Source organism: Vitis vinifera, chromosome 17, assembly GCF_030704535.1.
Source record: "Vitis vinifera cultivar Pinot Noir 40024 chromosome 17, ASM3070453v1".
In the NCBI taxonomy this organism is placed as follows: Eukaryota; Viridiplantae; Streptophyta; class Magnoliopsida; order Vitales; family Vitaceae; genus Vitis; species Vitis vinifera.
In genome coordinates, this window is record NC_081821.1 from 9,765,271 (window position 1) to 10,015,000 (window position 249,730).

Genomic DNA, 249,730 nt, shown 5'->3' on the forward strand with positions numbered 1-249,730 from the left:
AAACGTGTCGGAGATCGAAATATATCCTATGCAACAGATTTATGCAATTTAAAATAAAATAATAATAATATATTTATAGAATTTGGCTTGAGGTGGATTCAGGTCACAGTTGTCCGCATAGTCCCATGCGCACGCGTGACAGGCCAGCGAATAGCAGGGGCCCAAGGGAAGCAAACAAAGGGAACGTATATTCTGTGCAGCGGCTCAAGTGGAATGACCAAATCCAAGGGGTCGGTGGACAGTATCTCCAAGGCTTACCATATTCTAACTCCATGTTCACCAATATGATTGTTTTTGTTGTTATTTTCTAATAAAATCAATGCTTTGGGGTCCCACCCATTCAAAGTATAAGCGACCATGCGTCCCACTATTGTTCCCGTGCGCCACCACCCCTCCATGTTTATTTTGTCGTCTGCTTGTTGAATTCGCCATGAACAAGATCTTCTCGTGAAACTGGCTTTGCAAATTGAAAGGGATTTAAGGTAGGGTTTGTCTAGTGGGCTTGCTTTGATTTGTGATGGGGGAGAGTTTTGTGCACGTCATTCTGCTTCTCCATGTGGATTAGATTCTAAAATCTTGTCTTGTTTAATGTTTTGTCAGTGTTTAATTGGAAGATGTCATCGTCACTCGGATTAATGAAGCAGACAAATCATAGGCATTAGGAATTTAGTGTGACATTATTATGACCTTAATAGCAAAAATATGATATTATTAAAGATAGAAAAAAAATACAACAAGGGAAAGATATTGAAAGATTTTTCTTCTTTATTTTATAATCAAGTAAAATTAAGAACAAAAGAGCACTAAGAAAATTGTGATTCACATTTTTAGGTTTGAGATTTGCCGCCAAGTAAGAATGCCAAACTGTAATTTTGTCTCCTGAGTGGAAATTAAATGTATCTGGTTTCTATATTCATATTGTTTTAGACTATAGAGTGCACGTGTGAATAGATGTTAGTTGATTAGCGGTGGGGTGGATAATGTGTCGGCAATCACAAACGGCGCTCGCATTGGTCTTTTGTCCGAGAGAGTGGATGTGGACCAAACAAGGTTTGGAATATATATATTAGTGGTTTGCTGCAGCCCATAGCTGTTATCTTGCGTGTTCAATTATCAACCAACTGTCTGCTTCATGATAAGAAAGGACCATTATCATAATTGATTGGATAAAGATTTGAAATTTTCTTAAAGCAGTGCATGCAATTTGATCTAATAATCCAATAAATCATCAACCAGTCTCCTTGCCTGCATTGGATTTGACACTTTCAGTATGGGAGAGTAAGCCCCCGTTAAAAACATCGGGTTGACTACCTGGGCTTGGGCTGAGATCTTCCATAACAATAATGATAATAATTACAACAAAAACAAAACGGTGACGATAATAATGATAATAATAATAACAATAATAATAAATTAGTTAATTGCATCTTACACTACCAAAATAAATGCCCAATACCAAATTAAGTACCCCTAAACATGTGACTTGAGTCACTCAAAGTACAACCAGTTGTAATTGCACAAAGTTTACAAAAAAAAAAATTACAACACCATGTGAAGGTTGCATCATGAGCATTAACGCTCGTCTAATCTATATAAACACAAAAACCCAAAGTAAAGGATAAGACGGATAAAATAGAATAAGAAAAAAGAAAGTTTTTTTTTTTTTTTTTTAGCATCCATCAAATCTCTTAACATCTTTGATTATTTTTTTTTTTATTTAAATAAAATTTATTTTTTAAATTTTATATTTCTTTTTCACTCATGTGCAAACCCTAACTCTATTTCCTCACTTTCCTTTCTTTTTATTTTCTTACACTTTATCTTCTTCATTATTTTTTTTTTCCTTTGAAAAAAAATATATTTATATCATTATTCCTATCATTCATAAGGGGAAGCATGCCTTGTCATGGTTGGCAGCAGCGTTTAGTCACACCATTGCCAATAAACGATGATTGATGGTCACATCATGGCATTCCACTGGTCATAGTGCCCATTAATACCATGCCATGATTGTAGGGACCCCTCCCCCTGATGACACGTGACACATATTTCCTGGTGACACGTGACACGTATTTTTATCCAGATCAGTTTCATCCGGATTTCCCCAAGAGTACACGTGACGCGCTTCTCCTATCCGGACTCCCTCAAGGAGAGGCACACAACACTCACAAATATAACATTCGGACGACCGACATATACTATCCAGATATGTTCGTCCGGATCATTGACTGAAGTAAGCAAGTCTTGCACGTCATCACAACAGCCTGCCATGACCCACGTTCCGCCACTTGCAGAGTAAGATGACAGGAGTGAAGTGACGACAAGTCACTTCCCACAATCTCTGTCAGCCGCCCTATGAGTGATGATGACCCTGCCACCACCTAGAGGCATCATGACAAGCCAAAATATCTCCCTACCATTAAAGAGGGAAACAAAGCTCCTGATACGATATATATAGGAACCTTCAAACAAAGAGGAAGGTAAGTTTGTTATATCTGGTAAAAAGCTAACTGATTTATCTCTCTTTCCATGGCTGACAAAACCATCGGAGGGTGTGTCCGGATACCCTGTCCGGACGCCTTTTGCAGGAACGACTGAATCAGGAATCTATATTGGTTGAGATCGTGCGTCCATCCATCTGGCAACTACGTGGATCACCAGGGACGTTAGGCCTCAACAATGATAGCCTATCTCTCCCTTATATGATTTGTTTTGCGGTTGAAGAAGAAGACGAGATGAAGAAAAAAAAATAGAAAGGGGAAGAAGGAGGAGGGGAGTTAGGGTAAGACGGGTGAAAAGAGAAAAAAGAAGGGTACAATATTGCCCTTTCACATTATTTATTTTTAAATTGGTGAATGTGAACAGATGAATAGTATATGATGTATTTAAAACTTCCCTAATAATAATATGGGAGTAGATCAACTCAATGAAAAAATTCTCAAGATTGTTAGAATAATTATTTCACACCAGTCACTTTAATAATTTAAATAAAAATAAAATTAAGTTAAAAATATCCATAAACAAAAATAGAAACAAAAAACCATTTTTTTCTTTTTTTTTTTTAAGTTATTCCCCTTAATAAAATTCATAGCTTGTTTATCTTATGTTTCTATTTCAATATTTTTTTCATTTAACATAAACACACTATTTTTATGTTAAAATATTTTAACAATTAAAAATATAAATAAGGATCATTTTTTTTTTAAAGTTATATTCCCTTAGGTTATGTTTGATTTTCAGAAAATATCGAGAAAATGGAAAAATATTAAGGAAAATAATTCTTTTTATTTATATATTTGGTTATCTTGTGGAAACTATTAAATATAATTAAAAATAGTTAGAGACTTATACATTTTTAAATTATTTAATATTTATTTTGATGGGTTAAAATAAATGAAATGGATTTGAAGTAACAAATGAAATTAATTTATTGAGTTAATTTTTTTTATTTTATTTTTTTTACTTTCCTCTCTATTTTCTTTTTTTTCACATTTTCTCTCAAATTTTCCGAGATCCAAACATAGCCTTAATAAATTTATAATTTATTTATGTTATGTTTTTATTTTAATATATTTTTCATTTAAGATAAACATGTCAATTTTTATTCTTGTCATTTTTAAGATTTAATTCATTTTGTATCATTCGCTTAGCCTTTTTTTTTTTTTTCCTCTTTCTTATACATAAAAAATGATTTTGTAATTTTTATTTTATTTTATTTTAGTGATAGGGTTTTCATAATTTTAATATTTCTTGAATACTTTACTTTATGAAACTGTAACATTGATTTCTATTAATATAGAACATGTGAACTTTCATATTGGACACCAATCATGTTAATAAAGATGTACACTTGAATATAAGAAATTTAGAAGCTGTACATTGAATGTAGAAAATAGAGAATGATATATGACATGTAATAAAGCTACTAATCTAATATGGGATTATGTTGAGTATTCAAAGTTAAGATGTGTACAACTTGAAGTGTTATACTAGTCAATTAACAGGAACCCAAAGAAAAATAATTAGAAAAGTATAATTAATGATTGTATCAAAAAGGAAAAATAATGAAGAAAATAAAAAATATATTTTTTTTTTCAAAAGAGGATATTGGACTAACTTTTGTTATTGAATCTTTGATATCTTTCACTTAACATAATACTTTATTAGTTAAAAAATAAATAAATTGAATTAAAAAAAAAAAAAAGAAATAAGAATATAAAAAAAAATATAGATAATCACATAATGATGGTGGTGAATGGCAACCAATTTTTTTAATAATTTAATTTTTTTAGTTTTAGTTTTTCTATTTTATTTTATTTTTATATTTTATTAGTAATAGAACTATGAATTTTAAGCCTAAATCAGAATTCTTTACCATTTTTTATTTTTATCATTTTTTTTTCATGTTTTATTATAAAGAGGGTGATAATTTTGAATAGTAATCAACATCTATCATCATTTTGATTGATTTTTTTTTTTACTTTTTTAATTTCCTTTTTTCTTATAATTATATATTTTATTATCACAAATCTTAATTTTCAATTTTTGAATTTATTTGTTCAAACAACAAAAAAAAAAAAAAAAAAAATCAATTTCAAAATCAAATTTTGAAAGTAAAACTTGTTATCTTGCAAAAATTTGAGTAGAATCCAAAATTTTAACATCTTTTTGTAAAATATCTTTTACATATTTGCAATTAATTTTTTTTTAAATATTATTTATCAAATAACTTTGAAATTTTTAAACACACAAAACTATTGGTAAAACTTTTTTATTGTTGAATAATTTATCTATGCACCCAACTAGATCCCTGAATGACATCTAAATGTAGACACTTGAATATTATATATTAATTTTAACATGCCTCCATAACTTATGTTAGATGCATTTAATTCTATAATGAATAATGCATAAGGATGTGAGATGTTGATGCATGATAAATGTTTGACCCTTTGTTTAATTTCTTAGGCCAGCTTTGTATGTGACTTAGTCTATGAAAATGCATTTTTCCTAAGTCTTTTGTATAAAGGTATATAAATGATTCTTAAATCTTTGAAGCAATCTAAAACATGATTTAAATAGCCTAAAAATCTTTATAATTGTTTTTTATTTTGATTTCATAAAAAAATTTGTCAACAAATTCTATTGATCTTTGAATAGATTTTGTCATTCCTTGATAAATTTCATTACCTAAAAATCTAATTTTTGTTTGAAACAATTCATTTTTTGAGTCGAGCATGTCATCCCATCTTCTTTGATAAAATTGAAAAACTTTTTTAAATGTATGAAATGTTTTTCTAATGACTCATAAAATATTAAAACACCACCAATGTAAATAATAATGAATTTGAAATAAGAATTGAAGGGTTAGAAAAACTGTCTAAATTATCATTTATCTGTTTAAAATGAAAAGATAAAGCATTTAAAGCTTCCAACTTTTGAATATCACTTTTTGCATTCCAGAGCTTGTCTAAAATGCATTTTTGTGATTTGTAGAATGCAAACCTTCTATATCTTTATGAATTCGAAATGACAAATTGCTTTTAGGAAATACTGGAAGAGTATATTTCCCAAACTTAATCCGTTCCATCTGTAGAGAAAATTCAGAATTTAGTACCTCTTTTGAAACATAAATAAGAAATCTAATGAGTTTATCTTCAATATACCAATTTTGAAATTATATTGAATTGATAAGGGGCAAATGATTATGAATAAGAATATTTAAAGGAGGTTTTGGATTTTTTGAAATCAAATTTATTGACTTATATGAGCATGCACAAATACCATCACAATCTTTTTTAGGAAAATTCTACAATACCTCATTCGGTACCATGCCTCCATTTTTTTTCAGCCATTAGATGAAAATGATTAAATCTCAACCATCCAAATGAAAAGGAAAAAAAAAATTTTCAAACCGGGTACCTCCCCCTCCCGTTCTCTCCCCCATCTCTCCTCTTTTTCCCGTTTTCCCCCCCTAATTTGCTCTCTTCCCCTCCATAGCTGGCTGTGTGGCTCTTCCCCACCCTCATCCTGTGCTCTCATCTTCACTCATCCTCCATAGCCGACTTCATTCTATTCTCTCACCCATTTCCCGTTTTCCCCCTCCCCTAATTTGCTCTCATCTTTGTTTTCTCTCCCTTTTCCCGTTTTTCTCTCCACTGATTCTCCATAGTTGGGTGAAGACCACGGTCGGCTTCAACCAGGCCAACCTCTTTGAGGCCGACGTTGCAGACCTTATCAAAGACGTCTCCACAGCTAGGTGGAGACCATCTTCGCCGTTAACCGGGATCAAAGACGTCTTCACAGGTGGGTGGAGACCACCATCGCCGTGAACCTGGCCAACCTCCTCCAAGCCGACGTCTTTGACCTCAAGGACCGCGAGCTTAGGATTGTGGGCGAGGTCGGTGCCAAGATCCGAGTCTTAGACTTCATTTCTCCCGATGTCCAAGTCAACTATTTTTTCTGCTAGATTCTTCTTCTCGAAGATTTTATGTAAATTTTTTGAATTTTTGCTTTCTCTCCCCCCTACCCCTGCATTTTGTCACACGGAGAACTTCGGTTCTTTCACACGGAGAATTTTAGTGGAATCTTCATAACCCTTGTATTTTCTTCATATTTCATATTTTGTTTAAGAGGTGTAAGGGAGTGTTCTTAGGTTCTAAATTTAATGGTTTAAAAACCCGAATTGAAGACGTAGCTGGAAGAAGAAGAAGAAGAAGATGTGTAGTACTAAGGAAAAGAAAGCTAAGAAGGACACAATTGTTTGTTACTCAAAAGGCACTTGTATCCTAATTATTTGGCGAGTTCTATATAAAGGGAAAAAAATGTGAGTAGTAATTATGTGTTTTACAATATTGTATCCATTATATTTCATGTTTTTTGTTAGATTTATGGATTGATTACATTATAGAAAAAGAGTGTGGTTAGATGCATTATTGAACATTGAAAAAAATTTATATGTTAATTTTGTCATCATTTTAAATGTAAAGAGATTTAGGGAGGATGTTGTAGTTGTAATGGTATTTGTATTTTAATTGGCATTTGATTGATTGTAGTAAGATATAAATATAAAATTTATTGAAATGTGAAAAAAAAACTTATGTTGAGATAATGTGGTGGTGAAAGTATGTTTGATTTATTATATCCGAAATCATATTATAAAAATTGACTTAAATGATTTGATTTAATTTTTAGGAGCGAACGTGATGGTCTTGAAGTTGTTAGAAATCCAAAAGAGGCCTATTGGCGCTTGGATACATTACTAGTAAGGAAAAATAAAAATATGTAAAATAATATGTTTTTTAATGTAATTTTTATGGTTGTTATAGTTAAATTTGTTTGAAATTGTTTTGTAGTAATGATCAATTAGCCATGATGAAAGAGAAGGATAAAGGAGTGAAGATAAATGATGATGTAAGGAGTAATATTGCTATGTCTAATATAATTACATTTTAAAATTAGAATTTAAATTATGTGACCAATTAATGTAGTTGAGGAAAAAATTGGGTAAGAAGTGGAATGCACTTTCAAAAGTAGAAAAAGAAAATTTCATGGCAAAGTCCAAAGAAAGTTCAAAACAATATTCACTTCAAAGGGTGTGGTTCCAAAGGTAATTTTTTTTTGTAATGAATATTTAATTTCTTTACTTATGTATTTGTTGGAAATTATATTAATGTAAACATGTTTGATGTTTGTGTATCTTTTCAGTTATATCTTCAGACTCGATGCTCCCCCGAGCGAGTGATTAGAGTGATTGAAAAATTAGAACCAAAGCAAAAGGCAGCCATAAAAGAAATAGGATTTGGTAGCCTCTTGCAACTTCGATGTAGGAAAATTGATCATGGGTTATGTCTTTAGTTGATAAATAGTTTTAATCAGAAAACTTATATGTTAAAGTTGTATAATACTTGTATCAAATTATCCCCCATTGATGTTGAATTTATTATGGGATTGAGGGCAAGAGGGTTCAAGATTGGCATGAACAAAGATGTTAGCCATAAGAATGATTTATGTAAAAAATATTGTGATAAAAAAGGGTGATTGCCATTAGTGATGTTAGAAAATCAAATTAGGGAGGATAAAGATGGTGGAAACGATTTTAAAGTTCGTTTTGTATTATTTGTGTTGGGTGCATTATTGTGCCCAACAATGAAGCTTTTTGTGAATCGTTCTTTCTTACATCTTGTGGAAAACATCGATTCAATAAAGAAGATGAATTGGGCAGAATTTGTGTTGTCCTATTTTATGCACGGGATTGAAGAGTTTAAGAAGAAACAACAAAGTGGGGTTTGCGGTTGCTTATTGTTTTTAATGGTAATGTCCTTGTAATTAATTTACATCATAGTGAAATACGATTTTGTTTTAATATAATTTATGAACTAACTATATATCTATGTCAAATATACTCGTAGTTATTCTACCACGAGCATATATCGTTTGAAGAGAAATTTCTACCGCTATATACTCGACCTTCTCCTCGGATTACTGCTTGGGGAGATGATGAAGTATTGGACAGGAAACGAAGATTGAAAAAACTTGGTGGATATGCAAATGAGAATGTAAGTTATAGTTTTGAAAGTCGTTTACTATTGATTTAAGTTTTTAGTGATTTAAAATCTGATATGTATTATATTTTGATGAATATATTGTAGCTCAAAATATGGGTGATAGAAAATGAGATAAGGGATTGTGTTGATGGAAATGCAACGACAATGGCGAGTGAGAATGAGGACAATGAGAAATTTGTAATCAATCTAAACAAAGATGTTATTAAACGAGTAAGTTTTACAATATTCATCGTGACTATCTATATTAGCATTGAACCTTTGTATTATGATGTTATTAATCACGTTCGTATATATCACTAGGTTGATGGTGGGAACTTAATGGAGATGGATAAAACCTTTCAACAATTAAAGACACATCTAATTGATATGGCTTATGGTGCAAGTAGTAGTAGTTGTGATCAAATTTTGGCTAAATTTGAGGAGAATTATACTATAGTGAAAGGTCTTTTCCTTAAGTCAAGCGGAAAACCTTTGAGAATGCACGAGGAAGGAATGAAGAATGACATTCTCTCATGCGAGAGAAGTTTGGAAGATACGAACAATATGAATGTGAATGAACATTATCTTCACACTTCGTCAAATGAGAAGTTATGCACCGAGGACTTGAATGAAAAAAATGAAGATGTATGTGCTACATCAATTGAAGTGCATATCATTCCAGACGAAAATCAAAATATTTTACCACTTCCAATCAAAAGGAGTAGAAGAGATTATGGAAAGGTATGTATCATATAAAAGAAAAAATTATTTTCTTTACAACTACTTAACCATTACATAGTAAATAGATATATATTAATGGCATTTTCCATATTAGGAACCATTACGAGCACTATGTGGTTATCCTAATCATGTCATGAAAACACATACATCAAGGGAGAGGAAACCAAGTAAATTCAAGGTCTCTCCGTTTGTACACAATTTAAGGAAGATGGTAAAACGTGAAGCATCAGAGGTATAATACAAATAGTTTAATATCATTGTTCTTATTTTTGATATTTAACATATATAATTAATAATTATGTCTTGTTTTCGATTTAGTCAATCCCCATGTCCATTCGTGAAGACGTGGTGGATACTCAATCATTCAATGTACTTCAATCTCTTGTCGCTGATTATGTTTTCAATAAAGCATTGTCAAAAAGGTTTGTCGTGTCTAGAACATTCATAGATGTGTTGTTACAATTTTAGCCTTCATATGCTTCCAATTTAGTCAAGTTTGTTTTAACATATTATTATTTTAGTGAGCTTCTTGTTGACTTTGGTCATGAACATGGAGTTCGTGGAGATTTTGAGTGCTTACGTCCTAGACTAAATTTGATGGATGTTGTAAGTACCTACTTCATTTATATCAAATGCATGTTATATTAGTTAAATAAATTTATTGAAGTTATTGTTCAACAACAGGTAATAAATCTAGAAGCCTCAAAGCTAAATTATTTTGAAAGACAATTCATAGGCATACGAAGTATAAGATGCTATCTTCCCACGACATTTTCAGTAAGCTCATATTTCTCTTGTTGTTTACTTTCATATTAAGTACAATATACTAATGTTCGTATTATGTTTTCTTATTAGCAAATGATTTGATGCGGGAGTCTTCATCTTTTTTTCGATAGAAAAACATCAATCGTGAGTAGGTACATTAGCGAATTGGATGATTGCGAGAAGGTTAGTAATTATTTGTAATGTTTAATTGCATATATGAAATTTAGAGTAGATATCGTTTTCACCTATAATATACTATATTTTTTGTGGCCCAACTCATATATATTGTTTTCCTACCTTTACAACTATTTATTCCAATGCATGACGATTGTCCTGGTCATTGGTATCTGTGCGTCATTAACTTCAAAAACTTTGATATCCAAATTTTGGATTCATTACGATCGAAGAGTCGGGATGAGTTCCGGTTTAAGAGTGTCAAAATAGTGATATGCTTTCTACTTTTTGTTTTCCTTTTTATTTGGTTTTTTTTTCTCTTCTATATTTATTAACCACTTTCAAAATAAATTAGATTGAATTTTGTCAAACGTTCTTCAAACTGTATGACATAGGGAAAGATGTCTTCCAATTCTCCATTGATTGGGCTCCTTTGATTCCGACCCAAGATAATGGGTTAGTATGAATACATAACTCACATTAATATTCTTTTTCTGAGGTATAATTAGACAACCATTCAATAAGTTGTTTTGCTTTTCTTTTCTCTTTCTTAGGTGGGACTGTGGAGTGCATGTCATTAGACATATGTAGAGATTCAAAAATGGCGATTCGATGATGAGCTCCGAATTTTGTAATTCTGTTAAAATACGTCGAGAAATAGCATGTGATTTAGTTTTACATGAGGGAAATAGAGAAAAACAAACCATTGTGGTTATTGTTTGTACAAAGATGTCGACACGAGCAATGAAAAAATTATTATTATGATATTTGTTATTTTTCTAATATTTATCATTTCCATCTCCACATATCGTCATGTTTATTGGGAAGTTGTGAGATTCGATGACCATACATTATTAATTATTAAGTCCATTTTATTTGAATATCCAAATACTCTTCTTTCAATATGGTAGGCAAAATGAAATTGTAATATATTGGTATCATTCATGTTCGACATGTGTGATTTTGTACGATCTTTAACCTAATCAGATTTGTAAATATTCATTTATCTATGCTAAAAATATATAGTTAGTACATTAGTAGACCGGTTGACGAATGACGTTCAGCCGGTAAGAACCAGTCCAACGATTTAGCTAAGTCCACTTTTCATAGGCATACGCATTATGCCAACCGGTTGAGAACATTCCTCATATGGATAATGACCCTATGGCTACAGTGTGAACTCGTTGGGGATTTGTCCCAACCAGCTCAAACAATTTTGGATGCAGAATCACCCGGTGTCGGCCTTCAATTGAGTGATTGAAAAATTTTCTAAAGCGAGTGAGCAATTTTTTGAGTTGTGGAAAGCGGTTGATCAATGAAGAAATTGTTTCAATCGGTTGACGAATAATTTGACCAGTGGGAATCGGTTGACAAATATAGCAAACTGGTTGAGGAATTTTCTCAACTGGTTGATGGTTTTTTAACCAGTGGCAACCGGTTGAGGAATTTGTTCAACCGGCTGAGGAATATTCTCAACCGCTTAAGGTTTTTTTTAACCAGTGGCAACCGGTTGAAGAATGGTATCAACCGATCGAGGAATTGTATCAACCGGTTGAGGAATTTTCTCAACCGGTTTACGTTTTTTGTAACTAGTGGCAACCGGCTGAAGAATTTTCTCAACCGATTGAGGGTATTTTTAACTAGTGGCTACCGGTTGAGGAATTTTCTCAATCGGTTGACGTTTTTTTGTAACCAGTGGCAACTGGCTGAGGAATTTTATCAACCGGTTGAGGGTATTTTTAACCAGTGGCTACCGGTTGAGGAATTTTCTCAACCAGTTGACGTTTTTTGTAACCAGTGGCAACCGGCTGAGGAATTTTCTCAACCGATTGAGGGTATTTTTAACCAGTGGCTACCGGTTGAGGAATTGTAACAACCGGTTGAGGAATTTTCTCAACCGGTTGATGGTTTTTTTAACTAGTGGCAACCGGTTGAGGAATGGTATCAACTGGTTGAGGAATTTCCTTTACCGGTGGAGGGTATTTTTAACCAGTGGCAACCAGTTGAGGAATTTTCTCAACCGGTTGAGGTTTTTTTTAACTAGTGGCAACCGGTTGAGAAATTTTCTCAATCGGTTGAGGCCAAATCTCAATCGGTTGCCTCCTGTAATGCTATTGTGCAATTTAAGAGTACGACTACTATCCACAAAAAGGGTATGAGTTGTACCAATAACTTTTCACTACGTAAACATTCGACAAGGTACCATTAAGTTCAATTAAAAGGTTTGAAATTGATGGAAACTGACATTACAAATTACCTAACTACGATTTTCCCATTTTGAGTAAAATCACTAAATTTACCTATTTCATATGAATTACATCATATTGATTACTTTCCTATAGTTAACTCATAACCACCTAATTGTCAAACTTTAACCACAATTGAATTTAATTAAATCCACATAATTAACCATTTTTTTCGACATGATATAAATGAATCGGTTTCTCCATTTACCAATCATTTTATCACTTGTTATCAATTAAATTATAAATGTAGAGGATATTGCATTCTATCAATCAACTTGACTCTTGATCAAAATTCAAACTTTTCATTAAATAGTTAAGTTAAAAGTACACATTAGTGGAAGTGATAATATCAACTAATATAAATACTGATTTAATACCTACCATCCCTTACTCCGTTAAGGAATAAAAAAAAGGTTGCATATCCTTTTCATTTGGATATTTGTTTGGATCCCCACCTTGACATGGTGTTGTCATATTTTGTTCATGTTGCTGAAATCCTGCTATCTGCACATGCACATTCCATTGTTTTTTTCAGCTGTCCAATTCCATTCCAATTAATTAAACCTAATCATTAAATAATGCATAGCTCAAATTCATGTCAAAAGTGTTTCTTTATTCCCGATCTTACATTATTAGGTTCACCACAATCTATGTACATGTCAGATCGGTCATTCGACAAATGCTCCCCTTACATTCCCTGCATTTTTCAATAATTAAGTGTTGTCAATTATTATTGAATTAGATGTTATCAATGTTTGGAAATTATATAACAAGCCTATTGTACATACATGTACGATTGCAAAAATGTCAACTGATGAATTTGTTGAAGGCATCATTTCCATTTGAATGTCACATTGGGAAGACAAATTAGTTTCCTACTACATACTCATAATGCCATCAAAACAATTATGTTAGTTATTTATGTAAGTACAACTACAAAAATTAATCTTAGGGGCAATTTTTTATTGAATATGACATACCATATAACTTTGCTGAGCATTTTGAGGGATTGTAGCTTCTGGACACTTTTGAATTGTGTGACCCACTCTTTTACAACGACTGCATCGTCTTCCCTTTTGAACATTCATTGCCACTTTGTCTGGATTCCCTTTAGTCTTCACAATATTTGGATCACGAACTTGGTTAGTACATGTCGCTCCATCTGCTGCTATTTTCTTCCCTTTCAAATTATAGTTATAGAGTTCCTCCATTCTCGCCGTCAAATTTTCTATTTCATTTTTCACCTCTATAAATGAAGATGACGTATTTGACGCAAAGTAGGAGAGCTTGTTGCACATCGAACTCAATGAACCATATCGTACAAACCGATCCATGTCGTTATCCGTCTCATTCACTGGTACTGATCTTGTATACACCTTTGCTAACTTTGTCCACCTCTTCATAATACATGACTGAGGAATCTCTTCCAAATGCTCCACCTTCATAACAATCACCATGTGGCAACATGGGATGCCAATTGACTCAAACATCATGCATGAGCATTTTAATGTTACAATATCCGGGCAAAATTGTACTTCCCAATTTAAGTTCGGGTGTCTAAACTTAGATAATGTGTATGCCCGCATTGAATGATCACTTACAAGACCTACCACAAAAAATAACTCTACATTTTTCATCTCCTCACGAAATTTAAGGAAAGATTCTTTCGTGTATACCGTCGCAACATGATTTTCAAGTATGGATAGTTTGGTTGAAAGCACAGGTGAAGAATTGTTCGACTCGAACTCTGCCTTTGCCTCGTTTTGCTGTATTCTCAGTATGGCTCTATCAAATTGTTGTACAAACTCATATAGTCGCAAGCGAATTTTTAAGAATCTATTTAGATATGCACTCATACTCTCACACCTTTGTGTGGTTCTCATCCCTCCAAAGAAATTTCCACGTAAATACGCCTCTGCCCATCTTTTACGTTTCCCATATATCTCGATCACCCAACAATTCTCATTAAGTCCCAAATTTGCAACCATTTCATGTCAAACCTTTTCAAATTCTTCTTCATTCCCACGCATGAACATGCACCTTGCAAAGATGCTTGAGAAGTCCTTAATATGCACATTCGTGAATGCATTTCGTTGCAAATGCCATGAACACAATCGATGACACGTATCGGGTAATACTTTTTTAATTGCCTTACGCATAGCTTTATCCCCATCGGTTACAACAGATATGGGTTTCTTATTCATCATTGCATCAAGAAATGTCTCTAACACCCATTCATATGTCCCAACACTTTCATCTATCAATAACGCACAACCAAATACAACAGTTTAGTGGTGATGATTAACACCGACCAACACTACTAGAGGCTTTTTATAGGCATTTGTCCTAGAGGTTATGTCAAATGCTAGGACATCTCCAAAACACGCATAATCCATTCAAGCAGTTGAATCAGCCCAAAACAAATTTGCTAGTCGACTTTCTTCATCAATGTTGAATTTATAAAAAAATGAAGAATCCATTTCTGTCTTTCCACACAAATAAGCCAATGCCGCTTCCGCATCACCATCTTTAATTTCACTTCTATGCATTGCATCAACGTGATTGTATATATCTTTTTGTGTGAAACCGACGTGCTCATGTCCCCCTGATTGTTTGACCATATAGTCTATAATTTGTGTGGTTTTAACACCTACTTGATGCAAAACATCAACTTGTGCCTTATCTGGATTACTTACTATTCGATGAGAGCGAAGGAATTGTCTGCTAATAGGATCGACCAAATTATGATTATGTTTTCCTATAAATTCCTTTACAATCCACTTTCCATATTTTCTATTCAAGCCTATACGAAATGCAGCTTCACATGCAACTCTAGTCAACGATCGTGGCTCACGCTGTCGGTTGTCATTCTCAAAAAACTTTGTCGTTTGATGTCTTTTTTTGGAACACACCCACTTTCGAGATATTATATCTCCATTCTTGTCTCGCTTCAAATCATTTTTTCGAATACTAAATCTGGTTAGTTTTGCTAACATGTTGTAAAATGTTTCAGCCTCATCTATGCAAGCGAATTGCATTTTGCATACTTCTTCAACTAAAATACCCTTCAACACTTTCTCTTCCCAACAGTTTCCACCCAGCTTGTAAGTTCCACCTGTATATGCATCGTCATTGACAACGTCCTCCGCTTTCACTTCAAACTTCTGCTTGATTGTTTTCTCCATCACCGATTGCATCACCTACATTTCATAAATTATGTCAAAAAGTGTCTCCATAATACCTTAACAAATTATCCTATCACTGTCATATTGATTGATATATTATTTACGATAAAGTCCACATAGGATATTTAAAAATATGGGTCTAACGCATTTACCTTTTCAATGTTTTCATTTGACAATATGCCACATATAAGCCCAAGCCCAAGAATCAACATTAATCAAAAGCTATAACATATCCATTATTTTATTTAATCTCACCTGAAAATTTAGTTACCAAAGCATATTTCTTATGTGTTTGTTTTACCCAATCTCTTCAAAAAATTAAGGCTTCCGAGAAAATAGGGTAAATATAATAAATAGGTTATGCAAATGAAAATTTATAAATTAATGGATTCTAAATATTTTATTTTTATATACTACTTCAAATTCATTATTAGTTAAATATGATTCTTTGTTACACATTCAATTTCTCTCTATATGTATAAAATGAAGTTGATATTATTAACAATATGTACAATGCATACCATAATTACTATAATAAAGTCATATAGTATATTTTAATAATGTAGAAAAATATTCTAATATTTTTCACAATACTTTATTTTCTTAAATATATCCTCTAAATAAAAAACAAACATATTAATTATTGTGGGGATCAAACAATTTGGAACATTCAAGGAGGAAGTGGTCCAACCATTGGAACATACAAGAAACCAAACAAGTGGTCCTAATGCTCCATAAACCAACAAATCTCATATTCCTCATTGTTATATTATATTTATAAAAACAAGTTTCACATTTCCTTAATTCTCTTTTGTAGTACATTTAAATTTTTGTTTTGCTTAAGTACAATTCTTCAACATAATTGAAATGATCAAATAATGAGGTCTACGGGATTTGACGTTATGTTTTCCCTTCTTTGTCGTACTTTTAAAATACATTAGGCTAGGTTTGTCCCAACAAGTATCTAGAAAATAAAAAAAAATTGTTGTTTTTAAATATATTAGGTTATGTATGGTTCCTAAAAAGTACTAAGAAAAGACAAATTATTTTGGAATATTTAGTTGTTTTATGAAAAATATTAAAGCAAACAATATATGGCTTAAAATTAAATACAAACTTATGTATTTTAAAATTATTTAATCTATATATAAATGCATTAAAAAAAGTCAAATGAGTATGAACTAGTAAATTAGATTGAAGATAAACCAAAATCAGATACGTCATCCATTCTCAAGTTTGTTAATGGAAGTTGGCATAAGCAATTCGACCGGTTTCAATTGGGTCGACCTATTGGTGTTTATTTTAAAAAATTTCCCACTTTCCAGTGTCTACCGGCTGAGGAAACCTTCAAACCGGTTGAGAAATAATTCAACCGGTTGAGAAATTCTTCCACCGGTATACACTGCACACGTGTGTATTTCCCCATGAATTCACCATTTAAAAAGTCATTTCATGCAAAATAGTAACAAAGTAAGTTAGACAATCACAATCCACACTTTTTAAAATCATTACATATTATTACATTACCTGTTCTTAGGGTTTGGAAATAATTTCCCCATCACTTCGAAAGTAGAGGCAATTCAGTTTTATACAAAATTTTATGGCTTTTGTATAGCAAATCTTTATGAAGTTCATGATCATACCTTCAAAATGGAAAGTGTAAGTGAGCTGCAACTTCACCTGAAGAATTGTCTTCCGGATGTGTTTTTTGTAAGCTATGCTCTACTTTTTAGAAGACCACATTCACTCTCTAGACTCCTTAGAGTATGTTGCCTCCCAAATATATACTAACATTTCTATGTGGTTGTTGCATGAAGTTATTGCATATTTTAATATGTTGCCACATGTAGCAAAACCAACCACCATAATGGTACATTTGGTGGTTGAAGGTTGCCTTTTTTGCATCATTTTTTAGGTGACATTAAATACAACATTTATAGGCAAGAGGGAAAGTCAGCCTAATGTGGATTATTACACCCATTTCAATTGATATATGTTTAACTTAACAAAATATAAAGTGGAGATTTGGCTTTGATTGATAATATTTACATATCTTAATGTTCTTTCCTAAATTTATTGTCTTTATGTTTTCATACCATTTCATACTTAGTATAGAGTTTCATCAATTCACGTGTTGTATATGTAATTAAGGCATCATACTATATCCTATATATGAGAAAGGTTAGTTAATTAAACTTAATTACTTAATTGAGGTATGTTACGATATCATACTTATGACAAATTTTAATAAATTCAGTTACATTAATTTAATTAACTTACCATGTTATATCGTACTTATTCGAAATGTTTGTCATACAACGATAAATTAATTTAAATGCCCATATCGTAGTATATGGTTGTTATGCTAAATTTGACTATATTAACTAGACTATATTTGAATAAAATCCTCATACTATATCCTAGTTATGAGATACGTTACTTAATTACACTTAGTTACTTATATGAGTTATGTTACGATATCATACTTATGACAAATTTTTAATAAATTCAGTTCCATTAATTTATTTAACTTATCATGCTATATCGTAGTTATTGAAAATGTTTGTCTTAGAACCATAAATAATTGAAAAATTGCTATCGTAGTATATGGTTGTTATTCTACATTTTAATGTATTAACCTAACTATATTTTAATAAAATCATCATACTATATCCTAGTTATGAGAAAGGTTAGTTAATTATTCTATATTACTACAAGTAAGTTCTCATATTATATTCTCCTTAATATAAAATTGTTATAAAAAAACCTCTTGTACTTTAATTAAGGTATATCCAAACATTTTTCTATACAATCAATTATATATTAAATTAATTCGATTTGGAAACTTTAAAATCAATATGGTTCAAATTAAATTTTAATATATCTAAAATGAGAACTTATTTCAAATGTAGGAATTGATAAGCTACAGGTTCATTTCCTATTAAACAATAAACTACAAGTTCATTACATTAAATAGAAAGGTCGACCGTCCCTCAACCATTCCCATTCGTCCTCGTTCTTCTTCATCTTCACGAAATACCCATGTGCCAACCGATCTTCCATTCCTGAACCCCTCCGTGTTCTACTTCCTTCTGGTCTATCTTTACGAAATACCTTTACCCCAAACCAAGCGGCCATGGCTCCAAAACGAGCTCCGACCGAACCCACCTCCACTGGCAACAAAGGGAAAACAAGGGAGGAAGCACAAATGGCTGGGACCAAAGGCAAGAGATCCAACCCACAACGGAGCAACGGCAGCAAACAGAAGCAAACCGAGGAAGCACTACACCCCAGTAACAAAGGGAAACGACCGGTCGTTGAAGAAAGTTTTGAGATTCGAAAAAAAGCCACCTTTGATCGATCTTCGTTCACAACCCCACAGCTAGCCCAGCGATTTCATCTTCACTTTGCGAATCGGACCGTAATCCCGGGTAAGAACATTGATTTTGCAAAGCTCAGTTATTTCCATTTCGATGTGCTTTTCGCGAGAATGGGTTGGCTTCCTATTGTCTCCATCAAAGAGTTCCTTTATCCCAAGGTTGTCAAATGTTTCTACTCCAATATGACATTCGAAGATGAAGGACCCATTACTACCACGATTAACGGTGTACAAATCGTTTTTTATGTTGCTGAACTTTGTCAGATTTTAGAGATTCCAAATAAAGGGGTTTGTTTGTATGAAGCTAAGAAGTGGCCAAGGGTGGAAGGTTTCAAACCTGCAGAAGTTATACAGAGGCTATGTGGTTACCCGAGATCTAGTAGACCAACTTCCCATTTGTTGACTGTGTTGAGTCGTATCCTACAGCACATGATATTGTACATTTTCATCCCTAAAGGAGGGCACCGAGATGATGTATCTTTCTTGGAGGCTTTTTTGGTTGACAGCATTCTCATAGAAAGAAAAGTTAATATTGGTTACATAATTTTCCAACATATGAAAGCATGTTCAATCAGCGAAGATTCAGTTCTCCTTTATGGCATGTTTATCACAAAGATTGTCAAATACTTCAATGTCAATTTGCGCAATGAGACAGACGGGAAAAAACTCAAATCATTTGATACATATGATCGGGCTTCACTTTGGCGCATGCATTTTATTTGGAAGAAAGATGGTTCATGGGCAAGGAAGTCTTTCGTTCCCTCCTCAGAGGTTGATGTCTCTTCAGACAATGGGTCCTCCAAGGATGAAGAATATGAAGATCAGGATGTAGAGGGAAAAACTTCTGAAAAAGCAAATGTCACACGAATACCGTCAACAGGTGGTGTAAGAGCTAGGGCGGATGCAAATCATCCTTCACTAATTGGACCGAACGACTCTAAGGCATCAGATAACCTCAATGCCCAGATTAGCTCCCTTGGTACCCGCTTGGAGGAGATTGTATTAGGCAATGACCGACGTTTGACATCTCTAGAGAATCGCATTGATGGTCTACACGAGGAAGTCAAAGAGGGTATGCAAGTTATACGAGGCCAGCATGATGAGATGATGGTATTCTTGCGATCCCACTTCCCGCTTCATGGACCAGACCATATATGACCCCTTTTACATTTTGTACTAGTTTTACGGTTATTAAACTTTCATTCTGTTTTTGGACATTTGGCTAATATAAATGACCTTTTGTAATTATGACTTCTCGTATTACTTATGGATGTAGTGATCAGCCATTCACATAAATGACGTAAATGTATTCGCTCAATGCTGATGATGGTATATGGATGATGTATTTTCTTCTACATGTATATATTATATCTAGCTTATTTTGTTTATACCTCTTGATATATAGGTTATTTTCATCTCTTTAAACCTTCTTCTGTAGATTTAAAATTGTTGGTGGATATCACATAATTTAGGTTCCCATTTGGGTGCCATGAATATTTTCGTGTTTTAAATATTGATTCTGTAATCCCTGGTTTCGGATGCCAAAAGGAAGGTTATGACTATTTCCATCAAAAACATAGAAGAATCATGCATTAGGAAGGTTATATTGAGTATTGGTTCCTCGTAAAACGTATGTATTCTCCTCCCTTGGTCTAAGCTACTATAATGTCTACGAATATGGTCAGCTTACTATTTTTTTTTTTCATAAAACTTGGGCAGTTTCAACCGGTTGAGGCAATGCATCAACCGGTAGCAATTTGTTTTGCTACCGGTAGCAACTGCCCATTTTGCTTTTGTAAAAAAATTTGGCAGTTTCAACCGATCGAGAAACTGCATCAACCGGTAGCAAGTTGTTTTGCTACCGGTAGCCACTAGCCATTTTGGGTGGTGCATCAAGAAATGACTAGTGTCTACCGGTCGAGTGCACAGGTCAACCGGTTGCATATAACCGGTCGACCGGTTCCTCATTAATATAATAGGTTGAGATATGCTTGCCTGCTTGCATAAATTATCGTACTAAGTTTTGGCCCTCTTTTTCCTTATTAAAACCATTCTTGATTTACTATTTTAAATAGATTTTTGGCACAATTAGATCATCTTAAATTAATTTGTGTAACTTGTGAATTTAGGTAATGGAAGTTCCTTAAAAGAGACTTCAGATTCACCTCCTCTTGTTGGTGCTGCCTCTCTTGGGCTCATGGGCCTCATAGGTGTAACTGCGGACAAATTTGTGGAGTTTTTCATATGAAGAGCTGGCCACAGCTACAGATATCTTCAGCTTGCCTAATGCTGTCCTTTATAGGCTATTGAATACATAAGAATTTGTATGATACTTTCTTCTGTTCACTTTTTCCATTTCTTTTATTTGTATGATACGCGTTGAACCACCAACAAAGATAACTTCATCCAAATCTTTGAAAGAGAGTTTTGCATCCCTCAATGCAGTTTCAACAGGTGTACGCACCCTACAGGAAATAAATTGCAAATATAAGCTGCTAAACTTAAACAGCAAGTGTCTTGAAATTTATGACACAGAGAACTGCCCCAAAAAAAGCACGGAGGAGTAAGTCGGTAAGCAGTAATCATGGAGCAGAAACAAAGAACAACCAGAGGCCGATAAAATGTTAAAGCATTCCCCCATATGCAAATGTACACTAACCAAGAAAACTAATTAATAGGTAATTGAAATACAAGCACATACCGGTCTAGCAAGTCTGAACATAATTCTTCAAACTTGGCTCTTGTAAGGGTGGTTTCAATGTGTCATAAAGCCCTTCCGAAGTGGCAGTAATGAATGGTAAACTGGAAAACAGAGGTTCGATTAGAGAGAGATATCTAAATATCATTTAAAAGATGACTTAAAGGATACTACCATACCTAATATTAGTCTGAGTTAAAGATGAAAGCTCAATCTTTGCTTTCTCAGCAGTCTCTGTGAGCCGCTAAAGAGCTTACTTGTCTCTCAGAAGATCTATACCTTCATCTCTCAGAAGTCATCACCTCCCAAATGTGTATCACTTGAAGTAGAAAGCATCTCAAACACTCCATCTCCAACCTCAAGCACTGCACAAAAAAATTAACATAAGATGAGTGAAAACAACAAAGTGTGAACAAACATTTGATTTCATTGTAAATAGTGCTTTAAATGCTCTAAATTAAACATATTGCATTGTTTCAGTTTATTTTTATTTTTAATTAATTTTCATAGAATTGATTGATTTTGATTGTGCTTCATCATTTGTGAGTTCCAAGATCTGCATCTAAGCACCATGTTCACAGAAGCAAATCAAACAAAGAAAGCACTATGCATAAACAGATCAAATAGAGAAAGCACTATGCAAGAACATGTGCAATTGCAAAGAAGGGCTCATAGGACATTTGCCCTAATTAAAAAAAAAAAAATTAATGCCTGCACTAAGCACAGGATCCACCTCAATTCCCTCCAAAATTTTACCAGGAAAGCAAAATTTTTGTGATGTCTATACTTTCAAGATTCCTCAATCTCCAATATGTGGAAATAATCTAGAAGCACCAGCACAATAAACAGTGTAATATACTTTTCAAGAGTGCATACCAGCAAAATGTTAAGATCATGTTCTCCATCATCCCTTTTCTCCTTCCCCTCTCTGAAACTGACTTAAACACAGGAATAGTCTTGGTCCCTTGTGTGGGTGGACAACTTACATAATTTATGTATAGAAAGAGCGAAGAAAAGATATGGATTTTTCTCCTTTTTCTACAGTGAGAAGATATTAGTAACATAAACTAAGGTGATTCATTAAAGTCCCCAAGCAAACCAACCATACCTAGAAACTATCTTACATGGTAGGATGGATAGTTTTGGTCCTTTCAGTGGAGAATGCTAATCTACTCCAACAGGTGAAGAGTTTACATATTTTATGACAGTGAGATGGAGAGATGTTTTTATTTTTTCCTTTTTTTCTCTATCCTTTTCCATGGAAGTTGTGCCCAAGGCATTGAGGGAATCATCAAATAAATAACAAGAAGTTGCTCTACACCTAGACTCACAATTGAAGTATATCCCTGATCAAGAAATTGAGCATATTGATATTTGTCAAATCACAACCAGGAATTGAGTCTCATCCTGATGATGTGATTAGTCCTCACTTTTCGTGTTGTGCATTACTAATGTATAAATGGCTCATTGAATTACTATAAATTCATTAACTTCTGAAGCCCAATTTGGGATATGCTGGTAGCCAAGTAAATGCATGTAGGTTCTATGAACTCAAATCGATCTTAAGATTGAACAACGTTTAATGTAAATTCAGGCCTTAATTCCATGATCACTGTTACTTTAATCTATCAGCACCACCGCCTTGACTACACCATCACAAATACCACTACAGGTGAAAAGTTTCAAAAAATTTACTAGAACTGAACTCTTTCCTGATTGGTCACAGTGAAACCGAAGACTCCTCAGAATACCAGATTTCCTAACAGGCATTTGTAGCAACTATGGTCATCAACTTCATTCTTTATTTATATTTTTCTTAAAAAAAATTAGAAAACAATGTGCATGCTTTACGTATCTCTTATTGCCCCCCTTTTATTTATGTGCCAGAGAACCATCGCAATTTGATTGATGTGTAAAATTTCTTTGGTATTTTTCAATTTGGCCATGCCAAACAAATGATTGTGAATCAGTGGGGTCAACACTTACTACATGGCAAGGACAAAATTGCCTTCCCTTGGAACCCAACAAGTCAGACAAGAAACAATGTCGTTTTATGTCCCGGTGTGCCCAATTGAAAGGAAACGAAAACAAAGCAAAACAAGAGATGCTTATTGTAATTCAGAAAATGACAGTCATGTACAGTTAAAAGTAGTGTCCTAAGTTGAAGGGAACATGGGGAATGTTATTAAATTCTGAAATCTTAGGGATTCCACGAAGATGGCAAGGCATATCTGTGATTGCTCTATGCTTTGCTTGTAGCAAGAGAACTTTCAACCCATTTCTTTTTGCCTCCTTTGCTCAATGTGTGTGTATTTCAGAGGTACTCTAGTTATGATTTGCCCTATTTTAACTATCTCTCTTTGATGCTTCTAAAGGAGTGTTCATATATGTATTTGAGAGGTTCTGCATTTGTGAGTTGTCATCTCTAACTTTCTCATTTATGCTTCTAAATGAATATGGTAACCTTAGCAACACATGAACATTGAATTAGAAGAGGTACTTCATTTTATTATTTTCCCAAATTTCTAATTGAACAATATCTTTGGCATTTTATTTTCTCAAGCATCACTCTTTATGGAAGCTGGTCTCAATCAAAGTTACAATGTTTTCCAAAATATTTGTGGGCAAGTTGTGTGACATTAAGTTTAATTAGTCTTGATAATCGTCTAAGGATTTTACCCTTTTTATAGGCCTCCAAAAGGGAAAGTAGACTTGTGACTAGTTCCTTAGGGATTAGGTAGTTTAGTCATATTAGGTGAACAATACTACCTTTTTATTTGGGAAGGCCTCAAGGTTGGATGGTTGGAGGGTAGTACTTTGGGATAGTCTGTTTGTGTCCACTTCATTGCCCTTTAACCTTCACTTCTTATTAGATAAAGAGTTTGAAGAGTGGATGTTATTTTTAAGGAGAAGGGTAACTAGAAATGATGATTATTTGAGTGCTTGTTTCTTGTCTTGGTCCTCTATTTGAAGGACCAAACTTCAAAGGTTAAGTTGTTTGTTTTTTATGAATTATCTATAGTGAAGTAGTTTTCTATAGATGTTGAGCTTGTCGAAACTAGTTTAGTATGAAGAGTCATATTAGGGTGCGAGGCATAAGCAAAAGTTAACATGGAGACCTTGGTTGTTAAGGGCTTGGTTCGTGATTATGCAACTCTTTTGAGATCTATACATGATAAGGTTGGGTTTTTTAAGGATCACATTATTATTGTTTGGTGTTTGATGTGAGCTTGTCTGTGGGTAAGCCTATGTCTTGATCTATGTTGGGAATAGTAACAAAGAGAAGTCATTTGTCTTGATCTCATCACCATATCACATGCCTAAATGAAAACAAAATGAAGTATATGAACCGGTCGACCGGTTATCTTCTACCGGTTGCATACTTATCTCAACCGGTAGCCACTGCCCCTTTTGGTTGCTGCATTGTCAAAGGGGCAGTGGCTACCGATTGAGATAAGTAGGCAACCGGTAGAAGATAACCGGTCGACCGGTTCATATTTCCTTGTATAAGTTGTAATTTGTTTGGATTCCTCCATAGATTCATGTATTGATAGGCCATTTGGTATTTTGCTACATGTAATTGCTCTTTCTTTGAAGGGACATCATTGTGGTAAACGAACATCCATATAAACCAACCTTTAGTTGCGTGCAAGCGGTTATATATTTTATGAGAAGGTGCGTTAATAATAAAGATCGAATTGAAGGCCTTAAGGTGGAATTTGTGTCCTCCTAACACGGAAGTTCAAAAACAGTAGCACACAAGGTAGGGATAATCCAATGGGAATAATGTTAAAGACGATGGTCAATGCAATGACACTCGACTAACATGGTGGTCAACTCTATCAGGTAGTATATGCATAGGGAATAAAATTTGTTTGGTGTAAGTGATATGAATTTTATAATTGAAAATGTATGTATAGGGATGAGTATAGCTGAATGTTTACTCATCCATATTTAAAATACATTTACACAAACTAAATATTATAAGCATTAGAAATCTCTTAATACAACTTCGTACCCTTGTAATTATCCACTTCTTTGGACTTTTTAAAATTTTTTGAGACATCATATGGCTTGGATGTTGTTTAAATTAGTTTGTTACACTTGGGAGGTGATCAAATGATATCCGGAAAAATCCAAATCCAAAAATACTAAAAAATTCAGAAGGGTACGAAGAATGTGAGGAATTCTCACATTCTTCATATCCTCCTAATTCTCCACTTCTTTGGAGTTTTTAAAATTTTGTGGGACTTCATATGGCTTGGATATTGTTTAAATTGGTTCATTACACTTAAGAGGTGGTAAAATGATTTCCGAAAAAATCCAAATCCAAAAATACTCAAAAATTCACAAGGGTACGAAGAATGTGAGGAATCCTCACATTCTTTGTACCCTCCCAATTCTCCACTTCTTTGGACTTTTTAAAATTTTTTGGGACATCCTATGGCTTGGGTATTGTTTAAATAAGTTCGTTACACTTAGGAAGTGGTGAAATGATTTCCGGAAAAATTCAAATCCAAAAATACTAAAAAATTCACAAGAGTACGAAGAATGTGAGGAATCCTCACATTCTTCGTACCCTCCTAATGTGAGGATTCCTCACATTCTTCGTACCCTCCTAATTCTCCACTTCTTTGGATTTTTTAAAAAGTTTTGGGACATCATATGGTTTGGATGTTGTTTAAATAGGTTCGTTACACTTCGAAGGTGGTCAAATGATTTCCAGAAAAATCCAAATCCAAAAATACTAAAAAATTCACAAGTGTACGAAGAATATGAAGAATCCTCACATTTTTCGTACCCTCCCAATTCTCCACTTCTTTGGACTTTTTAAAATTTTTTGGGACATCATATGACTTGGATGTTGTTTAAATAGGTTTGTTACACTTGGGAGGTGGTCAAATGATATCCGGAAAAATCCAAATCCAAAAATACTCAAAAAATCACAAGTGTACGAAGAATGTGAGGAATCCTTACATTCTTCGTACCCTCCCAATTCTCCACTTCTTTAGACTTTTTAAAATTTTTTGAGACATCATATGGCTTGGGTGTTGTTTAAATAGGTTCGTTACACTTAGGAGGTGGTGAAATGATTTCCAGAAAAATCCAAATCCAAAAATACTCAAAAATTCACAAGGGTACGAAGAATGTGAGGAATCCTCACATTCTTCATACCCTCCTAATTATCCACTTCTTTGGACTTTTTAAAATTTTTTGGGACATGATATGGCTTGGATATTGTTTAAATTGGTTCATTACACTTAGAAGGTGGTGAAATGATTTCCAGAAAAATCCAAATCCAAAAATACTAAAAACTTCACAAGGGTACGAAGAATGTGAGGAATCCTCACATTCTTCGTACCCTCCTAATTATCCACTTCTTTGGACTTTTTAAAATTTTTTGGGACATCATATGGCTTGGATGTTGTTTAAATTAGTTTGTTACACTTGGAAGGTGATCAAATGATATCCGGAAAAATCCAAATTCAAAAATACTAAAAATTTCAGAAGGGTACGAAGAATGTGAGAATTCCCAATTCTCCACTTCTTTGGAGTTTTTAAAATTTTGTGGGACTTCATATGGCTTGGATATTGTTTAAATTGGTTCATTACACTTAGAAGGTGGTGAAATGATTTCCGGAAAAATCCAAATCCAAAAATACTAAAAAATTCACAAGGGTACGAAGGATGTGAGGAATCCTCACATTCTTCGTACCCTCCCAATTCTCTAATTCTTTGGACTTTTTAAAAAATTTTGGGACATCATATGACTTGGGTATTGTTTAAATAGGTTCGTTACACTAAGGAAGTGGTGAAATGATTTCTGGAAAAATCCAAATCCAAAAATACTAAAAAATTCACAAGAGTACGAAGAATGTGAGGATTCCTCACATTCTTCGTACTCTCCCAATTCTCCACTTCTTTGGACTTTTTAAAATTTTTTGAGACATCATATGGCTTGGGAGTTGGTTAAATAGGTTCGTTACACTTAGGAAGTGGTGAAATAATTTCCGGAAAAATTCAAATCCAAAAATACTAAAAAATTCACAAGGGTACGAAGAATGTAAGGAATCCTCACATTCTTCGTACCCTCCCAATTCTCCTTTTCTTTGAACTTTTTAAAAATTTTTGGGACATCATATGGCTTGGGTATTGTTTAAATAGGTTCGTTACACTTAGGAAGTGGTGAAATGATTTCCATAAAAATCCAAATCCAAAAATACTAAAAAATTCACAAGAGTACGAAGAATGTAAGGAATCCTCACATTCTTCGTACCCTCCCAATTCTCCACTTCTTTGGAGTTTTTAAAATTTTTTGGGACATCATGTGATTTGGATGTTGTTTAAATATGTTCATTACACTTAGAAGGTGGTCAAATGATATCCGGAAAAATCCAAATCCAAAAATACTAAAAATTTCAAAAGGGTACGAAGAATGTGATGAATTCTCACATTCTTCGTACCCTCCCAATTCTCCACTTGTTTGAAGTTTTTAAAATTTTTTGGGACTTCATATGGTTTGGATATTGTTCAAATAGGTTCATTACACTCAGGAGGTGGTGAAATGATTTTCGAAAAAATCCAAATCCAAAAATACTCAAAAATTCACAAGGGTACGAAGAATGTGAGGAATCCTCACATTCTTCGTACCCTCCCAATTCTCCACTTCTTTGGACTTTTTAAAATTTTTTGGAACATCACATGGCTTGGATGTTGTTTAAATTAGTTTGTTACACTTGGGAGGTGATCAAATGATATCCGGAAAAATCCAAATCCAAAAATACTAAAAAATTCACAAGGGTACGAAGAATGTGAGGAATTCTCACATGCTTCGTATCCTCCGAATTCTCCACTTGTTTGAAGTTTTTAAACTTTTTTGGGACTTAATATGACTTGGATATTGTTTAAATAAGTTCATTACACTTAGGAGGTGGTCAAATGATTTCCAGAAAAATCCAAATCCAAAAATACTCAAAAATTCAGTACATTTTGAGGGTGTGAAATGGATCGAAAAATTCAAAATGAAAAAATCTGTGAGAGGTTTGGATTTCCATATTGTTAGTAATTATACCTTTTTCGTATTTTCAACATTTCAACCAATTTTTTTGAAAAGCTAAGAAATAATTTAATCATATATTCTCAATTAATAATTAGTACACAACTAATTTAATTTTAATTTAATATATATTTTATAAAATTTAGTTCTAGTTTTCCCATTTTTTTTACTTCATAAACCAATTATATTGCTTTTCACACTTCAAATATTTGTCAAATTTTGTCAACAAATTATTTGATGTTAAAATAAATTAAATTTACTTTTCCTTAATTTATAAATTATATCACCATATTCTTTATAATTTTTTTTATTTATTTTAAATTTAATTTTTATGTGGGGTTTAATCACTTTATAGTACAAAAATAAATAAACTGTAATTTATTTTTTCAAAATTTTCTTTATTTTTCTGTTTCATAAAAAAAATTTCCTAAACAAAATAATTACATTAAACAAATTTATAATTGGTGAATGTAATAAATGTAACAATGTGTGTTGCATGGGATTATTTCCCATGGCTACCGGTTGGGTGACTTGAAGAAGTGGTTTTTTTTTTTTTTTTTTTTTTAATTTAGCATGCCATGTGTCTCTACCCTATTAGCCCAAAAAAGTGGGTATGGTACCGAAAAGTGCTTTTCGGTACCGTAGCATAACCCTCTTTTTTATCATCTGATTTTTCTTGACTTGACTCTTCACTTGATATTTCTTGTGTTATCAATATTTGATTATCTTCTTCTTTTTCATAATTTTCACTTGATTCTTCATTTTCTTTATCAATCATTAATCCTATCATTAAATTTGTTAGTTTATCACTTATTTCTAATGAATTGGTCTTATTTTCCAATTGACATTCTTTTGAATAATGACCTACTTTTCCACATTTATAACATGTGGGTGTTTTATTTTTTTTAAATTGATTTATTTGAAGATTTTGATTTATTAGGAGTAAATTTTGCAAACTTCTTTTGGAATTTTGACTCTGTTGAAGGTTTTTTCCCTTTTATAATATTTTGTTTAATTTTTCTTTTTGAAGGGGCAACTATTGTATCATAACCATAATATGAACAAAATTTTCCTAATTCTTTTTTATTATCTTGTTTTTCTTTTTTCATTTGACTCTTTAATTTGAGATATGTACAAAGAGCTAAACCTTCATTATCGATAAAAGTAATTAATTCTCCATATGTTAATGACTCATAAGGAATTCTACCATTATGAATATTTCTTATTCTTTGTCTAACTTTTTTTGCAAATAAAGTGGGTAAACCTAATATAGATTTTTCTTTCCAATAATGACTTCCACGATCATGTCTTGACATAACTTTGACTAAAAACATGTCTTTATACCACTTAAAATCTTGAAGTTTTGGACATCCAAGATTGTTAAGGATTTCAGAAGTTCTTTCTTAAAAATAGACTGGATCTTGATTATTGTCTTTTTTTGCATTTAATATATATTCTCTATCATTTTGACTCAAATAATGATCTCACCAACCTTTAAGCAAACCAGTGAATCCTATGACCAAGGCACCGACAGCATGAAAGTCAGAATTACTAGTCTTGATTCTATAAGCATTAGCAACCATCATCATTTCATGAAGCAAATTAATTATTTGATGTTCACTCATTCCATCTATATTCCATTCATAAAAACTACTACCATCGTAGTTAGTAGCTAATTGATAATTTCTTTCTTCTAATTGGACATTAGGAAAAGAGGATTTTGAATAATAATTTTTTTTACTTACAAAATTATTAGAAATTGCATTGACTGTTGCAGGGGTTTTTACTATTGAATCAAGAGACACTTTGAATTGTTCTTCTATTTTACTGATTTCTGATTTTCCTTTTGTTATAGTTTGAATTTGATTCTTATTTTGATTAATACCATTAATACTGAGTTTATCTAATCTAAGTTGTATTTCTTTTAACATTGTTTCTGTTGGTGTTGCTAATTGAATATTTGATTTTGCAGCATTTATAGGAATAATGAAAGGTTGATCTAGAGACTTAGAAGATGATGATGAGGATGATAAAGTTGAAGAAATTTTTGAAGAAAAATTTGATTTTGATGTTTCTCCTATCCTCCCTCCCGGGGCAGAAGAAAACAAAAATTGAGAAATTTTTGTTGTTTGTTGATTTAAATATTGAAGATAATGATTTGTATAATTTAATTGTTGTTGAACTTGTCTAATATCTTTGTAAATTATGGGACTTTGTTCATCTTTAGTTCTTGGAATTTTAAAGGGTGATGCAGAAATTGAATTATTATCAAAATTAAATTGATGATTAGTTAAGGGTGGTTGTGAACCTAATTCTGAGGTTAATGTTAAAATTCTTTTTTGAATATTTTCTGAGTGTTTTATTGCTAATTGATGTCCTTCTTCATTCCTTAAAGTTATAATTTGTTTTCTTTATTTTTTAAGTTTGAAAAACCAATAAAAAAAAAGGAATAGTGATTTTATTTTGATTTATATATTTTTCATATTGTTTTATTAATGCATTTCTAGCTTGAGGAGGAAGTGTTTAAAAATAAGCTCTTTTAGTATTATTATAAAGGGCAAAATAATATGATTTTATCTATTCTACATTAAGAGTAAAAGGAGTCTTTTTATAATTTTTCTTATGAATAATGTTAACTTGATTAGGAAACATATCAGTATGAGTAGGAGACACAGGAGGAGATTCATGTTGTTGATATATAGGAATAGGAATTTTTGGAGTAAAATCAACACTATTTAGGCTAGCATTTGAAGTGGAAGGTCTTGCAGACATAAAATCTTGATTAAATGAATATCTAGAAGTTGGACTAAATTCTATTTGAATAGTATCATTTGTATGTTGTATAATTTTTTAAGGAGTTGTTAAAGGTTTAATAGGTTTTGGATGGGTTAAATCTTTTAATTCTCATTGACTTCCTTGAGTAATTTCATTCCATTTTAATCTTTTAGGAACAAAAGCTTGAGTATTATTAGGATTATATTGTAATAATAATGTTTCATCTATGACATATTGACATATGGCTCTAGGATTTAATTGAGTAGTCATGACTTTATAATATATCCTATAAATTATTGTTATAGTTTGAGCTTCTTCTACAAAATTCATATTTTTGGTTTTAATATTTAAAGTTAAACTTGAAAGAATACTAGGATCATTTATGTTCATGGAAAAGTTTGGAAAACAATTAAAATAAACAGGACCATTGGCAAGGTTTGAATCGATCATGCTAAGGATAGAATCAGTAAATTTTATGGACCTAGCGTCTCTTAGACAAGCAAACACAGGAATATCTAAACCTAAATGAAATAAAGGTTTTATGGCAACTTGAACTAATCCTATATGAATATAATTAAATTTCTTCCTATGATGATTAATAGTGTTTTGAGTCAATAATTGAAGACTTTCTAAATTTTGATTAAGAGATATAGTTTTTTCTTCAGTTTTTATTGAATAATTTTGATTAAATTCGAAAATTTCCTTGTTGATATATTGTATTAATTTTCATGTGAGGAATTGACCAATTATGTAGTTGACTTTCTATTTGAGTTATATTTATTTCTTGACTATTAACTATATTTTGAGTAAGTGATGTGTGTGCAGAATTACTTGATGAAGATGCAGAACTATCATTAGATCTAAGAGATCTGGAAGAACTAGCTCTACTTAATCTCCTTATAATATTACTCATTGTCACATAAAATAATCACAATTTTATTCTTAATTAATTCAGATAATTTCCTAAACAGGGACAACCACAAGCGGATCAACACGGGACTTACGCTCCTGCTCTTCAAACACCGCTATCTTAGGCTGACCAAGTCGTTCACATGAAATTCAATCCGAACTAAGTCAGGATTAAATCAGTGATTAATTACTGTTCCAACTCGTAACACCACTCGGTTCTCAAGCAGAACATGGTTTTGATACCATTTGCACCTAGGACATATAACAGTTCATGCATGCAATAATTAATTCTGTCTAATGAACTCCAAGCATAAAAACTGAAATAATTATTGTCTAATTCTGTCAACTTATTGCAAAAATTTAATCATAAAAACACATTCTATTCATAATGACCAAAAGAAATAGTAAAAGTAATTTTGTATTTATATTGTTCTCTAATTTGCATTTGTCATAATCCTAATTTTATATCAAAATTTGAGTCAATTTTTGTATTATGAAGTCTTTTGAGTAACTCTGGTTTATTTGGTATCAGAAATCTAATCAATTGTAATCCTTTGTTTAAGTGTTTGTGATTAATAACTAATCTAGGTGGATCTCTTTCTAGTCCAACAAAATTTTGAACATAAAAAGTGGTACAACTCTAAAGAGATTTTAAAAGATGAATCAATTTCTTCTTAATAATGAATCAATTTCTTGTTTATAATATTCTAAAAAATTTCATTAATTAATTTGTATTGACCTAACTTTAATATGTATTTTTGACTTATTAAAGTTTTGAATATATGGTAGACTAACTTCATATTTCTTTCTTTTCCAAAATGCATTTAGAAAATCAAAACAAATTTCCTTTCAAAAAATTTCTTAAATTTCTTTTATTTTCTTTTGAACCTTTTCTTCTAAAAGTTGTTCCTCTATTTTCTTATATTGAATTTCTTTTGACAAAAATTTTATGTGAGCTTGTTTCTTTTGGATTAAATTCATCTTTTTAGATATTGAATCACTTTGTACCTAATGTATTTCTCTTTTTAGATAATGGGTATAAAAAGGGAAAAAAGGTTGAGACCATATTTCCTAGTGTTATTGTCTTGATACCTTCTTGACTTACTTGAAAATGATAAAGTATTATAATAAAATGAATTCCTAAAATTAAGAGTTTAGTTATGTTTTGGCCTATGATAAATTGAGTTCTAAAAAAATATTTATTTTAACATATATGGGCATTTTGAAGTTTGTATTCAATTACAAGTTTACTACTGTGTACAGAGTAAAGTTTTTCACCTATTTTTTCATAATATTAAGTTGGTACTAGACCTTCTTGTATGCAATTCGTATCTACTCTTGAATTTTCTACAACTATCATTTTTAATTCAAAATCTTCAATTATTGATTTTACTTTTGTATTCAATCTTTTAAAATTTATTTAATTATTGAATTAATGAATTTTTCTAAAGGTATTTGAGTATTTGATATTATTATTCTTGGATCTTGACTAGTGGAAGTTTCTTCTTTTGATTCAATTAGATTTTTAATTTGTTCATTTTCTTATTTTATTTGAGTTATATCCCTTTTTATTTCTTGTATTTTAATTTGTAAGTCTTGAATAGTTATTGGTTTTTGAATCTTTTTGAATCCATTAAATATTTCGTCCATAGTGTATTGGCTAGGTATACTTTCTTGAAGTTTATTTGTATTTTTTAATAAGAATTAAATCTTTTAAGTTTTATAATATTATATTTTTGCTTCATAATCATCTATTTTATCTATGACATAAAAGAATATTTATTTATTTACTTTTGAAGAGATCATGTTTATTATTTTGATTAGATTCTCTAATTATTGTTTTTTTTTTCTAAAATTTGTATTTGAATATCTTTTGTTTCTATAGCTTCTCTTTGTTATTGTTTGGTTTTTTATTTTTATTTATTTTCCTAGTGGTTTTGTTTCTTACATGTTTTAGTTTACTTTTTTCATTTGTTTTAACTATTTATTTTTGTTTCAATAATTTGTTGTTTTGCTTGTTTAGTTTCAATTTTTGTTTCTTCTGTCTCTCCTACCTCTCTCGGGGTGAAATGAAACAAATTTTGAAAAAAAAATTATTTCTTTTTTTATTAGAATTTGATTATTCTTGATTAATATTTGAATTTTGTTGATTGAGAAGTCTATTATTTGGATTACTTAGTGAATTTTGTATTTTTAATTCTGTTGTTAGTCTTATAATTCTTTTAAGAGGTTTCCTAAATTTGAAAAACCAATGGAAAAACGAAATTGCAATTTGGATTTGTTGCATATAGTTTTCGTATTATTTTCTTAAAGCATTTCTAATTTAAAGTTTGATGACTTTGAAGTAATTTTATTTTGCATCATTATAAGGAGAAAAATAATCAAGTTCAATAAAAGCATTGTCAAAAGTGAAAGGAGTTTTCCTATAATTATATTTTTGATATTATATATATGAAATTCATGATAATTTGAATGAGTAAAATATTTTGAATAGGATTCTATTTCAAAAATAGGAATGTTTTGACTAAAAAATTTAAATTTTTTGACAAATTATACAATTGAGTTTCTATTTGAATTAATTCTAAGTATAATTTTAATTTTGTAATGGAATCTTGAGTAAACAATGAATCAAGATCTATGATATTTTGGCTAGTAGTAAATGCGTATCTAACGTAGAACGATCTAATGTAGAACTATCTATCCTAAGATTCCATTACTAAATATGAATTTCCTTGTCCACAATAAAAAAGGCAATGATATTTCTTTCATTTCGCTTTGGTATACCTACCTAATCCTAGTGAATTTTTGGAGTCAAAATCATGGCATAAACACAATTAAAAATAAAAAATTCAACCATATCAAATCTAATAAAAAGATTGAGAAATAGAACCATTTGATTTGATTTGTTCTCAATAACCATGAGATAATCATTTTAGGATGATTCTTTTATAGATGAATGCTCCTATTATACTCGTAGTCTTTGAAGGATGAGAACCAACTATATAACATCAACATCGAGAATTCAAGTATCATATATGTCATTAATCCGATTATTTTTAAGAACTACTTGTAATAATGAACTTGCAAAATGGATCTATTTATCATACATAGATTGTCATAGAAAATAATCACAATTTTATCCATTATTAAGTTCAAATAATTTTCTAAACAAAGATTACCACAAATAGATCGATACATCACTTACGCCCCTTCTATCTTTCAAACACTGCTATCTAGGTTGACTAAATTATTCACATAAAATTCAAATTGAACTTAGGACTTCATTAATGATTACATACTATTCCAAATGATAATATCACTCAAATCTTAAGCATAATATGACTCTGATACCATTTCAAACTCAAGACTTCAAACAGTTCATAAATCAAAATAAATTTTGCAAGTAAATAATAATAATTGTTGGACTTACTCCTAGAAAAAATTAAGGGCTTGTTTCATCTCTTGATGAGAAAGGTTTGTTATAACTGTTAGACTCACTCCTAGAAAAAATTAAGGGCTTGTTTCATCTCATGATGAGAAAAGGTCTCTTGATGAAAAGTGGTTTGTTATATTGTTAGATTCACTCCTATAAAAAATTAAGGACTTGTTTGGCTATAAGTTTTTTAACACATTTTTTACAATAATATTTTAAAAATAGTTCTATATCATAAAATATGAAAATTTGTCGCATTGTTGGAACTTATGAAAGAGGGAGTCCTCTAATAAAATATTTATTTAGTTTTTTTCTTAGAATTCTATTTTTTATTAACATTCTTATTTATTCTCTCCTCTTTTCTTGTTTTCATTCTTTCATTTTAGGGTTATTTGATTAAAAGGGTCTCTCAAAACCCAATTTTTTAAATTTAACCTCCCATCCTTTTTTGGCATCATGTGGACAAAAATGTCCTCATTATTTTCTTGTGAAAATAACTCTTTCTTTTAAAACTTACATGTACATCCTTGAAATAGAAAATGACATTTATGTAAAAAAAAAAAAGGTTATTTTTCTAGAAAAAAACATGGAAATTGTTAAATTTCCGATTTAGGGATTATTTCATCCCTTTTAATCAAATATTTCTTTATTTTACGATATGATCTACTATTTTCTATAGCATGATTCTAAGATTAAGGGAGTTTGTTTTTCAATTGTCTTTCTTACTTTTATTCCCTATGGTAGAAGAAGGCTTTATATCTTGGTTACTTCCCGATTCAAGTAGAATAGAAAAAACTAGTTACCTACTTCAAATACTTTTCACAAGAAGGTATATCACAATATGAATTTTATTTTATGTAATTATTATAATTTGTAAATTATTTTATTTTTTTACAACATTTATCATTTTTGTGCTCCAAGCATCATATTCACTTTCTTGAAAACGTAATATGGTAGTTTGGGTTGGAATAAGACCAACATTTTTTGTCATGTGATCAACTTATCTTTGATACCATATGATAATTCAAAACAATGAGAAGTCTTCTCTACAATTACTAGTAAGATTTAAAAATGACTTAAGATAAAAAGGTAAGAAGTGTAATTGAGGTGAATTGTCATTTTATTAACTTGATTTGCGTTAAATGGGCAAACAAACTTTAGAAACTCTTAAATAAAAATAATCACGAACCACTCATGTAAACATGATGAGAGTAACATTCCTAAAATATAGAAACCAAATATTCAATTTTTGCTAATTTGTAGGACATATGTTACAACTTATTTGAGTCAATCTAAGAGTGTGTTTGGAAGAGATTCTAGAAAATGTTTCTAGTATTTCTAATACTTGAATGATAAAATTTTTCAAGTATTATAAATATTAAAAGCACTTCTTAAAATCACTATTAAACGGACTCTAAAACTCTAGTACATTATAAAAGTTTGTTTGGTATTAATTCTAAGAAATTTAACCTAAAAAGTGTTTTTGAACAAAAATTAGGTGTTTAACAAAATTTAGGAAATACTTTTAAAAACATGAAATATTACTTTATAGTGTTAAAAAAATCATTTATAGTGTTTTCTGAAGAGACATTTGATAAGAGTGTATTTGACAATAATTATGAGAAATGTTTTTATATTTTTTAATACTTGGAAAATAAAATAAATAAATATTAAAAAGACTATAAATATTTTTCAAAATCACTATCAAACACGTGCTAAAAGTGTGTTTGATAGTGATTTTAAAAAACACTTTTAATCTTTCTAACACTTGAAATCTTTTATCGTGTAAGTGTTAGAAATGTTTTTAAGAATCAATCCCAAATGTACTCTTAAGTGTGTTTGATAGTGATTTTAAAAATTGTTTTTAGTCTTTCTAATATTTAAAATTTTTTATCTTTCAAGTATTAAAGATGATAGAACACTTCCTAAAATCATATCCTAAAAACACTTTAAAAAAAAATAATACTTTCATTAAAAGTACTTCGAATAAAATATCGTCAAAGGGACTCGAACTATTCAATAAAATGGGAACCCATTTCAGCATTCATCTCAATTTGTTTTTCCAAATCAAACCACGGTTAAATCCTTACTATTTATGGTGGCAAATGTATGACCAAATGATTCTTAACTAAAATTTCTCTTCATTTTTATAAGGGATTTGTGCATAGATTATTATTTCCTCCATTTCATTTATAGCATGAGACTATCTAGTGCAGTTGCCACCTTTCAATCATGAGCAAGAATAAGGTAATACAAAATCCAATAACAAGGAAAATGACTCTCCCGATTCTAGATTACCTTGTAAAAAGAATATATAGGAAAGATGGCTAGAGTTGGTCGTTTGACTCCATAAGAGGCACATATTAAATATGTTCTCCATGGTTTAAGCTTGGAATATGAATTTTTGGTTATTTCAATTAGTTCTAGATGCGGTGATGTTTGTTTTTTTTTACTTAATTCTAAATAGAACCTTAATGTTTAATAGTGTTAAATATTAGGTTGTTTGTTTTTGTTGTATTTTATTTTTATTAAGTATTAAAAAGTAAAAAAAAATCAATATGTTATTTTTTTTATTTAGAAAAAACTACATATTTTGGTTTTTTCTATTTAGTAAAAAGTTTATAATAAGTCATGAAAAAAGTAAAAAAATAAACAATCTAAATTCTGAAAACAAATTGCTTTCAGCAAAAAACCAAAAAAACAAATAGCACCGTAGTGAAATTGATGTAAAAGAACCAAGAAGTCTCTTGTTGATTTAAGAAAATCATTTAGACATTAGAAATGGGAACCAAGAAGTATTGCAATAAAGATATGCAAACTTAGCAATATGGAACAACAAGAAAAGAAAAACATCATTTGAACACTCGAAAGAAAAAAAATCCTTTTGGTGATCCCATGAACAACCACGACCAAAAAAAAAAAAAAAAAAAAAGGAAAAACAAACAATTTTGGTGGTGGTAATTTTTTTTTTAGAATAGTAAATTTTCTAGTGGGGGTCTTAGTTGTAGCATGTTATTATAGATTTGATAGTCTAACTTCCAATCAACACCTTGTCAACTTTTATGTAATGATTGCTCCCTGTTGTACCATTAATGGTCCTAATTGGTATCCTAATTTATCACAAGGGGCATCAACAACTTATCAATACTTATGATGGAATATAAAAAAAATTGAAAAAATACTTGTAGGAAATGGCCAAGGAGTGGCCATTACTTACATCGATATGCTTTCATTCGTTCCAATAAAAATGCTTGTAGGAAATGGTTAAGGTTTGATCATTGCTTACATTGAACATGCTTTCATTCATTCTAATTCTAAGGCATTGTTTCATGCTTTATGTACTTAGCATCATTTTTTTTTATCAATGTTTTAAAATTTATCCCAATAACAATTCAATCATTGACTTTTACCTTTCATTTTGTGTTGTCGAATAGAATGAAACCACTTCTCAAAGGGAATTGAATCTATCTAATAATAACTATCAACTTTAACTTCAAAATTCAAAGCCAAATCAATCAGTTAGTTAACAACACAATGTTGTTAAAAGCAACTTACCAAATATGAGCTTAATTTTATTTATAAAATTTCGATTTGAATATTAAAAATGAAAGTATAATCAAACATACATTTTGTTAGGAGTGTGACTCAAATGAGTTAACTTGATTCAATCCTATGTTTGAGAGGATTTAGATAGGTAGTTTTAATACTCGAGTTAGGCTTAAATTGAGAAAACTTGAGCTATACTCAATTCGAATTGGGCTTAAAGTCAAAGGCTTGGGCAACCTGAACCTGATTTAATTTTTTGTAATTTTTATAGCTTATATTATCATATATGAGAATATATAATTTACGTAATTTCAAACACTTTTAAATGAAAAACATATGAAATTTCACTAAATGATACATTATTATTTTGTTTTATTTTTAAATAAATAATTTATTCTTTTTGTCATTGGTCGAAAATGATGTGTTCTTTACTGTTTGAATTTTGGTATAAATGTATAAAAGATAAAATTAAAAAGGTCATTACAAGTGGGTTTAATTGAATCCAACCCAATTGGAATTTGACCCATACAACATGTTTAACTCAAGTATGACTCAATTAGCTTGATCCTAATCTAAGCTTGGAAAAATAAAAATGAGTTGGGCTTAGGTTGAACATTTTAAATTAGAAATTGGGTTAGGCTTAACATCCTATCTAATCTATCCAAGTTGCTACCCTATCTTCAATGTTTAGTTATTAATTGATTTAAATTCTCTTTTAAATTGCATATTCATTGAAAAAAGAGATTAACTATATAAACTATGACGAATTTGGAATTATTTTGCCCATCGGCATTGTTGAAAATATTTTTTAAAAACATAAACATGAATAAAAGGCCATTAGATTCCATTCCTATGATAATATGGCTTTTCAAGGGATATGAGAAACGTATTGGACATCTCTCTATGGTTATGAAAACAAGAGGGGAGGCTCACATAATTTTTACCCTTTTCCTTGCCGCGTTTCTTCGCTCACTTCAGAGTCTACGCTAGACTACACTGTCCGTAAAACAAGGGTTGGCGTATTTATCTCATCAGAAAGATCCTTTTTGTCTCAAAGCCCTAAACCCATCCCACACCCACTATTTCCCGCCAATCCCTAGCTCTGCTCCATCCAAAGGGACCGCGTTTCACAGCCCTAGCCCTCATCGCTCTCCGAGAATCGAAATTCATCTGTCCTAAAAATGGCGACGATCACTTCCAGAGATGTTGAAGAGATCGTCTCAAAGCTCTCATCAGACAAAACCAAAGCTCGAGAAGTAACATCCATTCGTTTCTGATTTTTTCTTCTCATTTCCTAGAAAATGTAACAAAAATTATGAAAAAAGAAAAGAAAAGAGAAAAGAAAACTGAGTTGTTTGGATTTCAAGTAACGGGATGAGAACTTCGTTCAATGAATTTTATCTGACTTCGTTTCCCCGCCTTTTGGTTATCGGGGAGATTAGAGAGGGAATGAAAAGAAACGGATTCGGATCTTTATGTTTTACCGTGTTTTGGTTTCTTCATATTGAAAGTAGGCTCAGTCGGATAAATACATTTGATTCCTAGGAGTATCAAAATTTGGTTCGATCAAATCGAGCCTTCGTGTCTGTTAGAGCCAATCTCGAGAAGCAACTTCCATTACCGCTTTGATTTGCTTCTCCTACTGGTTTCGATACGGTATTTTATGTTCTCATGGATTCCATGAAACGATAAAAGAACTCGCTTCAACTAATTTGATTTCATTTCCTCTCTCATTAGTATTCGGAAAATGTAGGAAAAGAAGAAAACAGTGGAATTCAATTCTTCTTGTTAACTTTCCTTTGGATTTTCACTGTTCTAATTAGGCTTAGTTTAAAGGATGCTTTTGTTTTTTTCAACTGCGTAATTTGATTTCTTACGTTTTGTTGGAAACCAAATGGAACCTTCATGCTCGATTTTTTTTTTTGGTTCTCATTGCAATGTATGTATGTAGGAAGGAATTAAATTGTTGAATGCCTGGTTAGAAGGTGAAAAGTCAATCAGATTCTGTAAATTTCTTGGACATAACACTGCAATGCTTAAACCGAATGAAATACCTCACTGTAAGATTGATGTTGATCCTTAACACTATATTTTGCTAGGCATTATGCATAGAATTAGGGAAAGAAAAAATTTGAACCTTGAATTTATCTTTGCAGCTGAAACATGGCCTTTTCTTGTTACATTGCTCATCCGCTGTGTATCATTGGAGATATCTTCAAGTAAGAAGCGATTGCCAAAGTTAGTATTTGCCAAAACACTTCGAATTGTTGTGCAACGAGCAGAAGATGCTAAATTTTCTGGTCAGTGACTGAGACTATGGTTTCATTTGATTTACTTTATTATTATATTGCAGATGCATCAAATAAGGTGTATATAAGAGGTTTACAATTGAAATAGCTTAGAAAGCAAGAGATTCAGATCAACTAATGCTTACTTATTTTTCTCTGAAACTAATATTAAAAAACTTTTTTGTGATTGTTTAGCTGTAAGTGCCATTTTTCCGAAGAATGATTGTAAATGCAATTCTTCCAAACAACATGAAAACAACTGGTACTCATAGACGGTGACTTGTATATTAGTTTTTTTCTAAGCCATTTTTTTCCTACAAATATGATCTGGTTCATGGTGCAAATATAATTAGTATACCTTTAGGCCATCTTTGGTTGGTTAGATATAATATAAGATATGATAAGAGACGGGATAACATATCCTATCCAATGTTTGATTGACGATGGAATAAGAGAAGTTATCCTATCACTTATTATATCTTATGATTAACTAAACATGCGATAGTATAAGTGGTAGGATATATTATCCAATTTTTTGTATTCTCTGTACATGGGATATAATAATCCCAAGTTACGATATGGGATATCCTTTGGACCATAAATTTGTTCTTCTTATCAATTTTCTTAATTTTTTCAATTTTTTATAGTACTCATTTTGTAAAATAAAAAAAATGTTGATTATAAAATTAAAATTATTGTTTGAAAAATTTAGATTTTTTTTTAAAAATGTATAAAATGCGATGTGAAATAATATTAATATATGTATTATTTAATATACACAAAATGTTTTTAGATATTTAAGAACATAATATAATTTATTTATTTATAAATTCTAAAACATTTCATCATAAATGCTATTAATAAAGAAATAAAAATTTACTTACTAATTGATGAATTGTAGAACAATTCTAAATAATATTAAATATGAGAGGTATTACGTACTTTTTTAGTAGCAAATATTGGGATGCAGTACAATTTTGTTTTTAAACAAATATTGAAGATTGAAGTATAATGTGTTTTCTATTCCACATTTTTTTTTATTTCTTATACAAACCAAACATAAGTATGGTATAACATATCTCATTGGATATAATATCCAAGAATATCATATCCCACTGGAAATGAATTCCTAGGATGTACATATCTCATTAGAAATGGTATTTTAGGATATGCATATACTATTAAGACTATGTTGGATTGACTGGATATAATATATGATAAGATAAGAAATGAGATATCATAGCCTATTCCATATTTAGTTGGTGATGAGATATGATAAGTTATCCCATCACTTATCATATTTCATGTTCGACCAAACATGAGATAGGATAAGTGGTGGGATATATTATCCAATCTCTTTTTTATATCTCCTTTTTATAGTAAACAATAACTTCTTTTCACTAAGCCTAATGCAACTCTTTGGCTTAGATAAAACTTGAGGGAATGTTTTTCATTTTTTCTGGAAGCCTTAGATAATAACTACAATATAAAAAATTTATTCCATTTTATTGTCCCCTGTTCTATTGGCAACCAAATGGACAATTAGGCCAAGTGAATATTGTTATATTGAAATGATGTGTTTCTTTATCCGCAATGTTAATAGTGTGTAATAAATATTTTTCCAATGGGAACAGTTTCAAGAGAATTCTTGAGTTTACATTGTTTGCATCTTTATTTTACTCTGCTAGGCAAGATGTTGCCCCTGTTAACTGTGGTTAAGCCTCTGTTTAGTCATATCTCCGATGTGTTAAGGGATATCCCAAGCTTTCAGTCTGAATATGGCATCATGCTCAGACATATTTTGGCAGTCAGAGATTATCGCTTCCACATGAGGAATCGGGTCTATTGCAGTGAGTGTTGTCTTTAGATTGCACCTGATACTTTGTGTCCATTTGAATGTTAAATAATGCTGTTACTCACTTTGTCATCATTCTCATTCTCTTTTGGGCAAGATTTGGTGCTTCTATACATGGGTAAGGTGGAAACAAGCTTCAGTGAGAAGAGTAATAGTCAATACAATCCAAAAGAGGAAGTCTTCCGTTGCGTGTTGACACTCCATTCGCTTCTGGAAAATCCTCCTGGAGATTTTCCTGATAATCTTAGGGAAGACGCTGTCAAGGGGTTTATTGGAATTTTCTCTTTTCTCAGGTATAATGTATATGCACCCTGCTAGTCTTTTGATTTCTGTCTGGCTACATGACTCATCAGACAGGCTGTTCTTTTGTAGAAGTTTCTGATCATGACTTTACACATTCTGTTTTTCATTGTTTTAAAATTTTCAGGGATGAGGGAAAGATTGCACGCAAGCTAATTGAATGCATTAATATATTCTTGTTAAAGGATGGTCCAAATTTAGGTTGTCAGTGCTTGGAAATCCATAATGCCGTTCAACAATTTGTGTTACGTAGTTGGCTCACAAGCCATGATCGGGGTCTCAAGGTTTCTTAATAATGTGTTACAGAATACTTTGTGGGAATATTTGAACTGATTGTGTGTTTCCATAATTTTATACATGTATATATATATTTTTTTTTTTTTTTTTCCAGGATGCAGTTATATCTTATGCAAGATTACAGCTAAATCTAACTAGAGGTGCTGCTGATGGGAGTCCTTTAGTGGAACAACTTCTGGATGTGGTTGGAAGGGAACTAGATCAGACCAATATTTCCAGCACTAGTGTTCCTTGGTGAGGTTTTGTTTTGGTTTTTTTCCCCTTTTCTGTCTGGAAATACTTCCTGTGGCTGATGGTCATGTGAATGTGCTTTGCATTCAGGAGTGACACAACTAAGGATGATAGACTTGGAACTTTGACAAGCTCACAGTGTGGATTGGTGGAGCTTGCTGCACTTGTCTTCTACCGGGTAAATGGACTCAGTATTTGCAGTTTAGTCTTTCACATGATGCTATCTGCTGTTCCCTTTGTTTATTTATCTTTATGGAATTTAATTATTTATAATGTCATGAGAATTAAGTAGCATAGGGTCATCATTTTGACAATATGTACAATTACTTTCTCTAAGGGCATGTCCTTGGCCTCGACTGTGCTTACAGGTATGACCTCGACTTCCATGATCTGCACTTGTACTACTATAACCTCTAAAGAAAGTATTTGTATTAGACGAAGAGGCTAATGCAAAGTAGCCTTTACTAATTATGCTTGATTAAGACTAAGAGGTAGATCTAATGGATCTACGCAATTGGGAATAAACATTGCTAAGTGTTCACCCGTCAAACAAATACAGTATCCAATCTCAAAACAATTGATGCACCATGGAGTATAGCTTTAAAATCCTTCCTCTTGTTGGTATACTAATTATGTTGACAGAAAAAAAATAAATCAGCAGTTATAGGTCAAAAGAAAAAAATATGGCAGCTCTTTTGAGTCCAACAAAAATGCTTTAGGCAAACACTTTTGGGTTTGTCTGATAGCCCTCAATGATCTTGACTAAAGAGTTGGAGGCGAGAAAACAAAAAAGAAAAAGAAAAAAAGGAGAAAAAATGAGAAAAAAAAGGGCTGAAATTTGGTCAAACCTGCTTTGGTATCATGTTAATGTCATTAGAATTAAGAAGAGAATGAGTAATAATAATCTACTTAAAGGCCTGCTAATAGTTTTTTAGTAATCTCTTTTATTCCAAAATTAAATTATGATCTCCATGCATTTAACAATTGTGGAATTCCAAACCTTATAACAATTATGATGTGGAAGTTCTAAAAATAATTTTAAGGATATTGTAACTACTATTTTTTTTTTATTTTGTTGTGATATTGGAATTGATGAAATTTGTTGCAAATTGGATGCTTTGTTTGACATTCTTTTGATAAATATTGAAATTCTAACTACTATGTTTGGTTATCGATATTGCAGAATTTTTGATAAATATTAAGAGTTTGATTTCACTTCTGCTTCTTTTTTACTCAAGAAATTCTTTTGCATGTGCATTTAGGTTCTTCTCATATGAGATTTGGAGAGGCAAAATATTGAGAATAATTTAGTTTTTATTTTTATTTTCCCTGAAGATAAAATAAGGTTGTTGAGTAATATGATTTGAGTTTCTCAGGCATGTGCTAATCCGCTTAAGGCACCATCAACAGCAAAACGAGCTAAGAGGGAGCATGCTGCCGCCTATTTTAGAGAGGGTCTCATGAAAGGAAAATGGTTATGGTGGGTGGTAATACGAAAAGTTGGGTCATATTTAATGTTGTTGCGAGTTATGTTTTTTTCAAGAGTTTCCATATTAATATTAATATTATTATTACTTATTAGAAAAATACAAAACATTTTAATTAATTAAAAAATATCAAGAAGGATGAGATAATATTAATATTATTATCATTTATTAGAAAAATATCAAATCATTTTTATTAATTAAGAAATATCAAGAAGGATGAGACATATTGTCTTGCTGAAGCAGAAACGGTGGATCATCTTTTACTCCATTGTGTTATGACGAGGACATTGTGGAATCTTCTTTTTTCTCTCTTTGGTGTGGAGTGGGTTCTCTCTGGTACAGTTAAGGAAACTCTCCTGGGGTGGCATGGAGCGTTTGTGGGGAAAATCCGTAAAAAGGCGTGGCAAATGGCCCCCTTATGTATATTTTGGTCAGTTTGGAAGGAAAGAAATTCGTTGGCTTTTGGGAATGAGGTGTTGTCAATCTAAAGGTTGAAACATTCTTTTGTATGTAATCTGTGGTCATGGGCGAGGATGTTTATAGTTTTGAGCCCGCGGTCTCTGGTTAGCTTTATTGAGTGGCTAGGCTTTTGTTATAGGTAGGGGTTTTGGCTCGCTTCCTTGGTTTAGAGTTGAGGGGCTGCTTTTGTATACTCTTTGTATACCTAGAGGACACTAGTTTGGTGTTTCCTCTTTCATTTTAATATACTTCTCTTTACTTATCAAAAAAAAAAAATATTTGATAATATACAAGTTTAATCAAAACAAGAGAAAAAAATCCTAAAAGAGAAACAACATAAGCTGCACAACTAAGGAAGATTACAAAATTCTAGAAGTGAACCAAGACAAGCACTAATTACAATTCAAGGTTAGTTTGATATGATAGTTAAGAGGTGGTGAAATATGAATGAAAGGTTTTCTTAGCTAATCTTTTGACTTGCATATAAGTTTCCAATTTAATAATATAAGATTTAAGGGGGTGTTTGTGAGGGTTTCACTAGTAGAGGCCCACAAGGAGGAAATTGTATCTATGATCCTCCAAACATCAAACTGAGGCTAGTAATACTCCGTAGATTCTATCTCTTGGATGACTCTCAAAGCCTCTAAAAGAAATGGTCAACATCTTTGCTACCTTATAGGGTGGGGCCTAGTCAATCCTTCCAAGGATGAACGATCTATTTCATGGTCTCAAAGCAACTTAGTAATGAAGGAAAAAATGATCAGTTGATTTTTCACTCTCCTTGCACATGATACATGACTTTAGATTGAGACTTTGGAAGACCTCCTTTACTTTAGGAGGGGCTTTAGATTTCCAAATAAAATTCACTAGATCAAAATAGATACAAGTGTTAGAATGAGAAAGAGCTTGAAAAATGAATTAATTCTAAGACTAATGCTTTACATTAGGATAGGAAGGCAATATATACACTTGGACCATGGAAGACATAGGAAGAACTAATTCATCAATCTCATGATCCAAAAGGTTTCCACAAGAATTAAAATTTTACAACAAGGAAATGGAAGAGGTGACAAAAATAATATAGATAAGGGAACCTCTTGTTCTCTTCAACTTAAAGAGGTTTAGGTATTTAAGACAAAAAGGAAAATTATTAGATCAAGTGTCATCTTAAAGATGGATCTTTATACCATCACTCATAGAAAAGTGAGTGAAAAAAAAGAAAAATTAAAGAATATTTGAGCAATAGCTCTCTAGGGATGATAATATGATCATTTGACAACGATATCGACCTTCCATCCATTGGAATATAACCCATGGGTACTTAGAATGGCCTTGTGCCAAGGTGCATTGTTTTACCTAGGGAGCCTCTGCTATCACTTCCCTAAGAGGGCTCTATTCCTCTGAGATATCATTCTTACACCCATGTCCTTTTCCCTCTTAGGCTTTATACACCAAGTGCCAACCAACAAGGTGATATCTCTTTACTCTTTTAACTCTTGATCAAAGAAAATCTCCTTGCAAATACTCAATCTTAGAAGCCACTTTGATTGGAATTTTGAAAATTGAAAATTGTCATCTTGGAATTGTAAATAAGTTCACCTATGTCATCTATGAATTGTAAATAAGTTAACCTTGTTCTAGATCTACCCACAAGGAAGTCCTCTTGGATGCCACACTCCTTTGCTCTCGATATCTATGTACTCAAAACATTATCTACTATGGTGAAAATGAAGGGAGAGTGAAATGCCTTGTTCTAAAATATGAGATTTCTTAACCCATCTTTTAGCACATCCATTTGTTAACTTTGAAAAATTAGTTGTCGATAAGCTCCAATGAATCCATGTTCTCCATCTCTCCCTAAAACCTTTTCTTAAGCATGATTTACGAAACCCCACTTCATGTGGTCTCACGCTTTTTCAAAATCAATTTTAGGGATTTTTCTCTTGAGCATCTTTTCTCATCCACCACTTTGTTGGCTATTAAAACTGTATCCAGAATTTGTTTGACCTTAACAATTCTCCTTGGGAAAGATGAATGGTCTCATATAAACACTCTTTCTAATGTTGAGCCAGCACTTCTACTATGACCTTGGAAAGGTTAGTCCCCAAATTGTGGTTTGAAGTTAGAAATTCTAGTGGTTTGACACTTAGGTGGTGTTTGTCTTTTTGGCTTTTTGCTAAAAACAATTTGTTTTTAGAATTTAGGTTGTTTGTTTTACTACTTTTTCATGACTTATTATAAACTTTTTACTAAATAGAAAAAGCCAAAATATGTAACTTTTTCTAAATAGAAAAAATAACATATTGGTTTTTCTTTACTTTTTAATACTTAATAGAAATAAAATACTGCAAAAACAAACAACCTAATATTTAACACTATTAAGCATTAAGGTTCTATTTAAAATTAAGTAAAAAAACAAACACCACCTTAGGCTCTGGAGCAATGGAAGTGGCATTAGTGCTCTTGTTAATTATCCTATTGTTAAAGAATTTATAAAAACTATCAACAATTCCTCCTTAATAGTGTCTCAACAGTCCTAATATAGTGCTATAGTAAAACCATCTAAGCTAGGTGCCTTCTCCATGTCCATTTGAAAGATTGCTTCTCAATATTCCAATTTTGTAAAGGTTGCTACAAACTACTAGAGCTATCCTCAGAGATAAGGGCCCATTCTGAACCTTCAAACCTTCGTGCATCTTCATCTAATCTGCTGTAAAGTTTGCTATAGAAATCTTAAATCTTCTTTGGGATGTTATCTTGGTTATTGAGCAATACACTATTCTCGTTTATCTTGGTTATGCACAATGTTTATTTTCCTTTCAATGTTATAGCATCATTTTGTCAGGATAAATATTACATTGAATTAATAAGAGGGAGTTGTGCTACAGGAATGCTGCCTTTTGCTGTCTTACTCATAACTATCACACTCGTATTTGTAAGGATCTATTCGTGTATTGGTTTGAAGGCATATGCACTAGCTTTGAAAGGTAATTTTGCATGGGAATGTTTGTACATACGTAGTTGTGCCATTGTCCAGTTTTTCATTGCATTTCTGTTTCTTTTGATAGATTTCTTTCCCTTTAGGAATACTTTTATATTCTATATGGAACAGTCCTCCACATAGGGATGCAAATAAGATTAGACTATTCCTGTTTTTCCGATTTCTCTCTCCTCTTTCTTCATTTCCCCCTTCTCTTCATTCTTTTGTCCTAGCACACTAAACCTTAGATGACTTGTATGTAATAAGCCTCCTTATGTTTTTGACATGTCTTGCCTCCTTTTTTCTTGGGTAGATGTTGTCTCCTTATGTTACTAAGATACAGTCATGTAATTATACCTCTAAGGTTTTCTTGCATCAACATCCTTGAATATTAATAAAACAATATCCTTTTTATTCATACTGCACTTCAATCTCTTATAGAAACATGATATCTGCTGTGTTATAGTCCTATTTACTTTGGTATTGAGCCTACATGATGCATTAATCATATAGTTGGTTTGAATTGTGCATGCATCTACCATTTCTGATTACACCATTGAAATTGACTACTTGTACATGCATGTTTAGCAAGGATGAAAAAATTGAGAAATTTCACCCATTTTTGGGTGAAAAGTTGGGGATAATGGATAGTGGTGAAAGGGAGGCATAGTGGTAAGAGCTATCCATCAAAAAATCACAAGACTACTGAAAAAAACTCAGATATTTTGATCGATATATCAGCAGGGGAGAAGGAAATTTTATCAGAAGGTTTCGCTGATGTTTTAGCAATTTTTTGCTGATTTCCTTTTTTTTATGGGATAAAAATTGGTCAAAAATCACTCCTTTCACCAAAGAGCAATTTTTAAAAAATTGATACATCCAATGGCTCCAATGGTATGTCCGCCAATATGGGTATTTACTTTCTTGAATATTAGGAATGAACAGTTCCCTTTTGATGAAAAGAAAAAAATGTTAGAAAAATTTACCCTCTTTAAAACTGAGGAAAATAATCCACTAATTGATGACTTCTACAGAAGTCTAATAATTAAAATCTAAATAGCCAATAAAAATTAAGTACAAAAAAAATGTATTTACCTCAATCATAAGTAACAAATATCCTCATCCTTCCAATTTTCTTTTCTATTCTTTTAATGAGACCTAAATTTGTAATTAAATTATTAAAACTTTTATTAAAATTGTTTAAGATGTTGGTAAAACAAATATGAAATTATTGATTTTTTTAATAAAAATTGTGACTGTTTGTGGAAATCCGATATAATTTGAATGGTGATTTGTAGAATATTGAGGCCCCAGTAATTTGTGTGATTTTAATTTTTTCCATATTTGTATTTTTTCCATTTTTTTGCTCTCTGTGTATATGTTAAATAGGGGCCCGATTATGTAAACAACAACAATTTTTTGAATGAATATTAGAAATATTCTCAGTTTCTACATTGTTATTGGTAATTTTTTTTAAAAAATATTTGGTTCAATTTTTTAAAATTTCTAAAATTGATAAGTACTTATATTTATTATATTTGTGATTGATTTTTAATAACGATTTTAATTGACATTTTTAAAACTTCTATTTTTTATTTATTTATATTTTTTTAAAATGATTGAAATGAATAAAAGACATGACATTTATTTTCAAATAATCTTTGATAAAATTTTAAATTTCTTTAACTAAAACTTTTAGCATTTTGATTATTTGCAATTCATTTTTAACAAATGTTTTTTTTTCCAGATAAATATTTCATGCACAATGGTGTGCTTAATATGGTTTAACTTTCATAATTATATTTAAGCATGTTTATATCTTGTTACATTAATTATTGTTAAAGTTTTCCCATTTGAATTTAATTCCTGGCTGTGCCTCTACTTTGAACTAAATTGATCATCATTTTAGTATTAATGTAATGCAATGAATTTTTAAGCATTGAAATTCAGTGAAATAAAATTTTTATCTCCACATTGGTATTCTGTATCCACTTTCAAAGTCATATATGGATCAATGTGACTAATTTTGTTTTTTTGTGTTATTTTCTTACAAAAAACAAGTTTAACGAGTGCATTATTGATTGTTTTTTTTTTAGTATAGTTTCATCCAAAATTTTCATATTTTTTTAATTAATTTTTGATGATATTGATATTTCTGTTGATATTTGAGTAATACCAGCCCAGCTATATTTCCATTGTCAATATTTTCATCCTGAAAATTTGGGCACATTGTTGCTTGATGGAGAATTTACAGTGCCTTTTGTTCTCTAACATGCTGGGTTCATCAATTGCACAATTAATTCTCTATAGTTTTGGATGCATTTGTACATCATGACTCCTGTATGCCATACTTATAAGTAGACAAAAATTGTTGGGATGCTTAAATTTCATTCATTATGGAATTGATGATCGGGTGTATGGTACAGAATTTTGAATGAGGCCAATATGGAGCATGCTTATGATGGTTTGCTATGGACTCTCCGGTATGCTGCTCCTAATTTTCAATTATCTTTCAGTACTTTTTAATTAAGTTTGTCTTGAGTCTGCAGCATGGCTTGTCCTAAATATGTAAGAAATTATTTTCCTTTTTAATTTTCAATATTTACGATAGCATTTATGAGTTCCAGCCCATTGTAATTTTTTTGCATTAATATCTACTTGTTAATTCAACAAGCCGCATGTAAATAATTTATTTCTGCTTTAATGTTTCTTCTCTTTTAGGTCTTACGGAAATTTACCTGCATCTTAAGGAGCTAATTTAATTTTTTTACTTATCTATTTAAAAAAAAAATTTCAAGGAGTTTGCAGGAATTCTCTTCTGAGCTGCTGCTTCCAGTTTTAGGGGCAGAGATGTTAATGAGGCCATCTTTCACCTCAAATGAGGTATTTGGTTTATTTTCTTTCTTGATTTTATCTTTGTATTATTTTTATATTTTGGCACTCTGGTCATTGTGGTTAGTGCCTTTTTTGGTGTCAATGGAAAGCTATTCATAGTGTTGTCAGAATCTCATTTGTCATGTTTGTTTTCTTGTGGGAGATGGTTCTTGGATCCATCTTTGAGGGGATTTTTGGTGTAAGGATCTGTTTTTAATCCATCTTTTTATTAGAAACATGCAATTCATTCATCGAATTATACAAACATATAAAATTGAAAGAGAAGTTATTTTTCTCAGAAAACAAAATTGGACCAAAAGGAAGAGAGAACTATAGTGCAAGGAAGGTTTAGAAGCATTAAGTACCAAAAAACTCCAATATTGAAGAACTTCAGAGTATACACGGAATATTGCTTAAGGAGATTAAAAACCCTCTACAAAGTGTCTAATTGGGATGCTCCATAAATATTCTAAAGATCTGCTATCTGAATCAGGCTGAATGAAGAATCCAATTGAAAGAAGGGTCTGAGTTCCTCCTGAAAAGGCCAATCCTAGATCTTCTGCTCCTTTAGAGAAGGTTTTTGAAACACTACCATCATGCTTCTTAATTGCCCCAATCCTCAGTGGACTTAAGTATTCAAAGAACAATGGTCAAAGTTAAGCTTGAGCATCCCTACTAGAGGAGCTTTCCATTCAGCTTGCAGCTCCAGCACAATATTTATTTATTATTATTGTTTTTGGAAGATGCAAGGCTCCAATCTCCTAAGATTAAGTTCAATGGGGTTCCACAAAATGCATCTGTTACTGAAGCCTAGAAGGATAAAGAAAAAGTATAGCTTCCCGTGTAGCCTCCGTGTATATCATTTTGTCCTAAAAATTTCTGGCATTTTTTTTTTCAAGGTAGATCACTTAAATCAATGCAAGACAAACCACCTGCCATTGAACTTTGCCTTTTGGAAGGCAACCAAATCTTCAAAACCCAATTATTTTCATGTTCAATACACTCCTATCAGGAACCTAATCCAGCTTTCTAATATTAAATAATCTGTGCCAAACCCCTAAAGTCACTAGGCTTTGAAGAAAGAGATGATCCATCAACTTTCTAATGGTTTCGGCACACACAAGAAGCTAATCAGGGTAGAAGGCCTTTTCAGGTCTCTTAACTGCAAGACTGTCAACCTTTTTATTTACCTTTGACCAAGAAAAAGCCTTGACTTTTGGAGAGGTTTGGTGTTCAAGAGGAACTTGGCTGAGGGAAAAATGATGGGATGATCTAAACAAGAGATGGATAATAAATAGAATGAATTGAAGACATCCTAGAGGAGGTTACAGATCATATTCTTTCATTATAGTAAGAGGTTGGTACTTCTCCATTGTGAAAAAAGAAGGGATGTGTGGAAGCTGTTCTTTACTTTGTTTGCAGTGTCTTGGGTGATTCCTTCCTCGGTTAGGGAAACCCTCTTGGGTTGGAATGGGTCTTTTGTGGGTAAAAAGCATAGGACAGTTTGGAAAGTGGGCCCATTATGCTTGTTTTGGTCAGTTTGAAAGGCAAGGAATAAAATTGTCTTTGAAGATGGTGTGCTGTCCATCCAAAGGCTGAAAGCTTCTTTTATTTACTTACTTTGGTCGGAGACTAAATTGTTTATAAAAAAGGTCCTTGACGTTAATTGATTTCATTGATTGGGTGGATTTCCATTGAGGGAGGGGTTGTTTTTTGTATATCTTGTTGGACAATTTTTTTTTTTAGCCGCAAGGGGGTGAGTGTCTCTTTCCTGTACATCTTGGGCCGCTAATTTAGCGCCTCTTTGTAATACAATAGTTTTACTTATAAAAAAAAAAATTACATCAAAATTAAAGAAAATATGAGTACTAAGAGCTCATTGATCTCTGGGTTTGTTGAATTATTTTTTTTTTTGATAAATATCACGAATATATTAAAGGGCAAAGGCCACCAAGCATACAAGACGTATACAAATCTGCCTCAAAACGAGAGCACAAAAAACAAGCACCCTTACCCTCCCTTAAGTGGCCGCTAGCCACTCCAAAAAACCTAAGAGTGAAGAGGACTCCTTTCCAATATACACCCTAGCCCAACTCCACAAGGTACAAATAAAAGAATTTTTGAGTTTCTGTATATTTAACACCCCTCTCTTGAAAGCTAACCTATTCCTTTCCTTCCATACCGTCTAAAAAATACACAACGGGATAGAATTCCAAATTTTTTTCCTCTTTTTCCTCACAAAGGGGCCCCTCCAACTGAATAATGCCTCCTTCACCAACTCTGGGAACACCCACTGAACCCCCACAAGGGCGAAAATAATTTCCCATAAGGCCCTTACCACTATACAATGTAAAAGAATGTGATTTACACTCTCCTCTTCACAACCACACAAAAAACATCGGTTAGGAAACTGCCAGCCCTGTTTTTGAAGCCTATCCAGGGTGAGAATCTTCCCCCATGAGGCTTCCCAAGCAAAAAAAGTCGCTTTGGTTGGGACCTTGTCCACCCAAACGCCTCTATACGGAAAGTCGCAAGCATTGATAACAACCAGCCCGTTGTAGGCATCCTTCACCCCATACTTCCCATGGCCCCCCCCTTTCCAAAGCACCACGTCCTCCTCTGAAGATAGTTTGAAGTCCTTGAGCATAATAAGCAATTCTCTAATCAAGTCCAGCTCCCAATCATTAAAGTCTCTATGAAATCTAAGATTCCAACCTCCTGAACCACTGCTATGATCCCACATCTCATTAATCGTTGCATTCCTGTTGACCGCCATCTCATGAAGCTGGGGAAAAGAATGGGACAACCTCTCATTCCCACACCACTGGTCAGACCAGAATTTTACTCTAGTCCCTTTCCCTACCTTTCTGGGTTTGTTGAATTAGGGGGAAGTTAAAATTCAAAGTGACCAAAATGCAGGAATAGCCTATGGAAAAGTTCTATTCATCCTTTTGAGCCTCCACTATTACAGCTTTCAAGGGCATTCCTATGAACATTATTCAACTTGATTGGACTTCAATATATAGGTCGTTAAAATAGCAATGTCTAGTCATTTTGATGTCTACTGGATGTACTTCTTTTTCCCTGTTTTTGATCAGGTTTTGTAATTTAGGGAAGAATTTCTCATCCCTTCTGTTGTATTCTCATGTTTTTAATGAATATGCTTTTGTTTCTGATTAAAATAAGTGAAAAACAGGAATAGCCTAGAATGAAAGAAATAGAAGAATCCTTAGACCTTGAAATCAAGTAAAGATTATGGTATATACAAGGCCCGAAGAGGCTGATTACCCCACCACATATCTTCCCAAAAATTGTTTTTCCTTCTGTCATTGACTAAATAATGAATGTAAGGAAAAACAAATAGGGAAAACTCTAGCAGTAGCTTTCCATTGACAATGGTGGGAACGCTTGAATGAACTGCTGGCATTCAATCCAATAGATTGTGAGCTATAGATGTCGCCGACAACCCTATGCCACAAAGCATTAGCATCCTCAGGGAACTTGCTCAATCACTTCACCAAGAGAGCTCTATTCCTTAGAAGAATCTCCCCAATTCCCAACCTCTTTGCTCTTTAACCTACACTCTTGGTCCCAAACAATTTGATGAACTCTTCATCTTGGATGTTATTTTAACAAGAATCATAGACATTGAGAAAAAATAGATGGGTATATGGGCTAAACATGGTTGAACCAGGATGATTCTATCTTCTAAAGACATACAACCTTTTCTTTTTTAGTTCATCAAGTTTCGAAGATATTCGTTCTAGCATTGTATCGCAAAAGGAAGAGGCTTTAAGATTTCCCCTCAAGGGAAGATCTAAATAAGAGAGAGGCTACTTGGAGGTACTGCACTCTATGATTGGTGCAAATTCACCAATTTGGTCATCACTCATGTTGATGCTCGACAAGGCGCTCTTGTTAAGATTTATATTCAAACCCAGGACTTGATCGAAGGCTAAGAGAATGAGCTTAATGTTGCTGAAGTCATCTGTTGGAGAGTATGATGTACATTGTGAGCCTAAATCCTATAAGTTTAAGCTTTTAAGAAAATTGTTTTTTCAATATGGTATTAGAGCTTCGTTTGATGGGAGGTCAAGTATTCGAGCCTTACCATTGCATGTTTATTTTCAATTTATTAAGCCCACATGTGAGCCTAAAATTGGAGGCTACATGTGAGGGAGAGTGTTGGTGAGCATGATATACATTGTGAGCCCAAATCCTATTAATGGGACACCTTGATTTTACTTGCACCCACTAATATCACTTCCATAATACCACTCTCTTTAGCTCTAACCATGAATTTGCTTAAAATGTCAACACTAGTTTGAGGTTATAGTGTTAGGAAGATGGTGGATCACCTTACTTTTGATCTCTTGAAGCTCTTACCCATCCTTTCATACACTCTTTCACCAAATCAACAAAACTAATTGATGATAAACCCCTCGGATTCGGGATCTCCACTTTGGTTGAAAGTGTTTCATGAGAAAAACACAGATCTAATAAATCCCAATAGATATGGTCATATGCCTTCTCAAAATCAATATTAAAAATCATCCATCCCTTATGGATTTTTTATTTTTATTTTTATTTTTTACTAATTTGTTGGCTACAAGGACCACATAATTTGTCTATCCTCAATTGAAGGCACCCTGAGAAGGAGGAATAGTCTAATGTAGTACCACCTGAACATGTTTGGTTAAGACCTTGGCTTAAATTTTATAAGATTGGTCACTAGGTTAATGCGTTTAAAATTAGAAATGCCTTTTATTTGTTCTTTCTTGGGGACTAGAGCTATGGATGTGGTATTGGCGCTTTTATTTACAATTCTACTGTCATGGATTCCTAAGAGCATTTAACAAATCATCCTTAGTGTCCAGCAATCTTTATAAGAGGCTAAAGAAGAGTCATTTGCACTTGGGGCTTTATACTTACTCGACTTGACATAGCTTCTCAAATTTCTAACTTGGAAAAAGTTGCTCCAACCAATTAGTGCTCTCTAAAGAAATGGGGGACCAACCAAACTTCTAACCTTCATTGTTGTTTAACCGACTTACTATATAAGTGGTAAAAAATGATAGTGAGGTACATGGTTGCTCCTGGAGGTATCTGTCTATGAGAGTTTTGTTGCAGTCATAGAGTGAAGATTTAGGGGAAATGCGGCTACTTAGCCTTTTTGTGTGCTATCAAGCTAGAACAAAATGCTAGGATCTTTTGAGTATAGGAGGCCATCAATGGCAGACTTGCAAGAAAGCATCTATTTTCTCATAATTCTTTTGGGGTGAATCACCCAAAAGTTTTTTGGAGTTTGCGGAGAGAGGCTAGGACCAGAAATTTCAGTCTGAAGCTGTACTACAACTCCGTACGTGATGAGACTATCATGGTATTCCCAGTCAAAGGGATATGAGGGTCTCAAGCTCCTTTGAGACATGTTTTTTTTTTCTTTTTTTGCATGGAAAGCTGTTAGGGGAAAGATTTTAACTATAGATATTTTAAAGAAGAAGAGCTGGACAATGGTCAACAGATGCAGTCTTTGTAAAAGCAATAAAGAATCAATTGATCATACCTTGTTAATTGGGAGGTTGTGTGTACGGAGAAGGAGAAGGGGGGGCTTGGCTTAAGGAAGCTAATCCCGTTAAATAAAGCTCTGTTGGGAAAATGGATTTGGAGGTTTGCTTGTGAAAAGGAAAATTTGTGGAAACAAGTGCTTTTGGCGAAATATGGGCAAGAGGGATTTGGTTGGATGACCAAAAAGGCTAATGGGATGTTCGGAGTAGGTGTTTGGAAGGAAATTATGAAGGAAAAAGATTGGTGTTGGGAGAATATGGCTTTTATTATGGGGAATGGTACCAGAATCAGTTTTTGGAATGATCTTTGGTGCGGATGTACAGTACTGTCCCAAAGGTTTCCTCACCTCTATGGGATGGCTGCTCATAGGAATGGTACAGTAGAAGATATGTGGGACCAGAATGTGGGCCAAGGAGATTGGGATGTAAGATTTGTGAGGGGCTTTAATGATTGGGAGTTGGATTTGGTAGGTAATTTGCTTTATACATTGAGGGGGTTCAATCCTACTTTAGAAGAGGATGCTGTTTTCTGGAAAGGGGGGAGAAACAGAAAGTTTAAAGTTAAAGAAGCCTATAACTTGGTGGTAAATTCTGTGGCTAACAATTTTCCGAAGAACAACATTTGGGTGGATAAAGTTCAAACAAAAATTTTGTTTTTTGCTTGGGAAGCTACTTGGGGCAAGGTGCTTACGCTTGATAGGCTCCAGAAAAGAGGGTGGCATCTCCCTAATCGGTGTTTCTTGTGTGGATATGAAGAGGAAACTGTAAATCACATCCTCATACATTGTATAGTGGCAAGAGTCCTTTGGGATATGATATGTGCTTTGGTTGGTGTTAAGTGGGTCTTTCCAGAAACTGTAAAGGAGGTCCTATTAAGCTGGAGGGGCCCTTTTGTAGGGAAAAAAAGGAAAAGGATATGGAAGTCTATACCGTTGTACATCTTTTGGACCCTTTGGAAGGAAAGAAATAGACTTGCTTTTAGGGGGGGGGGGGGGGGGGGGGGGGGGGGTGTGTTAGATATCCAGAAATTAAAAAATTCTTTTGTCTGTATTTTATGGGGATGGACGAGAATGTATAGTGGAGAGAGGTCGTTGTCTCTTATAGGCTCCCTGGAGTGGTTAGCCTCCACATAAGGGCTGGTGGGTTACTTTTGTTTTTCTCTTTGGTTGTGAGGCTTTAGATAGATTGTATACTCCCTGTATACGTGTGGCTTTTTGGCCTCTTATCAATATATTTTGTGCTTACTTATCAAAAAAAAAAAGAAAAAATTGATCATATCTTGATTCATTGTGAAAAGACAAGAGTGAATTGGGTGTTTCTCTTAGCAGTCTTTGGTGTGAATTGGGTGTTTTAAGCTTTAGTGAGAAATCTCCTCTTTGAGTGGAAATTTAAGGGATTGGATGAAAAAGAACAGTTTGGTGTATGCCACCCTTTTATCTGTTTTGGTGTTTATGGATTGAGCTTAACCGAATGATTTTCACTGAAGAAGAGCTCTAAGAGCAACGGTTGAAGAAGGTCTTCATTAAATCCCTTTTAGAGTGGTTGCAAGTTTCATGCAAATGAAGAGCTTCTCTATGTTGGATTTCTTAGATTCCCTATTCTGTAGTTAGGTTAGCTTGTTATGTCTGTTGCTGATTTGGTTGTTGTGCTTTTTTCATAGGATGCTTGGTGTATACTACCTATGTATATAGGATGGACCCTCTCTTTTGGTGCTTTTTAATAGAGGTTCTTTTGTCTAATAAAAAAAAAAAAGAATGTTCTATGGAGTCTTCTTTATCATTGTCATGCTGGATTGGTGAAGGGTTTGCCTCTGACATGGAGACTAGTAGGGGTCAGGTGAGTGGACTCCTCTTTCAATAGGTACCCTCAAGATCACTTTCGATGGATATTCTGGATGATTGAAGTTGAGGATCAGCAGTGTTGTATGGGATCTCAGAGGCGGGATTATCTAAGTTTTTCTGATGGTGGCAAGTTTTAGATTAGCCATCTAGGTTGAGATATTGGCTTTAGTAGAAGCTGTCAAATTGGCCACAGAGCTTGGCACCTTTAGTACCATGGTGGGGGGAGATTCAATGACAGTTCTTTCTTAGTTATCACATGGGATAAGAGGGACATGGAACATGATTATCGGGCGTGGAAGAATTGCAGATTTTGCTAGAGCTATGGGTTGCTTGTTGTCATGGATGTGTAGATTGACAAATCAGAAAGGTAATAGGCTGGTCATAAGGAGGAGCGCTTTTCCTTGTATAGTCTGCTAGGAATCTCATGCTCCCTTGAGTTTTGTTGGTGGAGTTTGTGGGGTATTTGTTCTGTGTCCGATTTTTTGGTGCATTTATGCTTCTTTTCTGGAGCCTTTTTGTCCTTTGTTTTTATTTCTCTTTTACATAATAAAATTATCCATCTTGGTAAAGTTTATCAATCTTTTGCAAACTTTGATCTTTATTCTGCTGATGCTGTGAGGGAATTTTATATTTTGGGTTTGCTTCAGCCTGTATTGTCTTACTATTAGTATAGTTAGTTTTTCAAATATACCTAATGCATATTGTTCTGGTGCTATTGTTCTTTTCCTTTTGAAGCTTTTTTTTTCTTCTTAAGTGGGCAGTATTCATCTAGTGGTTGGATGAAATTTTGCAGTTTGATAATGGTTGGCATACAATATGGAGCTGTCTAATGCATGGGTTACCTATATTCAGCAATATCACTTCAGTTGTAAGTTTTAATCATGAGCTCATTTCTAGTATCATCAATGTAACTGAGTGATGGTTATATACTTTTTTTTTTCTAAACTAGTACTATTACTACTAAAATAGTTGTAATTGGTAATATCTCTCTTTCATCTGGTGCTAGTGTTTGGGCAAAATCTTGGAACTGGTATCAGAAGATACCAAGTAGTGCTGTGTGTGCAGCACAAAACATATCTACTTCGGTAAAAATTCACATTACCAGAAAATGATGTAAAGTGGTGCCTTTTTCATTATTGAGATGCCACTTTGCAGAAATGCACTTTAATAAAATTACAATTAAATGATACACTGCTTTCTATGGCAACATCAACATATTTCTTTCCTATATTTAGTTTTCTGTTGAAGCAAACATTGGAAAAAAATTTCTTCTAGATGTTTGGAATTTTGTTGTGTGAGTAGGAGTGCACTGAACTCTCAGCCTCTGGGGCTTTTGGAGGGATAATGATAATTTGGGATTCGCTGTCTCTCTATATTTGAGGTGGTGACAGGTTCTGTTTCATTTTAGTCAAGCTTTCATTTCATTAAGTACTGAAGGATTTTTTTATTCTTTTTTCCTGCGGCTTCTTATACTTAAGAAAGAGTTTTGGAAAGAGATATAAGATATCTTTGGGTTTGGGTTAACCTTCCCAAGGTGTATTGGGGAGATTTTAATGTCATAAGAAGAGCCTTAGAAAAGTTAGGAGGCTCTAGGTTAACCTCAAGCATGAGGGCTTTTGATGACCTTATTAGGGAGTTTGAGCTAGTTGAACTCCTTAGGAATGCTTCTTTTACTTGGTCAAATTTGCAGGAGTCTTTTGTTTGCTAGAGGTAAGACAGATTTTTGTTTTCCTTGGCTTGGGCAGAAAGTTTCCCTGATAGTAATATAGTATTCAAGAAAATTTACCCTATCCTATGCCTAATCATTAACTTTAGTATTAGATACCAATCCTTTTAAGTGGGGACTAGGAGGGTATATGGTAAAACTTCATATTTGTTACTTGCTTATTTAAGTTGATTTTAAGTCAAATTAGTCTTAAGTTGTGAATTTAAAACTTATTACTTGATTTTTACTTTAAGTATTAAGATTGTTTGGTAAACTTAACTTGATTTTTTTAAATTATCAAATTGACATATTTACCCTCATTAATTTTAATACCCTTATTAATTTTCACTAATGTTTACTTTCATCAAAGTATTTATATGTAAGAGCATAAGGTTAGGTGTTTTTGTTCTCGTGAAGTGAAGTGTAAGCCTCAAATCATTAAGACATAAGCCTTTTGAGACCTAATTTTTATAATTAATAAATATGTAAAAATATATATAAAAAATAAAAATAAAATATAAAAACTAAAAACTTCATACTAAAAAAAAATTAATTACATAAAGAATTTTAAATAAATTACATAATTATTTTAGAACATAAAAAAAATAAAATTTCAATTCTAAAATTTTCAAAATAAAATATTAGCATATCAATTATTAATAATTAAATATAAATATAAAGACCTAATTATTTATATAATTTTACAATTTTTTATTAGGGGTTTAATCTTAAATAAAATATTAGTATATCAATTATTTATATAAGCAGTAGTTGAAAACAACTAAACTGCTAGGGGGCTAATCTTTCAATAGGCCCACCTCCCTTGCAGCCATCTCATCAACCACTACCTCTTCCTTGACCTTCTTGCCTACTTGGACTTCATACAAACTTGTCTCAAACTCTGGAAACTCCACGGATCGACTATCTATAAAAACCATCTTCAACAGACCATTGACCTTGTATATCAAGCCCTATTTAATTTGTCAAAATATTATTCCTATACATAGGTTCATAACAAAATCCACAAAGTAAACTTTTTGAACTTTTAACTATGATTTTTAGTTCTAAATTTTAACTGGTATATATTTGTTATGTATGTTTTTTTGTGTTATCTCTAAAGTTTTTAACTTCTTATATTTGTTATCATTCCTTTTGTACTGAAAAAAGAATTAAAAAAAAAGAGAAGAAAAAGAAAAAGAAAAAGAAAAAGAAAGTATATTAAATAAAAATTTTTATTCACTAATCACCATTATTTCTTAACATTCATTGCAAGAATAAATTTACGTCTAAAATTTTAAGTGTGCCTTTGACATCATGTATGTAACTTGTACATGTAAGAATATTCTCTCCCTTTTATGATTGATTTTTAATCTTTAAGTACATTTTAAAGAAATAATATGATAATTATTTTAAGTCACTACTTTAATGTATATTGTGTTTATTTTCACTTAGGTGGATGCTGCTTTGGTGCTCCTTGGGAACATAGTTTCTAATGTGAGTTCTTAAATATTTATTAGCCATTAGTCCACATATTCCAATAATAGCATATTGTTTTTTTTGCTATCTCAGATTGAAGAAAGTTCTTACATGACTTTCTTGTCTTTTAGGACCTAATAAGTACGCCCATTGTACCTCAAGAAATATGGGATCTTCGGTTATTTAAACATATGCCATCGGTGTAAGTGCATCGTACTTTGAGTGTGCTCACTTATATCATTCTTGTAATTCTACATGTCAATCTTCATTTATATCTTATATTTTCAAGAGAAACTTGTTTGTCAAATTGGTGAATTAGGATGCTCATGAACTCTTTTATTAATCTTTTTCCTTTTATTTTTTATTTTATTTTATTTTGGACTTGACCTTCATATACAAAAATAATGAATAGAAAATACTGTTTAATGATGGTATGACTCATAATGACATGGAGCTATTGATTTCTTGCTTGGCTTAGATGATGAAAATAATTTCAACTTGTTTGAACACCGTTGCCCTTGGAAAGCCATTTCTCAAGTTTTCAACGACTTTTCCATTTTCATTGATATTTGGTGGGAGATGGAACAAAAATTCATTTTAAGGAAGATATTTGGTTGGGTGATCATCTTTTCATGTTTCAATTTTCAAATCTTTTCAAAGTTACAAGGACTAAAAAGAAGTTATTTCTCTTGTTTCCTTAGTTGTAGATCTTTCCTCTTTCAGACTACCTTGGAATTTCAATTTTCATAGAAACCTTTCTGATCTAGAGATTGAGGAACTAACTAGCCTTATTTTAGTGCTACTTTATGTATATGTCACATTCCTTTCTAGATAAAAGAGTTTCGTCATTGACTCCCTCAAGACATTTCTCTGTGAGCTCCTTCTATAAAGCTTTCTTAATCATTCTCATTCTTCTGCTATTACTTGTTTTGCTCTTGCTAAGTTAATTTGGAACTCAAAAGCTCCACCAAAGGTTAAGACTTTTGTGTGGCTCGTGGCAAATAAGAAGGTTAATACTAACAACTTGCTTTAATTGAGGAGGCCTAGCAAAGCTCTTAGTCTAGACCATTTTGTAATGTGTTTGAAGAATAGTGAATCAGTCTTCAATCTTTTTCTTAATTGTCTCACTGCATTGGTACTTTGGCACACATTGTTCAACATTGCTAATCTTGACTGGGTTCCTCTTAGAGGCATAACAGTGATATCGGGAATTTCCTTAAGGGCTTTGAAAGCCTTCAAAAGGGAAGATTCTTTGGCAAGTGGCTGCTTTACCTTTTTTTTGGTTTATTTGGTTGGAGAGGAATGTAAGGATTATTGAGGATAGATGGAGATTGGTGGATGCCATTTGAGACTCAATTTTATTTTTTTCTTTCCTATGGGTCCTCGTCACCAAACCTTTTGCGGATATCCCATTGTATCTTTAATGCTAGATTGGAAGAGTGCTTCCTACTCATTTAGTTTGAAGAAGACAATGATTGACTGGTTCCCCCCCTCTATTAGGTTCCGTGAAGTTAAACTTTGATGGATGTTCATTGGGTAACCTTGGACAGATAGGTATTGGAGGTGTTATTAGAGGTTATCTTGGTACTGTATTGAGACCTTTTTCTAAGCATGTAAAAATGAGGTTAGCTGCAAGGTAGAAATATTGGCATTGTTGGAGGGGGCTTGATGCAAGCAAAAACTTTATCTCTAATAAGATCAATGTCTATGAACCAACTTGAGGGGGAGTGCTGAGAATCTGAAGTCTAATAAGATCATATAGCCTGGAGGAGTTTCCTGTCAAGCCTAAAATTCTAGGATTTATTCGGCTGATTTGTTCCTATATTTAAATTATTCTATAGTTGTAAATTATCTATAGGAATTCTACAGATATTTTCCTATTTTTTCTTCCTAATTTTTAGCATTGATCCTAGCCTTACTCCTATATAAATTTAACAACAATCATGTACACAATTCAATGAGTTAGATTAATAGAAAAATTTTCATCTTTTCCCTTATAATATTTTAGATGACTGATAAGGAGAGGGGGGTTCATGGAAGTTTGACAACTAGATGCACAAAATCACAGATATTGCAAATGAGTTGGGTTGTTCTTTCTCTTGGATTCCTCATACCTAACCAAGTTGCAAATCAGTTAGCCAAATAAGGAGCAAATCATATGACCTCCTTTGTTGGAGGTTTCCTTCCCCATTGAGGTCCAATGTTTTTTCTCTTGTATATATGCGGGTTTTTATGAGGAGGGGCTAGTTTTTGTGGCTCTAATTCTTGGTTACTTTCTATCAACTTTTGTGCACATTTGAAGAATTGCTTATCCTTCCTATGTTTATCAATTGATTGATGAATGAAAATGTTTGTTTTTGATAAAAAAAAGGTTCCTTAACTTCTGAGTGGGAATGTTTATGGTGGAATTTGAAATTTAAAAACATAGTAGAAGATGCAGGGACTAAAATGAAGAAATGAGAGTTTTTGGTCGTAGAGACCTTGAAAAGAGTTGACAATGGAACGCCTAATAATGATTACCTGACCAAGTATCTTTCCAAAAGCAAATTTTCATACCATCTTTTATAAAAAAATTAGTAAAATCAGAGAAATCTGAGCATAGGTTAGATTTTGTGCTTTGCAAGGGCAATGATGAAGCCACCTAACATAATATTTGATCTTACCCATTGAAGTGTAATCTGTAGGTTTTAAGATGATCTTATGCCTACAATCACTTTACTAAGAGGACTTGATTTGATAGGGAAAATTTTGAATCCTAAAGAATTAGTTTGAGTCTAATTTTTTGTAATATTAGTTGCTTGGCACAAAACAGAGGACACTTTATGGACTATCTTTGTTTATTTATTGGCAATTTTAGAAAAGACAAATATATGCTTTCATTTGTTACTGCATAAATTCTCAAAAATGCCAACAATTTTGCCTATATAGCCAACCTCTTCTTAATAGAGTTTTTTAAAAGACCCTAACCACCTTGCACTATTACTTTTGGACACCTATTTGCCTTGGGTTTCCCAATGCCTATCTTATGAAATTAAACTCTAGTTATGAAAAAAAAAAAAAATGAAATTAAACTCAAGGTAACCTAGCCAGAGGGTAAGTTTCACTTGGCATATGTCTCCTTAATCCTTCTGCTCGCACACCAAATATGTCTTAAATCCAATACGATTACAATGATTGAGGCAAATGTGAACACTAAACTAACACATACAGAATAGGAAGAAAGTAGACTATATCCCACAAAGACTCCCTTTCCTTCTTATGTCTTTTACATCAATTTGTTTTATTTACTTTATTTTTCCTAGAAAACAGATTTTTTTCTTCCTAACTTTTATAATGTTTAGCCCCTACAATAATATTAATTTTATGTTTTCTAGGAAGTTAGTTTCAAGAGACATTGAACCTCTCTAATGAATAATGTTTAGGGCCACCTTGGTTAAATTTTCTTCATCAATAGTTCAATGTTAATGTATAATTGGAAAAAGGCAAAATCTTGAGTATCTTCTTTTTATTTTTTTATATTTTCATTTTTAATATATATATATATATATTTTATAACAAGGAATTCACCACAACAACATGGAATTTATCTTGATTGTTGATGAAGCTGATCTTAGGTGATAAGGCCTTGCCCCTCTAGCCGCACCACTTAAACGCGGGGGGCTTCAAACTTGGAGCCTTAGTTTCATTGCTAGAGAGCATTGCCACTGTGCTGCACCTCGAGGGCCTTGATGAAGTCTTGAAGCCTTTGGATCAAACTATTTATTTATTTATTTATGATAAGAAAATAAGAGATGTATAGATTTATATTAATGAAAACATCAGAAGGATGAGGAGTTCACCCCATGATTACAAAAAAAACCTATTCATAATATGATTGACTTCCTTTGCTATGTAAGGAGTCTATACAAAAGGTTTATACTACAAACGCAACTCCTCTCAAGGATGTCCAAGCCCTTTTGATTTACACACTGAAAGTTAGTTGAGTTGGATAACATTGAGAGGAATGCCTTTAAAAGCCTCGGTGCATGAGGCCTAGAAAGTGAAATAGAAGTGAAGTAAATACCGTAACCCCTTTGTTGTCCTCCCTTGTCCTCGAAAATTCTGACATTTCTCTCTTGCCACACAATCCAAACCAATGTGTGACAAGTTATTTGCTAAACCCCCTATATGAAATGATCATAATGTCGCATACACTTCTAGTTGGAACCCTATTAATCTTCAATTGTTTGAATATACAGTGCCAAAACTCTTAAGTTATCAGATAATGCAGAAAGGAATGATCAATAGGCTTTCCACTCCCCTTACATAAGACACACCAATCAGGCATAAGGGATTTGAAAGCTCTTCTCAATTGTAACATGTCGTTGGTATTTGAAAGCTATTTATTTTTTTAGTTGCTACTAATTTGCATACAGCTTTTGTTGTTGTTTTCTTTTGCCTTTTTAAGTTTTTGAATAGAAGGTCAAAGTCTAATCCATACTCAATACTTGTACATTTATTTTCTTTCCTTTGTTTTGGTGTTCTATCTAATTCCATGACTTATGATTCTAATCCAGGTCTGTTTTGTACTTCATTTCATGTTATTTTTCAAGGAAGGGCTCTCAAGTAAGTGGCTTAGGGTGGCATTTTTGTGTTTTGCTATCATCTAGAGGTTTCTTCTTCTTTAAGCCATTAGTCAATTATATTTGATGAAGTAGCTTAAATGAGACAAATAGTCACATCCATATACTAACCAATGCATCATTTGGTGTTTTTTGAAATAATTATGAAAATAAATTTGTATTAAATTGAGAATATTGATTTTGATTTTGATGGATTTTTTTTTTTTAATTAAGTAGAGAAGTATTGGTTTTCATGTTCATAGATTTTTTATCAAGCTATTCTCCCCTTCTTTGAGCATCCTCCCTTTCATAATCATTGTTTATGTAACAATGCTACTTTTTGCTTTTGTTTGAATGAAATGATGGATTATAATATATTTTATGGTCCCAAATGATAGGGAAAATGTGTTGTATATTGGTTTCTTAATTGGTAATGCCCATTCTTACTATTTGAGACCAATGAAATGAAAACTATGCTTTAAGGTACTTATACCAATCATTATCCCTGAATGCTCTAATTCAACTTGTATAGATAGGACTTGTTATAGACTGGTAACTTGTAAGATGAAGAATAATGCTTAAGAAATTCAAAAAAAAAAAAAGAAAAAGTGAAAGTGAAATAGGCTAGAGTTAACAGAGGACAAATGTTGAAATGAAGAAATGAGTGAACTTGATAATTTTTGAGTGGGAAGGGAATTCACCATTATTTTCTCGAGTTTCTCAGAGAAAGAAAGGTCTCAAGTGTTAATTCTGCAATCAGGTCTTGAGGGGCTTGGATTGCTTCTTCACTTAGATTCCTAGATCTGCCAATTAGGAAGCCGATTAGTTGTTTAAGTGTGAAGCTTGATTGCTAGAGGAGTTTGTTGGTGATCTCATGCCTGACTAAGGTTTATTTCTCTTTCCTTGTAGGGTCTTGTTTGGATCTTGGCTTAGTATTTATTATTGTTGAACTACCAATTTTCTTAAAAGATTAAGCTTGTAGGATTTAGGCCCACTATGTATATCATGCACTCTAATACCCTCATGTGCAGCTCCATACCCCCTCATGTGCAGCCCCATATCTACTCATGGAGAGATACTCAAGGCAAACAACCACAATCAACCTCATTTTAGCTTACTTAATAAATGGGAGATATAAATATACGGTGGTTTGAACACATGACCTCTTGCCAAACTAGGCTCTGATACCATGTTGAACTACTAATTTTCCTAGAAGCTTAGGCTTGTAGGATTTGGGTCCACAATGTATATCATGCACTCTAACAATCATATTTTTGAGGCTGTCACTTGTGTTTGTTCTTTTCTGCCTTGAAGGATACTTTCTCTATTGTATTGAATTATCTATTCATTAGTGATTCTTTTTCCTTGTAAGAAAAGGAAAGAAAGAAACGAGTGAAACTAACATAGAAAGGGAAATCTTTTGTTTCTTCTCTTTTTTTCCTTTTTCAAATATTTTTTTTTAGCTTTATTTTTTATATCTCTTTTGGATGCTTCCATCTTGCACATTTATACTTCTTTTTCGCCTTCACCTCCTTGGAATTTTGACTCTTGAAGAACCTCAATGACTAATGGACAGCTGGATTTTTTTTCCTATCTTGTGTCCTTTGAAGATTTATCTTTGATTGAAATGACTTCTGATGAGAGGTGCTGGTTCTTGGAAACAAAGGGTTTCTTTGCCCATAAGTCCTTGGTATAGCCTTTGTGTATAAGTGTTAATAAATCCATCTTCACCTGGAAAAACTGATCTGGAAATCCCAGCTTGCCCTGCACTAAGACTTTGCATCTCTTGCATTGGTTGTTGCTCATAAGAAGGCTAAGACTAATGACTTGCTCGAAATCAGGATACATTATGGAGTCATTAGCCTTGAGATGCTCAGTATGTTTCAGGAGTGAAAAAATTTGTTGATCATTTGTTTCTTCTGTGGCCAACTTCCTTCGAGCTGTGGTGGAGGATGTTTTCTTCAGCTAAGCTCCAATAGATGTTTTAGGGTCATATCCATTTCTTAAAGCTTTTCTTGGAAAAACAAATGTAGCTTTTTTGGAAATTTGCATTTTTTTTTCCTGTCACTGTTCAGCTCATATGGATCAAAAGAAGTGCCAGAATTTTTGAAGGCAAACATTGAAGGCAAATATGGGGTTTGGGAGATGCTTTCTAATTTTTCACTCATCTTTGAGTTTTATTGACATGGGATCTTGAGGGCATTTTCTTGAATGTATTTGCATGGATTTGATATCTGTTTTGTTTGCAAAATCAGAGGTGAATTCCTACATCAGTCAATGGGTTTGTCCTCCTTGGGAAAGTAGTTAGCTGAACTTTGACTGGTTGCCCATCAGGGATCTCAGGACAAATGGGAGGTTGCAGTATTATGAGACATCTGAGGGTATCATTAATTTGAGTCTATTCCAGACCAGCTGAGATTATGATGACGATGAAAGACAAAATTCTAGCCCTTCTTGAAGGCCTCAGAGAGGCATGTTCTTTAGGAACTTGACACTTGATCATGGAATGGGACTCAACAATGATTGTCTGTTGGTTTCTATAGGGGATAAAAGGTGCTTGGAGGCACACCCACTGGATGAGGATTTCCAGATTCTATTCTCATTGTAGTTTTCCTCTTGTGGGTTTTTAGGTAGGTTAACCGTGAGGCAGATTCTTTAGCAAAGAGACAAGCTAAATCCCTTTTCTCTTTTGTGGGGGATGCCTATTGATCCATGAGAGGAAGTGCATTTTCTATATGTTTGTAGTTTTGTTTCTTTTTCTTTTTTGGAAGGATCTTATCTTTCTATTTTTCTACCTTTTTCATTTTTTCTATTAATAGAATTTTTTTTGGGTACAAAAATGAGAGTTGTACTGCTTCCATTTGAAGTTACTATGTTCTTTTATGAACTGAGATCTTGTTGCAACATAACACTTAATAGATATTTCTAGTTCGTGTATAAATTATTTTATTTAATTTATACAAATATTTATGATATTATCTGCTGTCTTTATGCCTGTGCAGGGTGACCTTCGAGACATTTTACATCTTAGACAAAACCTCTTAAGAGCAGTTTTGGGTTTGCTTGAATGGAAGGTACCTGTGCCTGTGCTCTTATAAATTTTATTTTTCCCTATTTATTTAGATATAGTGGTTTGTTATTTCATATTTCATGAAAACAAACATTCCATGGTTCAGGCTACTTTTGTTAAAACACTTTGAAATTGTATTATTCCTTTCTTGATGCTATCATTTTTTTTTTCTAAAACAAAAGATGTATTAATTATGAATAAAAAGTTTATGAGAAGGATGAGGAATCCTTCCATAAATACAAAAACTGATCAAAATATAACTGAACTTCTCCACTATACAAGGAGCTTTGCAAAAATGGATTAGAATGCATAAGACAGTACATGGATATCATCTCTTCAAACCCAGACTAAGCTCTTCTATTTGTGGACCAAACCCTTTTAATCTACACATCAAATCCCAATTGAGCTGAATGACATTGAGAGGAATATCTTTGAAAGTATTGGTACAAGAGGCCCAATAAAAGGAATAGAAGTGAAGTAGATCCCTGTACATCTTTGACATCCTCACTTATCCTCAACCTCTTTGATGCTATCATATTAATACTAATTCCTGTCATAAAAAGAAAGAGAAATGTTATTGATGCTAAAGTGCCCTAATTAGTTCTCAGTTGTTTATTTATTTTTCAATATAAATTGAGAGATATTTAGTTCCTGTCATAAACTGGACTGCGGTTTGCGTTTCAAAAGTTTGAGAGTGTTGGGGTTTTTCTTTATATTTAGTTTTCTAAAGTTGGGTGTTGTCTCTTTTGTTCAGTTTTTGTTTTTGTGGGAAAGACCTCTCATCCTTCTCTTGTTTCTTCTCTTTCTCTTGTATCTCTTCCTTCTCTTGTATCTTTTCTTCTTTTAATATATTTTTCTTCGTTTCTAATAAAAAAAAAATAAAAAAATTCTCTGTTTCTCTCTCTTTGTGTTCAAAATGTGTTTACTAGGCAAACTTGAGGGTTAAATGCTTTATCCTTAATGATTGCATATTTTCTTTGCAACAATTTTTCTTTGATGGTAAATGTATATATTTCTTCCATTTGTGCTATATATGTTGGTGATGGTGTTATCTACAGCGTATTACAGACTATGCATCATCTATTTTTATTTTTGATAAGTAAACACATATATTAGCAAAAGGCAAAGCGCCGCATAGCATAAACTATGCATCATCTATAATCTGGGTAAAGTCTGTCTTAGTTGGTTGTGTGCCTTGAACACCATAGAGGAAATATGGTAGGACTTAGGACTGTGAAGGATGCACAATAATAGCTTTCAGGGTCTGAACGATGTAGATAGTGGTAGTAATGGATGATGTGATACTAAATACTTTATTGATGACATTTGTTTAGAAAACAAGAAAGGAACAATTTTTGTGTTTCCAATTTCTTATCGAAGGTCTGATTCTTAAATGTTCATGTACTTGTTTTATTGCCTTTACTGGAACTTGAACTTCCTATTAGAGCCTATGGAGCTATAATCTGAAATTGTAACACAAATGTGAAGTTGAAGAATGTTATATTTCGTTTTTTGTTTTCTTAATTCCAATATTTAGAAAGTCAGCCTATTTAGCTATAATATGAAGTTGTGACACAATTATGAAATTGAAGTATCTTTTGTTTTTGCCCTTTTTTATTTTGTCTTGTTGGTTCTGATACTTGGAATGTTTTTCATAGTGACATGCTATAGTCTTCTTCTTTTGAATATACTTACCCTATGTGTACTATAACCCTTCAAGCCTTCTTTGAGTCCTTACATGTCTACAAAGATAACATCTAGCTGGACCGTAAGCCTTTTGCGAAACTTGAACTCGAGCTATTTGAAGTAGGAATGTAAGCACATCACAAGGTTACTACATCCCATTGGGTTTTGGTTTTGGTTTGCTATCAGGTTCAAAGACACTCTGTACTGAGATACTCCCAGGGTCTTGTCTATGCATGCTCTTCATTCCCCATGAACCAGAGGTATAACATGTCGATGGATGCGTATATGATGGTGAGGTCAAACTAAATATCATTACTAATTAGGAAATAAAAGACAAATGGTAGTAGGAGAGGTTTTCATGGACAGCTGAGGAAGAATATGTTGACTTTTGATGGGCTGACTAGATCAGACTTCATTTAGTAGTGTGTCAAATGCAAATTTTGCATCTGTTTTAGAGTAAATGTAGTAGTAGATCTTTTAGCAGCCATTGGATGGGTTTAGAAAGGAACAACTGCTTGGTGGAGGCTTATTTTCTTTATGAATCAATTGCTGCTTTAGTCTCTAATTTACTAGAGTTTGCATGCATATGTACCCCTAAAGAACTATGGGAATTTCAACATCTCACTGTTATTCTTTGAGCCAAATGCATAGTTTTGTGCACTGTTAATTCCAATGTATGCTCATGAAGATTTTGGGAATTATCATATATATATATATATATTTCAGGGATTTGCATGGTCATACTCTCTGAATATGTGTTTTGGCAATTGAATGGTGTGTTCTGCTGTTCCTTTCAAGGAGGTGCTTTTTATTTTTATTTTTATTTTTTATTATTCATTTACTTTTTTGAGTGTCACCCCTGCAGCATGATGTGCTGTGCTTTTGGACTCATTGGTTAGATTTTTTAAACATTGTGATATTATACATTAGTAACTGCTACTTTCTCTTGTAGGAGTCTTTCATATTGAATGAGCGTATGGTTGTCTTGTTGCCGGCAACTGTTTATGCTCTTTGTACTGGTTGTGTTCCTTTCACAGATTGTTACAAAGGACTTCTCATTTCGCACTCTTTTTTAGGTGTTCCAGACAGAATAGAGGACTGGCTTAAGGTTTGTGTTTACTTGATCTTTCATGGTGAACATCTAAATCTTCACCTCATACTACATGACTTTCTCTGACAAACTGAAATTTTGTTGAGATAGACAGGAGAATATGAGCGTGAGAGCCTGCATGAAGTTTTTGAATGTTCTGTGGAAGTCCTTGCAGAAATTGATCTGAGCTCTAGTGTTAAGGTGCTAGATTTTTTTTTTTTTCTTTTCCAAAAAGTACTCTTCTATTTTGGTTTTTCTTGATTTCTAATTATTGGTTGATCTTTGATCATTTCTAGGTTTCCCAACCCCAGTGTCATCAGAATGTACGTCTTCCCCGACAGTTAAGAGATCCACTACTGAATGAAATGGAAACCTTCATTCTTGCAACTGTAGGGGAAAAGGATTCTGGGAAGATGCTTTTGTCTGATGTGTTTTTTATGTGTGCTCTGTTATCTAATTTCATATACAGTGCATTTTTAACAAGGTTTGTTTCTTTGTTGCGCTTGCATTTGATTACACTGAAAAGCTTGTTTTTAAAATATGATCTATCTTAGCTTTATTGCTGAGTAAAGTTTTCTCTTCCAATTTTATGCTACTTGTTAGCCTAATGTACATTGTGAACTTATATCCTAACAATTTAAGCTTTTAGGAAAGTTGGTAGCTTGTCATGATCTCAAAGTTATGGCTAACTGGAGGTTTTGAGTTTGAGTCTCTCTTACTGTTTATTCCCCATCTATTTAGTGCCCATATTCTAACATCTTAAGCTGCTAGAGAATTAGCTAAATGCCTCAAAATATTATTTGGCTGCACCAAAATGGTTGATGGTATTTACTAAGAATGCTTTTGTGTATATATATATAAATATATTTTGGTTTTTGAAAGATGACTCACCTTTCTTTGTATTCCATTCGTTCTATTTTCTTACTACTCTATGACACTTTTATCTTGTTATTGTGCATTGAACTTCTATTTTCTTTGGAGTATAAACTCATTGTGGATGTATTATGAGTGGTATGTGGTGCTTTTCCATGTCTTGTTTGTACTACCTGTTAGGGCTTTTGCACAAGTATGTGGGCATGATATACATAGTTGGCCCTTACCTAACAATTTAAGCTTTTGGATCAAATTGATAGTTTAACATAGTATTAGAGTCTTGGTTTATAGGGCCTCAAGTTTTTGAACCTTACCAATATTTATTTCACTTATTTATTGTGTCCATGTGCAAGTCCAAGTAAGGCTCTCAATGAGGCAGGTTGTTGGGATTTAGCTTAAATAAACTCAACATATATTGGTGGCTAATATTACTGTGGTGAATCGTATTTCACTAAATTTGAATAATACATTTACATGAAAAAAATGAAAAAAGACTACGCCCAATTTAGGAAACCACCCAATAGCATATACATAATTCTAGGGTCAACTATTTACACAATTTCGAAAGATAAAACATAATGAGGAAAAGACAGTAATTGAAAAGGATAAAGTCAAATCTGCCACAATCAGAAGAGGAAATCCCCATAAAGGAAGAGTTGACAAAATCTTTAACAGTCCCCCTCAAGTCGGTGCAAATATGTTCTCCATTCCCAGCTTGCTTAGAATAGATTGAAAAGATGTGTGAGGAAGACCTTTGGTTAGAATATCTGCAAATTGATTTCTTGATGTTACATCAAAAATGAAATTGTTTTCAATTTCTAAAATTTCTTTTATAAAATGGCGATCAATTTCTACTTACTTGGTGTGATCACGATGGATAGGATTATAAACAATACTCATGGCTGATTTATATAACTTCATAAGATCTTCCAAGTGTACAATTCAATGTTAAAATTTTACCTATCAAAAGGAAAAAAAAAGACCTTCCAAGTGTATCCCCAAATCTGAAAGATGAATTTTCAGCTATTCTAACTCACAAATCCCATGAGCCATGGGTCTGAATTCCGCCCTTGCACTGGATCTTGCCACCATCAATTGCTCTTTGCTTCATGTAACAAGATTTGCACCAAGAACTGTATAGTAGGCCCCAGTGGTTCTTTAGTGAGAAATAGCCTTAGCCAACTAGCATCTATATTGGCTTATACTTCCATTTTCCCTTTATTCTGAAAGAGAATACCTTTCCATGGTGAAGCCTTTAAATATTTAAGGATTCTACACACTGTTTCTAAGTGCCTTTTGCATGGTGCATGTATGAATCAACTCACTACACTGACAGCATAGGCAATATCTAGCTGTGAATGGGATAAATAAATCAGTCTTCTCACAAGCTGTTGATATCTTCCTTTGTCAACTATGGAATCATCACATGATTCTCCCAACTTGTGATTTGGCTTGATGGGATTATCCATAGATTTACACCCTAGCATTCCCATTTCTATTTCTCATATTTCTGGCATGCACTTTTGTCTTGTTTATATGCTCTGTGTTCTTTCAGGCTGAGAGAAGAGCTTTCCTTGTTCATCATCAAATTGGGCAAATGTGTGGTAAAATTTCTGGATCGTGCTGCTTCTATTGTCCAAGAAAGCCACAATCATATTGGGGAGCATGGCTGTTTGGCCCGTAACTCCATTTTTGATGGATGGGATCTGGTGATAGCTTCCTTTAGAAGCTTGGTTTGCTCTCCTCTTTTCATCAAATGGGGAGATCAAATTGCTCTTGATGATGCACTCTATAGTACAATAATTCAGACCATTGAGAGGCTTTTAAAGATTTTGGCTAATTTATATGGGAAGTGTTCTGATTGCATAAGGAATCTTCAGTCTGAGATAGTCCCTCCAGACTTATCTGCTTCTGACATTCCTGTCCAAAATCCATGCCCAGTCGATGGCAGTGAAGTTAGGATTATGGACATGGAATTGGACGTTAGTGAGGATTCTAAAAATGTGGATATCATAGCTGTCAGTGGGACAATTGCTTCTGGCATTTCTTTTTCCACAGGGAAGTGGAAGTTGGACATGATATCATTAATTTCAAGTTTTTTCCCAGTTTTACCAGCTGTAACATGGGAAATCTTATTTGACCTCATGAAAAAAGAAACTCATTCAAAGGTATATTATGAGATTGTTTACATCTGTTAGATATTCTGAAATTTATAGATTATCAATTGTATCTTTTTGTTCATTAAATATTCTTTTCTTGATTAGGTGTGTGAAAATATTTTATTTAGTCTTTGTCAGCATTCGCACTGGTCCTCTTCGACAAGACTTACAGACATGGTACTATCATAAACTGTACAGTAGTTGCATAAATTTCTTCAGAAAATTTCTGTGTTCTCATTATTGAGAATATTAAGCGACTACAAGCTGTTGTACTTTTTTCTTGGATATCTATATGCATGTTTGATTATTTTAACAGTTTTATGTTTGTTCCTGTTATTGCAGGTCATTTCAATGAATAACATGATTGACATGCGAGTGAACCTTAAGCTCCCATGTTATGCTATACTAGCTGCTATCCGTGCTTTTCTGGGGACTCTATTATCCATGGGCACAGCTGGAAAGGATAAATATGTTGGTATGTCAATGAGCAGAAGAGAATCTGAACAGGTATTTACAGGATTTGTTGTCTTATTATATATGGGAATAATACAAGCTATATGAAGATAACATCTGCAATAATGCAATTTGATTCTTTTTAGTTTAATAAGGGGACTTTTTTTCACCCCCTCTAAAAGGGCAGAGGACGTAGAAGATCAAAATTATATTCAATTGGGAGGCACAAGACTCCTTAAAAAGGAAACATGGGAAAAATAATAATATAATCTCAAAAAAGACAAAACCATAGAGTAGAAAACTAGCCTCAGCTAGGCGGCAGAGGAAATGCTCATTAGAGATGCCCAACAAATTGGGGTGGGGTAGATGACCCCATCTCATGACCTCAAAATAGAAAGGTCACTAAATTTGGCTCGGTCTTATTTTTTATTTTCTTATTTGATAAAAAAAGGAAAAAAAAAATTGTAACGCTAGGAAGGAAAAATTATTCTTCAAATTGTAAAAAAAAAAAAAAAAAAAAAAGGTACAAGTGAAAGGCCTTATAAAATAATGAGAAGCTGAGACCTAAGCAAATCCCAACAAGCCACTTGAAAATTGAATACATTAGGGAGTTTTGATATCCCCGCCAAAACCTTTAATGAAGAAACCTATGTGTAGCCAACTGATTTGCTGCCTGGTTAGCTGACCTTTACCTCTCAGAAAGTTCATAATTTTGTGAACTACATCCAATCTTCAAGGTCCCTTCTCCCTGAGAGAAACACTAGCAAGAACCATTGTTGAGTCCCCCTCCATTTGACAATTATTATGGCCTAAAGTTTTTGCCTCAATCAAACCTTCAAGCTAGCTAAGATATTTAAGTCCACTGCTGTAGCTGAGTCTTCTCTCTTGTTAACACTGGCATGCGTCCAACCTCGCAAAATCATACTCAAAGGAGTACCTTGGAACTTTTTAAGGTTGAGTCCTAGAAATAAGTGAGGAAATGATCTACGTCTGATACTGACACTAAAGACCTATTCCTATCCTCAATTATCCTTGTATTGCCTTTCACCTAAATCACCCATGTGGTAGCAAGCATGGGCCCTGACAAATCACTCTACTCTTCAGAATTTGTTTTCGAGGCCTGGGAGGGAAATGACCATCATATCTGCCATATTTCTAAGAAAAACCCAAGAAATACTTGCTGCTTTGAACAAATTGTGCCTTCATCTTAGAATTAACAAGGTAATGAAGGAATAAAAACATGTGCTTTTACAAAGTCTTATAATTTGTAGCATGTTATGGGTTTTAACCTTTTGATTAGCTATTTACCAAGTCAATGTTTTGACTTTAGATTGAAATTTAGACTTCCATGTAAGATTTAGCTTGGGCAAGAAAAAACTAGGGAAAGACCTAGGGCATATTTGGTTTTTTGTTCACCAAAAAAAAGAAAAAAAAAAGAAAAGAAAAACAGAAAACACTTGAAAAGGTTAGTTTGTTTGTTTGTTTGTTTGTTTTTTTTTTTTTTTTTTTTTCTGTTTTTAGAAAACGACTTTTAGAAAATAAAATTAAAAAAATAGATGTCCTTAAAAGAACAATAAACTGATGTTCTTTATTGTTTTCAAGAATTATGCTCTAAACTAAATGAAAACACAAAAACATGATAGACTGAATAAATTTATCATGTTTATTATAATAGGGGTTAATCCGAGATAAACAACTCTCTATGTATTATTGGTCTCTCATCATAATTGGAAGATAGAGTTTGAGGAAAAAAGTTTTATACCATCAACACTTGAAGAGGTGATTTTTCTTTTTCTTTTTTATTTTTAACTCAGATGAATAGTATACGAATCTATTCTAATTGCTCAAGTATTATGTGAAAGCATATCCTCATATAGACTAATCAAAGAATGATTATTTTGCTACAATTTTGAAATTTTTGTTCAGATTTTTCATTTTTCTTATTTTACAACTAATATATTTATTTCATTTAATTTATATTCGTATGTAATTATAAATGGAATGAAATTAAATGTAAAATAATTAAAGGTGAATTTAAATTTATTTTTACAAACAATTTCGTTATTATTTGATTTTTATTTAAATACTTAGTGATTTGTTTTAATTTTTTTTAGTGTAGTTTTAAGTTGATGCCTAGTCTTATATATGTGGTCTTCCAAATGAAAACCTTATTCAATGTGATCTTGCAAAGTATTGGTTAAACTTGTCTATTTATGCATTGGAGTTTTGGATGTTACTGTTGACTAAAAACAAATAACATAAGTATTTTACAATTGAACAATTTTCGAAAGTGACCAAACAATTTTTTATTTTATTTTATTGTATTGTTTAAGAACTGTTTCTAGTTTGTATAACCGAACAAATTTTCCAATTTTCTGTTTTTATATTTTCAAGAGCTTGTTTTTGAGACCTATTTTCCGAGAATAGAACCTAACATACGCTAAATTTCTATCTTTACCTACTCCGGAACCTTCAAAAGAACTAACTCATCATTTTGTAAGTATCCGAGTGAGAACATCCACTGACAGTTAAGGAGAAACATAATTGATTGAAGAGAAACAACCTCTAATCCACCTTGAACATCTTGCCTTTGAAGGAAATTCTAACCAACATGATTTAATGTTTCTTTTTCTTCTTGTATTTTCTACAATTGAAGCCTTACCTTGAATCATTTTCAACATAAAGTATGTTAAAGAAATTCCAATCAACATGTTAACCTTTCTACTTTTTCTTCTTGTCCTTTGATGAGTACATGATCATAAGCTTTCCACAACATTATGACCAAGTTTTCCAAGAGAGGGGATAAGGTAGCTAGATGGAAGGGGGATGTTATTTTCTTCCTTTTTGGCTTCTGTGAGTAGCATGTGTAAGGGGGTTCCTTTAAATGTGATCATGTGTGATTGGATCCTTTTCTTTTTCCTTGTCTAAACAGTTAAGGATGGCATTAAGTAGTTGTTTGTATTTGGTTTGCCTTTCTTTAGGAGATTGAAATCTAATTTTAGGAATCCAAACCAGTTGGATGTAGGAGTTTCAAGATTAAAATCTAATTTTGATGGATGCACTGAGGGAATTTGGACCAATCAGATGTTGGAGGGATCAAGAGGGCCCACAATTATATCATTGTTTCATGTTCTATTTGCTTGCATGGATTGGTTATGCTATTGAAGTTAAGGTTAGGGATGTTATGGAAAGTGTCATAGAAGAAGAGTGAAAGGGAATGAGTGCTTGCATTAGGGGTAGGGGAATCCAAAAGATTCTTCTATTGCCATTTCTTAGTTAAGGTTTTTTGTGTCTTCATATATATGATAGTTATTAACATAAGTCTAAGATATCTTCTTGAAGATGGGAACATAAGCTAGGTAAATTTGTAGAGAGAAGGCAACAAGAGATTGGCTTCATAGACAAGGAAAGAGCTCAAGGGTAGATCTTATTCCTAGTTGATTCTTTTCTTGATAGGAAATTATACCTGTATTGTAATAAATACAAGCAAGAGAATGTATAAAAGAAAGGATAAGAAATTCTTTGAAAATAAAAAAAGGAGATATGTTATTAAGTATTGAAGAAAGAAGATATTAATGAACATGATATGCATTGTAAACCCAATCCTAGAAGCTTAAAATTTTAGGCAAATTGGTAGTTCAACGGTATTAGAGTCTTGTTTGATAGGAGGTCTTGTGTTTGATCCTCATTGTATATTTATTTCCCTAATTTATAATGCAAGCCTAAAAGAGGCTAATTTTTTTTGTTTGCTTATGGGCCTATGTATCTCTCGATGTGTGGGGGGTGGGGCCACACATGAGGGAGGATGTTAAAGAGCATGATATATATTGTGAACCCAAATTCTACATGTTTAAATTTCTCTTAAAATTATCTAGTTACAAAAGGCAAAGGAGAAACAAAAATCCTTGCAATAGAAGGCCTTTGGCTTCACACATCTTTGGAAACAAGATATCAAAAGCTTAAGGAGGTGTGATTGAAGTCAATTTCTTAAAGATGTTCTTCAAAATAGGTTGACATTATTATTATTATTACTACTACTATTTTTTTTTTTTTATCAGAAACAAACGTTTTATTACAATAGTTTAAGTAAATGTAAAGAAGGATGAGAAATCCTTCCCCAAATGACAACCACTACATCCCCAAATGACAACCACTACATAACATGAGGGAATGGCAAAGTTTTTTGAAGTGGAGAGAAAGGCTTTCCAGGTAAAGTTTGAAGGCTCCAATGGGGGAACTTGGATCTCAATAACAGAGAGAAGTTGAGGTTTTGTTGTTTCGATAGGTTTTGGAGAGGAGGAGCTAGATTGGTTGTCGGAGCATTTGAAGAAAGCTGTGGAGTTGGAGGCTTCCAGGGTTTTATTCGGAAGATTAGGGGCAAGACTAGGACTCATTTGATGGAGATTTGTTTCAATAGTAGAGGGAGATTTATGAAAATTACAGAAATTGTTACAAAGAGGAAACCTCTAGTTCTAGTTGTTCCTGAGGGTGTTAAAGGCAATGGGTGGGAAGCCCTTCGGAAGACGATTTCTTCAGTGCAAGACTTGTTTGATCAAGCTGTAAGAGTCTCGAAGGAGATGATTAAAGATTCTTAGGTGAGTAAGGGCATTTATAGAGGAGGTAGATCCTATGCAGATGTGGTTGCAGAGGAAGGACCTAGAAACGAAACTTTGTTGCCAGTTGGAAAATGGGCCAGAGTTGTAATTTGTGAAAGTAAAGGAAAAGTATTAGATTGGTTTTATGTAGGAAAAACTATTGTGAGGATGATGGGTACGAAAGGAATGGTGTCTGTAACCCCTATTTTCGCTTACAAGGGGTGCTTTTTTGTGGATTCTACAAGGAAAGCTGATTGGTTTCAAGATCAGGGGAGTTTAACAGTGAGAGGAGGGTCTGTTGTTTTGAGGAGATCGTCGCCAAGAGAAAATACTGTTGTATTTGGAAAATTTAGAAGGGGTTGGTTAGAACTAAGAGGCCTTCCTTTTCATTTGTGGGACGAGGTTCAGTTGAGATACATTTTGCAGAAGTGGGGGAAGGTAACGAAGGTGGCATAGGAATCTCTGAAGCTTATAGACTAGTCGAAGGTAAAGTTGTGGGTGGAGATGCTTCCAAATGTTGTGCTACCTGCGCTGCTAGAGGTGGAAGATGGGGCCTGGTCATTTACGGTTGCAGTTTCAGTCATAGGAGAAGTGGAAGGAGACGACCTTCTCAGGCCTGAGTCAACTCGCAGCAAGGACGAGTTGATGTCAGCGGGAGGTTGCATCTCTCAGAGGCCAAATAACACTGCGGGGCTACGTGCTACTACTAGGGACAATGAGTGCTACAGCTGGAGGCCTCGTCATCATTCTCGTTCTCGATCTTCAATTTCAAATTTGGCTTGGGGAGGGAGTCTTTGGAGCCCAGCGGTGGGAAGCGTTATCAAGCCAACAAAGCCAGATGCCTATTTTAAAGCCCGATCTGTTAGGGCCCAGTTTGGGGTGAAGAGTTTTGGGCCTCCTGCTAGTCCAGTCTCGAAACAGAAGCAGGATCCTCTAATGGAGGCCCTGTAGCGCCTTTGTCCTCAAAGCACTAGTGCTCAGGATCCTTCGCAAAGAAGGTAACGTCGATTGTTCACTCTCAAGAGTCGTCAAAGTTAAAAGCCCCTCACTCTCTACAAGGCGCAAAGCGAGAAGCTGGCCTCCGAGCCTAAAGGTGTCGCCTTTTGCACCGAAATGTAACCTAGATGGGGGTGGCTCAGCGGAAGCAAATCTAGCCATTTTCCAGGGCAGTTCAGTCTCCAATAAGGACGTTCTTTCTCCTGTTTCAGAAACTTCCCAAGATTTCATCGGGGAGACAGAGGGAGACAAAGGGATGTCGCGTTGCAGTTTGGTAAGTAAGGTGTGTCCTCCTTTCTTAGCTTCCTCTGAGCAGGGCCATCCTTTGGCTGGGTCTTTTGCTCCAAAATCTCTTCCTGTTTCCTCTATTTCTGCTGTTCATCCTTTTCGGTGTTAGTTTTTTTTTTTCCCGATTCCGCTGGAGTCAACTTTGCTTCTCAGGGTGTTCCCTTTTCGAATTCTCCCGGTGTTGAGCTTAGTCATCGTGTTGGCGTGCCCTTTTTTGAAGGTGTGGCGTTTCCCGTAGAAGACTCTAACCGAAATTTTAAAGACTGTCATTTCCTTAGGGAATCACTTAGTAGCCCAAAGGAGCTTTGCATCTCAGGCAAGGATTCGTCCCCAGAGCCAGAACCTCCCACCCTCCCGTTGGAAGGTTTTCAGATTGAGGGCCTCATGCCTAGGAAGATGGTTAAGGTTCAGTCGGTTTTGGAGAGTTTGAGGATTAGAATTGTCAGAGATAGTGGAAAAGGTGCGGAAGTAGAGAGCAAGAGTACTCTTTCTGCGGATAAGGTCTATTTCAGAAGGAAGAGGAAAAATGATTGTGGAACCAAGGGAGAGGCTTAGGTTTGGTTGCAATTTGTGCTGGGTTTTTTGTTTACATGAAGATCTTAAGTTGGAATACAAGAGGATTAGGTTCCAAGAAGAAAAGGAGGACTGTCAGAAGGTTTTTAAGTTCTCAAAATCCAGATGTTGTGATGCTTCAGGAAACAAAGAGAGAAATTTGGGATAGGAGGTTTATGAGTAGTGTTTGGAAAGGTAGAAGCATGGAGTGGGCTGCGCTTCCTGCTTGTGGGGCTTCAAGGGGGATTGTGATTATGTGGGATTCAAATAAGTTCAAGTGCACAGAGAAGGTATTAGGATCTTTCTCTGTAACTGTGAAGTTGAACTCTAGTGAGGAAGGGCCTTTTTAGTTAACTTCAGTGTATGGCCCGAATAAGCCTTTGTGGAGGAAGGACTTTTGGTTGTAGCTTCAAGAACTGTACGCTCTGACTTTCCCAATGTGGTGTGTAGAAGAGGATTTTAATGTAATCAGGAGGATCTTTGAGAAACTGGGTGATTCTAGGTTAACATTCAACATGAGGTGTTTTGACAAGTTTATAAGAGAGAGTGGTTTGTTGGATCCCCCTCTAAGAAATGCGGCTTTTACTTGGTCAAACATGCAGGTTGTTCCTATTTGCAAGAGCTTGGATAGGTTTTTGTTTTCTTTTGAGTGGGATTCCTTTTCTCTCAAAGTCTTCAAGAAGCGCTTCCTAGATGGACCTCAGATAATAGCCCAATTTGTTTGGAAACTAATCCTTTAAAATGGGGTCCAATTCCTTTCAGGTTTGAGAATATGTGGTTGCTCCATCCTGAGTTTAAGGAGAAGTTTAGTGATTGGTGGCAAGAGTGTATGGTTGAAGGTTGGGAAGGTCACAAGTTCATGAGGAAATTAAAGTTTGTTAAATCAAAGTTGAAAGACTGGAATAAAGTGGCCTTTGGAGATTTAAGAGAGAGGAAAAAACTCATTCTTTCGGACTTATGTAGGATTGATCTAATTGAACAAGAAGAGAATTTGAATCTTGATTTGGTATCAGAAAGGACTTTAAGAAGAAGGGAGCTAGAGGATTTGTTATTAAAGGAAGAGGTTCATTGGAGACAAAAATCTAGGGTTAAGTGGATTAAAGAAGGGGATTGCAATTCTAAGTTCTTTCATAGAATGGCCAATGGAAGGCGAAGTAGGAAGTTTCATTAAGTCTCTGATCTCTGAGAGGGGGGTGACTTTAAGCAACATTGAGGTTATCTTTGAGGAGATTGTAAATTTCTTTGGGAAACTCTATTCCAAACCCGAAGGTGCTTCTTGGAGGGTTGAAGGAGTAGATTGGGTCCCTATTCCTAGAGAGAGTGCGGTTTGGCTGGACAGGTTTTTTTCTGAAGAGGAGGTATGAATGGCAGTTTTCTAATTGAATAAGGAAAAGACCCCTAGTCCTGATGATTTTACTATTGCAGTATATCAAGAGTGTTGGGATGTGATCAAAGAGGATCTTATGAGGGTGTTTCTTGAGTTCCACACCAATGGGATAATAAATCAAAGTACAAATGCAACCTTCATTGCTATGGTGCCTAAGAAAAGCTAAACTTTTAAAATCTTAGACTATAGACCTATTAGCTTGGTTATAAGTTTATATAAAATAATTGCTAAGGTCTTATCGGGGCGTTTATGCAAAGTCCTCCATGAAATAATCTCTGGCTCTCAAGGAGCCTTTGTTGAAGGGAGACACATTTTGGATGCTGTGTTGATAGCCATTGAAGTGGTGGATGAGAAAAGAAGGTCAGGAGAGGAAAGGGTTGTCTTCAAAATCGATTTTGAGAAGGCCTATGATCATATGGATTGGGGCTTTTTAGATCATGTGCTAGAAAGGAAGGGGTTTAGCCCGAAATGGAGATCTTGGATAAGGGGATGCTTGTCTTCATCAAGTTTTGCAATCCTAGTTAATGGGAATGCAAAGGGTTAGGTTAAGGCCTCTAGAGGTTTGAGACAAGGAGACCCCCTTTCTCATTTCCTTTTTACTTTAGTAACAGATGTTCTAAGTAGGTTGATGATCAAAGCAGAGGAAACTGGGCTAACTGAGGGTTTCTTTGTGGGGAGGGATAAGACTAGAGTGTCTTTGCTACAGTTTGCAGATGACACTATCTTTTTCTTTAAAGCCTCTCTGGAACATCTTCAAAACCTCAAGATTATCCTTTTGGTGTTTGGGAAAGTATCAGGTTTAAAAATCAACTTAGAAAAAAGCACCATTTCAAGTATTAATACTAGGCAGGAGTTGTTGTCTAGTTTGGCCTCGGTTTTTGATTGCAGAGTGTCAGAGTGACCTTTGTCTTATTTAGGCCTTCCATTGGGAGGGAACCTGAAGACAATAGGCTTTTGGGATCCAGTGGTTGAGAGAATTTCGAGGAGGTTGGATGGTTGAAAAAAAGCCTTTTTGTCTCTAGGAGGGAGGATTACTTTAATTCAGTCAAGTCTGTCTCACATCCCTAGCTACTTCCTCTCCCTCTTCAAAATCCCAGTATCAATAGCCTCAAAGATTGAGAAGCAACAAAGGGATTTTATTTGGTTTGGGGCGGGGGAAGGGAAGAAAGATTATCTTATCAGATGGGATGTTGTTACTAGACCAAAGGAGTTGGGAGGTTTGGGTTTTGGGAAGACTTCTTTGAGAAATATTGCTCTCTTAGGAAAATGGCTTTGGAGGTTCCCTAGAGAAAGGAGTGGTCTTTGGCATAAGGTTATTGCGAGTATTTATGGGACATATTTTAATGGATGGAATGCCAACATGGCGGTTAGATGGTCACACAGATGTCCTTGGAAGGCTATTGCTAAAGTTTTCCAGGATTTTTCCCCTTTTGTCCGCCTAGTGGTGGGGAATGGGGATGAGAATTCGTTTTTGGGAAGATCTTTGGTGGGGTAACCAAACTTTGTGCTCTCAATTTGCTGGTCATTATAGAGTTATTTCTGTGAAAAACCTCACTGTCTCAAATGTCCTTAGCAATTCCTTTCCACTATTTTGGAATTTTAATTTTCGCCGCAATCTTACTGATTCAGAAATTGATCTCCTTCAGAGATTAATGTCCTCCCTTAGTACAGTGCTTTTCTCTCCTTCTTTGGCAGATTCAAGAGCATGGTCTTTTTTTTTGGCCTTGTCAAAAGTCTCAAATCCTATCTTGTTCCTTCAGGCCAAGTTTTTGTGGAGTTCAAAAGCCCCCTCATAGGTTAAGGCCCTTGCTTGGTTAGTAGCACATGGGAAGGTAAACACCAATGACAAGTTGCAATTGAGAAGACCCTACAAATCCCTTTGTCCTCAATGGTGCATTCTTTGCAAAGGAAATGGAGAATCGATCGACCACCTTTTTCTTCATTGTCCTGTTACCATTGGACTTTGGCACAAGTTGTTCAATCTAGTAGGGTTGGCTTGGGTCTTTCCAAGGAGTATTGAGGATATGTTGTTTATTGCTTTTAAAGGCTTGGGAAACTCATTAAGAGGTAAGACACTTTGGCAAATTGCTTGCCTTACTTTGTTATGGATGGTGTGGCAAGAGAGAAACAATAGGATCTTTGAGGATAAGGGGAGAACGGAAGAGATGTTATGGGACTTGATTATGTTCTATTCCTCTCTTTGGGCCTCTTGTACTGCAGCTTTTAGAAGAGTTCCTCTAAGTGTTTTACAACTCAATTGGACTACGGTTTGCGATTCAAAAGTTTGAGTGTGTTGGAGTTTTTCTTTGTTTTTAGTTTTCTATAGTTGGGTGTTTTCTCTGTTGTTTAGTTTTTGTTTTTGTGGGAAGGACCTCTCATCCTTCTCTTGGTTTCTTCTCCTTCTCTTGTATCTCTTCTTTCTCTTGTATCTTTTCTTCTATTAATATTTTTTCTTCGTTTCTGATCGGAAAAAAAAAAAAAAAAAAGAAAAAGAATCTCGAGGAGGTGTGAAAATAAACAAGAAAAGAGGCTCCTCTCTTGTATTAGTGGATCTTCGCTTCAAAACAGCCCATTTCCTTACCAAGGTCCACAGTTCTGAGCATCCATTGCTTATATTTTCAAGATCTTTTATGACTGCTATTCACCTATGATAAAACTATCACTAAATCCCTTACCAACAGTAAATTGATGGCATCTGTCTGTCTAGCAACTATGAAACCTGCAAGAGAAGTGATTACACACACACACACACACACACACACACACACACACACACACACACCATATGCTATCTTTTTAATATGCTTTAGTAGATCTGCAAAAATGTATTGTTATTATTTGGTGATAATCATAATGACATTTTATTAAATATCAAAAGTGATATTCTATCCCAAGGATTCTTTCCATGGATTTTGTGATAAATATCACGTTATGTAGTTATTTATGAATTAACTACTTAATTTTGATTTTCAGTGCTTGATTTCCCTTGGAGATTTGGTGAACAGAGTTGCTGAATTCGATTTTCTTGATTGGTTTGGGCGCATTAAGCTGGTCGATTGCATCTATGATTTTATTTTGCTTAATCCTCAAATTGGTCAGGTGATTATTTTTCTAACCTCAGAAAGATATTTCCTTTTTTTTTTTTTGGATCTCAGAAAGATTTCTTCTCGTAGTCATTTGACACATGCACCTTTGGAAGTTGATTGATCCTTCACCTAATTCTATTCTTTATATATGCATTAGTACAAAAATATGTGTGTTAGTGTGTGTGTGTACGCTTTGTGTCTCAGTTGTCTGGGCCTGTATATCATTGTTAGTCATGGTCATATTCTATTTTGGCTCTAATTTGCAAATTTGGGATACAAAGAGATAATGTATTGTTTCCTTTCATGTTTGTTTATTTTTGTTTCAATATTGGAGGAATTGATATTGATTTGTTCCTTTCAATCTTTTTTTTTTGCTTGGTTTCTGTGATGCACTTCATCTAGACAATGATTGAAAGGCTTCTTACAATGCTCCGAGATCAGGATTATCGAGTTAGGTTCTTCCTGGCTAGACGGATTGGTGTTCTTTTCCAAACATGGGACGGACATGATGAGCTCTTCCAGGATATTTGGTGGGTTGTTAAGAATTCATATTCATAGTTTTTGTCATTAATATCCTTGGTAAATTTCCTACTTAATGGGGTTTGCTTCCCTTTTCTTTCCTTTCTCTAACGGTCTCTCCTGTGCCTTGTATTATGGCCTGATTTGGATGTTGATAACTCTTGTTAAATAGATTTGCTTTCTGAATGTGTTTACTTCATGCAGAACCCTAGGCCAGTTGCCTTACACCTTGCTAGGTGTTGCTTTTACTTGTAGGCATTCACAACTTGTGAACTTAAATTAATTATTAAAATGTGTGATATGGTATTTAACAAATTTGTGTAAATCACCAGAACCTCCTCTAAGGTTTCAAAAGAAAATAAAAAACCTTGATGTTTTTGACTTATCAACAACCTTACTTGTTAGTCTTGTCTCCCAAAAGTGTTAATAAAACATAGAATGATTAATTTATTTATTTGATGAGAAACAAATGATGTATTTAATATGGATAAAGAATTACAGAAGAAGGATGAAGAATCCTCCCTAAAATACAATGAACTGGTCAAAAAGTATGTTTGAGCCTAAAAAAAAAATGTAAGTTAGACCTATGCATCAGTAAAGGATCACATGTGATTATAAGAAAACCAATTCATTGCTCTAATATTTATAAGAAAACAAATACTCATAGGAGGAACCCAATCCAAGTTATAGCTAATTTGAACAGTCTATGCCATAACCCCAGAGCCAACAAACAATGTAAGAAAAGATGATCCAATGTTTCTCCACTGTTTCTCCACTCTCCATACACAAAAAGCAAACATTAGGACTAAGGGCTTTGTAGAATCTTCTTAATTGGTGTTTATCTTTTTGTGTACCATTAGCCAAATAATTTTCCTTTAAAATACTTTCAACATTATCCAGAAGTGCCCCTTTTTTAATTCTCCAAGGTGATGAATTTCCTATTATGGCTACCATTAGCCACCCTATGGAAAAACTTTATAATCCCCTTCATTTACCGATCTCACCTAAACTTTTTGCCTCCAATGCATCTCTTCCCTTAACAACAATTCCTTTAGCTCCCCCTTTCTCAAGGCTCTCAGCGCTGAAAGCTCAGGAGATAGATTCCCTTCCCGCTTAATAGCATCAATGCTAACAATCTTATTAAGGATGTTCTTTTTCCTCTCCTTTAACTCTTCGAAAAACACCTTTTTCCATTCTTTTAGTTCTTTATAAACCTATGACCTTCCCACCTTCCCACCCTTAGCTTTGAAAATCTCTACACCAAATACTAAATCTTTCCTTTAAATCTGGGTGGAGCAACCACATATTTTCAAATCTAAAAGGAATTGGATTGGTGTTTAAAACAATATGGCAACAATTAGGTGTCAACATAGGAAGAACTTCTTAGAGACTTTGAGGAAATCTTTGCTCATCCATCCAGTCTTAATTTTTTTTTTTTTTTATAGGTTCTATTCAGTCTCAATTTTACATATTTAACCAAAAGAAGCATTTCTTAGAGGGGGATTGGTTAACTCACTCTCTCTTATAAATCCATCAAAATCCCTCTTATTAGGTGTTAATCTGGACCACGTAGTTTTTCTATGCTAAACATAGAATGATTTATAAATAATATGTGTGTATTCATTAGGTGTATTTACAATCTATTTATGATGTTTTACAATGGGAAAAGGAAAAGGAAATTACTCTATTCTAGATTCGAAATTACTCCATAAATTGACCACTAATTATTGGAAATCAATCAATTACTTAATTAATCCCTAATTGTCAGAAATAAATAAGGAAGTAAATTAAGTTGATTGTATAGAAAAGGAACAAAATTCCCATAAAATCATAGCCTATTTAGGTTGTATAATCTAACAATTACTGCACCAATTCTCCAACACTCCCCTTCAAGCTGATGAGTATTTTTTTATTCCCAACTTGTTTGTGATAGGATTGGAATAGTTGAGCTCCAAGTCCATTGGTTGGTATGTTGGTCAATTGTTGTTTTTAAGATATATGAGAAGTGCATACTAGCCTACTATCTAGTTTCTCCTTGATGAAATGACAATCAACTTCAACTTGCTTAGTTCGGTTATGTTAAATTGGATTGTGAGCAGTACTGATAGTGGACTTGTTGTCATAGTAGGTCTCATAGGACCTCCTTAACTTATTCTAAGATCACTAAGAATAATTCTTATCCGGAGAGGCTCACATAGTTCATGCACCAAGGCATGAAATTCTGCTTCAACACTTGACTTAGCAACCACAAGCTTTTTGTTACTCCTCCAAGATACCAAATTCCCTCCTAAGAAAGTACAACAGTTGGATGTTGACCTTCTATCAGTGGCTGATCCTTCCCAATCAACATTTGCATAAACCTCAAATGTCATCTTCCTAGTTTTTTTGGAACAATATACAACTAGTAGGAGTTTAATTTGAGTATCTAAATATCCAAGTGGCTGCTTCCATGTGTATTGAAACAAGTTTTGTTCTACTTGAATTGTATTAGAATACAATATGTACATCGTATTTATATGTAATTAGGGATTAGATTCACCTACAATCTCTCCCAAAAATCAGGGATTGGATTCACCTACCACTTATCATTCTTAATCTCTTCCATAAATCGGGTTCTACTAAATAAACAAAAGAAAGAAATAAATACAAAATTATTTCATTGACTAGGATCACTATCAGATTCCTACGTTTTTGCTAGCACTCCCCCTCAAGCTAAAGAATAGATGTTATTCATTCCTAGCTTTTATGTGATTATTTGAAACTGGTGACTAGCAAATTCTTTAGTCAACACATCTACAAGCTGCCCTTCTGTTGAAACATAGAATGTGTAGATTAGACTACTATCGAGTTTTTCCTTGATTAAGCGTCAATCTACTTCTACATGTTTTGTTTGGTTATGCAGTACTGAATTGTCAACTATAGTGATTCTTGATTTGTTGTCACAACCTAACTTTATTGTTCTCTCCTACTTGATTCCTAGATCATCAAGGACAATCTTTATCCATAATAGCTCGCATATCTCCTGTGCCATAACTCTGAACATTGCTTTTGCACTTTATTGAGCCACCATAGATTACTTTTTAGTTCTCCATGTTATTGATTTGCCACCTAAGAGTGTATAGTAACCAGAGGTAGAGCATTGATCCATCACTAATCTCACCCCATCCGCATTGGTGTACTTAGCTAGGTTTAGCTTTTCATTTTTCTTAAAGAAAATTCCCTTTCTTAGAGTAGATTTGAAGTAAAGTAGAAACTTGCATAGCGCCTCTTGATGAACTTCCATGGGAGAATGCATGAATTGTTTTCCGACTTTGAAAGCATAGGCTATATCTTGCCTTGTGTTTAACAAGTAGATTAACTTCCAAACTAGCCATTAATACATTCCACATTCTACTACCGCATCTTCTCGAGCTTCCCTTAGCTTATGATTTTGTTCATTAGTAGGCTCACAACCAACCATATCTCTCTCCTTGAGAAGATCCAAAATGTATTTTTTCTGATAGATAAAAATACCCTTCTTTGATTGGGCCACTTCAATCCCTAAAAAGTACTTGAGTTTTTCTATGTTTTTTTTTATCTCGAACTCTTTTGCTAGTTTCTTCTTGAGTCTTTCTATTTCCTCATAGTCATCTCCATTCACAATTATACCATTAACATAAACAATGAGAATGGTATGTGAGCATTTGATGAAGAGCGTATTGTCACAAGATGCTTCAAATGACCCTCCCCATGGGCTTATATAGGAGGTAGGAAGCTTCTAGATACCCTTGGAGACATCTACGCTTAGCTACAAAGTGGAAGAGTATGGAAGCTTCTAGAGAGGGCTAGAGATGTCCACACATCTCTACACTTGGCTAGGAGAGCATTGGAATAGTGTGGGGTGTTCTAAAGTCTTCCAAAGTCATCTTGTACATAGCCTTGTACATAGACTCGTGTAAGAGCTTCTAGATTATTCTTGATTTGTATGGAACCCTCCAAGGTTCTAGAGACTTCCTAAGGTGCCTATAAATAGGTAAAGGCCTCATTTGGCGAAGGCACCACCCAAAACCACCCAAATCACTTCCTAACCAAGAAAGTGAGCTTCCTAAGCACTTGTAAAGTATCATTTGAGAGCAATAAAACTTCCATTCATTAAGCATTGCTTAGGGTTCTCTTAGTTTCCAAATCGTGTGCCTAACTTAGCTTGGCTAACCAAGTACGAGGGGAAGGCTGAATTAGTAACTTCAAGCGGGTGAGTTGCCTAAGTGTCATACGTGAGCTTAGGAAAGGCCTAAGTCTGTGACAATTGGTATCAAAGCACGGTTGTGATGCGACTATTGTGAAGGAAGCATGTCGGGGTCCAACGTTGAGGGCGCTAGTGAGCAAAGCTGTGGAAGGGAGACTGAGCCTACTGCATGGGGCAGGGGTAGGAAGGTTAAGTCTCGTGATGCTGTTGCAAACATGGAGGCAAGGCTAGCCAAGGTGGAGCTAGCCATGGCGGACACTCGGAAGGGGTTGGAATTGGTCGAGCAAGGCATGAAGAAGGGTATGGAGGATCTTAGGGAACAAATCTAAGACCATCATGAGGGGATGCTAGTCTCACAGGTTCAGCCAATGTCGCACGAGGAGTTTGTGTCCTTCCAAGAGAAGGTCATGGGCGTGCTTATTAGCATGGAGTCAAGGATGTAGGCCTTAGCCACTCGAATAGAGTCTTAAGACCAGGAGGTTAGGTAGGAGTTGGCCATTTACAAGGCCATTGTGTCGGCATGGGTCATGGCCACATAGGAGGCATCTAGGGTGGAGGAGCCAAAGCCACAGGGGTTTAGTGGCAAGCGTGATGCTAAGGAGTTGGACAACTTCTTATGGCATATGGAGCGATACTTCGAGGCTATCACACTGACTGTTGAGGCAGTTGAGGTAAGGATTGCAACCCTCTACCTTACTGACACTGCTACTCTATGGTGGCGTCAGAGGTTTGCTGATATGGAGAAGGGCCTTTGCACCACAGAGACATGGGAGGACTTTAAGAGAGAGATCAAAAGGTAGTTCTACCCCAAGGACGTGGCCTACCTAGCTAGGAAAAACATGAGGCGTCTCAAACACATAGGCTCGATTCATGACTATGTCAAGGAGTTCTCTTCGCCAATGCTTGAGATTCCTAATATGATTGAGGAAGAGTTTCTATTCAACTTCATGGATAACCTGCAAGGGTGGGCCGAGCAGGAATTAAGGCGTCGAGGTGTTCAAGACTTAGCCACTGCTATGATAGTAGTAGAGTCTTCAACGTATTACAAGAGGGGAGACTCCTCCAAGGTTGAGTCCTCGGAGGATAGCCACGCCACAAGTGGGGGAGACAAAGTTTCAAAGGACCATAATACTCTTTGAATAGGATCAGGTAAGACACCTAACGTCTGGGAAGGAAAGAGTAAGACAGAAAGGAAGGAGTTTATGTTTAAAATCAAATGCTTTTTGTGTGACGGTTCACATTAGGCATGAGATTGTCCAAAGAAGAAGGCGCTCAGTGCCATGATAGAGGAGAAGGAACAGGAAGACGAAACACGCATGGGCTCGATGCAGCTACTAGGTGCCCTCCAAGTCAACCCAAAGCCTAGTACACCTAAGACCTTTTTACTATCAAGGGTGTAAGTAAATGAGGTAAAAGAGGAGCGAGTTGAGGTAGCCCACACACACATGGACAAGGTCACCGATGGAAATGTGAACTCGATGGGCAAGAGGAAACAACACTCCAAGCATCGAAAGCGTAGGTGTTTGCATCCATCCGAGGCCTAACGGGAGAAGGAGTCAAAAAATATCTTGGCTAAACAGGTCACCAGGAGACAAGGGGTCCCTCATGTGATAAAATATCTAATTCGATGGAAAGGACTGCTTAAGAGGCAGGCAAACTGGGAACATGTGGATGCCTTGTGAAGATTTTGGAAACACATAGAGAGGTTTCAAGAAGAGGCAACGACTGGGATGTTGACGGCATGGGTGGGGGAGAGTGTCACAAGATGCTTCAAATGACCCTCCCCATGGGATTATATAAAAGATAGGAAGCTTCTAGAGACCCCTGGAGACATCTACACTTAGCTACGAAGTGGAAGAGTATGGAAGCTTCTAGAGAGAGCTAGAGATGTCCACACATCTCTACACTTGGCTAGGAGAGTATTGGAATAGTGTGGGGTGTTCTAGAGTCTTCCAAAGTCATCTTGTACATAGCCTTGTACATAGGCTAGTGTAAGAGCTTCTAGATTATTCTTTATTTGTAAAGAACCCTCCAAGGTTTGAAAGACTTCCTAAGGTGCCTATAAATAGGTAAAAGCCTTATCTGGCGAAGGCACCACCCAAAATCACCCAAATCACTTCCTAACCAAGCAAGTGAGCTTCCTAAGCACTTGTAAAGTATCATTTGAGAGCAATAAAGCTTCCATTCATTAAGCATTGCCTAGGGTTCTCTTAGCTTCCAAATTGTGTGCCTAACTTAGCTTGGCTAGCTAAGTACGAGGGGAAGGCTGACTTCAAGCGGGTGAGTTGCCTAAGTTCGTGACTATGATTTCCTTGACTTTGTCGAAACTCCATGTCAATTCATGGTTTTTGCAAATCTTCCAAATCATGCTTAGGGAGATTGTATAAGGCCATAAAGCCCTTTTCTTAGTCTGCACATATTGTTGCTTTTGAAGTCTCTATTGAAACTCGGTGGTGTTTCCATATACATTTCTTCCAAATCACCATACAAGAATGCATTCTTAACATCAAGTTGTTGTAAAGACTAACCAAAGTTAGTTGCCAAAGATAGTAATATATGAATGGTACTCATCTTTGCTACTGAGGCAAATGATCCTGGTAGTCCATCCCATAAGCTTGCGTATACCCATTAACCACTAGCCTAGCCTTATATCTCTTCAATGTGCCGTCAATTCTATATTTGATTGTGAACACCCGTTTACATCTAACTAGTTTTTTTTCCTTTTGGTAATTTAATATTTCCTAAGTTTGGTTTTTTCTTAAGAGCTAACATCATTTCTTTCATGAATTTCCTCCAATTTTTGCCTGTAACTACTTCTTGAACTATTTGAGGAATTTCACTAGGAGTTAATTGGATAAGGAAGGTTCTATGTGACAGGAATAAGTTTTCAAATGAAATGAAATTGGAAATTGGGTGTTAAGTGAATTTTCTGGTAGCTTTCCTAAAGGCAATTTGTAAATGGAGATTATGAAACACTTTTGGATCTTCGTTTTGAACAAATTGATCATGAGTTTCTAGTAAGAGCAACAAATTTGAAGCAGGAGAAATGACATTGGAAACAAAATTAGTTGAGTTTTTGTGTTCATAACCATGCTTGGATTCAAACTTTTGAGCTTGCATTTGATAAGATCGAAATTGTTTCCACTTACAGTAAACCTACAGTTGCATGATAGTCACATTAACTCCCCTTGATTTTGCTGTGATTTAGGGGATATACATGGACAAACAGCATACAACCAAAGACTTTGGGAGGATGTTTACGGGAGAGATTTAAATGTGGGAAAAAATGTGAGTGTCTCCAATGGAGTTTTATTTTCAAGCACTTTTGAGGGTAGTCAAGTAATCAAATGAGCTGCAATTAGGACAACTTCTCCCTAATATGATTTAGGTATATTTTCTAAAAAATTAAGGCTTGGGTGATTTCTATTAGATGCTTGTTTTTCCGTTCAGCCATACCATTTTGTTTTGGGGAATTAGTACATGAAGATTGATGTATAATCCCTTCTTTTTCAAGAAAAGGAGAAAACACTTGATTAAAGTATTTTTCCCCATTATTAGATCCAATGACTTTTATTGTAACTCTGAACTATTTGTTAACCATTTTGTGAAAGATAGGAAACAAAGAGCTAACATCTGATTTGTTTTTTATGAGGTATAACCAATTCACCTTAGTACAGTCATCAATAAAGGACACAAAACCACATTGCTCTAGAAAGACTTGAGATTCAAGAGGCCCAAACATTAGTATGAATTAACAAGAAAGGGAATATTGATTTTGTATTACTTAAAGGAAATGAAGCACAATGATGTTTAGCTAACTGTCAAATCTCACAATGATATCGATTAACATCCAACTTATTGAATAATAAAGAAAACATTTTTGTGAGCAAAAGAAAGGATGGATGCCCTAGACGAAGATGATGTAACCATATTTGGGCTTTATCTAATGAGAATTTTTCTGAAAAATGAGAGAGTGACATGATTACCATTGTAGAATTGGATCCAAGTAAGCACAAACCCTCGTGTTCCTTGGCATGCCCATTTGTTTTCATTAATCTTTTTTTCATGTTAATGCAAAGCTTCTGACATGATATGTATGATCCATGTGATTATCACATCTACAATTATCTAGTATTCTTTTCACTCTGCAAAATCATTTATTAGAGTTGCTTCGCTGAAAAATTAATATTCTCTTTAAATATGTAAAAAGCTTGTATGAAGGATAGTGGGCTTTGAGTTGATCAAACTATTGTCACTATAGAAGTGGAGTGATTTTTTCGAGTTTCTTAAAGTTATAAACTAAAACAACAAATCTTATTATTCAATGATGTGAAACTTCTAGTCAGTTGGATTTTGGATGAGATGGACATGTAATTAAATTATGAAATTTTACTAGAATATGAGATCATGTATATATGTTCATGGAATTTTATAAGGTTTGGGTTCCCCTTTCTAAAGTTGAATTGCCGAGCATAATGACAATGATCTTCTCTTGAATTATGTTGGAAACACAAAAATGCAACTTATTTCTCAAAGAAGCTTATATATATATATTATTGGAGTTGGGAGGATGAAATGGAGAAGGTAGAAATAGTTAACGGGCCTTTTGCACGCTATAGCCTTCTTCCTACTTGGTATTTTATCTTATATTGCTTTGTGATAAAGTTAATTTCTTTGTACATTGCTTTCCATCGTTGTGGATATGAGTCTTGCATTGTTATGAATTCAAATTTAGCTTTACCAGGAAGTGTTTTTTGAGTAGTAACCTTTTATTTTTCTTTCTATGTTCTTCCAGCTCAAACTTTGGCATTAAATTGGTTATGTCCTTGAAAGGAAAACTTGTTACAGCAAAGGAGGTCCTAGATGCTGGCCCTCAGCCTCATTCGACAATGGAGACTATTATTATTACTCTAATGCATCTTGCAATGTACAGTGAGAAAATGGAGTTGGAGGTACTTGTTTTATTTTTATTTTTCCTTTGTATTATTGGCAAGTTAATAAAAGATTTTGTTAGAAAATATGTTCTTCAGATATTAGAAACAACAAAAGCCTTACTAAACAAAAGAAAAATGAATGCTTGATGGGTTGAAACTGAACCACTGTAAAACAATATGAATTATCTAGGTGGATAAAAATGTCCCTTAAAACTCATAAGATATAAGCCCTACCTTTTACACCAAATTGTCTACTTCTAAGGTAGCAAATCTCTAAGTAAATGACACAATCAAAAAGGAAGAAAAAGGTTTATAATCTTGTGTAGTAGGTGAGCAAGTCCCACAGGTCCCATTTCCTAATTTAATATGGTAAAATGTAGTCATCCATGTGAAGAACCCGGAGCAACTCAAGGTTGGTAGCTTCCCTAAGCCCATAAAACAAACCCGACAATAGAAAAGCTAGGTGGCTCTAGATTGACACCTAGTATGGGGGATTTTGATGGATTTGTAGGAGAGAGTGATTTAATTGATCTACCTCTAGGGAATGCTTCTTTTACTTGGTCAAATATGCAAGATTCCCCTATATGCAAGAGCTTGGATAGTTTTTTATATTCAAATGAGTGGGAACAAAGATTTCCTTAAAGTCACCCAGAAATTCTTCCTAAATTAACCTTGAATCGTTGCTTGATTGGTTTAGACACCAATCAATTCCTTCTAGATTTGAGAATATGTGGATGCTTCACCTAGATTTCAAGGAAACATTTAATATTTGATGGAGGGATTTTTAGAGCGAAGGGTAGGAAGGGCATATGTTTGTGAAGAAGCTACAATTTGTTAAATTAAAACCGACAAAATGGAAAAAAGGTGTCTTTTGGAGAGCTAAAGGAGAGGAAGAAGAATATCTTTACTAATATTGCTAGGATTGATGCTATTGAAAAGGAAGAGAATCCATCTACTGAGCTTTCAATATTAAGGGCCTTGAGGAAGAGGGAGTTCGAGGAATTGTTGTTAAGGGAAGAGGTGTGCTGAAGGCAAAAAGCCAAGGTGAGATGTGTAAAAGAATAGGGTTGTAATTTAAAGTTTTTCCACCGGGTGGCTAATGGTAGGCGTAATAGGTAGTACATCAAGGTCTTGGAGAATGAAGATGAAACATTTCTAGATAACATTGAAAGTATTTCAGAGGAGATATTGCATTTTTTGAAAAGCTATATATGAGTTCCCATGGAGTCTCGGAGGTTAGAAGATTTGGAGTGGTCACCCATATGAAAAAGAGTAGTACCGAGTTGGACCACTCTTTTATAAAGAAGAAATTCTTAAAATATTTTTTACTTAGATAAGGACAAGGCTCTTGGGCTTGATGGTTTCATGTTTGAATAGTGCTGGGATGTAATTAAGGAGGATTTATTGAGAGTGTTCTCGAAATTCCATAATAGTGGGTTAATAATTCAAAGTACCAATGCCACCTTTATTGCTTTAGTGCCAAAAAAGAGTTAGACCAAAAAGATCTCTAACTCAGGACTTATTAGCTTGACTGCTTGTTTATATAAGATCATAGTTAAAGTCTTATCAGGGTGTATACAAGGTGTTCTTTATGAAACTATTCATATTTCACAAGGAGCTTTTGTTTAAGAGAGACAAATCCTAGATGCGGTGCTAATAGCTAATGAGATAGTGGATGAGAAAAGGTGTTGGAGTCAAGGGGTAGTTTTCAAAATTGATTTTGAAAAGACTTATGATAATGTGGATTGGGGTTTTCTGAACATGGTTCAAAGTATCAATAGAGTCTGATATGATTCGATCGAGTTGTATCCACCTTGGTTTTTTCTGCACTAAGTTCGATACCTGATACCATCTCAAATATAGACTTGGTCAGAAATCAGTTAAACTCAGTTGACTCAATTGAGATTTCAAGGTGACTTGACGAAATCGTCTGAGTTATCAAAAGAAATTTTTTCCTTTCAAATCCCTAAAAAACAAATAGGTCCAAACCTCATAAAACTCTAAAAAATTAGAGATCCTCTTCAAAAGGAAAAACTTGTCTCTGTGACCATTTTGAAGAGGAAGACAAACATTATTCTAACCTATGACTGAGTCTTGGATGTGTATAAGCAGAAAAGGTTGAAGGCATTTTATCACTAACCTCACAATGATCATGAATTTGGGGCATCTTCGTGCTAGCGGTACGGCTGTGGCAAGAAACATCAAATAAGTTTCCTCTATTGATGAGGAACGACAATCATTGCATGTTCGCCTTTTTTCTCTCTACTCTTGGTTAGTGTAATGACAACTTCCCTTCTCTCTCTCTCCGCTTTTGTTAGATTGAGATGCACCGTTCTTCTGTCTCTCTTCTAGTGGCATGGGTTAGTAAGAATGCACTGTGGTGTGAATTGAGGATTTGACGAAAGGGTGGTAATATTGTATTATCTTGTATGTTAATTTATTCTTAAAAATAAATTGCAATAACTTAATCATATTGTATTAACATACTAAAATCATTTAATTAATAATATTATACTTTATTCGATAGATATATTTTTATATTTATATTTAATTGTAAATTGTTGTAATCATTTAATCAAAATTAAAATTGGAATTGATGATTGAATTGTATGTCTTTTGTAAAAAATATCATTGTCTTTGAAATAAAGTAATTTTCGGTTCTTAAAGTTATGACTATTTAAGAATTTTACTTATGAAAAGAAAAATTATTTTATTAGTTTTTAAAATTTATTTAAATATATTTATTTTTGTAAAATTTTTTATAATTTTTTGAATTTTTAACTATCTTATTTTGTGTATTACCCAATACCAAACCAAGATGTAGACACTGATGTGCCTTGAGATTCTTCGAGTCAATTATTGATATTGTGACTTTGAACTATGTTTCTGGACCATGTACTTGAATGGAAAGGATTTAGTTCTAGGTGGAGAGCTTGGATGGGAGGTTGTTTGTTTACGACTAATTTTGCAATTTTAGTGAATGGAAATGCCAAAAATTAGGTTAAGGCAAGTAGTGGTCTAAGACAAGGAGATCCACTGTAACCTTTTCTCTTCACCATTGTAGTTGATGTCCTAAGTAAGATGTTAAGAGAGGAAGAGAGTAGGTTATTGGAAGGTTTTCTTATGTGTAGGAGTACAATTAGAGTGTCCCATTTGCAATTTGAAGATGACACCAAATTTTTTCTAGAGCGTATTTGGAAGATCTACAATATCTTAAGCTAATTTTGTAAGTTTTTTGGGCATTTATTTGGTCTTAAATTAATCTTGATAAAAATACACTCTCTGGTATTGACTTAGGTTAGGATTGAATCACTAGGTTAGGCTTGTAACTTGAATGCAAGGTCTCTTGTTGTCCTCTACCCTATTTGGGTCTTCTGCTAGGGGAACCCAAAGGCAAGTGCTTTTTGGGATCCAGTGATTGAGAAAATTTTATGAAGATTGGATTGGTGGAAAAAAAGCTTTTTTTGTCACTAGGTGGAAGGATAACTCTTATCCAGTTGTGTTTGTCTCATATCCCTAGCTATTTTCTCTCTCTTTTTAAGATACTTTTTTTTAGTGATGTTAAAGATTGAGAAAATGCAAAGTGATCTTCTTTGGTCAGGTGTTGGGGTGCGTAAAAGAGACCATCTTATTAGTTGGGACCAAAGTTTATAATGTCACGATTTATCAGTGAAATATTGCTGATATTTTGTGTATTGGCATGTGTTAATACAACATTTGCCATTGAAAGTTAGAATGAGAGGTATTTCACTTATTTTTTGGAAATATCGTTGAAATATTGTCATTATTGACTTTTTACTGATTTTTGAGGAAATTTCCCGATTTTTTCGATTAGTCAACACACTGGCTCTCAGTCAAAGTGCGTTGGCCCTCGGTCAAAGTGACCTTGACACAATCAAACCCCTTTAAAATTGTTTAACCTTGCAAGAGGTGGATTCAAACCTAGGTCAAAAGGCTTGGATTGAAGCTTGGGAGCCATTGGGGCAAATCTGCCCTTGATTAAATATGTGCACAAATGTTAATGTATTAAGGTCCATTATGAAACCAAAATATTAATAGAATATGTTAATAAATAAATAACTTCTAATTATTTTATTTTAATTTCATTTAATTGATTACCAAAAATATAAAAATCATCATTATAATGTTATTAATAAGTTTTTTATTTTTTATTTTTTATTTTATTTTTTTATATCATTTATATGATAATTAAATATAAAAATTATAAATATTAAAAAAAATCATACATATATCATAGTTTATTTTACATCATTGAATACATTTGAAATAAATAAATTATAGTTTTAATATTAAAATACTTTTAAGTTGGACATACTTATCAATGTCATAATATTGTTATCAAATAATATTTAATGTAACTTAATAATGAATGTGCAGTTATAAAATTCATATTTTTTTGTCGACGCATGTGATATTATTGTTGAATATGACACATTATATCATACATATATCGATTTTTTCAACAAAACAATTTCAAAATGTCTATTATTACTTCTTTTATCATTTCTTAGATTTTTCCTAACATTTCCATGAGTTTTGATTAATTTTCATTTCACCGATAGTTTGTGTCAAAATATCCATCGATATTTTCCTATATATCTAGATATATCCATAAAATCGAGTTACCAATATACCCGTAAAAACTGATATTTTCGTCCTGGGTTGAGACCTAGTGTGCAAGTCTAAGGTGGAAGGGAATTTGGTGTTTGGGAAGATTTCGTTAAGGAATTGTGCTCTTTTTAGGAAATGGCTCCGGAGGTTTCCTAGTGAAAGTTCTATCCTTTGACATCAGATTATTTTAAGCATCTATGAGACACTCTAATGAGTTCTTCCTATTATATTGTTTGCTGTCCATTCAATCATTAAGGCGATCATCCAACAAACATTGTAACTTATCCTTTGCTCTAAGTTAATACTTTCACAATAGATAATTGTGCTCATTCACTTTTATGGTAGTAATTTGGATGCTAATATTCTCTTGAGTCAATTGAGTCAATTGAGTTTGATTCCCACAAATGGAACTACCATAAGAAGCCATCTTCTAAAATTAAAAAAAATACTTATTTGAATAATGTTATGGAGCATGATATACATTATGGATTCAAATTCTATAAGCTTAAACTTTTAGGAAAATTGGTTGTCTATACAATGTATATCTTGCTCTTTAGCAAATAGCCAAAGGAGCAAAGGGCAATATCCCATTGAAATCAGGTTTCTAACTAAAAGCTAGGGTTTTGAATTGGCTTTGGTACCATGTTAAAGAACAAGAAGTAGGAGAAGAGAATCTGATTTATCTCCTCTTCTTCATCTTTTGTTTTTTGTTCCCTCCCCCCCCTCCCTTTTTTTAATTGATCTGAAATAGTAAATTGAAGTAGCAAACATCATATGCTACATCCCTATAATATTCCTAATACTAAAATTATAACAATAGCCATACAAATAATCTTTAATAGTAATACTTATATATTAACTATGAAGTCTATCCTTTTTAATTGAATATTCTATGAGGAATAGTTTATGTATATTTTTGTTGAATATAATGTATTTATAGTGTACAATTTTTCTTTCCTTTCTTAATATAGGTCACATATATGGTAGTTAGTTCAACCTAGCCTTATATATATATTTCTCTATTGTAAGAAGTTAATCATATGAATGAGAATTAAGGTTTTTTTTCTCTCTTTCAACATGGTATCAGAGCCAAGGGAGAAAACTTTATTCTTTCTGGTTTACCCATGTAATTAATTCTGGGAATCCGTCTAGTGACCGTGTTTCATTCTGGTCACCTTTTCCATCTCCCAAAGCTTTTCGGTCAGTCATATCGTGGTTAGAAAACCCTCATCACCGTCAAAATTTTTCCGGTGATATTTTCCGGAGACCTTTTTTTTTTTTTTTTTTCCGGCTATACTTTCCGACACTGACTACATCATCAGGAGCGCAAAGAGGAGATCTGCAACTTTTCTCAACGCACCGGAGCCAACGTGCCTCCCATGCGCCGTTTTTCTTCGGCGGCATGAATCCCACGCGCCGGGGCGTGAGGGCGCGTGGCCCACTTTCTAGTGCCGAGCTTCTACCAGTGGGCTCGTCCGGCGCCGTCTTGCACTTCTAAGCCTCCGTCAGTCCTCTCCGAACCCTGCTTCTCCATTTTTTTTGGCATTTCAACCTCCGCATGTCTTTTTTCAGCCTCCTCCGGCCTCCGACGACAGCTCCCTTCCTTGGCCGAGACCTGTGTGTGCCTTGGGAAAGCCTCTTTTTCATTTCCAGTCACTTTTCTCCTTTGTTTGGGTCCTGACATACCAGGTTCTTCTTCCACAGCTGTGATCCGACCTCCCTTTAAGGCTCTCTTCGATCCAAACGTGATTCAATCTCAGGTGAAGTGGATATGGCTACTAAAAATCCTATTTTTACATCCGTCATCTCTGGATCTCCTACTGTCACATCGGAAAAATTGATTGGTAGTGAGAATTATCTCTCCTGGTCAACATCCGTGGAACTCTGGTTTATGGGACAAGGTTATGAGGATCATCTTGTTACACCTGAGGATGCTATACCTGATGTTGACAAAGTGCAATAGAAGAAAATCGATGCACAATTATGTAGTGTATTATGGCAATCTGTTGATCCCAAAATTTTACATCATCTTCGTGTCTACAAAACCTGCTTTAAATTTTGGATTCAGGCTAAAGGATTATACACGAATGATATTCAACGATTTTACAAGTGGTTTTTGATATTGTTCATGTGAGACAGCAGGACATGGGTTTGTCTACTTATATTGGCTGGATTGCGTCTCTTAAGGAGGAGTTCTTAACTTTGATGCCCTTCACTAATGGTGCTGAAGCTCAACAAATACAGACTGACAAGTTCTTTATGGTGTTAACCCTCATTGGCCTCCGTCTAGATCTTGAGTTTGTTCGAGATCAGATTCTTGCTGGTCCATCAATACCATCATTGAATGATGTGTTTGCTTGTCTCTTATGCCTCTCCTCTATTCAGACCTTGTCGACTGATGGTCCTTCAGATTCATCTGTGTTAGCCTCTCAGACTAACTCTCGAGGAGGACGTAGTGGCAATTGGGGTCGACGACAACGTCCTCAGTGCACCTATTGTAATAAGCTTGGTCACACTTGAGATCGTTGCTATCAGTTACATAGACGACCTCTTCGCATTGCCCACATTGCTTAGTCATCTGATCCTCTGCTATCTCGATCTGACTCTGCTGTGAGCTCCACATCTCAGAGTATCACCCTTATTGGTAGTGATTATGATGCCTATCTCCGATATCAAACAGCCACATCAGCTTCTGTTGCCCAGACCGGTAATGTCTTTGTCTGCTTTACTCAGTCTCCTTCTCTTGGCCCATGGATTCTAGATTCTGGAGCATCTGATCATATCTCTGGTAATAAACACCTTTTCTCCTCTATTACTACTACCTCTGCCTTACTTACTGTTACTTTAACTAATGGTTCCCAAACTATGACTAAAGGTATTGGTTTGGCTCATCCTCTTCCTTCCCTACCTCTCCATTCTGTCCTTTATGCCCATGATTGTCCTTTTAATCTTATTTCTATCAATAAAATAACTCGCACTCTTAACTATTCTATCACTTTTTCTGATAAATCTGTGATCTTTCAGGACCGGAGTACGGGGAAGACGATTAGCATAGGGCGTGAGTCTCAAGGCCTCTATCACCTCACATCACCTTCATCTCCTGCAACTTGCATTTCCACCGATGCTCCTCTTCTCATTCACAGTCGTCTGGGTCATCCTAGTCTCTCCAAGTTCTAGAAGATGGTCCCTCGTTTTTCCACTTTGTCGTCACTTGCGTGTGAGTTGTGTCAACTTGGGAAACATACTCGTGTCTTGTTCCCAAAGCGTTTGAATAATCGACAAAGTCTCCTTTTGAACTTGTTCACACTGATGTTTGGGATTCGTGTCGGAGCGCATCTACTTTAGGATTTAAGTATTTTGTCACTTTCATTGATGACTATTCAAGATGTACTTGGTTATTTTGATGAAAAATCAAGCTGAGTTATTCTCTATTTTTCAGAAATTTTATGCTGAAATCCAAACACAATTCAATGTTTCTATTCGAGTGTTACGCAGTGACAATGCTCGGGAATATTTTTCTACACCCTTTACTTCTTTTATGTCCCAACATGGAATCCTCCATCAGTCATCTTGTGCTCATACTCCTCAACAAAATGGGGTTGCTGAATGTAAAAATCGACCTCTTGTTGAGACAACTTGTACCCTCCTTCTCCATAGTCATGTTCCTTTTCGTTTTTGGGAGGATGCTGTTCTTACAGCCTGTTACTTGATTAATCGTATGCCCTCATCTATATTACATGGCCAAATCCCTCATTCCCTTCTTTTTCCTACCCAACCTCTTTATTTCCTTCCTCCTCATGTCTTTGGCTGTACTTGTTTTGTTCATACTCTCACACTGGGACAAGACAAGCTTTCCACCAAGGCTACGAAATGCATCTTCTTAGGATACTCTCGACTTCAGAAGGGCTATCGTTGTTATTCCCCTGACACTCATCGTTATTTTCTCTCCGCTGATGTCACATTCTTTGAGGACTCTCCATTCTTCTCATCCTCTGAATCTCTTCCCATTTCTAAAGTATTGCCACTTCCCTATATATCCCCCCCTTCAGATGCGCTCTCTTGTCCTCTTTAGGTTTATCATCGTCAACATCGTGCTGTTGCTCCTCCTCTCTCTTCAACTGAGGTACCTGATGACTCACCTCTTGTCCAATCGATTTCTCCTACCTCGACCCTGTCATCTATTGACCATTTGCCTATTGCTCTTCGGAAAGGTAATCGATCTACTCGTAATCCTCATCCTATTCATAATTTTTGAGCTACCATCGATTATCTTCATCCTATTCTGCCTTTGTCTCTACTTTGTCCTCTGTTTCTCTTCCTAAGAGCAATAGTGAGACACTTTCTCATTCTGGGTGGCGACAGGCAATGGTTGATGAAATGGCTGCTCTGCACTCCAATGACACATGAGATCTTGTTTCTTTACCTCTTGGTAAATCTACAGTTGGATGTCGTTGGGTCTACACTGTTAAAGTTTGTCCTGATGGTCAGGTCGATCGCCTTAAGGCCCGCTTGGTTGCTAAAGGTTATACTCAGATTTATGGTTGTGACTATGGTGACACCTTCTCGTCTGTTGCCAAGATTGCTTTTGTTCGCTTATTTCTCTCCATGGCAGCTATGTGTCATTGACTTCTTTATCAGTTGGATATTAAGAATGCTTTGCTTCATGGTGAACTTCTCGAGGAAGTGTATATGGAGCAATCACCTGGTTTTGTTGCTCAAGGGGAGTCTAGTTTAGCATGCAAGTTACGCCGCTCTCTATATGGCTTGAAACAATCTCCTCGGGCATGGTCTGGGCGTTTTAGTTCAGTTGTTCAAGAGTTTGGAATGCTTCGGAGTGAAGTAGATCATTCAGTTTTCTATCATCATAACTCTTCGAGCCAGTGCATCTATTTGGTAGTTTATATGGATGACATTGTCATTATAGGCAATGATCAGGAGGGTATCCAAAGACTAAAACAACATCTTTTCAACCACTTTCAAACCAAAGACTTGGGCAAACTCAAGTACTTTCTAGGACTTGAAATAGCTCAATCCAATTCAGGTGTGGTTATGTCACAAAGGAAGTATGCCTTAGACATCTTGGAAGAAACAGGTATGTTAGAATGTAAACCTGTTGACACTCCTATGGATCCAAATGTCAAACTTGTACCAGGACATGGGGAGCCTCTAAGAGATCCTGGGAGATATCGACGACTTGTAGGCAAACTGAACTACCTCACCATCACTTGGCCAGACATCTCTTTTCCTGTGAGTGTGGTTAGTCAATTTCTACAGTCACCATGTGACAACCATTGGGATGCTGTGATCCACATTCTTTGATATATTAAAGGAACACCAGGCCAAGGTATGTTGTATGAAGACAGGGGCCATGCCCAAATTGTTGGTTACAGAGATGCAGACTGAGCTGGTTCACCCTCAGATAGGCGTTCCACCTCAGGGTATTGTGTTTTTATTGGAGGTAACTTAATATCCTGGAAGAGTAAGAAACAAGATGTAGTGGCCAAATCAAGCGTCGAAGCTGAGTATCGAGCTATGGATTTGGCAACATGTGAACTCATATGGTTGAGGCTACTCCTTCAGGAATTGAGATTTGGAAAAGATGAACAGATAAAGCTAGTTTGTGACAATTAGGCCGCATTACATATTGCATCCAATCCAGTCTTTCATGAAAGGACCAAACATATTGAAGTTGACTGTCACTTCATTAGAGAGAAGATCGCATCAGGGTGTGTTGCTACAAGTTTTGTTAATTCAAATGATCAACTAGCAGACATCTTCACTAAATCTCTCAAAGGTCCTAGGATTAAATACTTTTGTAACAAGCTTGGTGCATATGATATATATGCTCCAGCTTGAGGGGGAGTGTTGAATATAATGTATTTATAGTGTACAATCTTTCTTTCCTTTCTTAATATAGGTCACATATATGGTAGTTAGTTCAACCTAGCCTTGTATATATATTTCTCTATTGTAAGAAGTTAATCATATGAATGAGAACTAAGGTTTTCTCTCTCTCTCTTTCAACAATTTTGTAAGTATAATAGGAAGTAATTATATTTTTTTGTAGTATATGATTTGTTGAGTAGGGATGTTTGCTACATTCCCATGCCCCCCTGATCTCCTAAACTTTGCACTTTCTTGGTTGTTGCATGTTCCCCTATTTCATACTTTGAACCTCTTGCTTGTGCATGTGTCATGTTCTTCCTTCTCCAAACTTTGATGAATCTTATTGATACTTAATAGGGCTCTTAGGACATTTCAATTGTCTGAAAGTCTGACACTCAAGAAACAGGTTTATGCATGATACATTAAGTGAATTAACTGTTATTTTATACTGTTAGAACTCTGGTTCTTATTTATTTATTTATAATCTTGTCTTAGAATGTATTTAATTTTTCTGCTTTTTCAAGATATTTTGGTTTTTGGGTTGACCGGGGTCAGAACATTGATGAACTTGTTTAACCTTGTTTCAGTGCCTAGTTGATTCAGTTCTGATTTAGCTGCTAAACTCGTTTTTCCTTTATTTATTTATTTAATTTTACCTTTAACTTCGTGTGCATTCTCTAGAGAGTTTTATATTTGTATTCGTTTATTGACCTACTATGTCACATGCAGGCTGTTTTCATGATGTGCACTGTTTCTGCCCTTGATCCTTGTCAGAGGTAAGGTCTCAATCTTTTGACTTGTTTTATCAGTTTGTTTTTAATGAGTGTTGCTTGCTTTCAGGGAGTTGGTCCTTGCAGCACTTGATAATCTGTCAAGAAAACTCCAGTATACAACTAGGTCAAAGGTGATGCATCTATTCCCTATTCTCAATAATTTGATTTTGGTGAACAAAGTGGCTAAAGTGCTTCTAAAAGCAATTTAAATTTTGACATTGCTCATGCACCCTGGCTTATCAATGGAAGAATCAATACATTCATATGAAAGTTTTCTAAAATTAAATGATTTTGATACAGACAAGCTTTCATTTTTCAATTCGATTTAATATGAACTTTCTGGATTTTTGCAGTACTTGGAGGAGCTTATAGGATCTATTCTCTTTTGTTGGGTCACATGTGGCGTAAGCTTAGTTGCACTTGTTGAGGTAATACACTGTTGTTTTTTCTTTTTGGTGGGTAGGAAAGACAATGCAACTGTTTCTTATCCAGTATGGCTCTCCTGCTAAATATATGTTGTGGACATGGCCAAAAAGAATTCTGGCTTTCATTATTCTCCAATTTATTAGGAAGTTAATAACATGAGTTGCATATTGCTTTACTTTTTGGTGGATTGTGTTTTAAAATTGGGTGAATGGCTTGTTTTTGGATTGTAAAGTTTACGTTTTTACCTTACCAACAAGCAACTTCATGCAGTATGCATTTCAGACCAATTTCATGTTGTGGAAGGTTTTCTTGTGTGATAGAATATGCGTATAAGATTAGGATAGTTTTTGGCTTGTTACGTTTTCATTGTTTCTATTTTGATGCTCCTATCACTGTTAAATATTGTAATTTTTCTAGCCTCCATTTCAAAACTAAATGGGGTAGAAAGTTTTACATCTCTTTCTATATTCAGTTCTGTTCACTTCTTGTAGTGTGGTTGCTTTGTTATTTGCTGTAGTTTATTCATGTAATTGTTTGGATGATTTTTTCATTAGGGTTTATGGCAAAAATTCATTATTCGCATCTCTTTCATTATTCATTATTCTAACTTCTAATATATTTCACCTTCTAGGAGTTGATTTTGGCACACATATGCTCCTATATATTTTATTTCCAGTTTTAAGCTATTACCCCATCTTATGGCATCTAATTCTTGATTTTATTTATTGTAAGAGTCTTACATTCAGCAATTATTCTTTTCAGATAAGGGACCATTTTGTTCCAAGTGTTGAACCTACATATTTCATGCAGTATTGCTGCCATTGGCTTCTTCCAGCTCTACTTCTACATGGGGACACATCTAATCTCAAATGGGTTGCTTCGGTAGGAGACTTCAGCTTTCTATTTCCATTTCTTTTCTTTATTAGGCATGGGAAACCCCTAAATTTTGTGTTGGACTTAAATTTTTTTTCGAATTCACTTTTATTGTGGAATATGACATTTGTAATTGGTTGAAATTGTTTACCCCTATTCAACAAGGAAATAGGGTCCTGCATTGTGTTCACTCATGTAAGTTGTACCCGAAAGTTGTTTGCCATTGTTTCACATTTGCATTTTTCCTTTGTCATTCTTGATGTTGCTCTCATTTTATTTCAGGTTGCTGGTCTACCTCTGGCAGTTCTGGTTAAAAATCATTTTGTGCCCATCTTTTCAGTCTGTATGGCATTGCATTGCAGTAAGAAGTCTGGGTGGGAAAAAGGAGCAGTAGTGCTTCAGAGTTCAATTTTGCATGTTGCAGAAATATCAGAAGATGAAAGAGACAAACTCATTAAGAAATATATGGTTTGCTCCTTTTATTTTTCTTTTTGATTTTCTGCTCCTTATTTGATTGGATGGAAGATTGATTCTTTGTGGTGTAGGGTGAAGAACTGTCTTGCGGCTGCTGTATTTCCTTTTCTCTATTGTAAAAAACTAACAATAGGAGAAATACAATCTAAACACTGCAAGTTGTTCAATGAAAAATGTATTTCATTCATACGTTTTATCATAAGAGTACAATCTGGCCTTTTTAGACGAATCAGTCCCCCTAGTTTTGGTTTTCCTGAAACTAACTCCTAGAAATAAGGATACAAATATTTTACTAACAACCAGATAATAAAGTGATATTTACAGCTAAATATATTCATTTTCTAAATAGTCCTACAGTTCTTTATTAATATACCTCTTATTTTCCAATAAAAAAATAAATCTTTGTTTTTAAGTAATCATCTATAGGTTTTTGTATGATATTAAATTTTCCTTTCTTGGTTTTACTTTCGAGATGTTTTCTTACTATTATGTGATAGATTGATTATGAACTTTTAAATTTCTTTTAGAAATATGTTAGAAAAGTCACTCTTTTCTTTTAATTGTGATGAGTTGTTTAAATGATTAACTATAAACTCAAGTTTCTTCATGTAACATGTAGGAAAATTAACTTTTATTCTTAGTTAATACTTGAGCTGTCCATATGCTTTTTAGCAATCACACATATTACTCAAGGTTGGTTTAGGTGGCAAAGAGTTGGGGTGGGGACAGACTAAGTTCAGTTTTGATTCCATGTACTAAAAAGAGCCTACAGAGAAATGTCTCTGTTACAATAATCTTGTTGGTTAGGGTTTAAATCATAGTTTGTTGACTATTGGATCTAGTTTATTTTTTGTTTATATTTGAATGAAATTTTCACTTAATAATCCTTGAAATTTTAACTTCATGTCTGCCTTTTCGATGTATCAGGTATCCATTGTCAGCAACATTTTGTCACTTGCCTCTTGTGCATCAGAACCCGCTCTCCCTTTTTTTTCCAGGGATACAATTGTGCTTGCAATTCGAAATGTTGTTGATGGATTCTTGGAGATGTGCTTTACCTTCTCTTGCTTCTTGACTTAAAATCATTTTTCCATTGCTTCTGTCTAACTGCCTTTATACTGGGTTTTTTAGGGAGGATTGCCCTACAAGTGTTGGTGTTGTTGACAAGATTAACATTTTCCGATCAGATAGAGTGTTCATGGTGATGATATGATTTCTTATATTGAGTATTCCTTATACTAGAGCATTTGTTTTTTAATTTTGTATGCACTTTGTAGTTCCAATTCCATTATTTTGTAAGTAGCATTTGCTACGTATTTTCTGAATAAATGTTTTGGTTCACAAATGGAAATATTATTGAAGAGTTGGCCTTTCTGAAATAGACAGTATTGTGCTTATGCAGTTTATCGTTGAAATGCATTACAAAGTCACAGCAGCAGTTCATCATAGGCACAAATGTCATCGGTTGGCTGACATTGAGGTACTCATTGATGTTCTTGGGCATCGGGCTGCAGTTTCAAGCACTTCCAAGTGAGTCCATAATCAGTGATTTTACAAATTAGGTGATTAAAATAATTTTCACACAAACAGAATAACTGCATACTGTGATTCTAAACTGTTCTACATCTTTTGTTCTTTTTCACTATTGGTGGCATTACAACAATGAAGGTGACTTTGTGTGGTTCCTTTTTTATTTATTTTTTTAATTTTTTGTTAATATTAGAAACAAACATAATTATTCATTGAATGCATAGTTGTTAACTCGTAAAACACATCGTGTACTGCTTTTATATTTTTTTGTATCGTATTGTTTAGTGTATCTTAAATTTTTTTATATAGTGGAAAATAAATAGAGAAAACATGTATGTGTGTATAACTATTAAAAGTATGAAATATAGAGTAATACATAACCAATTTTATGGAAGGTAGTAGGATCTAAAGAGTTAAATTATTGATCGTTAAAGTTTTGGTAAAGTTTAAATTAACAAAATTTGACTTTAATATATAGATTTATCACATAATCCACAACACACACACACACACATATATATATATATATATGCCTTTATAAAAAACAACTAATACATTAAATAATTTTTTTTTCATTAATCACCATCATTTGCATTGTCAACAATCGAACGATTCAAATGAAAATTTGCCTATATTCATTGTAAAAATAAACTTTTTTTTTTTGGATAGGTAAATAAGGATGTTATTAAAAAGAAAAAAGGTATACATGACATATACAAAGAAAAATAAAAGACAAAAAACCATCCCTAATATACAATCTAACCCAGTCTTAAAATAGAAACAAGAAAGAATTTTTACTTGTTTGGTCCATACTTTCACAATGATAAAAAAATTCTCATATTCCTGTCCCTCCATAACATCGAAAACAAACACAATGGAGCAACCTTCCAAGCTTTTTTTCTCTTTTTACCAACTAAAGACTTGTGTTAGCTCAAAAAGATCTCTCTAATTGAAGAATGTATCACTCGTTGGACACCAAAAAGCACAAAAATCAATTGCCACAATAAGTGAGCTTTTGAACAATGGATTCTCATATGGTCGCTCATTTCTTCTTCTTTACAAAAGTAGCATCTATTAGGAATCCTCCATCCTTTCCTTTTGAGCTGATCTAGAGTCACAATCCTAGCCCAAGTTGCTTCCCAAACAAAAAAGCCAATTCTTGATGCCACCTAAGAATTTCATTTTGTGCCATAAGGGAATGACTTCGCTCTCCTATTTTCCAAAGAGGAGTAGAAAGACTTAACTTAAAAAGTACCATTCTTTGTAGGCAACCATACCATAACATCATCAGTCTCCAAAGAAATGGGGTGTGCAAACAACCCGCACAAAAAGGTTTGTACCTTCTCTTGTTCCCAATCATGCAACTGCCTTGTAAACTTGGGACTCCAGCTACCATCATCTCAAAGGTCAGTAACCTAAGCATCTTTTGAGGTAGTTGTAGAATAGAGCTCTAGAAACGAATTCCTTAAAGGTGTCTCCCCACATCACTTATCCTTCCAGAACTTCACCTTGTTCCTAGACCTAATCTTAAAACCTATTCTATTCTTGAAGTTCTCCCAATTGCCTCTGATTGCCTTCCACACCCTCACACCATACCCTCCTCTTCTTTTTTAGTTCATTCCCCCTAACTTGCCCATATTTACCCACAATTACTGGTTTTTAGAGAGGATTCCTTTCACTTACAAATCTCTAAGACCATTTACCCAAAAATGCCTCATTAAAGATGAATAAATTTTTGATACCTAAGCCCTCTTTCTATTTCTCGAGCAAACTATAACCTATTTCACCAAATGCGACATTTGTTCCAAAGCCGTCCCCCCAGCCCCAGCCCTTCCCCCCCCCCCCCCCTTACACACACACACAAAGTCTATTTGAATCTTTTCCTATCTAAAAACTACTCTCTTTGGGATAACAATAAGAGACATGACTGCAACAGTTGTAAAATTATTGTCAGAACATTCACTTGGGTCCAAGAACCTTATCAATGAGGGGAGGGAGGAGTTGGTTTGCAATGGAGGCAAAATCTTTTGAGATTGAGGTTGAGGAAGAGGGAGGAAAGTTGAGAGGCTGCATTTGGGAGAGATGCAGAGGGGTTACGTCCTGGATCAAGTGTGGAGAGGAGAGCTTGTGATGTTTGCTGGGTGGAGTCGAGGCATGTTGTAGGGATATTGGAAAAAGGAAGTGGACTCTTGACTGGGAGGAGAGGGGAAGGAAATATGGATTGGAACGTCGATTGAATGAGGCTGGAAGATTCATTTTCTGCTCCGTTTGTGACTTAGGGCTGAAAGAATTCAACATTATAGTTCCAGAAGGTAAGGGACTGTTTGGGGGGGGGGGGGGGGTGGTACACTCTGGCAGAGAAATTAAGGGGGCTTGGAGTGGAGCCGAATGGAGATGCTAAATCTTCATTCATCCTTGAAGCCCAGCCGAGGGAGAAAGGGGTGGTTTCAGGGTCGAATGATGGAGTTAAGAGATTGTTAAGGGAGAAATGGGTCATCCCTTGGAGGCTGTTAAGTCTAAACTTGTAAGGTCAGGAGACTCACTGTGGCTTGAAGCAGGGGTTAGTGAAATGCAGAGAAGGATGGATCAGTTGAATCGATGCTTGGTGGGATGGTGGGGTGATTCCAAGGTTCCTGATCCGAAGTTGGACTTTCTTAGAAGGTGGGTGAAATTCCAGTGGCCCCTAAGGAGGAGTTTAAAAATAGCTGTGTTAGGGAGTGGGCTGATGCTGTTTGAATTCGAGACGGTGCGGGAGGCTAAGTAGGTCCTTGCTAGAGGAAGAAGGAGGGTGCAGGAGAATTTCTTGTGTTTGGAGAAGTGGAATCCGAAGGTGAGTTGTTTTCGGAAGGATTGTCATGCAAGTGAAGTTTGGGTTAAGGTGCTGGGTCTGCCTCTTCATTTGTGGAGCCATGAGGTGTTAAAAAAGATTGGTGACGGTTGTGGAGTTTCTATTAAAGAGGATGAAGCACAACTAGGATGTTCGAGTTGCAATGGGTTAGAATTTTGGTGAAGTTGGATGGAAGAAGTTTACCTAGCTCAACTCAGATTGTAGGGGGGTCAGGGTGTTATTCTGTTTTATTGTGGTGGGAATTTCCACCGTGGTTTGTGCCGGTAGTGTTGTTGCGAAGAAGCTTTGTAGATGGTCTCACAGATGCCCACGTGCTACCTACAGCAAGAGTCCAAAGGACAGTTTTGCTCAGAAGGAGAAACAATGTTGGGTACAAGACGTGCCGTCTTCGGGCAAAACTCTGAAGGATGGTGCAACTTTCGTTGATGTTCGCTTTACAGGGGTGTAGGCTAAGGGTACTGTGGAGGCTAGGGAGGAACAATTTGACCATAGGGTGTGACGTGTCGTGCAGCTGCCTTTCGGATGTTTTGGGAAGCGGGGTGGTAGCTGTAGGTAGTGCGGCGGGTGGTGAGGAAAGTGGTTTGGGTGGCCTGGAGTGTTTGGGGCCTTAATCTTTGATTAAGCCAGGACCTTTGAAGAGAAGGGGCAGGGAGGCTGAGGTTGTAAGACCTTTTTGTTCGTGGTATGGGTCGAAAGAGGAAGGTGGGAGTTGCTTTTAGGCTAAGTGAGGTGGGCTTTGCGGGGGGGGGGGGGGGGGGGGGCGGCTTTTTTAGTGACCCAAACACCTTAGAAGAGGAGCTTCTCGCTAGGGCACAAGTGAGAATTGAGAGGGAGAAAGGGGAGTAACTAGGAGATTTGGAGTCTGCCATCGATGGGGATTTGAGAGGAAACTTGGCGCTGATGTCTCTGAATGAGGTGATTAGGGCGGCAGCTACAACTGAAGTTCTCTTGTCCGAAGCATCTAGGTATGGCAACATCTCTCTTCTCATGGGGGGTCGGGGGATCTCTTCCTCTTATTTTTTGGCCAAAGCTTAGCGATGGGTGGGGCTTACGGCTTGTGAAGGGGGAAAGACGCCGTTAGTGAATGGAGTTTGGTGCCGTTGAGGGTACAAATGCCTCTAAGGTTTTTGACGAACGAGTGTGACTCGTAGGACAAGATGATGGGGGGAGGGGAGTTGTTTTCTTTGGTGGAAGAAGGTGATAGGTGCACAAGTTCAGAGCTTGAGGGGTCGTTGCAGGAAAATAGGGGGATTGAAGGTGGCTGGGAGGACAACTGTCTAGTTAAGTTTAGTAGAATACTAGGGTTCCTGATTGAAGGTTTCGAGGGTGAAATTCTGAATCTACTTTAAAGGATAAAGAACAGAAGAGAAAAAGACAAGGAGAAAGTTTGCTCGGTGTCTATCTTGTTTGATTGAGAGCTAAAAAGGCTAGAATGCTTGATTAATTACAACAGAGGAAAAAAGAGAACGGGTTGGACAGAAGAGGAGGGGCCAAAGAGGTCTGTTTTACATGAAGTTGAAGATTTTGTACTAGAATGTTAGATGAGTGAATGACGTTAATAAAAGGAAAGAAATCAAGACTTTAATTAGGTCTCAAAAGGTGGATGTGGTGTTTTTGTAGGAGAGGAAAATGTAAGATATGTCTATTAGGGAGGTACGAAACCTCCCTCTCAAACTTAGAGCATTTTAAGTTGCGGAGCTCCCTTTCAAACTTGGAACCAACAAGAATACTTATTTTTAGTCGCTGCCTCGAAACCTCTCCTTTCATTCCTTTCTTTCTAAGCTCCAATCTTTGCAAAAGGTTTATAATTTCCTCTTCAAAACTTTCCATTGGATGCCCCACAAAATTACTAAAGGCGGCTAGCTTATTGAAACTAGCCTTCGACACAACAAAATCCCTGGCTAGAGCAGACCTTTTTTACTCCTTCCAGGCTCTAGTACCACTATTTGCTCGAAGATTCACTATCGAATAACGCTTCAAAGCCATTTTAAGAGGAGCTTCCCTTATAGCCGCTTCCACTAGTGAATGGATGTAGTATTTGACAACAAGAATGTAGTTTTTCGTATAAGATTATTTTACCTATTTTTCCATTTGATGATCAATTTTTAATCTTTTATTATATTTTAAACAATTAATATAATAATTTTTTTTAACAAAAAAATTATAGAAAATGATTGAAGATGTATGTATCGTTGTATCAAAATATCATATATCGTATCATGTATCATATATGTATCATAAGATACGCTTTAAAATATGATACAGATTGCGTGCATATTGATCTTCGTCAAAAATGTATCTGTCATTGTATCATATCATGTATGGTAAGTTTTTAACAACTATGATTGAATGATAAATACAAAAAAGGACAAACAATCCTTTGAAGATGAACAATTATTGATAATAAGTTAAAATACCCTACTCCACAAAAAAAACTAGAGCGTCTGAACAAAGAAAAAAAGAAGCAATGTACACATATTAGAAAAAGTTTATGCACTCAAGGGGGAAGAAAATCTCCAAAAAGGTGTTTTGTTCTTTGCTTGTTTAATTGGTTTGGAACTTGATTAGTTGAATGAGGAACCCAAGAGAAGAAGCATCCCACATCACTAGCAACATCTATGATTTTGCTTATCTAATAGTCAAACTTTATCAGGCACCTAAGATGTTACAATAGTAGACTCTCCCTTCGGGTGGATGTGTGTGTGTGTGCGTGCGATTTTTAACATCAAATCACACCTTTAAAAAAACAACACAGTTTTTCAATGTGTGTGCATGTGCGTGTGCGATTTTTAAGATTAAATCACACCTTTAAAAAAACAACATAGTTTTTCAATGTGTGTGTGTGTGTGTGTGTGCGCGTGCGTGCGTGTTTGTGTGTTGTGCGATTTTTAGGTCAAATCACACCTTTAAAAAAACAACACTGTTTTTCAATGTGTGTGTGTGTGTGTGTGTATTGAATGGTTGCAATTAGGAAACTACTCTAATTTTTCCAAAATCTCTATATCTGTACATTGATTCTTGAAAGTAAGAGAATCACGTGAATTCTCCAACACTCCCTCTCAAGCCGTTGAATATATTATCCATTCTCAACTTGCTTGTGATCTTTTGGAATGAAAAGCTGGGCCGATCCCTTGATTAAATATCAACCAACTGTCCATGTTAGGACATATAGTGTGCATATCGACCTGCTCTCAAGCTTCTCTTAGATGAAGTGCCTATCTACTTTAACATGTTTATTTCGGTCATGTTGAATTACATTATTGGCAATGATGATGGTGGACTTGTTGTCCTAGTTGAACTTCGTTGGTTTTTGCCACTTAATTTTAAAATCATTAAGAATGTTTTTTAACCACAAAAGTTTATGGATACCATGAGTTGTTTTTTACTTCTCCAAGTTACTAAATTTCTTCCATGTAATGTGTAGTACCTTGTGGTTGACCTTCTATCGACAACTGACCTAGTCCAGTTAGCATCCTTATGCTTGAAGGCTTAGCTCTACACCTTTCTTAAAAAAAAAAATTCCTTTCCCTAGGGTACTTTTGAGATATCATGGAACTCCATAGGCTGCTTGAAAATAAACATGCTTTGGGTTCTGCATGACCTGACTTATCACATTAAAGGTTTGATATGTCAGAAAATATCGGTAATGTTTCACCTAAATTCATGTGTTGAAGGGTGTCGACATGATAACTGGTGGGGATATTTCAATTTCTCAAGATTTCGGAATGTTTTAGCATTTTTCTTCGATTTTCATTGATTTATTGGCGATTTTATGATATTTCACCACTTTTTGCCGAAATTGCCGATTTTCTCAACTCCACACTAGTTTTGTGTCTCGGTTTTCCTTTAAAATTTTTGCTAGTTGGGCCAAGTCAGGACAACTCAAGCCAGCACAATGCAACTGTGATTAAACCTGTTAATGGCTTGATGTGTTGTTTATTAAATGCACCTTTTGCTTTATTTAAATATTCAATGTGGGATTGTTTGGTAAAGAGAAGAAAAAGCATCAATAGAGCACAACCCAACATACGAAGGGATCAAAACCTTGTCCTCTGGTGTGAGATGTGAACCTTTTAACCATTGGACAACATTTGCTACACGTTTTTTTGTTTTTTGTTGATAAGTACATTAGCTACACGTTAATAAATACACATGTAATAGTATATATATTAGTATATATCTTTTATGTGTATATTATAAATTAATTAAAATAAAATTATTGCAAATAATTAAATTTTCATTATCTTAATATATCTTTTGTATAATAATTAAATACAAGATAAATATAAATTTATACTAAAATTATCAATATTTTAAAATTTAAAAATGCTCATACATATATCATCATATCTTTTATATCCTTCAACATATTCAAACTAATCATATTATAATATTTAATACTAATGTGTTTTTAAATCCTATATATTATCGCAGATGTCACAAAAAATATTATAGATATATTATTTAAAAAAAAACAATTTGAATATGTATATTATTATTATTTTTTTATCATTTCTTACAATTTTCCTCAATGTTTTTATGAGTTTGATCAATTTTCATTCATTGATATTTTTTGTCAAAGTTTTCGTTGATATTTCTTGATGTATCCCAATATATCCGTAAAATTCAACTAATATATCCGTAAAAACCGATATTTTCATCCTTGTTCATTGGACAATTATTTTTTTATTGCGCTTTACTTGATATATGGTATGAAACATTTCCCAGCTATAGTTATATGATAAGAAATTCAATGTTTTGTGTTGTTGCAGTTATCTTTTCAACTTGGTTGGACAATTCTTTGGTTTTAATGCTTTGCAAGACCAATGCAGTCGCATCATTTCTATGTTGCTTGAAAGTTTTAAAAGTAACCCATCCAAAGAAATTATTGGTGTGCCTGGGGAACAACTTCAGGTTTATAACTTTTATTACATTGTAATATCTTTTAGTATTTGAAATTAAATGTTTGAAGATCCTCTAACAATCTGTTCCTAGTGATGTGGTGCAGTTTTTAGTATCAAAGTTGGTTGCCTGTTGCATTCCCTCTGAAACAAATGCAGAGCTTTCTGGAACTCGATCATCTCAAGTTTTATCTTTGCTCCACCAACTAACTATTGGTGCTGATCCGTCTCTTTATGACTACATCAGAGTATGTTTCTCAAGTTTCTTATAATTACAGTTTAGACTTTAGAGTTATTTGGATGCTTTGAATACTTAAATGTTATAATTTTATTTGTTTGCTTTTCTTTGTTTGGTTTCTTGTGGTTCTTGGACTAATGCCCTTTGATTGATGCAATTTTTCTGTTTTTCAGGAATTGGAACCATTTCCTGAAATAGATATCTTTGATGAGATAAGAGAATTCCATCAGGAATTATGCCGAGCCTACTCTCCAAAAGACCACTTTTTAAAGGTTGACTGCCTTCAACATTTGAATAATTTACATCACTGTCAGAATATGGCCTTTTCACCTAACCAATTTCTTTTCTTTATGGAGTGTTCACTTTCAGTTTGTGAAGAGATCTTCCTACCTTCCACCAAGATTACTTTTGTGGAGGTACTTCCCTTTGCTTTCTTGTTATTTCAGTTTATTGTTTCATCCATGTAATCAAGATCTTGGTCAAAATTAGAGTTGAATTACAAAACTTAAAATTTTATCGAAATCCTAGAAAAGTTGCAGAACTGAGTTTAAAAACTATTGAAACTTCAAACTAGCTCAAAAATAATAGTTTTTACAAAATTTCTTGATTTAGATTTGAGATATGAAGTAGCTTATATGTAGCTGCTGAGACTTTGATCTGTTCTTGCAGTCTTCAAGCACTTCACAAGAAATTACTTGTGGGAGAAATTTGTCGGGGAGAGAAGAACGTGAAAGATGTTATTGGAGATACGTGTTGGCGGGCTGACCAGGATATTGTACATGCAGTCTGGAACCTAGTCCACATGTGTGGTTCAGATGATGCAAATAGTGTTAGAGCATTGGTGTCTGATTTTATTTCTAGGGTATAATTATGCTTTGTTTTGGGCTCTTTATTGATACTGCTTGTCATAAAATGGCTATCAAATAGTAATAATATAATAATATAATAATAATAATGATGATGATGATGACGACGACAATGCTTCACCTGTTCAAAGTGACACTTTTCTTCTCTTAATCATGATTCCAGGTTGGTATTGGAGATCCACATTGTGTTGTTTTCCATCTGCCTGGAGACTATAGTCAAATACATGTTTGTCGACCAATTCATCATGACAGTGGTGCAGAAATCAGTTTTCCTCTGGACACTAGCATATCTGAAGAACTTCTGCTTGCCCTTATGAGACTTTTGAAGAAGTATCTAATGGATGATTCAGTTAAGATAATTGATTTGACATCTCAGACTCTTTGGGTTAGTATGAAATTGTATTTTACTTTGCCCAATTCTTCTTGTGATGTTGTTCAAACTGCATTGAGCTGGATTTTGAGATTGTGTTTATTTTCAGCTAATTCTGATTTGTTGCTTTTTCTGTCCCTTTCTTCTCAACTAGGTGCTTTCTTATATTTTTTTGTGTACATGGTTTGCGTCCCTTTTTTCTGTAGGTGCTTTATTAATACAACAATCCATTGCCTGTTTAAAAAAATCCAATCAATTTGATGGGGCCACAGATATGTATTTACTGTTCCTTTTAAAGTTAAAATTTCTCTTCATTTGATTACACATTTAAGCTTGCTTGTTGTCCACATGCTATCCTTCATTGTTCCTATTTCGGTCTGTAACAGACTAGAAAAACTCCTGAGTGATTTCATCTGAGCATATAGTGAGGAGGGAAAGAATTTCCATCTGGTTAAGTATTCTTTTATGGTTCTCCCAGGGGACTTTGGGCTAGGGGATTCTAAATCTGCTGGATATTAATGGTATATTGCTGGCTTAAATGGCTATACAGATTTGAGGAGGAGAAAGGGGGGCACAAGCCATGTGCATGGGATATATACAAAGATCACTTCAAGAAAAGAAAAAGGACTCCTTACATCTTAAGGACTGCTAAGACATTTATAAAAGTTGTAATTTTTTGAGATGAAAAGTAATTGTTCTTCTTGAATTTCATAAAGTACGAGTACATAAATATATAGCAAATACTAGTCACAAGCTCTGTAACCAATTCAGCTATAAAATAAGAAATCTAACTACTGCATAAAAATAGGAAACTGCCTAACTACAATCTGAATTACTAATTTCAGATTTTATTTAACAGAAAAATAAAACATCCTAACTACTTCCTAAAACTTTGACTCCTCCCCCCCCCCCCCCCCCCCCCCCCCCCCCCTCTCAAGTTGGTGTATATATATTAATCATGCCCAACTTGCTGACAAGAAGTTCGAAGTTAGGGTTGAACAATTCTTAGGTGAGGATATCAACTATTTGTTGCATTGGAACAAATGGCATACAAATAGTCCCATTGTTGACCTTCTCTTTTATGAAGTGTCTATCAATCTCAACATGCTTTGTTCAATCATGTTGCATTGGGTTCTGTGCGATGCTGATGGCGTTTTTATTGTTGCAGTCCAACTTCATTAGCATGTTTACCGACATCTTCAACTCTTCTAGTACCTCTTCAGCCATAACATCTCACAGACTCCATGAGCCATAGCTCGATATTCTGCTTCAGCACTGCTTCTTGCAACCATGTTCTACTTCTTACTTTGTTGTGTGACTAAGTTACCCCAAACATATGTGCAATACCCTGATGTAGATCTATTAGTAATCGAACTTGCCCAATCTACATTAGTGTAAGCCTTAATGTTTTGTTGTGTAGTCTTCTGGAAGTGTAGACCTTTGCCCAGTGTACTTTTTAAATACCTCAGGATTCGATATATTGCTTTAAGGTGTTTTTCATATGGCAAGTGCATGAATTGACTTACTATGCTCATGACCAATGCAATATCTAGTTGGGTATGTGATAAGTAAATCAACCTCCCTACCAACCTTTGATATTGAGATGTATCCACTAGATCACCTTCTTTGTCATCTTCAAGTTTTTGGTCGGGGTCGATTGGGATGCTTGCTGGCTTGCAACCACTCATTCCAATTTCTTTAAAGAGATCAATAACATACTTTCATTGTGAGACAACTATTCCTGTTTTTGATCGAGCAACCTCCATTTCGAGAAAGTATCTTAATCCTTGATCTCGAACTTTGATGAGAGAGATTTCTTCAACCAGTTCATCTCAGGCAAGTCATCCCTGGTGAGAATTATGTCATCTAAATATACAATTAGCACAACTATCTTCCCATCCTATGAGTGTTTTACAAACATAGTATGATCAATTTATCCCTGTGTGTTCCCTTGACTTTAAACAAACTGAGTGAACTTCTCAAACCAGGCCCTTGGTGACTGTTTTAGCTCATATAAAGATTTCTTCAATTTACACACCTTCGAACCAAACCTTCCATCAAAGCTCGGGGGTGCATCCATATATACCTCTTCCTCCAAGTCTCCATTAAGAAAAACATATTTCATAGCCAATAGTTGTAGAGGCCAGTCGAGATTTGCTGCAAGGAACAAGAGAACTCTCGTAGTATTTAGTTATGCCATTGGTGCAAAGGTCTCTAGGTAGTCAATGCCATAGGTCTGAGTGAATCCTTTGGTGACCAAACTAGCTTTATACCTTTTAAGCAATCCATCCAACTTGTATTTAATTGTAAACACCCATTTGCACCCCACAGTTGTCTTCCCCTTAGGCAAATCCACCATCTCCCATGTCTCGTTTTTCTCTAGAGCCTTCATCTCTTAAAAAGCAACCTCCTTCCACTCTGGAATCTTTAGAGCATCCTGCACACTTTTTGGAATCTCCATACAAGACACTTGTGAGGTAAAAACACAAAAATTGGGTGAGAGATTTTTGTATGACATGTGGTTGCACAATGGGTGTTTGGGACTAAGACTTGAAGTAGATTGAACCGGTTGTGCAAGCTCAGGGAATGTGTTACTTGGAGGATCAGTGGACTCATGACAGTGCAAGAGATTAGTCGACTCTTTCCTTTGAGTTGTATTCTTTCGTGAGTAGACAATGCCAAAGGGTATTAACCCTATGTTCTTGGTACCTGTTTCTTTTCCATTCATCATGTTGGAGTCGTGATCTTTATGAGACAACACTAAGAATGGACCTACATTTTCATGATTTAAATAACTCAATTCGCTCAAATATGGTACAATAAGGTTTAAGACTCTCAAATTGAACCAAGGGTGTGAGAGAATAAACAACTGGTGATTCCTCAAGTTGAAAATATTCTAATTAAACCGAATCTTCATTTTTCCTCCCCCCCCACAGATCAGTAATGAAAATCGGTGTTAATTTGCTAAATGTTGCATCCACGGTGACAACCATTTTTCTAAGAAACTGGGTTAAAACATTTGTATCCTTTCTGACTGGAAGCATAACCAACAAACACACATTTTCTAGCTCAAGCTTTAAGTTTTCCTCGGTTGTGATCATGAATGTGAACAAAAGTGGTACACCCAAATATTTTTAGAGGCAAAGTTGATGAAAGCCTATTCCTAAGATAAAACTTACGAAAAATATCTAAAGGAGTTTCAAAGTTTAAAACCTTGCTAAGCATCCAATTTATAAGGTATGTTGCAATATGGATGACATTGCCCCAAAGATATTTAGGAACTGTAGTTGTAAAAAGTAATGCTCGAGCTACTGTCATGTGATAAGTTGCTCCAGAATCGATGATCCAAGCATTTACTCATTTTAGGATGCAACTGAAAAAGACAGTAGTGAGATAATTACGTTTATGAGCCAAAGAACAAGATGGGTTTATAGACAATTTTGGGGACTGAAAAAGTTCGTATAAGTGCTCTAATTGCTCCTTTGTGAACAAGACTGTTTCTGAATTGATTTGGTGCTCCTGAGACTCCTCGGTTGTGGCTTGAAAAGCATGTCTATTTCCACTAGATTTCCTCTTCCAGTTTGGTGGTTTACTGTGAAGCTTTCAGCAAGTCTCCTTTGTATGCCATGGTTTTTTACAATGCTCACACCATGGTTTCTTCTACTTATCTCCCTCAGAGTCAAACCCTCTAGATACATGGGCCAAGCCCTTAGGTTCGTGGCTCGGACTAGGCTCTAGATTATGCGACATAATTCTTCTCTGGGACTCCTCATGGCTGACTTCGGAGAAAACTTCATGAATGGAGGGCAATGGTTTCCGGCCCAGAATCCGTCCTCTAACTTCATCCATATTTCGATTAAGACTAGCGAGGAACATGTAGACCCAATCATTCTCTTCCCCCTTCTTATGTCGGGCATAGTCATTGGAATTTTCCCAAACATCATCATAAAACTGGTCCAGTTCTTGCCATAAAGTCACCATCTAGTTGTAACAGGCGGTAACATCACATTTTCCATATTTGGATTGCCAAAGTTGTGTCTTCATATCAAATATTTGAGATGAATTCTCCAAATCAGAATAACAGTCTCGCACAGCCTCCCAAATGTCCTTGGTTGTTGGTAAAAAAGATGAGGCTTCCCAATCGCCAGCTCCATAGAATTGATGAGCCATGCAATGACAAGGGAATTTTCAGATTGCCATTTTTTCAGGGATGGATCATTTGCTGCAGGTTGTGTCATGTCGCCTGTCAGATGCCCTAATTTCCCTCTTCCATCAATCACCAATTTCACAGATTGTGCCCATTCGAGATAGTTCTCCCCATTGAGCCTATGAACTGTGAGTTGCAGGTTGGAATTCTGGGAGAAGAGTCACCATTCGACATGGATGCAGCAGATTGGATGCTCTCAGATGAATCTGCAGAAGCAGTAAGGTTGTTGCGCTGGTCATCGCTGTTTTCGTCATGAGAGAAAAAAAAAATGGATCAAGAGCACGAGGCTCTGATATCATGTAATTTTTGAGAAGAAAAGTAATTATTCTTCTTGAATTTCATAAAGTACGAGTACATAGATATATAGCAGAAACTAGTCACAAGCTCTGTAACCAATACAACTATAAAATGGGAAATCTAACTACTGCATAAAAATAGGAAACCGCCTAACTACAATCTGAATTACCAACTTCAGATTTTATTTAACAGAAAAATAAAACATCCTAACTACTTCTTAAAACTTCGACAAAAGTTATAAAGGATAGTCTTCCATTTCCTATTGATGAACTGGTCCACTCAAATAAAGGAAGCATGAAAACATTTTGTAGTTGCAATTGTAGATGTCTTTGTTTATATATGGCAAAGGGAGTGTATGAGAAAGACAAAATCAACCATTAAACGTCTGTGTGATGCATATGGTTTGTTCTAGTTTGTGGTAGTTGGTGCTATTGTATTTGTTCTAGTTTGAACTTGTATAAACTAGATGAAAGCTGATTTTAGATGTAGGATATCTTTCCTTGCTGAGAACCTGAACCTTCAACTTCTGTTCCTGAGGAAGTAAAATGTTAGTTATATCTTTTTCTGAAAGAAATTTATTTACCTTTTCAGTTTTAAAACCAAAGATAGTTATTCCTGTTAAATTTACTTGAGAGAAACTAGTGTAGCTGGAACTTCTGTGAAAATTCATTTTCTTCTTCTTCTTCAATCAGGGGATACTTTCAACTGAACGGGGCCAAAAAGCATTACTGTCATTTGATTCTTATGAGAGGTCTCTTATTGAGGTAAATGTTCAATTTCTATTGCAATAAGCCTATCACACTATCCTGTTAAATTTTTGTTTTTGGATAGCAAGCCTGCAAGTTATACTGATAGGAGGGTTTCCTGCTATCCTGGTTGCTGTTAATGGGTATCACCTCCATATACCTCAGTGATGTACTCCATAGTCAATCTTGTCATATTAGAGGTGATAGAAAATTATGGTTTGGGAGTTAGTTTTAGCATGTCAAAAGTAGAAATATGATAGCAATGCCATAAATTTTGTATTTGGAGTACTCCACATTATATTGAATTGAAAATGATAGTGAAGTTTCTGAATAATTGGTATTCTCTAAATCAGACAGGTTACTTGGTAAATATATAATCGAGCTGTATAGAAAATATAAAAATAGGAAACTAAATCAGTTCAAATCCTGAAAATATTCAATTCCTAAAATTACTCCAAATTCTAAGACTTGCCTAAAGTACAAAATATAATCATATCAGAGAAAAATAAAGGAGAAATATAATCAGATCCGCAAAGTCAACCACATATTCTGACATCATAAAAAAAATGGGTTGGGGAATCTCTCATAAAAAGATGAAGTGCAAAGTTGAAAGGATTATTGTGGAGAAAAAGTATTTTCAGGTAGAGTTTGAAGGATTGAATGGTGGAACTTGGGTATCGGTAACAGAGAGGAGCCGAGGTTTCGTAGTTTCAATAGGTTTTGACATGGAGGAGATGGATTGGTTGATGGAGCATTTGAAGAAAGCTGTGGAGGTGGAGGCTTCTAGGGGTTTTGTAAGAAAGATCAGGGGCAAGACTAAGACCCTCTTGATGGAGATATGCTTCAATAACAGAGGGAGGTTCATGAAAATTACAGAATTTGTTACAAAAAGGAAACCTTTAGTTCTTATCGTCCCCGAGGGCGTCAAAGGGAAAGGATGGGAAGATCTCAAGAAGGCGATCCTATCAGTGCAAGAGTATTATGAACGAGACGGAGGAGCTTCGAAGGAGAAGAATGGTGATATCCGGATGAATAGGGACACTTTCAGAGGAGGAAGGTCATATGCTGAAGTGGTGGCAGAGGCTGGTTTGAGGACTGGAGGACCGTTGTTAGCTGGAAAATGGGCCAGAGCTGTAATATGTGAAAGCCAAGAAGAAGTCCAAGACTGGACTCACGAAGGAAGAGCCATTGCGAGGATGATGGGGATGAAAGGAATGGTGTCCATAAATCCCATTTCAGCTTTCAAAGGATGCTTCTTTGTGAGTACAATAAGGAGAGCGGAAAGTGTTCATGATCAGGGAAGACTTTCAGTGAAAGGAAGGACGATTTTGCTAAGGAAATGGTCGCCCAAGGAAAACATGGTGGTTCAAGGAAAGTTCAGGAGGGGTTGGCTAGTATTGAGAGGTCTCCCTTTCCATTTGTGGGATGAAGTTCAGTTGAATTTCATTTTGAAGAAATGGGGGAGGGTAACGAAGGTGGCAAAGGAAACTTTGAAGCTGGTGGACCTGACGAGGGCGAAGCTGTGGGTGGAGATGCTTCCAAACATCGTGTTACCAGCGTTGCTTGAGGTGGAAGATGGGGAATGGTCCTATACAGTAGCAGTTTCAGTCACCGGAGAAGATGAAGATGCCGACGCTGTCATGTCTGAGGTAAACCGTAGCAGGAACGAGTGGGTGAGAGTGGGAGGTTGCGTCTCTCAGTGGTCAAAAGTTGCAGAAGGGCTACAAGGTAGCGTTAGGGACTTTGAGTGCTACAGAAAGAGGCGTCTTCCCCGGGCACGTTATCGGCAGTCAAGGACGTGTTTGGAGGACAAAGGGGAGACAGGAGGGGGATAGAGCAGATCGGGCCAAGCTGAAGCAATTTTTATTGGGCCAGAGCATGAGTCCTCTTTTAAAGCCCAAAAGGTTAGGGCCCAAAGTGGGATGAGGCATCGTGGGCTTCAAGATGGCCCAGATGATCCTCAAGCCCACCAGTCTGCATCGGCTTCGCCCCTTTCTCCTCAGCGAGCTGCTTCTTCTACAAAGGCGGTCGCGACGCTCTGTCCAGACGGTGCAAGGGTCGGCGCCGAGGTTTTCTTCGGAGAAGAAGGTCGGGCCGTTGAGCTAAAGGCCCAGTCCCTTCCCAACTCTAGGCCTTTGTCAGACAACATCGTGGGTTGTAAGTTTAAAAGGCCGTCGGGGTTGGGCCAAAAATTAGGAGGAACGAAGCCCTCTGGTATGGAAGACTGGTCGCGAAGGGAAGTAATCGAAGCGAGGAAGGGGAAAGCCCCCGCGGTTCACATGAGAGACGCTACGCAGGAGGAAGAGACGGCAATTTCAAAGAAGACGTGGTCTACCCTCTTCCCTCCAAGCGCCGATCGACGACAGGGACATCGGTGCTACAGTGAGCCTATTTTCACACGGGGTTCGTCGTTGTCGAGTGAAGATCGCAACATGGAAGAGGAGTTTGGGATGGGCTTTCAGATGGAGCGAGGAATCAGAGCGAATCCTCTCTCCAGATGTCCTCTTTCTGGTAAGCTTTCGAAGGAGGACACCTCGGCGAGCCGCGTTGAAGTCAAAGGAGGGCTAACGGGTCGAGTGGGGTCTGATCCTCGTGGCTATTCAGTCATGGGTTCACCTTCTAATTCAATAATCAGAGGTAAAGGACTCATCTTTGAGGGGTTTTGCGAAATTCCGGGAGCCAATAACTTGGAGGTATGTCAGCTCTCTCCTTCTCAGCCACCCGAGTCACTTTCTTTTCCTTCCTGTAGTCCGGATTCTCCTTTGACGAATCCCTCTGGTCCAATTCTTCCCAATTTAGTCCCTCTTCCTCAGTCTCCTACGGAAAACCAAGGCATCTCAAATATTTTTTATGAAAAAGGTGGTGTTGACTATTTAAATCATGGTGACATACCTGACCGTGTTGAGGAGGTGAACCAGTGTGCTTTATCTAACCAGATGTCAGAGAGCTGTACCCCTAAGGATTCTATTGTCAGGTCGCATAAGGAGGTTTCGGGTGAATTCCTTATTGATGGCCTGTCCCCCGGGAAAATGGCCAAAGTGAGAGAGGTATTATGCTCTCTAGACATTAAAGTGTATTTTAGGAGGAAGTGCAGAGGCCCCACAGGGCATTGAGACTTGTTGGTGTTGGTTCGGAAGGCTAGGGTATGTGTGTTTTCCCATGAAAATTATCAGTTGGAACGTTAGGGGTTTGGGTTCAAGGAATAAGCGTAGGATGGTTAAAGATTTTCTTAGGTCAGAGAATCCGGATGTTGTGATGATTCAGGAAACAAAAAAGGAGATTTGTGATAGAAGGTTTGTGGGTAGTGTCTGGACGGTCAGGAATAAGGAGTGGGTTGGCGTCTGGGGCATCAGGTGGGATTTTGATCATCTGGGATTCAAAAATTCTGAGTAGAGAGGAGGTGGTAATAGGATCTTTCTCGGTCTCAGTCAAGTTCTCTTTGGACGGTTGTGGACCCCTTTGGATTTCTGCTGTTTATGGTCCAAACAGTCCCTCACTTAGGAAGGATTTTTGGGTGGAACTTTTCGACATTTATGGTTTAACTTACCCGCTATGGTGTGTGGGAGGTGATTTTAATGTCATAAGGAGAAGCTCAGAAAAAATGGGGGGTTCTAGCCTTACTCCAAGCATGAGGGAATTTGATAGTTTTATCAGTGAATGTGAACTACTTGACCCACCTCTTCGGAATGCTTCATTCACTTGGTCAAATATGCAAGAGTCTCCCGTGTGTAAGAGATTGGATCGTTTTCTCTACTCAAATGAGTGGGGGCTGCTCTTTCCCCAAGGCCTTCAAGAAGCCTTAATCAGAAGGACATCGGATCACTGGCCAATTGTTATGGATACCAACCCGTTTATGTGGGGGCCAACACCTTTTAGGTTTGAGAATATGTGGTTACAACACACTAATTTCAAGGAGAACTTCAGAGATTGGTGGAGTGGGTTTCAAGGAAACGGATGGGAAGGTCATAAGTTCATGAGGAGACTTCAATATGTTAAAGCTAAACTGAAGGAGTGGAATAAGTTTTCTTTTGGAGAGCTTAAAGAAAAGAAAAAAAGTATTCTCAATGATTTAGCTAACTTTGACGCCATTGAGCAGGAAGGGGGTCTCAATCCTGATTTGATAATTCAAAGAGCCTCAAGAAAAGGGGAGCTAGAGGTATTAATATTGAGGGAGGAAATACATTGGAGACAAAAAGCCAAAGTGAAATGGGTCAAGGAAGGGGATTGCAACTCTAAGTTTTATCATAAAGTGGCTAATGGCAGGCGAAATAGGAAATATATCAAGGAGGTGGAGAATGAGAGGGGTTTAGTGCTGAAGAATGCCGAGAGTATCACAGAGGAGATTTTACATTACTTTGAGAAGCTTTACACAAATCCTACAGGAGAGTCTTGGGGTGTTGAAGGATTAGATTGGTCCCCTATTTCGAAAGAGAGTGCATTAAGGTTAGAATCCCCTTTCACCGAAGAAGAGATTTCTAAGGCCATTTTTCAGTTGGATAGGGACAAGGCTCCGGGGCCAGATGGCTTTACTATTGCCGTATTCCAAGAGTGTTGGGATGTGATTAAGGAGGATTTGGTGAGAGTGTTCGCTGAATTTCATAGGAGCGGAATTATCAATCAAAGCACTAATGCCTCTTTCATTGTTCTAATACCCAAAAAGAGTTTATCAAAGAGAATATCAGACTTTAGACCCATTAGTTTGATCACCAGTCTCTACAAGATAATAGCCAAAGTGCTCTCTGGGCGTCTAAGAGGGGTTCTACATGAGACCATCCACTATACTCAAGGCGCTTTTGTTCAAGGGAGACAAATATTGGACGCGGTTCTTATAGCGAATGAGATAGTGGATGAGAGAAGAAGGTCAGGGGAGGAAAGCGTTGTATTCAAAATAGACTTTGAAAAGGCATACGATCATGTGAAGTGGGATTTTTTGGATCATGTGTTAGAAAAGAAGGGGTTCAGTCCTAGATGGAGGAAATGGATGAGTGGATGTTTATCTTCAGTATCTTATGCAATCTTGGTGAATGGTAGTGCTAAAGGGTGGGTTAAGGCATCAAGGGGATTAAGACAAGGCGACCCTTTATCCCATTTTTTGTTTACTTTAGTCGCAGATGTAATGAGCAGGATGCTCATGAGAGCTGAGGAAAGAAATATGATGGAGGGTTTTAGGGTGGGTAGAAATAGAACTAGGGTGTCCCATTTGCAATTTGCTGATGACACCATATTCTTTTCTAACTCAAGGGAGGAAGAGCTGTAGACTCTGAAGAGTCTTTTGTTAGTGTTTGGGCACATCTCTGGGCTCAAGGTCAATCTTAACAAGAGTAGTATTTATGGCATCAATCTTGATCAGGCTCATCTTTCAAGACTGGCTGAGATGCTTGATTGTAAGGCGTCTGGATGGCCTATTATATATCTGGGTCTCCCTTTGGGCGGGAATCCTAAGGCGTGTGGATTTTGGGATCCAGTGGTTGAGAGAATCTCAAGTAGATTAGATGGGTGGCAAAAGGCCTACTTATCCTTTGGGGGGAGGATAACTCTTATCCAATCTTGTCTTTCCCATTTGCCAAGTTACTTCCTGTCCTTATTTAAAATGCCCGCTTCAGTGGCTGCAAAAATAGAGAGGTTGCAAAGGGATTTTTTATGGTCAGGGTTGGGGAAGGCAAAAGGGATCATTTAGTGAGGTGGGATATTGTGTGCAAACCGAAGACAATAGGGGGTTTGGGTTTGGGGAACATTTCTTGTAGAAATCTCGCTCTTCTAGGGAAATGGTTATGGAGGTATCCTAGAGAGGGTTCAGCTCTTTGGCATCTGGTCATTTTAAGCATTTATGGTTCACACTCTAATGGTTGGGATGCTAACACTTTAGTCAGATGGTCACATCGCTGTCCTTGGAAGGCTATTGCTCAAGTCTTTCAGGAGTTTTCTTTGATTACTCGGTATGTGGTAGGAAACGGGGATAGAATTCGGTTCTGGGAAGACTTGTGGCGGGGGGACCAACCTTTGGGAATCCAATATCCAAGACTATTCAGAGTAGTCGTGGACAAAAACATTTCTATTTCTTCAGTTCTCGGTCCATCTCGGCCTTTTTTGTGGAATTTGAATTTCCGCCGTAACCTGTCAGATTCTGAGATTGAGGACTTAGAAGGCCTCATGCGGTCTCTTGATGATTTGTATCTCTCTCCTTCGGTCCCAGATGCTAGATTATGGCCATTATCCTCTTCAGGGCTTTTTTCAGTCAAATCATTTTTTCTAGCATTATCTCAATCTTCTGGATCTTCTCAGAACTTTCCTTCAAAGTTCGTGTGGAATTCTCGAGTTCCTTTCAAAGTGAAGTCCTTTGTCTGGTTAGTGGCACACAAGAAGGTGAATACTAATGATATGTTACAAGTGAGAAGACCCTATAAAGCCCTTAGTCCTGATACTTGTATCCTGTGCATGAAGCACGGGGAATCAGCAGGTCATCTATTTCTTCATTGTTCCTTGACGATTGGGTTGTGGCACAGGTTATTTCAGTTAGCTAAGATGGATTGGGTTTCCCCAAGGAGCATATAGTCCATCAAATTTAAAGGCTTCGGTAATTCTAAGAGAGGGATAGTTTTGTGGCAAGCTGCGAGCATAGCTCTAATTCGGGTTGTGTGGTGGGAAAGAAACGCAAGGATTTTCGAGGATAAAGCAAGGAATTCAGAGGTCCTTTGAGACTCTATAGTTTTCCTTGCTTCCCTTTGGGCTTTCTGTTCCAAGGCATTTAAGGGGATCCCCCTTAATGTGATTCAACTGGATTGGATAGCGGTGTGCACTCCTTAGGGATTGGTCCTTAGTGGGTGTTCGTTTATTTTATGTGTATTTCCCTGTAATTTAGTTGTCTTTGGTTGGAGGATTTCTCATCCTTCTTCTTGTACTTCCTTTTTATATTAATATATATTTGTGTCGTTTCCAATAAAAAAAAAAAAAATATTTTGACATCAATATTGTTGAATTAGAGTTGATTGAAAGTTTTGTTCTGAGAGTTGGTTTTAGTCTGTCAAAAGTAGAAACATAATAGGAATGGTTTAAATTTTGTATCAGGAGCTGGTTTTAGTCCATCAAAAGTTGAAACATGATAGAAAAGATTAAAATTATATATGGAGAAACACATGGACTTCCTTCTTCTTACGAATGAATGCTTATTTAAATCTTAAGGGAAAGGCCTAAAGATATTGATTTGAGTGAATTAGAGGCTGATATACACATATTGAATGACACTTACTACATAGGGATTGAGTTGCTCGGGAAAATGGCAAAAATCTATTCATTGTGTGTCATGGTCTCCAGCCATTTCACTGTAGGAATTCAAACATATTTCCCCAACTGGCTGCTCCCATAAGTAATATACTTAGAAAACATCTATGAGCATTATGCAGTTTGTTTTGGTGATTCAAGTATTTGGAGTCTTATAAATTCATATGACATTATTTCCCTTTGTTGTAGGTTCACTCCAAAGGTGTCAATGTCGAACTAGTGGAGAAGTTACTATCGGATCTCGAGAAAAAGTTTAATGGTAGACGTATGCTAATTTTGAAAGTTCATTTGTCTTCTCATTTAATGATTTTGTATTGCATGTTAATAGAATAACTTTATGGAGCCTTTGTTTCCTGGTATTAAATTCTCAGGTTTCAATCTTGAGTGTAGGTTTGCATGTTCTCTGCCATGAATTATATAGCAATATTGTTGTTGTCATTTTACATCAATGGAGGTTGCACAATCAATTATTTTTCTAATTCCTTGTGACTCTTGTCTTCCTCAATATTCCATATGTTTTCCTAATTTTGTTGTACTATCCAAACCTTTCTTCCCATTAATGTCTTCTTTTGTTTGTTTGCTTGTTTACACATATGATGATACAAGTATTGTCTTCCTTCATGGTTGATATGTTTTCCTAATTTTGATAAATTGTCTGAACACTTCTTTCGGTCAGTAAATTTTTTGTGTTTGTTTACACATGTATGCATATTTTGTGTGTCGTTGGGGTGGGGAGGGATGTTGGGGGTTTTGTTATCTTATATTTACATAGGTGGCTTCAAGTTAGATAAAGGATTAGAGTTGTGGTAGGTGGATTTTTTAAATTTTATTTTCTTGGAACCTCCCTATCTGCATCCCTTCTCCTTGCCATATGAATCTAGCCTTAAGGGCCAAAATTAGGTAGATGATTGATAGATAACATAAAACTTAGCAGGCCTGAAGCCTAGATAAATCAACATGCAACATAAAACATGTATTCATATCTTATGAACATGGTCTTGAAAGGCAACAAGTTGTGGCATTTCATACTGTACCCCAAGTGTTGTGAGGGGTGGGCAAGGTTTAACTGGGGCATTCCTTTGCATCCTATATGTAGTGAGGAGAAGGCTTGTATTTTAACACTTTAATGGACAAATGTGGTTAAAAAAGCAATTCTAAAGCAAGAATGAAGTGGGTAAAAGAAGTGGATGGTAATTCGGAGTTTTTCCATAGGGTGGTGAATGGTAGGCATAATAGGAAGTACATTGAGGTTTTGGAAAACAAAGAAGGAACACTTCTGGATAACATTGACAGTATTTCAAAGGAGACATTGCATTTTTTTGAAAAGCTATATAAGAATCCCCCTAGAGAGTCTTGGAGGCTAGAAGGCTTTAGACTGGGCACCCATTTTAGCAGAGAGTGCTACCTGGTTGGAACATCCCTCTACCGAAGAAGAGATTCTCAAGGCCATTTTTCAGTTAGATAAGGACAAGGCTCCTGGGCCTGATGGGTTTACTCTTTTGTTCAGATCTGTACATTCTCTTTCTGTTTTAAGGATTTTTCATCCCTCTTGCTTTTGTTTACTTTCTTCTTCTTCTTCTTTATTTATTTTTTTAATACACTAAAAAGAAAAGGAAAAAAAAAATTGTTTGACTTTACATTATATGATTGGTGGATTGAATATGTAATCATTTATTTAATGTGACTATCAGCTGAAGCAATTCCGTTGGAGAAGTCTACTATATGGAAGACACATGAAAAAACTTTTGAGATGTGGATTTGTCCACTTGTTCACTCTCTCATCGGTTTTTGCAACGATACAATTCTAAGGTGTTCCACTTTACTCTCAGACAGCTGTTTTCCTCTGTCTTAGACTTGGCTACATGTATTGACATTTTATTCTGGTTAGGTTTCATTTAATGTAATTAATTTGGTAGATTTATATGCTGTTTTCAGATTATGTCAAGATATTGTGCTGCTCAAAGCTGAAGTTGCAGAGCTCCTGCTGCCCAATGTTATTGTCAATCTGGCTGGAAGGAAAGATTTGGCTGTTGATCTGTGCAAATTAATCTCTTCACAGGTTCTATTGTTGAGGAGTTTGGCCAATTTTTTTATTTTATTCTGATTTTTCCTTTACTTAATTTACTTACTCTGTCCTATTGCAAAATTGATTATATTTAATTTTCTTCCCTTCACACAAAAATTTTGAAGCACACAAATGGGCTATGAGAAGTCAACAAAGGGGCGTGTGAGTCTTAATTCAGGAAGTATAATATTTATTTTTTATTTTTTGATAAGCAAACAAGGGATATATTAATTAGTGCTTCACAAAAAGGGGGCACATTTTATGTACCTAGGGGGTTTTACAGAAGGCACTAAAAGAAAAAGGAAAGAAATTAGTATCACCTAGATAAAAACAGCATAGCTAATACCAATTATTAACAAGTGAAGGGAAACCCTTCACCAAACCTTCCTTTGCCTCTTCTTTTAGAAGCTTTCATCCTGTTAGTAATGTATTCTAGAGCTTAACTAATTCTATATCAGGATAAGTTAGGATTGCAGTATTAGTGCCTACTTTGTATGCTGATTTATAGTAATTATCTTTGTATAATTAACTTCCTAATATAGGACTCTTGTACATATATGTATATCAGCTAGGATGTAACCTAAAAAAATAACCTATAGAATATACGAGTAAATTTTCTGTCCTGTTTCACTATTCTGGAGATCTTTCACTATATTTGGAAGAACTCACTGAGTCCAAAATTGCTAATAACATGTCCCACATCTTTCTAGTTCTATCACATTAGATTAGGATGTGATTTGTTGATTTTTCACATACCCTAAAAACATTTCCTCTAGTTACACTTGTCCACCATTCCTCCTATGGCTAGGATCTTCCCCTAAACCACTTTCCTTAGCAAAAAGCATGTTCTCAATGGGGTATGTACTGAAATTTCAATGGTTGTAAATAGTTCTAAATTCTCAGCACATGAAGAGTTATAAAACGTTTCACTTGAAATCTCCTTTTGTATTACTCTCTCCATGGTAAACTGTCCTTTTTGCTACTTACAAACTCACACCATGAATCTTCATAAAATGGTCAGTGAGTATGATTTTTATTCTTTTGCTTGTAATGTGTGGGGTTGGGCAAACTTGTATAGTGAAGCGAAGCCACGTTCCCTTATAGGATTCTTGGAGTGGTTAGCCTCCATTTAAGGGCTGATGGGTTTTTTGTCTCTTTTGTCTTTTGTTGAGAGGCCTTCGTCGCCTTGTATACTCCTTGTATGCTATGTGGCGTTTTTGCCTTGTGTTAATATATGTGTTTACTTATCAAAAAAAAAAAAAAAATGAAGTTCCCATATTCCATGTGCCATGGATTGGAATTCCCTTTGCACCTGATCTTGCTACCACCAATTACTTTTTACTCCTCTAAGTGATCTTCTAAGAAAGTGCGATAACCAGAAGACTATCTTCGATTTGGAACTAAAGAAACTCAATCAACATCTATGTATGCTTCAAGATCAATTCCTTCTGCATTTTGAAATTGAATGCCTTTGCCTGGTGTTGATATTAAATAATGAAGAATTCTGAATATTGCTTCCAAATGCATCTCCCATGCATGAATTGACTCACCGCACTCACCGCATAAGCTATGTTCGATTTAGTATGCGATAAGTAGATGAACTTCCCCACTGATCGTTGATATCTCTTTCGATCTATCAACATCTTCTTTCTGTCCATCACGGTTGTGATTTGGCTCAATGAGTGCCTGTTGTGGAATAGCTATTCAAATTTGCAACCTCAATCCTTTAGAAATATTTTAACCTTCCGAGGTCCTTAATTTCTAACTCCTTTGCAAGTAGCTTATTTCGTTTCTCTATTTCCTTTAAATCATCACTTCTTACCACAATGTCATCAGCATATACTATGAGAGCTATTATCATTCCCCTCTATGAATGTCTAATGAAAAGAGTGTGGTCCCTTTGGCTTTGACTATAACCCATATTTTTCATTGCTTTAGCCAATTTCCTAAACTAGGCCTAGGCGGTTGTTTGAGACCATGAAGAACTTTGTTGAGTATGCAAACTTTATTACTCATGGAGTCTTCCTTAAACCCTGGTGGTAGTTCCATCTAGACCTCTTCCTCAAAATCTCTATGCAGGAAAGCATTCTTTACATTGAATTTATCCAAGGGCTAATCAAAACTAGTAGCAAGGGATAATAAAATATGAATAGTATTCATCTTTGCCATCGGAACAAAAGTTTCTTGGTAATCTATGCCATGAGTCTATGTATAGCCCTTGGCTACCAATCTCATCTTATGTGTTTCTAATGTCCCATTTCCTCTATGCTTGGTAGTGAACACCCAATTACAACCCATCTTTCTCTTGCCCTTAGGAAGATCAACAAGTTCCCAAATATTATTTTTCTTCAACACTCATCTTTTCAATCGTGGCTTTCTTCCGATTCTCATCCCTAAGTGCTTGTTGAACAGTTTAAGGTATTTTTGTAGAGCTAAATTTAGAAATGAATGCTCGATATGAAAATGACTAAGTTTTCGAAGGAAACAAAGTTGGCTAGTGGATGTTGGGTGCATTGTCTTTTTTCTTTTCTAAGGGCAACAGGCAATTTGAGGTCCTTAATGACATTAGAGGTAGAGATAGTTTGATTTTCAATACCTTTATTAAGGTTAATGGTTGGAGCATGTAGGGATTCTAGAGCTAGTTGCATCCTCCTTGAATATATTTTAAGTGGTATTGAATGTACCCACCCAATTTTTTTTTTCAATAGCTTTTGAGACAAAAGCTTGGTCATACTTGTCTTGGGGTTCAAATAGTACAATCCCTCTCTTTCCTCAACATTGCCAATCTTCTTCCTCCTAGTTAGGTCTTGAAAAATGCAATAAGTTGGGCCTCTTGTACTGCAGCTTTTAGAGGAGTTCCTCTAAGTGTTTTACAACTCAACTGGACTACAGTTTGTGATTCAAAAGTTTGAGAGTGTTGGGGTTTTTCTTTGTTTTTAGTTTTCTATAGTTGGGTGTCTTCTCTGTTGTTCAGTTTTTGTTTTTGTGGGAAGGACGTCTCATCCTTCTCTTGGTTTCTTCTCTTTCTCTTGTATCTCTTCTTTCTCTTGTATCTTTTCTTCTATTAATATATTTTTCTTCGTTTCTGATAAAAAAAAAATGTTGCACAACAATTTAGGGATTTAGTAATTTTATTGATGAACAACAAATTTCTAGAAATTTTAGGGACATGAAGGATAGAATGTAGTCCCAATAATGATGAAATTGAGATTCAGCATGATAGGGAAAACTACTCGTCGAAAATGGTAACTTTTTCATTGTTAGAGCCATGATCATATGAGTGATAGCATTTTAAATTATTTTTCATATGATTAAAGGCCCTTGAGTCAATGATCTAAGTTTTAGAAATTGGATATTTAGAGATATTAAGGGTTAAGAAGATATTATCTGACTGTCCAAAGAAAGAAGAGGGACTGGAGGAATTGTTAGAGTCCACTGAATTCCCAAACATCTTAAACAAAGGCTCCATTTGATCATTAGCGAAAGGATTTTTATCTAGCTATATATAGGAGGTTGTGGTTCTGAAATTTTTTATGGAGGCCCTTGATAGGCCTTCTTATTAGGTTGTTATTCCCTCTATCTCCAAGTGCGATCTTCTTGTGTTAATCTAAAATTTGTCTATTCTGAAACCACCTTTCTCATCACTTTTTTATTTTTAATCTATTTGCTAAAACTTTTTCTATGAGTTTATAAAATCTCGCAGCTAGGTTAATCAGCCTAAAATCCTTGATTTCATCTACATCACCTTTTTTAGGAATAAAAACAAGAAAAGTCAGATTGAGATTGTGTTCAAAGGATTCTTGCATATGGAATTTCTCAAAGAACTCCGTCAGCACTATTAAAGCATATACCACTTCCTGCTCTCTGAAAGAACCCTTCAGTCCATGCTGTCAATGCACTTGAAGATACCCTCCTTAGTATTAGGTCTCCTATGCTGGAGACTTTCAAACAGAGACTGAAAAAACAATAAGATCTCACCCATCAACTTTGCATCCTCAGAAAGCCAATTGTCAGTCACTTTAAGCCTACTTATAAAATTGTCTCTCCATTGAGCATTAACCATGCAGTGGATGATATGCATCATAATTTAGGTACAAATGGTGAAAAGAAGTTTATAGGGGAATCAGGAAATTTTGCCAAAGAAACATGAGAATAAATAAATAACAAAGAAATTAATTTTTCGGTAAAAAATAATAATAATAATTCCATGATTTTCAATGAGAGAGCAGATTGTGAGAAGAGAGCCTGACAGCTTTTCATTGAAGTTTTTGGAATGATAAACTAAAAGCTGTATAGATAAATAGAAGGAAGATGTCCAATCCAAGAGACCCTAATTTCTTTTCCTGATTTCACTACCTTTGTTAGTCTGTCATTGCTAAAACTTAATAACAAACTCCATGCTTAATGGCTTGTTTAGTTATTGTTTAATGAAAGTTAAGAGGAATTAACTTTAGGATTTGATAAGTCTACTGAATGTAGAAATTATAGGTTTTTTAGTGAACTTTTAAGTTGGAAAAGTTTCATGATATAAAAAATAATTAAAAAATAAATAAAAATTGTGAATCAATTGCTATCTTGGATAGGTAACTTATAAGTATGGGGAACTTAAAAAAGGTTGCTTAGAATTTCAATTGACTGGATGAGGCAGAAAAGTGTGTCTAGGTTGTTGTGTTTGTAGAATACCCCAATGAAATTAAGGGGAGAAATTATGTAAGATGTAAAACATGTCATGATTTGTGGTGCAAATAAGAAATAACATGCCCATAAAGTGTGCAGTGGACATTGAGATGAATAAATGGTTACACGGAGGAAGGAATAAGAATTTCGAGGTGTTCATGAAATGATAGAGGAGTAATTTGATTCAGGTTGAAATAATCCACTAATGCTGTCTGGTCATATGCATCAAAGACCAATTGCTGCAATAATATAAAGGACTAATTTGATTCAGGGTGAAAATGCTGCCAGCACAAGAGGAAGGCTATGTGTTGTTTTCTTAATTATGCTTTGGGCCTATGAAATATCCTTTTTCTTTTATTGAACTCAGTGATGATCTCGAATGACCAAATAATTCCAATATTGCATATCAGGAAATAACAAAAGCTCAAATTTAATGTGGATATTTTATAAGCTTACTTTTAATTGATAATTGTTATTTATTACCTTCAATATGTTATTTTTGTTGGTCTTCCAACTTGCTATCACCATTCTATTGTATCTGCTTCTGAACATACTATTGATTTATTGTTTTTCATGCAATGTCCAGGTGCAAGAAAATATATTTGTTGAGTCCAATAGGTCAATCAAATCGATTCAGGTTATGTTAGATGCACTTAATGAACTCCGACTGTTTTATGTCATGGAAAGAACTACTTCATCTTCAATACCTCTCAAGCGAGAAACATCAAGGGTGAGTATATTTTAGAGAAGACGTAACTTTTACTTGTCATATCTGGTTCTAACATTCAAATCAATAAAACTAACAGCTCCAAACAGCGAACTAAATAAAACAAATCAGATCTGACCTTGGTTCAATGTGCAGAAATTGGTTTAAGACAAATGCTTCTATTTTCATGAATCTCATTCCAGTAGTAACAACCCAATTATTCAGTGATAGCCAATTAAGTTTTCAGGAAATATTAAATTAAAAATAAGGAAATTTACCACAATTTATTGAGAGCCAAAGTTATGAGTATCTCCTATGCAGGGCAAGAAATCATTTATTATGAATTAATGAACAGAAATGTGGCGTGGTTGAGAAAGGGGATGACTAAAAGTGAAGAAAACGAAGGAGAGAAAGTATAAGTGGAATAAGAGAATGAATGTCACCAACCTTATATAATCCCAGCCATTGGTTTCTCTCATCTTATGGTTAGACTTTTAGGAATCCATTTCACCTAATCTTGTCATGTGATTATTCTCAATTAGATTAGGACACCCACAAATTATAAGAATTTTAACTTACATAGACCAAATAAGCATACTGAAGTCTGAAAAAAAAAAAGAAAAGAAAATTGATACGGTGTTTGATAAACCTCTCTAAATAAATTCTCTGACAAGACACAAATTCACAAATCTTTTGGCTTTTTCAAATAATTATATAGCATACAGCAGTATCTTTTGGAGAAGCAGTTTTGTGATTCAGTTCTAAGACATTTTCTTTTCCAAAGAATAACAATGCTAAAGAATTTCTGGATATGGATCCTAGACAAAATATGAAAACTACTACCAATGTCAAAGAGAAGTGACTAAGATAGGTTGTCAGCTTCCTGTAGGTTTGAAGACCTCAATTCCACAAAGAGAGCCTAAGACAGTGCTCGAGTAGATCCTCTTGGTATTATTTCGATACAAAGCTGTTGATTATCAACCACATAGCCTCATCAAGTTGTGCACAATCTTTTCTTCTTTTTTTTTTTGTAAAGAAAATAGAAACATTGATTTTTTTTGCATTGCAATATTAAGTACAAAGAAGGATGAAAAATTCTTCCGAAGGACACAATCCTCTAGACAAAGTTTAACAAAAAAAGTTGGATAAGTGTATATTAGTTCAAAAATTTAATCTTGCTATGATTCATGAAGGTATAAAATCTCCTACAAAAGAAATCATATACCTAGCTCCACGTTTTGCTAATGCAACAGTGGCATGATTGCCTAAGGCCCAAGAGAAGGAACATCTTAACTTTGAAGAAATATCAATAATTTAACGCAACCACTGGTCAAAATTCCAGTCTTCTTTCTTTCTTGGTTGCTCATGATATGACAAAGGAAGAATCACCTTCTATTTGAAATTTGGAGAGACGGCTTTTTCTTGTAACAACCCTTTAAAAAGGTTAGAATTTTTACCTCAGAGGCTAAACCTTGACCTACAGGTTTAGAGAATAATACTAACACTATGCCAAAGTGATCTCTAAGCAACCCTCCAATCCATAACTACCCTAGGTTACCTAAAGAACATCCAAAAAATTTAGACCATTGGAAATGGTACCCTTGCACAAAGCATCTATTTAGTCATCCTGGATTTCTGCAAACTAGGCTCCTGTTGGAGAGAATGATATTAAGCTTTCCATAAGACCCCAAACTCTTCTGAGATTCTGTAGATGAACCCTAAAGTTTTTCATCAGAGGACTCCATACCATCCGAGAGAAGATTGTCCCTAACTCCTTTCGGTAGAACTTATCCCCCCCAGTCGGCTTTGAAGCCATAAGAAACTTCCAGATCATCCTTAATCCTGTTGTTTCTTGTCATGGAAAATCCTCATAGTACTTCTATCAGCCTTTATCAGTGGAACCATACTGCTAGAGAGACTACTCTCACCTTTGTCTGTCAGCTAGATGGATTAAGGGTATATGTCAATGAATGATCCCTCTAATGAACTAAATACTTTTTACATAAACCACATGTCCCCATAGTCCTTGTATTTAAGACATGTGCCTCAGCATGTTGTCATATTTTCAAAAGATAGTGTGGTTATTTCCATTGTCTCAAGCAGGCCTTCATTAAACGTAAACATATCTGCAACTTTAAAGACAGGGTAAGTCATATATCATTAAGACCAAGAAGATAGATACCTGCACTTACCTTCTTAAGATTGCAAGACAGGCCAAGCTTTTACTGATTCAACTAACCAGACTTATTATATGTAGGTCAAGTTTTGAAAGATGACATGACAGCCTACAATACGATATACAACATGATTCAAAAACCAAAGATGTATTAGTTGTTATTAAAAAGTACAAGGGAAGGATGAGGAATCCTCCCCACAATTACAAAACCCTTAACAAAAAGGACTAAACTCCTCTACTATACAAGGATACCTATACAACATGGTGAAGTCCATATAAGAAAACCAAAATTTAAATCTCCTCAAACCTGGACCAGGTTCCTCTCATTGTTATCCAAGCCCTTTTAAACTACGCACCAAATGCCAATTGTGTTGGATAACATTAAGGGGAATGTCTTTGAACGCTGCTGAGCAAGAGGCTCTTTTGAGAATAAAAGTGTAATTGACTAGGTATTGGGATGAAGTTTTGTTGAATTGAGGATTTATTGGATTTCCATTCAGTGTGGAGGTGGCTATTTGCTGTTGAGCATGTCACTTCCTACAATATCTTTCCATTCTTCAGATTGTTGATTTGTACATCTTGTCATGTGGTTAGTTCCTTAAAAAACTTTAATAACTTCTTTATCTCTTTTATCTAACTATTGCTATACAATGGTTCTGCAGTATGCTAAGCCTTCTAGCTTTGGCTCAAAATCCCGTTCTGCTACTGCAAAGGCTAAAGATTCATCAACTATGTCAAGTGTCGCACTAGTATCGACATCTTTGTGGGAAAAGGTATGTCTTTTCCACACATGCATACCATACATCATCCAAGTTTAAATTTTGCTGTCATTCAAGAATTTTATTCATGTGGAAAAAAAAATTGTTTTAGTTTTATCCTTTCCTTTTATTAGTTTCTTGGTGCAAACGAAAAAAGAAAAAAGGAAAAAGGAGAAAAAGAAGGATAGAAAGGAGGAAAGTTTGCGGACTGTCAGCCCACACCTTTATTATTTATGAGGAATTTGGAAAATGCAAATATTCTTTCTGTTCTCATTCAGATCTAGAAGCCTTTGTGAAAATGCTTTCTGTCGCGTTTATTGTATAGGATTACATATGAATATATATAGAATAATTGTATAAAAGTAACCTAGGAAATAATGCCTATGATCATGCTATCAAAGATAAATAAAATAAGTGAAGAATGCTAAGAAAGGAAAAAATCCTAGGAGATTTAATGTACAACTATACAATTGTTACAACTCATATGGGCTGGAAAAATATTCAATGGTTTGCCACCTAAGTTGGTAGAATTTCTAACTAGCAGATTTTCCAATATTTTCATTTATTAACGTCTTAAACTTTCAACACTCCTCAAATCGGTGCATGTATATCACATGTATCTAACTTGCCTAATACCTAAAGAAATGCATGACTTATTCCCCTAGTAAGAACATTTACAAGTGGATTGCTTGTTTTTACAAATGGTGTACAGATTTGACCATACTTAATCTTCTTCTTAATAGAGCATGGATCCACCTCATATGCTTTGTGCTATCATAATGAACGGTGCAACAGAAGGTTTGTTTCGAAACAAAACATAAAAACACTCAAGAGCAAACACAAAGATCACAATAGGATATTAAAATTAAGGAATAATTCTGAAAAATTATGTTGAACTCCTTTCTCACAATTACAGTAAGCCTTTAAATAATGTTTGTAATGCAAAAATAAAGAAAATAATTGAAATAGTAAACCTAAAATAGGAAACTAATGATGAAACTAAAATAGAAAATAATGATGTAGGAAACTAATGATGAACATAAAATAGAAACTAATGATGTAGGAAATTAATGATGACTTTAAAATTGAAACTAATGATGATTGTATCTTTCATCAATCCCCTCCACTTGAAGAAAACTCATCCTCAAGTTTTGTGGCTGCAAAGAAAATTAATTTAGGGAAAAGTATTGAAAGATATCAGGAACGTTGAAAGTATTGGAAATGTTCATATCAGTTGGAAGATCAATCTTGCAACCATTATCACCAATTTTCCAACAAACCACCTCTTGAACCTTGGTGGAAATATCAATGGTTGCTTCAGATTGGCCCTTAACCATCAATGCTACAACAAAGTTCGGCTCCTTGACTTGCTTAAAGAAATTTGGGCCTGTAATGTTGGTGAATGATTGTTTTTCTTTCTTAATAACCGAATTGTTTTCTGATGATCGAGATTGTGACATCAAAACAATCTACTTGTCAAACTACCAAAAAACAAAAGTATTATCCCGACCCTTATAAGTGGCATCAACATCATAGTGTCATGACCTCCCTAATAAAATATGACAAGCGTCCATATCTATCACATCACATACAATCTCAACTTTGTGATACTTTCCGATTGACAAAGGAACCTTGCAAACTTCTAGCACTTGAACCTTTGGGGTCTTCTTAATCCATACAATCTTGTATGGAGAAGGATGTTTCTCAATCTTCAAATTTAGTGCTTTCACCAAAGCCTTGGAAACAAGATTCTCGCTACTGCCACTATCAATGATCACATTGCTTACTTTATTATGAATAGTAGATCAAGTCCGAAATATTTTATGTTGTTAAGAGTCGTTTGGCTTCTTTGGGGCAAACAAAAGTTGTTGGACAATGCACACCACTTCTTCTCCTACATATCCTTCTGCAAACTCAACACCCTCATAGATATCTTATTCAAGAACCCATTCCTCGTCATTGCCACCTTCTTCTGCAAAGTTAACAGATTGTCTATTTAGACAATTATTTGAAAGATGGGCTTGGTTGGTTGCATCGGAAACATTTTCCAAGGTTTGGAAGTGCATAAGGGTCATTATTGACTTCTTGTTGTTGGTTTCAGCCTGAGTATTAGATCGAATAGGGGTTGAAGTTCCACTTTGATTCTGCGTCAAATTTTGAGTTGAATAGGCATCTTTATTGCTATTATCGTTGTTGCCTGAAGTTGTTAATCCCTTTAGGGCAAAAAAGGCTTCTTGGGTTTGTCGCCGAAAGTTACTTTGAGTGTGCACCATGGACCTATTGATTTGATTTTCCACTTTCATCGCCAAATTAATTGCATCTATCATGGTCCAAACCCCTTGAAGAGCCCATTGATCTTGAATAACTAGCTTTAGGCCTCCAATATAATGAGCAATTAATTGATCCTTCGTCTCAAACAAATTAACTCGGGCATTTAATCAATAACATTCCTCCGTGCATTCGTTCACAGTACGGTTGGCTTGCCGACAATTTTGATATTGTTGGTATAAAATTGTTCATAATCCGAAGGGAGAAATCGTCTTTGTAACAACCGTTTCATCTTGAGCCAAGTACAAACATGTTGCTTTCTTTGCCATTGACAATTATATTGAAGTTGTTCACACCATGCAAAAGTTCTGCCTTTCAACTTATATGTCACAGGCTTTATTTGATTTTCTTCTGAAATATTCAAATAGTCAAAAAGGTTTTCGACGGTATGGACCCTATCAAGAAAATCTTCAACGTGTAGTCGGCCGTCAAAACTTGGTAAATCCATCTTCATCTTAAATTCTTGATTATTTTGACCTCGATTGTTATCCCTAGAATTGAAATGGAAATCACTTTCTTCTCTGGATTAATAATCTAGCATCCGTTGTTGCCTTTGTTGAATATTCCTCCTTTATGGAGGTCGAAACTCATCTTGTTCATCAAAAACCCCTCATCAGAGGTCGTTGTCGTCACGTCGCCTAGGAGCTCCTGATTTCGACGCTCATACACCCGTAATGGAAAGGGCACGCGAAAATTGCGATTTGCGATTGGACCTAGTCGAATCGCTCCTCTGCCATCTATTTCTGGTCCAATCTGTGGTCGGCGTCAGTCTTTGTAGTTGTCCTCTTGCCAGTCACCACGCTAGTCTCGTCGTCTTTCCATCTGCATGAGGTTGTGAAGAGTTTCATCGATCCCATCGAGTCATTGCTCAATTTTTTCGAACTGTCGTTCATCGTCAATGGTTCGTTTTTCACTAGAACCATCGTCAGTCATCAGATCAAGGTAAAAATCATTGCTCTAATATCAATTTTGGTGCAACAGAAGGCTTGTTTCGAAACGAAACAAAAAAACACTCGAGAACAAATACAAAGATCACAATAGGATTTTGAAAATTAAAGCATAATTCTGAAAAATTATGTTGAACTTCTTTTTAACAATTACAATAAGCCTTTAAATAATGTTTGTAATACAAAATAAAGGAAATAACTGAAATAGGAAACTTAAAATAAGAAACTAATGGTGAACCTAAAATTAAGAATTAATGATTTAGGAAACTAATGATGAACCTAAAATAGAAACTAATGTAGGAAACTAATGATATAGAAAACTAATGATGATTGTATCTTGCATCAATGAATTAGATTATTGGCTATGCCAATCTTAATTTTTTTGTCTTAATATAAATTTATGTGTAACTTAGCTTCTGTTGAGAGAGAGAGAAAGAAGAAAGACCTTAGTTCTCATTCATGTAATATCTACTTACAATTGAGAAATATATATATATACAAGGCTAGGAGTCCTAAGTACCATACATGTGACCTATATTAACAAGGAAAGATTATATACTATAAATACATTATATTCAACACTCCCCCTCAAGCTGGAGCATATACGTCATATGCACCAAGCTTGTTACAAATATATTTAATCCTAGGACCTCTGAGAGATTTAGTGAAGATGTCTGCTAGTTGATCATTTGAATTAACAAAACTTGTAGCAACACATCCTGGTGCGATCTTCTCTCTAATGAAATGACAGTCAACTTCAATATGTTTGGTCCTTTCATGAAAGATTAGATTGGATACAATATGTAATGCGGTCTGGTTATCACAGATGAGTTTCATCTGTTCATCCTTTCCAAATCTCAACTCTCGAAGAAGATGTCTCAACCATATGAGTTCACATGTTGCCAAAGCCATAGCTTGATACTCGGTTTCAGCGCTAGATCTGGCCACTACATCTTGTTTCTTACTCTTCCAAGATATTAGATTACCTCCAATAAAAACACAGTACCCTGAAGTGGAACGTCTATCTATGGGTGAGCTAGCCCAATATGCATTTATGTAACCAACAACCTGAGTATGACCTCTGTTCTCGTACAACACACCTTGGCCTGGTGTACTTTTGATATATTGAAGAATGCGGATTACGGCATCCCAATGGCTATCACATGGTGACTGTAGGAATTGACTAACAACACTCAGAGGAAAAGAAATGTCTGGACGAGTAATGGTGAGATAGTTCAATTTACCTATGAGCCGTCGATATCTTCCAGGGTCTCCTAAAGGCTCCCCCTGTCCTGGTACAAGTTTGACATTCGGATCCATAGCTGTGTCTACCGGTTTACAGTCTAACATACCGGTTTCTTCCAGGATGTCTAAAGCATACTTCCTTTGGGAAAGGACCACACCAGAACTGGATTGAGCTATCTCAATTCCCAAGAAATACTTGAGTTTTCCCAAGTCTTTGGTCTGAAAGTAGGTAAAAAGATGTTGCTTTAGTTTCTAAATACCATCCTGATCACTGCCTGTAATGACGATGTCGTCCACATAAACAACCAGATAAATACACTGCCCCAAAGAGTTATGATGATAGAAAACTGAATGGTCTGCTGTACTGCGAAGCATGCCAAACTCTTGAACAACAGAACTAAAACGGTCAAATCATGCTCGAGGAGATTGTTTCAAGTCATATAGAGAACGACGTAACCTGCACATTAAACCAGACTCCCCCTGAGCAACAAAACCAGGAGGTTGCTCCATATAAACTTCCTCGGCAAGATCGCCATGAAGGAAGGCATTTTTAATATCCAACTGATAAAGAGGCCAAGAACACATAGCAGCCATGGAGAGAAGCAGACGGACATAAGCAATCTTGGCAATAGGGGAGAATGTGTCACCATAATCAGAACCATAAACCTGAGTATAGCCTTTAGCAACTAAGCGGGCCTTCAGGCGATCAACCTGACCATCAGGACCAACCTTAACTGCGTAGACCCAACGACAGCCAACGGTAGATTTACCAGAGGGTAAAACAACAAGATCCCAAGTGCCATTAGAGTGCAGAGCAGCCATTTCATCCACCATTGCCTGTCGCCAACCTGGATGGGAAAGAGCTTCATGGGTGCTCTTTGGAAGAGAAACAGAGGATATAGCAGAAACAAAAGCAGAATAGGGTGAAGATAATCGATGATAACTCAAAAAATTGTAAAGAGGATGAGGATTACGAGTAGAGCGAGTACCTTTGCGAACAGCAATGGGTAAGTCATTAGGAGAAGGCAGAGCCGGGGCAGGTGAAGCTGAAGGGATAGGAAGTGAGGAATCTGATCGTGTAAGACAGAGGAAGGCATACGATTAATCAAATAACAAGCGGTAAGAACAGCGTCCCCCCAAAAACGAAAAGGAACATTACTATGGGGGAAGATAGTACGAGCTATCTCAACAAGATGTCGATTTTTGCGTTCAGCTACCCCATTTTGTTGAGGAGTATGAGCACAAGAAGACTGATGAAGAATCCCATGATGAGACATAAACGAAGTAAATGGGGCTGAAAAATATTCCCTGGCATTGTCACTGCGTAACACACGAATAGAAATATTGAACTGGGTTTGGATTTCAGCATAAAATTTCTGAAAAATAAATAATAACTCAGCTCGATTTTTCATTAAAAATAACCAAGTACATCGAGAATAGTCATCAATGAAAGTGACAAAATACTGAAATCCTAAAGTAGACGCAATCTGACAAGGACCCCAAACATCAGTGTGGACAAACTCAAAAGGAGACTTTGCCCGATTATTCAAACGCTTTGGGAACGAGACACGAGTATGTTTCCCAAGCTGACATGACTCACACGGAAGCGACGACAAAGTGGAAAAATGAGGGACCATCTTTTGGAACTTGGAGAGACTAGGGTGGCCCAGACGATTGTGAATGAGGAGAGGAGCATCAGTGGAAATGCAAACTGCAGGAGATGAATCCGAGGTGAGGTGATAGAGGCCTTGAGACTCACGTCCTATGCCAATCGTCTTCCCCGTACTCCGATCCTACAAGGTCACAAATTTATCAGAAAAGGTAATAGAGCAATTAAGAGTACGAGTGATTTTGCTTATGGAAATAAGATTAAAAGGACATTCAGGAGTATAAAGGACAGAAGTGAGTGGTAGAGAAGGCAGAGGAAGGGCCAAACCAATACCTTTAGCCACAGTTTGAGAACCATTAGCTAAGGTAACATTAGGTAAAGCAGAAGTAGTAGTAATAGAGGAGAAAAGATCCTTATTACCAGATAAGTGATCAGAAGCTCCAGAATCTAGAATTCAGGGTTCAAGAAAAGATGTGTGGGTAAGGCAGGCAGAGGCATTACTAGGCTGGGCAACAGAGGCAACAGAAGCCTGAGATGCGGAAGAGCTCGGAGGCTAAGACAGCGAAGAATTAGAGGACTGGGCCACATGGGTAGTGCGAGGAGGTCGTCCATGTAACTGATAGCAACGATCGCGAGTGTGGCCAAGTTTATTGCAATAGGTGCAATGAGGACGTTGACCTCTACCTCGGGTACCACTGCGGCCTCCTCGAGAGCTAGTTTGAGAAACTAACACAGAAGAATCTGAAGTGCTATCAAATGGCAAAGTCTAAGTGGAGGAGATACGGAGGAGGCGAGCAAACACATCATCCAAGGACGGAACTAATGAACTACCAAGAATCTGATCGCGGACAGGCTCAAGATTCAGACAGAGGCCAATAAGAGTAAGAACCATGAAGAACTTGTCAAGCTGTATTTGTTGAGCCCCAACATCAGGAGTAAGAGGCATCACAGTCAAGAACTCCTCCTTAAGAGAGGCAATCTGGCCAATATAAGTAGATAGATCCAAGTCCTGTGGGCTGATATGGACAATAGCAGAAGCCACCTTATAAAGACGTTGGATATCATTCGTATATAATCCTTTGGCCTGAGTCCAAAATTTAAAACAAGTTTTGTAGGCCCAAAGATGAAGAAGAATCTTGGGATCAACCGATTGCCATAATACACTACATAACTGTGCATCTATCTTCCTCCATTGTACGCGGTCAACCTTAGGGATATCTGCCTCCTGTGTAATCAAGTGATCCTCATATCCTTGACCATAAACCAAAGTTCAACAGAGGTAGACCAAGAAAGATAATTGTCACTACCAACCAATTTCTCCGAAGTAATCATAGGAGATCCAGATATAACAGAGGAAAAAATGGAAGTTTTAGTAGTCATATCTACTTATCTGGAGAATGAAATATATTTGGATCGAAGAGAGCCCTAATACGGCTGCAGATCGCGGCGTGGCACCACTAGAAAGGGAGACGGCTTCAGATCGCGGCGTGGCACCACCGGAAAGGTAGAAGAACACTTCCTTAGGCACGTGCAGGGATTAGGATGGAGAAAAAGTAACCGAAGCTCACTGGAAAAACTGTTTGGAGGGTCGGCAGAGGCAAAAAAAACCTCAAAAGAGGTACGTGCAGGGCTCGGATGGCAGAACGAAGGATGAAGGAAGGCTAGTCAGCGTCAGGCGAGGCTGGAGGAGGAGGCGCGTGGCTGGGAAAGTCCTCACGCGCCCTCACGCGCCGGCCCGTGAGATGTAGTCACCAGACGGAAAATTGCACGTGGCCGGCGCGTGGATGATCTTTTGGTTCCGGTGCCTTCACAAAAGTTGGAGATCTCCTCCAGGCGCTCCTTCTGGTATGGTCGGTGTAGGAAAAAGACGTCGCCGGAAAAGTTTGCCGGCGGTGAGTGTTTTCTAACGACGATCCGACTGACCGGAAAGTATTGGGAGATGCGGAAGGTGACCGGAATGAAACACGGTCACCGGAAGGTTTCCCGGAGTTGATGACACGGGAAACTTAAAAGAATTAGGTTTTCTCCCTTGGCTCTGATACCATGTTGAGAGAGAGAGAAAGAAGAAAGACCTTAATTCTCATTCATGTAATATCTACTTACAATTGAGAAATATATATATATACAAGGCTAGGAGTCCTAACTACCATACATGTGACCTATATTAACAAGGAAAGATTATACACTATAAATACATTATATTCAACAACTTCCATTCCCAATTCTTTAAGAAGAATCTTCATCCAAACAAGTCCATAGATTCCAAGGGTTGTTGCTCTAAACTTAGCTTCTGCATTATAAGGTTACCGCCAAAAGAAATGCAATATTCTAAAGTAGATCTTCTACCGACAATAAAGCTTGCCCAATATATATTAGTAAGGACCTTAACTCTTATATGACCATGTTTCTTGTATAAAATATCCTTCCTAGAACATGACTTTTTGTACCTTAAGACTTTGTGTGTTGCCTCTAGATTATGGGAAGTGGGTAAATGCATATAATGGCTTATTACACTTAAGATATATGCAATAAATGATCTAGAGAGAGATGAATAGATTAATCTTTCCATAAGCGTTTGATATACCCTTATGCAAAAGAGTTCCACTTTCATCACCTAATCGATGATTCAACTTAGTTGGAGTATCTACTAGTTTATATTCTAGTTTCCCAGTTTATTTCAACAAGTTTGAGGCATATTTCATCTTATAGGGAAAGATCCCTTATTAAAGTGAGGAAATCATCAATTTTAGGAAAATATCTAAGGTGACCCAAGTTGTTGATCTCAAACTTTCTTCCTAGGTATTTCTTTGACAAAGAAATCTCAAATGGTTGACACAAATAAAGTTTCATCCATCTGACCTTGGATAAATATAATCTTAGTGAAAGCTCTAGTAGTCCTCTCAAACCATGCTCTTAGAGACCATTCACACCATACAAATCTTTCTTCATGTGACACTTTTTCTTCTCTTCCTAAAGCTTTGAATACTAAGAGTTGTATCATATACACTTCCTCCTACAGTTGACTATGTAGGAATGCATTTTTATATCTAATTGATAAATATACCAATCTAAACTAGTAGCTAATGATAACATAACACGTATCGAATTCATCATAGCAACTAGAGTAAAAGTTTCCACATAGTCTATATAGTCATAGTTTATATAAACCCTTTAGGTACCCATCTAACTTTATATCTCTCAATGTTGCCTTTTGTCTTATATTTCACATTAAATACCCATTTATAGTACACAGGCTTCTTTCCTTTGTGCAAATTAAGAAGCTCCCAAGTTCTACTTTTGTTTCAAAATCCATCTTTCAAACATTGCCTTCCTTCAATTAGATAGTGAACATAGTTAGAAATCAAAGAAAAGAACGAACGATAACTATGAGATAATGAAATTGATGAAACAAAGTTAGAAATAAGATGTTAAGTAGATGAAATGAATGCCTTTCTAAAGGCAATAGGAAGATCAACATCAATATGAGAAACCTTAGATGAAGGAGAAGGATCATGACCATTACTGGAAGAAGAACAAGGCTCTTGAGTTGTGAGAACATTAGATTGCTTCTTTCACTTGTATTAATATCACTTTTAACAGTTGTATCTCCAATAGGATAAGCATATTGTTTGAAAAATAGAAATAGTTTTGACAAGTTGAAGAAATCAAGGGAGTTCCAAAATTGACTAATTAATTCTTAGATGTCCTGCAGTTTTGGAATTATATTTGTCCTTTTTTAGAGTGTACCACTATTTTATATTATGTACAAATTTAGGAATTCACTGTTATTTTTCCTTTTTCTAGAAGCATAAGTTAATCTAGGTTTCTGTATAAATCTAACAGTTTGTAATCCTATTAAAAAGAAAGGCAAACTCAATTTCTCTGAATGTTTCATGGTATTAGAGACAAATCAGGGTTCTTTTTCTACCATCATCTTGTTTTGCTTACACCTCCCCTCATTTAGGCAAAACGCCTCAAGACCGCCTTTAGCCTTTTAAAGCATTGGAGACAACCATGTTGATTGACTCCAAGTTAAATAATTGGTTCCATCTAATATAACTATAGCCAATTGAATATTAGGATTGTCGGATTTTCTCTAAACATATTTAACTCTCAACAGTCTTATTTGTAGTCCTAGAATTTTCCCTTTTCTTGTTTGGTTGTTGGGTGGTCACTGTATACACTTTGCATACCTGAATTGCACTCCCTTTTCCTTCAGCATTTGTTTGATATTTTTTATTTGGCTATTTAAAAAGATTACTCTGGTCTCTAGACCACTCATCTTTGGGATATGGAAGTATTGATTCTTGTTTGGGTTTAGTTGCATAGTCATTTTCATCATGAAGTTTTACATGACATAAAATAGCCTATCTATAAATCTGAGCTTGCTTTGCAATTTCTGGATATGAATCATTTTTTTCTTGACATCTAAAAAGCTAGATGTTTTGTGGTTCATGGGTATGTTATTAAATATCCCAAACCCCTTATATCTCAAATACCTATTAATAATTCAGAAAATATAATGAATTTCTTGCTCCATTGTTCTTTTTCTGACAAGTTATCTCTTTTGCAAGGTTTATTGGCTTTCCATTGATTATCTTGATGTTGCTAAGTCAGCAATTGTGAGTACCAAAATCAGTATAGTTGTCTCTCGTTTTGTTTGTTTTTTTGTTTTTATCTCTCTCATTCTCTATCATGTTTTTCTTCTATTTCTTCTTTTTTGGCTTTTCTGAACACGACCTCCCAGTTTTTACTTCTTACTCTTATATGATAATCCCTCTAATATGGTTGCATATGTGTAAAACAGATTTGTGGCTCATACTTTACCTCTGTAATGTATGTGGAGCATTGGTGTGAAGAGCATTTCAACAGCCTCACTCTGGGGAAGCCAGATTTTTCCCATTGTGAAATGGTGAGCTAAGAACTATTTATTTCGTGAAATAATTTGTCTTTTTTTTTTATCTGGTAACCCTGATTTAGTGCTTGAATTAACTATTGTTTATTCATGTTTTTGGTATAATTGTTTCTAGAGGAGAAACTGATGATTTATCACCTGTTTTTCATTTTTTCCCCTTTTTGGATTCCTAGTTACCACATCACATTGAAATACTAGTCTCAGCAATCACTCAAATTAATGAACCTGATAGCTTGTATGGGATCATCCAGTTGCACAAGGTTAGTTGGTATAACTTTATAACTTTGTGCTGGTTCTTTCTTCTTTACTATTAACATTTCATTTTGCGACGAAGCCCTATTTGATTTGTTGTCCTTAAAGAAGCAACCATATCCTTAAACTGAAGGTGATATTGATGCAATCTTGGTGTTGACTTTGGGGTTCGAAGAATTTGTCTTGTATAATTCAATAGAATGACACCAAATATATATACAAATTGTAAGAGGTCAGAAATAGAAAAAGCAAGGAGCTTATTTCTAGCCTAGGATATCTCTATTTACAAAAAAGAATCAATCAACTAAACTAATAAGGAAAAAACTTAATTCAAAAATATTTTTGAGTTGGAAAGTCTTCGTACAAGTTGTGCATATTTTCGAATACTCCCCCTTAAACTGGTAAATAAATGTTTATCATCCCCAACTTGCTTGTGATGTCATAGAATAAACGTGTTATGAAAATGTAGGGAGTGCAATATATTAGCCAATTGGTTTTTTGTGGAAATGCAAGGAGTGCAAAGTAACCCACTATCCAATTTTTCTTTGTCAAAATGTCAATCAACCTCTTTGAGTGTGGTACAATGACGTTGAGTTGGATTGTGAGTTATGCTAATGGTTGACTAGTTATCGCAGTAGAGTCTCATTGGCCCCTCCCACCAGACCCTAAGATCAATGGGGATAATTCACATATTCCATGTGCCATGGATTGAAATTCTGCTTCTGCATTGATCTTGCCACCACTTACTGCTTTTTACTCCTTACCAAGTTACCTCCTAAGAAAGTGCAATAACTAGAGGTTGATCTTTGATCTATAAGTCATTCCTTCTGCCTTTTGAAATTGAATGCCTTTGCATAGTGTTGATTTTAAATAACGAAGAATTCTGAATACTGCTTCTATATGTATCTCCTTGGGATCGTGCATAAACTGCCTCATTACATTTACTGCATAAGCTATGTTCAGTCTAGCATGCGATAAGTAGATCAACTTCCCCACTAGTCATTGATATCTCTCTCGATTTATCGACATATCATATTTTTCTCCATCAAGTTTGTGATTTGACATAACTGGATTGTCTGTTGGTCTATATCCCAACATCCTTGTTTCTTTGAGAAGGTCAAGTGTATACTTCTACTGTGAAATAACCATCTCAATCCCTGGGAAATATTTTAATCTTTCAAGATTTGTAATTTCAAACTCATTTGCAAGTTTCTTCTTTAGTTTCTCCATTTCCTCCAAATCATCTCTTGTTACCACAATGTCATCAACATATACTATGAGAGCTATTATCCTTCCCTTCTCTGAATCTCTAATGAAAAGAGTGTGATCCCTTTAGCTCTAACTATAACCCATGTTTTTCATTGCTTTAGCAAATCTCCTAAACCTAGCCCTTGACAATTGTTTAAGATAATAAAGAGCCTCATTTAGTCTACGAACTTTATTTCTCATGGAGTCTTCCATAAATCCTGGTGGTAGTTCCACATAGACCTCTTCCTCCAAATCTCTATGCAAGAAAACATTTTTTACATTGAATTACTACAAGGTCCAATCAAAATTGGTAGCTAGAGATAACAAAATATGAATAGTATTCATCTTTGCCACAAAAAGGCATTTTTTAACTCTTGGTAACCTATCCCATGAGTCTGTGTATAACCCTTGGCTACAAGTCTCACCTTATATCTCTCTAATGTCCCATCTGCTCTATGCTTGGTAGTAAACACCCATTTACACCCCACCTTTCTCTTGCCCTTAGGAAGATCAACAAGTTCCCAAGTCTTATTTTTCTTCAATGCACTCATTTCTTTTTTTTCTTTTTTTTTTTATTGGATTCAATGCACTCATTTCTTCCAACATAGCTTTCTTCCAATTCTCATCCCTAAGTGCTTCTTGAACAATTTCATGTATTTTTATAGAGCTAAGTTTGGTAACAAATGCTCAATATGAGAATGACAAGTGTCAAAGGAAACAAAGTTGGTTAGTGGATGTTGGGTGCATTGCCTTTTTTCTTTTCTAAGGGCAATAAGTGAATCAAGGTCATTAATGACATTCAAGGTAGATATAGTTTGATTTTCTATACCTTTCTCAAGGTTAATGGTTAGAGTATATAGAGATTCTAGAGTTAGTTGCATCCTCGAATAGACTTTAAGTGCGTTGAATGATTTAGCCCCTCTTTCCTTTGAACAATAAACTTAAGCTTAGCTATGTACTCAGGAGGAACTGATTCTAGAGTATTATATGGGGTAAAGGTTCAGTTGAAGAACTGATTTTAGAAAATGGAAGGGTTAGATTAAGAAAAATTTCCTTGTCTTCTACGAAGGGTTTCCCCTAAAGATAAGGTTAGGAGAAGAAAGGTTGTTGTTCGTTAAAGGTGACATCCATAGTTACAAGAAACCTCTAGGAATTAGGATGGTAACATTTGTACCCCTTTGTTGTTGGAGAATAACCAATGAATATACATTTAAGACCTTGGGGATCTAGTTTAGTTCGATGATAAGTCTAAATATGAACAAACATCATACACCCGAATATTTTTAGGGCTATTTGACTAAAACCATCTAAGTGTGGATAGAATTGAGTGAGAAGATTTATGGGGTCTTTGAAATCACGTACCTTGGAAGGCAATCTATTGATAAGATGAGCAACGATTAAAATAACCTCTTTCAACATGTCTTTGAAAAATTCATTGAAAAAATCAAGGCTCTAATTACCTCTAACAAATGTCTATTTTTTTGTTCAGCTACCCTATTTTGTTGTGGTGTATTGGTATAGGAAGATTGATGAAAAATTCCTTCCATTATTGGATCTCTCTATTTAGATTTTGGCATCAAGTTAGGTTCGTACATTCTATGAAAAAACAAGAAAAATAATGCTAAGGTAGGATAAAGGGATAGAATCATACTTGTTACTTTCAGCTTCAAGAAAGTACAACCCTTCCTTCTCACTAGCATGCCCAATCATCTTCCCCATAAGACTGTCCTGAAAAACACATTTAGAAGATGTAAATATCATCAAGCAATTAAGTTCTTTGATAATACGAGGAATTGATAACAAATTTGCGGATAACTTGGGAACATGTAAGACATTTTTTCAAGGGTGAGGATGATGAAATGGAAATATTTCCTCAGCTAACTATACTGACTAAAGTTCCACCAGCAATCTTTATTTTTTGGTTTCCAGGACAAGGACAATAAGTGGAGAAGGATTTGAACAAACTGGTCATACGGTTTGGAAATACTTACCTATTTGAGCAAAATGACTGAAACCCCCTGGTTTTTCAAGCTGTGAATTAAACTGCTTCAGCTTAGTTATTTCCTCCTGGTTGAAAATTTCTCTTGTAGCAGTATTTTCTAGTTGTTTTGCTTCTATATCAGCAACATAACTTTGGGACTTGTAACCTGAATTCTTCCCTTGCTACCATTATTTTTTCCTAACAAATTTGAAGGCTTGCCATGTAGCTTCCAACGGTTTTCCCTGGTGTGACAATTTTTGCAGCAGTGCACCAAATTTGAGTCCTTTTCACCTGGTTTTCGTCCCTCCATCTTTCCTGAATTTGCAGCATTGGCAGCACCCATAGTGGTGGTCATGACTCCTTCATTAACATTTGGAAGAGATGGACAATACAGAACCATCCACAGAATTAAAACTTTACAGCATTACATTTCTTCGTCCCTCTTCTCCTCTTACAATAGCAAATGCTTCATTCAATGAAGGCAATGGATCTCTCCCAAGAATTTGGACCCTAACTTGATCGAATTCACCATTCAAACTAGCCAAAAAATCAAAGAGTCTCTCTTTCTCAATAAACTCTTGGTATATTGTTGCATCTTTACTGTATTTCATCTTAAAACTTTGATAATGATCCAACTCAAGCAATAATCCCTATATGACACTGTAATACTCATGTATAGATAGGGTACCCTGTTTGGGATCATGGATTTTTGTTTTGAGTTCATAAATCTGAGCAGCATCCTGCACCTTAGAGTAGTTTGATGAATTGCACCCTAAATTTCCTTTGCCATGGAGAGAAACATGCATGTATAGATTATTTCTGGTTGTGTTGAGAAAGAGAGAGAAAGGAGAAAAACCTTATTCTTATTCATATGTTTTCTACTTACAATTGAGAGATATATATATATACAAGGCTAGGAGTCCTAACTACCATACATGTGACCTATATTAACAAGGAAAGATAATATACTATAAATACATTATATTCAACACTCCCCCTCAAGCTGGAGCATATACGTCATATGCACCAAGCTTGTTACAAATATATTTAATCCTAGGACCTCTGAGAGATTTAGTGAAGATGTCTGCTAGTTGATCATTTGAATTAACAAAACTTGTAGCAACACATCCTGATGCGATCTTCTCTCTAATGAAATGACAGTCAACTTCAATATGCTTAGTCCTTTCATGAAAGACTGGATTGGATGCAAAATGTAATGCGGCCTGGTTATCACAGATGAGTTTCATCTGTTCATCCTTTCCAAATCTCAACTCCTGAAGAAGATGTCTCAACCATATGAGTTCACATGTTGCCAAAGCCATAGCTCGATACTCGGCTTCAGCGCTAGATCTGGCCACTACATCTTGTTTCTTACTCTTCCAAGATATTAGATTACCTCCAATAAAAACACAGTACCCTGAAGTGGAACGTCTATCTGTGGGTGAGCCAGCCCAATCTGCATCTGTGTAACCAACAACTTGAGTATGACCTTTGTTCTCGTACAATACACCTTGGCCTAGTGTACTTTTGATATATCGAAGAATACGGATTACGGCATCCCAATGGCTATCACATGGTGACTGTAGGAATTGACTAACAACACTCACAGGAAAAGAAATGTCTAGACGAGTAATGGTGAGATAGTTCAATTTACCTACGAGCCGTCGATATCTCCCAGGGTCTCCTAAAGGCTCCCCCTGTCCTGGTACAAGTTTGACATTCGGATCCATAGGTGTGTCTACCGGTTTATAGTCTAACATACCGGTTTCTTCCAGGATGTCTAAAGCATACTTCCTTTAGGAAAGGACCACACCAGAACTGGATTGAGTTATCTCAATTCCCAAGAAATACTTGAGTTTCCCCAAGTCTTTGGTCTGAAAGTGGGTAAAAAGATGTTGCTTTAGTTTCTGAATACCATCCTGATCACTGCCTGTAATGACGATGTCGTCCACATAAACAACCAGATAAATACACTGCCCCAAGGAGTTATGATGATAAAAAACTGAATGGTCTGCTGTACTGTGAAGCATGCCAAACTCTTGAACAACAGAACTAAAACGGCTAAACCATGCTCGAGGAGATTGTTTCAAGCCATATAGAGAACGGCGTAACCTGCACACTAAACCAGACTCCCCCTGAGCAACAAAACCAGGAGGTTGCTCCATATAAACTTCCTCGGCAAGATCACCATGAAGGAAGGCATTTTTAATATCCAACTGATAAAGAGGCCAAGAACACATAGCAGTCATGGAGAGAAGCAAGCGGACAGAAGCAATCTTGGCAACAGGGGAGAATGTGTCACCATAATCAGAACCATAAACTTGAGTATAGCCTTTAGCAACTAAGCGGGCCTTAAGGCGATCAACCTGACCATCAGGACCAACCTTAACGGCATAGACCCAACGACAACCAACTGTAGATTTACCAGAGGGTAAAACAACAAGATCCCAAGTGCCATTAGAGTGCAGAGGAGCCATTTCATCCACCATTGCCTGTCGCCAGCCTGGATGGGAAAGAGCTTCATGGGTGCTCTTTGGAAGAGAAACAGAGGATATAGCAGAAACAAAAGCAGAATAGGGTGAAGATAAGCGATGATAACTCAAAAAATTGTAAATAGGATGAGGATTACGAGTAGAGCAAGTACCTTTCCGAACAGCAATGGGTAAGTCATTAGGAGAAGGCAGAGCCGGGGCAGGTGAAGCCGAAGGGATAGGAAGTGAGTCAGCAGGTGCCTCAAGAAAAGGGAGAGGAGCAACGACACGAGGGCGACGATGATAAACCTGAAGTGGTCGAGGAGGCATAGCATCAGGTGTGGAGACAATGGGAATGGGCAAAACTTCAGAAACAGGAAGAGACTCAGAAGTGGTGGAAAAGAATGGTGAGTCCTCAAAGAAGGTGACATCAGCGGAGATAAAGTATCTATGAGTCTCAAGGGAATAACAACAATAACCCTTCTGAAGTCTGGAATATCCCAAGAAGAGGCACTTCATGGCTTTGGCGGAAAGCTTGTCCTGTCCAGGAGTGAGAATATGAACAAAGCAAGTACAACCAAAGACACGAGGAGGAAGGAAATAAAGTGGTTGGTCAGGGAAGAGAAGGGAGTGAGGAATCTGATCGTGTAAGACAGAGGAGGGCATACGATTAATCAAATAACAAGCGGTAAGAACAGCGTCCCCCCAAAAACGAAAAGGAACGTGACTATGGAGGAGGAGAGTACGAGCTGTCTCAACAAGATGTCGATTGTTGCGTTCAGCTACCCCATTTTGTTGAGGAGTATGAGCACAAGAAGACTGATGAAGAATTCCATGATGAGACATAAACGAAGTAAATTGGGCTGAAAAATATTCCCTGGCATTGTCACTGCGTAACACACGAATAGAAATATTGAACTAGGTTTGGATTTCAGTATAAAATTTCTGGAAAATAGAGAATAACTCAGCTCGATTTTTCATTAAAAATAACCAAGTACATCGAGAATAGTCATCAATGAAAGTGACAAAATACTGAAATCCTAAAGTAGACGCAGTCCAACAAGGACCCCAAACATCAGTGTGGACAAGCTCAAAAGGAGACTTTGCCCGATTATTCAAACGCTTTGGGAACGAGACACGAGTATGTTTCCTAAGCTGACATGACTCACACGGAAGCGACGACAAAGTGGAAAAACGAGGAACCATCTTCTGGAACTTGGAGAGACTAGGGTGGCCCAGACGATTGTGAATGAGGAGAGGAGCATCAGTGGAAATGCAAACTGCAGGAGATGAATCTGAGGTGAGGTGATAGAGGCCTTGAGACTCATGTCCTATGCCAATCGTCTTCCCCGTACTCCGGTCCTACAAGGTCACAAATTTATCAGAAAAGGTAATAGAGCAATTAAGAGTACGAGTGATTTTGCTGATGGAAATAAGATTAAAAGGACATTCAGGAGTATAAAGGACAGAAGTGAGAGGTAGAGAAGGCAGAGGAAGGGCCAAACCAATACTTTTAGCCACAGTTTGAGAACCATTAGCTAAGGTAACAGTAGGTAAATCAGAGGTAGTAGTAATAGAGGAGAAAAGATCCTTATTACCAGATAGGTAATCAGATGCTCCAGAATCTAGAATCCAGGGTCCAAGAGAAGATGTGTGGGTAAGGCAGGCAGAGGCATTACCAGGCTGGGCAACAGAGGCAATAGAAGCCTGAGATGTCTGAGATGCGGAGGAGCTCGGAGGCTGAGGCAGCGGAGAATCAGAGGACTGGACTGATAGCAACGATCGCGAGTGTGGCCAAGTTTATTGCAATAGGTGCAATGAGGACGTTGGCCTCTACCTCGGGTACCACTGCGTCCTCCTCGAGAGGTAGTTTGAGAAACTAACACAGAAGAATCTGAAGCGCTATCAGATGGCAAAGTCTGAGTGGACGAGATACGGAGGAGGCGAGCAAACACATCATCCAAGGACGGAACTGATGAACTTCCAAGAATCTGATCACGAATAGACTCAAGATCCGGACGGAGGCCAATAAGAGTAAGGACCATGAAGAACTTGTCAAGCTGTGTTTGTTGAGCCCCAACATCAGGAGTAAGAGGCATCACAGTCAAGAACTCCTCCTTAAGAGAGGCAATCTGACCAATATAAGTAGATAGATCCAAGTCCTGTTGGCTGAGATGGACAATTAGTAGAAGCCACCTTATAAAGACGCTGGATATCATTCGTGTATAATCCTTTGGCCTGAGTCCAAAATTTAAAACAAGTTTTATAGGCCTGAAGATGAAGAAGAATCCTGGGATCAACCGATTGCCATAATATACTACATAACTGTCCATCTATCTTCCTCCACTGTACGCGGTCAACCTCAGGGATATCTGCCTCCTGGGTAACCAAGTGATCCTCATATCCTTGACCCATAAACCAAAGTTCAACAGAGGCAGACCAGGAGCGATAATTCTCACTGCCAACCAATTTCTCTGAGCTAATCATAGGAGATCCAGAGATAACAGAGGTAAAGATCTGATTTTTGGTGGTCATATTCACTTATTTGGATCGAAGAGAGCCCTAATACGGCTTCAGATTGCGGCGAGGCACCACCGAAAAAGGGAGACGGCCTCAGATCGCGACGTGGTACCACCAGAAGGGTAGAAGAACACTTCCCAAGGCACGTGCAGGGATTGGGGTGGAGAAAAAGTAGTCGGAACTTCGCCGGAAAGGCTGTTTGGAGGGCTGACGGAGACAAAAATCCCCAAAAGAGGTACGTGCAGGGCTCGGATGGGAGAACCAGGTAGGTAGGGATGCTGGTCGGCGTTAGGCGAGGCTGGAGGAGGAGGCGCGTCGCCGGAAAATGTCTCACGCGCCCTCACGCGCCGGCGCGTGAGATTCAGTCGCCGGCCGGAGAAGTGCGCGTGGCCGGCGCGTGGAGGGTTTTCTGGCTCCGATGCTTTTGAAGAAGTTGGAGATCTCCTCCAGGCGCTCCTCTTGGTGTGGTCGGTGTCGGAAAAAGACGTCGCCGGAAAAGTTCGCCGGAAAGTTCGCCGGAAAAGGTTGCCGGCGTGGTGGAGATCCGACGGCGATGAGGTTGTCCGGAGTGGGTCGGGAAGAAAATGAGGGGACCGGAGTGAAACACGGTCACTGGACGGTTCGCCGGAATTGATTACATGGCTAAACCGAAAAAAAAAAAAAAAAAAATTAGGTTTTCTCCTTTGGCTCTGATACCATGTTGAGAGAGAGAGAGAAAGGAGAAAAACCTTATTCTCATTCATATGTTTTCTACTTACAATTGAGAGATATATATATATACAAGGCTAGGAGTCCTAACTACCATACATGTGACCTATATTAACAAGGAAAGATAATATACTATAAATACATTATATTCAACAGGTTGCATGGAGTTCCATAACCAAGACATGATCTCAGAATTTTCTTCATCCCAAGAGACAAATTTTGGATCATCCTTGTTGATCATAAGACCAAGAAGATGACTTAGTTTCCCCTTTTCTTTAAAATACGTTTTCACTAAATGAGACCACTGCAGATAATTTCCACCATTAAGTTTGAAGAAAGTAGAGACATTTTGATAGTCACCAGGAGTTGTGTTCTAGGTTGAGAATTGATTGGTTATATTAGTGCTAATTTCAAACATGTTTGGGGAAGAAAAACAATTGTATTGAAGCCTATTAGTATGGAAGAAAGTTGAGTTACCAGCAATTATGGCTGGTCTGGAAATACAACAAATAGCAGCAAAAGAAAAACAAAAAGGTGGTCTGGAATTAAAGAAGTTTCTACTCTATAATAAAGGCTGAGCAGGCTTATGGCTAAGCAATGAAGACCTAGCTATGGTGGGAAGATGGATCTTGGCAAAGTTAGTTTTCCCGCTCTAATACCATGTTTGCTTTGGGGTTTTGAGAATTTCTCTCTTGTATTATTTCAATAGAATTACACCAAATATATACAAATTGTAAGATGTCAGAAATGGAAAAAGGAGCTTATTTCTAGTCTAGGATATCTCTATTTACAAAAAAGAATCAGTCGACTAAATTAATAAGGAAAAAACTTAATTAAAAAGTATTTCCTATCTAGAAAGTCTTCATACAACTTGTGCATATTTTCCAACACTCTGTTTCTGGCAGAAGGCACATAAGGGCCCTCCAAATGTAATTTAAATGTACAAACATGCTGAAAATATTCTTTCCATTGTGTCGCCAATTTTTATAAGGGAATATATTAGAGAAGAAATATCCTTGATGAATTGGAGGGTGAAACTTATCTACCTATTGGAAAAGTGCATTTGAGATGATAAAGCCAATAAAACTAATTGAAGTAATGTTAGTTGCTTAAGTCCTTGAGCACCATATTGATATTGAAGTGAACCATAGTGCTCCTGACCATCCATAAATTAGTGAGTTTGCTTTGTGCAGTAGTGGTGAATTTGATACTGAGGGTTGAATGCTGTCAATACCATGAAAACCTCCTTCTCTCTCCCTCATGTATGGCTTAGGCATCAGAAAATTTTTCGTGGTTAATTAATGAACATGGAATCATAGTAACTTCCACTGGGTAAATGTGCACTCTTAGTTCAAAGGTTGAAGAACCTTTGAATAGGATGTTTTCTGATGAAAGTGTTGAAGATTATTACAACTAGCAGAAGATATACAAGCTATAAGTGGAGAAAAATTGTATTTCTTTCCATATCTTGGAAGTATACAACCAATGAAATATACAAACAACAACTAAAAGGAAAGAAAAAGGAAGAACATAAATAATAAGGAAGAATTCCTACAAATTAAGGATTATATACATAAATATACACCTATATATGTATATATAACAGTACACACAGTTGTACAACTTATACAATTGTCTATCTTCTGCCAGCTATAATAATCTTCAACACTCCCCTTCAAGTTGGTAAATAGATATTATCCATTCTCAGCTTGCCAATAATAGATTGAAATGCAATACTGTTTAATCCTTTAGTTAGCATATCTACAAGTTGACCCTCGGTTGACACAAATGGAGTACAAATTAGTCTACTATCCAATTTCTCTTTTATAAAATGTCTGTCTATTTCCACATGATTGGTGCGGTCATGTTGCACAGGGTTATGTGTAATATCAATTGCTGACTTGTTATCACAATATAGCTTCATAAGTCCTTTCCATGCAATCTTTAGATCTTCCAAAATTATTTTCAACCATAGAAGCTCACAAACTCCTAATGCCATAGCTCTAAACATAGCTTTTATACTTGGCCTTGCAACTACATTCTGCTTCTTGCTTCTCCATGTTATAAGGTTACCTCCAAGGAATGTACAATAGCCTGAAGTTGATCTTCTATCATCAATTGATCCAGCATAATTTGCATTCGTGTATGCTTTCAATGTCAATTCATTGCCTCTTTTAAACAACACTCCCATTCCTGGAGTACCTTTAAGTATTGTAGAATTCGACGTGTTGCTCGAAGATGTACTTATTTTGGGTTGTGCATAAATTGACTCACCACTCCTACAACATAGGTTATGTCTGGCCTGGTATGAGAAAGATAGATTAGTTTGCCAACTAATCTCTGATAGGATTCTCTATCTACCTTCACATCTTCCTGGGCCTCACAAAGCTAGTGATTATGTTCAATGGGTGTCGCCACTAGTTTACACCCTAGTTTCCTTGTTTCAGTTAATAAATCTAGCACATACTTTTGTTGGGATGTAAAGATTTCATGTCAAGAGTGAGCCACTTCAATGCCAAGGAATTATTTTAACTTGCCAAGTTCTTTAATCTTAAATTCTTGTAATAAACACATTTTCAATGTCTGCATTCCTTGCAAGTCATCTCCTGTTACCACTATGTCATCCACATAAACTAATAAAGTTGTAACTCCCCTTGAAACAAAATGTTTAAAAAACAATATGCGATCACCCTAACTTTGTTTGTAACCCAAAGCTTTCATTACTCTAGCAAACCTGTCAAACCAAGCCCCGGGGGACTATTTTAAGCCATAAAGTGCCTTTTTCAACCTGCACACCTTATTCTTCTCTAACTCAAACCCTAGAGGAACCTTCATATAGATTTCTTCATCAAGATCATCATGTTAAAAAGCATTCTTTACATCAAACTGCTGCGAACTCCATCAACAATTAGCTAGTAAAGATACTAGGATTATTACAGTATTCATTTTTGCAACAGGAGCAAATGTTTCAAGATAATCTATCCCATAAGTTTGAGTGCATCCTTAGCCACTAATCTTGCCTTATACTATTTGAGTGATCCATCTGCTTTATGTTTCACAGTGAAGACCCATTTACATCCCACTAACTTCTTTTCCAGAGGTAATTCCAGTAAGTCTCATATTTTGTTTTTCTCAAATGTTGAGATAACTTCTTTCCACTTTTTAATTCTCAATGCTTCAGAGACAGTTTTTGGGATAGCAATAGTGTTGAGGTGGATAAGAAAACTTTTATAACCACTAGACAGCTTCTCATTGGACAAAGTAAGACAATGGATATGCAAGTTGTTGACTTCATCTTAATAACTGATAATGATCTAACTCTTACCATAATCTTTGTAAAATCTAAGCATATTCAGTGACCAAGCGATTATCTTGTTTGGTAGATGAGATCTTTGTCTTAATCTCATAGATTTGTGCAGCATCTCGGACTTTGGAATAGGTCTGCCTACAGGATTCCCAAATTTCTTTTACTGTTGTCAAAAACATGCTAGTATAGTTGACGTTTGGCATCATCGAATTCCATATCTAGGACATTACCATTGAGTCTTCTTCATCCCATGCAACAAACTTTGAATCATTTGGCTTTGGTCTCATCCTAAGAAAATGACTCAGTTTGCCCTTCCCTTTCAAGAGGGTTCGAACAAACCGAGAACACTTCAAATAATTTTTGTCGTTGAAACGTAAACCTGGTTAAATATTCTGTAGCTCTCCTAACTAGGGTGTTGATGACATCATTTGTTGATGTTGGATTAGGGATTTGTTGATTGGTAGATTCTGAAACCTCAAACATGTTTTTGGGCAGAAGTGGAAGGAATCAAATAAAAATTAAGGATTGCAGCTTAGGCCACAACAAGAAAATAGAGCAAAAGTTTTGCCAAAAAACCAGCAATGAAGGCTGGAATATCAGCCCTAGAGGCAATCAAAAACTAGAAGCCATGAGTCCTTACTAAACTAACAGAACATTAAGGAAAGGAATAAAAACCTAAAACAAAGACTTTATATCAACTCACAGAACTGATCGCAAGTCACTCACTCAGTGCATTATTAATCGCCAAGAAGATTCTATATATATATACACACACAGAGTTGTACAACTTATACAGCTGTATATTACAATTGTATATCTCCTGCCGACTATAATAATCTTCAACAGAAAGGATAGTAACTCTCATGTGTGATCTTAGTTCCCCACAATGAGGATGTTTTCTGAGGATTTGGACTAGAATTATTCACAATATGGGAATAGGTTGTGCAAGAACTCTTAAAATTTATACTTTCCAATCTATTTTCTTATAATTGTAGTGTAAGGATGATAAAGTGTTCTACACACCTGGTTGAAAAAGTAGGTTCCTCTGTGCACAGGCAAGAAGCCACAAAAGGGAACTCAAGAAAAGGCTGCAGTCAGAGAATTATGTATTGAGGTTGTTTATATTGTCGATATTCCTATGGACATGGAAGTAGAAAAATAAAAAGTTCAAGCATCATGTAGATATCTCCAGCAATAATCAATTATTTTCATGGTGTAACGAATATCCATCTTGCTTTCTGATACACAGCTTTCCAAGTTGTATGTTAACATATTGCTTGATATTTCTTGATATTTCTTCCATGGTGATTATTATCTTGATGAAATGAGAGGATGCAAGTCTTGTTCTAAACTAGGAATAAGTCTGTGTCACAGCTATTTAGCTGTCCTCAAGAGCAAGTTCCCTGCAGTAATTGAAGGTTGCCTCATTCAGAAGCCTAGACATCAGTCTAGACCTTTTAACTCTAACTTTCTGTATGGATGTCATTGTGGTCTGGTTCCATAGCATTCCACTTACAAAACCAAATATCCTTCAACACATGACAGTTAGCTTAGCAGGCAGGAATTGATAAACAAAAGTCCAAGTTTTGCATGATGATGTATGATGTAAAACTATGGAATGGAACTGTTTACAACAATCACTATTTAATATCTGGAAATTTGATAATTTTTATGCTATAATTTTTATTTTGTTTGTTTGACAAAATATAAATATTCTGACAGTTGCTGTTTGGTTTTTTTATTACATGTAAAAAGTTAACCTCGCAAATTATTACCTTTGAGCACGAGGGAAATTGGAGCAAGGCTCTGGAGTATTATGACTTACAAGTAAGGTCAGAACCAGTAGCAGGAATGGATGGCTCTTCCAGAAATTTGTCGCCTGAACATTCTCAACTAACAGTTCATCCATCATTTAGCAAATCAGAAGATGTGATTAGACAGAGGGAACCTTACAAAGGGCTGATTAGATCATTGCAGAAAATTGGTTGTACTCATGTGCTTGATCTGTACTGCCAAGGATTGACTTCTCAGAATGGCCAGTTTCAGCATGATTTAGAATTCACTGAACTGCAGGTTTGCCTCATAAATTACATTTGTCTTCCCAATGTAGGAAGATTGATAGAAAAGTCTTTCTTTTCCACTCTCTGGCTTTTCAAAGATAGTATTTCTACTATATGGTTCCTTTTGGTTGCACTAATTAAATAGGATTTGTTTCTTTTTCTTCTTCTTTTTTTTTCCCCTTCTTTTTTGTGCTTTTTCTGATCAACAATTTGCAGTATGAGGCTGCTTGGCGTGCTGGAAACTGGGATTTCTCCTTACTTTACATGGGAGCTAATTCTCCTTCTTCTAGTCAACACATTAGATGTGATCATTTCAATGAAAACTTGCACAGGTAATTTTATTTGGACTTATAACCATTAGGCTTTAGCCTGAGTTGGCTAGATATACACAATTGGCTCATTACCTAAAAGCTTAAACATTTTGGTCAAATTGATAGTTGATATGGTATTAGAGCCAGGATTAAGTTTGAGATCCATTGCTGTTTATCTAGCTTACATGCAAGCCAAAATATGGCTGCCAATGAGACAGGGTGTTGGGATTTTGGCCCCAGTTGGCTTGATATATATAGTGTTTGCCCATCATCCAACAGCCTAAGCCTTTGGATCAAGCTGCTGCAACTATAACTCCATCCTTTCACCCAATTTCTAATATGATATATACAGCAGTATTAATTCATTTCTACTATTTGGGTCAAATGGGTAGCTTAACACTATCTTATCCCTCCTTTATTTGAAGCTTGGTTTCCAGTGGATTCTATCTTGCTATATGATAGCATTGCTTCAAGTTACTTCATAATATTGTAAAGGAACTCAAAGAGAATCATGTTTTAAGTTTACTGCATGGTACCCATAGAGAAAAGCTCCTTTAACTTTTCAGTGGGAAACAAACATTGCATTTATAAAGAGGGAAAATACGGGGAAGGATGAACTTTCCTTTTGGTTCATATGATATAACAAGACTACAAAATCGAAAAGGGAGAACAAAAATAATTAAACCTGCTTAGAACCCAATAAAGGACTCTAAAACAGTGCAGGATGATACATAACTCAGGGAAGTATAAACTTCGCAACAAAGATCTCTAATGAAGGAGCTGTGCCGTTAACTAATTGGTCCGCCACTTAGGTGACCAATCCAGAAATCCAGGCAAAACCATAAAAATTTATAATTAGAATTTATGCTTGCTTGCTACACATGTTCAAATTTTAATTAACATATATCTCACATATCATATCTTGACAAAATAAAGAAACACAATTCATAAAAAGAGACAGAAGCACCTATCAAAAACAAATAAAATACCTATAAAAAAAAGGTTAAAAAGAAAGGGACAGAAGCATAATGTAGGTAATATGTTACACCTGATTATAAATTAACTTTTGGTATTGAGATTGAATTATCCAAATTACTTTCATGTACACTGTTTAATATTGATTTGGAAGGAATTAAACTTTGAAAGAATAAGACATTGATACTGTTTAGGATGTTATTATATTGGTAAATATCTAAATATGTGGATTAAAATTTGAGTATTTTACAATATCAGTTGCAGTATCTATTGGTATGCCTATGTATTTGATATCTCAATAAATAGATTGATGTCTTGATACACTGATTATATTTTGGTAAGTTGATCTAGTGGTTGTGTTTAAGCATCCAATTTTTGTTGGAATATTAGTTGTTTGAGGGCATTCCAAGAGGGGGATTTCAATGAATTTCATTCAAAACTGAAAGATTCAAAGCAGGTAATGGAATATGTAGCAGAAATGTTTTAATTGACTGAAAGCAGCACTTCTTGTATTTACTTGAGTTTTTTTTTCTTCTAGGAGCTTGTATTGTCTGTGTGTCATGCAAGCGGCCAGAGTACTGAATACATTTACTCAACCATAATTAAACTTCAGGTATTGAGTTTTTTTAAACTACTTATTAGTTTTTACTGACTAGGCAAAGGACCATTACACATACATAATTCTATCTAAAATGCATTGATTCTTACTGATGAGGCAACTAGCTTCCCAGACCAACAGTTCAATAACTGCTTTTTCTACCCTATTATTTAAAACTGGGATTTTTTTTTTTTTCAAACAAATTCCCTTATAATATGATTAGTATTGATTTAGCCTGTTCCAGGAGAATTAGACCATAATGGAATTTCAGTCTATACTGGTTAGAATTCCAACTCAGCACCCTTTGAGATTTTAAGAATGGTTTCTTTTTGGAGAGCACAATACGACAATAGTTGACTTTAATGTGACATGGGCATGAAAGAAGTTCAAGAATCAGTTTTCTTTTTGAAAGAGCTAAAATCTCTTGTACAGCTCACGCAGAAACACCTAAATAGCAGTTGCAAAACATCTGGAAAGTCTAGGCACTTAAATTGATATACTTTTTGGTAGTCACTAATTTTGGTGGTTAACAAAATAGTAGATTTTGGGGAGTAGTTAGAACTTAGTGTTTGGCATTGTTGCCAATTTATTGACAAGTTGTTCTTAAAGGTTCAAATTGATAATCATATGTAGAAACTTTTGAAAAATCTTGAACAGCCATTAAACATGAAAAACTACGTTCCAAATGCAGGAACCTGCTTCTCTCCTCTTTTTTTTTTCTTTTTTTTTCTTTTTTTTTTTTTTTGTGTGTTTGTATCTCTTGTTGCAATTTTCTGTCATATCATTAGTCCTTGTGCAGATCTTTTATCACCTTGGCATGGCATGGGGTTTACGTTGGGCACCTCCATCTGAAAAGATAGAAACTTCTCCAGGGATGCAAAAAGTATTTTCTGAACCCATCATTCCTACAATGGACCAGGTATTAAATTTTACTAACTTTTCTCCCAAGATTTCAGTATTTGTTGGCTAAGAAACATCTCTTTTTCTTGCAATCACATGCTTGTGTTTGATCCATTTGTTAGATAATGCCTACTTTTGTCAATTTGTTGTGCTTATTGATAATTTTCAGTGATTATAAACGTTACTTTATCCATAAAATGTATTATGATTAGTATGTCAAAGTTTTATCTTTGTGAATGAACTCAGTTTGGAATTGATGTTATGGGATGTATTCAAGTCAACTCTTCAAAAAGCTTGTTGCAGAAAATAATTACATAGAACAAATTGCTAATGCAAGCATGAAACTTAAGTTGTTGGCAAATGATATTTTTGAAAAACATAGATAAAAATGTGCTAGTTTGTGTCTGAAATTTCAGTAATGATAGAAGAAAATGTTTGATAGTGGATTTTAAAATCTCAAACAACGTGCAATGTCAATCAACACACTTGTCCTAAACCCAGTTTTGCACCTCAGGATGAATGTTGTGCTTTAACAGTCAAAAGAGTTCTAAAGCATCATTTTGATATTCTAGATAATCTAATACAGGATAAAAGATGACTAAAAGTACATCACTACCAAATTAATGCTCTGGACGACCATACTTTTGCAAGCTGAGATGCTTATCTTAACTATTCTTGTGTGAAAAGTATAAAATGGGATGTCATTGCTATGAGCCTTTTTTCTCAATTACTGTAACCTTGTAGCATATAAAAGGCTCTTTTTGAAATATTTTGTGGACCAAAACTTTATGACGCTATTTATGTACTTGTTCAGAGTACTTTTTCTATTTATTTATCCATTATAATAATAATTTTTTAGATCACCCTGATAAGTTCTCACTGAAAAATAGTTTTAGCTTCTTCCTTGTTTCATGGTATTGCTATGCCCATATATTTCTTGTTGAAAGCAAAATGGCTGTAGAAATCATTCCTGGCACAGCTGTTTCTCTATTGGTTATCATATTCTATAAGAATATTAGGATCTTCTCAGAAGGGGAGGTTGCCACATACCAGTCAGATGTGCTATGTTTCTGCTTTACTTATTCATAAAAAGAAGACAGGCAATCAAGGAATCGAAAAAGATAATTGCTCAGGTTGCCTAACTAATGCTTTTATCTGTCAATCTAGTTGTCATGGCTGAATACAGATTGGAGCTCCATTTTGAAGCGAACACAGTTGCATATGAATTTGTTAGAACCATTCATAGCATTCAGGAGAGTTCTGCTCCAAATTTTGAGTAGTAAAGACTGTATGGTTCAACATCTTCTGCAGTCCTCTTCCACACTTCGTAAGGTATCATCTTAAAGATTATCATATTCAGTATCTAGAAATCAGGATTCATTTTGATTATCTGGCATGTTGTTTTACATTTACACAGGGTTCCAGGTTTTCTCAAGCTGCTGCAGCTCTGCATGAGTTTAAGTTCCTTTGTAACAGAATGGGAGAACAACATTCTGCCTCTTATTGGCTTGGAAGGGTATAAAATCTTCGTAATGTTCCTGTACTAATAGAAGAATAATTCCTTTGTCATGTACAGTTAATTTTGTATATTAAGATGCTGTAAAGTTGAAATGGATGTTCTTTTCAAATATAAGGACCACAGATTTTTGGCTAAACTCCTATGCAGGTGAAACTTAGTATGGATTATCCTTTCATTTTTTGACAAATTCTTGTGGGTTCAGTTCACATTAATCAGTTCTCATTTTGTGATGCGTTTGCTTGTATTCATTTGAGTACAACATTACTCTCAATTCTATGATGTTCCTTCAACAAAATTGATGCTAGCATTAATGCAGTTATTTTTCTGATGGCAGCTTGAAGAAGCTAAGCTTTTGCGTGCCCAAGGTCAGCATGAGATGGCCATCAACCTCGCAAAATATATATCACAAAATTCACAGTTGAATGAAGAGGCTTCAAATGTGTATCGCTTGGTTGGGAAGTGGCTTGCAGAAACTCGATCTAGCAAGTGAGCCGCACACCCAATTGATGACCCATGGATAGCCAATTCTTGTTTCCATCTTGATCCTTTTAAAAATTAATATTTTTTTCACGTTATGACCATGCAGCTCAAGAACTATTTTAGAAAAGTACTTGAAACGTGCAGTTTTACTTGCTAAGGATAACAAGAACACAGACAAGAAGACCATAGAAAGACAAAGCCAAACACACTTTCATCTTGCACATTATGCAGATGCTTTATTTAGGAGTCATGAGGAAAGACTTGCCTCTAATGAATGGCAAGCAGCAACAAGGCTAAGGAAACACAAGGTACTCTTTGTGTGTGTGTGTGTGTGTGTTTGTGAAAAACAAAATGTGTTTCATGCATTCGTGGATTTTACAGACAATAGAACTGGAAGCACTAATCAAACGACTGAGAAGTTCATCAAAGGCAAGTTGTAACCACTTGTTTATTTCCTTTTGGTTTTCCTTGCATTAGACACCATTTCAGGAATGGCATGCCTCCTAAGTTGATTTGTGTTTAAATATAATTTTCTCCCTTGCTACACTTAGGGGGAGAAGACTGACTATTCAGTAAAAATTCAAGAGTTGCAGAAGCAACTTGCAATGGATGCAGAGGAGGCTGAAAAATTGCAGGTACTGAGAATTTAATTTTGAGAATCTGTTATATTGTCTTCATAATTTGGAAGTAAGGGCTGTATTGGATTGCTCATTCACACACTTACTGCTGAGTAGGACTCATTTTGAATTAAAAAAGAAAATAAAGGAAGCTTGTCAACATGTTAGGAAAAGTGTGCCCCTCTGGGATTTTAGTCCTTTTTGCTGCTCGCTAGATTTGATATGAGTGTGCTTCTGTGCTTGCATATGCATGCCTGTGCGTACATTTGTGTAACTAGAGGACTCTTGCATGGCTCTAAGTTTTGTTGGTTGAGAGTTAACTATGATATATTCATCTAGTGACATCATACTAGTGTATTGACATGTTTATGGATTTGGGAATATTAGTTTCATTATTTGCAACAGTGCATGCATGGACTGACATGGATCAAATATTGCTTTTAACAATTAATATTTATTTTCTTTGCATGTTACTTTACCATCATTTTCTCCTCTCTATTTTTTCCTGATATTAAGGTTTAGGCCTATTGATGTTGTTGAGAATACATCTAATTTGATTATTTTATTGCCTTGCCTCAACTTCCAAGGACGACAGAGACAACTTCCTCAGCCTAACATTGGAGGGATATAAACGCTGTTTGGTCTTAGGTGACAAATATGATGTAAGAGTGGTGCGTATTTCTTACTCTAGTCCTCCTTCCAACAAAAATGAATATATGTTGCTCACTAACTGTGATGACCAGTGCTTGTGGAAAGCCATGAAAGTACATGAGAAATATTGATATTGAATTGTGATGTTAAAACAATTTGCACTATTTACTGTCTGTCCAATATTTTCCTGTGTGATTTAACTATATTTATCAATGAAGACAATGTCCTTGAGAAAGTGACCTATGTTATTTCAGGTATTTCGACTAGTTTCTCTGTGGTTCAGTCTCTCTTCTAGACAAAATGTCATAAATATGATGCTTAGTACAGTTCAAGAGGTACAAATTGAATGTTACTATTAGTTATTTATTAATGTCTGAAACCCAAAACCCATTTTCAAATATAGGTTATAGCCTCTAAGATGTGTGATATGTTTGAAATAATATATATTTATATATATTGTAAATTTCTGCAGGTTCAGTCTTACAAGTTTATCCCACTAGTTTACCAAATTGCTTCGAGAATGGGGAGCTCAAAAGATGGTCTGGGTCCTCATAGCTTTCAGGTAGAAACCTCTAGGTGTTTTTTTTTGTTTCTTGTAAGGATGTTGGAGTTCATTTTTAATACAAAATTGTTGGATTTTGCAGTTTGCTTTGGTTTCTCTTGTGAAAAAGATGTCCATTGATCATCCATACCATACAATCTTCCAGGTAAAATGCCATTTTACCATATTAAGTGTGTTTGTGCTAACACTGCATAGACTTTTCAGAATTACTTAATGTATAAGTGATTTCAAAGAATTAAAATCTTATGCCTTGTTAGTGATAACAGAAAGTGCAAGTTAATGTACTATCAATATATGGTTACCTGTTTTTTACAGTTCCACAGGTTTCACATGGGAAAGGATATACTTACTGCTAATATTTATAGTCTTGAAAGTATTCATCATACATGACATGTGATATGATTCACAATGTTCATCTAACACTTGCATCTACAATGCATGCACAATTTTACTGCTTTTGGAACTTTTAAGAGACTTGATTTTAACTTTTGTATCAGTGCTTCTATTCTAAAGGTATTTTCTTGCCCCTCTAGAAAACCTCCTCTATGGTCCTCTGAATCTAATGACATTATAGTTTGTTATTATTTTGTTTTCAATATAGAAGGGCATTAGAAGAATATGTGATAGGCAAATTTTAGTGACTTAGAATTTGGAGTCTGAAAAATGTAGTGGGAGATTGCACATGTAATCAACAATTGTAAAGTAAATTCATATAATTTAGCTGATGAATATCTATATTTATTTTAAGTTAATCTTAAAGAAGTTCATGACTTCATATGGATTGAGCTTTACATACAACTAATTATTTAATGTAATGAAATTTTGTAGTTTGAAAATATATCTAAATAAAACCATTTTAGTAACAATATGGATAAATCAATTTTTGAACTTGCCAGGAAATGAGCAATGATTGTTATTTACCTTCTATTGCAATTATTAGGTATTTTTGCTCATATTTTTTCTATTGGCTTGATTGAACCAAGCTTCCACAATTTCATAAACTTTTGGTAATTATATTGAAGCACATAACTGGTTGAAGATCACAAGGTGTTTCGAATAAGAATACTCCATTTATTATTGAAATATTTCTTGTTGGCACTATCAGTCAAAAAAAGGGATAACACCAATGAGAAAAACCTATGAAAGACTTTCAGTATATCAGTTGTAAGAACATTCTGTCTCCTCTTGTATTTCATATGGCTAAACAATAAACAGGTATGTCAAAGAATTTACTTCTTTATTTTCTTCTATTAAAACTAATTGCCACTAATAAAACTAATTAAAACTAATACTAGTAAAAAAGTTCCCTGTGTGACTAAATATAGATACCTAGATGCTCTTGTTTACTAGATATACATTGTGGGTTCATATCTTAATAGTTTAAGACTTTAGAAAAGTTAGTAGCTTAACATGGTATCAAAGCTATATGATTAATTAGAGGTCTCTGATTCTAATACTATTTTTCCTCATCATTTATCTATAATCCATAATTGCTGCTAATTTGGCTCTCCACTTATGGGTATGGAGCTGCACATGAGGAAATTCATCTGATATATATTGTGGGATGTGGGTTTATATCCTAACAGTTTAAGCTTTTTGGTTAATAGATAACATCTGTTGTTAATGAGTAGTGATTTCTCATGTGATTTAGAAAATAGAAGTAACACTTCTGTGTAAGATATGAAGTTGCTCTATCTACAAACATTTAATTGACTTATGAATACCCTGGGTAGCACAAAAAACTCTTTTTTTTTCATTCGAAGCTCATAAAAGATACTATAAGATTAAAACTGCCCAGATTGACTTCTGAGATCATAATTGCTCTTGTGAATAACTAAAGAAAATATATAGACAAGATGTTGGATAACCAATTTTCTATAAAGTTTAAGCTTGTAGGATTTGGGCCTACAATGTATATCATGCACTCCAACACAAGAGATATAAGAGAAGAAAAAAGAAACTAATTACAAATATTACTAATTACTTAACTGTTGTGCTTCTACTATTTTATGAAGTTTGATATCTCTTACAATGTAGTAACATATGATACAAATAGTGTAGAGATCGACACTTGATATGATTATCAGTGTTGTAGATGTACCTGTGCACCGTCCTTCCCTTTTTTTCACTTTTTTTTTTTTTTCAACTTTTATTGTTTATTCCACTAGCTTTTAGCTCTGGCAAATGGTGACCGTATCAAGGACAAACAGCGTAGTAGAAACTCTTTCGTGGTTGATATGGATAAAAAGCTTGCAGCAGAAAACCTCTTAAAAGAGTTATCTTCATGTCATGGATCTATTATCCAACAAGTAATTCTGATACTTTCCTGATATACATTTCTAATTTTCAAAAGCTTTTTTCTCCTCAAATCTTCTATATCCTCTTTAAACTAACATGTTTTTCAAGAGACAAATAATCTTGATTTTTTATTTCATAGATGAAACAAATGGTGGAGATCTACATCAAACTTGCTGAACTAGAGACAAAAAGAGAGGTTAGTGAAATGATTGTTAAAGGTTCTGCATTCCTCCCACCCACCATCTTGTTAAAGTTTAGTTCCAGTCACTATTATCCTTATTAATTGGCAAGTATCGGTTTCCTTCACAAGACCAAGCTGAAGTGTAGTTTTTTTGGGATCACCTAACTAGATTATGTGAACAGGACACCAATAAAAGGGTAATGCTACCAAGAGAAATTCGTAGTCTTCGACAACTTGAACTTGTAAGTGCCATACTATAATTGATAACTTGAGATTCTTCTGCAATTAGACTAGACCATTACTCTTGGATTGTTATTGTATTCTAGTAAAGATGGTGTGCAGGAGAGAATTATCTGGATATTTCTTACAATTAACTGAATTTATCATTTCTAGACTTCAAGCTTAAGTTGACAGTAAATCTGAATCTCCAATTGATATCTTGAAAAGTAGGATAAAAGCAAGGACAAGGCTGTGGAAGAGATTTTTGTCTTTGCTTTTCTTTATTTGTTTATTCTAGAAATTTTGCTAACCTCTTGGCTCTTTGTTTAGTACACATTCTAGTTGATTCCTAATCCTGATTAAGTACAAAATCTCAAGAGAGAGAAAAAGAAAGGTCATTGAGAGATGCATGTGCACACACATATGCATCCACATCTACATGTCCACCAACCATTTACTCACCCACCCACCTACACATACACAGAAATATATGTGATAATTGCTACAGGCATGAATAGATTGTAGCAGCCCCCTTGAAGTTTATCCATCACACCTGGAGAAACTTAAGTTGCCTGGTTGTGAGCTTTCTAAATTGGTTATTTGTCTATGCATTGCAAAAATTCAAGTTGAAAGATTACTATAACGCATAGTTGTTGACTCGTAAAACATATTTTGTTATATAATTGTGTTGTGTGTCATAAGTTTTTTATATAGTGAAAAATTAAATTAAAAAAAAATGCATACATATACATATATGTTGAAAGCATAAAATATAAAATAATATATAACCAATTTAATAAAATATTATAGGATTTAATAATTTTAAAATATATCATACTATTTGAAAACATTGAAAGCTAGAGTTTTGAAAAGTTCTATTGAGAAAGAAGAATGAGAAAATATTATTATTCATCATCATTGATGATGATGAATATTATATACAAATAAATTTGAGTTCTACTATAATCCAAACTTCATCTCCTACTCTAATTCAAACTATTCTTAAACTTCTACTCCAATTCAAACTCTATATTCTACTCTAATTCAAGTTAATAATAAATAGATAAATACTAATATTTAAATTAAGGATAAACAATATTCCTTGATTCTCGACACTCCCCCTCAGGTTGGTAAATAGACATTTATCATGTTCAACTTGTTTGTTAAATATTCAAAAACCGGTATATGAAGTCCCTTGGTTAGGATGTCAACCAGTTGCTAGGTAGTTGGAACAAATGGCATGCATATAATACTAGCTTCAAAATTTTCCTTTATGAAATGTCTATCAATCTCCACATCTTTAGTCCTATCATGTTGAACTAGATTATGTGCAATACTAATTGTAGTTTTATTATCGCAATAAAGCTTTAAAAGGTAGATTGCTGGTTGTCTCGGCTCTTGTAGGGCATGCTTAAGCCACAACACTTCACAAACCCCATGTGTCATCACTCTAAATTCTACCTCCGCACTACTCTTTGCTACCACTCTTTGTTTTTAACTCCTCCAGGTAACCAAATTTCCTTAGATAAACGTGCAATACCTTGAGGTTGATCTCCTATCAGTTATTGAGCCAACCTAGTCTGCATTTGTGTATACTTTAACTCCTGTTGCTCATTCTTCTTAAAATATAGTCCTTTTCCTGATGTATTCTTCAAGTATCTTAAAATTTTATAAATTGCTTCAAGATGCACTTCAAAAGATGAATGCATATGTTTTATTAAAATTGTAACTTTACCTTCTGGAGAGTATTTCATAAATAGGTGTGATCTGTTTGTCATTTACAAAAGCCTATTTTCTTCATAAAGCAAGTGAGCCTCTCAAACCAAATTGATTAAGGTCATATAATGACTTCTGTAGTTTACAAACCTTTGAGCCAACCCTTTTATCAAAGTTAGGAGGTGGATTCATGTACACTTTCTCTTTTAGGTCTCTATTGAGGAAGGCATTTTTCACATCCGATTGTTGTAATGGCTAATCCAAATTTCTAACAATTGATAAAAGAATTCTAATTGTATTTAATTTTGCAATGGGAGAAAAAGTTTTTGATTAATCAATCCCATATGTTCATGTAAATCCCTTAGCAACAAAGCATGCCTTATACTTTTATAAAGAACCATCAGAATTATATTTGATAGTGAACACCCACTTACAACTAATAGTAGTCTTCTCTTTAGGTATAGTTACCACCTCTCAAGTCTTATTCTTCTTAAGGGCCCTAATTTCCTCTAGAACAACCTTCTTCCACTCTGGAATTTTTAAAGCATCCTGTACATTTTTCAGAATTTCTACATTAGAAAGTTAAGATGTAAATGCGACCATGGAAGATGACAAATTCTTATAAGAAATGAAATTGGGCATAGGATGTTGAGTCCAAGACCTAACACATTTTCAAAATGCAATAAGGACATCAAGATCACTAAGAGACTCTTTATGTTTAATATTGGAATAAGAACATGGTTTAGATGGAGGGTTACCTTTCTCAAGTGATGAGATTAGATCTATTCTTGAGACAGATTCATGGCCTTACTGTAAAGTATGTTCCTCCATCCTTTGAATATGGTCTCTCCTTGAATAGACACGAAGCTCTTGATTGTCTTTACTTGTATTTTCACTAAATTTTGTATTTCCATGATCCTAATCATGTGTTGACATTAAGGCAGGTTGTCTAACATTTTCAATAGCTAGAGCATCTGTTCCCAAAGTTTGTCTACTACCAATTGAGTCATCAAGCATAGGTGGTTGTTTTTCTGTTTTTTTAGGATATTTTTCTAGGAATTTTCTTGGAGTTTCTAATTGTTATTGAACTAACAATGGCTGGTCTAACTCAAACACCACACTAAGAATGAAATCTATACTTTTATTCTCCCCCTAAGGATGATCATGACTAAAATAGGATTTAGTTTCAAAAAAGGTCACATCTATTGTTACAAACATTTTTTTGGTATGTGGATCAAAGCATTTATACCCTTTTTGCATTGAAGAATATCCAATGAATATGCATTTGGATGCTCTAGGATAAAATTTTCCATATTTATGATTATGGACATGAATGAATGCAATACAACAAAAAAATTTCAAAGGTACATTCGTTGAAATTCGTGAAGAAGGAAAACACATGTTGAAAAAATCAAGCGGAGTTTGATATTTTAAAACCCTAATAGGTATCCTATTGATCAAATAGGTGGTGGTTAAAATAGTTTCACCCCAAAGATTTTTAGGAACTTTTGTTGAAAAGATGAGTGATCTAACAACTTTTAAATAATGTCTATTCTTTCTTTCTACCCCACTCCATTTTGTTAAGGTGTATCAACACAAGAACTTTGATGTATTATGTCATTTTTCATAAAGTAGTTTCGCAACCATTAACTAGAGTATTTAGTTCCATTATTGTAGAAGAAAGATTGAAGAATAAAAGGTAGAAAATTCTTCTTAATTTTTGTCTATATAGAGACTCATTCATATATATACAAAAATCCTAGGACCCAAATTAGGGACTTTCCTAACTGAATTACAACAAAATCTCTTTGATCACAACATTGCCTAATTTTCTCTTCAGAATCACAATTTTCCTTATTTCATTCTTCCACACTCCCCCTCAAGTTAGTGAATAGATGTTTTTCATTCCTAGCTTAGATATGCTTGCTTGAAACTTTGTACTGCTTAAACCTTTTGTGAGTATATCTATAAGTTGGCAATTAGTAGATACATAAGGGGTACAGATCAATCCACTATCTAATTTCTCTTTGATAAAATGTCTTTCAATTTATGTGTTTCGTTCAATCATGTTGCATTGGATTATGTGCAATATTGATTGCAGATTTATTGTTGCAATAAAGTCTCATTGACCCATCCCATTGATCTTCAAATCTTTCAAAATAATCTTCAATCATAATAGTTCACAAACTCCTTAGGCCATTGCTCGGAATTCTACTTCTGTACTAGACCTTCTACCAAACTTTGTTCCTTCTCCATGTCACCATATTTCTACCAAGAAAGGTGCAATACCCCATAGTTGGATCTTCTATCACCCAAAGATCCAGCATAATCCGCATTTATGTATGTTAAATACTAGTCCTAAATTTTGTTTAAATAGGATGCCCTTTCCTGGAGACCCCTTAAGGTACTGTAGTACTCGGTTAGCAGCTTGCAGATGGACCTCTTTTGGATTGTGCATGAATTGACTAATCACACTCACAACATATGCTATATCTGGTCGTGTGAGAAAGATAAATGAGTCTTCCTAATAGACGTTGATACATCTCTCTATCTACCATAGTGTCTTCCTCAGTCTCTCTGAGCTTATGATTAGGATCTATTGGTGTGCATGTTGGTTTGCACGCCAACTTCCCTATTTCTCTAAGAAGGTCTATTACATATTTCTGCTGAAAAATAAAAATTCCTTGCTTAGAGTGTGCAACCTCAATTCTTAGGAAGTATTTCAACCTTCCTAACTCTTTGATTTCAAATTCCTTGGTCAAGCATTGCCTCAAAGTTTGTTTCACTAGTTCACCATTTCCCGTCATGATGATGTTGTCTACATATACCAAAAGAGTTGTAACTCCCCCTGAATCTAAATGTTTGATGAACAATGTATGATCTTCCTGACTTTACATCCTTTATTTTTTTATTACATTTGCAAATCTTCCAAAGCACGCCCTTGGTGATTGTTTTAGCCCGAATAGAGCTTTCTTTAGTTTACACACCTTTTTAGTGGCTAGGTCACTACTAAATCCAAGAGGAATTTCCATGAAAATTTCTTCTTCTAAGTATCCATACAAAAAAGCATTTTTGACGTCGAAATATTGTAGATCCCAGTTGTAGTTAGTTGCCAATGATAACAAAATTCTTACAATGTTCATCTTTGCAACCGAGGTAAAGGTCTCTAAATAATCCACACCATATGTTTGAGTGTATCTTTTGGCTACCAATCTCACCTTATACCTCTCTAATGATCCATTTACTTTATACTTAACAGTATAAACTCATTTGCATCCCACTAGTCTTTTTCCTATAGGCAAATCTACCAGCTCCCAAGTTTTATTTTTCTCCAGGGCCTCCATTTCTGCATTCATGGTTTGTTTCCAATTTTCATCAAATAAAGCCTCGGATAGAGTAGTAGGAATATGGATATTGTTCAAACTTATAAGAAAACTCTTATAGGACCAAAACAACTTTTTGAATGACACATCATGGGAAAGTGGATACAAGGGACATTTAGTGCATTCCCTCCTTCTCTTCCTGATGACAATAGGAAGTTCAAACTTGGTTTGTAAGGGAGGAAGAGAAATTGTTACCACGTTTCCAGAAGTTGGTTCAGATTCTTGGACTTGTATAAGTCTAGGGACTGCAGCCTTCTTCCTTCAGTGTACTTTGTTAATCATTCGATTCTCAACAAGCTCAATGGGTGACGACTCAAGTTCAGGGACAAGTTCAAAGACGGGTTCAGAGGCAGAGGGTTTAGGTACTGGACCAATGACTTTAGGAGGGTCAATGAGAAAGGGATCAATGATAGATCTTTATTAATAAACAACTTTGGAAATAGATGTTTCAAATATTAAAAATTGGGATGTTCTAACCTAAAATGTCATAACATTATTTCATTCTTATTAGTTACTTAAATAGATTCAAAACAAGTATTCTAAGCTTGTCTACCTAGTTGGATTCCATATTCAAAGAAATAAAGTCCTCCATATTCAAATCTTGAAATTCACATCGAGATAAGAAAAAATTAGCTTGGCACTTTAAATTAGAGGTTAATTTACTAATAGACAATAAATTGCAAAATAAATTAGGAACATGAAGAACATCATGGAGTGTAAGAAGTGAGGAAATTTTGATAAATCTTTTTCCAGCAATAATTGAAAGTGATCCATCTACTATTTTTATTTTTGTGTTTCCTACGCATGGACTATTAGAAGAAAACAAATTTGAAGAATCGGTCATATGATCGGTTGCACCAAAATCTATGATCTATGGGCAATTTGAATTAAGGCTAACAAGGGGTATGGGAAGATGATTACCTTTCTAGGCTAATGAACAAGAAGGGAATAAGAAGTTTGTTCAGATGCTCTATTTGATCCCTAGTGAAAGGCAATGTTTTTAAAGAAGGTTGTTGCCCCTATTTATCACTTTTGGCTTGATAGCCACAACTCTTCCCATCGGGTGTCTTCTTCCAGTTTGATAGCTTGTTGTGAAACTTCCAGTAGGCATCATGAGTATGTCAGGGTTTCTTACAGTGGTCACACCATGGTCTAACACCCTTAGTAACAAGGGCAGAACTATCAAATTCTGTTCTAGCCCTTGGTAACTGAAGGTTCATCATAATGGATCTTCTAGCCTTTTCTCTTCTAACTCTGATACATTTAAAGTATCATACAGATTGCGATGATTTTCATAAAAAAATGTATTGTATTGTCACATCATATTGTGCATCGTAAGTTTTTAACAACCATGTTGTAACCTATGGTGAATAAATGAATCACAAGCTTGATTATCTTTTAAACAAGCTACTAGAGTATGCATGTCTTCATTCTCGTTGTATATGTTGAAATCAATAGTATCCACTATTTGCATTCACTTATATGTGGTTTCCTTAAGAAATATTAAGAACATAATTATAACTTCTTGAGCAGTTTCCTTTTTTCATAGGAAGAGGAGCAATTTCCTATCAAGAAGACACTTTTTTTTAAGAGAAAACAATAAAATTATATATGCATCCAAAGAGATTAACAAAGGTTATCTCCAATGCATTTATGGAAATTCCTTGATTTCAGGTAGCTTATATTTTACAAGTGGAACTAAGAACAGGTTTGAAAACTATTAACCTTGAAACTTCCTATTAAAGCATGCCCATACATCAGAAATGGTACAATGCTTTATGGCTGCTCTTCAAACTCATGCTTGGTTTATTTTCTCAAACAATCTATGATAGCAACTGTCCATGGTTTTTGCTTCTTTTGATTAATAACTTTGTTGACTTAAACTTGTCATATTATTGTCTATTAATTTAATGTAGTCAAGGTATTAAATCTTGAAGCTTTGTATGGGCATTGGATCTTCAGGTACCTGTAGTGACATCCACTTTCCCAGTAGATCGTAATTGCCAATATCATGAGGGCTCCTTCCCCCACTTCAAAGGATTGGGAGATTCAGTTATGTATGTCTTAGACATATGAACCATTCTAATTTCTCTTTTTTAATATTCCTAAGTTGGTTATTGATATTCTCTCCCTGACTTTTTCGTCATGTTGGTGAGATTCTCAGGATAATGAATGGTATAAATGCTCCAAAAGTGGTTGAATGCCTGGGTTCTGATGGCCAAAAATATCGGCAACTTGCAAAATCTGGAAATGATGACCTGCGGCAAGATGCTGTATGAATCCAGACCAAAGAATCTTTTTTTGTTTTCTTTATTGGCATCTAATGGAGAATATACCACTATACAAGTTCTACCTTAGCTTAATTCAGAAATAATGATGCCTAAATGTGAATGGCTCACAGACTGGCATTCACCACTTCCAGATCCTGTTACTATTTTAATCTTGCCTTTGCTACAGGTCTTATTGACATCTGCCTCCAGGGCATAGATTGACAAATCTATGAGAAAAGTTGATTCTTCTTTTGTCCATATCATACTTTTTGCTCTCTACTTCTGAGAGATCGTAAAATTGGTGCATCTTGTTTAGAGTTGACAATGGTGCTATTTTTATGTTATACCTAATTCATTGCAATAAATCTCTTTAATATGCATTTTTAGGGCATTTTAAGTATCTTGTAGTTGAGATATGATCTCCTTATTGAAAGGATTGTTAGAATAGGTTATTCTTTCCATGACTACAAGTATTACCATCATATTTCATTATCTTTAACAATATATTGTGGATGATATGCAGGTTATGGAACAATTTTTTAGTTTAGTAAATACTTTTTTAGAGAACCATCGGGACACATGGAAAAGGAGATTAAGAGTGCGCACATACAAGGTATCTTCTGCTTTCCAATACAATAAAGCATTAGATTTGACTCTCTTTAATAAAAGTTATGGCTTGAACAGGTAGAATACCAAAACTGGGTGCGTTTATTTATTGGATTAGTGTTCTAGTTATCCTGATCAGCTTTTGGATTATTGTTCTAGTTATCCTGATCAGCTTTTCTTTCTTTTTTGGGATGGATATGATGAACTTCTTCCATGTCTATGATTGTATATTTTTAAACAATCACATCTTTGGGTTTCCGTTTTCAGTGAGAAAGACTGCGTGTTCACTGTTATAACTTACATAAATATGGATTTTCAATAGTAAAAATAATAAAATAAAAGACTATGTATTTCATACATCTTTAGATGTATGAAATTTTAAGGGCTATTTGGTAGTGGAAATAAAAATGGTTTTTTGGAAAAGAATTCTCATTTTCAGAAATGAAAACAATGAACATGTTCTAGAACATGTTATTTCTTTTTTCTTATCATTTTCATTTGTTAAAGTACTTACATTTCATGCCACGAGTGGTATCTTAACTTTATAAGAATGAACCATTATTAAGGGATGTTTTCTTTAAACAATTTTCAAAAACATGCTACAGAAAATGTTTTATAACTCATTTTAATTTATTTTTTTTATTTTAAAAAAGAAAATAGTACACTTCCAAACAGGCCCTTAGAATTTTATGATTCTAATTACAATTTGTGATCTTCTAGTCCTGTTTGAAACTTTGTTGCATTACAATTTGAATTTTATGATTCAAATTGCATTACAATTTTATGTTTTCTTTGGCTTATAATTACATATGTTTTTATTAACAAAAATTTCTTGACTGCAATTTGAACAAAAAAAAAAATGAGATGATTCTTATAGTTTTAGTTAAATGCTTTAATATTGAAACAGGTTGTACCTTTCACCCCTAGTGCGGGCGTTCTTGAATGGGTAAATGGTACTCTTCCTCTTGGTGAATATCTTATTGGAAGGTCAGTGAAATAAGTTCTATCTTAATAGCAGTAGTATTGGTTCTGTGTGTCTTCATGATATAATTTTCTCATGTCTTTGACTTTCAGCACGAGGAATGGAGGTGCCCATGGACGCTATGGAATGGAAGACTGGTCATTTTCCAAATGCCGGGAGCACATGACCAATGCAAGTGCCATATGCTTCTACCTCATCCGAAAGAAAAAATATATATATATGATAATTTGATGAATCATCATCATTTTATGATATGCTTCTACTTCATCAAGAATTTATGATAACATATCATCAATTATCATCATCATTAGTGTCAACATTGTTGACATTTTTTTATAAGTAAAATTTTATACAATGAGCACCAAGAGGGAGCATAGCCCATGCACAAGATCTATATAAAGACCAAGAAGACAAAAGAAAAGAAAAAGAAATAGTCTTCACAGTCCCTCAATCCTTCTACTATGACTACTGAAAAAATGGTTTTCACTGAATGTCTGCAAGATTCTCAAATCTCCTTCTTAACTCCTACTAACAATGTCGAATGGTATCCTATTTGACTGCTGCATCTTAAATTATGTTGTCCTTTTATTCATATTTAATCTCCTGCTTTCATCCCTAGTTGCTCTCGTCCTTGCTGCTTGAGGATATTTCAGCAATATATGGGTGATATTTTGCAGAAATTTTGCAGATTTTCATTTCCCCTCTTTCTATATTAGTACCCCCAATTTACCAATATGTTGACAGAAATATCAGCAATATTGACAATTTTTTTATCTTTGGATGTGAGAATGTAAAAGGAGAAATTAAAGGCTGGTTTAAGATGTTTATCATTGACGTTGTGGTATTGTTTTGATCTCTTTTATAGGAAAAAGACAAGCGCAAGGCATTCCAGGAAGTCTGCAAGAACTTCAGGTGCACCCTTTTCAGTGAAAAATATAGTCATTGGAAGGTTTATGCTCACTTGTTTGGACACTTACTTTACTCGAGATATCATGCAGACCTGTCATGCATAATTTTTTCTTGGAGAGATTTTTACAACCAGCTGACTGGTTTGAGAAGCGCCTCGCTTACACAAGGAGTGTAGCAGCTAGTTCAATGGTCAGTTTATGCTTTTTCTGTGAAACTGATTTTGATCTTTCTTTGAAAGTAAATCTTAGTTTCCTTTACATTTGGATTCCAGTATTTATTTTTCCAGATAGTCCCTTTTCCTTATATTTTCTGTGGGTATAAAATGTTGTTTTTGTTGGAAAAGGATTCAGAATATTTATTTTCAACAATAAAAAACTGATACAACCTTTAAGTATATACATAATCGGGAGTAGCATTATTTTATGAAAGTCGTTTAACTATGCTCTATCTAATCCCTTAAAATCACTTAACCATGCCCTATCTAATCCCTTAGAATCAGGATTTATTTACAACTGTATATTTATAGCCGAACATTCCAAATATTTATAGCCTATCATTAATTTCCTAAATGATAAAAAATACATTAAATATTTTGTAGTTCACTCAACAATTGGTTTGGTAGAATTTGTGCTGCAGATTTGTTTGAACCCGAGACAAGGATTGTGGTAGACATGTCAGACATTTTGAAGAGGACAGATTCGTGAGAGCAAGAGTAGATTTTGACAAACTAACAAAAGATCAAAACCAAGAAGAAAATTGAGATGTAGTTTTAATGTAGTTTGGCCAACCATGTTTACATCCATGGGTGAAAGCAAAACATTCCACTATATTATAGAGAAAATTACAAGGAATTAACAATATATGAGATTCTTTATGATATTCTTTTACCAAAGGGAATATTTACTAAATTAGGAATTTGTGACACTTTCCAACTCCAACCTTCAAAAAGATCCACCTGTTTGGCAAAGCACCTAACCACTGCCTAATGGATTTTAGGAGTTTGAACCAATTTGATTAAGCAATGAATAATAAAGGAACTGTGGAAAGTATGGAGCCCTAATCAATGCTAAAGTGAGTTTTAAATCTGCACCAACAATACAACGAAAAAGAAGGGTATTGCAACATATCCCTTGTGTGCTCACTTACTACTTTGCACTTCCTTCTACTTCTTCACATTCTCTAGTTGAGCATCCAAGATGTACCAACCCCATTAGAGTTACAAATTTTTTAGGGACATTCAAGAAGCCATATTAAGATCAAACAGGTTTCATCATCCACTTGTTAACCATAAAAAATACATCTTCTGAAATTATGTGATGACTGAGACTGATTCTCTTATGATAGTTCATGACACTGATGTATATGACTTCAGGTGGGATACATTGTTGGACTTGGAGATCGACATTCCATGAATATACTTATTGATCAAGCCACTGCCGAAGTTGTTCACATAGATCTTGGTGTTGCCTTTGAACAAGGCCTGATGCTCAAAACACCAGAGAGGGTTTGTTTATTTTAATCCTAGATTCTTTTTCACAGAAGCCTAATTTTCTTGGGTTAGATATTCTTGAAACCAGATTCTCTTCATTTTTCATGTGTTGTCTTAACCATCTTTGGCAGGTTCCATTTAGGCTGACAAGAGACATAATAGATGGAATGGGAGTTACTGGGGTAGAGGGGGTTTTCAGAAGATGTTGTGAGGAAACTCTTTCTGTCATGCGAACAAATAAAGAAGCACTGCTAACCATTGTTGAAGTATGATTTTTCAGAATGATTTGCTACTTCATAAGTAAATAAAACTCAATTCTATTCACTGATAATATGTGAACTCTATACAGGTTTTTATCCATGATCCCTTATATAAGTGGGCTCTCTCTCCGCTGAAGGCTTTGCAGCGTCAAAAGGTATTTCAAAAGTTTTATGATTTTCTCTTCCATTATAAGAAAATACAATGTGAGCAGCACCTGTTTGCCCTTCCCAGAAAGAGGGAGGGAGGAGAGATCACCAAAATTGAAAATAACAACAATAAATAGAGAAGATATTTGTCTACTTACAGTGCACCTATGGTATGGTAGATGAACTTTGCAATCGAAATTTAATGATACCCTAACAATAAAAAAAAAGGACTGCAGTGTATGATTCATGACAACCACCAAAATTTAGTGTAAGTGTGTTCTTGTCATGCAATGTTTCTGCTTTTGGGTCACCAATACTACTGTTCATCCTTAATGCTGATATGTATTTACAATTGACAGCTATTATGATAATCTTATTATATAACTACTAAGTCATTCCGAGTAGCTTTCACCTTTTTATTCTCCCTTTTCTATCTATTTACCTTGTCGGTAATCAAATAATATTGATGAAGAAATGCATGTATCGACACATTTTGCATTAGTTTCATGAATCCTGGTTTCAAGTTACTCCAGCCTTATTTTACCTCTGTAGCTTCTGAACTCCTCTCTAGTTTGCTTTACAATTAGTCCCCATGGGATGCATGATGTGCATCAATGTGTGTTTCCAGCATGTTAAATATTGTTGTTTATGCAGCATTGTTCTTTCCCCTTGATAGGAAACTGATGATGATTTGGAGACTAGCTTGGAAGACTTGGAAGAGGAATATGAAGGGAACAAAGATGCTGCACGAGCACTGTTGCGTGTCAAACAAAAACTTGATGGATATGAAGAGGGTGAAATGAGAAGTGTGCATGGGCAGGTAATTTTTCCAGTATCAATACCACATGCATCTACTTGGATTATGTGGGAGTAAGAGGGTGTTTAATAAATCAACTTAATGACTTGATGGCCTAATTTAAATTTTTAAGCATACTAATTATTAAGCATGTTTGCTAAAGTAACTTAATATTGTAAGTTTAAAGTTCAAAATGATTTTAATAAATCAATTTAATGACTTAATAACATAAGCATAATTTAACATAAATTCACTTTAAGTCATTAAGTATTAAGGTTTACCAAACAGTCCAAGTCTTAGTAATTTTCTTTCTTTTCCATGTTGGTGCATAAGTTTGTTGTGCCATAACATCACCTTCAAAAGTTTTGGAAATCAGTTACTCAACATGAGCCATTGAAATCATTGTGCAACAAGATGATAAATATCACTGCCTTTTGATTCTGGTGAGGCAGCTTTATGAAATCTTACACCATAAATAGCCTGCAGGGGCAATGAATCGGAAATGTCATTTACTATGGTGAATAACTAGCTCTGCCTCACTGGCACCGTTGTAATTGAATCTTAAGGAGCAATTGCATTGAGCCTAATGATAACTTGGATGCATAATCACTCTTCTGCTGCTAATTATGCTGCCAGTTATGATAACTTTTCATATATCATATAATCTGGAAAAGCTATCTTATGTTGCACTTTGATGGGTTTTCAGTATGGGCCGATCAGTCTTGATATTTTTAGTAAAATAATGTACACAAGGTTGATACCAAAAGTCTATTGCATTTTGGTTACTTCGGAGTAAATTAGATATTTCAAGTCAAAGAATTAGACCTTTTTAAAGGTTTGGTCACTCGGCTCCAGGATTTTTATTTTCTTCTGTAATTCTTCCCCCCAAAAAAAAAGTGTAGTTCCGGGGAAGCAAGCTTTAGAGAATCTTGGAGACATAGAATGCAGTTTGTCCTAGAAACTCGGCAAGAATATTAAATGTACTGTTACTTGCAGGAACTTGAGAACCCAATTTTTTGTTTTTGTTCTGTTCTTTCTCATAATATGATTAACCTGAAATTTTATTTGTAGGTTCGACAACTGATACAAGATGCCATCGATCCTGATCGTTTTTGCCGAATGTTTCCTGGATGGGGTGCTTGGTTGTGATGATAGTTGATCAACATCTTAGCCCTACCGCCACCCAATAATCTTGTATAGGCGGCCTTTTGGTTATTTCCATGTGAAAACTGAGGTAATAAGACTATGTATTGGGTGCGGTTGATGCCAGTATGCTTGCAACCTTGTTTGTTAACCACCCTTTTGAAGAGGCATGCTCTACTTCTGTAAATATAACAGTTATCTTCGCCACCCCCTGGTTTTGTTTTTCCTATTGCTGTAAGTGGGACTGACGCCATGGCCTTTTTCTGAGTACTTGCACGGATCAATCAGGGTATGATGCCTTACTAGGGAATCATTATTGTTCTTACTAAATGAATTGCATTTATGCCTGGCTATGGAATTCCAAGATAAAAGGAATTTTAACCAATCCACTATTTCCGTAATAAAATCTTCCAGATCCGCATCATGCGACCACTTTCAGTACAAACAAATTTAAGGGGGCTCAGACGATCCAAAACATCACTACTGATGAATTGATGAATGGGAACCTAATCTAAAAGCTGATATTCTAATCAATGTCGTGAAGCAAACGCCGAATGTCTTTTATTATTTAAAGGAGATGCCAGCATGCCACAAATTGGATGAGTACCTTGCTTTGATTGATTTCTCTGCTGCCCCCAACTGGCCCTATGATGCATTAACAAACAAAGGATGAACTCCACTTTAAAAGAGACATGGCATGCTATGGAAAAAAATCCAGTTTATTAGTCTTCTTGTCGGGATAGGAATCGAGCAAATTCTAAGTATGAAATTCTTCCAAAAAAAAAAAATAAAGGTAATAAAGCTTAAAAATGGTTCGAAAATGTCTAATCTTTGGATTAATTTTTGTGTTTTATTGATGTGATTCTCTGATTCTCTTTACCATTTTCTGAAGTCTTAGATCGGAAAAAAGTTGATCGGATATAGCTTTTCGTCTCCCTTTAATGTGTATGGTATAAAGTATTTAGCTTTTCATCTCCTTTAAAGGTCATTGAGTGAGGATACAAAGAATTAGATATAAATGTAATTAATCGTATTTATTTGTATGAATCCGATCCATACTGCAGCCGACCTTGTTTGCCTAACATCATCTGGTATTCTCTCCTAGAAAGGCGGACAGGTATACCCTGTCAATAAGAATGCGTAAAGGATTTGAGAGCATCTACAGCAGGATACAGAAAAATATATTTTTATTTCACGAATGAAGCCAATCTAGAAAAAGTCAAGAACGAAGGCTAACACGCGTTGAACACCGGTGAATGCGCCTCTTGGTTCAAGTTCGCTAGATAATGCTGTAGCCAGTTCAACTTTGACATGCACAGGAGGTAGGAGGTTACAAATGATAAGGACCAAGGCCACGTAGTGGCCTCGTCATGAGCCATTTAACCCTCCAGCCTTTTACATTTTCTAATCAATGTTTGACAATTGTTGATGTAATTTTGGAATATATATATATATATATATATATATAATAATTAAAATTTTATCTTTAAATTTGTGACCATTGATACTTAAAATTATATGTAAATTTGAAAATAATTTTTCCATTAGGCTATTTATAGAACCGCACTTGGTCAAAAGTGGGAGAAAGGACATATTACTGTTGTAATAAACAAAAGGAATGGGGATTCCCACCACCATCTGCTCGCATGTGTCATATGTCTCTGTATATAAACCAACGGCTCAAACACAACCAAGGGGTGCACCGCCCATCGGAAGGAGTATGAGACCGAGGCGGTTCCCTCTGTTTTATGAATTTAATCCATAACCACCGTCTTTCTGCCCTTTCATCTTCTCTCTTCCCCAAGTAACATTTCTCATACAAATACTCCTTATCTTTCTCCTTTCTCTACCAACGCATTCTCTTATATTCTACGTCAACCTTCCTATGAGCTACAAATCTATTTCAACTCAACTTCCTTCCAAAGATGTATTCTCCAAATTTTTCCTCGCCTATTCTTCCAATGTTTTTGAATGTTTGATTGTTAGGATTTTCGCCTTATAGTTTTCTTCAGCGTCAATTCAGCTGCTGTTTTTCATTTCCTTCATGGAGACTATGGCGGTTGAGCCCTGGGATGTGATGTATCATACTGCAAATCACGGTGATGAAGCATCTGTATCGGATTGCGAAAGCGGCACTACCCATAATGAGCACATTCATGGGCTGGTGAGATTGGATGAAGATGAAAAACTGCACCGCATTATCGAGAAAGCATTAGTTTCTGGCTTGGGTCCCCTTCGACAGCACACGTCGGTTGTGGACATCCATAGAAATGGGTACGCCAGTGTTATCTCCCAAGCCCGGTTGCAATCGTTTAGGATTTTCGGGCGCGCGGTGGAGAAGAAGTGTGAGGGCAATGCTAATGTGAAATTTGGGTGGTATTCTGCATCGAAGGATGAGATTGGTAGAATCATCTCTCATGGTTTTAGCCACAGCAATGGGTTATATGGCTGCGGGGTCTATCTATATCCACATCATTCTTCCATTGAAAGGTAATCAATCTTGGGATTTCTCTGATAATTGTAGATAGAATTGATTGAGGAAATGGGTCTTTGATTAATTGCAATCAAGGCTTTTTATTGGGTTTTGGCTTTTTATCCTGATAGAGATTTGTTCTCTTGTTCGTTTCTTGCAGTATGAAATCGTGTGTTGTTGATGAGGATGGTCTAAGACATCTGTTACTTTGCCGAGTAATTTTGGGGAAAATGGAGGTCGTGCATCCAGGGTCTCAACAGTATCATCCGAGTTCTGAAGACTTCGATTCAGGTGTTGACAATCTTCCAGCTCCTAAGAAGTATATTGTGTGGAGCACCCACATGAATACCCATATTTTGCCAGAATATGTTGTAACCTTCAGAGCTCCTCCTTGCTTGAAAGGTGAGCAATTGTATAATACTTGCCTTTTTTTGTTTCCATTTCGTGTTCAAGTCATGATTGCACGAAGCTGTACTAATTTGATTTGCGCTTTAATTTGACTAGGATTCCTCAATACGCAAGGTTCCTTGAAGAAACCAACTTCCCCTTGGATGCCTTTTACAACTCTAATCTCTGTGCTTTCCAAGTTCTTACCTCCTCAATCCGTTAACTTGATTGCCAAGCATCACCGTGATCATAGAGTAAGTAGTTTCCAAGTTGCATTTGATCTATGGTGGCACTATAAGAATGTCTTGCACTTTGTTGTATTCTGTTTTTTAACATTCATTCCTCCAAATTTGTACTCCAGGAGAATAAGATCCCACGACATGAGCTGATTCGACTAGTCAGACAAATAGCGGGGGATAAGTTGCTCACAGTGGTCATCAAATCCCATAGAGCCAAGGTGGTGGAATAGATGTTCTTTTATCTTTCTGAGTTGTGAAGAAATATTGTTCTCCTGTTTGGTGATTGTAGATCACACTGGATACTCAACTGACTTTGAATGGGTTTGTTTTGGATTAATAATGGTGTTTCAAAACTTGTTAAACATTGAACGCATAATAGGACTTAAAATGAGACACTGCAACCTACAACAAGGATATTTCAATTTTGGTTTTGGCATTTCAGGTAATGACACCATGCCAAGAAAACCCAAAATCCATGTCAGTTTTCCTGTACATGGCCTCAAATTGAAATTTCGAGTCATTTGCCTTGTGACATATGGCCACAGTCTTAACAATGAAGTATTTGTGTTTCCAGTCTGCATCGGTTGAAATTTTTTGTCATAATCTGTTGAGGGGATCTGGAGTGAAAATCTTAAATTTGAACTGTAATTTGTCTTTCTTAGGATAACCATAGGCATGGCAGTATTCCAAGATTGTATTTTACTTTCCTTTTTTTTCCCTAAGGATGGAGATTCCTGCTTCTATGACTATCTGTTATTAGAGTTCACTTGTTATCTGGATTCAGAATTCACTCATTATATTTTGGCCAGTAACTGAGAAGGCAGTTATTCTCATCATGCATTATTATGTCCCTTGGGGTTTATTACTAGAAGTTTCAAGGGTATCTGTTATCAGAATTCACTTGTCTAGGCTGATAGAGTGCTACTTTGCTTGAAAAAAAAAAGTTATTTCCAAGCTTTGATTTCTCCTCATCTACTATAGGTCATATTTGTTGTTACCTTGCTTTAGTGAAGTGGACTCCCTGCAACCTAATTGCATGGGAAAAACCCCATTGGAGCTACTATAGAATCCTTGCTATTGCAAATAGCAGTTATATTTTCTTAGAACTCCACGAATTCCTGGTTTTGAAGTCTGTCCTCTTTTCAGGTTGATTGTCTCTTGGTTTTTCATATCTTCAAGTTTCTATGAAGAAATCTGGTGGTAATGACAATTGTGTTTTCCATTATGCAGCAACTTAATTCAACTAATGGTTCTCACCAGAGGAAGGCTCAAAATGGTGCCAGGAATAGAATGGACAGCATTCAGCAACCAGGCAGTAGCATTGAATCAATTTATCTCGAATGAGCTCTAGTGTAAAGTTGCAAGTTGCAATGGCAAAGCGAGATGAGAAGGCAGATGGAACCTTATCTGTATGGAACTGACATATACCATGAGCTAACTTGACCACACACCGATGGGAACAGACGCAACAGATGCCTGAGGCTTGAGTTTGGTATGTAGTGTTAGTAGTGTTTTAACATAGGGAATCAATATTTTTACACATCTTTAACACCGTTGTCCTTGTAAAAAAAAAGGTTTTCAAAGTAAATGCTTTCGCTGTTTCAGGAATAAGATGTCTCTACTACTATATCTAGAGCCAAATCTTTTTGAAGGTGGAAATGGCCTGCTGATTCTAGACATGCACCATTCAAATTCTTTTCTTCTAGACATTTTCCCGATGAGTCTAGAATGTTGGAAGCAGCTATTTTGTAGTGTTGGTCATATTATCATACCCAAGCATTTGCCTTATGAGCTTCCTCTTCCTTCCTCCACAAGAAAATGGATCCGAAGGAGACCTGGGAAAAAAAAAGGGAGAAAAGGCCCCCTAATTTGGAGAGGATGGATTTGTAGTTTTTTTTTTTTTCCCTCTCTTTTCTGCCTTGCAAACAAAGAAATATAAACAATGGCAAGTTGGCAACTACCCATAGGTGGAGACCCAGTCAAGCCTTGGGAGGAAAGAAAAAGAAAAAACAAAGACGGTTATGGTGTGGAAATGGCATACTATTTACGCGTTGGCTTTTGGCGGCGTTACCAACTTTGGCATAGACGGCCGATCACAAATTGACTATGTGGAATGACCAACTACATTCGCTTTCCAATTGTTGTGATATTTCCTCCAACTTGGCCCGGTTATTTTGTACAGCCCAATTGTGTAATAATGGGCTTAGTTTTCAGGGCTCCTGGATTGTGGACATTGTAAACTCACGCCACTCACATGCCTAATGATGTTTCATAGCTGGAATATTGTTTGTTCTATCATATGGGCCATGGGCCATGGGCCATGGATCATCTTTTTGCCATGGCCAACTTCTTCACTGTGCATCTTAACGGGCCATCTGCCAAAACCCCATCCCATTCACAAAAGGATTCTTAAGCATTCAAGGCTTCAGAGTCTATTTGAATTGCCCTTTTGGAGATAAAATCTGTCTTTTGACTTCTTCAAAGTAATAAAATAAAAAATGGGATCCATCAGTCAATCCCATTTAATTATTCTGGAGTTTTTTTATTTTTTTGATAGCTAGGTCAACGTCTCTAAGATCTTATGGGCCTGATAAATGATGATGCCATGTAAGATTTATCCTTTCATACAAAAAAAAAAAAAAAAAAAAAAAAGGTTTTTTTCTAAATATCATAAGCCACAAGCATCCGGTGAGATTTTGAGAGAAATATTGTGCTATCCCGTACCCTAAAATTTCGAAACAATTTTCTGTCCATGGGTCACTTCTTGCTCATATTCGTCGTTTTCCTTTGTGCACTTGTCGCGGTAGACTAGTGGATTGCCTCATTTTTGCCCAGCCGACCTGGGCAATTCGTCCGGGCAGCCCCCATATACCTTATATCTTACGGACCGGTCGCTGGAGCGAGCCATAGGAAGTCCTTGCCACCGTTCCGATTCTTTTCAAGTTATATGGGATAACGACTTGATGTCTATTATGTAAATATTATCTACTCTAAACATAAAGAATCATCATAACTTTAAAATATGTTTATAAAGTTAAAAAGAATTCATATATATATATAGTACTAAACTTTTTCTCTTATTGAATCTAGGATATCACAATTACCTTTCATACAAACACAATGTCTTTAATTGTGTACAGATAGACACCTCTTACAAGATGAAACAAGTTTTCACACTCAATCATGTACAGATAGACACCTCTAACATTTATACCGATTCATTCTCAATCATGTAGATATTATCCATTTTAAGTTCAACCGTACCCTTACAACCATGGGATAAATAACAAACCCTATAAATCAAAAGTGAACACACTTTAAAAAGAATCTAACATGTTTTTCTCTAATATAAGATTTTCATTCCAAGCCCTAAATCATTAAGATGTATGCATCTATCTTCCTAGGGATACTATATTTAAACAACGAAAGTATTTTAAATATGAACTCTTGGTTTATGTGATTAAAACATCACCTTTGATCTTAATGTTATCAAATCAATTTCAATCAATAAAACGGATGATGTTGATGTCAAATATTTCCTGATTTTTCACTCGATGACACCCTCTTAGACCTTGGCACTAGAAAATTGTGGAATTCTCTCTATGAGAATGAAGATTATGGATTTCTCTCTCGAAGATGAAATGAATGAAATGTCTAACCCTAAACCTTTAAGGGTTTTATATAGAATTGTTTATAGGCTTAAGTGACTTAAGTCCATTTTGAACTTGTGTTGCTCAATCTAACCCCCTAGGTCATAATTAATTAATTAGTCCTATTGAATTCTAATTAATTAAGTAGTCCAATTTAGAAAAATTATTCATAAGCTCTTGTGCAATATCTCATATTTACTCAAATGCCCTTATGCACACATACAAATGAAGAACTCATGTATCCATCAAATAATGTGTCACCAATAAATGTGAACTTGAGTGAAAACATTAAGACTTTCAAGAAAATATTGGCTCCCTTTAAATCCAATTATAAAATTAACTCAATATCTCACTACAAAAAGTCAACTACACTCTAGTATCTTATAGGTATTAAATCAAGATAGAAAGCTTAGGGTTGGTAACTTAGTAACCACTACATGCAAGTTTCATATAAATTAGTATTCGTAATCTAACAAGGTAAATGTTATCAACTTCTAAAGGTTAGTTCTACCATCCTTGAGTCACATATCCTTTTATTATGTGATCAACTGATATATTCTATCGCAATAAAGGAATTACTACAATCACAAAATTCATGATCACATATCCTTAGAATCATCCAATATGACACACAACTTCAAACCCATGAGATATCATAGGGCCTATATTGAGAATACTTGTTCTCATTTATCTTAGTCAACAATGACTCAATCCTTAAGGAATGTATGACCTCAAAATTTCACCCATAATTTAAAACCACTAAAAACTTCAACATTAGCTCAATATTCTCTCAAATTTGAGAGTTTATGCAACATAATAGCTTGGTGAAACTATGATTATTCAATAGTTAATGTCATGACTCACCATAGGTTATATCCAATGTGTAACCATACACACTAGTTGACTCACCATGGGAAAATCATCATGATAACCAAAACAAGTCATCCTTTTAATTATGAGATAGTATACTACATCCTTAAATCAATTGTCTAAGTTCATAAACCAGTTATGAATGAGTCATCAACTTGAAAATGATATAAGACTTGGATCTTCCATACAACTCCTAATACAGCTAAGTCATGTACAATGCAAGTGATACAAGTTTGAATGTTCAACATACATCATGCATGAATAGGATTGGTGAATGAAGAACCAAAATCATAATACAAATATTAATGAAATCCATTTATTGTTACATCATCTTATGCTTTTAAGATCTTTATTCTAACAATCACTTACTAGCCCTTAAAGTATGTTGGAAATACATTTGATATTTATGTTTCTTTGTGACCATCAAAGACTCTGCTCGACAAAGCCTTGGTAAAGGGATCAATCAGGTTCTCCCCAAGAGGTATCTACTCCATAGTTACATCACATATCTATATTATCTCATGAATAAGGCGATATTTCCTCTTAATGTGTTTATCATTTAATGGTTTTTTAGTTCTTTAGACTATGCCAACACCTTATGATTGTCACAAAACAAGGTCATGGGTGGTACAACCAAGGGAACTATCTTAAATCCTATGAAAAACTTCCTAAGCCAAACAAATTATTATAGTTTTAGAAGTTGCAACATATGTAGCTTCATATTGGAGTCAACAATGCAAGACTACTTTACACCTCTCCAACTAACAGTCGCACCACCTAAAATGAATACAAAGCTAGAGATAAGCCTATGACAATCCTTATCAAACTGAAAGTCTAAATTTGTGTACCCAATGGGTATTAACTCATCCCTATGGAACACAAGATCATTCCTCGTTTTCCTAAGATAATTGAGCATATGCTTAACTACTATCCAATGTACTATAGTGTTAGATTAAACTGATATCTAATCACCATCCTACTACAATGCAAATGTCTGATCCACTACATAGCATCACATACATAAGGCTACCCACTTTAGAGGCATATGGTACTGTTTCCATGCATTTTTTATCCTCAAGTGTCTTAAAACACTAATCAGAAAGCAAATCTTTATGCTTAAAGGGTAGCTATCCCTTCTTAAAGTCATGCATCACATATTTGACCAAAGTTTATTAATATAGGTGGTTTAAGACAATGCAATCTTTTTCTTCTTGCAATCCCTAAGGACTTTAATCCTTAAAATATGCTATGTTTGTCTCAAATTTTTTATTTGGAACTAAGTAAATAGACAAATTTTATTTGATGACAATAACTCTATTGTTGGAATATTTAGAGAACTCCATTACAAACCCCAGATCAATAGGATGCATGCATTTATTTTTATATGCGTACTAGATCTAGGCAATAAAAGCATTCAAAATCAAAATCTTAGATCTTAGTACTCAAAAAACATTACCTTTTATCTAAATGTTCTCAAATCAATTCTAGTTAATGAAGCAAATGATTCAAATCTCAAATTACTTGAGATATATTCTATTTGATGGATCTCAAATACCTCGTTATTCTACCTAATGGATCTCCATGTGGGGATAAAGACAATGACAAGAATGTCTAACCCCAAACCCCCAAGAGGGTTTATATAAACTTCCTTGTAGGTTTAATTAACTTGAGTCCACCTTAGGCTTGGGTCATTTAATTTATCCCACTAGGTTCTAGTTAATTAATTAACCCTATTGGGCTTAAATTAATTAATTAGCCCAATCCAGAAAAATCATTTGTAAGCTCTTTGCAATCTTCCATATTTATCAAAATGCTCTTATACAGATGAATAAATTACCAAATAGTGTCACCAAGAAATGCGAACTCAAGCAAGGACTGCTAAGAGTTATAGGAAAATATTGGCTTCCTTGTAATCAAATTCTAAAGTTAACTCAACATCCCACCACGGGAATCAACTACACTTCGATAACGCTACATCATTCTCAATTAGTAAATTGTCATCTTCATTCAAGATCTAAAATACTACCATGCTTCCTTGCAACTTCTTGTATGCATAAGGTTTATCCTTGTATTAATCAAAGCTAAAGGCCTTAATTTCCTAATCAAAACACTTGTTTAATGAGTGACATGCTTACATTAATCCATAAATGAATTTATGCAACTTGCATGCTAGATGTTTCTATGCCCTTTGCTTTGAAATCATCTAGTTGCTTCATATAGATGATTTTATCAAGATAACCATTCAAGAATGTTATCTTGACATCCATCTATCATATCTCATACTCGAAATGTATCATAATGGATAAGAGTACTATAATGGATTTGAGCATGGTTATTATGAGACGGTTTCCTCATAATTGAAAACATGTTTTAGATCATAACCTTTAGCTACAACTTTAGTCATATAAGTCTTTAAGTTTTCTATTCACTCATCTCTCCCTTTTTTAAATCCACTTATACTTATGGGTTTTATCCCTTCAAGTGCTCCTATAAGAATCCAAACTATGTTAGAACACAAAGATTTTAACTTTCCCTCCATAACTCATTATAAATGAGCATCAACATCTTTCATTGCTTCATCATAATTTATGGGATACATATCTTCTGCTATAGTGAGACACTTAAGTACTAGAAATATTTTCTAGTTTTTTTCAGTGTATATCATCATTCGCCTTATAACTTATCATATAGTCTTCTTCCATAAATCCAACATTTGTGTTAACAAATTCCTTTTAGTTGGGTTGACTATAAAAGTAATGACACAGAAGTTCATCTTAGATAACCTACAAAATGATATGTCTCACACCTTGCTTCCAAACATGGATGAAAATTTTGAGATATATTGTTGATATATCAAATATATATCTTGTATTGGTTAAGACCGAAGTGAAACACACAGGCCAAAAGTCAACTAGGTGATCTATCCATAAAGTCAACAAAAAATCACTAATACATCGTTGATATATTAGTAAATGATGATTTATTGGTTACAAATCTATGGAAGCTTGTGTGGTGGAAGAAACTTGTCGACAAATCGACAATCTGGATTTGTAATGAGTGGTCCAACAACTAGATTTACTGTAATGCCCATAACCCAATTTAGGGGTAAAATCATAATTTAGAAATTATTAATTAATTAAAGTAATTTAATAAGGGTAAAAAAAGTCTTTTCATATTTAAAACCCCTATATATAACTTAGATCTTTCTTATCTTCTCTATTCAAAAAACCTTTTTACACATAAATTAGAAAGATCAGAGAGCATAGGACTGAAGATTTCGAGGTTTAGGTTTTGAAGATCAATTTTTCAAGTAAGATTTTTAATCCTTAAATTAATATTTTATATTCATTAATTAATTTTGAACATTTTTTTATATTCTTTGGAATATCTCAATTTTGATTAGAGTTCGTTTAATTAATTTCTAGGTCAAAAAGATTAAAATTTGATGAACATAGTTTGATTTATTAATGGAGATTGATAAATCTTGATTACTCAAATGAATGAATCTAGATAAAATATAAAATAAAATAAAATAAATTATATAGTTTCGAATGTGAAAATTACATAAAATTTGTGAGTATGGAGGTTAAAAGTTTTGACTTTAGAGAGGAAAAAAATGATGAAAGATGTGTAGGAAGAATTTGGCATGTTGAAAAAAAAAATTGCATGGGCTATTTGTTAAGTTTCAATAGGAGATTTAAATATTAGTAATAATAGTTTAATGCAAATAAATATTCTTAAAAGATTTAATTTAGATAAGTTTGAAAAAAGAAATAAATTATTGTTTAGGAAGTTTAAAATAATATTGAATGGTAATAATATTATTATGAGAAATTAATTAGGATCTCTAATACTAAATAAAATATTTTTAAGATTATCAAATTTATATATTTAGATAAATAATCAATAATCAATATTGTATATGATATTATGTTAGGTGAGGAGTAAATTCGTCAAGCTAAATACTTCAAGTTTTTTAGTGCTTCTTCAAGGTAAGGGAAATTAATGCAAATTTTTATCGAATAAAAATATTGTTTTTATCTTTTCGCATGGATCAAATGTGTGTTTTGTATGGAAAGTGTATTTGAGAATTTTCTTTGTTTATTTATGAAAAGTGAAAAATTTTGGAGATATGATATTTTATTTTGCAAGTTTGAATTAATGAAATAAAGTGTTTGACTCTAGATTATATGGTCAATGTGTTATAATTGTTAACATATTCAGCCCTAATCAACGGGTTATAATAGTTGATATTATATGACCCTAGTCAACGGGTTATAATTGTTGACCTTATGACCCCTAGTCAATGGGTTATAATAATTGATCTTATAGCCCTAGTCAACAGGTTATAATTGTTGACATTTGGTTTTGTTCACCTTAACTAGAACAAATTTGAAACTAATCACTCATTTGTAAAGTCCCACCTAATTAAACACCATTTATTATTTGATAACTAGAGTAAAAATATTTTGAATGTATTTTATTTGGTTTTGATGATAAATTGTTTTGAATTGGATATAAGAAAGTTTTGTTGAAAAGTTTTGAATATATTAATATGTTTAACCCAAAAGTTTTTATAAAAATGAATATATGTTGTATCTCTTATTTGTAATTATAATTAAAAATGTTTGATCCATAAAACTGTATAGATGTTCCTTATTGAGCTTTAAGTCCATACCCTTTCATTGATAATTTTTCAGGTACTCTCAATTCGGGCTAGAAGTGATAGCTAGGTTGGGGATTTTTCTTTGTTAGGATTTTGGTTCAAATGTTGATTTGGACATTGTTTAGATGTTAAAATTTAATTTCCTATTTAACTTATTTGAATTTAAAGTTATTTGGACAATAACATTCTGGTTGATGTATTAGTTTTTAAAGTTGAGAATTAGGGATCATAGAATTTATTTATTTTACTACTTTGAACAAGAAATTGATAATTGGTAATTTTCAATTACAGTATGAATGTTTGTGTCGTTTCCACTTTGAGTCTTTGGGCTTGAGGTGTAAAATGACTGTCATGCCCTTGGAGTGGGTTTTGGGGCATGACATTTATACCATGATCCAATGGTTAAAAAAAATCCAAGAGCCAAAATTCAATCTAGAGCTTGATCTAACGACCAAGAACTTATTCCAACAACTATTTGAAGATCTAACAATCAAATTTCATCTAGATTTTGATCCAATAGTTAGAAATAAATTATAACGTTAAATTGACCTTTCAACGACTAGTTTGGCCCAAAATTTTTCTATAAATACTTGATTCTCAATCCATTTAATCTAGAATTCAATTCAAAGTTTTTTTATCTCTTATTGCTCAAATTTTAGTTATGATTGCTCTCAAAATTTTATAATTTTAGGAATTTATTGCTTAAATTGTGGAATAGTTCCAAATCAAGGTTGCTCGATTACTTTTAAGGTATGTATGTAATTCAATTAAAATAATTTAATTAGTAGAATTAAATAATTTTAATGATTGAAATTATTAGTTTAATTTTAATAATGGTTTGATATTAATCTTTAATTATATTGTCAGGTTTGAATGTCTATTATATATTTATATTTAAATAACCTAATTAGTACATTTTCAATAGATTTAAGTAAATTAAATTTGTGGTTTAATTCATGTTATAGTTCACTTTCAACTACAATTAACTTAATATTAGTTTAATTTTAGTAATTTAAAAATTATCATAGTATTTAAATTAAATGTTTCAATAGATTTAAGTAATTTAAAATAATGGTTTGATTTTAGTATTTATTAAAATTAGTATAGTATTGAAATTAAATTATAGTCAATTATTTATTCAATTTCATGTTATGCATAGTTCACTTTTAATTATAATTAAATTTAATGTTAATTTTATATTTAAGTTAAATTATAGTAAATTGTATATCCAATTTCATTTATATGCATAGCTTTACATTTTAATCACCTAATTAGTACATTTTCAGTTTATTCAATTTCATGTTATGTATACTTCACTTTTGGTTATAATTAAATTTAATATTAGTTTTATATTCAACTTCAATTATAGTTTAATGTATTTCCAATTTCATTTATATGCATAGCTCTACATTTTGATCACTTAATTAGTATAGTTTCAATAGCGTAACCTCAACATGCATTTATGGATTTATTTATAAATATTTACAAGTTATAGGGAATGGCTAATGGAAGTGGAATTGCAAGTGTGGGTAGGAGTAGCACAATGGGATGTCATCCCAGAAGAAGGCATTGTACACCTATGGAATGGGACAAAAATGACGCAATTTGTAACTATTGTGGTTAATTTGCTAATTAAGAGTGGAAGCATCACTCAATTTAAGTTTTATTTATCGCATATATACCCAAACTCAATCGGCAAAAAGTGTCCTAAAGTGCCTTGAAGTGAAACAAGAGATAAGAGATAAGAGATCTTTTACATCAAAAAAGTAAAGCAAAAACAAATAAAGTTGTAGATATTTAAGAAATTTGAGTTCAATTATGTGGCATAATGGGAAGGAGTCACAAACATGTTATAGATAAGGATGATGATGATGATGTCTACATATATTGGATTTATATACACCCTGATGAACACGATGCTTATTGAGTTGTAGTTTGAGCCTTAAAAACTAGTGAATGGGATTGACAACAACAAGAACTATTAGTGGGAAGCAAATGTAAAAAAGACAAACCTTCATATCCAAATCAATGATAAAAATATCGGTAATCACGAATATAAGGATGAAAACCTTATAAATAATTATAAATAGTTGACTTAGAGTCTATCCATCATAATTGACAAACCTACCACTATATGTTCAATAGTAAGAATCTGATGTGTACCTTCATTTCCTTATATAGTCTAACCATTCTTTTTCCAGTGTCCTAAAAAAGTCAGAGGAATTATTTACCCTAAAGCTTGCTCTTTTCATCCCCTCTCTTAAACTTCCCCTATTTGGTATTGTTATTTTTTTTCATAGTAAAAGGATTTAAAGAACCCTTGACACTCATATGAATACTCTCCTAATTTTTGAAAATCCCCTTAACCATCCTAAAAAAAATTGATAAAGTCTCTAAAATCATGTAAACCTTGTTATTCATAATAGTCATAAGGAGAGCCTGTCTAGCTAATCTATCTTTGTTACCAAATATACCTTACGAACTAAAGGAAATATTAGAGACTACGACAATAAGTATGTGTAATTATTTCAATACAATAATTAACATCATACAATAATCATTGACCATTCAAAGTGATTAATAAATTTAGCAAGAATGTAGTACTTTTTAATAACTACATTTATCTCATGTAAGATATCTTAATATTATAATAATCAAGTCTATCTTAAATAGTTTATAATCTTATTATTAAGTAGAGAACCTCTCGTTGCCTTGAACTTAAAAATGACACCAAAATCGTAAAACAAATATAAAAGCTAATAAGACTATGGTGCATGGAATTTACCTACTCCATAGGTGGAAGAAGGGTGCGAAGATGAAGGGCTTCTTCCCCTACCCCTACCCCTAGGAATAAATGAATGGTACGATAGATATCTCCCGGAGGGACAACGCAGCTACAGCATGATAATGACCTTAAGTGCACTAATCATGCCAAATCCCACGATTTTACACTCACTTTTCCTTTTCACTATCGACAAGCCTAACTACCACGTCACGCCACCAATCTCTCTGCAGTCTGCACCACCCTTCACTCTCAAGCTTCTCTCTAATCCATCCCCTCTCTCCCCACGTTCCTCAAGCATTTCCATTCGCATTCAACTCAATTCATTGTTTTATCATTGTAGGAGGTGATGCAACCCACCCAATTACATTCTGCCACGTCAGATGATCCGTAAATGTAGACCCCTTCAACTTAATACCTGATGATTCCCCAAAATCTTAGCTTAGTGAATATAATAATATATATCATATAGTCCATGTCATATGTTGCGTCACAATTTTTTCAATATTCTAAGACAAACCCATTTAAAATTACAAATATATTACTTGGTCCACAAAATGTTGGATCACGAAAAGACCTCTCATACAATTGATTCTTTTTCGTTTTTTATAAGCTGATATTAACGATTATTTTGATTTATTGTTATTTTTATCGTGCACTCCAATTATACATCTCGTCTGTCATAAAAACAGAGATAGTCCGTTCTTAGTTTTTCCATTGATAAAAATATCTATAATTACGAATATATCGGTATTTTAATTTTATGGATATATATCATATTGATATTTTAGAAAAAAAAATTTAGATAGTTTAAAATTGATCAAAATTTATGAAAATATTGAAAAAAACTCTAAAAATAATATAATAAACAATAATAAATATTTTAAAGTTGTTTTATAATATATATATTCATATTTGATAATAATATCGTATGCATCCATAAAAAAAATATGAATTTTATAAATTTATTAAATTATATAAAACATTATTTGATAATAATATTATGATATTTGATTATAATATATCTCACTTTAAAATTATAATTCATTTAATTTCAATTGTATTAAATAATATAAAATAAATGATAATATATGTATGAATTTTTTAAATTTTTATATTTTTATATTTAATTAATATAAAAATGATTTAGAAAATTATATTAATAGGTTATATATTTTTAGTGACTAATTAAATGAAATTTTAAAATAAAATAATTAAAATTAATTTGTTTATAAAAATATTTTTTATAGTTTTAATATATATATGTCTAGTGCATATTATTTATTAAATAGAAAGCCTATTGGTCACCCAAGGTAAGTCTATACTTGTTTTTTCGAAAAATCGCTTCATCGAATTTTCGTTTGTCTGTTTCGTGTTGCCGAAGGGAAATTTTCCAAAATTTTCATCCATGGTTTTTTCTTGATGTTATGGCACGTTTAATAATTGGAAAATTGTCGGAATCATGCAGATTAAAGGTCAGTTTACTTCCAAACCAAGGTTTTATTATCTACAAACGTCACCTCGTGCGACTCCCAGTTTTTTCCTCTACAAATACCTTCCTCTTCCTCCTCTACAAGGCACCAACCTTGATGTTGATCTAAATCATTTTCATACGCGCATCAACCTTAATTTAAGCTTATTTGGTCCGTAAGAATGGGATGGTTTTTCTTTCTTCCTTCTTTTTTTAATCATAATAAAACTAAGATAACAAGTCAATTCATACCCCCACAAATATATGCATTCATTCGAAAATAATAATAATATGGATGGTAATAAGAAGATATAATAATTTTAATTTTATAAATAAAATTTGGTTGACGGGATAAGATAAGATAGGATATGTATATCAAATATGTGAAAATCATATTCCAATTGATTAATTTTATGAAATAAATAAAAAATGATATAAAATATATATTATTTTTAATATTTAAAATAAAATCTCTTATATTTAAAAATATTCACAATTAAAATATTTACACTATACAAATAAAAAATTTTCATGTTATATTATTTTATAAATATTTTTTCAATTCTTTTTATTTAACAAGAAATTTAAGTTATAATAAAAAAAATACATTATTTTTCAAAATAAATATATAAAAAAATTAATAAAAATAAATTTATGACACTTGGGATATACATATTTTATACGGATAAAAAAAAAAAAAGTAAATGATGTATCTACCACTAATATAATCTCGATGATTTGACTTATCTTATGTTATTATCCATCAAATATATAATAAAATATAATATTTATTTTTTTATTCTATCTCGTATTATATCAATGAATCAAATATAATGATTATGTTTTTAATATAAAAATACCGAAACGAATTTTAAAATTTTTAACATTTTAATGGTCATAATTTTTTGTAATTTCCGGGGTCCTTGCAAGCAGTTGGAAGGTTGAGGACAAAAATGAAAGCATAGTAGTAATGATACCTGAACGTTGAAGGCTTCAATGAGTAATTTCCGTCCAATTATGCGCAGCGCATGAGCGTCGTTTGCGTGCCTACCAAGCATCAATTGTAATTCGGGTGAGAAAATAGATTTTTGTTGAACTGCATTTTTTCTCAAATTACTCGGAATTATGTTATTACGTGGCAGAAAGCCAATGGCACAGCTGATGCAGAGGCTAACGAAAGTACACGTGTCCAATGATGGTCCCTCAAGACGAGTGTACAATACGCTCCACATCTGTAAGTTTGTAACCCACCGTCTTTTTACCTAAAAAGGGATAAAGGAGGCGCCGATGAAATTATATTAGTACCCCTAGTGTTCACCTTTCTTACAACTGCGTGTAGAAGGGACGTCATTAATGAGCAGATCAAGGGACGGAGAGTAATATCTGCAGGATCTAAAAGTGTGTGAGCACATACACCCAAAGACGTCGGCGTCTGAAAACATAGGGAACAGGTGTGAGTTGATAGAGTAACACGTGTTACGTAATAAGCAAGGAAAGAATTGGGGCGCAAACAAACAGAGCCTTGAAAGCGCGTAGGTTCCGTCTCTTAATCCCTGGTGTGGGGTATATGAGTATACCGTATATGTATGTGCATATCTCTTTCGCTTTCAAAAGAAAGAGCATCGTCTCGACTCTCATTGCATAGTAGCATATGAGGAGGCAGTTTCCACAACTACTTCCGCCTATTTATTCGCGCACCAAAGCACCCACACTTTCGGTCATTTCTACCAAACGCACCCTTCCCTCTCTCTCCCCCTCCCAATATATTCTCTCGGTTTCTCTTTGTTTCTGCGTTGTTATCTATGGATTGTGGGGTCGAAATGCAGCGGAGTCCAGTGCTAGGTCTTTCGCCCAGCTTCAACAGCTACAACTCCGGCAGGCTTGCTGAGATTGCTGCCAGGATTATTGAAGAGTTGGGAGAGTCGGAGTTTCAAACCGAAATTGAAGCTGGAAATGATCTTGAGGAATCCATTCCTTCTTTGCAAGTTAAAGAAGGTGATGAGGAATCCGCTCTTTTCTCCGAAGTTAAAAGTGGAAATGATGATGAAGAAGTGAAAGAGGATGAGGTCGATAATGATGGTGATGATGATTCAGAGTTTGCTTTTGTGTGGAGGGAGCCGGAGACATCGCCGATTTCGGCGGATGAGATTTTCTACAACGGCCAGATTCGGCCGGTTTTTCCGATTTTTAACAGGGATTTACTGCTAGGCGAGGGGCAGAACCAGGAGGTTTCCGTAAAGCCGCCGACTCCGGCATCGATTCGGCGTCCTTTGAGGAAGCTTTTGATAGAGGAGAGAGGAACGGATTCGTGCTCGTCGTCGGAGGCTGACGAGCTCGAGGGAGTGCCGCCAGGGACGTACTGCGTGTGGACGCCCAAGGTGGCGGAGTCTCCACCGGCAAGGTGCAGGAAGAGCAACTCCACGGGATCATCGAAACGGTGGAAGTTCCGCGACTTCCTCCACCGGAGCAACAGCGACGGCAAGGACACTTTCGTCTTCCTCACTCCGAACTCCAGCGTGAAGAAAAAAGCCGAAAAGGAAGCCCCCTCGGGCGCCGGAAAACCTAAGCCAAAAGCAGTAGCCGGGGAGAATGCGACGTCAGCAAACCGGAAAAACAACACAGCGGCAAAGAAGGAAGGTGATCGACGGCGGTCGTTTCTTCCCTACAGGCAAGATCTGGTAGGATTCTTCGCAAATGTGAACGGCTTGAGTAGGAATCTCCATCCCTTCTAGAACCTCAGATCCTCCATGCCTACGAGTCTATCTCCAGGTGGCTGGCTGCTTGCTTTGTGATAACTGATTTTGTTAGGGCTTTTAGACAAATATGTGGAAATTTTGGTGTTTTCCTGTAAATATATTATATTTGATATGGTTAATCAAATTCCCGTACTTTTCTTATATGGATCATGGAGATGAGCAGAGAATTTTGGTGAAACATCCTTCATTTGCCATTATTGTTTAAGGTTTTCTTTATGGTGTACCCAAAAAGCCACTCAAAAATCCGAACCCAGCACACTGCATCTGATTTTTCATTCTCTTTTCCTATGAAAAGGTATCATAAATTATTTTTAATATTAAATATTAATTTTCATTCTTCTGTGTTTTGGGTGGTGAGAATCCACGGTGATTTCTGTGGTGAATTTGAGAGGTGGGGCAGCAGGGATTATCGAGTTTGTCCTCCCAAAATTTAGTGGAGAGGAGAGGAAGGAAGAAGATAAAATCAGAATTTGCCATATAAAAAAATAAGCAAAAAGATGAGGATCGGAGGCCCCACATAATGATAAATTTGTAGAAGATGTCAAAAAACCACTAGAAGATTTGGGATGAAAGAAAATATTTAAAAAATTCATGGTTGGCGGTTGGTACTGGAATATGAATCTTATTTTATAGGGCTGTCGGAGGCATATAGGGGTATTGGTGGGTGATTTGCAAGGAAGACAAAACAAATATTGTGGTTCATTTCTTTTAAGTTGTAACCATAAAATACAAAAAGTCAAATAAAAAAAGAAGGTAAATTAGAGGTTTGCAACCACTCCCCACTTGGATTTGTATGATTTTCAGGAGTTGTCACTTTTCTTTTCATATTGGGAGAGCTTTAGACTTGTATGAATGAGTTTAAGGAATGATGAGAAGTCTTTCTAAATGTTACAAAAGTTTATAATTATTTGAAGTCATTCTTAAGTTAGTACTTAAAGCCCCACTTGAATTGAGCTTTAAAAAGTCAATAACCCTTTTTTAAATTTAATCAAAGACTTTCAAAAAAATTGTGACTTAAAAAAAGTTTAATACATAATTTAGAATAATTTTAAAATTATAATTTTGGTCTTATTTGGTGCTAAAAATAGAAAATGATCTTAAAAAAAGATTTTGGTAGTTAATAGATGATTTAAAAATTGATATTTTAGTCTTATTTGGGGCTAAAAATAGAAAGTAATCTCAAATCAGATTCTAGTAATCACTTCCAATAAGACTTTTTTGGGAGAAATTAAGAAAAATGAGAGAATCATAAAAAAAAAAAAAAAAAAAAAAAAAGTGGGTTGATCATGTAAAGGAAAGTCTCAAGTCTCATGAATCTTGCAAGTAGAAGAAGCAAGTTGCAGCAGGGGAGTGTGGGGCTGGAATGTCTCATCAAATTTCAAGGATGAAATTATGAGAAGGTGAGGTGAGGACTGAGGAGTTAGGGATGAGTCTTAATGGGGAAAACGCTGAAAGCTTGGCATTGGTCTGCAGGACGTGTCATGGAAATGTACTAAATTTGTGGTGTCACCCTCATGAGATAAGAGCCTCAACCGACTCAGTGGACCCGTGAATCGGATTAGGATGTTGTTCACAATAATAAAATGTAAGATTTACCTCTGAGTCATGAAAAATATTTAATATATATTATGATATAATTAAAATTTTATATATTTTTAAATTATTTTGAAATATTTTTTAAAAAATGGAAATGAATTTTAAATAATATATAAAAATAATTTATTAATTTTAAATTTAATTTTTATTTTCTTTTCTATATATTTTCTTTCAAATTTTTATAGAATCAAACATAATTGTAGGGGTTTTGATAAAATTTAATATTTGTTGCTTAGTGGCTTAAGTTAATTTTAAGTTAAATTATACTTAAGTTAATTTAAAACTTATTATTTAATTTTTACTTTAAGTATTAAGTTTGTTTGATAAAATTAACTATAACTTATTATAAATCATCAAATTAATATATTTATCTTCATAAATTATAACTATGATAAAAAAGTTGAATAACAATGGAAATCATACCGTAACAAAGGAGATTATGGAATTAATTGAAATAATAAAAATAAAAATATAAAATGAAGATATGAACTTAAGAATAAGTTAATTATTTTTATTTATCACTTAAAATTAATTTTTATTTTAAATCATATTATTAAGTTATTTTATCAAATATATTTAATTTATTTAATAACTTAAATTAAATTATTAAATCACTTTAATTTTAATTTATCAAACACCCACATAGTCTAAGTAAATAAACAATTCACATATATATTTGTTTAACAAATGAAAGCAGAGCACCCCACACTTCTCCACCAAAAGAATTTAGTGGTAAGGAAACAGTGAAAGAGGTAGGCTAGTGATTTCTCAGGGGCTTTGCCTTATCAAGAATGGAAGCAACTAGGAAGCTATAATTCACTGAATTTCCACTTGTCATTTTCAAAGAAAATGGAAATCCAAGACTTGGAGGCCTGTGATCGGGCTGTCAGGGCTCAGGAGCAATTGTACCATGTCAATGTTTGAGCCAATTCTAAGTCTTTGGACCCTTGTATTTGAGTATAATAGTAGTAGTATAGGAGGAGGACCCGGAGAAAAAACCAAAGGAAAAGAGATCAGTTAGCAATATTTCCTGTGTCCCATTTGGGTGCCAATTGGTCTTGGTCTCTGTCTTTTGTCATTTTCTCAATGCCAATCCCACTGCAAAAGCTTCCACCCAAGCCTTGGAAAATGAAAAATCTAGCTATAAAGTGTGAATGATGCTCTCTCTCTCTCTCTCTCTCTCTTTCTTTCACAGTGGGAAATGAAGACCAGTGTAGGTGATGCAAGGTTTTGTCAAAAGAAGTTGATTTCAAATCCTCTTCCAGCTGTGGGAATTTGGAACCATTAAATCAGGGAGGGGGAAAACCATTTGCCCCACTTTTTACTCCTGGGAGTGTGTAAGACTGTACTAGAATAGGCAAATTGACTGCACAACATGGAAGAAAGACAAGGTCCTACTGTACAGGATGTAAGGCTATATTTGATTTTTGAAAAATTTATGCCAAATTCTGAGAAAAAAAAAATATATATATATATATATTTTAATTTTCCTTAATAATTTTTTTTATTAAGTATGTTCTCAAAACCAAATATAAACAAACTCTCTCTTACCATATTTTTTTCCTTTTTATATTCAATTTATCTCTTAAAAGTTTAAGTTTATTTTTATATTTAATTCTTTTTTTTTTTTTCAAATGAGTTCACTAAATTCAAACTGTCTTTACACAAAATTCTTTTGAAAATGCAAATTCATTTTTTTAATAGAAAAAATTATTGTTTATATTGAACTTTTAAGGAGAATTCAATTTCACACCAACTACAATAACTTTAGAATTATTTTTATAAAATGATTTAAAAATAAAAATTACTGTGGTTGTGCAAAAAGCCCCACAAGGGAGCTGGGTCCATCAGACAAGATCAAGCCCACATTGATCTTTAGAAAAGTACTCTCATTCTAGATTTTTTCAAAGTGACCTGACCAATAAAAAGGTATCTCAACCACCTCATAATTTATCTAAATTTTCCAGCCATGGTAGAACTCAAGAGTTTTGCCTATTCTAAATTGTGAGCAGCCTATGAATTCTTTAAGAGTAATGCAACACAAGTTGAGATAAAGAATGGCATCTTCTTTCCCTTATTTTTCTTTCTTGGGATCTAAACAAAACTATAATTACAACTTCAAAAGGGTAGGAAACATTAGGTTTGGACTGGTGAGAAATGATTGCAAGTGAGTTTGATTCTTAAAACTTCTTCTACACATTCCCATAAAGAAAGGGAGTGAAAGTTCTGTGGATCAGTGGCAGTAGGGCATGTGGGCCTTTCTGTGTGGGGCGTTTGGCATCTGCCTCTTTTACTTCTTTCAGGGCATATGTGTATACATGGGGAAAGCCTGTAAATTCCACAGCCACAGCCCACAGGCACCAGAATTTCTTGGGTACCAAACCAAATCCTCATAGAGACCCTCCCTGAATTCCACCATTCCCAACTTTGCAGAAGCTCTGAATGGTCTTCTTCTTTATTAGGTGAAAGTGCATAAGCTGATCCCACTCAATAACCACTACTATTTAAGTCTTAAAGATTTTAATGTGTGAGTGGAGGTAGTCAGTCAGTCCAAGATATACTCAAGAGATACTCTTTAACTTAGAGCCACATTTACACAAATACCCACATTAATAACTCAAAAATTATAAATTAAAAGAGGATGAAAATGAGTAATTCTATTTCCAAGAGACCCCTTGATTTGCCTTTTGTGGGTGAGTTTGCATTATTAAAACTTAAGGGTTTGTTTGAGGATGATTTCAAATATTTTATTATTTTTAAAAATAAAATTCTATTTAGAAACTTAAATATGAAAAAAATTAATTCTTCCTACTATATACTTATAAATAATATAAAAGTTTTCAAAGCATTTTTTTTTATATTTTGAATAATTGCTTAAGATAAGTAAAACACTTAAAATCTGTTCTAAAAATATAACCAACTTTAAAAGAAATCTTAGAGAAAAAAAATCTATTAAAAGCTTATATTTTATAAGTCAGAAACCATATTTAAAAGTGCTCAAAGGTAAGGTAATGTAATAGAGGTAAGGGGTGGAAGTCATTGGCACAGGGTCTGCATCTTCTCTGCAGCTATTGAAGTCTTAATCATGCCACTTGCAAAAACCATTACCTAAGAGCCAAATTTAATAAATTGCATATATCTCATGTCATTGTATTTCAATGCAAGTATGAATGTTTATTTGATTGGTGTGTTATGGTAGAGTGGGTGGAGATTCCTTAATGAATAGCTGGCCATGTTCACAAGAACCCCACTTCATACTCTCCTTTGCTCAAAAGTGGCAGACCATATTCATGCATCTTTCCATGCCCTATCACAAATCTCACCCCCCAAATGCTACTTTCAATCACCTCCATTAACATCAAACAATCAAAACACTTTTAAAGTTCATATTGGAAAAATCCAGAGAAAGAGCTCCCACCTTCCCCATTTTTATAGAACTGGTTTGGTGCTCATTATCATGGTGATGATTCATTCTCTCCATGAATTGCTTATGCCCAACAGCTAGAATTGTGATTTGAAGCCCTAAAAAGCAAACACTTGATGCAAATAATCTCTCTATATATTAGCATTAATATTTAATCAAATTAATTATTAAGAAACATTAATGGCTTAACATGGTATACAAGGGATCGACTAAAGATGTTGAATTCAAGTCTCTCTCGTGCTATCTATTCCCCATTTCTATGTATAAAAAGGGTGTTAGATTAGTGTATATTCCAAGCCCATATCCTAATTATTTAAACTTTTTTTATTATATCTTTTGTCTTTTAAATAACACACCAATACAACTAGGTTAAATAAAATAATTTGAAAATGCTAGTAGTATTGATTTCTCTATCATTAAGGGTAATATAAGAGCATGTAGCTGCCCAACTTTGAGATTGTTGTGTTGGAAAGGAACGAAAGACAGGCCTAGCTGATGAGAGTTTTTCATGTATAATACTTCTTGGCCCATGTGCCATGGATGTGTTACGTGTATAAGGATTCCGTACCAAATGCCTACTCCAAGGTGTAAGGATGCAGAAACCAACAAAGACAAGGCCATCAATCTATATTATCCTGCAAAACCCGCGTTACACAAATCCCCTGCCTTACCTACCAGAATTGTAAAAAGAAATGAAAAATGCAATACCCGCCAAAAAAAAATAATTGTCATACTACTATTATGGCCTTTCTTTTGCTAATTTTGGGAGGTGGGGTTGGTGAGAGAGCGAGACATTGTATGTAATTAAGCCAGAAATGAGTGACAGAGAGGCAGAGAGAGAGAGAGAAATTAGAGACAAAGAGACAAACAAGAGTAGGTAAATATCCATGTTTAGTGTTAGGTTGCACAGATGCCATTGTCTCCCTAGTTTGAGTGTGCAGGTGATCGTGAATTATCCTCTGGTCTGATAGAGTAGTAGGTTTAATATGGCCCAAAAATAAATATCCAACAACTAAACAAGAAGACACAAGGAATAGATCATATAATGGATGAACAGAAGATGCTAAAAAACACAGCCCCCTTGAACCATAGACAAAAGGAACCGACTATTTGATGCCCAATAATGGATGAAAAATATCCATGTTGTATGCTGAAAGGAAGCAGCAATGGTGGTTGCTGACCCACATCTTAAATATTCAAGGAATTGAAGATCATCACTGTCAGAGGCCATTTTTGCAGTTTGTCGGGAAGAGTTCTTTTAATTATAGGAGTTTAGGGATGCCCTCAGAAATCAGAAAATGCAGCCAGATTTCAAGAAATGCCGATCACCATCAGTCTCTTGAACCACCGCCATCAGATTTCAAGATTAATTCCTTGTCAAGTTAATTCCAACTCTTTCCAAACTAAGCATCAACTCCCCCACTTTAAACCCTTCTTCATGGTAAAGCCTGAAGCTATCATCGGTTCCCATATAATATTCCCACATGCAACCTGACCTAATAATAGAAAGTTTGAAACTGGACACAGGCTCACTCAACAATTGCGGCTTAGGTGGGATACAGGCCACCCAGGTCACAATGTTGTAGAATAGATTGGGTCAACTATACAACCCAACCCACAGTTTCAAGCAAAACCCAAATTCAACTCAGCCCAGACAATATATGAACAAGCTGCTATGCTAGGGCGCCAAACCTATAGTGACGTTGAGTCAGAACCCAATACATACTGCATAGATGAGTCAGAACCCACTATATAAAGCTTTGACCTAGGAGATATATTCCAATTCTATACACTGACGTAGATTAAGGTCATTGCAGTAAGGTATATGGCATAGATGCCGGAGGTCATCTACAGGAATAACTTTGTTCTATTCAATCTTTTACATGGAACATATGCAAGGAATAACTTGGTTCTGCGTTGTCCTGTCCACTCGATCACTCCATGCAAAAATAATCTACTGTTTGAAAATTAAACTGTTCCAGAATGGTTTATTATAAGAAAATTGCGATTCTTGATAAATCTTCCTTAAATCTTGAAAATTTCTTGGCAATATATAGTACAATCTGTACTATATACCCTTAACCAACCAATATGACGGAAACTGGAATGAAGTTTAAAATTACATGGCATGTTTTCACTAGAAAATGTGTTGTAACTTTGGACCCTTTTTCATTCCTTTTCTGTTGCCATTAAAATGACTAGAGACTCCTTTTTTTCGAAGGGAAATTAGAGGTTTATTGAATGACCATCAACATTCTTTTATTGAATGCGAAATGCATCTACACCTCTATAACCAATGAAAATGGGAATGCATTACAGACAGCAGTCTTCTTCATATTTAATATGGTACAGTTTGCTCAATGAACCACATACCTTGGCAAAAAGACCTAGATTTGGGCAGCATTTCAAGATATTTCCCCATTTCTTAAATCAGAGGACATCATTCCCATCAACAAGGAGAAGCTGTTTATCATGCTGGAACAGGCATTAAACTGGAAGAATGATGTAAACTGGCTGCATAGTCCCGGGCCCAGAGGTCATAATGTACGATTTCCTCGAGGGATGGTGAAGTTACTAACTCTGCCTGGTGCTTATCACATGTTAGTTCCACGACCTTGAATATATCTAGATAGCCAATCCTGAAAGCAAGCAGAATACTCATCAAATTCAGATCTTTCTTTTCTTTTTTCTTTTCATATATTTTTTTTTAACATCTTAGTGGAAATAATATAACTTCTAAAACTATAAGATATCTTTGCCTTGTCTAGTTCTATTCCCCTCAAGGACGTATTCTCCATGCTTTTATTACCAAATCAATTCCCATCTATTATCAAAGGACATGAAATGTATATGCATGCGTGTGTGGAAGTGTTCGTGCAATAAGCATAAAACAATAAATGCATTTTCGGTTCCCTGGTCCTGATGTGGAATAAGTATCCCAATAAGGTGGGAGCCTAGCAAGGACTGGAATAATTACATACTTTTCATCAATAAACATCTCCACAGCCTTCTCATTAGCTGCACTAAGAACTCCTGTCATGGTGCCTCCAGCCCGTCCAGCAGCATAGGCAAGATCCATGGATGGATATTTCACATTGTCAGGAGTTTTAAATGTCAGTGACCCAAGCCTGCACCATTCCATTCCAATTTCAATCATGTCAAGCAAACTAATAAACTGATTGCAAGTTTTCATTATTTTCACACCATATTTATTGTTTAATCTGGAAATTTCCCCACTGTTAAGGTAAAACTTATACTAGAAGTGTAAATACGCCAAAAGGAACACATGCCTACTTGGTTAGTTTGTAACAAAAAAATTGATGTTCCTATCTTTCTGATACAATATATCACTCCATAATTTCATAAATACCAATCAACTAATCTATAAAAGATCAAAAATATTGTTAAGACTTTAGCCTAAGTGAAATAACCTACACTGTTAACTGTTGACCTAACGGCTTAAGCTTTTAGATTAAATATCAGAGCTTTTGTTTTCAGGAGGTCTCGAATAAGATTATTCTCTCATTCATTTAATTGCACATCAGGTGGTGGGAGTAGGTAGTTTAACAGGTATCATACAAGGTTGAGATTAGGAATCAAGAAACTAGCACATGGGCATGGAACTTTGTTATCAATCAAGAAATTTAATAGGAAGTTATGGTAAGTTTTAGACCATGATTGACAATTAACAGTCTACTTAGTACTCACTTGCAAAGATCAAGTCGTGGCCAAGTTATCTCAGAGCAGTAAATTCTGTCTGGCCACGATAAAGTATAGAGGATTGGCAAACGCATATCAGGCCACCCCAACTGTGCCAGGACAGACGAATCCTGGAGAGAAAGGGGTGGAGAAGACATAAGAAACCGCTTCTAAAAAATATGAAACAGTTCTGATGGTATTTGACATCTTAAACATATTAAGAAGAAGCCAAGACAATAAGATAACAATTAACCTGTGTTTCGACCATAGAATGTATGATAGATTGTGGATGAATTATGATCTCAATATCATCATATTCAGCCCCAAACAGATAGTGTGCTTCAATAACTTCTAAACCCTGTCAAAAAGGAAAACAAGGTATTTGTTGCAACTCAGACCATAGTGAGTAGATTCATTCACATATTGGTGCATGTAATCAAGAATAGAGACACCAAAAAAGGGACAAACCTTATTGAAAAGGGTAGCTGAGTCAACCGTGATCTTTTTCCCCATATTCCAGTTAGGATGCTTCAAAGCATCTGAAACTTTAGCTTCTTTCAATTTATCAACGGGCCAATCCCTGTTGGTGACAAAGTGAATGAACAGTTAAAACCAGGTCCTAAGTAATGCACCAACAATCAGATGTTAAATTGCAGAAGCCAGAATAAAAACAAAAAACAAAAAATCACTTATACAACTTGGGGGGAGCAAGAGGGTGCTTCTAGGTATTCTTATTTTTTATTTTTTATTTTTTTGGGGGTGTGTGAGTATGTGTAACCAGAATGAAATAAAAATTTATATAACTTAAGAAGAGTGAGTGGTTTGTGTGTGGGAGAAAGCATGGGTGGTATATGAAGTAATAACTTATCTAGATTTGGCGCTACACCTAATAGCATGTACAAAAAGGTCACAAATTATTGAATGAGAATTGAGCACTAAATTCATCTTAAATTTTCCCTTGCCCTCAATTCAGTAAAAAAATACATAAGCAATATATTCAGGATATATTGCAATTTATAAGTTTAAAAAATTCTAACTTAAATTATGATTCCACACCTGAATGCCCCTCCAGATGCAGTTAAAAGAATGCGCCGAAGTGCTCCCTCAGGCAAACCCTGAATACACTGAGAAAGATACAAAACAGAGTACCTCCCTTAGCTTCTCTCATCAGTCAGAATGGAATTGTTGGATGTGTCAATATACAATGGCTAGTGGAATGATGCATCTAGTAATTTCGGATAATTAAACAAAGATAATCCAGCATTATAATTAACATATATGCATTGTACACAATACACATGAATTGAAAAGCTAAAATTAGCTATCAGTGTAGATATGCTTCCCTACCTGAAATATTGCAGAGTGTTCTGAGTCAGCAGGAAGGATCTTTACATTGTGCTTGTGTGCAAGAGGAAGGACAAAAGGACCCCCAGCAATTAGGGTCTCTTTGTTGGCTAAGGCTATGTCTTTCCCTGCTTCTATTGCAGCCACTGTAGGCTAATGAAAAACAGACACAGAAGAAAATTTTCAGACTGTCATCTTGATTAGTTTCTTATCCAATTATTTACATTTAAGTCCTTAATAAGAAAATCAAGGACTATCTAGAATATTTCAATTAGTGAAAATGCATGATAGAACATGTATAGAAACATAGACAACAAAGCAACAATAGAAGTACAGAGAAGATAATCACAATTGGCAAAAGAACATGGGGTGTAGGGGTGGGGGTGGGGTTGGGGGAGGAGAGAGATGACTTCCTGCATTTTTTGCACATTTATGTGTGTGATTTTCCTTTTGTAACTTCTCTGTTATATTCTTTGGTTGGGCGTATAATCATCTTACAATATATATATATGTACAGTTTCTGATGAAGTATAGAATGTAAAGAATTTCTAAGTTCTTTTCAAGATGGTTGATGATTACTTCATTTGAATAGGTATCATGTAACAAAGCATAAATTATATGGTTTAAGCATTCATGATGTCATAGTAATATCAACCGTGATCAACATGCATGAATTTTTTACCATTTTGACAAAAGGATGCAACAGCTCCACATAACATGAGATCTCTACCTTAATCTTGATACAAGAACAAAGATAGATTTTTAATAGCAAGTTATAGTTCTATCCTATACATCCTATTAAATGATAATTTCAATATAAAACAAACTACTATAATTTTTCTTCTATCATTTTTTATGCTATGTGTGGGGAGAGAATAGTACACTTTCAACACAACAAATTACAAGATAAATAAAATCATTTGTCAATAAAGCTCATATATTTTAACTTAATATTTTCTGTTGTTATCTTTCAGTTGGTAAACAATATGATCATAGTGTTCAATGACACATCTGCATGAACAATAAAACTTAACCAATAAATTTTACATCTTTCAATTAAGAAAATTTCTAGATATTCTGGCTAAACTGGTAATGAATGATACAATACAGAAAAATGATACAATAAAGAACTCCTGATCTTACTTTTAAACCTGCGCAACCTACTATTCCTGTCACTACAGTGACTGCCTCTGGGTGGCGGGCAACCTGAAAAATGTTATAAACAACATCTATTAAATGATGAATGGTTTTCATCAGCCAAACAAAAGAGTGGAAGTAGGCAGTAGACTACCTCAATTACACCTTGCTCTCCAGGGATGATCTCAGGCTTGTGTTCACAGTCAGCCAAAGCCTCTTTGAGTTCATTGACTAATGCCTCATTTCTCACAGCAACTAATTGAGGCTTGAACGTCTTCACCTGCAAAATGTTAAGAACCATGAGCATCAAAGCTTCTAAACTAATTTAATTCTATTTGGTTTCATTCCATTTCATTTCTTCACCTGCACAATGTTAAGAACCATGAGCATGAAAGCTTCTAAACTAATTTTAATTCTATTGGTTTCATTTCATTTTTCTCTTTCATGCTTTGCCTTTCAGAAGCAGTAAATATATAAAGGAATAAATGAAAAGAGGTTTTCTACAGTACTGCTACTAACATAATAAAATGGCAACAAACAACATCCTGGATCATGCAATCTAAATAAAATGTGCTTAGGCACAAGTGTTTATAGAGATCATATTTGTGTGGGTCAAAGAGTCCAAGAGACTCAAGCCAATTTTTGCATTTCAAAATCCAAGGTTTATCATAATTCACCTGATCAGCAAGAAGAGTCACATTGGAACCAGCTGCAAGTGCCACAATTCTGAATTTATCAGGATTCTCTGCAACTATGTCCAGTGTCTGCAAAGACCAATTCATGATACTAAGAAACTGATAAAAAGCATGACTTTTTGGTTAAAAAGAGAAAAAATACATTAAAAATGGAAATCAGTTAAATGAAATTCCAACCTTCAATTCACAGTTTGTACCCTATAAGAGAGAGAAGTGATAAAGGAATTATTATTTATTTATTTATTTATTTTTCAGAGTGTTTGTGTGTGGAATGGACGGAATTACTCCCACATAGACCACAAAACATCCAGTCTCAACAAAGCTATATTGGGAAAATCGGAACAACATGCTTCTTATACAGAAAAACCAGAAGTGTAAAGAATGGGTTAAAATGCAAGCATCTTTCATCTCTGCAACAGAACAGAATTTTACCTGAGTTCCAATGGAGCCAGTAGATCCAACAACTGAGAGAGGCTTTGGACCATCCCAAGTCTTGCGCCCCAGCTCAGGAACAGCTCGTCCTGGCCAGGCTGGAGGAGGCGGCTGTGCTGAACAGTTAACTCTTCTACCAAATGTTGCTCCATAATCCTTTCTCTTTAAAACAAATCCACCTAAATATCACAGAGCAGTAAACCTGAGAGTTATACCTTTCCACAAAGAAGTTAGAAGATATCATTACTCAAAAAAGAGTCAGTCAGGAACCAGAGTTGCCATTGATCATATAATGCTGATACAGTGCTGATACTCAAGAAAGCCTTTGCCCCCATCCACCCGGGGCCAGATATAAAAATCATTGCAAAATTTCAGTCAATCTAGGTATATTCTTTTGTTAAATCATAAACTAGAATCTTTTCTCTTGCTACTCCAAACCATGTCTTACTGGTGTTTGTCATAGATGATCAAACCACCTTAACTATCTTTCTGCTCATCCTACATCAACTTTTCACAAATTTATTCACTTTAAGTATGTTACCTTTTTGTCTTGTTATTCATCCACGTCAACATCAGAATTTTAACCATATTTATTTCATGTACATGTGTTCTTAACTACACAGAATCAGAAGAATCTCTATTGAAACAAACATAGTTGAAGTACAGTTAGATTTCCAATAATCATAGAGTTGCATGTTTGGGATTTCAGAAAAGCACAGAAATCCTTTTCTGTTTTCCTCACTATTAAAAATAAAATTCCTCTCCCTCCAGGATTTGGCTCCAAACAGAGAATAATCATTTTAAATTCCAAGGTTTGCACAATTTATTAATCAAGCATTACACACTTTAAAAAATCAATATTACATGATCTCCAGAGCGCTACAGAAAACATCTCATCATACACCTTATGCCCATTGAATCCTGTCTGGTTTTATAAATTTACAGTGGATTCTATTTATTGTCAAGATCATGTTTATCAGAGAGCAAGTACCTATAAAAAAAATGATTATCAGAGAGAAAGGTAATGTTAATTTACTTTCCAAAATGATTTGTTCATATTTGAAAAACTATTTTCTTTCACAGCCTGATAAATTGAGGAAAAATATAAATTAATTTGAATAATTCCCAACACTTGGTCACATTATGACGAACATGAAAAATGCATCAATTATCCTTTATCAAATACTTTTTAAAAAAAATTCAAATCATCTTCAAAATTGATCTGCTTGACCTGATCCATGAAATCAACAAGTAAGCATACACATATTACACATCCAATTCAGAAATAAAAATAATCTTCTATTACAGAAAACAATAACAAAATTTAACAAAACACTGATCAATCAGCACTGAACTGTTTAACTCAACGTTTCAGCAAAGAAATGAACAACAAACTTCGGTTCTCACAAATACATCACCAAAACATAGCTCCGAGAAATTGCGAAAATAAAATCTGCATTCAACCGTCAAAAATCACAAATTACACATGAAAACGGATTCTCACTCAACAAAACAAGAAGCACAAGCAATTAAATTCACAAAATATACTTTTAAAATCTCTGTTTGGTTGCCGAGAAAGGACAGAGACCTAATTTTTTCCTGGCTTAGGACTCGAAAAATACGAGTCTCCTCGAGTAAGCCAGAGGTAACCATTTTCTCAGTTGACTTATCATTTCCTATTCCATTTTCTCGGCAACCAAACGGAAAAGAAGTTAAGGTCGGACCTGGAAGCTTGGGGAGGCGAGTGGATTTAGTGGAATCCAGGAACGAAATTAACTTAATTTCTGCCGGAGGGAGGAGATTCAGAGCCATCAATCACGTCTTTGAACTTTGGTTCAATCCAAACAGAAAATGGGAGGAAAAAAATAAAAATTTCAGAGAACCAAAGCGAAACTGAGAATGGAAATCTATTTGTGGTTCGAAATAACAGCAAATAGCATAGACAGCGAGAGGTGGAACGAGAGAAGGATAAGACAGCACCGTAAATCAGTGAAAGCTCGCCTACGCGCACTGAAAGCTATCATTTTTATCCTACTAAACTGTCGTTTTCCCCCCAAGTATAAATTTGCCCCGATACCTTTTCAGCCCTGTCCAAAACATTTTTTTTATTAATTTATTATTTTAAATTTAATAAAATTTGAAATTAAGAAGAGATCACTAAAGATAAAAGATATCAATATAAGATTTATTACCATTTATTAATGAAATTCAATTTTTCCCAAAAAAAAAAAAAACAATGGTCAATTTCTTCCCATCAAAATTTTAATTTAATTGTTTATATATTTACCCTTTTTTCCCTTATTTATTAGCTTATATTTTATATTCAAACAACCTGTGAAGCACTTTATTATCTTTTTTCTTTTCCTTGACTTTTTACTTTAAATGTTTTCTTTTCTATAAAAGGCTTATTTGAACTTTTTAAGCTTTTTTCGATAAAAAAAAAAAAGCTCTAAATTACTAGCTAATTTAGTAGTTGATTATAAATTTAATAATTTAGTACTAATTTGGATATACCTCCTACATTTTATTTTTAAAAAAAAACCGACCCACATAAAACTTAATACTTCTTATGTAAAAAGTATGAAATTATCTCATTTTTAAAAAAATTATTTTTAAAATATTCAAAATATAAGATAGTAAAAATGTTTTAAAGTTTCAAATATTTCTTATATTTTATGTAAAAAATTATTATCTTTTTTATTTTTATTGGAGTTGAGGGGTATCCAAGTCGGGTTAATTCAACTCGATCTAACCAAATAATAGATCTTACTTTTACTTTTAGAAAAAAAAATGATATAAAGAACTCAAGAAAAAAAACTCTCGAGAAAAAAAAATTTGTGTTGTGAAAATGAGTGATTCTCGATTTTAATGTGATTCCATTAATGATTTAGGATGTAAAATTGAAAATAAGAAATATATCGGAATAATATCCTAATAAATGTTATATGGGTTAATTAAATCAAATTTTTGGGATTATTTGTAGTCTTTCCATGAGAATGAACATTATTTTATTTTATTTTATTTATGAGGTTTTAAATTTTTAATATAAGAAAAATAAGAATGAGAGAAGACCAAAAATAAAAATTAATATGATTGGCACGTAATATTTGAGAAATTTGTGGATGGAGAGGGCGGTTTGTCTTTGGTCCAAGAATGAGAGTGGGACTGTGGGACAGAACGAAAGATGGATCACGTGCCTACAGCCAGGAGGGCGTGTTACACATGTGGAATGAAATCACGTGTTTTCAGTCTTCAGGGGGAAATTATTTCTACACCCTTTTTCGTTGTCCGTTATCAGATGCGACTCATCAACTAATATTTACATGTTTTATTCGTTTGAAATACTACTTCTAAGAGGGGATGTATTTTAAAGGCGAATCATGACTCTGTTTGTCACTCTTATTTAAAAATAATATTTTATTTTTAAAAATAAAAAACTATTTCTAAAAATTCTTAACCTAATTGTTGTTCAATAAAAATAATTTATAAAAACAAAATAAAATATAGAACATTTTTTAAAAACAAGTAAAGGTTGTTTTCATCCATTTCTAAAACTAAAAGAAAAATATGGTTTTGTTTGATTAAATTTTCTAAAATTTATTTTTTAAAATATAAAATACACTTTTTAAAAAAAATATATATATGATAAACAATACTATATTTTTCTATTTTTTTATTTTTTATTATTATTAAAAATCAATGTACATCTACTTTACCATAATGGCATAAAGAAGAACTAGTATGAAAATTTGTTTTTTTTTCTAGGTCAAATATGCATGTTCTACGACTAAAATTTGAATTTCTTTATAATAATAAAGAATATTATTTATTTATAAAGATTAAAATAAATAAATTTTAAAGCTCAACCTTGTTTTCTTCTTTTTTTTTTTAATAGTTTTTCTTTAACAATTTTTAAAGGGTAATATTAATTTATAAAATTTTTATTGAAAAATAAAACAATTTCTCACATGGAGTCAAACAAGAACTATCATAATTAGCAATATTTTTTTAAAATTTTATTTTTTATTATAAGCTTTTTGAACAAGAAGTAGTTTCAAATGTTCCCTTATAAAAGTTTTATTTAATATGAAATAACTTTTTAAGTAAAATAGGACTTCTACAAAAAGCAATAGCTTTTTGAATTATTTGATTAAAAAGGTAATTGAAAACCTAATTTTAAAAATTTAGAGTTTGTTTGAGAACTATTTTTATAACAATTTTTTATTTTACAAAACAAAAAATATAGAAAATACGTTTAATAGCCAAAAACTATTTTATATTTTCTATTATTAGGAATAGAAAATAGAGTATTTTCAGATAATATTTTTTAATTCTTTTCACTTGCATTTCTAATAACTGTTTTAAGAAATAATTATATAAACATGTAGAATGATAAAAAATAAAACTTTAAATATAAAGATTATTTTTAAACATATTTAAAAGTATTAAAATTGGTTAAAAACATTTTAGATTTCCAAACATATTTTTGTTCTACAAAAATTAGAAAATAGTTTTCAAAAATTATTTTTTAGAATTATTTTCAAAAACAATTATCAAACAGACCCTTAATCTTTCATTATTTTTTGGCTTCACTTTGACAAAAATACCCTCTTTTTTTTTTTTTTGGTAAAATACCTTTTTATTTTTATAATTTTACATGTAAATATTTAAAATGGTAAAAAGTATTTATGTCAAAAATAGGTTACTCTTTAAAAAAAAAAATAAGAAGAGTTAGATTCATAAATATGATAATTATTTAATTCCTTTTAAACAATTAATTGTAGTTTTTTAACTTTCATATTAAGTTTTTTTACTTTTTATTTTTATTTTTTAAGCTATACCTCTTTCCATAAAATTAGCCAAATAAATCTCTTTCCATAAAATTAGCAAAATAAATATAAAAACACTTACTAAATTCAAGAAAAAGTTTTTGAATTTTTAAAAACATACATAAAAGCTCTTGTGGAGCTTGAAAAGAATTATTTCTTTTATTAAACAAAGCCTATATGTGCATAGGACAAGCTCATGGAGACCAAGCATCTCTAATTTTATATCATCTTCTTTATTTTAAATATGCAATTTCGTTGACTAAATCAATTTGAATGAAAGTAAGATGGGCATCTGATCAATATAGACCAGAAAAGATGCCATTTTCCTCATTTTGTCCTTCTATGGAGTATGAATGAGAAAGACAAAGGACTAAAGACTAAGCTTTTGGGAGAAGTGTCCTTTATCTTTGCACCCTCATAGAAACAGAATATGCCACCCACCTAGGTCCAGTGGTGTGTGTAACACCCCAAAATAAACTTTAGGGGCAAAATATTAAATTAAAAATTAATTAAACTCATTAAAGGTAAAAGAGTTTTTTTACAATTAAAAATTTTAGGTATAAATTAGATATATATTTTTTATCTTCTTTATTCAGGAAACTCTATTAACCAAAAATCCAATAAATAATTGGAAAACGTAGGACTAAAGGTTTGGAGGTCTAAAGTTTGAAGTTCAGATTTTTTTAGGTAAGATTCTAACCCTAGTTAATATATTATATCCGTTAATTAGTTTTGAACACATTACAATTCTTTAGAAAATTTTAATTTAGATTATGGTTAGTTTAGTTAATTTATTTAAAGATCAAAAGATTGAAATTATGAATATAAGTTGTTTCATCAATGAAAATAGGGAAATTCGAAATCTTTTTAGATGAATAGATCTAAACAATAAAATTTTAAAAATTAAATGAGTAAATAAATCTATGATTATTTGTGGTTTTAGGAATTGGAAATTAATAAGAAAAAGAATTGCATGTTTCTAGATTTTGGATTTGAGGCATTAAAGAAAGAAAAAATATAATAATATGTAATTGTGTGAGAGACAAAGAGTGGTAGTTGAATAAATTAAAATAATAATAATAATTAGTATAATTAGTGGGGTTGTTAGAGTTGTTAAAAGTACAAGAGGTATTTTGTTAAGTAAGAGATGACATATTATTAATCTTAATAAGAATTGTGTGATTTGGATGTTTATAAGTGACGTAAAAATAAGAATAATAATAATAATAATAATAATAATAGTTGGGATTAATAAGAATAATGATGATGATAATAATAATAATAATAATAATAATAATAATAATAATAATAATAATAATAATAATAATAATAATAATAATAATAAGAATTGTGTGATTTGGATGCTTGTGAGTGACTTACAGTAGGGCTGTTTGGATGTTATGAGGTATCGAAAAAATATAGTAATAATATAGTAATTGTTTTTAATAAAAGTTTTAATTTAGTTTGAGTATACAAAAGAAATAAATGGTTGAATAAGATTTGAAATAAATATGAGTTTATAAAAAATTTGGAAATTCATTAAATTATATTATTATTGTTTAAGAAGTTGAAAATAATATTGGGTAGTAATAATATTAGCATGAAAAATTAATTAGGATCCCTAATACTAAATAAAATATTTTTAGGATTGTCAAATTTTTACCTTTAGATAATTGTGTATGATATTATGTTAGGTGATGACTAAATTCGTCAAGCTAAATACTTCAAGTTTTTGAGCGCTTCTTCAAGGTAAGGGAAATTAATGCGGATTTTTATAAAAGAAAATAATTTCCATTTTATATTGTATTTTGAAATGAGTAAAAATATTATTTTTATCTTTTCGCATGAATCAAATATGTGTTTTGTATGGAAAGTATATTTGAGAATCTTCTTTGTTTATGAAAAATGAAAATTTTTGGAGATATGATATTTTGTTTTGCAAGTTTGAATTAATGAAATAAAGTGTTTGATTCTGGTTCCTATGACCCTAGTCAACGGGTTATAATAGTTGACCTTATAATCCTAGTCAACGAGTTATAATAGTTGACTTTATTACCCTAGTCAACCGGGTTATAATTATTGACATTTGATTTTGTTCACCTTAACTAGATCAAATTTGAAACTAGTCACTCATTTGTGAAGTCCTACCTAATTGGGCACCATTTGTTATTTGATAATCAAAGTAAATATTTTGAATGCATTCGATTTGGTTTTGATGATAAATTGTTTTGAAATGGATATGAGAAAGTTTTGTTGAAAAGTTTGAATGTATAGTATTTTGAACTCAAAAGTTTTTATGAAAATAAGTATATGTTATATTTCCTATTTGCAAGTATGATTGAAAATATTTGATTCATGAAACTGTATTGATAATCGTTATTGAGCTTTAAGTTGATGTCTTTTCGTTGATAATTTTTCAGGTATTCTCAGTTCAGGTAAGGAGTGAAGGTTAGGCTGGGGAATTCTTCTTTGTTAGGATTTTGGTTCAAACTTTATTTTGACATTGTTTAGTTGTTAAAATTTAATTCCCCATTTAAATTATTTGAATTTGGAGTTATTTGGACAATAACACTTTGGTTGATGTGTTAGTTTTTTTTAAAGTTGATACTTAGAGATTTTAGAATTTTGTCATACTACTCTGAGTAGGAATTTGGTAATTGGTAAATTTTCAGTTACAATATGAATGTTTGTATCGTTTCCACTTTGAGCCTTTGGACTTGAGGTGTAAAATGACCATCATGCCCTTAGAGTGGGTTTTGGGACGTGACAGTCTGAGTCAAACCCTTACAACTACTCACTCACAAATATAATATGACGCTTGAGTGGACTGCAGTTTCACCATTTTCATGGCCGCATTCCATGTATGAAACTAATTGCGTTCTATTGGTTTAAAGGTATGGAAATAAAAAGGCTAGACCAAAAGATACAAACAAAGAATAAAATGAATAAGAAGACAAACTTATCAACTCAGACGTGACAAATACTATCCTTCAAATAAATTTGCCCTCCTTGAAGACGAACTCGGTGTACTAGGGTACCAGTGATCTACCTTTAAGATTCAACAGCCACTCGAGACGTGTGAAACTCATGTTTTGAAAAAATAAAATAAAATAAATTCCTCAAAATAGATGTATGAAAGACTTTCTGAAAAACTCTCTGAAAAATTGGTATTTAGAGAGTGAAACGTGATCTGCTTTTGTAGGTTACTAACACAATCCCAATGAGACTCTACTTGTAAGTGGAATAGGACTGAAAGTGGAACAAAATTCTACTTATAAGTGGAATGAGACTCCACTAACATAATCCCAATAGGACTCTTTCAAAAAATATAAAACTAATAAAATAAAATAAAATAAAATAAAAATTATTTTAAATTTTATAAAAAATTAACCCTAAAACATTTTTTTAGATTTACACTTTTCCTACACGTTCTACACATGGCACAATTCCGACTGATCTATAAAGACCATGAATTATGGAAATATTGGAGGGTTGAATGAAAGGGATCAGATGTTGGTATATGAAGTGGAGTTATTGGGAAAATTGATGTCGTGACCCTCTTGGGTGTTGTTTAAAAACATACAATTAGGTCACGTAAAAACTTTTTGAAATAGAAGAAATTTACTTTAAAATTTTTTGGAGTTAGGGTGTTCAAGTGAGCTTACCCAATCCGATTCCATCAATGAGAGACATAATAGAGCAATTTTTGAAAACTTTTAAATTATTCGAAGCTATCACTATAAAAAAAAAATAAATAAATAAAATTCTCTCCATACAAGAGCGCTCTCTCTCTTAAAAACTATAATAAGAATTTCTTCTATTTTCTAAAAACAAAGAAAAAAATACAATTCCTTTTTCTAAAAACAATTTTTTTTCCATGAAAACAAAGATAAAGACTCTTGTGTCGTGGAAAAGATTGGTTCTTATGTTTATAATTTTATTTATGACTTAAAGTTAGAAAATTGATAAGAAATAACTAATTGACATTTTTGGACATATCGAAAATAACCCAAAAGCCTTATTTTATATAAAAAAATAAAGGTCAAATTAATTTTAAGAAATGACTATTAAAAAAGTATTATTTGAATTTAAAAAATTTTCATGATACTTTTTAATAATTTAAGTTGTTATTTTATTTTTATATGAGGATATTTGGGAAGGTAGAAAACATATTTAGGTTTTGTTTTACTAGATGTTTGAGGAATGGAAATTATTATTTAAATTCAATAAAAAATTATAATTTTAAAAAAATTTGATATGAAAATAAAGAAAAATATTATTTTTTTAAGCTCTATCTCAAACAATGCCTCAAACACAAGCTACACCCTTAATTACTTAATAATTTAATAATTTAATCTTTTAATTGGCCATACTTAGGACTGAAAATCAAAGCATCCACTCTTGACATGTCAAATAATTTAAATTATCCATCGCTTTTCAATGTTTTACTTAAAGTGAGATTTTCTGATTCGTTGTCTAATCCAACAAATCTCATTTCATATCCAAAGCCAACATCATATTCGTCACCCTGTCCACCATAATAAAGGCTTCTAGTATTTACAAGGGGCGGCCGCTAAAAATTGGACAAGTGCACAACACAGCGCCATTAAAGCAAGACCTACCCGTAGGCCGTAAGCATGAACGAAATATTATGGGCAGCGGCACGGGCGGAGTACTATCTAGTCTAATCGAAGCGCCATTGTTGACTAACGTGTCTGACTGTCTAATTAACATTTAACAACCATCAAAAGCAAGACCGCCCCATAAACGTGGTGGAAACATGATGCTCCACAACACTAGCAGATTAAAAAAAGCAGGAATGGAAATGAACAAGCGTGCATCTCTCTTTGGAGGAGGGTGGAGGACATAGGCCTTGTGGATAAACTTGACCCCAACATCAACTTATCCTTAAAAAAGTAGGCAAAAGGTACGTGGTCCCTTGCACATGTGTGAGTGTTAAGGATTTTTGTAACAAAATTTAATAATATGTGCGTGAGCCAAGAAATTACAATTTACTTAAACTACGTTGGAGAGTATGTTTAGAGTTTTTGAGAATGATTTTAAAAAATATTTATTATATTTTTAATATATGAATGATAAAAAATTTTAAGTATTAAAAATATTAAAAATATTTTTTAAAATTACTATCAGACAAACTCTAATTTGAGATATTTTTAATTATCCATAGAAGAACTTTTGAGATAATCATCCATGGAGTGCTACAAGTAATTTTTCAACTTCCTAAAAGTTCTTTCTAAATTTTTCCAAACAACCTTATTCTTACCCTTGTCCAAAAGTGTTCTTTCAAGGTAAAAATATTTTCTAAAAACACGCTATCAAATAAACTCTTAATGACTAAATAAGAATTAGAATATTTGTTTTAAAGTCTTTTTATTTGAATAACTTTTGCTTGAAGAGTTTTTTGAAAAATTATTTATCAAGTATTTCTTTAAAAAAGATTATAAGTGATTTTTTAACTTTCTAAAGTGTTTTTTTTAAATACTTAATTTACCTTAATTTGTTTTAGGCTAAATGCATTTTTTAAAATACTTTCAAACAAACTTTTAAAGCATATTTGAGATTACTTCTATTTGAAGTGTTTTAATTAAAATGCTCTTTTTAAAAAGAATTTTAGGAGATTCACTTATTAAGTACTTTTTTAAAAGAATAAAGGTATGTTTGATAACCTTTTTAAGAAATAATTATGAAAAATAGTTTTTAAAAACAAATTTTAAAAACTATTCTCTGATTTTTATAAAAGAAAAATTTGTTTGAAAACTTAAAATATTTTTAATTTATTTTTAATATTTATAAATATTTTAAAAATAATTTATATATAAATATTATTTTATTTTTAATTATTTTACATATTTGTATAAATATTTTTTAAAACAATCCTCACAAAACAAGTGAAAATAATAGAAAATACCTAAAAGATATTTTTTGAAAACACCCACTTTTTTTGTTCTTAAAAAGAAAAAAAAAACCAAAAATAGTTTTTGGATGCTAAACGTGTTTTTTTTGTTTTGGTGAACAAAAAACTATTCCAAAAAATAGTTCACAAGCATATCTGTAGACCCTCATTTTGGTCTATAAGTTTTTAGGGTATTTTCAGGGCATATTTTCACCACTTTGAGGAGCTTTTTGGCAGCTGGCATGAGAGGAGTGATCCTAGAAGTAAGAAATCAGGGATTGACACGTTGCATGGGGATATTCTGGCAGTAGTGAGGCACGTATTTTTTCTGTTAGAGGAGGTAGGTGCTGATTGGTGAAAAGGAACCTTTGGCAGCTGCAGGTTTTGCTTTTGGGAGAGACGATTAGAGATATTTACAGAGGAGAGAGGGTCTGGAGCGGATTGCCGGGGGAGGAGGTGAGGAGTGGCAGAGTGAGAGTTTGAGGAGAGTTTGAGAGAGACATTCTGGAGGAGCAAGCTGGATAGTAGAGAGCTTAGAGAAAAAACAGAGAAAAATCAGAGGAGGTGCTTTTTGAGGCTCGGTTGGAGGTATTTTAGAGGCAGAGAGACGCTTGAGGGGAGATTTTTCTAGAGATTGGTTGCTGAAGAGAAGCATTTTCAGGTACTTTCATTGTGGTTTCCCTATTATCTTCTATTGGTATACTTTTCTGTTCTGTTTCTGTTGATTTTGGATGATGTTTATTCATTGGGGGTGAGCATGTTCATGTTTTGCTAATGATTTTCCTGTAGTTTGGTTTGCTCCTGTTTTGATTTCTTCATGAGATATTTCTGTAACAGTGTTCTATCTTTTATTTGATACTTGTTTGATTTCACCCACCCTCGCAAGCTCATTGATTGATTATATGAAATGAGGCTTGAGTGAGTTCATTTTGTTCCTATTGCTTGCACTCTGTTTCTGCTGTCTGCCCTGTTTCTGGTACCCATACCTGGAGTGCGTTATTTTTCTCATTTCTACCTTTGGAAGTAAGGAATTACAGAGGATCATTCTCAGTAGGAGAGTGTTTTCCTTCCGAGAGTTTAGTTGGAGAGGGAGAAGATATCCAGAGAAGAGAAGATTAAAGAGGGCAGAGGAGATATTGTTTGGATGGAGGTTCATCTTCCTGAGGTCTTCGTTGTCATCTGGTGAGCTAGTTGGAGAGGGAAAAGTTTCAGAGAGATTTTTTTTTGAGAGTGTGATGCTTTAGGGGGTTTTGGGAGCTTAGAGGAGGAGAGATTTTTCAGAGAGGAAGGTTTTTGGTTAGCTGGGAGAGTAAGCCAGTCGGAGGAAGAGAAAGGGAAAGAGAGCGCCTGATTCTAATAAATCCTTTGAATCAAACTATAATTGTTCAGGGTTCTTTTGATTCAAACCAGGCCCAAAATCAGAATCAAAACACCATTGGCTCCCTGGGGGACTATTTCATTGGCCTTAGTTTAGATTTGTTGCTGCAACATTGAGCAGAAAATGATCCTAATAGATATGGGACACCACCGACGCAAAAAGATGCAATTAAAGCAATGCCTTCTGTGAAAAGTAAGGAGAATTTGCAATGTTCAGTGTGTTTGGATGATTTTGAGATTAGCGCTGAGGCAGGGGAGATGCCATGTAAGCATAAATTCCACAGTGGGTGTATTCTGCCATGGCTGGAGCTTCATAGCTCTTGTCCAGTCCGCATGTTTCAGATAGCAGCTGATGAATCCAAGCTTGATTCAGATGCTTCTCAGAATGTTAGCAGTAACAATGGCCATGGTAGCAGTGAAGGTGGAGTGAGGTTTTTTTGTAGTGCTAGTAGCCTAGTACTTAGGCTTTTCAATGGTTCTGATCAAGCATGGAAAAGCGTCACAAATCTGCCATGGAAGCTGACCAGACAAAGCTTGTTTTTGGAGTGCTTTTCTCTCTTGTTGTTGTGGTTTTTACTGCAACGGACCCAAATGACCTTGCAATTCTGAACCAGTTCAGAAAAGGGGTTGAAGAATCCAGAGCTTTTGAACTGGCCTGAAAATGGTGATGACCCATGCTGTATCCCACGATGGGATCACGTCTTCTGCAGTGGTTCAAGGGTTTCTCAAATTCAGGTTCAGAACCTAGGCTTGAAGGGTCCTCTGCCTCAGAACCTCAACCAGCTCTCCATGCTCACAAGTCTTGGCCTTCAGGGGAACAATTCAGCGGTCAATTGCCATCACTCAGCGGCTTATCGGAACTGCGTTGCAAAATTCAGCTCAGCTGAGGAATTTGATTCTAATGCAGTCCGCTTTTAGAGGCTACCTGGCAATCATGAATATTTTCATTTCCTACAATGCCCTTAGATTTTTGAGTTAATTACGGTACTTTACTTTGATGATGCATGGCCACCTTTAGTATGAGCCACCTTTGAGACCACGTGTTATCACCCACTTCCGCTTCCCGTGATTTTCAAATTAATTTTTCCTGAACATCATTTTATTAATAATTCCCCCAATTGTTTTTTTTAATAATGGCAAATTTCCCAATGCTTCATCTTTGTTTTGTTTTCTTAATTGATTTCTCACATTCATAGTTCTCAAAATAACTTTTTCTTAAATTCTCATTTTCTTAAATAATTTTCCCAACTTCCAGATCCTTTAAATAATTTTAGCTTTTTCAAATTCTCATCCTTAGGGTTTTAGGTACCAAAATCATCTTTTCAATAAAATTTGGCCGTCATTCTCATTCCGGCAGGTCACTTTCAAATTTTCTTTGTTTTTCAAAATGTTTTAAACAAGCAAGAAATCAATCTTCGTAATTCTCAAATGATGAGATTTATGAGATTAATTCATGCAAAATAAACGGGCTTTGGTGGGGGCCCCACATATATGATCTCGTGACTGATTGACCGTTTGGTTGATTTATTTGCCATGCGTGTTTGATTTATTCTGTTCCTTGACATGCATATAAGTATATGTACATATTCATTGTTCACTGATCCTGCTTCATGATAGCGCATTTGTCACTGGAGGTCCAGGTACGCACTCATTCTCATTTTGATTATTCTCTATGCATGCTCTTATTTTCATATGTGCAAGTTTGATTTGAGTATCCGCTGATTCCCTCATTGATTGCCACGTCAGCTTCAGTCTATTAGTAGAGACCCGACTTTAGGGATTTAGAGGGGTGCTATCATTGATTGCCACGTCAGCTTCAGTCTATTAGTAGAGACCCGACTTTAGGGATTTAGAGGGGTGCTACGGTCCGTACTGTACCTTCCCGATAAGTAACCTGACCCCCGAACCCGATCCGGTTTTTCGCAGATCGCCTTTTCCAAAACAAGGAGTCACACTTAGGGTTTTTCTTTCTTATTTTGTTTACCTTTTAAAAATAAAACAAAAATAAGTGGCGACTCCAAGTCATTTTTAATCAAATAAAAATCATTTTTTTCAAATAAAAATCGAGCTCGCCATCGAGTGGGAAACGCATTGAGATAGATCGAAATGCGGGGTCCACAATATCCTAAATGTTTTTTTAACTTTTTAAAAATGTTTTCTAAATATCTTGTCAAATGCTTGATTTTTTTTTTCTTTCTTTTTTTTTTTCAAAAATATTGCTTTTTATATTAAAAATATTTTCTAAAGGTACAATCTCTTAATATCTAGCTAGAAAATCAGAAGGAAGTCTCTGGCAATGTCAAATTTTCATGCAGTCAAAGAGAGTTTTCCAATTGAATGCATTCTTTACAGTTCTATGACTAAGAATGTGGCAGATAATGAATTCTAAAGTCATACCCATCTTATTTTCCCATCAACCACACAGCACATTCAGCAATGCAAGGATCAAAACTAAACTTTAGGTGGATCAACATAAAGTAGGCAAACCTTAAATACATAAGATTTCTAGGTCTCTAGCTCATATTTGAAGCTAAAAAGATATATCAAGCAGTAGAGCCCAAAATTAAGGGGTATGGATAGAGAAAGAGATATTTCATGTAAGTAGGGCTAGCTGGGACACACCTTAAATTGAAGGGGCACTGAGACTAATAACCAGAAATAGTTTCAACTAGTTAAGCTAGGGTTTGTCAAGAGGCCAGATAATCTTCAAACGGTCAGACAAAAAACTCACATGATAGATAACAAAACAATGAGGAAAAACGCGAGGAATTGCTATTAAGTTCATCACCTATTGACATTGTCTATCCTCTCATGGCGTAAGATTACATGTATTGTTTTAATATCCTGTGAGGGTAGACAATGGAGGGACTCATATTAATCGTTTCATGTCCTCCAGCTACTATTATGATTATTAAAAGTATGAGCACGGATACCTTCATGAAGCTTTCCATTGGGAAACAGGAGACTTATTCAACTAGCTGACCAAGCAAATCCAACCCTTCTTCAATTTCTTGCATAGCTTTACTCTTGTTCTTGTTGCATCTCACTTGAGTTCAGTCCTGAGCTCTCTTCTTTGATCTCAACTACACCTCCAGATTCAGATATCTTTGTGATCCTCTGCAACTCATCAATTTCATCTGAAGGACGAGATACTGACTGATCATTAACTAATGATTCTCTCTGAATAGAAGATTTTGGCTGTCGGATGGCTGCAGCTGCTTCTGGCATTGCAATAGGGGGTGGCTGGGGAGGAACCCAGGTACGCTGAATGGGTTGCTCATTACTTGCTGTATAAGATGCGGTCCTGGGTTCATCTTCAGTTTCAATTTCTGTGATTCTGGCATTCTTTTGCTGCCACCAAGTTGAACTGTCACCATTCAACTGATAGCCGACTCCATTATCTTGTGCCCTGGAATTGAAACCTTCACCAGTTACTTGAGACTGATAGGCATGGCCTGCGCTGTATTGAACCTGTCCAACTTCCCATGGCTATTCAGGTGAAAGAGAAATATTAGTTAGTGAGATATGGTGCAGAGGCATGAAGATAAAAGGCTATTTTTTGCCAGTTCAACTGCTCAAGACCAAACCTACATCATAATGACAAATTAAAGATTATGAATGAGGAGTACTACTGAGAATTAAAATGAACTAGTTGGGAAATATATCTGTTCACTCAATTTTGGAGGGCATATTTTTTTTTTTTTTTTTTATCAAACAAAAAATATATTAATTATGAAAACATGAGAAGGATGGGAGGACCTCCCCACAAAATACATAATACTGATCAAAGTAGGACTAAACACCACCATATGAGAAAAAACTATATACAAAGGCATAGGCTGCTTTAAGGATACACAAATCTCCTCAAAGGCGGACTCAACTCCTCTCACTGTTATACACCCCCTTTGAATTACAAACTGAAAGCCGATTAGGATGAATAACATTGAGCTGAACGCCTCTAAAGGCGATGGTACAAGAGGCGCACAAGGAGGAATAGAGCATAATATTAGAGGGCGTATTTCTAAAGCTTGCATACTAGCTGCCTATCCCAAAATCATCCCAAAGAACATAATATTGTAGCTAGTAGATCGGCAATGCCCTTTTCTTTAAAGGATCAAATCATGAAACATGTATTAATGGTTAGCAGAGTTTCTATTCATAACAATCAGTTAACCATTATTGTGATGGAACCACTCTTAAACTGAAAGTGCAGAATCAATGTAATAAGCCCTTCCAAGTGAGTAGATGAATACTCTTCAAAAAAGCCCCTTGCAGAAATGATATTTGCACTAGACTCCAGTCTCAAAATTCTATCTATTATTCCCACATACAAAAAGTCTTTGTTAGTTCCTGGATCTACTATTAGAAATATTTTGGAAGACCGAAAGAGAGCTCATGAAGTGCAAACCTTAGTTCTTGGAGCCAAGCGAGGATTTGAAAGTGGCTGATTAGGGTTGGGGGGTAAATCATTGATGTCCTGAAAATAAATCCATAATGGGAAATATTACTAATAAACCCAAGAAACAAGTCAATCCAAATGCAGAAACTGGGAGGAGTAGACTTACTCTAATGTTAGGAGGTTTCTCCCCTCTCTGGACCATGGCCATGATCTGGAACATAATTCCAAAAATAAAACAATAATCCATTTCAAAATCAAAATCAAAGTTTTACCTCTCCATAACAGTTGGATAGCGTTCTACAGTTTGCAATTCATAAAATAGGCAGACAATCAAAACAATGTAAATCCAGTAACCAATTTTGTCTGGAAAGACATAAACACAATTTCCAGATGGGATGATAAAGATCATCATGCATATGTCATATGTCAATTACCACCAACTGGTAAGCCAAATTCAGATTTGATATGGGGCTTGAACTGAACAGAAAGAAACTCACATGCAAGTTGTTTCAAATGTTCTTCAAAGAGTTAGCAATTTTTTTGTCAACTGCCAGATATTTTATTATTTCATCAAGATGGAGAGAAATATGGCGGTGTTATGATTCTGTTAGAACTATCTGGAAACAAATTAGCTAAAATGAATCTCAGTAAAATAAATTTGAGAACCTGTAACTCAAGTTTGGGCTGGGTCTAAATACAGCCAGAAATATGGGATTTAAAAACTATACATTCTAAGGTGATCATTTCATTCTTCATTGCATCCCCCAGTCATCCCCCACCATCCAACGGAATTACAGAAAGGATTATTTCCATAAGATAAGTGAGAAATACTCTTGAAAACAAGAAATCAAAACAGTTTCTACAATTATCTGGCTGCATGAAACCCATGCTTTAAAGTCTAAAATAACAGTTATGCACTTTCCTATCAAAACAGTAAAAAACAATATGAACAGAGACTGCAATTACAGATTTGTTAAACCTTACATTTTACAACATTATTAAGCAAAGATAAGATTAAAAAATAAAACAATAAAAAAATTCTATACCTCCAAATATGACTTTGGGTGAGGTGCAACAGAGGGTTCAGAAGATGCAGGTGGCGATGAAGATCTCACTGTATAAAAATTCTCAATTGTATGACGAGGCAATTCAAAGCATCAAAAAGATAAAACAACAGAAAATCAGTACTTCATCTTGTATAAGCACCTGAGCGTGAGTCAAATTCTGCCTTTCCATTCACATTTAAATGCTGTAAAAACATTTGAATAAATAACAAAGTTAACTAGGATTTATAACTCATCTATCAGAGGCTATGAATTAAGTTATAACTAGTTCCAATCTTTTAGCTCACTTTTGAAGTTGTCATTAGGCCTCTAGTATCTTCTTGTTGAATTAGTCTCCCAGTTGAATTATTTGGTCCTGATGTTACACAAAGAAAGAAATTGTTGTAAGAATAAATCTCCACTACCTTATGCAGATTGAAATCTGACAGTAATTAGCCACCACTAGATGGCATGATTTATCTAAGGTCCTGTTTCTTTTGTTGGGAATTTCAAATTATGCGAAACTTGAAGTCCAAGGACTCACAACTCCAATATTTGAAAATTGCAGGAATTTAAAACTTACTACTCTCATTTTCATTTTTTTCTCTTTTTTTCTCTTTCTTTCCAGGTGGGGGAAGGGATTTCAAAATGGAGAGGGAGAGGGAGAGGGAGAGGGCGAGAGAGAGAGAGAGAGAGAGAGAGGCTTCAATACCTTCCAACTTCCTAATAGCATTACTCATTGACTTCATTTCCTGTACTTGCACATTTAACAGATTCATAAATTCCTCCAGTCGTCTGTTCTCTGGAAGAAAAAAATATATATAATAAAGGAATGGTCATCAATTGTGAAGGCTATTAACCATCAACAAAGAAGCCAGAGGTAAAAAAAATCCATGTACTAGGATGGAATTTCACACTATAAAATAGACCAAACTTCATTCTAATCCCACCTTCAATTTTAGAAGTCAATATTTCCTGGCTTGTTTTTGCCACATCAGCAGCTGCAGCTGCAGCTGCTTTTGCGGCAGCTGTTGCTTCTTCTGCCAAACTTGGTTTTGAGTTAGATTTCTGCACAATGTCATTTTCCCCTTCCAATACAATTTTGCGAATCCAGGACTTCAACCTAGGAATAAAAGCATTCTAAAGCAAAAATTATGTTAATAGATGGTTAGATCACACTTCAAATTTTTTTTTTTTTTTGATAGGAAACGACAAAGGGATATATTGATAGAAAGATCACACTTTAAATTAACTAACAAAAATTTAGCATATCCAGCAACTTGAGGTAATGCATAAGAAGCATAGGGGAAGAGTACAACACCCAACATGGCACAAAAAAATGAAGTTGGGTATCGACTAATCTAATTTGTGCTGTTAGATGGCAATGATACCACAAAGGTTATTTGCTAATACCTTAAAAAGTATAGCTGTTCCGGCACCTGAAGCTGCAAGGAATCCTATAGCAAGAAAAGCATGAGACCAGTGAAATCGATACTGGGTTCCCGTTTTGGAAATGACACCAGCAGGAGTGGCTGCTGAAGGATGCAGAGTTTGTGCCTGGGCTTGCTGTTGGATGTTTGATGACTTCAACTGCCCATCTGGTATCAAATTGATATAGCAAAAGGGAACAACCATAGAAACAGTGCAATTAAACTCTGCTCTAATATAACACCTTATATCACAAAGGAATCGACTCCAACACTAATATTTATTACCTTGATTTGCACTAACTGCCTGCACACCTGTAACAGTTGGAGATTGGTCCTGTAATTTTCAGACAATGACAAGAGGGAAAAGAGAATTAAACCCACGGACAACACTGAGGATCAACATATGTTTGATATGATGTTTCAATGTAATGGTCTTTAAGAAAGGTAGAACTAATAACATGCATACAGGTACACGGCGAAAGGCTTCATCTATCTCCTCTTTTGTGAGGCCCTTTTTCTCAAGAAAAGATCGCCGGTAGATGACTGGAGAGCCTCTAACTTTCGGGTGTGAAAGAAATTTAACAGCATTTTGTACTTGTTCCTCTCGCATGGGTTCTGAGTTCACAAACACGGATGGTGGAGAAATAGTAGCTGCTGCCTTGGCATCTTGCTGATCCTCATTTCTTGGTTGTACGATTTCAGAAGCTGCAGTTCAGAAATTGCATATCAATATGAATTGTATATCCAAGCATCCATTAAACAAAACCAAATTCACTTTGTTAACTTATTCTTTATCGTCAACCATCTGCACTAATTGATTTGGGACACTAAATGGCATAAAGAAAGATGAAGAGATTAAAAACATCAACAAGAACTAATGTACCTTTCTAACCACATGATAAGACTATTACAAAGCACTGATATTTTAAAAAAGGATAAAATATTTATTTTTCTAATAAGAAATGCACCTCATCATTCATTTTTTTTTCTAGGTTTATACATCAAGGGGCCTTTTAGCTATTTTTAAATCCTTCATGTGAGATCACCCAACTTATACTCAAAAGTGTGATCTCCTATGCAGCCATAAGCTTGTCATTCACATAATCATTAATAGACTGAAAGATCTATCCTCAAGGAATTTAAGATATGGACAAAACATAAACACAATCTGCCTATAGCCAATCCTCAGTAGAACTCAAGGAGCCAATTTCACTGCCTTAGAGTCTAGTTAAGCCCATATAGCAACCTCCTCAACTTGCAAAAGTTACTTTAAATAAAAAATAAAAAATAAAAAAATTAATTAACTCCCAAAACCTTCAATTTCTTCATTTATATCTACTCCTCTCACTCCCCATGAAAAAATGTTGCCTTCCCTTCAAGTTGCTCAAAAACTAGAGGTGATACATAGATAAAGTGGTTAACATAGCACCCTACAATAAATGTCTATTCATCAAAAGACCATCATAACCCAATACAAACCCCTTTCCAAGGTCCAGGAGGCTTGAATTGAAACCAAAGTCACTTTCCGCGGTTTTGCAAAAAGCAGCTGCATGGAGACTCAAACCAGCAATTTCACACTTGACAGCACAAGAATGACAATCAAACCAAGCAAAGTCACCTTAATGGTTAACTTCACTGAAAGAGACAAAGGTTGTGTTCATACACTCTACTATTCTTTTATTTTATTTTTTGCCAGAAACAAACAAATGTGTTAATAGATAAAAAAACATAAGAAGGATAAAAGGTTCTCCTCATGAAGTACAAACCTGATCAAAAGAACTAAGTAAACCTCCACAAAACAAGGAAGGCTATACAATAAGGATTGGTATAGTACAATATCTTAAGGTGCCTATATGTCACAAAGTTTTGTAAACTTCTTGTCTCTTACTTCTTTCTGATTACTATGACTCTGTTTGGGAAGTGTTTTTAAAAACAGTTCTTTAAAACAATTTTTAAGAACGGTTTTTTAGAACAGTTTTTGAAAACTGTTCTCATATTTTATACAACAAAAGTTTGTTTGAAAACCAAAAATATTTTTAACCTATTTTCTATGTTTTTAAATGTGTTTTAAAAATAAATTTTACTTGTATTCTTTATTTTTAATCATACTCCATGTTTATATAATTATTTTTAAAAATTAATTATGCGAAAATAACTAAAAAATGTTATTTGAAAATACAATATTTTTAGTTTTTTAGAATAAAAAACTGTTTTCTGTTTTCTGATTGTCAAAATTGTTTTCCAATTTTTTTTTTTCTTCAAAAAAAGTTACCAATCACCTTTCAGCCCTTTTCTTGAGACAGCCAAAGCAGTACCAGGCACTATTCCCTAGTGACTAATCCTATGATTCAGCATACCATATCAACCCATAGAAAGGCTTTTCCAACTCACCCTGATAAAATTGATCCAAAACGTGCAACAAGTAGCAAAAAGAAAATTCATAAAATTCGTAAATTCTAACCAGAAATGGACTTTAATGATATTAACCACTAATTTGAATCAAGAAACGATATAACAAACTGATCGGCACAGTAATATTACAATTGTTAACTGATTTAACCCTCAATACAAATCCAATAGCACTGTTTCCAGGCTAAGAAAATGCAGGATTGAAAAAGAAACTACAATTTCGTTACACAAGAAACCAAACCTGATCAAATCCAAACACTACTACTTCGCTGATTTGAGAGGGCTTTTCATATTTTAAGAACCAAATAACACAATCCAGAAAATTAAAAATTGAAATTCTCATTTACTCCCCGTTTTTCTCAGCAACCAAACAGAAGGCAATGGAATATACGCTCAAGAAAATCAGAGGGGAGAGAAAATCAAACCTGGGGTTTGGGGTTTTTCGGTTGTAGAGTCGGGAGGAGGCGTGGATTGAGTCGCCATAGTCAAACCCTTCACTGAAACTCAAAACAAAAACACTCAGAAAGGAAAAAGGAAAAGAAAAAAGAAAATGAAAGAATCGGTTTTCGAGGTGATGATGATGAAGATATGATGTCAGAGGAAGTTGAGATTGTCAGATAGAAAGGGAAAGGAGAGAGCTCTGCACCTCCCGAAGCGTGGTCGTGGTGGCGGGCGGGCGAGAGACGACAGCTACCGTAGAGATAATGCGGCTTTGGATGGAATATCTAGTGGTAGAGAGACCATGTAAGCTAGGGTGGTTCAGAGAATCACAACCGTCGGTTGCGGTCTCAGGATCACCTGATTTCCGGTCGCTCACTCGGTGGATTCTTTGAATGGGTTGGGCTCCAGTGGGCTAGGCCCAACTAGAGGGTGTGGTCCTTAAGTCACCCAGATCATGGCCACCCCTGTTTTGGAGTAAATAGGTTTAGTGGGCTAAAATTGTTAGGGCCCATGTCCAAACCAATAACGGGCCTCAAATTGTAATGCAGGTCAATCTATTAGCCCAAAACATTCTCCAGGGCCGCGAAATCAGTTCCCCCGACAGCTGTCACTACCTTAAAATATAAAGTAAAATCCGTTACAAGGGTTTTTCTTTCCCGGGATGATAACGTAACGATTATTGTGGTATTATAATTTTTTTTTTTTTAAAGAAAACTTAGACCGTCGATTGGCACTATTTCTGATTGAAGTATTTTTAATAAAAATATCTTTAAGAAAATCACCAATCAAGTGTTTCTTTAAAAAAATATTACAAATAATTTTTTCTTCCCACAATAAATGATTTTTCAGGTTTTCAAAAATATTTTTTAAAATTTATGAAACGCTATATTTTTTTCAAAAATAGTCATTTAGGTTGAAAGCGTTTTTTAAGGTTGAAAACGTTTTTTAGAATCACTATCAAACGGACTTTTACTAAATTGGTAAAAATGTAACTTATTGAATAGTTGTAATTACATGCATATAATATACATTTATAAATTTGAAGTTGAATATTGAAAGGGGTTATTATTTTACATTATTCGTATTATTTTTCGCTTTTATAGTACTTATATATATATAATTCATACATTTTCTCGTATTATTTGTACCATTTGGTTTCTCATATTATTGTACATTCTCATTTTATATATATATTATCTATACATTTTCTCATATTATTTGTACCAACTACTAATTTATTCTCATTATTAAAATAAAGAAAAAAGGAAAAATTAAAGAGTTCTATTTGGAAATCAAATTTGAAAATTAAATCTTATATCTCTTGAAGAAGAAAAGTAAAGAATTAATTGTTTATTTTTTTGAAGAAATTATTATAGGAAGGATTTTGAAAGATTACAAGATTAGGGTAATATTTTCTATTTTTCATGTAAATGTAAATTTCATGAGTAGGAATTTTATGTTAAATCTTATGAAATTTACATTAAATGATATTTGAATATCTATTCATCAATAGGGTTTATATTTTGTAATTTTTAGAATTTTTGTACAAGATTATCATTAGTTAAAAAGATAATTTTATCGTATAATTTTATATCATTTTTTCATACCTTAGGATTGTAAAAGGGTATCTATATAAAAGTAGTCACAATTTCTGGTGTATATCAGCTCTAGCAGTTCCAACTGCAATTGTATTTTGAATGTAGTCCTCCAAATATTTTTCTGTTAGTATTCCTTAAGGATAGGTTAGTTTGAATATTGCTGAAATATAGGATATAGTTATTGCTTTCTGTTTTGCTTCAATGTTTAATGAAAATATTGAGTTCACAAAATTATCAACTTCTTTAATCTATTCATTTTTTCGTACCTTAAATTGAATTTTATATCATTTTTTATTCCCCTTCAAATCTTGTAAGCATGAACAGGGTACTAGAATACATACTCTGTGTATATTGGAGTTTGTTCCTTTATTTTATCCCTTTTTTTTTTTTTTTTTCCATTTTCATTCGGGTTTCTTTTTTTGAATATTGAAAGTATAGAAATTTAAGCGTTTAAAGTTAGCTGTTTGGTATTTATTTTCTAATTTCATTGAGTGATTCTGGAAGGAGACCTTTGTTGTCAAACGAATATGCATCAGACCTAATAACACATGTTCAATATGCATACAGTTGATGGGCTCCATGACATAGATGAAGAGGAAAAAGAACATGCATCAGGCCTTCACAGTGAGAGGCTGGCTATTGCTTATGGCCTGCTACACACCCCCAATGGCTCACCCATTAGAATTGTGAAGAACCTTAGAGTTTGCAGAGACTGCCATGAGGTCATAAAGCTCATATCTGAGGTTTACAATAGAGATATAATAGTAAGAGATAGAGTTCGTTTCCACCATTTCAGAGAAAGGGGGTGTTCTTGCAATGACTATTGGTAATTACGTCATCTACCATTCAAAAACAATGTAGCTTTATAACAGGATGGCTTTTCCTGAACAAATCCAATTTCAATTATTTTATTTTATTTTTTTTTATTCCATGTGTTTATAAATATTTCCCCTCTCTTTTGGAATGAAATATAATTAAGGTAGATTTGATGTCTACTTTTTTGAGAATGAGGGGATTCCCTCTTAAAGTTATGTTTGATTCTTGGACAACATGAAAGAAAATAAGAGGAAAATAAAATAGAGAGGAAAATAAAATAGAGAGGAAAATAAAATAGAGAGGAAAAATAAAATAAAAGAAATAAAAAATGAAGGAAAATAATAAATACGTTTAAAATCAATAGATTATTATTATATAAAACTTATTTTTTAAAAATTTATTTAACTTTTTTATATAAAGATTAAATAATTTAAAAATATATAAATTCCTTAATAATTTTAGACTTTCTTTTCATAGTAAAACTAAAAATAATCTTGAATTTGCAAACAAAGAACGTAGAGGTCCGAATTTGCATAATCTAAGGCTTTGAACTCACCTTATGAGAATTTTGGATTCAGTTAAGAACAACACGTAGCAAAGCCATGGAGGATTTGTATTGAAGGGTAGTCATCAAATGTGATCAGTTATAGGAATGAACGGGGTTCTAGAATTTTATTTGTGAAGTGACCATGGTGCCATTAGTCTCCGGGTTTTGGGATGTCACATGAAGCTCATTAGATACTTTCAAACTCAAACCATCCAAAAGTAGACACATGAAGAATAAGAAGAAGTTGCATCTAGGGTTTCTATGGTCCGTTCCACCTAGAATCAAGCCATGCACAAAACTTGATCAATCGACCTACGGGCGCCAAACGGTGAAACCGAAACGCAAGTTTCAAAGAGGCTCCCAACAACGCCATTTGTAGAAATCCCATGAGGTTGGTACTTTCTCCGTTTATCCTTCACCAAAGCCACAAGCACGTCTCATGGCAAGCATAGATGAATCATAGAAGAGGAAGCCTTTTGGGAATAGCAAGATCCTACCTATTTGAGCGGTGCCAGAGAAGAAGAAAGCTGCATCTGTTTTGATCTCAATCACTCCAATGCTATACTTTTCCCAATGTTTTTAGCAAACGTTTTTAGCAACGTCAAAAAAATATTCGAATCTTAAATTCCTAATCATTACTAGTAACTGACC

At 34.5% G+C, this 249,730-nt stretch overlaps 6 protein-coding genes across 16 annotated transcripts; 4 read left to right on the forward strand and 2 right to left on the reverse strand.

Annotated features, from left to right (window-relative positions):
• Nucleotides 1-8,254: 8,254 nt before the first annotated feature.
• On the forward strand, nucleotides 8,255-9,178 carry LOC104882392 (uncharacterized). Its single transcript, XM_059733964.1, has 5 exons — nucleotides 8,255-8,313; nucleotides 8,412-8,558; nucleotides 8,652-8,777; nucleotides 8,868-9,009; nucleotides 9,156-9,178. Exons 1-5 carry the CDS (start codon nucleotides 8,311-8,313, stop codon nucleotides 9,176-9,178), a joined length of 441 nt encoding a protein of 146 aa, XP_059589947.1. The 5' UTR covers nucleotides 8,255-8,310.
• A 31,211-nt stretch (nucleotides 9,179-40,389) lies between these two features.
• Nucleotides 40,390-193,006, forward strand: LOC100250198 (serine/threonine-protein kinase ATM). 8 transcript variants are annotated; one of them, XM_010664875.3, is made up of 79 exons: nucleotides 40,394-40,710; nucleotides 41,406-41,514; nucleotides 41,611-41,754; nucleotides 43,431-43,592; nucleotides 43,695-43,890; nucleotides 44,025-44,181; nucleotides 44,289-44,428; nucleotides 44,516-44,603; nucleotides 45,802-45,905; nucleotides 49,260-49,358; nucleotides 51,778-51,834; nucleotides 52,150-52,234; nucleotides 60,424-60,498; nucleotides 62,788-62,829; nucleotides 62,943-63,013; nucleotides 67,368-67,416; nucleotides 70,415-70,486; nucleotides 73,121-73,276; nucleotides 73,370-73,459; nucleotides 73,555-73,742; nucleotides 75,687-76,299; nucleotides 76,396-76,467; nucleotides 76,633-76,797; nucleotides 87,535-87,660; nucleotides 88,050-88,177; nucleotides 97,187-97,343; nucleotides 108,573-108,619; nucleotides 108,684-108,747; nucleotides 108,970-109,044; nucleotides 109,805-109,924; nucleotides 110,198-110,383; nucleotides 111,317-111,438; nucleotides 111,521-111,590; nucleotides 111,792-111,919; nucleotides 119,540-119,681; nucleotides 119,776-119,916; nucleotides 120,080-120,178; nucleotides 120,276-120,322; nucleotides 120,576-120,768; nucleotides 120,936-121,157; nucleotides 126,339-126,410; nucleotides 133,860-133,935; nucleotides 135,362-135,479; nucleotides 135,606-135,729; nucleotides 140,999-141,142; nucleotides 143,957-144,067; nucleotides 154,756-154,803; nucleotides 154,989-155,093; nucleotides 155,270-155,356; nucleotides 169,339-169,656; nucleotides 169,860-169,975; nucleotides 171,320-171,386; nucleotides 171,468-171,542; nucleotides 172,327-172,446; nucleotides 173,595-173,759; nucleotides 173,845-173,943; nucleotides 174,281-174,432; nucleotides 174,533-174,734; nucleotides 174,808-174,855; nucleotides 174,978-175,061; nucleotides 175,631-175,714; nucleotides 175,949-176,029; nucleotides 176,167-176,256; nucleotides 176,339-176,401; nucleotides 178,425-178,565; nucleotides 178,694-178,750; nucleotides 178,918-178,977; nucleotides 186,016-186,110; nucleotides 186,218-186,326; nucleotides 186,847-186,936; nucleotides 187,837-187,916; nucleotides 188,004-188,082; nucleotides 188,777-188,823; nucleotides 188,910-189,009; nucleotides 190,193-190,324; nucleotides 190,441-190,575; nucleotides 190,659-190,724; nucleotides 191,393-191,536; nucleotides 192,584-193,006. In XM_010664875.3, exons 1-79 carry the CDS (start codon nucleotides 40,636-40,638, stop codon nucleotides 192,659-192,661), a joined length of 9,138 nt encoding a protein of 3,045 aa, XP_010663177.1. In that variant the 5' UTR covers nucleotides 40,394-40,635; the 3' UTR covers nucleotides 192,662-193,006. The 8 variants fall into 8 exon arrangements, 6 of the variants coding, with proteins under 6 accessions (XP_010663181.1, XP_019082039.1, XP_010663177.1 ...); XM_010664876.3 differs by having other exon boundaries at nucleotides 133,860-133,929; XM_010664877.3 differs by having other exon boundaries at nucleotides 109,853-109,924.
• A 1,258-nt stretch (nucleotides 193,007-194,264) lies between these two features.
• On the forward strand, nucleotides 194,265-198,035 carry LOC100265712 (probable inactive poly [ADP-ribose] polymerase SRO5). 2 transcript variants are annotated; one of them, XR_788008.3, is made up of 6 exons: nucleotides 194,328-195,145; nucleotides 195,289-195,530; nucleotides 195,633-195,769; nucleotides 195,877-195,972; nucleotides 196,985-197,246; nucleotides 197,360-198,035. XR_788008.3 is itself a non-coding variant. In XM_002282764.5 (5 exons), the coding sequence occupies exons 1-5, from the start codon at nucleotides 194,700-194,702 to the stop codon at nucleotides 197,096-197,098; spliced, it is 1,035 nt and encodes a 344-aa protein (XP_002282800.2). In that variant the 5' UTR covers nucleotides 194,265-194,699; the 3' UTR covers nucleotides 197,099-198,035. The 2 variants fall into 2 exon arrangements, 1 of the variants encoding a protein (XP_002282800.2); XM_002282764.5 differs by having other exon boundaries at nucleotides 194,265-195,145; nucleotides 196,985-198,035.
• Nucleotides 198,036-210,762: 12,727 nt separating this feature from the next.
• On the forward strand, nucleotides 210,763-212,092 carry LOC100243388 (uncharacterized). Its single transcript, XM_002282751.4, has one exon. The coding sequence runs from the start codon at nucleotides 210,996-210,998 to the stop codon at nucleotides 211,923-211,925; it is 930 nt and encodes a 309-aa protein (XP_002282787.1). The 5' UTR covers nucleotides 210,763-210,995; the 3' UTR covers nucleotides 211,926-212,092.
• Nucleotides 212,093-217,343: 5,251 nt separating this feature from the next.
• On the reverse strand, nucleotides 217,344-226,280 carry LOC100248516 (1-deoxy-D-xylulose 5-phosphate reductoisomerase, chloroplastic). 3 transcript variants are annotated; one of them, XR_002032330.2, is made up of 13 exons: nucleotides 226,001-226,270; nucleotides 224,277-224,455; nucleotides 223,827-223,913; nucleotides 223,304-223,429; nucleotides 223,156-223,218; nucleotides 222,016-222,165; nucleotides 221,725-221,792; nucleotides 221,137-221,248; nucleotides 220,922-221,026; nucleotides 220,678-220,799; nucleotides 219,951-220,097; nucleotides 219,343-219,608; nucleotides 217,344-217,604 (listed from the first exon to the last, which is right to left on the reverse strand). XR_002032330.2 is itself a non-coding variant. In XM_002282725.4 (12 exons), exons 1-12 carry the CDS (start codon nucleotides 226,086-226,088, stop codon nucleotides 219,440-219,442), a joined length of 1,416 nt encoding a protein of 471 aa, XP_002282761.1. In that variant the 5' UTR covers nucleotides 226,089-226,280; the 3' UTR covers nucleotides 219,179-219,439. The 3 variants fall into 3 exon arrangements, 1 of the variants encoding a protein (XP_002282761.1); XR_002032329.2 differs by lacking the exon at nucleotides 217,344-217,604 and adding an exon at nucleotides 219,179-219,254; XM_002282725.4 differs by lacking the exon at nucleotides 217,344-217,604 and having other exon boundaries at nucleotides 219,179-219,608; nucleotides 226,001-226,280.
• Nucleotides 226,281-239,146: 12,866 nt separating this feature from the next.
• LOC100253619 (peroxisomal membrane protein PEX14) lies at nucleotides 239,147-246,509 on the reverse strand. The gene is made up of 13 exons (XM_002282707.5): nucleotides 246,324-246,509; nucleotides 246,103-246,174; nucleotides 243,735-243,973; nucleotides 243,554-243,602; nucleotides 243,252-243,436; nucleotides 242,789-242,978; nucleotides 242,551-242,640; nucleotides 242,147-242,214; nucleotides 242,002-242,044; nucleotides 241,842-241,909; nucleotides 240,962-241,006; nucleotides 240,805-240,873; nucleotides 239,147-239,885 (listed from the first exon to the last, which is right to left on the reverse strand). The coding sequence occupies exons 2-13, from the start codon at nucleotides 246,158-246,160 to the stop codon at nucleotides 239,418-239,420; spliced, it is 1,572 nt and encodes a 523-aa protein (XP_002282743.1). The 5' UTR covers nucleotides 246,161-246,174; nucleotides 246,324-246,509; the 3' UTR covers nucleotides 239,147-239,417.
• Nucleotides 246,510-249,730: the final 3,221 nt, after the last annotated feature.

Coding starts and splice junctions, on each gene's coding strand:
- LOC100248516 (XM_002282725.4), bottom strand. CDS start 226,088: ATGGCTCTGAATCTCCTCCCTCCGGCAGAAATTAAGTTAATTTCGTTC. Junction 223,914..224,276: donor CTGGCTCCATTGGAACTCAG/GTAAAATTCTGT, acceptor TGGTCTTTGCAG/ACACTGGACATAGTTGCAGA. Junction 223,430..223,826: donor TGACTCTTCTTGCTGATCAG/GTGAATTATGAT, acceptor AACATTTTGCAG/GTGAAGACGTTCAAGCCTCA.
- LOC100265712 (XM_002282764.5), top strand. CDS start 194,700: ATGGAGACTATGGCGGTTGAGCCCTGGGATGTGATGTATCATACTGCA. Junction 195,146..195,288: donor CATCATTCTTCCATTGAAAG/GTAATCAATCTT, acceptor CGTTTCTTGCAG/TATGAAATCGTGTGTTGTTG. Junction 195,973..196,984: donor TCAAATCCCATAGAGCCAAG/GTGGTGGAATAG, acceptor TCCATTATGCAG/CAACTTAATTCAACTAATGG.
- LOC104882392 (XM_059733964.1), top strand. Junction 8,778..8,867: donor ACAAAGATGTTATTAAACGA/GTAAGTTTTACA, acceptor ATATATCACTAG/GTTGATGGTGGGAACTTAAT. Junction 9,010..9,155: donor GAATTATACTATAGTGAAAG/GTCTTTTCCTTA, acceptor TCAAATGAGAAG/TTATGCACCGAGGACTTGAA.
- LOC100243388 (XM_002282751.4), top strand. CDS start 210,996: ATGGATTGTGGGGTCGAAATGCAGCGGAGTCCAGTGCTAGGTCTTTCG.
- LOC100250198 (XM_010664875.3), top strand. CDS start 40,636: ATGGCGACGATCACTTCCAGAGATGTTGAAGAGATCGTCTCAAAGCTC. Junction 120,179..120,275: donor CAAAAGACCACTTTTTAAAG/GTTGACTGCCTT, acceptor GTTCACTTTCAG/TTTGTGAAGAGATCTTCCTA. Junction 135,730..140,998: donor GCAAATTAATCTCTTCACAG/GTTCTATTGTTG, acceptor TGCAATGTCCAG/GTGCAAGAAAATATATTTGT.
- LOC100253619 (XM_002282707.5), bottom strand. CDS start 246,160: ATGGCGACTCAATCCACGCCTCCTCCCGACTCTACAACCGAAAAACCC. Junction 242,641..242,788: donor ATTGACTTCTAAAATTGAAG/GTGGGATTAGAA, acceptor TTTTTCTTCCAG/AGAACAGACGACTGGAGGAA. Junction 242,215..242,550: donor TGCTATTAGGAAGTTGGAAG/GTATTGAAGCCT, acceptor GTGTAACATCAG/GACCAAATAATTCAACTGGG.